Source organism: Acomys minous, assembly GCF_964271855.1.
Source record: "Acomys minous genome assembly, chromosome: 6".
Classification (NCBI taxonomy): Eukaryota; Metazoa; Chordata; class Mammalia; order Rodentia; family Muridae; genus Acomys; species Acomys minous.
In genome coordinates, this window is record NC_140487.1 from 84307772 (window position 1) to 84555683 (window position 247912).

Consider the following 247912-nt stretch of genomic DNA (forward strand, 5'->3'; position numbering starts at 1 on the left):
AGACTGAGGGAAGGAGGAACAGCAGGAAACAATTAAGGGGATAACAATTGAGATGTAATCTGAATAAATTAATAAAAAAAATAAAGTGACTATCTTTCAAATATAAAAACAAAAACAACAACAAAACTGACTTTATAGCCTGAACAGATGCCATGTCAGTACTCTTGGAAACCTATCTGTGCTCAGGAATGCAAACCCGTATGGTTCTATGACTCTTCTATTGCAATCAGATGTGCTACCCGACTGCTCTAGAAAGAAAGGAAGGTGGACAATTTAATAGTCCCGCAAGTCCTGCTCATCTCTTTTTCTCACATACTATTCCCAGAACCCGGTCACATTCTTAAATCTTCTCGCAAGGATGCTTAGAAATACACTCTTTTCATGTGCCTAAGACCAGGAGATAAAAGTAAGATATGGTGAGAACAAAGTGTTTTGTCTCCCCTCCTTACTTATATTTATAGAATACCGTCCCTATCCCCGAGGCGTGAGGAAGGCTGGTCGTGTCTCAGTACCCCTACCTCCAGACTCCTCAGCCTTGGTGAACCGCTCACTCATCAGTATTGCAGGCCTGCCAACCTCAAAGGACACGACTCTCCTTTTATTTAACATTTTATCCCAAATGTGGACCTAAGGCATTTGCTTCTCCACTATTGCAGAGCGGAAGTTAAAAATGAAATATTTAACAATAACAGGTTTTACAACATAGGTGCTGGCGATGCATGAAGAACAAATAAAGAATGCTTCAGTTTTGCAGAAATAAATTTGATAGATCTTTAGCGTGGATGTCCTTAAACCCCCTTCCCTCTGTCCGCAGTTTGGAGGCCATCTTGCTCCTGCTAGCCAGGGATGCCTGCACATACCCGTAAAACATAAGGATGATGTTCAAGGTGAAATAACCAGAGGAAAGGAGGTATGTATGTGAGTGCTGGAGAAAAGCCATCCCCGCCATCTCCCCAAGGGAAAAAGCAATGCTACCTCTCAGACTTCAACAGAATTTTCTAATGCATGTGCAGTCAACTTGCTTTTAAAACTATGATTTATGAGAAATATCCCAGGTGGAGGTTTTCAGAGAGCCTTATAAAAGATCTGACAGGAGGAGCCTAGGCCTTTTTTTCCTTCTGTCTTCTACCCTATGAGGATCCAGTGGCATCCTTCCTGTGCAAAGCATGCAGTGCTAAAAGCATCATCCTGAAAGCAAAGATTGGGCTCTGAGCAAACACCTGCTACTGTCTCGATCTCTGAGTTTCCAGACCCCATGACTATGACCCTTAAAGCTACCCTATTCATAGATCAGCCAGTCTAAGGATTTTGTTTTAACAGCAAATGGACTGAGGTATCAATTGGCCTATGGATTTTGTGCCAAGACCTACCATGCCTATATGCTAATATCTCCCAGTCTGTATGCACTGCAGTCATGTGGCATGGCTATGCCTTGAAGTCCCAAAGAGAGATAGGAATTCCCTGCCTGAGTTTTCTACCCAAGGGCCCCTTTCCTGAGTGATGGAACATAGGGGTGATTGATATCAGTAATGATTTCCTACTTGCCTAGAAGTCAAGTACTCCCCATCTCCTTGCCACAGGGGAGTACTCTTTCTTTGATCTCAACAAGACAAGCATATCAGAAAACATGTTAATAATTCATCTGAGTGATGCTTACATAATATAACTGGCCTTAGTACAGGAAGGGAGTTTCTGTGCAAGAACTCAAAGCGCTACCACATTCCTAGCTCCAAGGAGGACACCTGGAGCAAAACAGCTGCTCCTCAAATGATCTTCAAAAGGGAAGCGGGAGTTGGAGAGGTATTGATTGCTGCACTCGGGAGCACTCTCTCCTCTCTCAGAGGACCTCAGCTCAGTTCTCAGTACCCACTTGTCAGCTCACACCACATGGAACTCCAGCCCCCCAGGGATCCATTACCCTCCTGTGGTTTCCACACATACCAGGCCGACACGTGGCACATAGTCAAGACATGCAGGCAAAATCCTCAGACACCTAACATGCCAATAAATAAATCGTCCTAAAGAGATTATTAAAAGGAAAGCAACTCAACTTGGTCATGTTTGCTTAATGTTCTTGAAAATACACATGTGAAAGGTGTAAATTTCCATGGAGGAGCATGAGAGGAATTGGAGAGAGAAGCCAGGCAGTAGATACGATCAGATTTCATTGCGTATGGTGTGAAATTCTCAAAACTAAAGAAAATAGTGTTTCACTGATTCTTTGAGCATTCCATACAATGCACTTTAATCACATTCATTGACTCCCACAACTCATCCAAGAGCTGCACCCACCACCCTGCTCACCCAACTGCATGCTATTTTTTAATAAAACCCACTGAGTCCCATCTCACTTAGGACGACTATTGCTGTGATGAACTACAATGACCAAAAGCAACTTGGAGAGGAAAGGCTTTATTTGGTTTACACTTCCACATCAGAGTCCGTAATTTAAGGAAGTCGGGACAGGAAGTCCAACAGGACAGAAACTCAGAGAACCTGAGGCAGGAGCTGATGCTGAGGGGTGCTGACTACCGACCTGCTCATGGCTTGCTCAGTCTGCTTTCTTATAGGACCCAGGACCACTAGCCTAGGGTCAGTACCACCCAAAGTGGGCTAGGACCTCCCCTATCAATTTTAAACACGCCTTACAGCCAGATCACTTTATCAACTGAGGTTCCTTCATTTCAGATGGCTCCAGCCTGTGTTGAGGTGACATAAAACTAAACAACACAAGTCCAATTTGTGTAACCCATATACTCTTGGATATGAGGCCTGCACTGGAATATGATCAACTTACCAGGGGTCACATCCTTAAAGAAAACAGATTTGTTTCCTAGTAGCTATCACATGCCAATAGCTCCTAATCTATGAGCGGGGCTTTGTGCCACCCCCATCCTGGATTTTGTCAGGCTTAAGCTTCTGCGGGTCTAGTGCCTTCTGTCTTGATCGCTGTGAGTTCATATGCACAACTGTCCTGTTATGTCAAGAAACTAGTTTTCTGAAAGCCATTTACCATCCGCGGAGTGTACAGTGTCTCTGTCCCATCGTTCTCACAGACCCCTGAGCCCTGTGGGGAGGGGTGTGACATAGAGATCCCATTTAGGGCTGAACACTCCATAGTTTTTTCTTGTTCTCTGTGTGTTGACCAGTTGTGTTCTCTTAACTGCTGTCTACTGCAAGAAGAACCTTCTCCAAGGAAGGTTTGAGAGGTGTGCTAATCTATGAGTATACAATGTGTCATTGGGAGTCACCTTATTAGGGGTGTAGATATGATCATGTTCTGTTGTACACACTATAAAATTCTCAAAATCTCATCTTGCTGAACCACATGTTAGAGTGATATTGGCTCACATAAGTAGAAAATGGAAACTGGATGGTATACTTCCCTGAAGCCAACAAAGAACAAGCAAGACCTTTATAAGTCCACAACCTCAGACAGTTCTAGACATTTCTTCCATATATATATATATCATATAGTAATGCACTCCACATTTCTGATTGGTTGTCCATCCCTTCCTACCCACTCACCTGCCTGTCTTCTATAGAACCCTAATCTTCATTTTTAACCATCTTATTTTATTTACTATCTTACCATGCAAGACTTTTGAGGCCATCATGGAGGGAAGAAAAAGGCAAGTCAAAGGGAGAGCTAATGTCTGGGAGGGGCTGGCTCAGGGGAATATGGGAACCTGAGTCTGGATCCTTCAGGCTCACGTTAAAAAGCCAGATGGTCAAGTGCATGTCTGTAATCCAGTGCTGGTGGGCAGAGACAGGAGTATGCCAAGGGCTGGCAGGCCAGACAGTCTAGCCATGTGCTCCAAGTTCAACATGAGCCCCTGTCTTAAAAATAATCATAGACACAGACACCTGATCTCAACCTCTGGCCTCCATGTGCACCCACACACTCACATATGCAGACACCTGATCTCAACCTCTGGCCTCCATGTGCACCCACACACTCACATATGCACCCATAAAAATACCACACACTGTGGTCAGTGGTGGTTAAAAAAGGAAAAGGGGGAGTCAACCCTATGCACTTGCAGAGCCAGGGCATCTGCCATGATCTTTCTGAGCCTTGCAGCAGCGTTCAGTGGGAAGAATGAAAACAACACTGAAAACACTATCATGAAAAATAGAATAAAATAGATGTTGTGTCACTTGTTATACAATAGACTTCCAATAAATTTAACTTCCTTTCCTCTTTCCTTCTCTCCCTTTTGAAAGTAGTCGGGATATAAATTATACATAAACAAATTACATGTTCTGCTGAAAGTCCTCAGACATGATTAATGTAACCAATAATAGCGTTAATATTAATAGTGGGTTACTCTAGCAGCAGCATCCTGACTGACAATCAATCTGTGCACCCCCCGCCCTGTCGCCATATGACAGATAATGCTCAAGGTTTACCCAGGGAACTGGGGCATGCACAGGCTTTCCCATTTTCCCATTTTAAAAAATATTCCTTTTTCACATTAGGGTATTGTAGATAAGCCATTACTTATGGCACAAAGTGTAAGTAATATATTTGCCAAAAAAATGAAAAACAGTGGCATGACAGGAAACACTAAGAAGCTTCAAGTAATATCTGAGGCTGAAAGGTTTGGAACAAGCAAGAATGTGTGCTGCAATTCTGATGTCTGCTGCTCACTGCCTGTTGCATTATTTTTTTTCCCCTAGGAACTTCTGAATGAATGTTTGCTCATCCTAGGTAGGCCACAGCCAGAACCAAAGTAATGATTGTGCCCAAGTCTAGCTCGGTGAAGCCACGAATCCACCGCTCTTACCTACAAAAGCATAGGTGAGGGGTCATTTGGAGGCACACAGGTGGCCCCCAAAGAGCTTACCTACTAGAAAGTCACACCCCAGCATGAGTGGTGACTTCCCCCAAACTGTAAAGATGGAGTTCCCGCTTCAATTAGCTTCCCACCTTTTACAAGACCCCAGACAGTTGTGGCAGAATTACAGCCAGCCAGTAGGTAGGGCACAAAGCAAGGCAATAGCGAGAATCCTAGGCAAGACTCTAAAGAGCCTTCCTAACCCCTCCTTCTGTGAGAGAAGGTAAACAGGCTCAGCCTTGTCTTTTGTAGGTAGTCATAGGCTCTCTGGAAAAGATGGCACTGGCTGTTATGCTCGGAGGGCAGTGGCCCAAGGAATAGATAGGACGTTAATAGGTAGTGTGGTGGTTCAAATAAAAAATGGCGCCCGTAGGCTCATAGGGAGTGGCACTATTAGGAGGTGTGGCCTTGGTGGAGTAGGTGTGGCTTTGTTGGAGGAAGTGAGTCACTAGGGGGTGGGCTTTGAGGTCTTAGAAACTCAGGCCAGGCCAATGGCTCACAGTCTCTTCCTGTCGCCTACAGATCAAGCTGCAGAGCTCTCAGCTACATCTCCAGCACCAAAGTCGGCCTGCGCGCCGCCATGCTTCCCGCCATGATGACAATGGACTAAACCTCCGAACTGTAAGGCAGCCCCAATTCAGTGTTTTCTCTGATAAGAGTTGCCATGGTCTTGGTGTCTTTTCACAGCAATTGAAACCCTAAGACAGGGGGCTTACCATCCCCTCCCCCTTTACAGGAAAAGCAACCCAAAGCAAGGGACTTAAAAGAAACATCTAGAAGATGTTGAGCCCAACTTTCAGCCGCCCACTCTCAGAACTTAACTATGATGGGGAAAACTACTCAAAATCTTCCAGCTCTCAGATCCTGTGAGTTTATTGTTTGGTATTTCTTGAGAACTGAAAGGAAAGCAAACAGGTTGGCTGTGAGGGTGGAGCCCGCAGCCAGAGTGCCTGAACTGGAATTTCTGTTCTTCCACTTGCTAAATGTTGACCACAGGAAGCTGCTGGAAACTCAGCTGGAAAGTAGGGCTTGTAATAAAGATAAGGAGAGGTCTGCAATGCTTGTGGTCCTCTCCTTGCCAAGCAATGGCCAGAGACACCAGCCAGCCATTTCCTTGTCCCCGATTAACTGGAAGTCATGAGGAAATTCCTCCTGGCCTGGGGCTAAAGCAGATTTTCATCATACCAGGTACTCTGTCAGATCTCATCTCTCTTGGCTGAATTCTGTTCATTGCTAAGGCACAGTGAGATCTAGTTTTACTCAGGGCCAAACTCAAATTTCACATACTCAGTTCTTTATAATGCCTGGGTTTGCTACGTTGACCCTCCCATCTCACCATGTGTTAATTTCCTTTTTTTTTTTTTTAAATCAAGCTCCTGCCCACTCACAGGATGGAGGCTTTGTGAGCAATTTGAGATCACTGCTGGGGGTCATGGGGGTGGAGGAACAGTGCTACCTCACCTCCACAGCGAGGTGTGGCCCGTGCATTTTGACACTGATACGGTGGTTTAAGGGAAGAGGAGAAAAGAAGAGAGAAATGGCATGTGGGATCTTGCAAAATGCTAAGCACAGTACCAGGGTTCGAATGGCCATTAGTCCTGAGCTGACCCTGTCACCCTTCATTTTTAAAGACAAAGAGCATCTCAGAGAGACTTGTGGACCCTCTCAAAGCCAACTGTTAGTGGTCAAACTGTGTTTAGCACCTGCATCATATGATAATTAATGGAATAATATAGAATTCCAAGCGTAATTCTCCTTTTTGTCCATTTATTTTCTATTTTTATTATCTATAATATCTAATACAATGTAAATGATAGAAAACACAGTATTGAATAATGCCAAAAAACGTTCATACGCGTCTAGTTCAAATGCATCCCTGTTCTTCCCCGCTTCCCTGATGCCTCTCCCTCTGTGCCCTTCTGCCTGTGTAATTTCCTCTTCCCCCCGTCATCTTCCCTATGTTCTTTTGGCCTCACTGCAGACAGAATGGTTTTCATCAAGAAATAAGTGAGTGGGGCTAGTGAGATGACTCTGTGGTTAAACGCACTGGCATTTACAGAGGACCTCGGTTTGCTCCCAGCACCCACGTGATGTTTACAGCGGTCTATAACTCCAGTCCCAGAAGATTAAAAACCCCTCTTTTGGCTCTGCAGGCACTTAAGACGTGCACTGAACATAAATACACAGAGGCAAAATATACATAAAATGGTTAATTGATTAAAAAATTTTACATACTATATTTTGTTATATTCTTTCCCCTTTGCCCACACCTCCCAGATCTTGCCAGTCCTCCTCACCCAACATCATATTCTTTCTCTCTCTTAACACAAAAATCAGCCTATATGTCCATCAACAGCAGGAACTGATTATGAAATGGGAAAGATATACATCGTGAAACCGCATCCAGTTGTAAAGCAAAACTAAGCTATGAAATTTATAGGAAAATGCATCGAACTAGAAAACATTACATTGGTAACCCAGGCTTAAAAAGAAAAATTACCACCTCCTTGCCCATATGCAGATCCTAGCTTCTAAATGTTAACTATAGTTAGATAGAACAAATATAGGAAAAGACAACAACAACAACAACAACAACAACAACAACAACAACAAAAACTAAAAAGGAGCCCAAAGGATGGAGAAGGGTCCAAGCCTGGTTCTTATGCCCACTGGCAAAATAGCCTCCATTTCCAACAGCTGCCAATGTAGCTATACAATGTGCCTAGTATAGCTAGGATTTACCAGTCTAACTTGTCCAGGGCCAAACCAATTAAAACCTCGAAGCTCTATCTAGATCTAGGGGACCTATTGAGGAAACCCTGCAGCTCCTCTTACCCCTCCGCCATTGTAGGCTGTCCTCCTGTTCCCCAAATCTAGGAACCAAGTTTGGGTTTCTAGCCAGGACCAGCTCTGTCAGGAAACAGCCAAGAAATCAGAACCCGAAGTCGTCTTCGAATCAGCCAGAGCCTTTGCCTTCAACATCACAGCAGCATTCTAGGCTAGTTAAGGCCATCACGCTAAGTAAGCCCCAATCCTCCCCATCTTCCCTGATAAAGTGTAAGAGTTAAAGGGAGTCATGCATTCAAACACCGTTACTAAACCTGTCTTAAAACAGGTGTAGTTCTTTTAGCTTCCTCTCTCGCCTCCATTAAAAGCACCTGCAGGCTTAGCCAACACTGCGCTTGCTTTCTTTTCTCTGGCCCTGAGCGGCTTTTGTGAAATTAAGTAGCCATCAGCAGGGGCGGAGTTGGACTAAGGGTGTTACTAAAGCACAGCACAGTTCCCCGAGCTTTTCATCTTAACTTTAGGGACAAGATGTGCTCGGCTCCCCAGCAACTCCCCCAGATGGGAATATGATGGGAGAAGACCGGACGCAGACACAAAGTGAAACCCTTACAGAGGGAGTGATGGCCACGAAGCCTTGGGAGCAGCGGGCAGAGTCTCCTGCCCACACTCCGCCCCTCCTGCCCCTAAGCAGCAGGTCCAGCTGGGAGGATGGAGGCCCGCCCGCTCCCAGCCCCGAGGGAGGGAGGAGCCACAGCCCAGGTGGAGCAGGTGAAGAGCCCAGGCTCCTGCGTGTGCCGGAGGAGGGGAAGCGACTGCAAGCTGGCGTGTGGAGGCGAGAACGCTCTTGGCACCAGGATCCAGCTCTGGGAAGCTGGGATTGTCTCCCAGGCACTGTCTCGGAGGGCCACAATGGAAGAGGTAAGGCACACGCCTAGGTACGGGCTGTCTGCGAGCCACCTTGTGGACTTTATTTCCTTCCAAAGGAAGGAGGGAGCTCTGGAGAGAGTTGACTGTGTGTCTGAGCTCCTGAGTCAGACCAAACAGGTCAGGTGTCCCGCTGTGAACCTGGCACGCTGGCCTTGCTTGGGCTGGGTCCTGTAACTACAGGGCTCTCTCTAACCCAGGCCACAGTTCAAGTGCTTGTCACTTCATTTGTTGACTCTCCCCCTCTGTCCGACCTTTGCGGTGGCAGGTGGGTGTCTAGGTCCAAGGACAGAGGGTGACTCTGGGAAAAGGTAGCCTCGTGGTATGCCCTGTGGCTTGTGGCTTTACATCACTGTTCCCTATTAACTCTGTGGGCTGGGGCAAAGGTGCTTGGGAACGTTGAACCCTTGAGCCTTAGGCTTTTCACTCCTAAAACAGAATTACACCAGAGTGGATGCATTTTGAGACTGGAGGTACATGAGGAAAATAGAGCCCAGGCTGGTGATGGTGGTACTCCAGAAACAAGTATTGAAAGGCTAGAGTCCAGTCTGAGCCACCCAGGGAAACCCTGGGGGGTTTTGTTTTCTTTTGTAAAAGCAACACAGAATTTTGAGTGGCTTCAAATGGCTGGTTGCTGTTGGCCTGGCCCCTAACCCTATCTTCCATTTCCTTGCCCTGCTGGTCTCTCTGTTAATGGCTTGCTTTTCACAGATGCATACATGCATGTTGTACCGTGTCCCTATTAAATATTTGGAGGCAAATCAGTTGCCCCTGGAACTGTGTTATTTCCCACCCAGATGTTTGGTTTGTGGTCACCATGGTGGACCCCATCAGCTGCTGCTGGCAAGGGCGGCTCTGCAGTGTTTAAGGGACATCTGTGCATCGGCTGTTCACCCCATCAAGCTAGTTGAGGTTTGGAGAAGGGGAGCCAAGGACACCACTCCCAGCTTCTTGAGAATGGCCTCTTCTGTCCCACCTGCAGTGCCACGATGTTTAGACACTTATTCTTTTAAGGGAGGGGGGGGAGGGAGTTGTTCATTTTTATTTGAGAAAAGGTCTTACTTTATAGCCCAGGCTAGCCTCAGCCTCTCAAGTGCTTGAATCACAAGCATGTGTCACTGTGCTGGGCTGTATTCGTCAGCATTTGGGACCCTTTTCCATGATGGTGACTTGACAGGCTGAACCAATCTGTGTGGAGTGAAGGGGGACAGGTGGGGGGAGGGGGGGTAAGGGGGCCCTCTTGCATGATGGTGACTTGCCAGGCTGAACTGATCTGTGTGGACTGGGGGAGAGGGGGGAGCAGGGGGTGGGGGTGGGCAGGGGGACCATCTTTCATAATGGCGACTTGCCAGGCTGAACTGATCTGTGTGGACTGGGGGAGAGGGGGGAGCAGGGGGTGGGGGTGGGCAGGGGGACCATCTTTCATAATGGCGACTTGCCAGGCTGAACTGATCTGTGTGGAGTGAGGGGGACGGGGTGGGGGTGAGGAAGCAAAGTGACTTACATTCTGCCCTCTCTGACCAGCCAGGATCTGAACTGTCCACCACTGTTTCTGCTTACCAACCTGATGGGACAGAGACCTGCAGGTCACTGACCCTGGGTTTTTTTTAGGGAGGAAGCTGAAAGAGGACATTACCACCACACAGTATGACACTACCAGGCATAAGCAAGGCCAAGGTCCAGGCTCAGGTGCTGAACCCCAGCTACGGGGTGTCAGCTCTAAGCCAGAGCACCAGCAAGGATTAATTACTGCCCCAGAAACAGACAGAACGTTTGGCAGTTTAGAGAAAAAGTACAAAAGGGCATATTTGTTTCCTAGTAATGTTTTATAGGACAAGAGAAGTGAGTGTACATCTTCCTCAGCTCAGAAAGATGAAGGAAAAGGACCTGAAAAGAAATATGAGTATTTCTCATCTGGAAAGAATTCTTCTATTGTTTTAGGAAACCAACAAAACATTCCTTTATATACCATGCGCATTTTGAGTGCCTCTTTCGTGTGCCCAACTCCCTTTTTGGGTACATGAATACAGCTAGCACAGCTAGGGGCCAAACAGTCAAAAAAATATCTGCCTTAGCCAAGCACAGTGGTACATGTGTGTAATTCTGGCCCTGGATGGTTGAGGCAGGATCAGAAGTTCAAGGCCAGACTAAGCTACGTAGCCATACAAAATGCATCCATGAAATGTATCTACTATAAGAAAGGAGAAAGAAACAAAAATAGAAATGCTAAATGGCAGCTAGTGCAATGTAGATGTGCAAAGCAGAGAAGAGCCTGAGGCCATGCTGCAATGGGGAGGCTGCCGTTTTAAAGGGAGGAAATTGAACAGAGACTTAAGAAAGTTGGAGCGTGGTTGCATGGATGTTTGGGGGACAGAGTCTACTGAGAGGTACTAGTGGATTCTAAGACAGAAGCTGCTTTGATGAACAACGAACAGCCAAACGTAAAGTAAATGGACTACAGGTAGTAGGGGGGTGGATGTGCACATCATAAAGGGCGTGGAGCCCTCAGCGGAAAGCAGCTTTGCCTGAGGATGGCGGGTAGATAGCTGGATATACGCGGCACCATCTGGCTTGCAGTTCCTGTGGTTTGGAAACTAGGTGGCCAGAAGGGTGAGAGAAGTAGCCAGCTGACTGGGCAGAGGGAAGATACAGGGATCTAAACAGGAGGCAAAGCGGCTCAAGCCAGACTTAGCAGGGATGGTGACTAGATGTGTCGGATTCTGGGTCTCTGACATTGGGTGATTGAGCTGATGATGTTTTGGCTTTATGATGCACAGAAGTGGTGCTCATTTGGTAAAAAAAAAAAAACAATTTTGAGCTGTGAATTTTGATCTTTTCCTGTGTGGTGCTATATGGTAAATGAATGCCCTATGTGTTCTCTGTTGCTAAGCAATGAGTTTTAGTAGGTTGGGCATATTAACTGCACTTTTAGCCTATGGTATGGTATGGTATGGTATTTTCAACTTACTGTGGGATTATTAAGTCGAGGTGCATCTGTATATTAAAGGTAGAGTCAACATGATCTACAGATTAGAGAAGGGAGGGAGGAAGGGAGGGAACGGGGAGAGGGAGGAGTGTTGATGTCCCAAAGGCACGAAGGCTGAGCTTGCAGAAGGATGGAGCCTGTGTCTTCAGAGATGACTCAATGCTGAGCAGTTTAGAAGGAGCCAGGAGTCCATTTTAGACATGGAATGGCTGAAGGGCTAATTACAGAGAGGAGCACTCAGATTCAGAGTTCAAGGGGGAGGTTGAAGCAGGGGAATAATCCGAATAATATCCACGTTAGAACACTACTGGCCCTGGTAGGTGTTTCAGACCGCATGGTGTGAAAACTGACCTCACATTCTCCAGCATCTTCCTTAAGAGGCAGAAACACGCCACCTATACTGCATCTGGGCCAAACTGCAGGCTGCCTTAAACATCCCAGGTTGCCACACTTGGCATTGTGGGACTTCACAGACTCCCAAGAAGCCGTGCTGTTCCCATCTTGTTTTGAGAACTGATTCTTACAGCCTTCACCCCACAGCTTTCATGCTGAAGGTAACCTCGTGTAGACACTGCCTGACTGTTCTGGCTGAGTCTAGCTTGCCAGCCTTCGGAGCCCCACAGACCACACCAGCACCAGGCAGATACCATAGAATCACTCTCATCAACACCCTGTGGATAGACAACTTTCCAAACTGGACCATGTTAATATTTCCCTCCTATGCAATTGGAAGATGCAGAAGGTGGGGTTCGTGTTTTGTTTTAGGCCACCCAATTTTTAGTTGTTTGGCCCTGCATTAGTAGGCATTAAAACAAATGTATACATTTAGTTCTTTTCAGTTGTTAAAAGTTATTTGTATCTGGGCATGGTGGTACACACCTGTAATCCTAGCATTTGGAAAGCTGAGGCAGGAGGGCTAAATTCAAGGCCAGCCTGTGTCACATAGTGATATTCCATCGTTTAAAAAGACGTTAGGGCTGAAGATGGTACCACACATCTTTAATCCCTGCACTCTGGAAGGAGAGAATGTAGGTCTCTGAGTTCAAGGCCAGCCTTATCTATATCACAGCTCCAGATCACTCAGGGTTGCACAGTGAGTCCCTGTCCCAAACGAACACCAGCAAGAAATTATTCATTCCTATAAGTAAATGATTTGGAGAAAACCTATAAGAGTAAGTTTTGAGCTGGCTCAGTTGGGAAAGTGCTTGTGCTGTGGAGGCATGAGAGCCTGAATTCAACACCTAGCAACCATGTCAAAATGCTGTGTGTTGTACTAGGAATTATAAGGTACAGTTCTAATTCCCAAAATGAGAAGACAGAGGCAGGAGGATCCCTGGGGCTTGCTGGACAATAATCTGATAGAATCAGTGAGCTCTGGCTTTGGTGAGAGAGCCTGCCTCAAAACACAAGGTGGGGGTGTCCTCAGGAACCACACCTGAGGGTGACCTCTGACCTCCGCATGCATATGCTTATATGTACATAAACACACAAATATTTATCTATACACACATCTCATGCACACACATTCATGAGGGGGTCTGCTTTATAGACCCTAATATTGAGAGGTTGGTAGGTTCTTTTTCAAACTCAGAGTTAAGTGGTAGCCCCAGCCGCGCACTTGGTCAGGAGTGTTTTCACTTGGGCCCACTCTTAGCAAGAGAGAACTGTAGCCTTTTTTGAGCTTACAAGTCAAGGCGTCACCAAATGGGGCTTGACTGTTTGATGGATGCGCTTGAACCACAGTAAGAATCAAGCCACATTGAACTTCACCTCTACCCATTGGGAACTAGGTAGGTGATCTGAGCAGAAACTGGGCTGGAACTGGGAAATTTCTCAAAGCTCAATCAATTTGACAACTCAAATTTTACAAGGAAATTGGCAGCAGGTTTGTAACTACCCATCCAGTGACTGTACTTTGGATGGCCTGTAAATGGTCTTGTAGTGTGTTGAGTTGGAAGATCGGCTCCGTTGGTCCAGCTCTCGTCATCTTATGGACATTGGGCAGGCACCTTCCACGTGCCAGCCCCGCATTAGCATCTGAGAAGGGCCTGTCTTCCATGCGGGGCGGAGGGCAGTAGAGGTATACAGTGCTACATCAGCAGACATTTTTATTTATTTATTTATTTATTTATTTGTTTATTTATTTATTTATTCTTTGAGGATTGCTGCTGGGAGTTTATTTTCTGCTTGGTGCAAGGCACAGTTATGGGGCAAGTAAAGCTCAGCACTATGAACCAAGAGGGGTCTCCAGCTCTTGCTGCAGCCTTCCTAGTTTACAGGGTACAGTGGGGTGGGGTGGGTTGGTCTTTGGCCTAACTTCACTTAAGCTTGGGCTAGCTGGTGATTCTGCCAGATCAGGATGAGGCCCTGGTGTTAGCCTGGCCAGGATGGTTGACTGGCTGCTGCATGGTTTCAGGAGGCAGGTCGCGGGTGATCGGGCTTCTGGGGGCCTGGAGGGGTTTTGCCGAGTGCTCAGCAGATTCCAACACTGTGGCCATGATTAGGAGGGTGGTCTTCCCCAAAACAGAAGCTGGCCCACCAGTGGCCGGAGGTCGGCCTTGGGGAGACCTGGGGCGTGGGGCACTGCGCCACGCCCCCCGCCCCCCCCCTTACTCCCGCAGGAGCTGTTGCTGGACGAGGAGCCCAGGCGTCCAGGCGTCGTCGATAGTAGTCGTGGGTAGCTACGAGCGAGCTGCTGGAAGGGATAGCTACCATGCATCAGGGCCCAGGCGCGGCTGCGGAGATCTGAGCAGAATATGATCCTGGTCACTGCAGGGCCTCGAGTACCCTAGCCACCCCCCCCCCCCCCGCAACACCGGGCTTCCTAGCGGCTCCAACCAGCCACGCAGGCTCAGAGGTGACCCCTCCTCGCGGGCCTTGGCTCAGCAGACATTCTTAAGCTAAGGTGTAATGGGGTGGGATTTTTTTTTTTAATGAAAATATGTTGTGAGGATGGAACCCTAAGATTTAGAAAGTACAGGGGTTAAAAAAAATCATTGTAGCTGCACAAGTTTTATTCTGAGAACTGAAGGAGCAGCTCGGGGAGTGGGAACACTTTTCCTCTAAAACGCAAGGTTGAGCTGCATAGCTTGTGGTGGTCCTGAGGCAGTAAGGTATTCCCAAGGTGACATTTGGTTAATTTGGGTAGACTCTAGGCTGGGATGCCCATGAAACACGGCTTAGTAATGCTTCAAGAGAAATGTTTGGGTTTCTTTACCTAAATAATCTGGAAAAGGTGCTAAAAGAGCATCTATTAATTAAATAATGGTGGTGCCAGCTGTTTCCTGTCTCTGTGCATCTCCAGCTCTCAAGGATTGATGCCTGGGTATCCATCTGCACTGACAGCTTCTGGTTGGTGAGCTTGTCTGGGGAGAGTAGAAAGGTCAGCGATTAAGAGGTTTTCAGCAAAGCAGAGTTTGTGGTGAATACTTTAATCCCAGTATGCAGAAAGCTGAGGCAGGAGGATTGCTGTGAGTTCCAGGCTAGATTGGGTTATGGAGTAAGACCCAGTCTTTAAAATGAAAAAGAAAGGAAGAAAGAAAGCTAGCTCAGGGGCCGGAGAGATGGCCCAGAGGTAAGAGCACTGATTGCTCTTCCAAAGGTCCTGAGTTCAATTCCCAGCAACCACATGTGGCTCATAACCATCTATAATGAGATCTGGTGCCCTTTTCTGGTGTGTAGGTCTACATGCAGGCAAAATACTGTATACTTAATAAAAACCTAAATCTTAAAAAGCAAGCAAACAAATTGAAAACATCTCAGATGTATTCTGAGGGGAAAGAAACCACCCAATAAGTCAGTGACTAAAAGGCTGGGCAACTCACAGCTGTCATTCTGCCTTGCCTGGAAAGCTGTGGGTAGCATCCTCTTGGATGATATTGTTTGGTCCTTGCTAGTGAGACAGGAAGTGGCCTGCATCATTGCCCGTTCATCCTTCGCGCAATCATTGCTCTAAAGGGAGAAGCCAAATCTCCCTTCTCCAAATCATTCGCCTACATTTCTCCCAGGAGAAATTCTCCCAGCATGCAATACTGGCCGTGTCATTATGCTGCTACATCTTGTCAGCTGACTTGATGCCCATGAGGTAGAGCCCATGTCTGTCAGCCCGCTGACGAGGCTGATGGTCTCGGTACCCACACAGTATCCTTCCACTTTATCCACTGTCCCTGGACTATGCCTGTTCTGGCCTGGTGTTTCTGTAAGCTCCCTCACCCAGAGGCATGGCCTCTTTGCTGGTGTGAGTCAAATCAGACCCCATTTTCCCAAGATTTCATCCCCAGCTCCTTGGGCATGGTTGGTCTCTCCTCTCCTTGCGAGACCCCAGGCCTTGAGTAGATCCAAGTGTCTCATGAGACTATGATGTCCGATGGAGGAAGACATTGTCCTGCTTTAAGAGATAGGAAAGCTTACCTCTTAAAGGCGCAGCCCCTGAGGCCGCCTGACTGGTTTGCCCCTAGCTCTGACAAATGCCAGTTGCTTGGCTTTGAGCAAGATATATAATTTCTTGGTGCCCCAGGTGCTCCATGTGTAAAGGAGAGAAAATAATATCTGCTGCTTAGCATTCCACAAAGGCTTACAAAGAACCTGGACCAGCCCACGGGGCTCAAAGGGCAGGCAGTGCCACACCTGACATAACAGTAACTTACAGAGAAACAGTGCGCGGCACAGTTGGATTGTGTCCTCCCGGAGTCTTAAGCTGAAGCCCAGGCCTGCGTTGCTTGGAGAGCACACGTCTTATCTCGAGGGTGTTTATAGACTAGTCAAACTGAAGTGAGGCCACAAGAGTCAGTTTTAATCCAGCATGGGGGATAGCCTCAGAAAAGAGGAATTTAAACAGGGAAATATGCAAAGAATAGACAGTGTGAGAGAGACAGTGAGGACACCCTGTGAACATCAAGACCGCTGTCACGTGACTTAGTAATGCGTCAAGCAAAAGGGGAAAGGCCTACCATCCTCAGGAGAGCGCTGACCCTACCCACAAGCTAGAACTTGAACATTTACTTTCCAGAACCATCAGGCAAGAAATGTCTCTTGCTAAGCCGCAACCTGTGGCACTAATGAGTGGAGGCCCCAGGAAAACTCTGTAGGAACCCAGGCACACAAGCTGACAAAGGAAGTTAATGTTGATATTCAAGGAGATTTTTTTTTTTTTTTTAATATTCAGGGTGATGTTTTCTGTCACTGTTTGAAATGCTGAACAAAACAGCAGCTATGCTTAGCTCTTTAGAGAAGGAACTCGAGAAAGTTCTACACAGGGACCAGTCAGAAGGAAGGTTGACATCAGAGTTGGTGTCCTTCCCAGTCAACAAATCCGTGGAACGATTCTCAAAGAGAAATCAAAACAGTGCCCCATTTGCTAGGGCTGGTTAAATACAGACAAGCTGTGCAGACTGTACTTCAGAAATACAAGCGACTTCACACCCTGGCCATGGAAAGTGTTCAGATTTTGCATTTCTCTTGTCTTTTGACTGTTTTTTGTTTGTTTGTTTGTTTTTACCATTTTTGTCATTCCATTTTACACATAGGACAAGATTCTGGTACAAATGAAGATGGTTTAATTCAAACTGTCCGTCTTTTGTGATTTTTACATCTTTGTGTGTGTGTCTCTGTGTGTGTGTGTGTGTCTCTGTGTGTGTGTGTGTGTGTTCTCATGGTGCACAAGTGTGGAGGTCAGAGGACAGCTAGGGAAAGCTGACTCTTTTCTTTCACCACGGGGCTCCTAGGAATCAAACTCAGATGATCAGGCTTGTCAGAAAACGCCTTTCCCCACGAAGGCTGTGTGTCTCAACCTTTCTAATACCATGACTTTAATACAGTTCCTCATGGTTGTGGTGACCTCCAACTATACTGCAAACTGTAATTTTGCCACTGTTATGAGTCATAATATAAACATCTGATACGCGGGCTCCCAAGGTGGTTGCGACCCACTAGTTGAGAATCACTTCACTAAGCCATCTTGTGGGCCTCAGATCTTGATGATTGGCTTTGGCCCTTTCACCATAATGAGAGTGGATGCTGCATGGGACAGAGAGTGCTAGAACGTTAAGCCAGGAGACCTGCATGTGAGCCACCATCTGCCATGCATTTGCTATTTGTCCCCAGACAAGTTAGTTGTCTTCTGTGACTTTTATTTTTCTTTATTTTATTTTTATTTTTTAATTTTTTGGTTTTTTGAGACAGGGTTTCTCTGTGTAGCCTTGGCTGTCCTGGACTCACTCTGTAGACCAGGCTGGCCTCGAACTCACAGTGATCCACCTGCCTCTGTCTCCTGAGTGCTGGGATTAAAGCCATGCACCACCACGACTTTTATTTTTCTTATCTGTATGTGTATATAGTAACTCCTGCCCATTTTGTCAGTAAGGATTACATTTTGAATAGTACATTTGAATAAACTGGAAAACAAAAATGCTATACCTACAGTTATTGATATTGTCAAGTTCCCCAGCCATAGAATTATAGCAGAGCCACCATTGATATGCAAAACATTTTCCAAGCCCTATAATCCGACACACACCTTTGGTGAACTAACCCACAGCTTATCTCAAAGATAAGCCATGGCTGAAGGCCAGAGAAAAGAAAAAGGGTTGTTTCTGATAATTTTGAGGACTGGATTGTTGTTGTTGTTGTTGTTGTTGTTATTTTAAAGATGAATGGAGACATGCCAGCTTCACGTGCCCTTTAAAAACAAAGGACCCATAACTGCTCTGCCCTTTCTCAATAGATCTGGGTGCTTGGTTGGTTGATTGGTTGGTTGGTGTTATTACTGGTTGTTATGGTTTGTTGCTCTTGTTGGTTTTTAAAAACTGTTCTGTTTTGCTTTGAGTGTTAAGGTTGAACCTACTACTTTTCGTATGCTACATTGCCAAACTCTTCTTTTCTCCTTTGTTTTCTTTTCTCTTCTTTTTTTTTTTTTTAAATATTTATTATGTATACAATATTCTGCCTGCACATGTGCCTGCTCTCCAAAAGAGGACACCAGATCTCATTACAGATGGTTAGGGGTTACCATGTGGTTGCTGGGAATTGAACTCAGGACCTCTGGAAGAGCAGCCAGTGCTCTTAACCACTGAGCCATCTCTCCAGCCCTCCTTTTCTCTTCTTAAAGGCCGGGTCTCATTAACATTTAGTTGCCTAGGATGGTATTGAACTCACTCTGTGGTCCAGGAAGTCCATGAGCTTTCAGGCTTCCTGCTTCAGCATCCAGAGTAGCGGGAATCACGGGCCTGGGCCACCAGGGCCTTCAGTGATGCTATTTTGAGTGTGTGGAATATGTACTGGGACTTTTTTGTCTTCTGTGGTGTGAGCAAAGAGTGTGAGACTGGGAGTCTCAGGACTCCTGTCTAACTTGATATCACCTCTCATGCCTGGGTGCCTGAAGGTGAATTACTTCCCCTCTGGGGCCCTCGGCTCGGTTGTTTGTGAAGGACAGCTAAGGGCACCACCTAGCAGCAGAACTGTCTGTACTGTCTGAGTGATGTGAAGTGCTGTGGAGGAATGTGGAACAGGCAGAGTGGCCCTGATCTGAAAACTCCGAAGCAGAACTGTTCTCACACCCAAACGGGCCTGACCACTGACATGGTAACACAGATAAAGGTTTTCACACCACCACCTTTCGGTTTGTGCACAGAATTATTTAGATTACCTTCAGGCTGTGTGTATATGTTATACACAACACATACATGAACCTTGTATTTAGATTTAATATTACAATATAAAGAGACAATATTCCAAACTCCCAAGAAATCTGAGATCCGATATCCTACTGGATCCATACAATTTGAATGAGCGATGCTTAACTACATGTGTCTTCTGTTTTGCTTGATCTCCAGGTCATAAACCAAGGATCCCAACATCTGGCGCTGTAGCCCTCATTAAACCCTTTTTACCAGTAGATGCGTGTTCTGTGTTCTCACTTTTCCTTGGCACTCACCACCGTTTGTTCCTTGCTTAGTGACTATTTTGATGAACTTAATGTCCTGGGAAGGATGGAAGATATTTATAGAACAGGGTCCAGTCCTTTCAGACACAATTTCATTCAAGCTTCATCAATCCCATGAGAAATATTCTATCTCCATTTTCTGTGCAAGGAAGTGGTTCTCTGGGTTGCCTGGTTTTGTTCAAAATCTCATGGAACAGGAGCCAGGGAGCCAACCTTTGAACCATATGCTTTACTTGCAGCCCCTAGATGCTCAGCACTGACTAGGGTACCATTTTTTGAATTTGTTAACCGGAGAAGCACAAACTTAGAGACATTATCTTATGTACTGTGACTTTAAATGTCCGCTTGTAGTAGAATAGTATGTTTACTATGATGGTTGGTCTTGGTCATCAACTTCAATCTGGAATCAACCTACCAGGTGCTCCCATGAGTGACCCTTTAAATGTATGTTCATTCTATCAGTTTTGTTCCTCTAGAGAACACTGGCTAGGACGTTTACCAAGAAACAAAACAGCCATCACTAATCGTCTTAACTTCTCTACAAGCCAGAAATTCTTCCTTGCAGTCAGGTCTACATTGTCTTAATGTTAATCATTTGTCACAATGGAAAAAGAAACTCTACGTCTAATCCATCCTTTCAAAGAGGAGATTCTGAAAACTGCCAGGACCAAGCCTGTCCCATAAAGCTTCCCATATATGCCTGGGTAGGGATGCTGGGCCAAAGACACGCATGGTCTGTAAATCTTTAAGATGCTCTATATGTCTAGGTATCACTGCCCCCAACTTTTCATAGGAAGAGAGGCTCTGAGAATTAAGGGACATGGCGGGGCATGGAGATTCAACCTGAAGCTCTGGGGCTCTTGCCCATGCACCCAGCCTGTGCTGTAGCATCCTCTGTACGGCCCTGGCTCTTACTCACCCTTGCTGGCAACTGGTACGAGGCAGGAAGTAGGGTTCCTTCTTATGCCCCGCATCCCTCACTCTTCATCAAATTCTTTGGTTGTGATAAAACTTAGAGTTTCTTGGTGAGGGTCCCCAATGGTGACTCTTGACGTGAAATATCCTCTCCTAAGCAGGATCTCATGAAACTGCACCAACAGCAGCATTTCCTCAGCTGGGAAAAGTGTGGGAGACTCATAGACCACCAGGCAGTAATGACCATCTGCTCCCAGGGATGGTTCAAGGACTTAGTTGGAAAGTACTCAACAGCTGCAGCTGTATTTTAGCACAGCTCTTTTAGGTGGAAACTTAGTGGGCTGCCATTCTGGGTCATTCTGTTTGTTAACTATGAAGAAACATCTTTTCTGAAGGAAACTTGAGGACCAGTGAGACTATTTTGGCCATGCCATTTCCCTGCTGTGTATAGTCAGAGCTGCTTTTGTTTTTCCATGGAAACTCATAAACGAGTTGTGACCTCACCTTTCCTGGTGTCAGTGTATTGAGACTTCTCTTCCAGCTATGACTGTCCTTTATGCATTATTTCAGGGATTGTGGGAGAAAGGGACTCTTGTAGAATGTTCCCTGAATACCTTTTCTTCAGGGTGCAGCTGAAGGCTGTAGCTCACGTGTAGAACATTTGTGAAGTGTGTGTGAGGCTCCAGTTTCCATCCCCAGCTCCACAAAACCGAGCAACCCTCAGTCCTTGAATCTTGATCACAGTGGTACTTCCCACGGGCTGTGTGGTCTTCAGCCTGTTTGTTACTCTGCTTCTCAGAGCCCCTCGGGGGAGGTCCCATCTATTGACAGCACCTAGACTTTCTTCATCTCATGGGTGTCTACAAAACACTTAGAATGATGCCTTGTCCCATGAACACTTAGGCAGTGTTGGCTGGTGCTGCTGGTGATGATGTTGATGGCATACTGGGAAAGAACTCATAGCCTATAGAGAAACAGCAAAGCAGATGTGGTGAATAAAGTGATAAATAAACACGATTTTAAAGACTGCTTGATGAAACTGGGTCAAGAGATAGAGAGGAGTTGAGACTAGAAGGCTTTACACTGAAATCTAAAAAGGCAAATGCGTGAGGCAGGGCCAGACAGCTGTACAATGTCCTGGCTGTAGTAGATGTGTCACTGGAAATAGTTAAAAATGTAGAGGCAAAATGGTTGCCTAACATGCACAAGGCCCTGAGTTGGGAGGAGAGAAGGAAAGAGATGGGGAAATAGTTTTTGTTTTGTTTTTAATGCAGACTCTAGGGTTGTCCTCACTGGGTGCAGTTCTCACCCTGGCTGCATGCCCTTGGGAGTCCTGCTTTTTATTTGCTTCATCTACAAAATGTGTCATAATAATGCCATTTGTCTCATAAGTATTTTTGTAAAATAAATGTGAGTTTTAGATGTAAAGCTCTTAGCATATTACCTAACACCTATTATTCCTTCGATACTGACTGTTATTGATAAAGCGTTGGTACCCCCTACTTCTTCTGGTGTATGGTGTGTTAGAACTTGTAGGCGTGAAGCATCACAGAAGGTAAGGTGATGGTGTACTTGACTGTGGCTGACTAGGGGATACAAGGGAACTATATCACCGAAGAGAGCGTAAACCAGTCATAAAACATAGCCACACAGCCGAGTTGCTGAGGCTTCTGAGGTTAAGTTTCTCTTAGTTGAATGGAATTGATAACACATCCCCCACCTCCTTTTCAGATGATGATGGAGATCAGATGACATCAGCAAGGAAAGGGTTTTGTGAATTATGCTACAAGATACAAACGGAAGGAAATGATGACAGAGAAGCGATGTGTAGACTAGATAAATACCTGAGGTACCGTGAGGGCGGGGCCTGGCTGCAGCTCTCTCCTACTCCGTTACATCTGCAAATCATTAGTCCCTTTATCACATTGCTTTGTCAAAAGTAACTAAAAGAAAGGCTGGGCGTGGTGGCTCACGCCTTTAATCCCAGCACTCGGGAGGCAGAGGCAGGCGGATCGCTGTGAGTTCGAGGCCAGCCTGGACTACAAATCGAGTCTAGGACAGCCAAGACTACACAAAGAAACTCTGTCTCGAAAAACCAAAAAAAAAAAAAAAAAAAAGTAACTAAAAGAAAGCTTTCTTTGGGCTTACAGTTCCAGGGAGTGCAGTCCATGAGGGCAGGGAAATATGTCAGTAGGAACAAGAGGCTGCTGGGCACCTGTGTCCAAACAGCATCAAACACAGTAACTAATCCTTGCATTCAGCTTTTTTCCCCCTCCCTTTTATTCAGTCCAGGACTACAGTTCATGTAATGGTTCCCCCTCACATTTAGAGTGCATCCTGGTTAGCTTTGACTGTCAACAGTGTAGAGTCATCTGGGAAGGAAGTCCCTCGAGGAATTGCCTAGATGACATTGGCCTGTGGACATGTCTGTGGGGAGTTGTCTGGATTGTTAGTTGGTGGAAGATGGCCCCACCCATTGTGGATGGCACTGTGTGTGATGGGTGACAGGTAGTTTTGGGATATGTAAAGAAACCAATTAAGCATGTGAGCAGGGGGCAGGGAGGAGAGGGGGCACAGATGGACAGTGTCCCCTCATGTTTTCTACCTCACGTTCCTGCTTGAATTCCTGCCCTGACTTCACTCAGTGATAGAGAGCACTGCCTCCCCTATGTAGCTTCAGGTGAGAGAGCTTTATCACAGCAACAGAGACAGAACTAGAATAGGGTTAGTCTCTGACCTCAGCTCACTTAGTCTAGATGACCCCTCACAGACCTTCCATGTTCCCCTGGACTCTGAATCCTACCAAGGGGACACCCAAGATTGACTCTCACTTCCGGTGTAGCATCTAAGCTCATAAAGGCATGGCCTCAAGTCAGTACACCCACGTGTAAATTAAGTAGGAACATGGAGGGTCATAGGCTTCCACGGGTGAAATGTCCACGCAGGAAGTCTTATCATCCAACCTGGCCTCCAGCCAGGAAGACTTTGAAAGGAAGAAGGCAAATATAAGTGCTGGTTAATCTCAAGACCCTATTGGAATCCTTTTGAGGAAAAAAAAATGGGAACAGATAGGTTTTGGTGTACTCAAGCAGACCCCGCCTGCTTTCTGACAAACAACCAGAGATTCTATGCAAAATAGAAATCTGAGGCAAAAGTACAGTTTTAGTGCCTTTGTGACTTGTCTAGTTTGGGCAAGCACACGTTAGATTCAGTGTAAATGTTTATGTCTACCTGACCTCAGAGCAATTAAACACACTTCCCTCTTCCCTCCTTCATTTTTTTATCCCTCACTCTACAAATTTATTCAAAGTGGGCCTGTGTTCATCTTCTCTTTACCCACCGTACCTTTCTGTTCTCCAGTTGCCACGTTAAAAGCCTTCTCTTGGGAAAGCCTTGCTAAGTCAGTCCTCTAGTGCTACGGCCCACAGTACTTAGTACTTACCAGTCGCCCATTTGCTCTCTAGTGCTATGGCCAACAGTGCTTAGTACTTACCAGACATCCAACTGCTCTCTTAACATTCCCAGCTTCTTTTCCAATTATTTTGGAGTCATGTGACAAGTGCTGGCCAATGGGATGTGAGTGGAAGTGCCTATGGGTCTCTTCCAGCTTCTGAACCTGCCTGGAGTGTTGAGATGCGACACTGCATGGTGGATCTCTAAGTGAGTGCTAAGAGCACAGTCCTCCTCTAAATGTAGAAGAGAGGGCGGGAGTGGAGCAGGAAAGACCGTGTGTTAAGCCAGTGAGATTGGGGGTCTGCTGAGTATAACAAAACCTATCTTTTAGTAACCACTAATGACCCCACTTTCATCAGAGCATGAGCATTCGTTTCCTGTGGAGGTTTTAACAAGTTGGGCCCCTGGGCTGCATGCCTCCTGTGGCCATGAGGAGACTCTGTCTCCCTGCGTTTTTCATCTCAGAAACCACTTGCTGTCATCTTTTGGTGGCTCCTTCCACATCAAGGCCAGCAGCGCGGCGTCTTCTCATCTCTCTGATCTTGGCTTTCATGAATTTCTTCCCTCTGTTCTGTAAGGGCCCTGAGAATATGCTGAGCCCACCTGGGTGAGCCGGGACCTCACTTCCAAAGTCCCTCTGCCATGTGAGACGTCATGATAAAACATATTCACAGGTTCCCAGAGTTAGGGCACAGGCATCTTTAGGAGCATGGGAGTGTTACAGTGTTTTCTAGACAGTCTTGACCAGTTGGTTTCGGAGTTAGACATCCAAGTGGGTAATAGCTGTGCATTGCCTCTACAGTATAGTTGCCATTCTGTAAACGGAGGGTTCTTTTCTTACTGTTATCTTGTCTGCTAATGTTTACGATGGATAAGAACGATGGCCACTACAATGATAACAAGGATGCTCGGAGGCCTGGGCACTGATTCCTTTCTGTGAAGGGTGCACCTGTCCCACCTGGCAATCTGACAGGGAGCAGGAAGCACTCTGCCCATCTCACACAGAAAAACTGAGCCCTCATGAGCTTAAATAGCTGTATCCTGAGACCACACAGCCACTGAGTCATGGGTCCAGTGGTAGAAATTAGGTCTGTGTGATCCCAGAGATCCTTCATTCAATAGGCGAGATGCCAAGAGCCCAAAGAATGCAGCAATTTAGGCCTTTCTCAAACGGCTCGGTGCAAGTTTAATAAGGAAGGTAAACACAGTAGCAATTTCACATCACTGCAGTGGGGACAATAGCAGCCCACTCAAGTGCCTGCACTCACTTGGATGAGTCAGAGAAGGAGGGGTCATTTCTGATTCAGGCTTTAAAGGGTAACAAGCTACTGCAAGAAGGCTTTCCCCATCCAGGAGTCAACATTACATCTACCTATACTCTCCCGGGCACCAATAAGCCAAAGTATAATCCCAGCAAAGTTCAACTTAGGGAACCAATGCCTTCACAGGGCTCCCTGACAGAGCATGGGTGAGGGGCTCGTGTCTATGTAGGTGACCCAAAGCAGAAAGTCTGAGCCAGCATCAATGATTACTTCCCAATAGCTGCACCCTTCAGTTAACCTTCCACACAGTGCATAGTCTAGCACATCACGCAATTAGGGCAGAATTATATACAATAGGTAGAATCCAGGTTATATACATTATTTCACTGCCCTTGAGAATTGTTACACTGAAATTTGATTTCAAAATAGAGTCTTTATTCATACATCATGGTACATTAATACTGTATAGCAACTTATTAGCAAAGCATTAAGAGTCCAGAAGAACGTGAATGCCTCAAGCTAGGGAAATTAAAAGGAAACAGCCAGGGTTTTTAATGTTTTTTTCTGTGCTAACTGTTGTAGCTTAGTAAGTTGTCCTTGTTTTCCATTGTGTTACTTCCATGGTCTTGTGAGCTCTAACTTCTAGGTCCAGCAGTTGTTTTAGAGACCAAGTTTACTTTAGATTGTTCAGTGCTAATAGAATAAGTAAATAAATATAACTACTAGAGTCTTTAAAATTGAAGAAGAAGAACCAGGATAAGAGGAGGAGGAGGGGGAGGAGGGGGAGGAGGGGGGAGGAGGGGGAGGAGGAGGAGGGGGAGGAGGGGGAAGAGGAGGGGGAGGAGGGGGAGGAGGGGGAGGAGGGGGAGGAGGGGGAGGAGGGGGAGGAGGAGGAAGAGGAGGAGTGGCTAAGATGTGATGAGTGCTGAAAAAGAGGGGCCAAGACTGAATCATCTCTGATACTGCAAAGTAAACCGCCACCGATCAGAACTTATGAATGAACTTCCCACCTGAGAAGCCCAGGCTGATTAGCGTTGGCATGTGGTTTTTGCCACAGATGACCAGCCTGACAGTATGAACACAAGTGAATCAACATTACCACCCTCCTCCTCCTCACTCGCATTGCATCTGTCTATCCCAATTGCTTAGGGGCCTCCTTTGTGCCAGGCACCAGGGCAACATGAGCACCCATGATGGGAGTGGTTGATTCCCCGTTTCATGGGTCAGAAAATAGAAAATAGAATGGAAACAGCTTTGTCAAGGTGACACACAAGCAGGATGCCAACCTGAGGCTTTTCAAACTCATGCTCTTAGCCCTGTTTCTATTACCGAATGTAATCCTCAGCCTAGGCAGGAAGGTGAAAGCTGGACCACAGTAACAGCACAGTAGATGCAAGGCAGAAGGAGGCCTGGTGCTTCTAGGGGCACAGGATGTTCACCACATCTCACTTTGGGAAGCTTACCTGTAAGCAAGATGTATAGTAACTATTGAACACACTCATTTAATGAGGCCACCGTGGAGGTCAGTGCTCTGCCATGGCATAGGGTTTGTCTCTAAAGCCATCATGGTGTCCTCCAAAGGGCAGAAAGACTCAAATGGTATATACTCACTTATAATTGGACAGTAGACCAAGGGGCATGTCCCATGAAAGACCTCACTTACCAGGAAATAGGGATAGATGAGAGGACAGCCTATTGGGACTCTAGGTGAGAGAAGTATGGGAGAATGGGGAAATAGAAGGATGCAAAGGGTCCTAGAAACCTACAAGAAGAACATTATGATGGATAGATCTGGGCCCAGGGATTCTGCTCAAAACACTGCACCAACTAAGGACAATATGTGCAGTAAACATTGAACCTCTACTCAGATCTAGCCAATGGACAGGACATTCTCCACAGTTGAGTGGAGAGCGGGGAATGACTCTCACACAAACTCTGGTGCCCCATATTTGACCATGTCCCATGGTTGGGGGGGCCCATTGGCACTCAGAGGAAGGGGGACTGAGGTCCCCCTCAGTCGCAGACATATAGGGGAGGGAAATAGGGTGAAAGCAGGAGGAAGGGAGGAATGGGAGGATACAAGGGATGGGATAACGATTGAGATGTAATCTGAATAAATTAATTTAAAATAAAAAACAAAGGGCCAAGGATGATCTTTCCTTGGGAAACAGCTGAATAGAAGGTAGTATTGGTCCCCCATAGTTGTCCGCTTCCAAAGGCAAAGGACCTTATGAGCTGGTACTAGGAGTGTTCATCATGGACGGGTGAGTCACTGCTGTCTTAGTTAGGGTTTCTATTATTGTGAAGAGACACCATGGCCATGGCAACTCTTATAAAGGAAAACATTTAATTTGCGCTGGCTTACTTTGATTGTCATGGTGGGAAGGCTGGTGGCACCCAGGCAGATATGATATTGGAAAAAGAACTGATAGCTCTACATCTGAATTGATAGGCAGCAAGAAGAGAGAGTGACCCTGGGCCTGGCTTGAGATTTTGAAACCTCAAACTCCATCCCCAGTCACACATTCCCTCCAACAAAACCATGCTTCCAGATAGTGTCGTTCCCTGGTGGCCAAGCATTGGAATCTGGAAGCCCATGGGGGACCATTATTATTCCAACCACCACATGGATGCTGCTGCTGCGAGCCTCTCTTGTGGGCTCTGAGGGACTGGATGCTCCTTCAAGGGAAGATGGCTTGACTGGGTGACTTAGCAGAATGCACAGGGATACAGCATGGGCTGTAGAGCACTAGATCTCATTGGCTAATCTTGCCTCAGATGAAGGCTGAACACCCTTCAGTTGCATTCCTTGTCCGTTCAAAGCCAAACTTGAGGCTGTGTTGATGACTAGCAAAAAAGTGGGAGATGGCTTTCCAGAGGTCTGCTACTTATTAGCTCTTCTATCTTAAGCAAGGGTCATGACCCTTTCAACTTTAGTTTTCTCTTTTGTAAAATGGAGTTGATAACTTCTCCATGACAGCCTGGAGCCAGAGTAAGCAAATTAATACTGAGAAGGGCCTGTGGGAGAGTGAAAAGATCTGGAATTTTGAGATTCAGACCTTGTGTTGATCACTGTGATGGGGCTATGACAAACTACATGAAACAGTAAGAGAAAATTAGGGCTGGAGAGGTGGCTCAGTGATTAAGGGTACTGTCTGCTCTTCCAAAGGTCCTGAGTTCAATTTCCAGCAACCACATGGTGGCTAACAACCATCTGTTAATGAGAGCTGGTGCCTCTTTCTGGCCTACAGGCACACATGCGGGCAGAATACTGTATACATAATAAATAAATAAATAAATAAATAAATAAATAATTTAAGATATCTCATTTTTAAAAAAGAAGAGGAGAAAATTATGCCTTAAGTTTTAGAAACAGGGAGAGTGAGATCATGGCACTGGCCTCGGAGGGGCCTTTCATTGCATTATAACATAGCAAGTAAGAGCATCAGTGCTTGGGTCTCTCATCCTCATTTTACAAAGCTACTGATGTGGTCCAGGAGGCCACACCCTCATGACTTCATTCAACCCAATCTCATCCAAAGGACTTCCTCAAGCCCCACCTTTAAATTCCATTACACAACTAGTAATTAAGCTTCTGGCATATGAAGTTTGGGGGCACACATTCAAACTCTACAAGACTTTATTCTTAAGTCAAAACTTCCTCTTAATAACAGTGCAGACTGACAAAACCAGTGAAAATCAGCTAGTCTTCCCAGGCATTACATCAGTGCCAGGTGCTGTGATGAACACCTACCATGGATTGTCTGAGTTAATTGCCTATTGAATACTATCATTGATGCCACTTTAGTGATGGGAACAGAGGTGACAGAGATTCAACTGCAGGTCACCCAAATACAGCCCTTCCACCTCCCAAGTCCACAGCATGGATTTGTTTAACCCTTGACTAAACTGTTCTCTCTCCAAGCCAGTTCCTAAAGCTGTAAAATGAGAGCAATGGTACATCCCACACCAGCTTGCTAAGGGGGTCAAAGGTTGTGTCTAAAAGGCAGCAGTTTATACTCACCAATGTTGGCAGTTCTATAGCGGGGGTGGAGGAGGAGGAAGTGCAGATGATGAAGGAGACATGCTCAGGACACAGGTAACTGGCACTTCCAGAAGTGGATTAGAAAGAAAACCTGGGAGGAGCTCATGTGTTCCTTCTTTAAAACACACTAGCTCCTAAGCTAGGATGGGGCTTGATTTCTTCCAAGGTTTCTCCATTTGGCTGGGGTCCAATATACAAAACAAAGCTAATAAATCTAAATGGCCCCATTGGCTGAGGCATTCTACATCATACATGATGGAGAACAAAACCAATAAAGTGACTCAGAAAAGCTATCTAACCCTTCTCCTTTAGATGTTTGGTAAATTACACTATAGGTAAAACTGTCATAACCACAGGAGACAGTGACTGGCTGTCCTGTCTGGAGAAGTAGAGAAGACATCAGGGTATGCAGGGAGCCCTGTCAAATGAAAGGGCTCTGTGGTCCATTTCTCAGCTTCCCAGCAGGCAGCTTCTACTGAAGCCTCTTCCTCCTCCTCCTCCTCCCCCTCCTCCTCTTTTCCCTTATACTCTTCCTCCTTCTACCCTTCTTCCTTTCCCTCCTCCTCTTCCTCTTCTTTCTTCCTCCTCCTCTTCCTCCTCTCCCTCCTCCTCTCCCTCCTTCTACTCTTCCTCCTCGTTTCCCTCCTCCTCTCCCTCCATCTCCTCCTCTTCTTCCTCCTCCTAAATTGTGTATGTGTGTATGGAGGTATGTACATGTCAGAGGGTGACTCTCAGGAGAGATTTGGTTGTTCCCTTCCACTGTGGGCTCTAAGAATCTAGCAAGGGCCTTTATCCAAAGCATCCTGTTGGCCCAGAAACTCCATTCTTGCCTCCCCCCTCCCCCTAAGTTCCAGTACCAAAGGAGCGTGAAACAGGTAGTGAAGAGCGGCCAGTAGCGGGGCAGTTGGCAGGCTGCGGCACATTTGCACAGATTGTAAATTCCAGTTTGCTGCCATGATTCGTTGCCTGCTTATATAATTAAAACCCAGGCTGCTTTGCTGGGGGCTTCAATTCAAAACTGGCCTCAGAGGCACATGGTCCAGTTTTTCCTCAGAGACCTGCAACATCAACACAGAGTCACTGCTTAGCAACATCTTGATATCTGGAAGCAACACTGAACTGCCACTGCCTGGCTGATTTCCTGAAAGGCACTGGAAACCTCACCTCTGCAGTGAGCCTTGGCGGTGTTTTGCTGCTCAATTTGCCTGGTTGTTACAGGCCTGTGCCTTGACGAGGGGTTCTGATGGCTCCAAAATATCACTTTCTTGGTCTGGGGAGATGGCTCTGTGGATAAAAAACGCTGGCCATTCGGCTGTAACGTTTGGAATTTAGATTTCCCAGAACCCACAGGAAAGCAGGCAGGCTTGGCACCTGTTTGTTGCCAAACCAGAAGCCAAAGATAAGGGACTGGCCTGGGGGCCAGTGAGAGCCCTCGAATAAATGGACAATGACTGAGGGGGGGACAACCAGCATCAACTTGGGGCTCACACAGAGAAAATATCGCTTTCTTGTTACCATATGTTGTTATCATCTTTGAAGGCATTTCAAACCATGAAAATGAAAATGTGTTGCATGTTTGTTTAATGGCTTGCAGGTCTAGGGATGCAGCCAGCTCCATTTCTCACCTCACATTCCAGCTAGGTACAATAATCTTCCCTGGCCAGGAAGCTCTGCCTGCTGGGCTCTCAAGGCCTTGGGCTTTTTAAAGCTATCTCTCCTTGCTCCATAGCTTGTAAACAACTTGTAATGTCCACTTCCTTAGGTCAAGTCCCTATGTGTTCTTCCTGCATCCTTTTCTCTGAGAAGTCACTTGTTACTCAAACTCAGTTAGGTTTCTTCTGTCCTGCTAATCTCTTGCAGCTTTGTCTTATCAGTGTCCTTGGGGAGTTGTCATTATCACATGATGTGGCCTCATCCACATGACAATGAAAAAAAAAAAAGCAAGGCTCAATTGCCTGAAGTGTGGGATGCTAAAGGAAAAGATGGAAGACCACATTTGTGACCTGAGAGAACGTCAGAAAGGGCTGATCCTTAGCTCTGCCCTCTCCAGGGGCAAGCTCAGAAGGCTGTTAGTGGAAATACAGAAACTGGCAGAGGAGACATATTGCTCCACACACCTGGACTGGCAGTAACATAAACAAATGCAGTGTCCTGGGAACATGGAGTACCCTTTACTTCTATCTCAAATGAAGCCCAACTGTTCTCAGTCCCCATGTGCATAAATGAAGAATTAAAAGGGCACGTACTGTCTATGTCTTCCCTGTAGGCTTAAGCACAGTGACAGAGGCATGAGTTTGCTGGCCTCTACAGAGGTGGGGTGAGGTTAGAGCAGACGCATGGACAGACAGACGCCTCCGGTAAGGTTAGGAAGCTGGAAGCACAGGGGTGAGCCGAGGCTGCTGTGACAGCAAGGATCAAGTGTGCTTTGCTGGGCCATTCTGGAAGACACTTCTGGGAACTGACACCCCAGCTCTATGTCAAATGATGAATACAAATACAAGCTCAGAATGTAAACACGGAGAGGGTGCTCCAGATGGAGAGAAGACGGTGAACAAAGGCACAGAGGCACCTTGGTTTTCCTGGGCGGCTGGGTCTAACAAAGTACGAAGTATTGGCAAAGGAAGATGGACGTGAAGGCAAGAAAACAGCAGACAGGGTCTTGTGTGTGTGGCTCACGAATGTTTAACTTAGCACGGGGCCATGGGGGAGTCCTGAGTGCTTATAATAGGGAAGTGCCATGATTAGGAGAGCAATTTAGAAGCATTGTTGGCAGGAAATTAATTGGCCGTTCTCTGAGAAAGCCCTTTTGAAGTGATAATCCCCTCCAGGCCGCTATCTGATATCTGCTCATTTATTTTGTTCAGGGTTGCTTTGGTAAATATTGAGCACTTGGAATCACTCATCATGGAACCCATGGGCTCTGCAAAGATGGGTGTACTTGTCTATCTGCTACCAAGGAGCTCATGGAACCCAGGGCAAACAAAGTACCCACTTGAGAAATTACAGTAGGACACAGGAAGTGACAAACAGTAAGACTGGAAGAGGAGAGAATGGCAGCTGGAGAGCTCTGCATCCACGTTTCCAGTTAGATAAGAGGCCGAGATGGCCACGCGAATAGCACTGTGGACACACAGAGGGTCGCTTTAGTGGAGGGCATGTTCAGAGGTTCCCTAGGGACATTCGAGGACACACCCAAGACTGAAAGCCATTGCCAGAAGAGATCTGGGGACTGAGAGGTTTTGAGGGGCAGGGATAACAGCCTCAAGGGAGCTACATGTAAAAGAAGTAAGTATGATTTGAATAATGTATTTCTAGCAAGTGAAGCACAGATTCTCAGGACACAAGGAACCCCGGTCCTCAATCAGGAAGCTCAGCAGGAGATGACTATGTGATCACAAAATAAAGGGATGGATGGCAGGGACTCAGCGTTGCAGCACTTGTCGAGCATTGTATAAAGTCTTGGCTTAGAATCTCAGTGGGAGGGAGAGTGGGAGGAAAACTGCCTTGTGACAGTGGCTTGAGACCAGACCCAGCAGCTGAAGGAGTTAGCATTTGTGCTGGCTAGCTTTATGTCAACTTGACACAATCCAAGGTCATCTGAGCGGAGGATGCCTCAGTTGAAAAAATGCCACCATCAGATCGGGCTGTAGCAGATCTGTGGGGTCTTTTCTTAACTAGTGATTGATGCAGGAGGTGCTCACCCCATTGTGGGTGCTGCACCCCTGGGCTGGTGGTCCTGGGTGCTATATAGGAAAACAGGCTCAGCAAGCCATCAGGAGCAGGCCAGTAAGCAGCACTCCTCCATGGCCTCTGCATCGGCTCCCCCCTCTTCTCCCCTCCACCAGGTTCCTGCCCTGTTTAAACCCCTGCCTGACTTCCTTTGATAACGAACTGTGATAAAGAAATGAAATAAACCCTTTCCTCTCCTATCTGATGAATAGTTATAGGGAAAATGCTAACTTCTGAAAAGAGTGAAAAGTATAATGGAACTGTATTTTAAAGCCATTGAGTCATTGAAGAGTTGTTTGGGCAAAGCTAATTGCTAGTAAGAAAATAATCCCAAAAATATAAGCGGAAGCAGATGGCCCCTGGACTATCTACTAGGGGATATCTACAGCCACAGCCGTCATTTGTGTCCCTGGCACAGACTGATTGCCCTGGTCTTCTTCCTCCAGCCTTGTAAGATTTTTCTGGAAAATGGATAGGAACTCATCCACAATGCCCCGCCCACATTTCCCAAGTGCCTCATGCTTTTAAGGTGACTAATTTGTCTTAACTGTCTTGGTGTCAGAACCCTACCTGGATCACTCCAAGACAGTGTCTGGTCAGTACTTACAGAACCTTAGGTGAGCACTCACTGTAGCCTGCTGCTGCAAACCACACCAGGGCTTAGGTATGCAGAGTTTGTAATATGCTACCCTTCTAAAGTTAGAGAATTTCTGAGTCCCAAAGTATATCTGGACCAGCATTTTTGTATAAAGACTATGGACTTTTGTTTTTACTAACATAAAATCTAAATCTTAGGCTGGAGAGATAGCTCAGTGTGTAAAGAAAGGGCTTATCATATAATCTCAAGGATCTGAATTTGATTCCTTGGTACACACATAAAGCCAGATATGATAACGTAGCCTGGTGGCGGTGGCGGTACATGCCTGTAATCCCAGCACTCAGGAGGAAGAGGCAGGCGGATCTCTGTGAGTTCAAGGCCAGCCTGGGCTACAAAGTGAGTTCAGGCTACACAGAGAAACCCTGTCTTGAAGTAACAAACAGCCTGAAAGTTGATGGGCCAGCTAGCCTGATGTATGAAGCTGCAAATGAAGAAATCAGAATGCAAACCTTGGAAAGCAAAGACTGATACCTGAGGTTGACCTCTGACCTCCACATGTGCACAGTGGCATTCACATCCACATATACCTCATTCATTCATATAAGCATAAATCATCTGAGAGGATGGAACACCAGTTAAGAGAATGCCTCCATAAAACCAGGTTGTAGGCAGGCCTGTAAGGCATTTTCTTAACTAATGATTGATGGGGGAGAGCCCAGCCCATTGTGGGTGGTGCCATCCTTGGGCTGGTGGTTCTGAGTTCTAGAAGAAAACAGGCTGAACAAGCCATGAGGAGCAAGCCAGTAAGCAGCCCCCCTCCATGGCCTCTGCATCAGCTCCTGCCTCCAGGTTCCTGCTGTATTTGAGTTCCTGTCCTGACTGCCTTTGATAACAAGAACTGTGAAACAGAAGAATAAGCCAAATAAGCCCTTTTCCTCCCCCTAGTGGCCTTGGTCGTGGTGCCTCATTATAGCACTAGAAACAGTAATTAAGACAGGATTCCAGGATCCCAAGAAACTTCCCAAAGACAGAGAAAGAAATGAAGCTTGGCTTCTGTGACTTGTAAGACCTGGATGGACAGGGTTTGGTGGGGAAAGCTGGTATATTAGTATTCATTTCGGGCACTGGAGAGATGATTGGCACCAAAGTACTATTAGGGCCTTTGAGTTCCAGTTCCAGTGTTTCCCTGGTGGCTGGTGGGTGAACAAAAAGGCCTCCTCAAAGAAAAGCTGTCCTCTGAAAGGCTCTCTGCACTAAGATACTTTTCTCTTTATTTTTGCCATATGTCTGTCTGTAGGTCTGCCTGCCTGCCTGCCTGCCTGTGAGTCTGTGTGTCTCTGTGTGTGCGCCTATCTATGTGCGTTTGTGTGCCAAGCATGGTCAAAATACTCCCTACCTTGTAATTTCTCCCCCTGGGCAAACTCCAGGCTAGCTAGCTAGTTAGTGTGGGCAACTCCGAGAAGTTTTCCCGTCTCTGCTTCTCCGCTCCCACCTCACTGGGACAGTGCTGTGATCACAGGTTCAAGCCAGCCCCTGTGACCCTGTGAGTTCCGGAGATTGAACTCGGGCTGAGCCATCTCGAGGGCCTCAAACTGATCCATGATGACACTGCGTATTTATTGGCAAAACATTCAGCCGCGTGGTTAGGGTGGCTGTTTCCATAACTGTCTTGCCCGAAGGACCATGTAATGTTTGGGGTTGCACTGCTTAGCTGGCCCAGGTATCAGCTGAAGATAACAAATGAACAGAGTCCCTCCATTATAAAGAATGAAGGGCTGAGAGAGGCCACTGGGCAGCTGAGATAAGCCTGAAGGTGGCAGGCACACAGAACTGGCCCAGATGGGTTCCGGGAGGCACATGACCACACTGGACACTGGGAACTGCCTTCCTGTCTGCACAGCTTGGAGGCATGACAAGAGAGGCATTTGACCAGTAGCTCCGGAAAGTTCTAGATTCCTTCCTTAAAGCACGTGGGGAGCACTTCTTCAGGCTCAGAGGCCTGAGGACGGCAGGAAGCAATTATCGGCCCTTACACAGATATCATGGGAGCTTTAACTCTCCCTGTGAACCTGTTCCCCAGGAAGGCGAGAGGGCATCAGACTGCTCTGTGCTGTCTTTAAGCCTTTCCTAGGAGTCTGAGGTGTTAATCCCTGGTGCCAGGAATACCTGTATTCATGAAAGGTAACTACGTGCTATTTTGAAGACCTTTCCTTTTTTCCATGTTAGCTAACATCCAGTACCTACACCTACCTCTTTTATTAGAGCATAATTTCTAGGTTCCTGCAGCCTTCTCTGTGCCTGTTCCTTAGGGTTCTTGCATTCGTTTACCAGGAAGGAGGATTTCAGGCTCACGATAAACCTTTGCCATTGATGTCGCCCCGTGGTGAACAATAATACTCAGCAATCCAAAGAAACAGAGTCAGTGGAGTTTGGGGGATTCGGCTGGCACACTTGTTTTATGTTAGTGTTCACACATGGAGTCACTGCTACCCCACTGGAAACCTCTGGTTCTTTCTCAGGGTGAGCTGTGGTGTGGTGTAGGCATCACCACCAGACACCCAGAGAACCAAGACACTGCCCAGCAGAGAAACGTGGCCAAGGAGCCTCCACCCCAACTTTGTAAACTTCAGATAGAGATGTGTGAGTTGACACCACACTTTTCTCATTTGCAAATTCACCTTAGAAAAATCATATCACCAAATTACATTTTGTTACTTGGTTTTGCACTTTTATATTTTTAAACTTGTATCAAGTCAGAGCTACTCTGAAAACTCAAGACTATGTGGGCGTATTTGTTATGTCACTTATTATAATTAAAAAAAAATATATTCCAATGTTATTAAGGAAATGTTGTGTTCCTGGCAATATAAACAACAAAAAAGCAAATGAAGATTGGCTTCCTGAGGGCTGGAGAGATGGTTCAGTGGTTAAGAGCACTGGCAGAGGACCTGGGCTCAGTTCCCAGCACCCCTGGCAGTGGGATGCCTCTAGTTCCAAAAGGTCCACCAGTGTTTTCTGACCTCTTCATGCCCAGGCATGCATACAGTGCACATACAAGTATTCAGGCACAGCACTCACACACATAAAATATACATTTTAAAAGGATTTTTTGGGGGGAGTTGGTTGGTTGGTTAGTTTTTTTGAAACAAAGTTTCTCTGTGTTGCCCCGGCTATCCTAAATTCACTCTGTAGACCAGGCTAACCTCAAACTGAGAGATCTGCCTGCCTCTATCTTCTGAGTGCTGGGATGAAAATTGTGTGCCACCACTGCTCAGCTAGAAGGTTTCTTTCTTTTAAAGAGGGGTTTCCTGGAATCTTAAATTGCTTCCAAAAAATAATTATTAGATAATTTCTGATTTAGTTTGTTTTATTTATTGTCATTGTGTGTGTGGGGGGGGGTCTGGGTATATGGGAGAGCAGCCGCATGTCTGCCACAGTGTGCTTGTGGTCAGATGATAATTTTCAGAGGTCAAGTTCTCTCCTTCTGCCCTGGGTTCTGATGATCAAACTCTGATCTTTAGGCTTACTCGGGAAGCCATTTTACTCACCGAACCATCTGGCTGGCTGTGATTACCATACAGATTTCAATGAAATCGTGACATATACACAATGAGTTATGGGTCTTCTGTGAGACAACAAAAGAATAGTAAGCCAATGCAAAATTTATAAGTACATTAGCAGAATGGTTGAAAGCAGCCCTAGGATTAGAATGGGATTCAAATTCCTGTGTGGTGTTTTTATATCAGTGTTTTCCAACCTGTGGTGTACAGCCCCTTTGGAGTCGAATGACCTTTTCACAGAGGTAGCATATTTGATATCCTTTATCAATTATTTACAATACGATTCATAACAGTAGCAACATTACAGTTATGAAGTAGCAATGAAAATAATTTTGTGGTTGGGGGGTCACCACAACATGAGGAACTCTATTAAGGGGTTGCAGCATTAGGAAGGCTGAGAACCGCTGCTCTATGTAAGCTTGCATGATTTAACCTCTCTTTGCCTATTAGCTTATCTGTAAAATGGTGCAGTAACCACATCTGCATGGTGGGGCTACTGCAGAGATTAACCAAGACTATGCATAAGAGTTCATGATGAGGCAGAAGAATACAGAAAACACTACTATCAAATGTGTCTGAAACACACAAAGGGGCACAGGCCCTTGTGCTCATAGAGTCAGGGGTGAACCTGATCTCCAAGGCCAGGCTGCATGAAGCAAACCCCCGCCTTGACCTTGTGTGACCTTGAGGGAGTCACTTAGCTGGTTCTGTGCTAGGTGCCTGTCTGCACCTGGGAATCCACGTGGTGTGAAGAGGTGAGTGTGTGAGAGCCACTCAGGTCGGAGTGTGGCGCGTGGGCATACAGTAGAAGTGTCACTGTCATTAACTCTTCCCGAGTCTATAAAATGACAAACAAGTGAAGGACACCTGCGTTTGGCTGAATGGAGATGCCATAACATCACACGCAGGCAACTGGCCTTAGAAGAGTTTGACCCTGGCGGCCTCCTCCTCCTGAGGTAGTGCCGCCTTTGTTTATGGTGACTGGTTGGCCCTCCTTTCCACGTTGGAGATAAGCCTCTTCTGTTTAGGGGACACTGCGCCTTTCATCTCTGATTGTTCCCACAATAACTCGGGCATGGCTTTGCCGTATGCTTCCTAAGCTCACCTGGTCCATCCAGAACAGCGGTGCCCAGGATTGTTTCCAGAGCTGTTTTAAGAGCTATCTTCTGGCATTATAGGGGACTGTTTGTTTCTGTGGGTGTTTGAAGTAGCCCTCACAAAGAAGGTGAGAGGAAACTTTAAAATTCTACAGCTCCCATTCACATATCATATGAAACTGCTAACTTTTCCAAGCGTGCATTCACCGGCTCAGTTATTTACCACGAACCATGGGAGTAGAGGTGGGCTGAGGTAAGACTGTCTTAGCATTGTCTAGATTCTGAAGGACTTGTAAATCCTCACTGATTTACCACATTTTTTTTTTGAGACAGGGTTTCTCTGTGTAGCCTTAGCTGTCCTGGGCTTGCTTTGTAGACCAGGCTGGCCTTGAACTCACAGCAAGCCGCCTGCCTCTGCCTCCCGAGTGCTGGGATTAAAGGCATGTGCCACCAAGCCTAGCCCTATTTACCACATTTTTATTGAGAAGCTCTTGTAAGACAACTGTTCTTCAGGCTCTGACATTACTCCAGTGATCAAAACCTAAAATACAAGCAGGGGACTGCCTTCATGGAGTCTCCACCCTGACAGAGGTAGATGGACAATATGCTGGGCGCTCAGTGACCCTGTGGAGAAAAGCATAGCAGGGTCAATCTGTCAGTGCTCCTCACTGCAGATGACCAAATCTGTTGTTTCCAGTCTAAACAGCAAGGGGTTTAGTGTATGTTCCTTTGGGAATTACCAAGAGCTCCAGGAAGAATGCCGTGTTCTCCACCTGGAAACCCCTGGATGCTGCCGTCCACTGCACAGCGTGGCAACCTCTGCCGCACTTGGCTCCCAAAAGAGGCTCTTGTACTCATCTCCTCTGCTTGAATGCCTCTGCTTGGAGCATTGTCAGCAGAGAGACTGCCAGGAGACGTACCTCTGACCTTTCCAGCCTCTGCAGTCACTGCCCTGAGCTGGGTCAGTCAGGCCACATTCAGGGGAAGGGCGGCGGAGGGCGAAGGTAGCGTTGCTGTTGCTGGTTTGCACAGGGGAGATGCAGAGGGTGCATCTGTTGTAAATTGTGTTTGACTCCTCAGTGGGAAAGCCATCAGTCATGTTCCCTGCTCTGAAGACTGCCTCAAGCGTTCTTAGAAGACCAACTTTGAGGCCTCACGCTCTGACACGGGGAGCAATAGTGAGTGGAATTATTCGATCTTCCAGCTGCAGCAGGCTGCTCCGTGCCTCTAGGCCTGTGGTTCTTGTTCTCTGGACACCTTCGCACCGTTCATCCTTGGTTGCTTGTTGTCACCTCCAGGACGCTGTCTTTGCATCTCCACTGCAGCACAAGACTCTATTGTGCTGTATACACAAACCGTCTCCTGTATTTCACTGTAATGCACTCCTGTAATACAGTGATCCAAAGATGCCTGTTTCCCTTAATTCATGAATCTGAAAAGGACTGGTCTACACATCACTACAACTTCAGTGTCTAGCTCCTAGAAGGCAAACAGCACGTGTTTTAAAATAACATGAATGGGATTTGCTAATTTGAGGAATTAGGAGAAAGATGGGCACTCCAGGCAGTGAGAGGAAGATGTTTGTAGTGCAGTGAGGTGAATAGCAGGGCTGTCTGCTGAGGGGAGGGGCTACAGTGCTGGTCTGCTGGGGGCGGGGCTACAGTGCTGGTCTGCTGCGGGGTGGGGCTACAGTGCTGTCAGAAGAGGGTAGGGCTTAGGAGCCTATTAGAAAATGCACTTGACTCAGAGCTCGCAGGTCATTCTGAGTCAGGTGCATTTTCTAATAGCCTCCTAGAAACCTACAAGAAGAACACTAAGACGGGAGGATCTGGACCCAGGGGTTCTGCTCAAGCTATGGCACCAGCCAAGGACAATATGTGCAGTAAGCATCAAACCCCTACCCAGATCCAGCCAAGGGACAAGACATTTTCCACAGTTATGTGGAAAGTGGGGACTGACTTTCACACGAACTCTGGTGCCCCATATTTGACCATGTCCCCTTGATGGGGAGGCCTGGTGGCACTCAGAGGAAGGATAGCAGGCTACCAAGAAGAAACTTGATACCCTATGAGCATATACAGGGGGAGGAGGTCCCCTCCCCTCAGTCACAGTCATAGGGGAGGGTAATAGGGTGAAAGCGGGAGGGAGGAAGGAATGGGAGGATACAAAGAATGGGCTAACAATTGAGATGTAATATGAATATTATCAATACAAAAAGAGAAAATGCACTTGGCTGCTCTGAGAGCTTGAGAAAGGCAGTTGGAAGGATTTTCAGCACATAAGGGACTTGCATGATCAGATTTGTGTTGTTAAACAGAGGTGTCTAGCAGCTGAGTAAATGAAGGATTAGAAGAGCCCAGGGTCAAAGCAAAGAGACCACAAAGAGGTCATTTCAAAAGAAGTGAAAAGCACTTCAAGGTGATGGCGAGAGAAGGAGGCAGGGAAAGCTTGCTGGCTGAAGAAGACGAGATCGTGAGGATGTAGATTCCATAAAAACAGACTGTGGTTTCAACCAGAAGGTTCTAACACACTATCAGCTCCCAGCCCACCCCCACGTGACATACCTCATGCCCTCAACTCTGAATTCTCAGAGGGTGATCAACAGTAAAGCCCAAATCGCATCCATTTTCCCTGCAAACCATAAAGAAGAAAACTGTCGTGCTGGAAGAGGCTTTGAGGATGGAGGCCAGCACTCGCTCTGGTGAGTGACTGAGCAAAACAATGATTTCTCCATGGTACCTTCAAAGATCCGAAATGGTACCACACCCTACATCTACCTAATTCTCCATCTAGCCTATGTCTCTAACATTGCCTGTGTCTCCCTAATATCAGACTATAATATCTGAGAGAAGAGCCCCTCAGTGTTGAAAACCTTATCTCGTTCACATAGTAGGCACTTAATGAACATTTATTGGAAGAAGAAACGAACCGAGCATAATCAGGTTTGCCCCCACCCTGAACCGGTGATCTTTGCGTAAGCCCTTGGTTTAAAGGTTATCAAATGCACAATTCTGTTTCCTGATTTTTGCATAATTACTTCTATAGAGATTAAAGTCTACTAAGTAATAGCTTTTTCGTTCGCATGGCTCCAGATAGTAAAGAAAAGAATCATTATTACATTACTTCAAAGCCATTAACCACTGGCCAGTCTCCACACGTTCGGGTGGCTGATGTGGAAAAAGAAGGGCTGGTGAGTATGTTGATGAATAAGAATCCTTGGGTACCATTGGTGGGAGTGGAAAATGATGTGATGGCCATGGAAAACAGTATGGAGGTTTCTAGCAACTTAAAAATAAAGCTGCCATATGATTCAGAAATTCAACATCTGGGAACATACCCAAGAGAACTGAAAGCAGCACCTCCAAACAATGTCTGCACACAGAGTTTTGTAGATGTCTAATACCTAGTCACTAAAATATGCAAGGAACCTACATATGGCCTTAAGAGAGGGTCCTCCTGCTTTGACCCACCAAGTGGTGGGACTACACATGTGCGCCAGCTTAGCTGGCTGGAAGGAAGGAAATTCTAACACTTACCACATCATGGCTAAACCTTAAGGGTACTACACTAAGTTAAATAACCAGTCACAATGAGATAAACAAGTGAAAAAAAAAACCACACACACACACACACACACACACAACATTTAAATACTAGGAAGAGTCAAACTCAGAGAGTCGGAAAGGGAAATGGGGGAGAAGATGGGGGCGGAGCTATTGTTTGAAAGGGGTGGAGTCTCGTTTTGAAGAACTGGAGGCTGATTGCGCAAAAGTGTCAATCCTTTGTATGGTACTAAATGGAGATATTTCAGTAGTTAATGACATGTGTTTTATGTTGAAAATATTTCCCATGGAGTATGCACATTTGTTATTTGATCCTGAACTGTTATGAGAAGTACATGTCTTCCCCTCTCCCCACCCCCACCTGTACTTTTTATGAGAACCTGTCTCCTTGAGTAGCCCAGCCTGGCCCTGAGCTCCTAATCCTCTGTCTCATCCGAAGAAGTCCTGTTTTATAGCAGGAAGATGGGTTTAAAGTCATAAAAAGGACTTCATAAGGTGCCTGGCTGGAGAAAGGATAAACCGAGACTTCACACTCAGGATCCCCCATTTCACTCCCAGTACAGGCTTCCGCCCCATCAGGGGAGAGGGCGTGTAGACGATTTAGCTGCTCTGTTGACTAAAGTATACGAAAGGAACCCTTGGCAATTTGTAGAAAGAACTATAAGCGGGTGCTGGGGTGGAGGTGTGTAGTGGGAGCAGAAGGAAGAAAAATGGCAAGGCATAGCACACCAGGCAGCTTGCAGCCACCTGCCGCCTGGCAACCTCCCTCCCTTTCTAAACCCTCGGAGGGCAGGTGTGAGTCAACTGTAAACATGGTGAAGAAAGGTCACACAGCATTCCCTCGGCTGGCACCATGACAGTGGCCTGTGTGCATGCAGTGTGTGTGTGTGTGTGTGTGTGAGAGAGAGAGAGAGAGAGAGAGAGAGAGAGAGAGAGAGAGAGAGAGAGAGAGAGAGAGAGAAAGAGAGAGACAGACAGACAGACAGACAGACAAAGACAGAGACAGAGACAGACAGACAGACAGACAGACAGACAGACAAAGACAGAGAGAGACAGAGAGACAGACAGACAGACAGACAGACAAAGACAGAGACAGACAGAGAGAGACAGAGAGACAGAGAGACAGAGAGACAGAGAGAGACAGGGAGACAGAGAGAGACAGAGAGAGAAGAAAATTTGATCAGGAGATCACTTTTTGAAACGACTCCACTAAATGTCCTCCCTACCTCCCATGTAGACCAAAAGATGCATTTACCGAAATAAATGAGATATAGTTGGAGAAGGTGATGACAGTAGAAAAAGCACCAAGCCTGTTTGGCTAGACTAGCAGCCAGCTCACTATGTAGTCCCGGACACCCCCTCACTACCCCACCCACTCCCTTCTGCCCTAGGCCCCGGGCTACCATACCAAATAGTATGGTAGTTTTCAGATGCTTAATTTGCCCTGTTTTCCAAAGGAAACCACTAACACAAGAATATTATCTGGCCTCTTGTGGCTTTATTTATCACAGACCTACTATGTGTCAGGCCCTGTACTGAACCCTTTCTGTGTATTAACCCCGACCTTTCTAGTGTTCATAATATTATACAACTGCGTGTAGAGTTAAGACAAGGTTGCACATAGTACCTGCCTGGATGAGAAAAAGCAGTGCTGGGATTTGGACATAAGCCCTTCTCAAGTTTGCTTTTTACACAGTGTGAAATTGAACAGCCACGTTATAAAGAGATATAAGAGCATCACGGAAGCAGTGAAGCTACTGGCCCAACCTGCTCTTCCTAGAGACAATCTTGACGGAGAATCAGGAAATGCCAGGGAACATTTGACATGGAGACGAGAGTGTGTACTCTGTGACTCAAGTAGGCCAGGGTGGTGGGCAGGGCCAGACCTCCAGATCAGTGGTAAACCACTCTCGTTTGGTCGAAGACTAGTTATGTTTTCATTGTTTTATGTGGAGATAAAATCCCATTATCATCTCAGCAAACAGAGACTATATGTTATGAAGGCAGTTGTTCTATGCCAAAGCAGACTTAAACTATGAACGAGAGGGGGAAATATCGAAAGGCTCATCAGAGCCGGGTGTGGTGGCGCACGCCTTTAATCCCAGCACTTGGGAGACAGAGGCAGGTAGATCACTGTGAGTTCCAGGCCAGCCTGGTCTACAAAGTGAGTCTAGGACAGCCAAGGCTACACAGAGAAACCCTGTCTCGAAAAACCAAAAAAAAAAAAAAAAAGGGGGGGGGTGGGGTGGGAGAGGGGGTTCTCATCAGTCAGATGTGTGGTATATGACTTAAATCCCAGCAGAGACAGGTGGCTCTCTGCGATCCTGGTCTACGGAGAGTTTCAGACCAGACAGGGCTACACGATGAGAGCCTGTCTCAACAAAACACCAGAAAGGTTTATGATCAATTGTTAGTTCTGTCTCTACTTTGGCCCTCCCATGCTGTGAGAACATCCAATTTAGGTAGATTTAAGAGGGAGGAATTGTTTCACCCATCTCATATAGACAGTAGCGGCACATGCTGACATTGGGGAGCAGTGCTGTCACATCGGCCACTGGAGATGTTTACCACATACGGTGAAGCCAGATGATCATGCTGGACACTTTCCCAGGGTAACTAGACACCTGTGTTCTTCTTTGTGCTTTAGGAAGGGGTAAGAAACTTCAAGGAACTTCGAGCCAAATTTCAAAAGCTGGACAACCCTCCTCTTCCCCGTCCTATTAAGTGTCCAGCTGGTGTTTCTCCGAAGGATGACAGGGGATCCACACAGCCAACTCAGGGTCTGCCTAATAGGAAACGTCTCTCATCTCACCACCAGCAGCCCCTGTCTTATCCTCCCACCGGAGGGCCCCAGCCTATTAAAAGCCAGAAAATGAAGTCGGCGCAGAGAGGCGAAATTCAGAAGAATTCAAGTTCCCCAGGCCCTCCAGAAAAATCTGCTGCGTGTCCTACAAGAAATTCCCAGAAAGCTGCCATGCCACCGGATGTAAACAAATCCAGAACTGAGGCATCCGATGGGGAGAAAGGTGCGGCCATCAGCAGCTTCAGATACAAGCTTTGGAACTGGGAGAAAGTGTCATCTCAGCAGACTGCTCTGTCCCCAGCTCTGCACCTTACCAATCGTGGGAGTAAGACTTTCCATCTGGAAGGGCAGAAGACGACGGGGCTTGCTCAGGGGAAACCAGAGAAGCGCTTAGAGGTAGCAAGTGTCTTGACTCTCCTTCCCCAGAGCCATGTGATGGCCCAGAGAAAATCACCCATGGCCTCTGAAGCCTCCTCTTCATCACTTCCTCAGTGTGGCAGGAAGAGCACAGAAAAGCCGGGTGCTAAGGGGAGCCCCAGGAACAGCCTGTGCCAGCCTGTTTATGAGTGTGAGCTTGGCAGCCTGGTTCCAGGTAAGAAATCAAGCACTCGTGGGACTGGGAGTGAGACCATTGTGGTTTGGGTTTTTTTGTTTTGTTTTGTTTTTAATTCCAAGCCTACAAGCTTGAAGTGTATGTGGCCTGTGCACTAGAAATAGGGCATGGCTGTGGTCGACCTTCCTGTTAAATTGTAGTCTCAGGTTTGAACAAGCATTTAGTCCAGCATTCTCTGGTGGCAAAGCTTGGCTGAGCTTGGACTTTCACCCCAGCTCTGCCTATCACAAGCTGAGTGATGTATAAGCTTCTTACTGTTTAGTATACTCAAATCCCTCGCCAGATTTCTGTGTGTGAAAAACACAGCACAGAACTCATCACTGTTTTACAGGGTAGTGACCTAAGAGGGACACTCCAATCTTCTGTCCCTCTTGTTCCTTGCTTTGGCTCCATCAATTAGCTCCGTGGCTCTGCCTTAAAAGTATGTTGGGAAGCCCTCACCCTCCTCTGCGCTGGCTCTAGTCTGTACCACAACTTTCCCTCACTGGGCCATTGCCAGCTGGTCTCCCCGCTTCCACACTGTTGCCCACTTGTCCTCTATTTTCCTCCTCCCAGATACTGTGAGCCTCTAAACTAGCACAAATCAGACCCCATCACACTTGAAATCTGCTCAACCTCTCAGTAGCGCCTCCCACACTTTGATGCTTACCCGCAGCTCTTTCCTTCTTGTCTCTCTATTCATTGCCTGGCCAGTACTTTCTGTTTTTGTTTTTTGGGGGGCTGTGTGTGTGTGTGTGTGTGTGTACACGCGCGCGCGCGCATATTTTGAGACAGGATTTCTCTGTGTAAAAGAGCCCTAGCTGTCCTGGACTCACTGTGTAGACCAGGCTGGCCTGGAACTCACAGAGATCTGCCTTCCTCTGCCTCCAGGTGGCTGGGATTAAAGGTGCACGACAGCATCTCCCGGCTTTCCTACACAGTCTTTAGATATAAAAATGCTGGTTCCACCCCAGGTCTGAACACTGTTAATCCATCTGCTAAAAAACAAACAAACAAAAACAAAAACAAACAAAAAACTCGTCTGCCAGTCTCTTGATGGCCACATGATCTCTTCCTTCTTCTCAATCTCCACTACAGTGGAAAAAAGCAAAGAAGGGTGGTACTCTTGAGTGTAGTGAGATAACCCTGTAAATTAGCTTAGCATAATGCTTGAGACAAAACAAAGTGCTTAGTAAGCAACATTTGTTTTTACTATGTCTCCTCCTTGGCTTTATTAAGATTAAAATCCACAACATTTCAACGAGTTTACAGTTAAAGACTAAGAAGAGAGTAATTTGACGGAGCTTCTCTAGATGTGACATCTAATGGAAGGGCAAGAAGGAAGCATTCCCTCCCATCTCAGCTCCTGGAGGACATGAGCTGCCCAGAGGCACAGGGGCAACCCAGTCTGTTTGTTTTGTTTTAGCATGGATGGCCTGCATAGACAACTACTGTGTTGTGTTAGTTAAGATTGAGGACACCCTATATATTAAAAACCTTTGTGTCCATTTTTTTGTCGAGAAATCACGTATGATTCTCACATATAATGATGGAATTCCTGCTGGAGTTTTATTTAGGAATACAGAAAGCAGAGTACACACTGTGGGGACGGCGTAGGAAATTCTAAGACACTGAACTCAAGAACCTTGAACCAGGACCCTGGAAACTCAGCGATCAATTCCTCCTGTGTTTTCTGTCCCATGCTATGTGCTCAGGCTGTGCTTGAGGGATCTTTGCAGTGAGTAATTGCAGTCTTCCCCGCAACATAGGACTTTTGCTCCAAGCTAGGCAGGAGAGTCACAGAGCCCCCACGGAAGCCCACTGGCCCCCACACAAGCCCACTGGCCCCCATACAAGCCCTCTGGCCCCCACACAAGCCCACCGGCCCCCACACAAGCCCACCGGCCACAGCACTGACACAACACCATTAGCAGTACAGTGGAACATGCAGGTTGGAGAGTGGTTAGTCCTAGCGTTGAGTCCAGGAAAACTCAAGGCTATTTTAGGGGAATCTGTCACTCGAGTTCAACCCCAAAATAACAAGGGGACATCCTTAAGAGACTAAGCAACCAGTGTTCCACACTCAGCAGGAGTATACACAAACCTCTTGGGTACAAAAGAGTGACTGAAGGCTTTCGGGGCCAGTGGTGGAGCACCGAGAAGCCAGAGGCATGAGTGGAAGGTGTGTGCGCTAAAGGTTGAGAAGTCGGACAGTGCCGTTTGCTGAGAAAAGAATCTGGAAATGTGAGGCCAGGTAGTGTTGTCACAGCAGAAGGTCAGAGTGGGGCACGTAAAAATCAGCAAGATAGTGACATAAGCGTGTGCGTGTGTTTGGGTCAGAGTGTTCTCACTGCTGAATGACAACTAGTCAGAAGGGGGGCGGGGCGGTCAAGGGCCGCAGACGGGTCACTTTACCCAACAAATGGCTATAATACCTTACATGTTTTCCAACCCATCCTCAGAAAAGCCAGAGAGCAGGCTTCCCCAAACAAAGCCTCTGCCTTCCCTTGAGACCCTCGGCCCGCCTCCCCCGAAGCCTTCAAAGCCCCCATCTGTGAGCCTCCAGGCCTTCCACAGGCAGCCAGCCACTGTCTCCAAGGCACCGAAGGAAGGTAAGAAGATGCTCAGGGCCCACCCTCACCAGCCAGAGTCATACGCCAGTGCTTTGATCATGGGCCCCTTCCCCTCCACCCCACCCCCGTGGACCAAACCTCTCTTCCAAGAGGCTCAGCGTTACTACTGCCTTCTGCACGCACAGGCTGTGGCAGCTTGCTTGCCCGTGAAATGACACATGTGTAGGAATTGGCCCCTTATCATTCCCGAGCCAGTCCACTTCCCCCAAGAGTACTGCATTGCATCACTGGGAATCTGTCCAAGAGGAAGAAAATGAAAAGTCTACAAGCGAGGAAGCAGCGAGCCTTTGCGTGTACTGCACAGCCCGAGCCCGTGCTGTAAACATTCACTGCGGGAGGACAAAGGAGGAAGGGAAACGGGAGAATCCGTGCCAGCTTGACCTGTGGCCCCTGTGACCTGCATCCTCTGTAGGATGTTAAGCATCCTTAGAATCTGTTTTCTGTGTCCTTTGGTTTCTTCCTCTGCTATTTAAAGGAACACCTCTGGTCCTTTCCATTCTTACGTCAGTGTCATCTTCCAGGCTTCTTAAACAGGTTTCATGTTCCTCCAATGAGCAGGAGGGGAGTGCATGGTTTGGGGCGCTGTGCAGTGGGCACTGTGCTAATGTCTGTTTTACCATGGCCATCGGTAACAGCAGATGGTGTGCTAGCAGAGCTGATACAGGCTTTGGTTGTTCATTTGTCTGCTTTGGGCAACATCACAGTTGCATTTCCCTAACTCAGTGGCTGTCATACCGAAGCCAGTATCAGAATTGCCTGAGGACTTTTTAAAACTCATTCCTAAAGTCGGGTGTGGTGGTGCATGCCTTTAATCCCAGCACGAGGGAGGCAGAGGCAGGTGGATCGCTGTAAGTTCAAGGCCAGCCTGGTCTACAAAGCAAGTGCAGGACAGCCAAGGCTACACAGAGAACCCCTATCTTAAATAACAAAACAAAACAAACTCATTCCTAGAGCTCCTGATCTTGGGGGAGCCTAAGCATTTGCCTTTTAAGCAGGTAGTGACATGCTGGCCCAGGGGACCACACATTGAGAACCTGCACTACAGGTCACCCCCTAGCCTTACCCATAAGAAAAGTCCACAGGCAGAGGCAGGCTTCATACACAGACAGTGGTAATGTGGCTAGCGCCTCATCAGAGAGGACTAAGTGTGGTTTTTTTCTCCTTTTCTTTTGTTTTTTAATTTTTTATTGTTATCTGTTTGGTTTTGCTGTTGTCTTGCTTTCTTTATTTTTTTGATACAGGTCTTTCTGTGTATCCCTGGCTGTCCTGGAACTCACTATGTAGCCCAGGCTGTCCCTGAAACTCAGATACCTGCCTTGCTGTTTCCTGAGTGATGGGATTAAAGGTGTGCACCACTGTGCCTGGAGGTGATTTTTATAAAGATTAAAGAACACTTAGACTTCAAACTATTGCCCCCAAAAGGAAGATGGCTGTCTAAAACAAAACCTTGAGTCTGTTGTAATATAACAGGCTTTGGGGGGTGGAGGTGGGGGAGCAGCTCAGCTCCTTACCAGCAGCCATTTCAGTTTAAGCAGAGACTTTGCCTCTTTTTCCTGTCCTGTGAATCAGAGACCGTGGTGCCTCTAATCTTGTGAATTACTGTGAGAAAGTATTTTTGACCATGCTTAGCACACTGCACATGCTCAGTAAATCTCAGTGTCATTTAGAACACATGTTCTCTGTGCCAAGCCATGTGATAAAAACAAGCAATTAGATTAAACCTACACAGGGGCTTCTGTCCATAAGGAAGTCAAAGTGCCCATAAATAGCACCAGAAAATGTAGGTATGTGCTGCTGTTTAGGACCAGACAGTCCTCTGGGTACCAGGGTGGGAGCATCATTCACTTTAACCTGCCTGCTACCAACACGCCCTTTTCCTTCTGCCTCTTGCTTCTGCAGCGACTGTGAAGGAAGGCCCCTTGCCTGCAGATGGGTGAGTACCTGCTCCTCTCCTGTGGGAGAGGACAGCCCATTGTGAGGACTCATGGCCCTGCTCAAACCCGTATGCGTATCCCCCAGACAGGCTGCTGAAAGAAAGGACTTACAAAGCAAGCAGCAACTTCCTGCTTTCAAATAAAAGATTAAGTAAGATGCATCTAACTTCTGTGCTGCTGTTAAGTTGCCAACATTATCCTCTGAAGTACTTGGCACTTCTAAATTGTACAAGTGGGCTTGGTACATTAAAACGCTGGCCTTCTTAGTTATAAATCAAATAAGAAGCTAAAGAATGCGCCGAGCAGCTATGGTATTAGGAGTCAGAAATGAAATGGGATAAAAGATGCTGTGTTTCTGGTGCCCCTCTCCTGAGAATTTTGCTATGGAAGGTCAAGTCATTAATTTACTTAGCCAAATGATATCTCTTGAGCCCTTTGAAGTGACCTGCCCTGAGCCGCCTGATTTTTGTGGGTTTGCTCTTTTGCATGTCTCTTGGGGGCTGCAAAGTTGCTGCAGCAGCACTCCTTTTACAGCCCCAGATGCCTGGCTTCAGAAATGCTCTCCTTGCCGAGCCATGATTCCAGTCCCGTTGTTTTGACTAAGCCTTACTCCTCACAGAGATGGTCTTAGCAAGGACAGTCTCAGGAGGAGAAGCAAGCTAGCAAACACGAGCCTAATATGATGCAGGCATCAGATGCTCATAGTGGCCAAGGATGCTGTCTGTAATAAAAGAAGCACATATTTCAGAGGTTTCACCAGTGAGAGTGCAGCCACTTTTCCTCAGGAGGGACCAGGAAGTCTTTAGAGAAGTACTCCTCCTTTGCAACATTAGTAATACTTAGTGAAAGCAGAATTGTAGTACCATGAGTCCTTGGGGACACCCAATGTGGACTCCAGCTGAGCTCATGTGTTTGCAGACTATTAGTGATGGCGGCTGGAGTCGCTCACATGTCCGCAGCTGGCTGATCGAGAGTTGCTCTAGGACTGGTACTTAGACATTGCACTGACCATCATCACAAGACAGAAATGGTCTCCATGGCAGCACATAACCAAGACAGTCACATGAACAGCCACACTTGCCCAGCCTTTCCCAGGTCCCTTTGACTGATGATCTCTTGCTCAAAGCACCATACTGGCCAAATCCAGAGTCCGACTGGAGGAGCATTCAAGATTCACATGTCAAAGGATGGTGATTGAAGGAAGGGTGGTAAATAGGGTTGTTAGTCCAATCAGCCCCTCAGCGTAGAGCAAACACTTGAGTCAAGTGCTGAGGAGGAATGTTTGCTTGGTATGATCGTAGTGAAGAAAGAAACAGGAGGTGTGGCAAATGGTCTTGTTTGACGAACAAGAGAGTCGATTGGAATCAGAATGTGGGCAGTGTAGACATGGGACTGAAGAGCAGACAGGAGCATTGGGAAGCATCTTGTACACCCAGGGATTGATGAGGTAGCCCTGCTCAAGCAGACTCTGGCTGGGTTGTGCTCAGGGAGCTCCTAGTCTAATGTCCACTTGAAAGAGCCGAGTGCCAGGTGGGCCAGTGACGCTGCATTCTACGTGCAATTATGTGAAAGAGACCGTAACATGGATGGCTCTAGCAGTGGTTCACACTAACCACTCAGTGACCACAGGCCCAGAGTGACAGCTGAGGTGGCAGTGCAACTCTGCAGTGCTCAGGAGTCAGTCTGGTCTCATGGCTGTTATTCCAGAAACATCTCGGATTCGTGTTAACTATACTGGGCATATTGACACTAAGTGAAGATTTTTTTTTCTCTGTCACTTTATCCATAGCAACAGCAAGTCATTTCACACTGAGAGCTGTGAGGGGCCTATTGAGACTGTTCCCTCTGTGGCATTATCTTCCTATAGGATATATGACGGCACTCCTGCCCTGGCACACTGGCTTTAGAACACAGCTCCCATCTGAATTGAGGATGTAAATTATGTGACTATGTGAGTTATGAGGTAGCACATACGATAAGAATGAAAGGCCAAGGAGATAAAGAGGGACCAGGGTACGCAGGTGGCAGCAGGAAAGAGGAACTAATTTGAGAAATAGCCTACACAAGAACCAGGGGCAGGCCTAGCTTTTACTCTTTCTCATGATACTGTTAGAACAATTATGAGATATGAGCAGGGTGTTCCTCCCGGGAATAACCACACCCCCCAACATGTTGATGGATGGACTGATGAACAGTCAAAATGGAAATACAATTATGTGTGATAGCACATGCTTGTAATCCAAATACAAAGAAGGCTGGCTGGGGCAGGAGAATTGATGAAAGTTCAGGGACAGCCTGAGCTACATAGTGAGACCCTGTCTCAAAAAAAAAAAAAAAAAAAAAAAAAAGGAAGAAAGAAAGGGAACAAACTAACAACAAAGAAAACCAAGACAGAAAAAAAAATGTGTTGAATATAGGCAGTAATACAGAGGGATAAACAGACAAAATGTATCTTGACGTAGAAAAATAATAGATACGTTCAGATTATAAAATACACTCAGCGATCTCTACCTCTAGGTTCCGATCTCTGTCTGCTGAGCATGTAAAGACATTTCCTTATCCTCTGAGCATATGGTGTAACAGCTATTTGCACAGCACTGGTACCACACTAGGCATGCTAATAAGCTAGGGGTGAGGTAAGTGTGTGGGAGAGGGTATTTAGGCTCTATGCACATGCTAAGCACTTTATAAGGCAGTGTGGGCATCTGCAGCGTTTGTTGTTTGCAAAGGACTCTAAAAGCCACCCCCCGTAGATACTAGGGGTCAGGCAGCTGTATATTAAATACCATGCTAAGAAGTTTGGATTTTTGTCTTGTCAATGACAAGTCAGGTGTTATCTTGAACACATAACTGTCATGCTGCCCAATAGCCTTAGATACAATTTCCATGGAAACTGGCGCTAGCTGGAGAAGAATATCTCCCTTGTTCAAGCACTAACCTTCAATGCAGATATTAGATTGAGGTATAGATTTAACATAACCGGAAAAGGACCTGGAAATTTTCGGATACAGCCAGACCATAGAGCACGATGTTCCTGAGAGCCTGGGTGTTGAATCCCAGCACTGCCACGTAATGTTTGCAATACTGAGCATGCCTTAAGCTCTGCAAACCTGCTTCCCTTCTTATGCAACAGTCAGATGAGATGAGCGTCCACTGTAGTGCCTGGCATTTAGAGAGCAGCTTACTTAGCTATCATAACATCCCCCAAGGGTGAGAATAATGTGAGACGGGGCCTGCCATGCCTATGAAGAAATACCAGAGGGGCTCTTAAAATAAAGCTTGGCCTCAGAAAGATCACAGGAATGAGAGCCACCCGGCCACATGCACATGCAGAGAGGCCAAGTATCAATAGATGAAACAGCAATCTGAATAAACGGCCTCTTAATACAGACAACGGATCCCAACAATTAATCTTCAGGAGGCTGACATATGCCGGTTACAGGGAGCTACTGGTGCTGATTGACATAATGGGTCCGTCCTCAGCCGCCAGATTGCTGAGTTAGTGATCCGTCGCCTTCATTTTCCTGCTTGGATTGATTGAGCCGGGGAAGGTCTGGAGCTAGGTGCTGAAAACTTACAGCTTGGAAGACTGAGAGAGTCTTCTCTGAGAGTAGGCATCTGTGAGCAGAGCCGAGGCTGAAACCTGATCTACTAAAAAACAAAAAGAAAAGGAGCAGCCTTTGTAGTAGGGATGTGATTGAAGGGTTTGAAAATTCTTGCTCAGGAATCAAAATGTTAGCCCCCATGTGAAGTCTGGCATCGTGAATGAAACGAATAGCTTGCTAGAAGAGACGTGCACATAATGTGTTCTTTTATTGATGCTGGTGATATTGTTGGTTCTTTCTGAACACCATGGACCAACCTTATTCATCCAAAATGTGTGACTTTGCTCCTTCTCCTCCAGGGATTTTGAGTATCTATATCTAGTGGATTCCTGGCTGTCTTCAAAGTTTGTTTCGGCATCTCCTTTAAGATCTCCCTAGGTTTTTGGTAGAGCTTGGGATGGAGATTAGGTTTGTTGTTGTTGTTGTTTTAATAAATTCTACCATAAGATAAACTCTCTAAGTCTTTCCACTTAAAAAGAGAAGAAAAATTGTGAGAACCCTACTGTCCAAACATCTATCAGTGAGGACCTCAGCACCTAGAGTACTCAATACCTGTTTATTCTTTGTTAGCTCAGGTTTAACTCACTTGACGCACATTTCTGCCGTACATTCTGTACACTGAGCACCCGTAAGCCTTTCTAATTAAACTGGGGGAAAATGGCCTCCATACTCCAAAGTTTCAACCATCCATCCTGCCTGAACTTGATTCTGGTGTACAATAGATGAGACCTTTAACCCCCTTTCTCAGCATATCTCGTAAAGCACAGAATGACCGATTTCTCTAAGTGAAAATCCTTCTTGTCTTCAGTCTTTATAGATGAAGTTTTTGTGGTTTTTTTTTTTTCTGGATTCCTGATGGTGGTGGGAGAACACAGTGTAATCATCTTGCTAAGAACTCAACACCATCAAAGGAAGCTATCTTTCATTTCAGTACCTCTTCCCTGTGTTAATGCTGAAACACACGCTGTATAATACAAGTATACTTCCAGAATCAGAGCAATATAAGGCCAAGCCCCTCCTCCATACCCGAGAAAAGTGGCAGCATGTCAGAGCTTTGATGTTCGCAACTGCAAGTGGACATATGGTAGTATTTCATTCATTGCGTTGTGGAGACCGGTGTATACACCAAGCAGTACACAGATGATGCCCAGTGAGTCTTAGCTACTTCTTCCACACTTGTCCTCACCATCCTTGTTGTATCTGAAATATTAATATCTCATTAGCTCGCACCAGGGATAGAGCTCTGTGGAGGATGTGCTGTCTCATCACTCCTTCATGCAAACCAAGCTGGCTGGCATCCGACTTGAGTCAGCAGTCAGAGTTTGTGTGAGCAAAGCAGGTTGGTCCCTGGGCAACAGTTAACTTTAGGTCACCGTCAGTACTTAGCAGGGCTGGCTAATGTTTTATTCATGAGCCATAAATATGGCTTGCTCGCATTAAAAAGTTGCAGAGGAATGTCTGACTGAGATGAGAGCAAACGGGAAAGACCCTTTATTCCAGAAGTAGAGAGCATGCCCACTTGTGGGAGCGCTGACGAGCCTGCAGGTGTGTTCTTAGGAGTCTGCCATTTCCTCACTTGAATCTTTATTTGTGTGTGTAGGTCTGTGCAAGCATGCATGTGCATATGCATGTGTGTGTGCCACTGTGTGTGCATGCCACTGTGTGCAGGTATCCTCTGAGAAATAGAGGTGTCGATCACTCTGGAGTCGGAACTAGCTGCTGACATGGGTGCTGGGAACCAGACTCAGTCCTCTGAAAGAGAAGTATGCCCTTTTAACCCCTGAGCTGCTAAGAGAACTTTTTTTTTTATGTCCTTGTTTCATAAAAAGGTTTTAAATTATGGGTATCAACTTACTTCAAGGCAAGTAGCTGGTCTCCTTTGTACCTGGTATTCTGGAACATACTTTTGTACTGATTGTTCTGGTATGCCTACCCCACGCTGAGTGAAACACAGAGCCTTCAAGGGCTGGCAGGCTAGCAGGGTGTCGGGTCCCTTCCCACTGGAAAAAATCGAATCAGGGTTCACCTGAAAGAGGGAGTGGGGATTGAAAGTAGGATACAGAGACGTGAGAAATAATGAATCAAGCCACGAAATTTCTGATCAAGATTCCCTTTAATGCAGACGAGTAAGAACTTCCTTAACCCTCCAGGTGTTTCTCAGTAGGGACTTCCCTACTTCTTTCAAAGTCCAAGGATGGCCTGGAACACAGAGACCTCCTCCAGCAGAGATCAGCAGCTGGAAGGTCACAGCATGCAGCCTAAGCAGGGGATTTCTGACTTGGCAGAATTTGGCATGGCTTCCCCACACTAGGGCACTCTGCCCTGGCAGAGGGAGTGGCTGGTCCCCTGGAAGTGGGACCTCACATCAGGTCAGGGGGTAAAAGATAATGATAATAGCAGCATTAAGAGCCACCAAATGCACTCACAGCCCATACCCAAAACAGCCATAGAGAAAGCTATGAAGAGTATTGGCACAAAACTGGGACCTGAGAGAACCAAAGGAAGTTTAGAAGGCCTAACAGTGATGACGCTTTACTTAACACATTAATAAAAACCGTGTCCACACTTAGAAAAGTCTAGGGGGAAAAAAAACACTCTAGGAGAGGGAGTGGTCTCAAAGACTTGGAGTGCCAAAGGACACTGGCCCTCCACATGTTAAAAAAAAAAACAGACAGGAAATGATGCTGGCTACAGCCCAGTGAGCAAGGGGACAGACAGTACAGGAGAATCTCACCAGCTGGGATAAATTTGGCATTTGCCCTACACATCCTGGAAAGCCTTGGGAGTTTCAAGCTAAGGAGTGATGTGAGATGACACTTAGTTTGTAAAGTTCACCATTAATGTTGTATAAATAATAACTTTGCAGAGTAAACAGGAAGATAGCCCCCAAGAATTCATTAAAACAGTAAAAGCAGCAGCCCTCCAGGAGTATTTCCAGCACTTTGCTCTGGGTCCCATTCCTATACCAGGTAATCACTGTCCTTTGACAGAGGTGAGAAAGCTGTGTGCCAGAGAGGGAGGCTAAAAAGCATACCTGGACCATCAGATAGAAAGAGATAAAAGAAATCACTTGCCCTGTAATGGAGAAGAACTAGCAGTTGCCGGCCCAGGTGTCAGGAGCAGGGTAGGGACAGCCTAGGTGTGGGGATATCTAGGACGACCAGTCATTTTCCAGTCATGTTTCCCTTGTGGTTGCTGTGAACACAGATGAGCACTTGGCACATAGCCCATGCTCAGCTCAAGGCAAGAAGGATTATTCCGGAAGCTGCCTGGACTGTTTCTGTGTTGTAGCAAGAATAACACAAAGCATGTCAATGTGCCTTTGTCAGTGTGACAGACCTCTCAAGGCCATTTTTTAATTACTTAGTTTCTTCCCTGAGCAGTTACACTGCAGGAAATCAAAATGACTGAACCATAGTGAAGGAAGCGCCCCATTGTCCTGTCCCAATATTTGGGGGAACAGAACACCTAGAAGGAGTCTGCTCAGTTGAAGTGCTTAGGGGCAGAAGAAACAAACGCGGAGAAGGAATTGTTTGAAATTTGCATCCTATAGAGTTTTAGATCCAGAACATTCTGATGGCTTCACTTTAAGTCATTTCAAAAATGTCTTCTCATCTTTTAATCAAGCGACATTCTATGGCCACCGGGTATCCTTCTCTTCACAAAGGCAATGGTTTCAGGAGCCAATAGATGCACTAGAATGCTTCCATTATTTCATGTTTTCAGAATTCTTCCTTTGGAAAAAAAATCACATATAGCTTCTATTATTATTTTCCAGCCACAAAGTCTTGTGGCTCACACTTGTATTCCCTTAGTTTAATTAAAGCCCCCAGCCCTAGTCACCCTGGTAGCTATCTGACCTCGGGAGTCAGGTCAACAATTGATGGCAATGCAGCAGGTCAATGTGGCTCTGGAGTCTGGCCCAGAGGTTCCCTGAGGCTCTTCTTCATGACAAAGGGAGCCTAGGAGGAACACTAAGGGTCCACTCCAAAAATCTCCCCTTAGTGCTAAGATACAAAAGGGTTTGGAGCCATACACTCTTCACCTTTTGTCAGTGGCATTCAGATTATACGTTAGGAAATGCCAGAATTTAAAAAAAATAGACAATTTGCAGGCTGAAGCCTATTTTTGTACAGATGTCTGGCCCTTGCTGCTTCTCCAAGCTTCTCTCCTAATTCCTCTCCTCTCTCCCTTGACTGCTGCCTTTCAAGCTACAGAGCAGCCTCTGGGCAACTTTTCAAGCAGGCTTGCTGCTGCAACTACGCAGATACGCTAGCCTCCTCCTGTGCGTGGAAGGGTCTCCTGCCACTTCATCTCCTGCTGGCCCCTACTCATCGTGCATGATTCATTTTTATTAATTAGGCAACTCAATCATTATCAAACCCAAGTGTGTACCAGCCATTGTTTAGACTCTGCCTTCATACAGAATATTCTTCTCAGCCGGAAGAAAAACAAATAAGCCAGTAGTGACGAACTACAAGGCAGTGTCAAATGCATCAACATCAACTTTCCAGCCTCCAGCTCTGGTTCCTCATCCAAGGTGCTGAGTTCGTGGATGGAAAGAATGGAAGTGTTCTGTCCCTAACAACTCATTGTTGCTTCCCGTGCTGTTCAGATGGCGAGGTTCCCGAGTGCAGGCACCTTGTGATACTCCATGCTCTGGGACAGTGTGTGACAGGAGGAGCCAGGCTGAAGAATACAGTGATGCAGCATCATTCTTGCCCTATCTGGGAATGTCTGCAATGATGCAATGTCTTTTTGAGCATTGATGCAGTACCCCCAAAACTTTCAGGTCTCAGAGCATTTCTGAGTTTTGAATGATCAGATTTAGGATGCCCAACTGATAAAACGTATGCAAATATTCAAAGCACGTGAGAAACACTGAAATCCGAAACAGTTCTGTTTCCATGGTTTTCTGATAAGCCGTTCTGGGTCTCTGGTGCTTCAAACACCAGAAGGGAATGCAGTTGTCAACTGGTAGTAGTCAGCATACCAACTGCTACATTAGGTACTGGGACCTTAGGGTGACACAAGGTGTCCCATGATGCCATAGTAACAGAGATCAAATAAATTCACTTTAAATATCAGAAATTGACTAGCCAAGTATGATGCTCTGTAGGTGCAAGCGGGGAGGGGGCTGCTGGAAAGGTGCCTGGAGAAGCCAGAAGGTAAGCTCTGGTGTGGAGAGCAGTTGACCATACAGAGACCATCCCAGGTTCAGGGACAGCCCGTCAAAGACTTGAGGTTAGCGGCAAAGCAGAAAGCAGAGCTGCGTGGTTAAAGCTTGGCAGCTGGGGTGAGGTCAGCACCCACCCTGAAGATGTGCCCAGGGATGAGGTGAGGTGGAAGCTTCAGGCTGGACGTATGTGCACGTGTGTACGCAGCCCAGGCATCAACGAGGGATGATGCATTCTTCCGCTGCTTGCCACCTTAGTTTTTTGAGACACTGCCTCGGTGAACCTGGAGCTTATGACTCAGCTAGACTGGCTGCTTAGCAAGCCCCGGGAATCCTGCTGTCTCTGCCTCCGCGGTACTAGAGTTACAGGCCTTTGCCACCATGTTTGGCTTTTCATGTGAGTGCCAGTAACTGAACTCAGGCCCCTCAACTCTGTGCTCCAATCATTTTACAAAGTGAACCACTCTTCTGGTCCACTGGGGTTGTTTCATTACTATTGTTATTTTTTTATTCAAAATTAGGAGGCCTTTAGAGGATCTGGACCCAGGGGGCCTGCCCAAACTGATGCACCAACCAAGGATAATGCATGCAAAGTACCTAGGCCTCCTGTTTAGATGTAGCTGACAGATAGTTCATTTCCCATGTGTGTTGGGGGGGGGGGGTGCGGGGGGCAGAGGGGAGAACAGGGACTGCCTCTGACATGATCTCTGGTGCCTGAGATTTGCTCACTGCCCCTTGGCGGCTCAGCCTTGCGGGCACACAGAGGAAGGGGATGCAGGCTATCCTGATGAGACCTCATAGTCTGTGATCAAACTGTGGGGGAGGAGCACCCCTCCAAGTCAGAGGTCTAGGGGAGGGGAGTAGTGTAGAAAGGGGAGGGAGTGTGAGAATCGAGGATAAAAGTTAGGGGATGCCAGTTGGGATGTAATGTGAATAAATCATAATAAATTTTTAAAAATTAAAAATAAGAAATTAGGAGGCCTTTAAGGAATCTTAAAAACATGTCTACATTATGTTTCTAGGTCATTCTAGCGTCTGTGTGGAGAGTGGCTTATGGAAGGGTCAGAGAAAATGACACTTTAAAGAAAATGGAGTTTGAGAAGAGGCCATTGGTGATACTACAGGCAGAGGAGACCCGTGTCTAAAAGGCAGAGATGCAATAAATAGACCGGAACTGTAGGTGATCTGACGTAATTAGAACGGGTAGCAGTAGGGTGTGCGTGGGCTGGGGGTGCAGTGTGTAATAGCTGTTCAGTGGTGTTGGTTGACTAGTAAACTCTCATGTTCTTCAGCTGAGACTCAAGCATCCAGAATATATTTGCCATTCTCTGGGTCCCCCCCCCCCGCCCCCCCCGTGTGCATCTCACTCCTTACAAGTTCACTATAAATAAGTAGAGGGAGTCAGACTAAATTTTCTTTTTCTGAGATATTGTAGTATAAACCGGTTTGTACTTAAGACCCGTCCCCCCATTTCCTGAGTGCTGAGATCGCCCACCCATACCACCGTGCCCGAGTTAAAAAGTTCTTTCCTAGGCTGATGGCTTTGTCAATAAAGCAGTTGGCAACTACAAACCGGAGGCTGGGCTTCTAGAAGCCGCATAAAGGCAGCTGCAATGGTGTGTGCGTCTACAGTCCTGCTGCTCCTTTGCAAGATGGGAGGTGGGGACAGGAGACTCCCGGGAAGCTTGTGGCCTAGCTGGTCTGGGCTTCTTGCATAAGCTATGTAATGTTGGAAATTTTTCATATCCCTGGCCCTTCCATTTCTTCCTCACGTTGGGGTATAGCGAAATCCCATTCTACTTTGTAGGGTTGTTTGATAAATACCTGTGGTTCTGAAAAGCGGAGTCACGGGGTGTAAGCAGCGGCGGTCTCTGGCAGGGTTTGTCTCCACAGAGGTCTGATGCTACAGGCAGTAGGCAGCCCAGAACCTGACTCCTCATTAAAGCTGCCACTAGCTGAGGGGTGGCCTCGGTTCCCTCCCTCTGAGACATATGGGGTTAGATATCGTGACACAGCTCAGAGCAGACACTGAAATGTGGACTGCAAATATAGGCTGAGTTTTCACCTAGGGCTTGCAGCTTCACCCCACCGAGGCTGCCATGGCTTTACTGAGGATCTGCTTTGGTGCCATACAAGGACAAAAGAAAGAACTTTCAGAAGGCCACTTACAGACCACCGCTGAATCTACTGGGTCCCTCTAATGACAGGTTAAGTCATAATTCATGGATGACAATGGCAGACATGAGGATGACTTGCCTGTCATGTATCTCCCATGCAGATGGCCCACAGAAGACTTGTCATGTCTAGCAGTTGGATCAGCCTCACACTTTCTGAAAACTATCATTCGAAGCCCCTCATAAGCCAAGCGCCCTCCATACGCCCTTGGTCTCCAGCCAGAGCGTCATTGATTTCAGTCTCCGATCTCCCCCCTTGCTTCTAGAGTGGCTTGTAGAAAGCAGGAGAGTCCGATGAACCAGTCGGGCAACCTGGTTTCCAGACCCAGGTCCCCTATGCCACAGCAGTGGAAGCCTCAGCATCCTCATCTGCAAAATGCCTCATGGTGCTCCTGAGAACTTAAGACTAGGAAACATATAAAAAAATAAAATTAAATTAAAAAACCTACAGGGTACAGTTTGTGCCAAAAGTAAAAGCCAGGTGGTGTGCCTTGTACCTGTGACCTCATCTACTGGGTACATGAAGTCAGAGGGCTATTTGGTGTCAGCAGCCTGGGAAACACCTTGTCCTAAGCTGAATGGCCATGATTTAACTGAACGAGATCTCAGAGGTTCTCAATGTTTGCATGTGCAGCAGACATGCCATCCTCTCCGTATGGCTCAGGATAATTGTTTCATCCGTCTCCAGGGGTCTTGTTTGCTTTCCATCTTAATTACATCCTTTTCCCCCTCCCCCCCTTTTCCCCCCCTCCAACCCTTGCCAAGTCATCCCCGTCTCACTCCCTCTCAAATTCATGGCCTCTTTGTTAAATTGTTATTGTTACATATATGCATAAATGTATAAATACAACTGCTGAGTCCATTTAGTGTTGCTTCTGCGCTTACTATTTCATGATGACCATTTAAATGAGATAATCAACCGGGGTTCATCCCTGTGAGAGACGAGTGCCCCCTCGCACATCAGGCATTTGTTCTTTGTCTGGGGGTGGGGCCTGTGAGGGTTCTCCCTTCCACTTTAGCAAGTGTCACAGTGCCAGATTTACAGAATTATATTATCAAAGGGAGTTTTCCTTCCATAACCTATGGAACGTTTTCCCTCTACACCTAAGATAATACCAACAGCTTCTTTACGCATTGAGACATCTCACTGGTGGCCCTCAGTGTCAGTTTTTAAAGTGTGGTCATTTTTAAGCTTGAGAGAGGGTTTCTCAGGGTGAAGGGATAAGGGGAGGGTGGCCTTGCATGAAGTATTGTCGTCGTTAGTAGGGATCTGCGCCCAAGCTTGCGGCCTCGTTAGATGATTGTGTGCTGCCTTATTGTCATGACTGTAGACTGACTGCCCCAGGGGCGCTCACTAGCTCAGCGTGTCCCATCCCTTCTGTCTTTAGATCTCATGTCCTGCCCAACCCAAAAGTTGGTGGGCTATTCTACCCTTTTGGTAAAGATATGAGGACACATGTGGATCCTATATTAAAGTTTCAACCTTTTCAATTAATGCCAACTCCTTAGATTTTTCTGGGACTTCTTTCAGTGGCATTTTTAAAAATACTATCAAATTTTATGTGTGGCTCAGGAAAAAATTAAAAAATTCATTTATTTTTCTATCTGGTAACACAGTTATTTCCACACAAAATCCCCATTGTAATGAAGTGAAGGTTCTAAGAATCTGCATGTTTCCTCAGACCATGCAGCAAGAAATGGATCTAAGTGTGATATTTAATATGTGGTGAATCCTCAGGAAATAGTAGTCATTATTGTCATTAATAATTTTACTATCTGAGTATAGTTCATTGAGGAAACCATGGAAACCACTCTACAGAGATTACAGCTGAGCATGGGGGCTGACAGACTTCTCTAAAAGACACAAAGATCATACCAAGAATTCCGAATTAGTGGCCCAGAAGTAGACAGGCCAACAGAGTCAACAACAAGAGGCCCCTTGTCCATGTTTCAGAGATACTACTCTCTTAAAGATTTATTTTTCCCCTGAGTCAGGGTTTCTCTGTGTAGTCTTGGCTGTTCTAGGCTTGCTTTGTAGACGAGGCTGGCCACGAACTCACAGAGGTCTGTCTGCCTCTGCCTCCCCGAGAGCAGGGATTACCGACGGGCACCACCATGCCTGGCTTAAGATAAGACTCCAAGGTTCCAAAGAAAATTCAGAAAATTCTGGTTTCTTAAGCATTATTAACATTCACATTTGCAGGTAAGAGGCTACTGTTGCTTCTCAGAGAAAAGTTAATCATGACAAAGGCATCACTAAGAAACGTTAAAGTTTAATGATGCTGAATTTAAATTATGAGGTTCTCCATAGGAAAGTATGGAATTTAACGTTCTATCTGTAATAAAGGAACTTTACAAGACACCTCAGAACACCCTCTAAAATATAATAATATTACCAATGTAATATTATTAGTGTGCTTTTGTGGCACCATTATACAGTGGGAAAATATTTCATTAAATATCCCTATTATATCTGTAAAGTAGACTCCATTTTTTTGGTATTTAACAGAGTGGAAAATGGAAGCTTATGCTGTTCATCCAGTGCATTAAAGTTGGCATTTGGAGAGAGAGAGAGAGAGAGCTCAGTTTCCTTCTGTGTGCAGCCACAGCCCTGGCCTGGCTGCTGTGCTGCTCTAGCCCTCTGGATGCATTTTTCATAAATGAGGAGATAAATAAATTGGATCGTGTAATCCTTATTTATCCAAGTTCATTCTATTGATCCACACTGTATGAAATGGAGATGGATGTTCGCTCTGACTCCAGTGTCCTGGGAAAAGACAGCACATTCTTAGACAGCAAGGAAGGGAGCTTAAGTGCCACCCGCAACAGCTCTTTTCTAACGATGGACCTGTAAAAAGTAGTCCTGGTAAGCTGATTCAAACCATGTTGCTGCTGCTCTGCCTCCTCTTCCTCTTTTTCTGCCTCTTCTTCCTCCTTTTCCTCTTCTTCCTCCTCCTCTTAGAAAAACGGTTAAAAATCCTTTATAATCATCTAAAATCAGATATTTATTCACTTCTGACAAAGTTTGTGCAAGAAATTGATTAGATAGCATCTTTCAATTCCTCTGAAAACTGTTTCTTATTCATAAGGCCAATTTCCCATGGACCTGATGACGTCACTAAGCCCTTAGGGTGTGAGAGACACAGCACAGCCTCTCATTGAACAGTTCCTCTCCATTTCCTCCTGCAGGAGGGGTAAACAGAAACAGGAAAGAAAGAGTTGCTAAAGAACAAGAATTCATGCTTTCTTTTTCAGCAAGATAAAATTAGTCCTGTATCTTTAAAAATAGTGTAAAGGATATGCAAATAAGGGCCAGAGGGACAAAGATGGCTCAGAGGTTAAGAGTACTTGCTGCTCTTCCAGAGGACTCAAGTCCTGCCCACCACACACTTTGCAGTCATCTAACAATTGCCTGTAACTCCAGCTCCAAAGGATCTGATACCATCTCCACAGGCTGACATATGCAGATGCATCTACACACACACACACACACACACACACACACACACACACAGAGATGATAATAATAATAATAATAATAATAATAATAATAATAATAATAATAATAAAAAATAAGATCTCTAAAAACATAATAGAAAACAATAAAATATGCAAATTGTTAAATGAGGGAAAGTAAGTGCATATATTAGATGGAGGAAACGAGGAGATAAATGCTCACTTTTTTCTTTCCTATGACTTGTGAATACACACCCAGATGGGAAAAACACTCAAGAGTGTGGCTGTTGCTCTGGTTTCTTAAGCATTATTAACATTCACATTTTGTGGAGACATCATCTGTATAGGGCGGGCTTGTGTGTGCTTCCTTCTCTAGTTTCTCCGCTCTTAATGTGACAGTGTCTCTATTAATTTACTTCCCAGTTGCACTTCTCACCTACAGAGCCAACACCCTTTTGTGTGTCAAGGTACCCTTTGCTATGTTGGAACCACAGATTCACCTGTTTGTTAAAATAGAACTTTTAAGTTGTTGTCTAAATGGCAGGTTAGTCTACCTCCCGTGGCTGCTTGTTTAGAAACACATTTGTCTGAGTAGACGCAGCCAAGTCTAGTCTGTGAATTTTGACTGCCGTGTTGTCATCTATCAAATGAGCACCATACATCTGCTCGTGGGCTCCTCACTGGGAGCAGTCTGTTTTAAAATTTCACATATATGGTAAGTCCAAGTGAGTTTCTCAGGGCCATTTATTTACCGAAGAATAGAATTACAAAATAATATCAATTAAACAACTTTAAGCTTCATAAGATTTTGACATATTATCATCCATATTGGTTGTGTCATGTCTTTCCCAAACAATATAAAGATTCACTATTAGTTTTCCAACCAAATGTGGTGCCATTTTCAAGCTGGGATTCGTGCTGATCTGACGGTGTGAACTAAGTTGTTCTCCTTTTCCTGTTACTGTGAGGTTAAGGGATTAATGTTGTGTGCTCTTCATACTGACTTTTCAGTGGTGACAGTAATGACTCTGTCCAGTTCTCTGTAGGCTTCCCCTTTTTCTATTGCTGAAGTTCCTGATAGAATTTAGGCACATATTAACTATTTGTTGTACTTTGTCACTGAATACAGTGTTTGTTGGAGATCAATTCAGCTAAAGAAGATTTAACTCCACAAAATGCTTTTTTTGCATTTATTAAAGTGCTATATTCTCAAGGTTAAGACATCCATGTGATCATGGAATAATTCTTTTGTCTTGAGGTACTTTTAATACAGATTAGTTTATTTTTGTAGGAATTCACAACCAGGGCTGGGTTGAACCTTTCTAAGTGAGATTTGAACTCTCTCATTTTTCTTTTATTATTTGATCATATTGTTTTTCGAGTGAAGATACTGGTCTCTTAAAATTAGTAACTTTACCTTGTTTCTAGTTTCTGAAACTTTCTCTTAGCCTTGTTGTGCGGGGGCGGAGTGGTTAAAGGTCCTGCTGTGCAAACATGGGAAAGGAATGTGGTCCTGTGCTCGGTCATGTTTATATTGGTGCTGCGCCTGTGCTGGCCAAGGCTGCTAGAGCTGAGTCTCCTTTAGGAGTTTCCCTCCTTTGTGCACAGGGACCTCTGCTGACCACACCTGGCTTCACAGCTGTGACTTGGACACGCTGTCTGTCTTGTTTTGGTTTGCTAGTTTGTATTTCCAAGACAGGGTTCCTCTTTATGTAGCCCTGCCTGTCCTGGAACTCTCTCTTTCTGTGGACCAGATTGGCCTTGAACTCAGAGATCTGCCTGTATTTGCATCCTGAGTGCTAGGATTAAAGGTGTGTGCCTCTACCACTCTACTCCCATGCTCTTAAATCTCCCCAGATAGAGTTCTTGGAGTGGCTGATGTTCTAAATCAGTGTGTCACAAGTACACTGGGGATGTGGGAGAAAGTTCATGCACAGAAATGAGAGATATGAAAGCTAACTGCTCCTCTCTCTCTCTCTCTCTCTCTCTCTCTCTCTCTCTCTCTCTCTCTCTCTCTCTTCCTGCCCCCGCCATGTGTATGTGTATGTGTGTGTGTGTATGTGTGTGTATGTATGTATGTATGTATGTATGTATGTATGTATGTATGTATGTATGTGTAAAGCTCTACCAGGTTAAATGCACACTCCCTCACTTGTGGTTGTTCCCTGTTTTCAGGCATCTGGGATAGCTCCGTTTTATTTATTATTTTTTTAGTTAATTTCATATGTACAGGTGTTTACCCTGCATATGTGTGTTTGAACCACACGCATGCCTCGTTCCCATAGAGGCCAAAAGAGGCCATCATATCCCCTAGAACTGGAGTTACGGATGCATATAAGTCAACATGTGGGTTCCAGATCCGCTGGAAGAACAGCCAGTGTTCTTAACCACTAAGCCATCTATCCTTCCTGCCTGGTAGCCCAGCTTTGAACAATAGACTCCCTCTCAAGATGGCGCCCAGCCACTGCCCTCCTACTCACCCAGAGTGACAGCGCAATTCTTCTCTCCGTTAACCTGCCTGCCAGAGGAACTGCTGCCTGGCCAAAGTCGACAACTAGATTTGAGGCATCTGGCAACTGCGGGCATGTCCTGCAGGGGAGGACTGTCATTCTTTTTGTACCAGCACCGCTACCCTTCCCCCACCAGGAAGCCACATTCTATTTTTCTTTCTTTCTTTCTTTCTTTCTTTTCTTTTTTTTTTTTTCCAGCTATTTTGTCAGCACTTTGGGGGAATTTCCAACACTCTTCTGTTTGACATAGTTTGTTCTTTTGTAAGCTCACTCATATCCTTAACCAAGCCACACAGTGGCAGCTTCTAGCCTTCCATCTTACCCCACATTTGTTTTCTTTACTGACCTCATGAATTGTATCTGTGGGCTGGGAAGATGGCTCAGTCAGCAGAGTGCTTGCCTTGCAAGCATGGAGACCAAGACAGCCCCCAAGAACCCTGTAAGATAGCCAAGCACGCTGATCCATCCTTGAGCTCTCAAGACAAGCAAATCTCTTGCCAGCCTGCCTAGCCTAGTCATTATGTTCTGGGCCAAGAGAGAGTCCCTGTCTCAGAAAGCAACACAGATGGCGCCTGAGGACCGCAGCCCAACACTTCCATATTCAGACACACACAAGTGCACACATACAAAAGAATTGTCATTATGATTTCTATAACTCTTTTCTCTTGTCCTTAAGTATGTAAAGTCTTCTCTTTGGGCATCTCTTATTATTACCTAGTAGTTACTATTTTTCACTTAGTTTTTTTTTCAAATACTTACTATACTTACTACTTCACCCACTGTTATAAATTTACTTTCTCTATTGCTCAGCTCTTCTGACAGTTCCATCATGGCTCACATTATTCATGGTTTTCAGGCTTTGACAATAAGCTTTTTTTTTTTAAGTGATGGTTGTTTCCTTTAGCATCTTAGATATCATGGACATGGAAGCATTTCTATCCAAGGGTACCAGACCCGCATTACAATGCAGTGTAAACTCAGTTCTCGCTCCCAAGCCGGTAAGAGAGAGTTTACTATGAGCCAAACATGAGCGAGCATGGCCTGGGCATGTGGGTGTAAGTTGCCTCAAATACAGTCTTCCCTGAGCATGAAAGTTTTATAGACACAGAACAAAGAAAAGCCACAAAACAGGACATTTGCCAAGTATGAGCAGGACTCCATAGGCTGAAGCAAAGCAGGGAAGTCTGTGCTATAGGCTCCAGTCGCTAACTGATGGTGGTATTAGCTTTGGGGTACGGAGTAGACGCTAGTGATCTGCTAAGTTAACGTGTTCTAATCTTCCTACCTGACAAGTCAAAGAAATGTTAAATCTCATACAGAAATGGGTGACAATTGGCTACTGAGAGAACTCTGAGGCTGCTGAGATGACTCCACAGGCAAAGGCCCTCGCCTAGAAGCCTCATGACAAGACTTTGATCCCTGAGTCCCGCATGGTACAAGGACAGAACCAACTCCTGTAAGCTGTCCTCTGATGGCCACCCATGCACTGTGACATGTGTATTCTCTCTCACACACAAACACAAAATATATATAATTTTTAAAAATTAAGACAATATAACAATAGATATCCAAGAGAGATCGTTTTGGTCTTCCATCTGCAGAGTCCCAGCTCTCCACAATCACAACCCTAACATCCAGTCATCCACTCAGCCTTCAGGACAGGCGTAGCCTTTTTAGGAGACGTCTAGTTCATGCAAGGAGGCTCTAGATTTCCAGGCTCAGTGTTGGACTTCTGCAACATGCAGGTTGAATGAATTCTTACCTGTCCTTGGGCCTGGATTTTGAGCTTCTCGTTTTTTGTTTTTTGTTTTTTGTTTTTTTCTAGCCAAGTTTTCCAGCTCCATGGCCACAGAGCAAAAACTTTCCTGCTCACTCCCTCAGGACAGTACTAAGATGTTTTCTAGAAGCCATGATAGGTCAGGCAGCATTTGTCCCCATGGGCTTCAGGTGGACCTTCTGAGTTGGCCATCAGCCCCTGGCTATGTGACTTGAGGATCTCGTCATTGTCACCTGAGTTTCTCATTGTGGGTTTCCTCACTACGGATGGCACCTGGGGTCCTGCTTTACTGGTTTCTGTGTGAACCCTGTGATCTCTCTGCAACCCTCTGTATGACTAGACTTATTGAGAATCCCTATACTTTGGGGAAGGCATCTTCCTACATCTGCGTAGATCACTAGATGGGCCAGGTGCTATTTGTATATTGAGAAAAGTATACAACAAGCTTTAAAATATGCTTACAGATATGTGTTACTTCTTTTTATTTTTCCTTTTATTGAAAATAGATTTTTTTCCTCACATAATATGTCCTGATAGTGTCCCCCTCCCTCCACTCCTTTTGATTCTTCTCCCCTCCTTCTGATCCAGATCCACCCCCTTTTTATCTCTCATTTAAAAAAATAATACTTCTAGGGGATAATAATAAAATAAAACATATCAAGATAAAACAAAGACTGACATATGAGAATAGGACAAAACAGACATAAGGGAAGGAGCAGAAGAGAGGCACAAAACCCAGAGACCTGCTCCTTAGCACACTCAGGAATCCCGTACAAACACTGAACTGGAAGCCATAATATATACACAGGGGGCCTGCATTGTAAAAAGAGAAAAGAAAATATATAGATAAACACTAAGATAAAATTAGGGAACAACAACACAAAGCGCACACACACACACACACACACACACACACACACACACATATATATGAAACGTCCTGACAACATTGTGAAACAAGAAACTTCCAAAGATGGCATGGAGTCCATTTTCTGTTGGTCATCTCCTGCTGGACATGTGAGATTCCTTTGAAGAAACCTAAATTTTAACTCACAAGTGTTTATCAACTCTGGATTGCTCCTGGGTTAGGGATGGGGGATGGAGACATTTTTGAGAGCTCTTCTTAGTGCTGCGAACTTGACCTCAGAACGTCGTTCATTGTAAATTTGGGTGTTGTGCATTTGTTTTCATTCAATTCTAGAAAGCCTTTAATTTCTTTCTTAATTTCTGTCTTGACACATTTTTTTACTCACTGGTGAGTTATACCATTTCCATGTATTATAATGTGTTTCATCATTTCTGTTGTTCATATCCAGCTTTAATGCATGATGTCAGGTAGGATGCAGGGTGTTATTTCAAGTTTCTTGTATCTGTTGAGATTTGCTTTGTGCCTGATTATGTGGTCAGCTTTGGAGAAAGTTCCATGAGGTGCTAAGAAGATGGGCATATTCTTTTGTGTTTGGATGAAATGTTCTGTAAATGTCTGTCAGATCTATTTGCCTTATAATGTCAGTTAACTCCAGTGTTTCCCTGAGTGGTTTTTGTCTAGATGTCCTGTCTCTTGACAAGAGTGGGGTACGGAAGTCTGCCACTATTGCTGTGAGAGAGTCAATGTGTGATTTAAGCTGCAGTAGCATTTCTTTATGACCTTGGTTGCCCTTGCGTTTGGGGCACAGATGTTAAGATTTGCATTGTTCTTTTCCTGGAGTTTTCCATTGACGAGCATATGGGTCCTTCCCTATCTCTTCTGCTTAGTTTTTATTTGAAATCTATTTGCAGATATTAAAATGGCTAAACCAGCTTTCTTCTCAGGTCCATCTGCTTAGACTATCTTTCTCCATCCTTTTACTCTGAGGTGATGTGTATCCTTGGTATTAAGATATATTTCTTGGAGGCAGCTAGAGGATGAATCCTATTTTCACATCATAGTGTTAGTCTGTATGTTCTTATTAGGGAATTGAGACCATTGATGCTAAGAGGTATCAATGAACAATGTTTTTTTTTTTTAATTCCTGTTATTTGGTGGTAGTGGTGGTGGTGGTGGTGTGTGTGTGTGTGTGTGTGTGTGTGTGTGTGTATGAGAGAGAGAGAGAGAGAGAGAGAGAGAGAGAGAGAGAGAGAGAGAGAGAAGAGAGAAGAGAGAGTGTATGTTTCCCCTCTTTTGATTTGTTGTTCCTTGTCTTTTCTTGGCTATGTTAACCTGTTTTGGTTGGAGTTTTCCTTCCAGCACCTTCTGTAGGGCTGGATTTGTAGGTAAATATTGCTTAAATTTGGTTTTATCATGAAACTTATTATTCTCCTTCTATGATTATTAAAAGTTTTGTGAGGTAATTGTTTAGGCTGGCATCTGTATTCTCTTATCATATGTAGCACATCTTCTAGACTCTTCTAGCTTTTAGAGTCTTTGTTGAGAACCTGGGTGTTATTCTAATAGGTCTGTCTTAATATGTTAGTTGTACTTTTTCTCTTGCAGCTTATTTTTTGTTGCACTTTTTTTCCTTTTTATTAATTTATTCATATTGCATCTCAATAGTTATCCCATCCCTTGTATCCTTCCATTCCTCCCTCCCTCCCATTTTCCCCTTACTCTCCTCCCCTATGACTGTGACTGAGGGGAACCTCCTCCCCCTATATATGCTCATAGGGTACCAAGTCTCTTCTTGGTAGCCATCTCTTGCAGCTTATAATATTCTTTATGTGTTTTCTATATTTTTAGTGTTTGGATTATTTTGTCACAAGGGAACTTTCTTTTCTGGTCCAGTCTAGCTGGTGTTCTGTACGCTTCTTATGCCTTGGTGTACACTTTCTTCCTTTGGATAGGGAAATTTTCTTCTATGATTTTTGTTGAAAATGTTTCTGTACCTTTGACCCGAGCTTCCTGTCTTTTCTCTATTCCTATTATTTCTTAGATCTGGTCTTTTCATAGTGTCCCATATTTCACATATGGATGTTTTTGTGCCATGATTTTTTTATATATAACATTTTCTTTGGCTAGGGTATTCTTGTATTCTGTTGATGAGGTTTGCCTCTTAGGTTCCTCTTCGAGTTCCTAAACTGCTCACCTCCAGATTTCCCTCAGTTTTATTTATTGATTCTATTTCCACTTCCAGTCTTAAACCGTTTCATTTACTTCCTTCCATTGTTTGTGTTTTCGTAGATTTCTTCAAAAGATTCATTAATTTCCTTTTTAAGGGCCCCTGTCATATTCATAAAGTCTATTTTATTGCCTTTGTCTTGTATTTTAACTATTTTGCAATACTCAGAACCTAATGTAACAAAGGTGCGGGGCTCTAGTGAAGGCATATTGTCCTGGCTGGTTTTGTTCTTTTGGTTTTTTTGGTTTTTGTTTGTTTTTTTTGAGACAGGGTTTCTCTGTGTTAGCCTTGGCTGTCCTGGACTCACTTTGTAGACCAGGCTGGCCTCAAACTCACAGCAATTTGCCTGCCTCTACCTCCCAAGTGCTGAGATTAGAGGTGTGTGCCACCATGCCCTTTTTTTTTTTTTTTTAATTTTGGCTTCTAGGTATCTGGGCTTAGGAAGACTGCAATTCTAGGTGCTGATATCTGGTTTTGTGTTTGTTGGGTGGGTGTTTTGTTCCTTGCTTTCTGTTGTCCTCTCTGGTCCTTAGGAAGGTTTAGTGGCTGTGGTCCCTGTGGGGGGCAGATTCTCCTAGTATCCTGCTTGATGTGGCCACTGGGGCTTGAGGATAAAATGTGTTTTTAGGTACTGGGCGCTGATACCTAGGACTGAGGATGGGCTAGGATGGGGTCTGAGGAGGCTCGCCAGAACGAAGAAAGCAGGGTGTTCCACCAGGGCCTGCTTAGACCCCCTGGAAATGAGGACAGAGAAGGAAGGAAGGTGACAGCAGATGGTCTGCTACAGGGCTGGGTGTGAGACTTGGAGATTAAATTTGGAGGTGTGGAGATGAGGTGAAGAGCTACAGTTAGCCTACCTGCTTCCCTTGTTGAAGTCAAGAAATACATCATTCAACCCCCTTTCCCTCCATTCTTCTCAGTGCCGACTTGGAAGAACCACATAATTATGACACAACGATTTCATATCTCAGCTACTCTGGCAACTCCGTTACCCTGAGTGCTGCAGGAGAAAGTGCTGAAGGTGAGTCCGCTAAGCCAATTAATACTATAACCCAGGGTGGAGTAAAAGTGTGTCAAGATGGTATTTTTTCTAGAGCTAATCATATGTTAAGATTTTCATATTCATTATGTTCTGCCACCCTACTTCCTTTTTATCTCTCCCATATCTACTCTTAATTATATATATATATTATATTATATTATATTATATTATATTATATTATATTATATATTATATATTATATATTATATATTATATATTATCAGTCCAGCTAGGCATCAGTGCTGATCTAAACTCCTAATACTTGACTCCTACTATGTACCTCCTCCTTTTTGCCATCTCTTTTCATCTCCAATCGTCTCAGCTACGTTGTCCTTTGTAGGTGAGTAGGAGGTCCTCACACTTGGACAGTGTTCCGTTTACTCACTAGGCCATGTTTCCAGGCCTCTGGGTGCTTTATTGCAAGGCTTCATATGTTACTACCTTCAAAAGCCACATTTGGTAGGTGGCCTCTGTTAGCTGGTACTCAGGACATTGTGATTCAGTTTTTCTCATTGTCTTATGGAAATGTCACCTCTCTTGTCATTTCTTCTTGAAATTACTTCATGTGTAGAGAAAGAAATGACACACAGTGAACACATTAGGCTTTGTGTTCAATCTAATTAGGAAAAGGGGATTTATATAGTAGCTTTTAAAGCCTAGGGCTAAGTCTTCCCGTCTTGCACAGTGCTCAGAATGTTCTGTGCAAAGGAGACTCACAGAGGAAAAGGATGAGATGCAGAGACTCATAATATTACTGCAAGTTTCAATGTGTTCATTCTACCAACAGAATTATCTAGTTCTCTGCAGAAGCCATAAACATTAGTGCTAGAATAAATACAGGACTTACAGATCTGGCACTATGGGCTACATTTTTCTGCTAGATCCTCTGTACAGATACCTGCAGACTGGATGCTTCTATCCCCCCACTGCTGGAGACAGGACACTGTCTGTGTGTCCCAGGGTGTCTAGACACTCCATGCCCTTTCCATAAATCTAAGCTGCATCTTATTCAGCAGAACCTAATTCCCTTGCAAGGAGGCCCAGAAGGGTCTTCTGGCTCAGTTATTGCAGTACTGACAAGGAGAGTTGGGCTCTAGGAAGGAAGTCCCTGTCCTAGAATATGTACTTAGTGTGTGACATATATCATGAAGACATACTGACTTTCACTTTCCTTTCCCAGGAGTGAAAAGTTGAAAAGCTCCTAGATAACTCTACTGGGCAAAGTCTGTTATCAATGATGGCTGCCTTGAATACTCAGAGTTTAGAAGATAGAGCCAGGCATGGGATGAAAGACCTGCAATTGACTATTGATGTCTGCCATAGGTGTAGGATATTGTTGTTGGTGTATTTTTGTTTTGTTTTTCATTCATTGCCCATCCTCCAACAGTGGGGTTCTAAAAGTCTAAGAAGTCAGATAGTTGTCCTTGTGCCCTGATAAAGTTTGAATTGGGATAAATCAAGTGACCTGTGAAAAACCAGAGTCCTCCCATGTGGTGAAATGCTGGCCATGGTTCCACAGCTCTGGAACGTGGCCTCGGAGCCAGAACTTCTAACAGGCTCACCGCTCATGTGCTGCTGCTGGTCTGTCCACCACACCCAGACTCTCTAGGCTAGGCCTGCCTGTGTCAGAGTCCTCGCTGCTTGACTTTCTACAAGACTAAAGGCTCCTGGGGCCAAGGGGAAGCTTCGGTCTAAGCCTACACCTGTGACTCCCTTACCTAGGACCTACCATTATGGAAAACTCTCCCCCAAGATCCTGGTCAGGGAGTGTCCATTGGTCCGTCTTCCTTGTGACAAGCTGGGCTGCAGGTGAGGTGTATGCATGGTTTCACACATACAGGGCTACTCGTGCTGGAGGACGTAGCTGAGGGTTGACTGTGGACAGCTATTCCTTCATTCTGGGGCACCATTTCCAAAGGTGGGCCTTCCAGGGGCACCATCTGAGATACCTAAAGCAGGAATTACTAACACAAGCCTCTCTTCTGTCTTTTCTGAAGAATCCTTTGCTCTACTTCAGGAGTAACGCCACCAAGCAGGCAAGGGCTCAGGAAGGGCCCAGAAAGTGAGTCCTGGTCCAATTAAGAAACAGCTGTGTAGAACAGCAGGGACTCAGATGAGAGGGGACGGCGGTGGCTCAGACTGTCCCTGCCAGAAGGACATCTTTGTAGTAAACCAGGACAGACCAGGTTAGACTTGAAAACCTAAGGAGCTGTAGCGAGCAGTCAGGAGGATTTCTGTGGTGTGTCATACCCCCTTACAAACATCAATGGGATTGACAAAACTGACGAAGAAAATTAGCAATCTGGGGAATAAAGCAGGGATAGCCCCACAGACCTTGTGGGTACCAAGGGATGAGGGAGCGTTATAAAGTACTCTACATGCACAAATTTGGCAACTTTAACAAAAGTGGAACAGTTCCCATAAAAGCGCAGACTACCACAAATGACCCAAAATAATTTGATATCCCTATAACTCTTGGGAAAAGCCTGAACTTAGAACTCAAAGCGTTCCCCAGGTAGGGGCTGAGGTCCTGGCTCAGCAGGTAGAGAGAGCCATGCCATGCAAGTGTGAGGCCTGGACTTCTATCTCCCAGGACATAGGTGAGAGATGGGAGGGGTAGCTGCTACCTGTAACCCCAGCACATGAGAGGCAGAAAGGGGGATCCCCGGAAAATCCCATGAGCTCTGCGTTCAATGGGAGAACCTGCCTCAAAGTAAAAATGAAGAGCCGTCAAGGATGCCCACCACTAAGCTCTGGCCTCCGGGTACACATGCTCACTCTCAGCACACATGGGGGTCCACATACGGGTAAACATAATATATATATGTACATCCCCATCACACATGGGTATCTGCATACATGAAAACATACATACGTACATACATACATACATACATACATACATACATACATACATGCACATACCTCACATAAACAAGTTCTACAGAGAGTATCTACACCCCGGTGACTTCACTGAAACATGCTGCCACACAGTTAAAGGAGAGCTGACACCAGTGCTTTGCAGTTATCTTCAAGAAAAATAGAGGCAAACAATTCCTGCCTCATCTCGTGAAGTTAGCAAAAGCCTTCTGCTAAGACTAACTAGACAGCAAGCCCCTCAGATCAATGCACCTCCTGAGAGTGACCTCGAAGAGCCTTAATTATTATTAAGGATATTGTTAAAAGCATTCAGCAAGCATGACTGACTGCAGTTTGCTTCAGAGATGCAACGCCGGCTCAGTATCCACAAGTCACTCAGTGAAACCCTCCAAAATGACAGACTGAAGCAGGAAAATCACACAGTATATTCAGAAAGGACACCAGGCAAATTTTAACCCTGTTCATACATAATAATTCTTGGAAAAGCAAGGGAAGAGAAACTCCCTCCCTTTGAGAAAGGACGTCTCCAAGACGCCTGCAGAAGGCGCTACTTGATGGTCAAGAGTGAGTGCTTTCTCTCCTAAATTTGAAACAAGGTACGAGCGTCCTCACCTGCTACTCAGAGTAGAGCTGAGAGTTCTAACCAGTAAGAGGCAAACAAGGAAGTAAAAGGACAACGAGAGATAGCATCTTAATCTGCAGAAATTCCTAAGGGTTTACAAGAGCCAATCAGAGCAACACGCCTACCACCCCACCCCCACTAAGAACTAATGAGCACAGTTGTGTTTTATGTACTATAAATGTGCACATGGATGCTAAAATTGAAGAATGCAATACCTTTTAAGTTTTCTTCCCAAAAGAAAAATATGTAGACATAAATTTGTCACAGCATGCACAAGACTTAAGTGTTAACGACTATAAAATTTGGATTAAATAAATCTAATCTAAATGAATGAAGAGACATATTGTGTTTGTAGATTAGAACACCCATAGAGTAAAATTGACAGTAAAAAAAAGAAAAGAAAAATACATCAGTTCTCCCCAAGTGGCACATAGGCTTAAGGCAGTTCCTATAAAAATCCCAGCAAGGTGTTTCATAGCTATAGACAGGATTATTCTAAGATGCATGTGGAAATGCAGAGAGACTTAAAATAGCTGCAGACAATTTTGAGAAAGAAAAGAGGAAGGACCAGCCCGTGAGTCTAAGACTGGTAACTACAGTAATCAAGATCATACGGCTCTGGCGGAAAGGCACAGTGTAGAGGAATGAAATTGAGAAGCCACAATCATGCGGATGTAAATATATGAAACAGTTATTTACAAAGATGCAAACGCAACTCAATGTAGAGAGCCTTTTAACAAAGTGGTAGAGTATATAAGTATCTATAGCTTAAAAAATGACAAACAGGAACCTAATTCTCACACCTTTTATAAAATTTAAATAATGTTTCTCTCAAGAGTGAGGAATTAGATTTTTTTTAAAAGAGAGATAAGGGGAAAGACAGGGAGAGGAAGATATAGAAGTTGCTAACTGTTTTCCCATCTGGGATTCTACTCCTTGAAACAAAGCCGGCAACTCACGTGGTGCCTACCTGGAGATGTAGGCGGATCTGAGCCATCATGTGGGTGCTGGGACTCGAACATAGATCTTCCACTAGGGCAACCCTGTCCTTAACTGCAAGCCATCTCTCCATCCCATAAATAGACTTCTTATTCTTTTTTTTTTTAAATGGTGGGTGTTAAAAAGACATTAAAACAAGAAGCATAAAAAAAAAATCTTCCTCTGAATGTCACTAAAGATGAACATCTGTAGTTACGTAGGCAGAACTACATCATTAGCCATGCATGTAGAATTTTAAATTAAAAAAAAAAAACCCTAAATTTTAGGAAAACTAGAATTGCATTTATTTTGTCAGTGTGTTATATGTTTTAAGAGCTGGGCAATGTCTATTAAGATCTAGCCAATGGACAGCACATTCTTCACGGTTGTGTGGAGAGCAGGGACTGCCTCTGAGAAGAACTCTGGTGCCCCCCATTTGACTACTTCCCCTTGGTGGGGAGGCCTGGGGGCACACAGAGGAAGGGGAAGCAGGCTATCCAGATGAGACCTGATAGGCTGTGGTCATACGGTGGGAGATGAGGTTCTCTTCTGTCACAGACCTACGGGAGGGGAATAGGAGGGAAGGGAGGGGGAATGGGAAGATACAAAGTGAAGGGATAGCAATCAAGATGTAATCTGAATATATTATTTGAAAATTAAAAGAAAAAGAGCTGGGCAATGGGACATCTTTTGGTTAATTTCAGGACAGTAGGAGAAGAAACAAAACAGAAGCCCCGCCTTCCCCACACTTCCAGCCACAGTTCAAAACTTTATAGACGTTGCTTAAGCAAAAAGCCATGAGAAGAAATTTTCCAGAAAAGCTGATACTTTTCATACAATGTCCGGTGCCTTGCGCACAGCCTTTCACACCACTGCCCGGGAGGAACTGCTGGGCCAGCTTCACAGATGAGCAGGCGGAGACTCACGAGAAGGCATCCAAATCCCCCAAGAAGATCGTGGCAGGACACAGCTCTGGTTCCTGCCATTACTTCTATGTGTTAATGACTAGGGAAGCCATGATTTCATTAGCTCACACCCAGACAGCCACCAGGAAAGTCACAAGGCATTTTCATCCTCCCTGAGCTCCTCTCTCAAGCTGTGTGTAGGAAACAAAGCACTGGGGTCAGGACCTGGCATCTACCTGTTAGTCTGTCTGCCCTACCTGCACCCCACGCCTTTCACTTTTGTCTTTAAGTGCTGCCACTGATTTTCAATGCTTTGTTTGAAGCAGGATGTAGGTATCTCTTTACTACACCAGGAAACTTAAGATGTGTTTTTTTAATGCTTTCATCGACTATCAAGTCCACCCTGGAAATCCCCACAGAACTCAAACCTTGAGCCTTAGGATTTTCCTCCCTCCCCCCACCCCAAGAGCAGGACGCAGCTCGCTGCACAGCATGGACTCTGTAACCATGAAGATTATGTTCATCCTGAATATTGCAAGAAATGAGTGGATAAATTGACTTGAAATTTTTTTTTTTTTTGGTTTATTTCAGCCACTTATGAAATTGAAATTGAAGAACTCCAAAAGGTACTGTTTCTCCTGTCCCCACTGACATGTGACTAACATGAACACACTCCCACAGATGTGAGTCTAGGGTGCTCTCCAGCAAGATGAAAGCTCCTTGTTTGCAGCAGGCTTTCCCAGGCTCTCATGGTCAGGATTCTGAACCCTGAGCCTTTTAGGTAGACTTAGAAGGTGTGTACTGAAATGGGCAGGTGTGGTCTGAATTGATTCATGGACCCTTACCTCTTGTGGTCTGTGCCAGCTACCCTTTAACAACAGTCTCTTTCAGAGAGAACTGTCCTTTAGGACAATCCAAATTTGTATATTTTATGCTTTCAAGAAAACAACCAGAACCTGGAGCCATGCTTCCTGTGTGATGCTAAATGCCACCTTGGAGACGATGGGGCAATTTAGTTGGTGCCCCAAGTAGAACTGTGACTGGCCTCAGTCTTAGCTCCTGGCTATGACCTTGAATATTGGTCAACATCCTCACCCATCAAATGGGGAGACTACAGCACCCACATCTGGAGTCCTTGTGAGGGAGCCTGAGGCAAGCGCTGATGGAATGGTGTGTTGAGGAGGACCTAGGACTCAGCATTCAGCTCTCTGAGGCACCACTCTTCTGTAAATGGAGTAGTCCCCACAGGGACAGGAAGCGTGTTTCATATCATTGTGTCTGCCATGGTAGATGTTACATAAATGAGGAGACCAGTACTTACTTCTTCAAGTTGCGGAGAGCAATTTGAAGCTCTCGGGACAGTGTCTGACACAGAGTAGGCGCTTCCTGAGCACTTTTGTGGGGTTGGTGATGGGTCTAGTCCTCCTTCAGTGGGCACACTTTGTATTTTTTTAAATTTTTTTTATTTATCTTTATTTTATGTGCATTGGTATTTTACCTGCATATATGTCTATGTGAGAATGTCAGATCTTGGGAGTTACAGACAGTTGTGAGCTGCCATGAGGACGCTGGGATTTGAACCAGGGTCCTCTGGAAGAACAGTCAGTGAGTGCCCTTTACTGCTGAGCCATCTCTCCAGCCCTTACACTTTGTATTTTTAAGCTGGGTGAACAGAGTCCAGTTTCCTCGTTGTTGATGACTTGCCTGTAGGGCTGGGTGAGCACAGTCCATGTTCTTGCAGGATGCTCTTGGGTGCTTGCTGAAGGGCTACTTGCCGCACATCAGAGCGCATAGCTGTTTTCTGTGGTTGTCCTCTTTGCTGCCAATTACCTTGTCTGCCTGCTGTTGGTGTGCTGGTATCTAGCAGTGAGTGCTTCATCTGACCAGTAATTATACAGCAATATTCAGTCCTCAAGATCACTCAGGGAGTCAGTACCCCTGTTCCCAAATATAAAAGATGACGGGAGAACTCAGAGCTATTAAAGAGACAGTAATTAACATGTCAAAGATAGAGACAAAAAGGTCCGAGTGATGTATTGTCTGGTGCTGATCTGCTGGTGTTCTATGCAAAACCACTAGTCACTGGATGAGGTCTGCAAGGCTCGCCTCTAAGCGGTGTCTGGGAACTGCTATGCTTGGCCTCACAGGCAGCCTTTCTTATATTCTGTTTTCTTGAGGGTTCTTGGCTAGATTCCAAACAATTAATGACATCAGATGTAGGACTGTATGATTAAGGGGAAGGGTTTTATTATTATTATTATTATTTTTTTTTTTTTTTTTTTTTTTTTTTTTTTTTTTTTTTTGTGGTCACTGGGACATAATCGTAAGGAAACTAAATCTCTGCCTTGTAATGGTGGCGTTTTGATCAGGAGAGCATGTAGTTGGGGCGCAGTACAAGCAAGACTTACACACTGACCTATGCCAATTTTTGTCAACCAAAACTGCCAAGAGGCCACATGGTATGCTCTCCTGGGGTGTAGAAGCTCTTCTCCTCCACAGGCACACCAGGAGAGGGATGCAGAGAAAACTGCCCAAGGCATTTTAAGGGCTGTAACTTGCACACACTGCACCTTCAGAAATGTTGGTTTCTTTGCTGCTTGAGTTTCAGTCTCACACGCAGGAATGTCTCATAGAACTCTCTGCCACCGTTGTCTGCTTTTGCTGTGTCCTGAGACCTCACCTCCCATTTGATTATGTCACTTATTGAGTGATCTCTAACCAACAACAAAGCCTGCTTTCAGTAAACTCACACACACACAAAAAATGAATGTTTTCCTCTGTTTTCAGCCTTGGAAGAGTTTTCTCCATCCAGAACTGAGGTACGTTTCATCTGTAAGACGACAGTATGGTGCAGCCACTCATGACTCATGACGGAACTCATTTCCTCGCTATGGTCTGGCCATGTTCCTAGCACATAAACTAGTTGTGTCCCCCCGCAACCTTGTAAGGAAGCTGGTACACAGCAGCTCTCAGTGACCCTGTCTGGCCTTCCTTGCTCTTTTCACCCTAGCACACACAGTACTAACGTAGTAAACTCTAGCTGACAGAGCAAAGAGGGGTTGTTGAAGACAGACCCATGACAACATGTGCTAATCTAGAACAGATCAACAAAATATTGGGACTCGGGGGACCACATAAGAACCTGAGGGTACTGGTGGAAGACTCTCAAGTAGTATGACTTAGACAGAAGAGATCTTGGATTTGTACTATGACTGGGGGACACATGCTTGGCTAGGCCAAGGAGGTTATTTTCAGCCCAGACAGTAGAGACCTTGAATTTGTTAGCAGTGTGAGATGCAAGTGGCATGTTTGGAAAAATGAATAGCTAATAAAAAGGGAGAACCCATCAAATAATCTGGTGGGTTGGAGGAAACTGTGGGAATCTACACCCAAACAGAAGTGGAGGTAAGGAACAAAGAGAGATGTAATTGGAAAGGAAGAAAACTGGCCGACTATAGAGGATGAGGATGTAGATTGTATCCTACAAGAGGTAGAAAAGTAACAGATTGACACTCACAGGGGTTGGAATAGGCAGAAGGTCATGGAAGCTGTCGGCCTGGTTCATTTGGTCCTAGCTCCTTATCTTAAAGGATTCACTGTCCTCAGTCATCTCATTAGCACTGGGCCAATCTACCATCTACCTTCCAAGAACTTACTTCTCCTTGGTCTCTCCATATTTCAGTCCTAGACCTAACGATGAAGCAAGCGACATGAAGGAAAAAGAGCTGTGTGAATCAGAACCTCAGAAGCCAGGGAAGGACTCACATGGTAACCATCCTCCCAAGGTATGTGGGTTAGACATGTGGTCTTCCTCAAATATGTATCTGATCAGTGTCCTCCACTGCGTGTCTTGTCAAAACTAAGAAGTGAAATCTAAATTCCTTGGTTTGTATATAAGACCATTTGTAATTTATCCACATCCGTCTTGTCTTTTAGTCGCACCTCCGGCTTTTCCTCATCTATTTCTTTCCCCTTTTCCTTTAGTTTAGCTCTTGTCAGAGTTTCCACACTGCCCCTTCCATACTATTGGGTGACTAGCACCTCTGCAAATGGCCCATATCTTTGCTCATTCTGATTTATCTTCCAGATGTTCTTCTCCCCTTTCATCCATCTCCTACCTATATATTTAAAGATAGAGTTTGATGAAGTCTATTTTTGGAAGATTTCTCAAACTCAATCTCCCAATGAAAAGGATGAATCTCTCCATCCTCTGTTTCCATGTCTGGGAATAGTTCCGTAAGTAATAACATATTACCCCTAATTCTGTGTGAGTGTGCACTGTGACCAGTGTCTGAGCTGCTCAGTCAACTGCCTGGGCAACTTCCAGAGCTTTTTGTGTTGACTTACATTCAGTATAGGTCTCATAGATCAGAAAATGGAAACTTGAGGATGAATACAGTGTAGTGGGTAGAAAGACAAATGTCAGGTGAACTGGAGGAAAGGGGGAATCCCCCGCGTCCTCCTTAGGAGTGACGAGAGCAGGAATGTAGGGCTAAGCACTCCCTTGGTAGATTACTAATAGTTGACCCATCATTATTCATGGGAAGCCACGGTGATTGAGATTTAATAAAGACCCTGACTTAGAGTCAGTACTCCCATAGACCTGCCTCTGTGGGACTTGCTAGCTATTCATTAAAAAAAAAAAAACTAGCACGGTATGTGCTCTGGTAAGATATAGGGTCTAGTAAGACAGCGCTCAACAGCTAGTGATAACTAAGTACCGTTCTCGCAAGGAACACATTCTGAAGACCAGAACGCGCGAGCGAGGAACTGACTTGGTCATCAGCCCAGCAGTGGTCTCCCCGTTGCATGTGTCTAGGTAGTTGTCTATGAAGAGACTCCGGGAGAAACCCAGGGGACTGGAGTCCATAAGGACAGAAGGAGTGTGCCAGTTGGAAGTCAGGAAGCTGTGACTGACATCACTCAGAACAGGCTCTTCCCTGAGGATGTGACGCTGACTAGGCACTCCCACGATAAGGGTAAGTTGCATTTCCCCTGAGCTCTCTTCACTACCAAATTGTTTGAAAGGGAAGTATGGCTGAGATCATAATTTACTTTCAGATATATAGAGGGCATTTATTGTGTACCTCGTAACTCCCCTGGAAGGGCTATCTCCCTAGAACAGTGGAAAGATCACTAGATTTAGAGACAATGGGCTTGAGTTCAAGTCTACACACATGCAAACTTAACAGTTGTGTTAGTTTATATTACAGTAGTTCAATTTCTCCTTTAAAGAGGGGAATCTCAACATGGACCTCACAGGAGTGTAATTAGGCCCAGATCCAACAGCACATCATGGGACAGTCTTGTTCTTTTCTTATCTACCTACTGACCCTGCTCTCACCATTGACAAGCTGACATGGCATACAGCATCACTAATGATCACTTTGGCTGCATTTTCTTCCTTCATGTTAGTCAAACCCTTGACTATAAAAAAAAAACAATAATTAAATCATACTTCATTAAACCACATATTGAAAGGAGGCTTCCTTGGCAGGAAGTCTAGGCATCTCCGAGCCAAGGGCACAGATAATACCACAAAAGCAAAGTATCCTGAGTTCTCCTCTGAGGCAACTCTGTTTTTCAGGTAGAGTCAATTCCTACAAAGTCAAGCTGGCAGCAAGCAATGGGAGTTACAGCCTATTCCCTAATAAGCCCCAAAGGAAAACTTGCAATTTTGTCTTCCCAAGGATAAAAGACATGACTCTTACGTTGACTTTGCTTGGGTCGTGTGCCATCACCGATTAAACAACTCTGAAGCTCTGATGTGACCCAGCTGTACCATACTCCCACTGAGCTAGGGTGGGTAATTTATACCAAACAGCATACTTAGTTAGTTGGCTACTTTTATCTTGTTGTGAAGAGACACCATGAGCACGACAATATATAGAAGAAAGAGTTATTGGGGCTTACAGTTCTAGAGGGTTAGAGTTCATGACTGTCCGTCATGGCAGGAAACATGGCAGCAGACAGGCAGGGGCAGTAGCTGACAGTGTGTGTCTTACCCATAAGCACAGGGAATGTGAAAAAGAGCCAACCTCAGCTACCCACTTCCTCCAACAAGGCCACACCTCCTAGTCCTTCTCAAACAGTTCTGCCAACTGGGGACCAAGTATTCCAATAGATGAGTTTATGTGAGCCATTTTCATCAAGCCAAGACTCCGCCACCTGGAAGTGAAACAAGGCAGCTGTTCTCAAGAGAGGAAGCGTAGATGTTGCATAGACGAGGAAAAGAAATGTCCACTGAAGCATTCTGGTCCACGGAAAGCCATAGATGGGATGCATCACTGCCAGGATGGCATGGATTCAGTGATCAAAAGATGGAGTCAAGGTTCCTTACCATCTGACCCAGCCCCATAGGCTTTACCTGCTGCTCACACCTGCCTCCTGCGCATTCTCTGCCCTCGTGGCATTGGTCTCAGCGCATGTCATGTGATTAAATGGTCCTGATTTTGTGCTTCATCCCTTCCCTCTACCTGGAATGCTTTTATGCCCACAGTCTTATCTTACCGTGTCCTACTTGCCTCTCCAAATTCACCCTTAGAGTCACTTCTGAAGCCTGCCTTGCCCTCTGCTCATATGTCTGTTATCCCAAATATTAATGGTATTTTATCCTAAAAAGGCTTATTAGACAAACTAGGATGTATTTCTTACATGATACAAAATGAAGAGTTAGCAGGTAAGCTGCAGACAAGGTGAAGATTTCTATGTATACATATTGTATTGGTTACTTGGTTGTTGTGATAAAATACCACAGCCGAAGCAACCTAAAGATGAAGGGGCTAATTTGGGCTTAGAGTTCCTGAGGGATAAGAGTCCCTTGTGGCCAGGAGACACAGCAGCAAGTGGCAGGCATGGTAGCAGAAACAAGAGGCTGAGAACTCACATCTTCGACGGCAAAGAGACAGGGAGAAAACTGTACGTAGGGTGAGGCTATTTAAGCTCAATGCCCACCCTCAGTAACAAACTTCCTGCAGCAAGGCCACGCCACCTAAACTTCCCCAAACAGTGCTACTAACTGGGAAACTGGTGTTCAACCGCCTGAGCCTATGGAGGCCATTTCTCAACAAAACCACTGTACATACTTAACAAATTTGACCAAGAAATCATTAGAGAATATATAAATCTTTTACATAGGCATCTTTATAGTCACAAAATACAAAACAGAAACTAGTCACTAGAAAAGGATGGCAGATATTGAAATTGGGAAAATATTTGAACTGGCAGTTCGTCATAGGGGAAAGAAAAAACATAAACATGTCACAAGAGCCCAAGTCTGTTGACTGTCCATTGCAAGTGAAACTGCAGTCTGCCATCAAAATAGCTGCAACATAAAAGAGTAAAAATGTTCAGTGTTGGTGCAGATGCGGTCCAGGTGGAATGCTCATATTCTGAGGGGACTAAGGAAACTACAGCAATCATCTTGGAAAATTGTGAATATTAAAATCAAATACATGCACATTCAATGACCCAGGCATCCCAGGCTGTATATATCCCTGGCAGAAATATGTACTTAATTCACAAAAATAGCCAGTCACTTGTGCCATAGCTTTTTATAATAGTCTCAGACTAGAAATTGTCCAAATGAAGGGTAGACTGGAAGGCTTGGGATGACAGGATCCTGAAATCCCAGCCCGTGAAAGATGAAGGTGAGAACGGGTTTTAAGCATTTTGACTACATAGAGGGACAGTGTGTGTGTGCGTGTGTGTGTGTGTGTGTGTGTGTGTGTGTGTGTGTGTGTGTGCATGTGCGTGTGTGATTTACTTGTTATGTTTTGCCTTGATATTTTTGCCTGCATGTGTGTCTCTTGGGGCCCCTGGAATTAGAGTTACAAACAGCTGTGAGCTGCCATGTGGGTGCTGGGAATTGAACCCAGATATTCTGGAAGAGCAGTCAGTGCCCTCAACTGCGGAGCCCCAGGACTGTGTCTCATGGGGGGAAATGCAACAACAACAACAACAACAACAACAAAATAGAGTAGATAAATACATCATATCCTGTTCACACAATAGAAGAAAATGTAATAATTGTAATGGACGTGTTACAATCAACTATCTCCAACAACCTGGAAGAATCTCTCCACATAATGCTGAGTGCAAGTGTGTTACACCAAGGAGTACAGACTGCATTGCTACATTAACACACGGGGCGAAATCAGGCTTGATGTACCCAGCAGATCGGAGGCAGAGCCGCTGTCGCCCTATGCCAGGGGATGAGCCAGGTGCTGCTGGCTCTTGATCTGAGTGTGTGAGGAGGATGTTGCAGTCCTGGGCCTGTGGTTCTGTGGCGCATTTCCCCCGGTGTCATGCTGTCACTAAGCCTTGAAGCAGGACGTGCGATGCAGAGCCGTTGTATACTGCTTGCCTGACATGTACAAGACTCCCGGTTTGAGCTACAACACTGTAGGAAAAAAAGCTGACAAACAAACAAAATATCATGAAAGTAAAAAAAAACACACACACACACACACACACACACACACACACACACAGAAAAGTGCTTTAAAAGCACAAATATAACACATGGAACTTCTAAAATGAGAAAATTAAAAATAACAAAGAGAAGAAACCTTGGTTAACCAAGAAAGAGAATAATTCAGAAAGCAGAGAAAATTTAAACACTGTGTTGTAAGACAGTAGATACAAAGATTTTTATTATCAGTGAAGGCCATGCATGTTCAGCTTACTAGCTTGAAGATGCACTGGGGTTGTTCAGAATTCAAGTATTTGCGTGCCCTTTACATCTCCTGTACTCTAGCCCTGGAGATTTAGCAGCAAAAGAACGGAGGGGGGGAGAAAAAAACTCTTCTTCATGAACATAGGACTGAAGAGGCTAGCTTTCAGTCTGCACAAAAATCAAATCAAAATTAAGCAAAGACCTTAGTATAACAATGAAACCCTTGAAGTTGTGAGACGAAAACATGGGGAAACATTTAAATATATGTGCATATATATACATATATATGCAATAACTTACACAAAATAGTTGCAAGAACTGACGACTGAGATTGTGCACACCTAAAAAGCTCCTGACAGGGAAAGAAACAGCAGAGTGCACAGACAGCCACAGAATGAGGGAAAACCTTTGCCAAGTATAATGGACTATTCATATCGAGAATGCATAAAAGGTTAAAATTCAACATTGAAACACAAATAATCCAATCAATACATGGCACATGAGCACAACAGACACTTCTCAAAAGAAGTATAAAATACATTACACATTAATACCTTCAGCATCCTCAACCATCAAAGAAATATAAATCAAAACTATACAGAGATTTCATCTTACCCAATCAGAATAACTAAACTACACAAACTCTAGAGATAATGGTGGGCGGGGCTTAGCCGCCACTGGTGGGAATGTGAACATGGATATCGATATGACAAAAAGTTTCAAAAACTAAAATACAACAGCCACATGGCACAGCTATACCAGGGATGGCTGTGCAGAGATGGGGGTCTAAGTCAATGTGGCCTTTTTTTTTTTATCATGGCACAGCTCAAAACAGCTAAGTTATAGAGTGACCTTCAACAGATGAGTGGATAAAGAAAGTGGGGCATGGACACACACACACACACACAAACACACACACACACACACACACACACACACACCAGAGGGGAAGTGGGAAAGCGAGCAAACAAATGAGTGTTATAAAGGAGAATGAGGAGGCCAGGAGAGAGGGAGATGCTTCCATTAGTAAATCCTTTGCCTTGCTGTGCATGAGAACATCACAACCCATGTTTAAACAAGCAAACAGGAGCGACAAAGGCAGAAATGATGGTGTGCTTTGTAATTCCGTTACTGGAGAGTCAGGCACTGACTGGCAGGACCACTGAGGCTCACCAGCCAGCTCGGTGAGTTCCAGGCCAGTGGGAACCCACAGTTCCAGCCTGTCTCAAAAGACAGCACCCAAATCTGATTGCTGGCTTCTACAAACACATGCACACTAACACATGGAAGGGCAAAATTATCACTTGCAAGAAAATGGATGGAACCAGAGAGGGACTGAGAAGGACAGGCTCTGAACGAAGTAATCATGTTTTCTCTCTCATGTAGAAAGACACTCACAAGGAAGACAAAATGGTTCCTGCGGAGGGAGAGGGTAGGTAAGGCAAGATAACAATTGGGGTGAATAAGATCAAAATGGATAAATCAAATGTATGAAAATGCTACAGTGAGTGGAATTCCTTTGTACAATTAATATAGAGTAATAAAGAACCCCTGTCCCCATAGGGGTTGCTTTCTGACCAAGCAAGGTAGAAAAGACATAAATAATAACATATTCTTACATGAAATGGTAGTAAATTGTATAAGAAGGGAACGAAAATTAAGGAGGCCATGGGCGTAAGAACTTGAATGTGTCTGAGGGTAACCTTAAAGACCTCAAGTACATTCAGAAGGGAGGGTTAATCCCGCATGTCAACTTAACTGCATTTAGAGTCACACAGGAGATATACCTCTGGGCATGTCTATGAGGGAAGTTCCTAAGAGACTTCACTGGAGAGGCTAGACCCACCCTGAACAAAAGCAGAAAAAAAAGAAAAAGCGGACTGAGTAACAGCATCCACCTCTCTTTGCTCCTGGCTGCAGATGCAGTGTGACTAAGCCACCGCATGTCCCTACTGCCATGACTTCCCTGCCGTGATGGGCTGAGAGGCAAACTCATCTCCTCATTCCCTTCGTTGCTTTTCTCAGGAGTTTTGTCATAGCACCCAAACTAGCAGAGGCATGTGTGTCTGTTACAAGAGTATTCTAGGGAGGAGGGGAAAGGGAGCCAACACTTCTAGGCGAGAGCCAATCATAGGTGTTGGTGGGGCTAGCAAGATCCTGGTGACTGGAACAGAGAAGAGAGAAGGGGGTGAAAAAGACAAGCATGGGCTTCTAGAAATCCCACGAGAGCTTTGGCCCTTGCTCTCAGTAAGACTTTTTAAACCACTGAGGGCTTCCTGCACACACCGGAAGTCATGATCAGAGTCGGTCTTAAACAATAACCTTGCTGAGAATAGGACATACGCCAAGTCAGGAGACCTGTTATTAACGTAGTGATTTAGGGATGAGGTTAGTGGAGGGTTCTCTGATAGAATTGTGGCGGTGTGCCTGCACTTAGGGTAGAACTCTCGTTAGAGATGAGAGGCTCGTGTTGACTGATATGGAAGAAAAGAACCCAAGATGTCTCCAGCGCTTGAGGCCTGAGGCACCCGAGTAACACAAAAGATACTATTGTCTTTTTTTTAGAAATGGGGAAGACTTAAAGACAAGCAAATTCTTACAAGGAAATCGTGAGATGGGTTTGAAACCCAGTTTGCCTGAGACACCCAAATGGCAACGGCATGAAGATCATAGCAGACGTGGAAGTGACTGCTGTGTCTGTAGAAGACACACATCTGCAAGTTATGTCTCTAAGATTATTCCAAGACGCTTTTCATAAGCCAATAAGAAAAGTCAAGAGAGGCAAGAGGGGAGTTGGAGAGACGGCTCAGTGGTTTAGAGCGCTTGGTCTTCATCGGATCTGGGTTTGGTCCCCAACACCCACATGGTGACTCACAGTCACCTATATCTACTTCTAGGGACCCGACACCACCTTCTGGCCTCTACAGGCACCTGATACACATGTGACATACACACGTACATGCAGGCAAAACACTCATGCCCATAAAGTAGAGTAAATACATTTTAAAAAAAGAAAGATGAACTGCCCATCTATGTGCTGAGAATCTTTTATTTTTGCTGGAACGATTCTGATAACTTCTTTAGAAAAAGTAAGCTGTCTTCCTCTGGGAACTGACACTCTTTGAAAGAGTTTGGGGGTCACATACTTCTTGCAATAGGATAAAATCTTCTCATTTGGCACATTTAATTAATAGATACAAGTCACTTTGCTTATTGCATATCTTTAGATACACTTATTATGATAAGTAGTTCATGTCTGAAATGAAAATAGCTCTGAATCACCCACAGCCTAAATATGAAGCTACACCAACTGATGAGGACGTGAGACAGTTTTGTGACTATGACAAGTTTACAGCTGAGAAATACCTGCATTTATGAGGCTGGCTAACTTGTTCAAACAGTCCCTATAGACTTTTAATACTGGTGTGTCACCTTCTGGTTAGTTCTGTCATTAGCCATCACACTGACATGTGTTCAAGTAGCTCACTTAAGAAAGTATAAGAAAGAAAAACTACCAAAAGATTAGAAACAGCCATTTTGATGGTGGAGAAAATCTCCAGGGCTGAAGATCTGAACAGAGGTCGGAAGTCACAGGGGAGGCATTTAGCTGCGGAAGAGCTTTGGCTTGCCAGGGAACCAGCACTGTACTGGTGACTTGTACAGTCACTAAGAAGGGGCTGTTATTGTTACCCCAACTTCCGGCAGTTGTAGCAGGCTCAGCAACTGGCTTATCCAAGCTCATGCAGACCGTGTTGTCAGCTTCACTGGCGCTCATAGTTTTAGAGGTATTTTTTTCTCCACAGTCCTCAGCTCGGCTGCTTTTAAGCCTGTGGTAGGACAGAACGTCATGGTGGTGAAAGGGTGTGAAGGGGGACGTGGATCATGGTGGGCAGGAAGCAGACAGGAAAGAAGAGATAAGGGATAGCCTTTAAAGGGTTGCCCCTCTCTCACCTATTTCCTCTAACCAGGCTTCACTTCCTAAAGTTTCCAGAACCTAAAAACATAGTGTCTCCATTGAAGACGGGACATTGGACACATGAGCCTCGGGAGACATCTCTTGCTCAAATCAGCACATGCCAAGCTGGCGTCCCAGTTTCAACGGCCTTAGTCTGCCTTCTCCTCTGGCCTTCTGCCTTGCTCCATTGGCGGGTATGAGTGCAGATGTGTACGTAATAGCTGATGACGTTGCTTCAGCGGGTTTCCTGTTTCCCTTACAGGAGGGTATGTGGAAGCTTTGGAGGTGACGAAAGAAACCCGAAGTCCAAGTACCATTCAGTCAGACTCCTTTTCAGAGAAGACTTACGATGATGTCGGGTGCTCGAGAGAAGACATGTAAGCGCACTCCGCCCTTCCGCAAGGACGAGCGTGGTGTGACCGTGAAGGTGCGGTAGGCTAACGGTCTTTATCTCTTTCTCCACAGAGCAAAATGGGACTTCTCCAGTTCGTTCACCTCAGACAGTGGTGAGTGCTGCTTGGAACTGCAGATTGCTTCTGGGGCTGAGCGGTGATCACAGGGTTTTATTTTGGACACAGTTGCAATGATTAAAAACTGGATGTCGAGATTGTAAGCTAAGAGCAGTGGTCCCACGGCATGCCTTTAGAGGAGGGAATGGTGCTCTTGTGGCAGAAAGAAACTTTGCAAGGCCAGGTGTGGTGGCGCATGCCTTTAATCCCAGCACTTGGGAGGCAGAGGCTGGTGGATCGATGTGAGTTCGAGGCCAGCCTGGTCTACAAAATGAGTCCAGGACAGCTAAGGCTACACAGAGAGACTCTGTCTCAAAAAAGAAAAAAAAAAAAAAAAGAAAGAAAAAGAAAAAGAAAGAAAGAAAGAAACTTCGCATGACATTGCACTTTTTTTTGCGGTGTCTTTGTAGCACAAGTGTGATAAGTGCTTTTTACTTAAAATATCCTCATCACTTTCTAGTACTTACTAATTATTAATTATGTAGCGGGGAAGATGGGGGATGTGCCTGTGTGTACAGGTGCCTGCAGAGGCCAGTCCTCTTGGATTCCCTGGAGCCGGAGTTTCAGGCATATTTTTATCCACCTGATGTGGGTGTGGGAATGAACTTGGTTCCTCTGCAATCAAAGTTTGTAGCCCCACTTTTCTAGTGCCTTTAAAAGCAATATCAACATGGCCTAAAGGCTGTGAATGACCTGCCCACCCCCACCCACCCCCAATATCTGTGTGACTTCATTTTGCACTATAGTCAGTTTTTTTTCCTTTAAGAGGCTTCCCCGCTGGCTCTTTCCTGTCCTGCAATTACCAACCAAAACATGTTTGCCGGTGCCAACCCCCATTTAAAGTAGCACTTGCCTTCCTGGGATACCTTAAGTGGCTCTTATCTTTCCTATCTCGCTTCTATTCTCGTCACTTTAACACATTTGTGAAGAACTGTAGTCGTTTTCATGCCCTTTCGTCCCCCTCCCTCCTCCACTGGAACTTTTCTTCCCAGCGAGTCCCTTCTCCCACTTTCATACCTTCTTTTGTGTGTGAGTTTGAGTTTCTTGCCGGCATGGGGGGTTATTTACTGGTCCAAGGTCGACTTATCAGTAGCTATGCCCTGACATACCGATGGGCCCAATCTTACGCAGATATGTGAAGAGCACTGCAGCTGTAGTTAGTTTGTGCATGCAATGTGCAGAAGATGCCTTTGGGGACACATCTCTTACAGTATTTCCGCTCACTTTTCCACAGTGGTCCCTAAGCCTTGTAGGTGGTGATGCAGCTGTCTCATTTAGGGCCCAGCCCTCCATGGCCACTCAGTGGTGGGTACTTTGGCCAGTTATGGAGTTTTACAGTACAAGCTACCTGTTGCTATAAGCAGTTTCTCTGATGACAACTGAGTGCTGCTCAGATGTAAGCTCAAGTGTCTAGGAAGCAGCTTGAGAACACGATCACTTAGCAACAGCATCAACAGCAGCAATAATAACAATAACAATAATTAATAATAATAATAATAATAATAATAATAATAATAATAATAATAATAATAATAATAATAATAATAATAAAATCATACGGCTGGAAAAGGCTTAGTGGTTAAGAGAATTTGTTGTTCCTCCAGAGAACTGAGGTGCCATTCCCAGCACCCATACGGTGGCTCACAACCATCTGGAACTCTATTTCCAGGCTCTCTCTCGCCCTCTTCTGGCCTTCATGGGCACTAGGCACACGTGTAGTGTACATAAGTATATGAAGGAAGGTGCACATGAAATTATATTTTTTTAAAAGTAACAGTGGTTCTCGCTAGGGTTTATCACACCCCCAACCGCCATGCATCCACTCTTTACGAGGCTTACAGATCCAGGCATGAGTTTCTTCCTAAGAAGTGAGCATCAAAACCAACTAGAAAGTGGCTACTCACCACCGGACCAGTCGTGTCATATTAAACTGGAGGGTATGTCCGGCTGGGCAGGCCATTAATGTAGTTTCAGGATTCACAGGCAGATAAAACTATTGATGATTTTTCTCCCTCAGTAGGCTACAGAGCACATTCTGGCTCCATGACTTCTCTCAGCTCTAGCTTGACTCCTCTTTGTCCTATGACCAAAATGTGCGGTGTCTTCGGGGATAGAGTCTCACCCTCAGGTTCCACTTGGCAACTGAGGACACTGGAAGCTGCTTGTGTTGTGCTGGGGGACTCTGAGGTCCCCTTGACCCGCTTTTGTAGGGAGGAATCCCATATCTGGCTTCCAGGAAAAGCATTGCCCATACACAGAGGGCGTCTCAGTTACAGTGTTCTGTGAAGAGACACCATGACCATGGCAATGCGTTTGCCTGGCGCTGGCTTACAGTTTCAGAGGGTTAGTCCTCCGTCATCACGGCAGGGAGCAGACAGCATGGCACTGAAGCAGAAGCTTCATATCCTGCATGCAAAGGAGGGAGGGAGGGAGGGAGGGAGAAACAGAGAGAGAAAGAAACTGGGAGAAAGAGAGAAATAGAAAGAGACTGAGAGATAGATAAAGAGACAGACACGCAGGGACAGATACTTCCATGGAATTTTGAAACCTCAAAGTCCACTCCAAATTCCACACCTCCTCCAAGAAGGCCACACCTCCTTCCCAAAGAGTTTGGGCCCCCTGGTGACTCAAGTGTCAAATATTTGAGCCTCTGGGGTTATTCTCAAACCGCTACAGAGGCCACCTCCATTCTGACTGTTTTTCAAGGCAGTATTTTCTAATAACGTATAAAATAGCGGTTTTCATATGTTTTTTTAGATATCCACATTTTTGGCTACCCCTCCCTCCTCCCCCCCCCCCATGCCCCCTTTTCTCCTATCTTCTTTTCCATATCCTGCTTAGACCTATACGGTGAGTTCAGGAGAGCCTGTGGCTAAAGAGTAAGACTGTCTCTTTGTAATATGTCTCACACACACACACACACACACACACACACACACACACACACACGTTGATCAAACGCGGTTCTGTGCTGCCTCCTTAGAATGCAGACAGTTGAGTGCAGAAACAGCCTTGGAGAACATTAAACCCAGCCCTCACCGTTTAACCAGACCACAGAGGCACAGAGAAGTGGAAGAACTCTGCATGTTCACTGCGTTCCAGTCGAGTTCGAAACCTTAACATGTACATCTTGAATCCAGTCCCATTTCCTTTAGACACAATCTGCATCCATCTGTGTGTATTGAGCTTACGTGTTAGCTTGGTGCAAAGGGAGACGCTGTTCACTGTACGTGGGTTTCCTCTGTTCCCCCAGCACTTAGCATGCTAGCCCCTGCACAGAAGACTGCAGCTGCTCTGCACTCACCATGGGAAGGAAGGAGGGTGAAAGAAAGGGACCGGGTGAGAAATAGCTTTCTTTGGCTGAACCAGATCCCACACGCTTTCAGAGGCAGAAGACATGCCTAATTCTTCTCATTTGTGTAAACCTTTACATATGTAAATGAATTCTTACCACATGTTTAGGAAGACAAATTTCAACAAAGTCCACTTAACTAAATAAAGTTGAAGGTACTTGGCATCTTATAGGCATTCATTAATGTTTGTGTGTGTGTGTGTGTGTGTGTGTGTGTGTGTGTGTGTGTTTCTTAATTCCAGAAGAAAATAGTGAAGAAACGTATGAAGATATCTACAAAGCAAAGAACAGTGACGCCAAAACAGAGTGAGTGTCTTTCTTAGATTTGGATTGTAGGCTAAAGGCGAATCCTGTTCATGTAGTAAGCCAGGATTTAAGACATGACCCCATCTCCCACCACCACCGTTGAGGGAAGATTACACACAGTGATGATAAACTATTGAAATACTGCATCGTCAGTCGGCATATATCAGCACTGTCTACACACACACACACACACACACACGCCAAAAGAGTGAAGATTCATTGCTTTCTCCTTTGAGAAAAATGTCCATTTTCTAGTCTAGAGAACTTTTATATCATGTGTTAAGAAGTGGTTGAGACAGGGAAAGTAAATAACCATAGACTTTGCCTCGACATTATAGTTGGTTTCCCAGGGACAAAGCAATTCGTATAACTTAGCCCTTATATTTGTGGCGAGTCAATCAGACAGACTCTAGGATTTACCCACTGCTATTGCAAATGATGTTTGTTCAAATGATCAACATTGGTCAAGTTTAATTATAAAGCGCAAGGGAAAGAAAACAGTGAGGAGTCTGGGGACAAAGGGTGCAGTGATCCTGGGCTGTTTATGTGGGTGAACCCCTTTCATCTCCATCCCCCTAAACTAAAAGGATATTTAGGAGGATTTCATCACCAGCTGCCCATCAGTATGCCACCTGCTATACACTGAGTTCCTGACGAGTACATTAAAAACCAGCAGTGGCAGTTTCAGGAGCCAGTAATGCCTCTGATGGGTCTCCAGTACCACTTAGAGGGAGTGTTTCTCTAAGTTATTTTCTCCTCCTCGGGAAAGAAAGCTTTTGCCTCATGATCTCCACAAGAAGGCACACCCTCTGTGGTAGATGGATGCTGGTGAGCACTATAATTCCTCCATCCATGGCTGCCTCAGGTACGCTTCATGTCGGAGTCTCAGCAGACCTCACTCCTAGCTACCGAGGCATTGCCATGTGCTCCCTTGAGGGAGTCTGTTTTGGACATGAGGCTAACGTCTGGTCCTTGGTAATCCCACAGTGTTCTATCCCAGTTCTAGTTCTCTCTCGAGCACCATGCTGTTTTGTCTTCTCGTTCCTCTTAGTGTAGCTGGAAGAACAGCACTGAGAAGATTGCAGCAACTCTTCAGGAAAGAAAAGGCTATATTCAGAGTGAAACAAACCAAGTCAAAAGAGAATGTCAGGTAAGCAGTCAGCCCCACCGCCTCACAGACATATGGCTTTGCTGTTTTCCATCCAGTTCTCGGCACCAGTGACAAGAGTATCAGAACCTACAACTATAAAGGCCCCGGTTGCATGGCACCCTAAGAAACTAGTGAGAAGAAAAAATTACCAGAATAAGTGAACAAGATCCAGAATGGGAAATGTGTCATCACCCTTGACACCTTGTGTCACTAAACATCACTAAACATGATGTTAGTAGTTGCGTCCTTTCATGTTCTCCTGGCCACACAGCCTCCATATTTACTTTGCCTCTCTTGAAAGCAGCAATGCCTGTGTGATATGGGTGTGGGTGACCTGAGTGCTTTGTGTATCTCACGGTCTTGGACTTCGAAAGCCCCCAGCCCTCCTGCCTGTGTAACCTCCACTGTCATCTTTGGGAAGGTTCCAAGATTGCTCACAGGCCTTGATGCCCTCAGGGATGCAGTGGAAGGGGGCTGTGCAGTCTCTGGAGACATTTCTCTCTGCGTATCAATACAGATAGGCAAGTATAGAACTGTGCTTTGTGAGGGCAATTTGCAGAGCTCATCATCTGCATTGAGATAGTAAAGAAGCTATTCTCTTCTCAAGCTCTTCCCAATGATAAAGCCTTGAAGTTTTACGATTTTTTTTAAAGGTTTATTTTATTTATTATGTATACAACAATCTGCCTGCACGTGTACGTGGCTGCCAGGAGAGGGCACCAAACCTCATTATAGATGGCTGTGAGCCACCATGTGGTTGCTGGGAATTGAACTGAGAACCTCTGGAGGAGCAACCAGTGCTCTTAACCTCCAAGCCATCTCTCCAGCCTCAGTTTTATGATTTTTTTTAAAAGCCTACTTGTCTGCTGGAACAAGAGCTCCCACGAGAACCAAGCAGACCTGTGTGTGGGTACTGTAGTTCCCATCACAGTGGAGAAGACGGTGCTAGTTTACTTTCTGTCTCCCTTCAATCATCTTACTATCCAGCGTAAGGGCCTGGCTCATGGCTGCTACAAAATACCCAGAGTGCTGAGTTAAAGGCTTCATATCCACAGGACTGCCTGCCTTCCTCCCTCTCTGTCTCTCTTTTTTTCTTTACCTTTTACTATCACACATCTCTTCCCATGTGACCTCCTTAACAATGGGAGAAAAGAACCAAATCTCTTCCACTTAACCGTTTGCCACCTTCCATTCCCACCTGACCTGGGTTTCCCTGTGGAAGTCTTCCTTTGGCAAAAAAAAAAAGTGCACGTGGCCGGCAGTGTATGCAGTCCCCGTGACGTTATCTGTACACGGTTCTTTCATCATTCATTCCTCACGCTCACTTGGTATATCCGACTGTCTCTTAGAAGGCTGGCACACAGTACTGGATGCTGTGGATGCAGGTCTGGGCTGTACGGCAGCCCTAGCGGGCTAGCTAGGAAGGAAGTACAGGCAGTCCACAGGGATGGATGGGCTCATTTGCAATGGGGTGGGGTACAATCAGAACAGAGCTGCAAGAGTCTCCCGTCCCGTCCTTGCCTCAAAGCACCATGTGGGCGAGGACACCTGCCATCAGAATGGCTTCTCAGATATATCTGCTAACACGCATGACGTTTTTCCTTGACGTTGTTTGTTTGTTTCTTCATTAGCAATGGATTTTCCGTGTCACTTCCTAACTTAGGTAAGTGGCATTCACTTGATGTTGTCGGTCAAGATTGCTGTTTTCAGGTGTATTAAGGAGTAAAGGAGGTGCTTTGGTAATCAGTTCTGGACCCATCAGAGCGAAAGGAGATATCTCAAACAATGGTACTTCCTGTTTTGGGGAGATGAGAACCATCTTTCCGGCATTCCATAAGTAGATGTTATTCTCTTTATAGGAAGCTCTGAGACCCACAGCCACACTTTGTGATTGGGACTCGTACCCAAGTCTCTCTGACTATGAAGCTTAGGCATTAGGCATTGATCCCCGCACCTCTGATGATCCGTTAGCCAGATTAAGACATGATAAATTGAATGTGAACATGCTGCAGTCCACACACTAACAGACTAAGAACGGGTCACTGGAACACGGTCTCACTATTAAAACAACCGTGTGGAAGTTATCACAGTGCCTGAAGTATAGGAAGCTCTCGGTACACGGAATTTGTCAATAAACAAGGACTGTGTGATTTTTGTTCATTGGTTCTTGTTCATAGGCACTAGCCACATTGTTACTTTCATTTATAACTGTGACTAGGGGATTCAAACATGTACTTCAGAAAGGTAAGCTGCCAAACTAAATAACAAAGGTTATATAGGCCCGATGAAATTGTAGCACTCCCAAATATTGTCATAAAAAGACCTAAAAAGAACCTGGAATATGAATTCATCTTACAGATGGATTATCCCTAATCCCCAAGACCACAAACCAAAGTACACCAAAATCTGAAACTTTTTTTATGGCTACCATAATTGAAAAATTCTGCACCTGACTTCATGTGACAAATAATGTATGAATTGCCACTGGGATATGTGTAGTATGTGTATATGAAACACTAATTCCAAGTTTATATTTGACTTCTAGTCCCATGATTCCATTTTTATATTCTTCACTGTGAATATGCAAATACTTCAAAATCCAAAAAGATCTGATGTCTGAAATGCTCTGTCCGAAAGCACTTAAAATAAGAGATACTGAAGCTATGACCCCTCAAACCTTAGAGATACTGAAGGAAATTAGTAAAACTAAGAGTACCTGTGAATAATCGAACATGAATTGTGAATATATCAAAATGTCCCACACTTTTTCAAATAGTGAATCATTTGAAAATAATGGAATTCTCTATTGCACGGTAGTGTGAACATTACAAGCTGCAAATGTCTAATTATCATTATGTACTGACTCAGAGTCAGTGTAATACAACAGTATTGCAAAGAAACAAATTTCCAGACCAGTGGTTTGAAATAAGGAATCAACTCTGTGTGTGTGTGTGTGTGTGTGTGTGTGTGTGTGTGTGTGTGTGTGTTAGAAATGAGCAGATACATTCCCATTCTCCTCAGTTAAGAAAAGTCTCCCTCAATATTCTAGTAAAATGAATCGCTTTTCAGTTCTAGAAAACACAGACAACTGACAATTCAGTGAAATCAAATGGCTGTAAATGCACATGCGGGTCAGCTATGCAGAGAGCTCGCTTTTTATTCCCTCAGTTGAACTTCTTCCCCAAAGAGACTTGTTTTGCTCCAGCCCATCTATGTAACCAGATGAAAGGCTTGAGGATACAGCTGGAAAACTAGGTCACTGTGTATAATTTGGAAAGCTGGGGGGGCATGATGCATACTTAATAACTTTTTTTTTTATCCGGTCTGTGTCCTAGGACCTAGGTCTCAGGACCTTATCTACGACGATGTGGACACGAGTGAGAAAGAACCAAAGTAAGTCAGTTTATTTTGCTGGTTATCCCTGCAGGCGCCAGCCACGGCTTGATGCTTTGTTAAATTCAGTTGGAGAGGCAGATCCTGAGAGACTGGACAAAGCTGCTATTCCACTGGTGATCCCTCAGTGGCACCAAGCCAAAGGCATTGGAGCTTCGGGGCCTGCGTTTGTTTATCTTTGAGTCTTGAAAAGAAATAGAAGGATCCAGAGGGTCCTAGAAACCGACAAGAGCAACATTGTTACAGATAGATCAGGGTTCAGGGGGTCTGCTCAAACTATTATACTAACCAAGGATAATACAAGTAGTAATCATCAAACCCCTGCTCTGATCTACCCAATGGACAGGACATTCTCCACAGTTATGTGGAGAGCGGGGACTGACTCAGACATGAACTCTGGTGCCCCGTATTTGACCACCTCCCCTTGGTGGGGAGGCCTGGTGGCACTCAGAGAAAGGATAAGCAGGCTACCCAGATGAGACTTGATAGCCTATGACCATATATTTGGGAGAAGGTCCCCCTCAGTCATAGACCCAGAATAGGGGAATAGGGTGAAAGAAGGAAGGAGGAAGAGAGGGAGGGAGGGAGGGAGGGAGGGAGGGAGGGAGGAACAGGAGGATACAAGTGATGGGATAACAATTGAGTTTTAATCTGAATAAATTAATTATAAAAAAAAGAAAATCTCAACACATTTAAATAGTAATCTTTTGCATATACTATAAGACACAGGATAGCAAAGAGCTGTTTGATAGAAAATTTTCAAGGACTAAATCACTTAGAAAGGAAGCCGTCATCAGACCCAGTGCCCATCACAGCTTCCGGCTGGCTTCCGCTCCATCTCTCCCACGCAGCTGGTGATGGAAGCCTTTTCTTTTTATTCTTCCTATCCCTGCCCAATGTACTTGGACCCATGCTGAGTCCAGGTAAAGCCACTAATAATCCCTTGCTAAACCCGAGTGACATCCTTAAGATCATAATATACTTGAATTTTCCAGCAGCATTTAAAAATGTTGGTCATGCCATCCCTAAAGAGAAAAGGGGTCTTGTTCTCATGTTCCCATGGAAAGATTTCATATCCTTCCTCTTGGCTTAAGCTCTGTTGAGTTCTGGTTCTTTCTTCCATGCCTGAAGTATCAACTCTTCTTAGGATGCCCTGGAACAGCTGTATCCTCCCCTCACACACTCTCTATTTTTCCTTCTTGCAGGACGAACACTCTGCACAGCCCTCGTCCTCTCATTTCATTCAGGGTTTTGCTAAGTTGGCCAAGCTGGCCTTGAACTTGGGATGTTCTTGCCTTAGATTCCCCCCGTGGCTTGATTTACAGGTGTGACTCCCGCAGTCTTCCCTCCTGTATATATTTTAGTGTTCCCTGACCTTCATCCACGACTTCTATTACAGCAAAAAATATATCAAAAATTATATTTTAAAGTTAGATTCCTTTCCTGAGTTCCAGCAAGCCTCGAGGGCAACACTTCCTAAACTCAGGGGGTGTGTAATAATGCAGGAGACACTTTTTTCTTATCCAAACTTCCCTTCTAATGTCTATGGTAGTGATTAGGAACATAGTCGCCCTTAGGCTTTGTCTCTGGTTTCCTCAAGTTTCCTGCCTGCCCTCCCAAGTTTTTGTTCTAATGTCTCTCAAACTGTTCTGACTTCTCCTCCCCCACCACCCAGCCACAATCCCCCCCCCTTTCTTGGTTCTTAAATAGATTCCTGCAAAAGTCCCCAAGTAGCCATTTTACCTCCATTTCAATTTTAAATTCTTTAAATTTTCAAAGTTAAAAAGATAGTCATGTCATCAAACCCAACCATCCACCAGCTGTAAACGTTCAGTGGTTGTGCATCATGCTCAAGGCACCGTCCACACTGCCCCTGGCAGCCCCTCAGCCTCACCTTTGCTCCCCCATTCTACACTCCTAGGAGTTCCTTGAACTCCAAAACTGTCCAATACTTCAAGCATTCCAACGCTCCTAATTCATTCAACAAATACCGATCAGGTACTCGGTGCCAGATGTTGGGTATAAAGCAATTCACAGACAAGAGATAATACTTGGCTTGGGGAGAGACAGTTTTTGTCCAATGAATGAATGAAAAACTAACCTATAGTTATGCACTGGAATTTGGTTGTGTTGAACCAGAATATTTGAAAATAGATACAGGCATGTGGGAAGCGTTCTAGACAGCCCTCGTTATTTTCTGTTGCTCGGGATTTTGTCCAAGCTGGCCTCGAACTTGGGATCTGTCTACTTCTGATTCCCAAGATGCTCCAATTACACATGTGATACCCAAGGCTTCACTTTCTTATGACTCTTATTGTTCTCTCCTCCATACCAGACTTCAATTATGATCATGACAGACATGCTATCAAAATTATATTTTTGAAGCAAGATTTTTTTTTCCTGAGTCTCAATAGGAAAGGAGAGGAGTTTGATACTTACAGTAGACCAGTCAGGTAACCTTGCAGAGACACTGGATCCCTGGAGCTGGAGTTACAGGCACTTGTGAGCTGGGAACTGCACCGCGTTCTGTGTAAAAGTAGCACACGCTCATGACCACTTAGCTGTCCCTCCAGCCCCTGGTCCACATTTCCACTATCAACTCATCTGTTGATAGATAGATATCTGAGCTGGTTCCAATTCCTTGTTACCGTGAATGTCACAGCAATGGATGTGAATGTGCAAATGTCACTGTAGTAGACAGGGAGTCCTTTCGGTGTATGCCCAGCAGTGCCTGCGCTGGGTCGTGTGGCAATTTTAATTTTTTTAAGAAACTTACTTATTTCTATAATCTTTCTTCTAATTTGCCTTCACAAGTATTTACTTTTGATGATGTTAGCCATTACTGCCAGGGCAAGGAGCATCCGTAGCCAAGGAAGAAGAGCATCCTTAGCCATTCCTGCCGGGGTGAGGAGCATCCTTAGCCATTCCTGCCAGGATGAGGAACATTTTTAGCCATTGGTGAATTGCAAGTTTACTAATAGGATTCACATCTTAGAGACAAAAATTTCTGAGGCTAATTTCATTTCTGGTTTCAAATTTGGGCCGCTTAGAAGTCAGCAGGTTCTGGCCAATGGGCCAGCATGGTCTGCTATTTGTCTTTGTAAGTGAAGTCAGAACAGTAGAGCTAATAGTTACACTGAAGAGCAAAGCCTATAAAGCCTGAGCTGTTGACTACATTACCTTGCTCTGAGTACAGAAGTAGACGTCTAGCTGATGTTCAGACAACGTTGGTCATTGGCCTCGGAGGCATTGGTGCTTCTATAAATGTTTGCTAGTTCAATCTTTTCTAAAATTTTTTTTTTGAGACAGGGTTTCTCTCTGTAGTCCTGGCTATCCAGGACTCACTCTGCAGACCAGGCTGGCCCCGAACTCACAGAGATCTGCCTGCCTCTGCCTCCCTGTGTTCTTGGATTGCAGGCATGCGACACCACAAGCCAGCTTACTAGTTCAGTCTTAATGTACTTAATCAAAACATTTTTCTACTCAGGGATGAAGATAAACTAAAAACTTGGAAGGCTAAGTTTTTGACACCAAAGGGGAAGAAGGGGGGAAAAGGCAGCGACGGATCCAAAAGGTAAGAACCCGCATGCACTTAAAACTCCCCTGCTGCAGTTTTCACTCAGGCCACATGTCTGACCTTAGGCAAGTCCTTAACTCTGATTTTCAGTGAAAACTAGCAACACTTGCCCCCCAGACAAATGAGAGGATTAAAAGAGAACAAAGTAAAAATACACAGTCCCTTACACTCATCCCTAACCTCCTCCCTACACTCCGATGAGGAGGAGGAAGAAAGCACAGGAGGAGGCAGCAACTACCAAACAGCGAAGGACCTCCGCTCTTCTTGTCTTTTAGGCCATAAAGCACCCCTCCAGAAGGACAAAGCTTAAATAGAATACTGACTAGAATATGGAAGGTTAGTTATGATGACAGTGTTAGGACGTAATCAGAGCGCTTCAGCAGCTAGGAGCTAACCTTCACTCACGCCATTCAGACTGCACTGGCCGCTTGGGGAGGCAAGCATGTGCTCTACCGCCTCAGTGCTCACTTAGCTATGTGCTCCTCCTCCCAGGTGCCAGTGCGTGAGGCAGGATCTGGGGCATGCTCTTTGACAAGTTTCTTGGGGAACTCCTTAGTAAATAGTCAGTGGTTTGCCTAGGATATCCCAAGAGAACTCACACATTTGTCAGTGGCAAAGGCAGCCCTTCCCTTAAGTTTATTTCCCCAATTTAGAAAGAAGTATTCAGAGTAGAAAAGTTTATTTTTGGTTTTGTTTTGTTTTGTTCTGTTTTTTAACATTAAACATCATACTTGCTTGCATAACAAAGCTAAAGGGAAATCCAAGAATACAATGTCATAAAGGGTTCTAAATCCTTGTCCAACACTGTTTTATCTGTCATCAATATACATCTGTCTTTTGGGAAAACAATTTCCTAGTATTTTTTTTTCTTAAATTGACTTAATATATTCTCAATTTAAAAATGCAATAATGAGGCCATCATTATTTCTGAAGAGCAAGTGTTTTCTGTATTAGTTAAAATGTCAGCTTATTCTACCAATAAGTACAACGTTTTTGGTGAGTATTAACATTAAAGGCATGCACGGCTCAGACAGACACTGTATGTTGAGGCAATGTGTACAGTGCTAACAGAACTGGCATTTTGCTGTAGGTAGTTCAGACACTTAAGGGTGTTAAACGGGAGTGGAAAGATTAATTGCAGAAAGACCTCTCTGTAGCAGGTACCCAGATGGATTTTTACAAGAGTGGGGATGGAGATGGTATTGTTACCAGTGGTCAGGGTCTGGGAGAGACATTTCTAGGTTGTTGGCTTCTTGTTCAATAAAGAAAACAAACAAACAAACAAACACCTGCTGCAAAGTATTGAGGAAACTTTATTCAGAGCAAAGAGCTAGGATAGGTCAGAATACACTACAAGAGAGAAGCAGGCCTCAAGGGCCCCAGGTTACAGAGATTTCTTCTTATGAGATCCAGGAGAGCCGGGTGGGCAGCCGCTCACAGGTGTGGTTCCAAGGTTCTCTTAGGTTGGGCCATCTAATTAGGTGTCTTCTTTCTGTGCACATCCCATGCCATAAGGCATCTGATTTTAATCATGTGTGTAATCATCTGGGGTAAGTATAAAAGGTAAATAGGGGATTCTCCATGAAAGTTCACTTGGGGACATGGCTGTCTTTATCACACATGTACCCAAAGCCAGTTCAGGCCACAACGGCCTTTCTATTTCTGCAGCGGGCCACATGCAAAGTGTAACTGAATACAACGTAAGTTTGGTGGTCATTCACAGTAGAAGGTAGATGCAGATTTGTTCCGAGTTCTGTGTGGGGGAAGAATCTCAAGCTGTCAAGTGCATCACAGCCCGTGCCTGGCAGGGTCTCCGGTTTCTAAACTATGTCATCTACTTGCCTGCCACGGTAATCTGCAGTGAATGTGGCCGTGACCAGAATCTTGGGAAGACATACCCCAATATAAGAGATATGTCCCACCAAAACTGACAGGACTTGGGTGACAGTGCCTCTGCTGTCCATGGACAAAACTGTTAAGTAGAACCAAACTCCATTTGTAAAGCAGGAGGCAGGACGAGGGAGGGGTCTCCAATCAGCTTCTGATACAACTTAGTCCATTTCATGTGCTTAAAGTCTCAGCCGTGTTTGTCACATCTGGCTGTATTGTCTAATTCTGCCCTTACTTTCCTGTTGCTGTGATTAACCTACCCCCCCCCAAACCAACTTAAGACAGGAAGGGTTTATTTTGGCTGGTAGCTCAGGGGTGCCGTCCATCACCCCAGATCTTGTTTCCTTACATTGGAAGCATACAAGGTCCATGGATAAGTATTGTCAAAACGCAGTTCCCTGACTGTGGTCTTTATGATGAATGTCCCCCATAGTCTGGGGGCAGTGGACTACATGGCTCTAGTTGGTGCTGCTGTTTGGGTACACTTAGGAGACATGACCTTGCTGAAGGAAGTACGTCACTGGGGGGGGTGGGCTTTGAGAGTTTACAGACTCATATCCTTTCCAGTTCGCTCTCCGCTTGGTGTTTTCTGTTCTAGCCACTGTGCCTGCCAGTTCCCTGCCATGACGATTCCTTGGGGGAGGAATCATAAGCCCAAATAAACACCTCCTCCTACAAGACGCCTTAGTCGTGGCGTTTGCTCGCTGCAATAAAAAAAAATAAGAGAGACTAAAACCCCAGCTTTTCTGTAAAGCACATGATTCCCTGTCATCCCACTGCTTCTCCTGCACTCAGCCATTCTCCCTATGTCGAGTTGATTTCACCCCAGGCTTGCTTGCTATCAGAAATATTCCTGGAGGGCTCTCTCAGTGGTGGAATGCTTACTTAGTATAAATGAAGCACTGGGTTTAATGTTTAGCCCTGGGAAGAACAACACTTATGTATGTATTAAACAGAAAAACAGTTGGTATTACCTTCTTCAGTAGTTATGACAATCTGCTTTAGTAGAGGGGTGTGTGTAGATAGACATGTGTGTGTGTGTGTGTGTGTGTGTGTGTGTGTGTGTGTGTGTGTGTGTGTGTGTGTGTGAATATATGCATGAATTTGTACCTGAGTTTATCCTGAAACAGGATGAGGTCATAGACTTATAAATTTAGGACTTTTATGCTACACTTAATCGTACCCATGTTATTTCTCACCAGTTTTTCTCCCGGAAATTTCTTCAGAAATAAGAAGCAAAACTTAAAAAAGAATAGAATGGAAAAAGAAGAAAAGCTTTTCAGAGAAAGATTTCAGGTATGTTCTCTTCTGAAAGTGAACATTAATGAAAAATGAATGTTACTGACAACCAGAAATGCCCACTCTAAGGCTGCGTGAGTCTGCTGTGCCTCATCCCCTCTGCGATAAAGATGATCTTATATATATATATATCTTTTATATAACAATCGGATACATTCCTATATTGGCATGCCTTTGTATATTGCTATTCCATCTGGTAAAGCTTGTAAAGTGGTGTTTAAGGCTTTAGTCACTCCCCACTCCCCCATCACTATGTGCAGCACTGTTTGGAAGGAGAGCCTTTCAGATTTCAGTTCTCACATACAGGACATGCTGTGTTCGAGCGATAGTGCGGTGAATGAATGAGCATCTCAAATGCCCATCTTTCACTAAGAAGCTGTGGAGCAGTTTCCACTCGTGGTCCTTCCTGATTTCCTATTCTGCCAAAGTGAGAACTTCTGAATTCAGGGAACGTTTGTAACACTATCCATGCACTAGACAGTGGGTGAAGTGAGTCAAATTCTAGAAAGAGGAGCCAGGGCTCTACCAGAAGTGTTTCCTGCTGGTTTCCTCACGTCCTGGCCACAGCTAATCCACTTTCTCTCCTTGCACTCTCTCTGCTTTGGCACCAAACTGCTCGTCGTTTTGGTCCTAAGAGCTTGCACCTCTGCCTCACCTGTGTCTCCTTCTCCAGGCTCTGGCCTGGGCTACTCCACATCTGGCACGCCTCTGCTGCTTTCTCCATTTGGTGTGGTCACTTACCAGGACTCAGTTGAGGCACCTCTCATTGCAGAAAGACTGCTCAAACCTTCTGATTAAAGAAACTGCTCTTCCGCTCCCTAACTACCAACCTCTGGGGCAGCTCATCATACTCAGCTGTGAGCTCCCAGGAGCCAGATTCTCTTATTGATCGGCACATCCATGTTCTCAGCAGAGAGCCACTGCCTCTCACTTCACAAACACCCCGAACTGCTTTGTGAGTGAACTAAATAGGACTGTACATAAATCCTTAACGTCTGATGTCACCTGCTTGGCCCAAAGTTGATACTGTTATTTGATTAGATAAAAAAAAAAAAAAAAAAAAAAAAACAGTATAGCAATCTCTGGTTGACAAGAACCCTACAATTCATCTAGCACTTTCTCCCTTGACTATCCCCCATGGGACAGAAATCCCATCTCTGTATGCACATAAGTCTATCCTTAATTACCTGAGGTGGGCTTCCAATTACCTTTAGAAAAAAAATAATGCCATTTCAATCCGGCTCAAATAAGAAAAAAAAAATCATGTGTACCACACTTGTGACAGGAATTGCAGGTACGAAGATGAGGAACCCTAGTTTCTACTTTTCCTTTTAAAAGCCAGCGTGTTTGCTAAATCCTACCACAGAAATACGCTCAGTACAGTTACAGCAGTAAGTTGTTCGTGGCAGTCACAGAGATATGAGAGGCTGTTGGCAGATGTGTATTTCAAGAAGGGGGGAAAAAAACAACACCAAGTGTGCACGAGTAAAAGCCTGGAGAGATGGGAAGATGTATGTTTACCAAGGAGCTCCTTGGGGGTCCAGTAAGGACAGAGATAAAGGCACAAGGAATGACAGCATGCAAAGGACCTCGAATATCAAGCCAAAAATTGTGGGTCTCATCCAAAAAGCAACAGAGTTTTCAGGAACGTGGTCTCCTTAAGATTTGTATTTGGAGAAGCCACTGAGGAGTCATAGTAAGCAGGACAACGGCCTGGAGCGAGGAGAAGGTGCTGTCAGGGGTTCCTGGGGGGTAGCAGGCGCTCTTAGCCAGGTGAGGAAGGAGCTAGGCATGGAGACATTCCATCCCAATCCGGGAAGTAGACCTCTAGGGCCTCGCCTACCTGTCAGACGGTGAAGTACCTGCAGAGGCCAGCTCATGGGGAAGAAAGCCTCCTGGGGAGTTCAGGAACTGGATTCCCATCAGGGAATCCTCCTTCAAGGTGCCTGTCTTCTGTGGCCCATGGAGAGTGGGTATTCCCCAAAGATCCCATCTGCTGCCATTTTAAAGTGAATGGGCATTGAAAAAGTGAGGACAGAGCGCCATGCAGAAGCAGAGTCAACTCAGAGCTTTGTTTCAGCCTTCCCTCTCCTGAGTTAGGAGGTCCCTTTGCTGCTGTTACAGCGCACGGACTGGGGCATAGTCTCTCCCACCAGGACTTGTTCTAATACGTACTGGTGCATGTGAAAACAGTTTCAAACTACAGTCACATTAGGTAAATGTTTTAACTTGGATCTCACTATTTTCAGGGCGCTTCACGGCAATGCCCCCATCATTTATTTTGTCAGTGTCTAGCATCCTGTATTTTGAGGTTACTATACCGTACCCTCCATTAATTCTGTTTTAAGAGCCACACAAGCATGCCCTCACTGGAAATTTCTCATTTTAGTACACTAAAGAAATCGTGGTGATTAACAGAGCAGTGGCATGCTCCGGTAATTCGCGGAATGGGATGTTTGATCTGCCAATAACTCCTGGAGAACAGCTGGAAATTATCGACACCACTGAGCAGAACCTAGTGATATGTCGCAACTCCAAAGGCAAATGTGAGTTTATGTTGAACTTTTTTTTTCTTTATATTCAAGAAATTTTTTTCCTAGAAATCTCAAGTGAGTTTTGTTTCTACAGATGGATATGTGCTCATTGACCATCTACATTTCAAGTAAGTTGTTGAATTTTATATCCAACCGCAAGGTCCAGGCGCTTAATGTAGTACCGCGTGTTCTAAGGGCCTATTAAATTTATCTGAAAACAAGCTATGCAGTTCACTAATGGGATTGCATCAAAGGAGGCCTTACCAGCGGCCTTCGGAGCATACTACCAAACTAATATGCAGAGCCCGTTTCTAAACAGTTTTTTTGACATCTCCTAACTGCCCCTTACCATGTATTTCATAACGCCTGCCTGCTTTCCTTTCTGTCCCAGGCATCAGGGCTGAACCCCTTGGGAAGGTCCGCAGAAAGTCAGGAAGTGGCCACGGCCTGAGTTCAGCCTGACGGCACGTCCGCTCCTCATCGGTGAGACGGGCAGTGGACGCTTCTGTCAGAAACTCAAAAGAAAACCCTCAACAAGTCAACGTTAGTTTTACTCCATACAAATTTGTCTTTCAGTGTCTGTTTTACTGCTGGAATGTGAAACAGCATGCTGGCGTGCAAGCTCTTGCCTAATGAGCCATGGCCCAAGTTAGAAGCCTTGCCTTCTGGCACCAGTGAGTGGTGCGGGCGGCCAGTGAGCTTCTAATGTTAGTCCGCACTGTGTGTAAGTGCTCGATGCACATCTACATTTCACATCAATTCTACGTAGTCCGTAATGTGACCATGTTACTTTAAACAAACAAACAAAAACCTGAATTATCTCATTTGTTTTTTTTAACCAAAGTAAAAGAATAGAAGATAAGTCCTACTGAAGGGAACACTTTGCTGGGAAAAAAAAATTCTTTTCTAAATTCAACTAGAACTATTGCTTATAAGTGTTTAAGTGTATTGAAAAAAATGTGAAAATATACATGTTGTATCATGTTAAAATAGGGAAAATTATTAGCTTGTCCATCCCCCACATGTATTTCTTTTACACAATAGTAAGTAGAAATTGTAGAGTTGTAAATAACATTCTGGCTCTACCTGATAATGCACTGTATGTTAATAAAGTCTGTATATGCTTTCAACTATTACATTTTAAGTTCACTTCCTAGTCTTCCAGAGGACCCAGTTCAGTTCCCAGCACTGACATTCAGTGGCTCACAGAATCTGTTCTCCAGGATGAAACACCCTTCTCTCATCTCCAGGGCACCAGGATTCATGTGCGTACGTTCACACAGACACACGTTAAGAGTTCCGCTCAGCTCTGTAAGCAGTGAGTGTGATGGAAGCTTTTCCCTGACAGCCTCATCCTTTCTGCTTCGAAGCTGCTTCTTAAGCTTCTGTAGGTCTTCCATCTTTACATGGTCCAGATGGCACTTGCCAATTAATAAAGGGCATTTTCATTCCAAAACAAATAAATCAAACGAATTTAGAGAGTTCAACATGTAAAGAACAAGTCAGGTAGATTGACATACATAGTGAAAACTAAACACATTACAAATGGAGTGGCTTAAGGATTAAGGAAGTTGTCAGAGCGAAGATTGGCACTAAAGTTTGGCCTTGAAATAAAGGCACAGACTAGGAAAATCTATATTCTTCCCAGAGATTGTGAGGAAACTCAGGCCAATGGTATCCAGTAAGTCTCGTGGGAAACGCTGCTTGGACATTTCCTCTAAGGACTAGGGACCAGATCAGGGTTGATAGGGCTACAGATTACATAGCGAAGAGACTTCTTTACAATATTCAATAAGAGAGTTTCACAAAGGCCCACAGCTAGATGAAGAGCTACAGGCAACCATGTGCTGCTGAGAGGGGAACTCGGTCTTCTAGAGGAACAAGCTCCCTGACAGGCTACACAATCCCAAGGAGTCAGCCCTAAACACAAGTACATAATGTGCATAGGCGGAACACTAACTTGGGCTCAGTAGGTTGTATGTGCACACACACACACACACACACACACGTAACAGTAGCAGTTATAGAAGAAGTTGTGAACTGGGAAAGGGAGGAGCGACAGAAATGATACAATTACTCACATAGAATTCTCAAAAAGAGAAAAAAAAACATACATGGCTCATCTATTTATCTATTTGTTACCTTTGGAAATGAGCCTCAACAGACAAAGACAAATGCAGACTTACAGTGTCATCACAAGTAAGTGGAACCAGAAACAAGCGGGGCAGTAGCCATAGTGATGCCTGACATGTTAGACAGGAGGTAAGCAATGTCACTGCACTTCAATTACAGGACCAGTTCTAAAAACACACTCGGCAAATGTTCCTGATTTCATTAAGCTGACCCAGCTGGACATAAAGGTGTGGATGGAGCTCCAGATAGTAAGATCCGTAGGTGACTCCAACACCCTGCCCTCACCAGCAGTCATCCAGACAGACCAGCAACTGAACAGACCTCTGCATCATATTTTACCTGCGGAGTGCAGAGTACACATCATTTTCAGCAGCTGGAAAATAGACCACATTTTTTAAACACAAAGCACATCCTAGCAAATCTAAAACAGAACAAAAAAAAAAGCTGAAAGAATTTCTCATTCACTATAAACACAATGACTAAAACTAGAAACCGAGAGCAGAAAAATGAGAGTATTTTTAACTCATGAAAATAGAACAACACTCTATTGGACAATGCGTGGGTCGTGTTTTTAAGAGGGAAATTTCAGGACCTTTAGAACCCAGTCATAGTGAGAACACTTGCCAGAGCCCGTGCTATGTTCTGAAAAATCTTCCCACAGTGGGACAAATACAGCTACAAAGCTGAAACTTAGCCCAAGGTGGTGGCCCCACCCATCGTCTCAGACTTGCTGGGAGCACCCTAAGGTTTTGGCCGTATCACTCCAGAAGTCAGTGCACATTCCCCAAGGCTCGCGCCCGTGCCTATCGTCCTGGAGGTCACCATGTGCTGCCAAGGCTTCCTCCCAACACCCGGAGGTCATCACCCTAACCGAGGCTTTAGCCACGCCCATAGGCCTGCTGTTACTTAAGCAAGGCCTGATCACTGTGGCCACCCCACCTGTGAACAAGCACCTGCTGTCTAGTCCCCATAGCTCAGTTTCATGCAGGTGCAGCGTTAGGAATGAAGGGCGCAATCCTCACCAGCTGTGACCCACATGTGGCCTGGAAACATTTTCCAGTGCAGACTAGAAAGAGTTAAGAGTTATATTCCCTTTTGTTTGTTTTTGCTTTATTCATTGGTACATTTTCATCCTATGTCTTTTGTGTTTTGTTGCATTTTTGCTTCTGTCCAATTAATATTTTAGCAGTTTATATACATTTTTTTTTTTTACAATTTTGCACACTATGAACCCACTGTGTTTTAAGTTCTGTCACCAGAACAGGGCGGCTAGAGGGATGGCTCAGTAGTTAAAAGCAACTGGCTGCTCTTCCAGAGGCCCAGGCTTTGAATCTCATCGCCCACACAGAGGCTCACAATCATCTGTAACTCCAGTTCCAGGGGACACAACACCTTCTTCCAGCTTCCATGGGCACCAAGCATGGGAGTGGCGCATAAGCATACATGAAGAAAAAAATACCCATACACATAAAATTGAAATGAAAAAGCTTCACGACAACTAATTTGCAAGCCAAGTCCTAGAATACTCCAAGAAGACTATATATCATGACCAGGTAACCCTGTCCCAGGGACACACGATTGGTTAGATACGCTCAAATCTATACCAATTTAATATACTAAATAATCCTTTCACACAGTTACTTTATCCTTATTAACTCACAAGTTAACACATATAGCTAATTTAAGAACTCAAAAACATTATAACATACACGTGTGTATATGTGTTACTTCATGCCTTAGTCTTACAATATGGGCCTGTTCTCCTCATATGCTCCCTAAAGGGAAGATCCCAGTATCTTCTTTTTCCATTATCCATACCATCCTAATCCATCAGTGTATGCTCCTGTAAATGGCAGAGGGGAAGCAAGCCAGTCTAACTTCTTAACAGAATCTGCTCCTGCTGGGGCAGGCCAGATCTCACCACTCACCCTGGAAGCCATGCACCCAGGGAATCAATTGTGGGCACTATCCTATACTTATTAACTGAACTCTTGGCCTCAGCTAAGGCCTCTGGGTCTGGGCCATTGTTTCTCTCGATCGCGTGCTTTCATCCTTGGGACCAGGTGTACCCAAGAGTTTCTGGCACCATTTTCAGTTAACAAATCTTTAACTTCTCTATTCTTGGTGGACACAGAGGGGCACAATGGGGAGTCCTGTGTAGGAGTGGGCGGAGTTATCACACTATACGGTTTGGTGGTGGCGGGGATTTCCTCCTAGGAATTAATTTGTTTAGCGAGACTGCCACTGTATCTATTCATATCCTCTACCAAAGCCTGTACCGAAGTTCCCAAAGGGAAAAAAGCATAAGGAGACTCCCAGAACACATAGTGAGAATCATCAAAAGTGAAAATAAAAGGATGCTGGAGAGTTGCCGTCTGTGATGTGGATATGCTGGAGTCGAGCAGCAGTGGTCACCATGCAGTCTACACCAGTACATGTGGGTATAAAATAAAATTTAGAGAGGAGACCAAATGAGGTAACCCTGAGGGATGGGGGATGCAGAATATAGGCAAAAAGACATATAAAGCCATGAAAAAAGATATGAAGCTATTTTTTTTTCCTAGTTTCAACTCCACCACAGTTTCATTTTTCTTTCTGGTCACGGATAAGTATATTAGTTACTTTTTGTTGCTATGAAAAGGTAACTTAGCCCATCTTCAAAAAGACTCAACAGGACCAGGCTCTTCAAAGCAATGTCTCACTCCTGGTACCAACTTCTGGGCCAGTTATTTTTCTGTTCCTAGTAGAACAACATAGCTAGAAGCATCTTTTAGGAGGAAAAGTTTATTTGGGCTTACCATTCCAGAGGGATAAGAAAGATGCCATCACCGAGGAGCACAGCAGCAAGCAGCAGGCATAGCTGCAGGAGCCGGAAATGGAGAGTTCACATGTAGAACTGCAAGCATGAAGCAGAGAATGCAAACCACAAGTAGGCAAAGCTCTGCATCCCAAAGCCTGTCCCCTGTGGCACACTTCCTCCAGCACGTCTGCTCCTGAACCTCCCCAACAGCGCCACCTGTTGAGGAACAAGAGTTAAAGCAGATGGACCTATGGAGGACAGTGTCATCTAAACCACTAGAATTAAGTGACTAGAAATGCAACCAATGGTGGAAGGTTAACACTCTGAAGCTCCAGCGCCCCCATCTGAACAGTGTTGACGTTCATGGAGACAAGCCATCTTAAGAACAGCGATCGCATCATCATTCCAATACATGTAGAAAAGACAACATGTCTTTATAAGAAAAGCCTTAGAGGACATTCTCCAATATGACAAACCTAGAAACAACATTATGCTAAACAAGAAAAAGCTGAGGCCATTTCTTGTAAAAATAAAGGATATCCATGATCTCCACGCAGATTCAAAATAATTTCTGAGATCTTAGCTAGGTCAGTAATACAAGAGAGAGAGATATACAAGGGGTAGAAATAGGTAGGGAAGAAATGAAAGTATGCATTTCCAGATGACATGGTTCTATGCTCTTCTTTTAAAACCAGAGAAGTCAGCTAATGTGAATTTTCAGTAAGTTTGCAGCATACAAATCAACATACAAAAACCATTAGCTCTCTTACATACCAGCAATGAACCTGCAGAGAAAGAAATTGGAAGGGGAAAAAAAAACATCCTATTCACAAGAGCTCCAGAAAAAAAAAATAATACTTAGGAATAAATTTAACCAAGGATGTAAAAGTCTTCTAAATGAGGCCTTTAAGACACTAATAGAAAATACTAGACAATAGAAAGACCTTCCATGCTCCTGGAATGGCAGAATATTTTAAAGGTAGTTGCATTGCTAAAGTAATCTACAGACTCAATGCAATTCCCATCAAAATTCTAACTTTGTTCTTCACAGAACTAAATATAAGAATGTCAGAATTCATATGGAACAGAAATAGCCTTCCGGAACACAGCCTGAAAAGAAAGAACCCAGGCACAGGCATCCTAGCACCTGGTCTCAAAACTCGCAACAGAGCTGTCAGGACACAGGAAGCCTAGCATGAAAACAGACACAGGTAAAGACCACGTCCCGTGGATGGAGAGACCTGGTGGCACGCAGAGGAAGGATAGCAGGCTACCAAGAAGAGACTTGATACCTTATGAGCATATAAAGGGGGAGGAGGTCCCCCTCAGTCACAGTCATAGGGGAGGAGAGTAAGGGGAAATGGGAGGGAGGGAGAAATGGGAGGATACAAGGGATGGGATAACAATTGAGATGTAATAAGAATAAATTAATAAAAGAAAAGAAAAGAAAAGAAAACAGACACAAGCAAGCAGAACAGAATAGCGGTCTCAGAAATAAACCCCATACTATGATGACTTAATTTTTGACAAAGGTTTTAAAAATACAGGAGGGAGAAAAAGACCAGCCTACTCAAAAGTGGTGAGGGAAAAAATCAGTTGTCCACCCACAGATGAAGTTAGATCCATATCATTTCACCCCCTACAAAAAGCAATTTTAAAAATGGATCCAACTGGGGCTGGAGAGATGGCTCAGAGGTTAAGAGCACTGACTGCTCTTCCAGAGGTCCTGAGTTCAATTCCCAGCAACAACATGGCGGCTCACAGCCATCTATGATGTAACCTGATGCCCTCTTTCCTGAGGTGTATATGTAGACCACTGTATAATAATCAATAAATCTTTTAAAAAATACAAAAAATAAAAACGGATCCAACAAAACCTTTAATATAAAGCCTTAAATGCTGAATCTGCTAAGAGAAAATGCTTCAAAATATAGGCATAGGAAAAGAACTCTCAAAGTGGCTCTACCTCTACAGGAAACACCCACCAGAATTAACATGGAATTATGTGAAAAAAAATTTTTTTCCTGCAGAGCAAAAGAAACTATCACAGAGTGAACAGTCTATAGAATAAGAAGATTTTTGTCACCTATGCCTTACATATGGAGCTAATATCCAGAACTGAAAATGAACTGTAAAGATTAAACACTCAAAAATCAAAACAACCAACACATAGGCTAATGAAATGAACAGGCAGTACTCAAAAGAAGAAATGCAGAGAGCCAGTAAGTACCCTTATTTTTTTTTAAGGAAATTATATGCATTAATATGTGTGTCGTCTATTCCTTAAGAGAAAATCATTAGGACCTTCTGAGTTTATATATTGCTGTGTCTACTTTATGAATAAGTAAACTAATTCTAAGAGAACTCCTGGATCACCGACTCAGTTTATTACAGAAATAATCACTGGGAATTTTATCAATAAGTATCTTTAAAGTATTCAACATCCCTAGCCATCAGGGATGTTGAATTAAAACTACTTTGACATACCATCTTACACCAGTCAGAATGGCTATGATAAAAAACAAACAACAAACAAACAAAAAACCCCACAGAGCATCACCAAATACTCCTGAAGTGTGGGGCAAGAGGACCACTTATTCAGTGCTGATGGATGTAACTGGTGCAGTCATTGTGGAAATCACTGTGGTAGTTTCTCAAAAATTTAAGCACGCAGGACTCAGATGTGTGACTCCTGGGCATATACCCAAAACCTTCTCTGTCCTACCACACAGATACTCCACCATGCTTACTGCTACACTGTACACAAAGCGGGGGGGGGGGGGGGGACAGCTCAGATGCCTAGCAACAGACAAATAATGAAAACGTGGTACATAAACATAATAGAATTTTAGTCAGTGATGAATAAAAATGAAACTTTCGTGAATACAGATGGTCTAGAGGTATTGAGAGAAGCGCCCCAAACTCAGAAATACAAAAACGGCGTGTTCTCGCTCATGTGTAGATACTAGCTTGAAATGTACACGTCTGCACATAAATGGGTAAAAATGTGGGTGAAGCTTAAAAAAAAAAAAGAAAAGAAAAGTAACCAAAATAGGGTAAAAGGAAATGCTGAAGACAGACACTGGGACATATCTGGCAGGAAAGCTGGGGAGAGGAGGGTGCAAGCTGGACAGGGGGGAGGGGAGAGGAGACGAGCAGGAAGAGAATCAACCCAAATTTAGTTTGAAAATGCTGCAATGATAACTAATATTTTGTATGCTAATTAAAATAAAAATTTTAAAGGGAAAACATCACAACAGATACCAAAGCAATTCAGATCATCAGGACATGCTTTGACAACTTATGTTAAAAAAAAAAAATTGGAACATCTCGAGGAAATTGACATGTTTCCATGCAGCTATAACCTACCCAAATGAAAGCAAGAGCAATAAACAGCTTAAACTGACACATGATAAGCAATGAGGCTAAAGTGAAAATAGTCTCTCATATATTAAAAACACAGGCCCAAAGGACTCCTTACTGAATTCTACTAAGTTTTTAAAGAAGCATTCCAGAAAGTGGAAAGAGAAGGATGCTACCAAACTCATTTTATGAAACCAGTATTAGCCTGACACCAAAACCAGATAAAGAGACAACAAAATAATCGTAGGCCAATCGCCTTAATTAATGTAAATGCAATTTTTTTCAATAAAATACTGGCAAGCCAAACTCAGCACTTATAAAAAAAATAATTCACTATGGTGAAATTGCTTTAATTCCACAGTTCATAAAATATGCAAATGAGTAGGTATAATACATTATCATAGAAATGAGAGTCAAGGACAGAAACCATATGATCATATCAATCCGTGCAGGATTTGACAAAGCTCAACAACCCTACATGCCGAGCTCTGAAGAAACTAGTGATAAATGGGACATATCTCAACATGAGAAAAGACATATTCATCAAACCTATAGCCAATATTGTCCTAGATGAGAAAAAAACCAAACCATGCTCTCTAAAGTCAGGACCACAACAAAAGGCCTACTTTCATAACTATTAGTTAGTATTGTGTTCAAAATCCTAGCCAGAGCAAGAAGGCAAGAGAAAGAAAGTAAAGGCATACAACTCAGAAAGGAAGTATCCAACCTGCAGGTGACATGACCTTATGCTTAAAAGACCTCAACAGTGAGATGGCTCAGAGGGCAAGGACACTTGTTGCCAAGCCTGACATCCAGAGTTCAACTGGTGGAAGGAAAGAACCCACAGCAGCAAGTTGTGTTCTGACTCCCATGCCAGAAGCACTACAGTAGAAATACATGGTAGCACTGTGGTAAGCATGAAACCCTCATACATTTAAATAAACAGACAGTGTAAAATATGGGGGGGGGACCCTAAATGGTCTACCCAAGCCTCGTAATCAATAACCTTTCTATATCATGCTGAGAAAGAAATCAAGAAAGTAATTTTATTTACTAGAGCTGGAAAAAAAAAAAGCAAAATATGAGCTGCAGAGAGACCAGTGGTTAAGAGCACTGGCTGCTCTTCTAGAGACTTGGGTTCATTTCCCAGAAATCACATGGCAGCTCTGTGACTCCAGTTTGAGGGGATTCAACACCCTCACACAGACCTACATGCAGGCAAAACACCAATGCACATAAAAAGTCTTTTTTTTTTTTAAGAAAAATGTTGGAGAAAAGCTAACAAAGGAAATATAAAAACTTTACAATGAAATTTGAAACACCAAAGGGGAAAAAAGCTGGAAAAGACACCAGAAGATGAGCCCATGATCATGGACTGTCAGAACGCACGGTGCTAATGTGTCTGATTTTGACAAGGATGCCAGCACCCTCGTCAGGTGGCCCCGAATCATCTGTAACTGCAGCTCAGGAGATCTAAGGTCCTTTTCTACCTTCAACAGGCCCCTACACATGGCATAAGCACATGCATACGCACAAACCTTTAAGAACAAAATGACATCATTTTCAGGAAAATGGCTACAACTAGGCATCACATCAAGCAAAATAAGTGAGACTCAGACAATTATCACGTTTCCTCATGTGTGGATGCGTATATAAATGCATACGCCTTCAAAGTAAAAGCAAGACTGAAGAAATGAACAAACATAGCAGGAAGAGGGAGAAAGGAGGAGTGAAGGTAAACATGATCAAAGCAGATGTTATACTTACATGAAAAAAGTATACGAAATCCATCATTACGTACAATTAATGTATGTCAGCAAATTACTTGTATTTTAAAAGTAAAAAGAGACTCTGAGGGCATCCCTTAGGTGCTAGACTGCTTGCCTTGCATGCATGAGACTAAGTTTAATAGCCACCATGGTGTAAAATGAGTGGTGCATGCCCCTCGTCCCAACAACCTGGGAGGTAGACACAGGACAATCAAGTGTTTAAGGTCACCCTCAGCTTCACAGTGAGTCTGAAGTAAGCATGGTGACATGAGACCCTGTCTCAAAAAACACCAAGCAACAAAGAAGCAAACAGACAAAAAAAAAAAAAACAAAACAAAACCAAGAGGTAGAGAAGGGGGAGGAGGAGAGCAGGGGGAAATAATAATAATAATAATAATAATAATAATAATAATAATAATAATAATAATAATAAATAGAAGTAGTAGTAATAGCAACAACAAATCAGTAGTAGTAGAAGAAGAAGAATTGTGTTAAATCACCTGAAAAAACCCAAGTATGGCTATAGCATTTCCAAAGAGTAAAATAATAAATCTGCGCTAAGTCCTTTAAATTGTGGCAATTCGTTATAAAAATAGGACACTCAGGCACGGCTCAGGTTAAAAACTACAGTGCGCAGTAACAAAGATAAAAGCAAACAATGAGGTGTGGTGGGCGCGGGGCCACAGGGTTCGAAAGATGAGGTCCTCAGTGCATTCTGAGGAGGAGGATCATGTTCCAGAGCTACACAAAAATGTTCACCCCCAAGAGCAGCCTGATTGGGAGGAAACACCTAGTGCAATGTATTAGAAATACCCAAGCCAAGATCATGTAAGACAGCGTCGACTGCACACTGTGTCTGATCCGCAGAACAGCAGTGAGTGTACAATCACCAAAGGAAAATACTGAGAGCTCCCAAACACAGTGCTTGTGATTCCCAGAAAGAAATCTTGTCATGTGGATCATCGATGCCATCCCACTGCAGGACCATAGGACCATGCTCCAGTAAGCTCCCAGGGGCCCTGGGCTGCCACTGCTGCCGCCACTGCTCTTCGGTTGTGGCCCACTGCGGTGCAGGCCAAGGAGACATGGGAGCAGGAGCAGGAGAGCTGGCCCTGCCATGATGACATGGGAGCAGGAGAGTGGGCCCTGCCATGATGACACGGGAGCGGGAGAGTGGGCCCTGCCCTGAGGACAAGGGAGCAGGCCCTGATCCAGGGCTCTTAGTCGACCTCACCCCAACATCTACCCTATGTATGACCTGCTGGAACACATGAAGCGGCCAGACTTGTAGATTCAAAGACTAAGAATCTCCTTGACACACGGCAACAATAGGATATCGACAGCAGTCCCAGTGAGGATCCGGTAACAATTGTGTAGGCCTCTAGCCAGACCCATGACTTGTAGCAACATATGTGGACAAAAGGCTATACTGTGTGATACACTACAGCTTCTGTGACAAGATTTTTTGTTTGTTTTATTTTACTGCGGGGAGAAGAGGGATTTTGGTGCATGACATGTAAATCATAGACATTCAATAAAAGTTAAAAAAATAAAAGTGAACAATAAGCTGGGCATGGTGGCGCACACCTTTAATCCCAGCACTCAGAAGGCAGAGGCAGGAGGATCACTGTGAGTTTGAGGCCAACCTGGTCTACAAAGTGAGTCCAGGACAGGCAAGGCTACACAGAGAGGACCTGTCTCAAAAAAAAAAAAAGGGAACAATGATGTGAAATTTCCTATGAGTCACAAGCAATTGCTTTCTTTGGAACTATTAGCTGGAACACAGAACATTAGCTTAATGACTGAACAGAAACAAAAATAGCTTTCAAATTAACCAGACTTTAATTTGATTTTGTGGAAAATGCAGACACACAATCAGAAACTGTATCTTGTGTTTGTTGCCAAAGAGTTGCATACAGTGCAAACATTAATTAGAGAGAATCTGCAAATACGAAATGCTCTGCAGTTCACTCACCTTTTCTATATGGCTACTAAAGAAAAATCCTTCCCACTGATCATTTAAGTCACAAAAATGCATAATAAATAAAGGTGAAATTATAATCTATACTTAAACAAAAATCACTGTGAGTCTGTTGTTTTCCTCTTCTGAAACCAACTGTAAAAAGTAGTGCCAATTTCAACGATTGAACAATGTTTTTCAATAGAGACACGCTCTAGCACTGTACCAATGAGTTAATACATTAAAACATTATGGGATTATTTTACAGACTAAGAGTGAATGCATGGTGTCCCTGAAAAATAAGTCAAATAACTATTGTATAGTAATATACTATGTTATGATCACGGACATAATCTAGCATCTGCCAACTTCCAGTTTTATTTTTTACACTCAAAAAAAATCACTGTATAGTAGCTAAACCATCTCTATCAAAATACTGTCCTTCAAGGTCATAGTCCGTGGCAACTTCACAGTGAACACTCAGAACAGCACAAGGGGTACTTGAGAACAGTCTTGACAGAAAGCTGTATTTTGGTACATTAAGGCAGCTTCAGCCAACATTCTGAATAACAGTGTTTATTGAAACAAAAAACAGCTTTGATATTTAAACATTTGAGGTTTCCAAGAAATTTTTTAAGAACACTATAATTTGTGAAACTGTGTCTTAAACATTCTCAGCACTATGCCCTTATTACATACGACATCTAAAAACATGATACTCATTTTATTAATATCAAAGGTGTTCAGTAAAAAAGGAAAGATTGACGTTGAAATGGGACTATAAACCCCTACTCGGGGGCTTCCAAACGGCTTCTCACATACGTCTGTGAGGTAGGTTATTATCCACACTTTGTACAAGAGGAAACTACACAAGGTTACGTAACTCGTGCTGCTAGAGCAGCAAACAGGGAGTTAGTTTCCAATTAGATTCGGTCCTTAGCTCTGCGTTTCTTTCCTTTATAAACTCTAACATATAAAGACTGCTAGCAATTGCATTCGTTTTTAAAAGCACAAGAAGGCAGCCAAGTATTTGCCCAGGTGGCTTTAAAAAGTGAAATAAACGGAAACAGAAAATCTATTCAGTGAGCAACTTCCGGTGGTGTTGGTGTGAGGTCTGGTCAAGTGGAACTGGAAAGGAAGAAGCGAACCCCATGATCATTTGTGGGACAGTTCCCGGGAAGACAGGGGAGCTCCGGGTGGGGTGGGGTGGGGTGGGGTGGGAGAAGAAAGTGGCATTTGAATGGGTGTTTACTCTTACTCTGCAATTGTTTGAGAAGGCACCAGGTACTATTTCTTTCTTTGTATAGAGAGTGGGTCTATGTCTCTTTGAGTCTGGGAAAATGTTGGCCATCTAGAAAAAAAATGGGCTCAATTTCATAACAAACAAACATTATTTACAAGAGACCTTTAGCTGTGAAAATGCACATTGAGACTAGCAGGAGAAAAATAACAATGCAATTCTTTCCTAGGAAGCTTCTATTTCTCTTTGAAAATTTAAATTAACACAAAGTAGCAAATCTTAAAGTTTAAAAAAAAAATCACTGTATAAACCTTATTTTTGAAAAAAAAGTCTGTTCAATTTTTTTTTTTTCATTCTAGGATATTCTACAAATCCTTAAATTTTTTTTTAAACTGGAGACAATAGTATACCCTAAAATTTCCTTAATTGCACTTTAAAGATAATTGAATTTACCCAAATAATCATGAATTACTTCTATAAAATTTGAACTGCTTTTGGACACAAACTATAGTTACCAAAAGTCACATGCAGTCTTAAATGGCATTGCTATGCAAGGCTGGCAGTAAACATTAGTGTTGGCTCACAAAATGCAGGCCTGCGGTCTGATAACCACTAGAGGGGACCTGATGCTTATCAGGTTATGGCTGAAGAAGTTTAATCAAAACTTAATCCCGTCTAGACTGTGGGTCTTGTTTCTCATGCTATTACTGCTTAGTGGCGTCAACTGCATCATAAATGTTGGCAGGGAAGCTGGTCAAGATGACGACGTGTTTAAATAATATATATGTACATATACATATATGCATGATTTAAAGCTCATTAGCTTAAGTTACATTTCCATGTTTTTAAAGGCCTGAGAGAGAATTACTACCGAGCCAATCGTGAGTAGGTAGTTCACAGAGACACACTCTATGAAAATAGTGTGACATCATTTATGCACAAAATTTTAAAATTACCGATATGAAATTTAGATAAGCCTAATCCAGCGAACAGCCACAAATTATGATCATTAGATATGGACTGAGGCTAATTTTCCTTTACAAAAAGAGACCATGCTTTAAGAATCACATGAGTATGGGCAGAGGGTTAGGTCAGCAGCCATGCACTTGCTTTACAAATGTGGAGCCCTGGGTTCAATCCCCAGTACAAAACTCCCTGCACCGAAATCACATAAATAAAATTGCAGGAAAAAAAAATATGTTGTAGAGATTTTTTTTTCTGGATTTTAAGCACCTCAATAACTTATAAATACTTACAAGAATCAATATAATCATAAATATTTCACATAATTACATCTAGTTAGTGCAATCAACGAGCTCTTATAGTCAAACTACTGTATGTTTCTGCAGGACTTACAAGAAATACACCAGTTTGTGTTTTTATTACTGGGCTATCAGATGTTTCACAAACTCAAACTGTTCAGCCCAGAAAAAAAGGTGATGTGTTACAAAGGACAACTGGTCACCACTGAGTGAACGCAAGGATGGCACTACAACTTCCGGGAAGATTACCGATCCTGCTTCCTGGACCAGCGGCTGTTAAGGGCACATTAACAGACCTGGAAATGCATCAGCTGTGTCATCATTACTTAGTTGTCATTTTCTAATGAGTGCTAAATCCAGGGCATGCTTTGATTTTCTGATCTTTCTTGTCTGTTGCATTCCAGTAGTCCAAGTAGTTGTATTTAGAATAACATAGGGGTGTACACCTTTGAAATGCCACAAACTAAGACAGAACATTCACCCGAGCATAAGACATGGACATGAACGCAGCCTCTAAAGCCGAGCGGCGGTGGCGCACACCTTTAATCCCAGCACTCAGGAGGCAGAGGCAGGTGGATCGCTGTGAGTTCAAGGCCAGCCTGGTCTACAAAGTGAGTCCAGGACAGCCAAGGCTACACAGAGAAACCCTGTCTCAAAACAAAACAAAACAAAACAAAACAAAACAAAACAAACAAAAAAAGTAAAGAAGGTAGAACTTCAGCACTCTAAGGGACACCAGCTCTTTTCTCTATCCTTTTCATCTTAGGGTCTCAAATTGAAGCCAAGTCCCAGATGAAACTTACTAAGAGACGCACATAGCCTTTACCCAAATTTTTCAATAGAGCTGCTGAGAACTGCTGAAGTCATAATCCTATTTAAAAGTCATAGAATAACCGAAGGACAAAGCAACAGGTAGAAATATGCCAGATTGAAGAGTTTTAGATTTTAAAAAGCAAACACAAACTAGACAAGTCTGAGAGCAGACCTCAAATTTAGGTAGGAGTCTTCACACTGGGAGTTTAACTTATTAACCAGCAAATAGACGGAGCTGCAGGGCCTATGGCGCGTGTGTTCTAGGCTGGTAAGTCTTACAAACATTAGTATGGGGCCCATATTAACTGAGCCTGCTTCCATGTTAGTGGATACTACAGATAAAGTGGTATAAAATCTGATTTGGCTGTTTATGATTATTTTCCAAGTTGCGTTTCATTTCATCTCAAGTATTAAATTTGTGTTCCCTGAGTGCAAACTAGCTAAGAAAAAAAAAAAGTATACCCAGACTTAAGAAAGTATCCTTGAAAACTTCTTTGCATAAAGAATTACTGTGCTACAAACAGACAATTCTCTGGCACAGAAGGACTTAGGTTTCCACTGAGGTCACGCTCCTGGGTCCGCTCCACAGGCGACCAGATGCTGCAAGGGTTTTGTACAAGGTTTCTTGATCAAACCAGAACCCTAAATTCTGAATGGTTTGCTTTTCTCTCTCCCTGTACATTTAATTCGAGACAGCTTCAATTCCGCTTTCCAAAATAGAAGAGCTTAGAAAAATGTTCAGTGGCCACTGAAGAACAAATAAAACTGATTTGCTCCCCATAGAGCCATAACAGCAAGTCACTGGGCTCTTACTCTTCTGGCCTTCCATAAGTAACCTTATCTAAGACTTCAATCATCCATTAAGGGGGGAAAAAACAATAGCTGTTCAACCTGAAAAGCATCAGTTGGATTAAGAAAGCCAATCTGTGACACAAGCTGCAGGTGCAGGAGGAACCTGTCTGCACGGTAAATGAAGTGGTTCTTAATTTGAATCAGGCTCCACAACACGTGGAAGGGGATGAAGTGCTCTCTCAGGGGCACTCGTCACCAACCGCACTGGCTGTGGCACTTTCCAGATGTTCTTAGGGGATGCTAAGGTCTCCTTGCTGTTTTCATTTTGAAACAAGGTCTTGCTATCGATCGAGTCTAATTCAGCCTCAAAGTGTCCTCCAGCCTCATGCTCCCCAGCGGGATTACAGGCGGGCAACCACACTTGGCGAAAGTCCTAAAAGAGTGAGCTACTTTGGGCAAAGCAGGGTCACACACAGTTAAGAGGTTTGTTCTTTCGGGAAGAACTATCCAAGTCTGCTAACACCCTCTTTCCTCTGCAGGGCACAGAGCAGACACAGTGAATTCCAAAATTCCACCCAGGGTTTCTTAGTTTTAGGCACAGATGGAGCCCATTTCCAGGACATAAGTGAGGCCTCACATCGAAAAGCTAACAGTAGCACTCCCTAGGGTCCACACATCCTGCACCCAGTGTTGACTGAATGTGGGAATTATAAATTTGCAAAGAATTCTTTTCTTCTCTGTTCCCAAGAGCAACAAAAGCTATGACAAATTTCTAGCCTCTGCTTCTCACTGCAAACCAATTTACTCCATCGCCTAGATTCATAAAGTGTTTTAAAATGTTAAAAGAAACAAAACGACTTTCAGTTCTCCCAAAACTCAACAAGTAACTGTCACCCTGGAATGAATAAACAAATAATTTTTAACTCTTGACTAGCATCATAATCATTCATATAAAGTAACTTGCCACGAGCAAGCTCCTAACATCAAATTCACTAAACCAAGATCGCCTTTTGGCGTCCTTCCTGCCTTCAATACTCTCATGGCGGCTGTGAGTGGAAGAAATGGATCTAGTCAATTCTTTATCTCAAAGTCTTCCACTCATAATTAGGCAAATATTATGAGGTGGTCTCCCCGCCCCACAAAAGGATATGTACACATTTGGAGAAGCCAAATTCATGCCACATTCATAAAACACAATAGATTAAGCGTGGCTATTAAAATAACTGCTAAAAATTACCATCTATTGCCACAAGATGGCAATCTTTCAAAGATTAAAACTTGAAGCTACATTAAATTGGACACCCACTTTCTCAAATTAGTGAACAAAGGTCCTTTTATCTTGATACTGAGAAGTTGGAGTGATAAATACTGATCATCATTTTTTGAAAGAACTACAAAGTTATCAGATGTGATATGATGCAAATTCCTGACTCAAAAGCTGTTTAAAGATAGACGAACTTGTTTTCATAATCACATGAAAAATTGGCCCAATAGTCTCATTTACTTCTTGGTAAATAAAAAATATACTATTTTTAGCCAGGCAGTGGTGGCACACACACCTTTAATCCCAGCACTCAGGAGGCAGAGGCAGGCAGATTGCTGTGAGTTTGAAGCCAGCCTGGTCTACAAAGTGAGTCCAGGGCAGCCAAGGCTACACAGAGAACCTTGTCTTGAAAAAACAAAACAAAAACAAAAACAAAAACAAAACAAAAGCAAAAACAAAAAACGAACAAAAAATATACTATTTTTGGTGAAGAGAAACTTGTCAAGGCAATGTTGCTTTTGTTTTCAAGAGCTTAATATTTTCTAGGGTGAATCAGATCAATGATTTTGTTAATCATTTCATAAATACAATAAATGAATAAATAAGTATTAGATAAATTATACATAATTTAAAGTACTTTTACCAAAACAACATATAATCAATTAACTTTATCTATCCTACTATATAGTAGTTTTTTTTTATCTTAAATTAAAAAAAACCTTGCACAAAAAAATTCCGTTTTTTTTTGTTTTTGTTTTTTTGATTAAAAGCACTGGTATGTCAACATATGTGTGTATATATGTAAACAACACATATGCTTGTTCCAGGAGAATATACTTTTAAATAGTTAAGGCTTCCCTGTCCAATCAGGTGTAACGGTGAAGGTCACAACAAATCAAGCTTCGGAAGTACACCAAGGCCTTATGGGTTTTAAAGGAAAAGAAAGGCAACCAGAGGAGATTGAAAAGCAATACACAAAGACAGTGGCTACTGAGGAAGACAGAGGACAGAGGTGGCACCAATCACAGGTGAATCCACGAAGATGCCAGAGGGACATAACTCCTGACCCTCCCCGACCTACCCAGTCCCATAAACACAAAGCAGAAGGTGAAAGAGTACTGTTGGCATTTTGCTTGTTTTCGTTTAACTGGGTGTTATTTTTGCATGTTTTTGTATTGCTTGGCGGTGGTGGGATTTAACAAGGGGCTTTGCTCAAATGTCAAGAAGCTGGGAGACTGGGCACCTGTTATCAGAAATGCAGGCTGTGTGGCTAATTCCAGGCAGCATTTGTAGAAACAATTAAAAAGAATTTGAAGCTGGGAGTGGTGGCATAAGCCTTCAATCCCAGCACTCGGGAGGCAGAGGCAGGTGGATCACCGTGAGTTCAAGGCCAACCTGGTCGACAAAGTTGAGTCCAGGACAGCCAAGGCTACACAGAGAAACCCTGTCTCAAAAAACAAAACAAAACAAACTAATTTGGTTTCTGATATTTAGGGAAACAGGATTTTCAGATTTCTTCATTTAAATAATATTTTACTAACAGTTATTCTATTTCCTAATCTTCTTGTGCAAGAAGTTTCTAGAAAGCCTGACACCTGCTGAGATCTAGGAGGCAGACCGGATTTACATGCACTAAATATGAAGCAACGAGGCACCACCAAACCGCCCCTACATTAGCTGGTTATCAGTGAGGTGTGCTTGTCATGTGTAGTGAACTCACAAGTGTAAATTAACACACTTCATCAACACTTAGCCATTAAACGTACTACCTATTCAAATTTATCATAGGCACAATAGAATAATAGAGTTCTAAAAGTAAACAAAATGCCAGACTTTTGTGTTTTCAGTAATCCCAATAACACCGCATGTCACCCAGGAAGATTCACATCAATTTATATTGCAGAGTATGTAATACCCAAAAGTGAGACATTAATTTAAAGAGTATACATGTGATTTTCACAGTGCAGTGACGGAAAGACAGGAAACCAGTGGGAGAGTATCAACGAGCTAACGTAGTGATCAGACTGGCACACATTTCAAAAAAATCCATGGTGTGACTGCCCAGGCGGGGAGGAGCTGAAGACAAAGAGCTTCCAGTCAAAGAGCCGGTGAGAGAACCCGAAAGTGAATGGTTCTCAGCTGTGGTGGAATCAAAACTTGACCTTGGTCTGTGCAGGCCAGCAGCAGAGCAGGATCGCTGAGGTGTTGAAGAACCAGACCTCTGTTCCACCACCTCATCTGAAACAACCAAAGAACAGTGACTGTGGCGAGTGTCCCAGCGCGTGTCATCCCAGGGAAGCTGCTGCGCGGGCACTGTGAGGGAAACTAGCTCTGAGCTAGGAGCTGGCTAAGAACGGTGATGTTGGTGGTTTAGGAGCAGAGGTGCTGCCTCCCCCTTCCCACTCATAGCATGGCACCGATCACTCATGACATTTCCACCGCTAATGGGCCCTGAGCCCTCCCCAACAGAGGATGCAGCATTTATACTGAAATGAAAGAGCTGAATATATTTTACATTCTTGGGCATTTATTTTCTGCTAAAACTCCATATTTAATTTTACGTACATTTTGGTTAGATCTACGTTAAAGAGTAGACACACACACACACACACACACACACACACACACACACACACACACCCGTCTTTTAGACGAGTTTAACACTAGGTCACATGGTGCCAGGCAAGCTTTTTCCCAGAACTCACCCCTGCTGGCCTGCTTACCATCGATGCTTTTAAAGTCTAAGAGATAGCTCCGACTGTCAACCAGGTAAAGCTGTAAGCTCATTTTCACATAATTGCCAGTCACCGGATTCTTTCTTCTTACTCGAAGATGGTATGCATTTACTACCTAAAACCGGAAATAAGTAAAAATTTAAAACTACACAATGTCTCCAATCTTAGCAAAAAAAAAAAGAAAAAGCAAATATGGGTTAGGAGGAGAAGACTTTGTGGCTGACTTCTGTGTTACAAGCAGTCTGCTCCATCCAATCCCACTTAACGCCACCATTCATAAAACCTCACATCCCACAGTCTACCCTTTGACCCCAACATAGATTCCTCCTAGAGTATTAATAATAATCCCAGCTGCCTTTGCCTCAATCGTTTTGATAAACAGGGAGGAGACGGAAGAGCAGAGAAGTAAACGCGAGTGGCTTACGTCAGGTAGAGCCGAACACCCAAACAGTACAACGCCAGCGGACGGTGTTACTCACCGCCCTTACAGAGCCAGCTGCGGCTCAGATAAAGAGGATTCTGGGTTTTCAGTTTCTAAATTCTCTCAATTGGATTTTTTTTTAATGTTGGCATCTCCTTTAATTAACATACTTACATAGTGAGACAAGGTAAATTTATAGAGTCAGGCGTGGTGGCCCATGCCTTTACAGTAGTCGGGAGGCAGGGGCAGGTGGATCACTGTGAGTTCTAGGCCAGCCTGGTCTACAAAGTGAGTCCAGGACAGCCAAGGCTATGCAGAGAAACCCTGTCTCAAAAAAAAAAAAAAAGAAAGTCTCCTGCCTCAAGTTTCAGAAAAAGGAGATAGGCTTAACTTTAAGGAAATGTTACTTTATTTAATCATGTAAAATAATAAAATGAAAGCAGATTAAAATTGATTTATTAAATTATGTTGAATATTTATGTAATAAATTTTAATTTTTTTTCCTCCTTAATGGCTCACACAACAAAACTACAAATCATGAATCTGGAAAGGGACAAGCAGGGAAGAGCTGGGGGAAACGGATGGCAGAGTAAAGGAAGGCTGGGAGAACAACAAACAGTCATTTTATACATGGATGAAATTGTTAAAGAGCTATGTTAATTTTTAAAAGTGCAATCAGGCCAGTTGTAGTGGCACATGCCTTTAATCCCAGCACTTCGAGGCAGAAGCAGAAGGGTTTCTATGAGTTCCAAGGCCAGCCTGATCTACATAGCAAGTTCTAGGACAGCCACAGCTACATAGTGAGACCCTGTCCTACCTTGAATACAAACAAACAAACAAATAAGTAAAAATAGTAAAATAAATATTCATCACCCTCAAGAAAAGAACAACAGTTAAAGGGGTATCTTATCTTTAAAATGCACCCATATATATTCAAATAGAGCTGAACTGCAGCAAAATGCTAAATTGAAAAAAAGTAAACGTGTGTGCTGATAGTAAGAAAATGTGCCATAATAAAGTATGAGTGTTGGCCTTGAAGCCTTTATATCATGTCATGCTCACGATTCTACAGGGAGAAGAGATGGAACATTTCAGCTTTGAAATGCTATCATTAGGTATCAAGTTGACAGAGGTAAACCTGTGAAGGTTAACACCGCCTACATCACAAGGTCTTCGATGACCTACGGGGCAAACCCTCGCATGCCTGCAAGAGGTTTTCTAGCTGAGGTAGCCTGAAGTGGCGAGGTCTACACTAAATGTGGGTGATGGAGTCCGGGACCGAAGAAGAAAGGCAGAAAGCGAGTTGAGCGCCAGCAATGCTTGCCCTCTGCTTCCTGACTGAGCACTCTGCTTCCTGACTGAGCACTCCGCCCCCACGACTTCCTGCTGTGATGGGCTGCATCTTCCAGCTGTGCGTCTAAACACACCCTTCCTTCTTTCTGTCCTTCTTGTCACCACAGTGAGGAAACTAACTAACTCGCCAAGGACTTAAAGCCCAATCATAGAATTTCTCAACTTGGAGGAAAGTTAAATGAACATGTCTTGACAGCACAGTATATACTGAACACTAGCTGTCAAGGCCATTGACCATCCAAGCCCCTCCCAAAATGCACAAAGACAGAAAACTTCCTGAAAAGAAAAAAAAAATTAGGAGAAATTGCCCTTTAAGACTTAGACATTTGTTGCTATGAACCATGATGAAGCAAGGTGGGCTGTTTTCTCAGATGATTCCAATTACTTGATCAAGAATGTTAATCCTGCAGCTCAAAACACATTCCCAGCATCAACAGCCCTTTATCCTTTATTACGTTCTGACTGTGTTTGTTATATAATTTAAAAGAATAAACCATGTCAGCGAAAAGCATGAAGCCAACTACAAAAACATCTGAATCAAAAACAACTTTGTGTAGACCTCAATACGCAACTGCTTAGACGCCTTTCTTATGAGAAAAAAAAAATCTCTTCTATAAACAGCGTTAGTGCATTGTGACTTCCTACCTTCCATTCAAAGTCCAGCTGTTTCATAGCTCGGTACACCTCAGCCATAATGTCGTACGGTTTGCTCTGGCTTCGGATCCCAAGATGCCACTTGGCTTTCTTCACAGCTAAAGATTTGGGCTTAGTGGTGTTCAGCGCATCCAGCGGACACCGTGCTTTGGGGCTGTCAGCTATAAGAGGCGGCATCCTCTCGGGGTGTGGTTTCAGGCCCGGGGGAATGTGCATGGCACTATCATCCATAAAGGAGCCCGTGGGAGGGCTCGAGGCGAGGTAGAACTCACTGGCTTGGTTCATGATTCTCCGGTTGTCGATGATCAGATGATAGGCCACCGCAAGCTGGTCTTGAGGGTCGCCGCTATACAAGCTGTTCATTACCTCTGACTCTGTGCACTCAAATTTTTCACACACTTCTCTCACAGCCTCGTCATCAATGACGTTGGCATCATAGGAGGGGTCTTCAGGAAACAGGTAGCTGGGCAAATCCTGCTTAAACCATTCGTGTTCTCTAGGGAAAACACCACACGCACTGTTGTAAGAACATGCCTTGCTAAGTCCCAATAATTCAGACATGGGGCAATACAACATAAAGACCCCAAAAATACTGGTCTCTAGTCCCAGCTCTGCCACTATTGGCTACGTGACCCTATGCCATTTAATTACTCTCTATGCTTGAATAAATACAGATATTTAGATGAGATATTTCCTTGAAAATTAACAAAGTGGGTCTGTCACTTCATGAAAATCAGGTAGCAATATCTGAGGTCAATGACAGAATCTAAGTTTCCATACAAAATCCAGACGATGTACAGTAATCTGCCTCTGCTTCCTGGAGTTTGATGCTTTCTCAAGTCCTAAAGATGTTCTGGTGAAGTTCGGATTGATAATAAGGAGCCTGATCTTTGATAGGGCGAAATGCAATGTTGGAAATCTATATATTTCAAAACGTAAGATTTCGCAGTGGTATGACAGAATTATACATGCCTAAGAGAGTCACTTACATTTAAAGCATCTTACATAACTATAATATGGTAAAACACAAAAGTTAATTGATTGCTTTCGCATAAGATATTGTAAGCTGTTAGCTACTATGTTAGGTCTGTTTTAGGATCACACAGGGTCACTGTTATCCAGACAGCTATGGGAACACTCCTTTATTTCCCATCCACTTACCTCAGCCCACATTCTCCTCAGGAACTTCAACTAATATAAAATAATCACAGGATTAAATGGAAAAGTAGATTGAGAATCTAGATGCTTTTGATTAAACTAGACATTAAGGTTTATAAAAATGTAAGGTAATGTCTTTTTTTCCCAATGGTTTTGAACAGTTTTCCTAACGGAGAGATTACTATTAGGCTCGGTAGGGGAGGCTATTATCCTAGCTGTTCAAAGCCGGGACAGAAGAAGCTCAAGTTCAAGGCTTGGTTCAGCTACAAAAGAAACTAGAGGCCACTCTGAGTGACTTAGTGAGGCCTTCTCTCAAACAAAACGTAAAAGGGGACAGGAGAAGGGAACAGAGATGTAGCTCAGTAGAAGACTTTGCCTAGGAAGTGCAGGGCTCTAGGTCAATAGTTAGCTCTTTGTTCCTAAAAAGACATTTAAATGAATAGATTTTAAGTAAATTTAATTTTAATTTTAATTATAATATGCTAACTGCTGGTGTATTATTCATTTAAAATTTCTTTGAGGTTCTCAATAGTTTTTATGAGCATAAAAAAGATATCAAAAAACTGCAATGTTTGTACACTGCTCTCCTAGTCTTATCCCACTTCTGGACCTTTATGTCTGATATTGTGACTACTATTTAATAGACGGATATAAACAGATACTAAAAAAAATAAATGGTTACAAATACACAAATATACTGATAAAAAAAAAAAACAGCAGAAAAACTGTAAATGAGAGCCTAATTCAGAACAAGAGGCTGCTCAGGGAAGCCACTCAAATGAACACTTAAGCAGATACCTGAGTGATCAGCAGTCAGCTAAACAATATAGAGAAACCCGTTACTGCAACAAAAGAAACAGTATCTGCATATATCTTGAGATAACAAAGGGTTTTGTCCTGTTACCAGAACTGCAAGGGTCCAATATCATAACAGCGTAGAACAATAAATGAAGTCATGTACTGTGGAAAATTGTAGTAAAACTGTTAAAATAACTTTTTATAACTATAAAAATTTCCCAAAGGATTGTAATAATCTTGGGTGTTTTATTTAAACACTGGCTGAACTTCAATTAAAAAAAAAAAAAGAGCCGTCTGAATTTTCGTTTCGTTGGTTTTTTTTGTTTTGTTTTGTTTTTTGATTTTTTGAGACAGGGCTTCTGTTGTAGTCCTGGCTGGCCTGGACTCACAGAGAGCCGCCTGCCTCTGCCACCCATGCGCCTCCACCCACTGAGCTGTGGCTTTTTAAGTGGCCCTTTGTAAGAATCTCCATGTTTTTCAGATCCACAGAAGCCTTAAAACCCAACACCCTCACACTCACATGGCTGAGAAAAATCACGGGAGTAGCAAGGACGGAGAAGTGGAATATCGGAGTGCCCTACTAGTTTTATCCCTTAAGAAGCACCGCTCTTTGACATGCCCAGTGTACTGGTTAGTTTTTATCAAGTTGATACAATCTAAACATATCTAAGAGGAGGGAACGTCATTGAGAAAAATGTTTGGATAAGACTGGCCTATCAGGAGGTCTGTTGGGCACTTCTTTTTGATTAATGATCCACATAGGAGGGCACAGTCAGTTGTGGGTGGTACCACCTCTGGGCTGGCGGTCCTCAATTGTATAAGAAAGCAGGTTGATTAAGTCAAGAGGAACAAGCCAATAAGCGACGCTCCTTCATAGCCTTACTTCAGTTCCTGCCTCCAGGTTCCTGCCTTGACTTCCCTTAGTGATATAAATGTAAGAGGAAATGAACCCTTTCCTCCCCAATTTGCTTTTGGTCACGCTGTTTTACTGCAGCAATAGAAAGCCTAAGACGCCTAGCAATTCCCTGAATTCTTCCACATACAGCTTTGTCTTTGATGTGACTTGGAACTCACTTACTGAAAGCCACCAGAGTATTTGATTTTTTTTTTTTATCTGAGGATAAGGGGAGTGAGGAACGAGGAGAGGATATGGGGGTAGAGGACTGAGAGGTAAGGAGGGAGGGGCTGCGAACAGACTGTTAAGTGGATAAATAAATAAATTTTTAAAAATCAGTAGCTATTGTTCAACATTTCAGCTATCTGAAACAGCAACGAAAGTTGGATAACAAGAAATTCACCTATAAGTTTAGGCTAGGAAATAATAGTGCAAAAGGGTCTGAGAAGTCTTCCCATATTCCTTGGACTCACAAAAGCCAGATGTGTGCCCAGGAAAAAAACTGACAAGACCCTAATTTCTCATCAACGGCTAGCTTTGAGCCTGTGCACAAGCAGGAAACGAAAGCAAAGGCCGAGTTATCAACCGCCTATTGGAGGACTAGAGGCACATAACACAAAGACAGACCCACTTTCAAAGGCTGGATGCCTGCATCATAGCATTTTAAAACATTTCTGCAGCTCACCATTTAGCTAACCAAGGAGAACCTTTAGCTGCAATATATAACAAGAGTATTGACTCTAATGAATTACTTCAAACAGATCAGTAAGCACATAGGAATATCAACAGCCAACAATATGTGATATATAAACCCTGTACAAGAAGTATTCCAACTGAGCCATATCCATAGCCCTTGGCTGGATAATTTTGAACAAACCGGATAATTCACCATTAAATATATGTCACACACACATGCACGTGACATATTTTAGTATGAAAATGTGGTCCTTAATTAAAAGTAACTTACACTTAGAGGCAAACAGATATATAAATAAGTCATGACACAGCCTAAGTTTCAGTTTTATTGCTGTAAAAAATGAAAATAATAACAGCTACCTAGGAAAAAGTCAGTGCAACGAAATAGGTTAAATGTACAGAAAAATGCTTGCTGTATATCAACTGTCAAAATTCGTAACTTTTATGCTTTTTGAAGTATACCCTATCAAATTAAGAATTGTCATATTAAAATATTGAACATAAACATAAAATAGTGAGAACTATAAATCCAAGTTACTACCTATATAGAGATGTCATTATTTTGTCCTTTGCATGTGAGCCTTACCCTGCAATGGTTAAGCCATCTCCCCAGGCCAGAATAGCACCATTTTATAGCACTTCTATGAGTCAGTTCATTCATCTTAATGGATTTATTTACATTTTTCTTCTAAAGTCTATAAATATATGAGCAATTATTTTGAAATAATTAATTCTTTACTGTTCTAAATTTACAAGTGCTTATATAAGCAAGTACAAGTAAATTAGCATGTCTAATTTTTCAGAGGAAAACTCAATTAGAAGAACTGTTTATTCCAATGAATTGTGAACAGGGTATTTTTTCCCCCCGTCGGCTCATTTCCATAACTAAATCTGGCAGCAATTTTACAGCTGTACATCCTTACACACGAGGCCTGGGACACTGGCACAGGACAGGAAAGAGGACAATACGGTGGTGTGAACGTGGATGTCCCTGTCTCTCTCAGGCTGTATTGTCTGTCAGGAGGCGGGGCTTCACATGACAAAGCAGGAGGCGGGGCTTCACAACCGCCAGCCCAGCGCCAGCCCAGCACCGTTTCTATGCAGTCTGTCTCCTAGCTGCAGACGCCTCAGGCCCCTGCAGCCCGTGCCTTCCCCACCACCATCCACTGCATCTCCTCAAACTTCCCACCAAAATAAACCCTTTCTCCTTTAAGTTGCTTCTTGCCAGACATTTAGTCACAGCAACGAGGAAAAGTGATACTTAAATGTGGAAAGAATCCCGTTCTTGCTTACGAGAGACCTGCAGCAGCCGGCGGAAACCACCTCAGCCATCCTGAGGGTTCCACGGGGTACATGTGTCACAACATCTATTCTGGCTTTAGGAGAAAGGGGTAACGGTTCTGAAAGGTGACAAAAGACTGTCCTCCTAAACACTTTGAGACCTTAGCTAAGACAAAAGCCCTCTAACAACATACATAACACGTAGAAAGTATTACATCCTTGCTGCCACTGCGCTACTTACGTCTTCAACACCCAAGGGACTCTCCACAGTTAATCTGCTAGTGGCTGCGGGACCAAGCCTGACAAGACTTATTTCCTTAAATATACTAGCTAAGGTGACCATAAGTGAGGCTCGGAAAGACAGATGTACCACGTTCTTTCCTACTAGGATTCTAGCGTCTACACGATAGTGCGGATAAAGGCCAGGAAACTAGAAAGGGGCCACGAGACAGGAAACACGAGGTGTTATGGAGAAAGGTAGGCATGGAAACCAAACACATGGGACATGAGAGGTGCAAGGGAAACACAGGGAGCAGAAGGCTGGAGTGGGAAGGTGGGGGGAGGGGGTGGGGAAAAGTGGGGGTGGGCGGGAATGCTTGCATCTGAATTGAACATGTACACACGGTTCATGTTATTTCCTTAGTGCTGGGTTTACATAGCATTTTCACTCTAATAGATACTATAAATAATGTGATGCTAAGGAATCAAGATCCCTATCTAAAACGCACACTCCACTTTTCACATCTGAAGCATCTTCAGATTCCTTCTAAACTTCCACTTCCAAGAGCAGCCATAAAGCAGCCGTAAATGAATGGTAGGAAAGGCTCTTGAGAGACAATTTGTACCCTGACAGTTACAAAGTAAGAGAGGCGAAGTGTACTAAGAGCAAACGCAGTATGAGAGCGAAGTAACACGGCATGTGCTGAAGACACACGCTCCCTCACACTGCGTGGGAGCCAGAAGCGGTGTCACAAAGCTGGTGCACGCACGCGGAGTGGGAAGGGATGACTGGCCTGCTCTCTGGTCAGAAGGTGCAGAAAATAACCAGGGCACAGAATAATATAACCGAGGGCACAGGGCCTAACATCTGATGTGATGGATGTGGTGAGGGAAGGCAAGATGAGACTCAGGGAGACTGGACCCGGCTCGCACAGGCCTCAGGCGCTTTGCTACTTACGCTAATAAGCACGCAAGCTTACGTGAGACATGTGGAAGATAAGTGACATAACCAGATCGGCACAAGTCTAAATTATAAAAATTCTTTCTCTTTGAGACAGGCTCTCACACTGTAGCCCATGGCTGGCCTCGCTCTCCTGGGTGAGCACAAGAGGTCCCACACACTTGGCCTTAAAATTCTCACAACGTAACATGTTATAAAGCATAGATGAAGCAAATGTTCTGGTACCGCGGCTACCACAGTGAGAAAATGTACAAAAGAACAAAAGAGATCATCACCGTATGTCTTTGATAGTTGCTCGCTTCAAGGGGTCCACCTGCAGCATGTGCATCAGCAGGGTGGCGACAGAGCGGTTGAGGTACTCCGGGATATAAAACACACCGCCTCGGATCTTCTTAAAGAGTGTCGGCACGTGCTCGTCATCAAAGGGGAGGGTGCCACAGAGGAGAGCATAGAGGATAACGCCACAGCTCCAGATGTCAACCTCGGGGCCCGCGTACAGCCTGAGAAAGGATGACACAGCCTAGGTGTAGGCACCGCTTTCCTCCCCCCCTCCCTCGTTGTTAGTACGCTGCGGCTATGCAGGATAAACGGAAAACCAGCTTGGTATATATTGCTACTTAAGGTCTTCGCTGAAACACATAGCAAATTCCAAACCTCAATTAATTACTACTCTTCATGGAAAATAGGCAGCCTAACTAGTTGTACAAATTTGTCAAAAGGCTTATCTTTATTTGTTAAACAACAGTTATAAGTGTTCATTAAAATGTATTATACTTTCTGTCCAGGTAATATGGCACACAACTTTAATCCCACCTTTAATTCAGAAGGTGGAGGCAGGCAAAGGTCTTTGAGTTTGAGGGGCGCCTGATACAGAGAGTCCCAAGCCATCCAGGGTGACATAGTAAGACCCTGTCTAAAAACAAACCAACTAACAAACAAAACAACAAAAATGTACATTTTCTTTCTTAGTTAAGGAAGCATCAAAGTAGTTAACCACAAACTAGAAAAAAAAATTACAACAATATATAGTGCTTTTTTTCCTCTTAGAACTACAAGAAAGAAAATGCATATATAACAAAATTTTCCCTATAGCACACACTGTAAACAAAATTTGAGGTACTTAATCAGTATATATAGATAGTATTTGCCTTTTGTAACATCTTTTCTAAAAAATTATTTATTTTTAAATTTTATATAGACGTGGTGTGTGTGTGTGTGTGTGTGTGTGTGTGTGTGTGTGTGTGTGTGTATGAGTGTTTTGACTGCATGTTTGCCTATGTACTATTTGTGTGGGTGATACCTAGAGAGGCCAGAAGAGGGTGCTAGATTCCCTGGAATGGGAGCTACAGGCAGTTGTTAGCCCTCATGTGGATACTGGGAATCGAACCTGGCTCCTGTGAAGAGTAGCAAGTGCTGTTAACCATGGAGCCATCTCTCCAGCCCCTAATATGACAGAATTCCTACGGCTTTCTTTCAAAATGATTGGCTAGCTCACTGGACTGAAAGACAGCTCAGCTGTAGCTCACCCATCTCTGTCCCACACATCTCCCTCTATGGTGCTGACATTCCCCAGCAGCAGCACACTATCACAATCAAACCTTGGGCTGAGGTACCAGATCCCTGCAGTTCCAGCGGACAGAACACCGTCTGCTTCAGTGGAGTGCTGCCCATAACTTACACCACTTCCTGTGTTGCCCAAGTTCTTTCCTAAATAAGTGTGATCCCTAAAATGCATCAGCTGAAAGTCTACCCTCAAGCTGACGGCATAAAGGAGGGATTATTTGGGGGAGATTTGGCCCTGAGGTGGGATTCTCATAAAGGTTAGTGCCCTTATAAAAGACTACCCCAGAGAGATCCCGGTCCGTGTGACCACACACACTCACAGTGAGATGGTGGGCTGTGGAAAAACAGGCCCTACACACACCGAATCCCTGTGGAGCTGCAGAGCTATGGGAGACGGATGGCTGTCGGTTATAAGGCATGGCGCGTGTGATCTGTAGCGGTCCATATGAACTAATACTCTCGCAGTCGGCTCGCTCTGTGTAAGCACCTATTCAGCACTTTTCTCCAAGCACGCTGTTGACTTGGAAAGCCAGACAAGAGCCACTGTGAAGGGACTACTTCGCCTCTGCAGCCTCCGTAAATATTGTATAATGCACCATCGAGCTAATTACATGAGGGACCTCACAGTCTCCACTTTGTCTAGTTTAATTGCTTGAAATCATATCGTCACCCGAATTTCAGTCTTACAAAGACAGAATATAAAACAACCGCCTGCAGATTGTGAAGTGGAAACGCTATGGAACAGCTATGTCTGATAAGTGAAGACACTGGCTTAAATGTTTCCACAGCAGAAAACAGGCAGTTCACAAAATCTGTCTCAGTCACTGCTAATGAACAAAACGAATAAGCATATTCATTACAATGCCTACGTGGAGTGTTTTTTTTTTAAATAAACTATTCTGCCTAAAATAAAAAATAAATGAGTTATTTGTTTTTATTATGTTAAAAAATCTTCTTCCAAAGGAAATATAATTAAATGTTATTAGACTGGATGCAAGATCACAAAAAAAGCTTACTTATTACTATAACTGTTACCTTCCTGAGATGACTTCAGGTGCCGCGTAATTCGGTGATCCACAGCTAGTTCGTAGAAATTCACCGTCTGACATCATATTAGACAGTCCTGAAAATAAAAAAAATTTATCAGATGCTGGATACTAAAGAAATAGGTAAAACTATGGTTAAGAACTCTCAATTATTTCATGCTTCATAAATCATAGTCTTCACTTATTTTAAAAAGTAATGGTGAGTGGCCAAATGCTTGGGCAAAGGTAACAACCTGAATTTAATTCCTGGATCACACAAGATCTCTGTGAGTTCGAGGCCAGCCTACGCTACATAGCAAGTTTCAAACCAACCAGGGCTACATGGTGAAAGCCTGTTTTTTGTTTGCTTGTTTGTTTTGGTTTTTTCTTTGTTTTGTTTTTTGTTTTTTGTTTGCTTGTTGATTGGTTGGTTGGTAATTAAACAGCAGGCCAGCTCCAGCGGATCAGCAGGCTGGCTTTCCGGGAGATGGGCATCTCGCTGCTGTTCAGGTGGGGCTGAGCACAGGCACTCAGTGGGGCCTCCTGCTTCGGCTTCCTGGGAAAGGCTTATAATTAGAGAGCTTCGATTTACCATAGCAAAAATAAGCTACTGAACCACAGCTCTAGCTGAACTACTTACTGAAAGAGTTTAAAAGGAAATAATAAAGCTAGCTTAAAGACAAGTACAAGAAAAAGCAAACAAGCAAAAATTTGTACTATGCAACACAGAACTCTGTAGATCCCACTGATGCCTCTTCTTAGGGTTCACATCCTATCGTTTCCTCAGACATCCACTGGGGCATCCTTTCCAGGTCTGTCAGCCAGAAGTATATGGAATATAAACATGCATATTTTTACCTTGTGTCTTAGGGAGGACCGAAGTCCCATTCTCTCATAAGTTATTAGATACTACCCTAAGACTTACAGGCCTTTCCACAATCTGTTCACAAGGAGACAAAGCCTTTGAAGCCAAGTACAAATCTTCACACGTATGTACATTTATCAGGGAAAGCACCCACTGCATCAACAAATTTTTCAAAGGAGTTTGGGACTCTTCCTCTTCTTACCACGCCCCCCAAACAAACAAACAAAACAAAACAACAACAACAACAAAAATCAGGTGCCAGTTCCTTAGGAGGAAAGGCATTATTGAGTGGGTCTGCGTTGACGTGGCCTTCTAAAGTGTTTTCTAGAAACCTCAGCACTGTTTAAATGGATTTAACAGAATAAGCCAGTGTGAAAACTGCCATTAACCCCTTTTTGTGATACAGGACTTGTGAGGGTGAACTGGAAAGTTCTTTAGGAGTAGCGACCGAGCCGGTCTGTAGGTCCAGCCCTGGGCAGCCCTGGGGTGGCTTTTACCAAAGTCAGCTATTTTGGCGTTCATCTGGGCGTCCAGCAGCACATTCTCCGGCTTCAGGTCTCTGTGCACAACCATATGCCTGTGGCAGTAATCCACAGCAGACAGGATCTGCTGGAAGAGCCTCCGGGCTTCCATCTCTTCAACCTGGCACGCAGAGAAAAGGAACTGCATCAAAACTGTGCAGGATGGACCTTCTATTCACCATGCACTTCGGCTTTGTAACCAGTCTAAACATAACTGCGCAAGCTAATTAAAATCGACTAATCAGAAACTCAGCAAGCCAGGCAAAGCAAAGCAGCCAGAACCTCGTCAAAGCTCAAAATATGATTTGATAGCTATTTGCTTGGCTGCGCGGCAGTCGTGTTCAGTTTTCAACTAATATTACATATGCACAATGTTTTGGGGGGACTCAGTTAAAAACCAACTAAAACAGAACTTATATGAAAACGCTAAGAAAATAAAATGGTTGACGCTTCCGCATGATTTCATACAGAACAGATTGTGAAAAACACAAGGAGCATGTGGTAATTAAGTGGGATTCAGTTTCCAAACCCGTATCTCGAAAGGCATGCCTCTCAGGGAAGAAAGTACGTCCTGCAGGTATAGCTGACACTGCCACCGAAGTAGCTCTGTGGCTAGCTACTACCAATTAATTCTTTGCCCGTTCTTAGCTTGGGGAAAAGGGGACATACTGGAAAATACCTCACTCACCCGCCCGTGTTTACAGATGTAGTCGAACAATTCACCTCCAGACACATACTCCATCACCATAAAAAAGTCTGTTGGGGTGCTGATCACCTGGTATCTTTTTCAGAAATAAGAAAGGGGGTTAATACAAGATGGCGCGTCTCCAATAAGCAGTCTCATCTAGTGCTCTTGATGCAACTTCACGTTCCCATATCATACAACACTGTAGGATGGCAACAGAGTTTACAACATTGTCACACTAATCCCAGAGCCGCATGCATGGGAGAAATTTACAAAAGCACCCACTTCCAGAGGCTCACGGACTTCCCTTCAAACTCCAGCTGTTCAGATTGGAGTTAATTTTCAAATCATCAGAAACCAAAGTTAAACATTCATTGTTGATATCAACAAATGTTTCTTTAGTCAATGGAGATGAGGTAGTATTTGCTTAAATAGGAAAAAATAGTCTTAAACATATAAAAATATAACACAATGCTATATAATCAGCAAAATCAAGTAGGTAGACAAATCATCCTCTCTTGGGGGGAGGGGCTTTATGCTGAAGCAATCCAAGAGACACACTGACAGAAAACTACACCATACAGACTTCCTCTGGCTCTGATTCAAACCAACTTTAAGAAACATTAACAAAGCTGAGTGTGTGGCACAGCCCTGTACTCCTATAGTCAGAAGTCTGTGGTGGAAGAATCAGTGACTTAGAAGCTAGCCTGGGCTATATAGTAAAAGCTTGTCTCAAACACACAGACTATTTATAATACATGGAGATGAGGCAGCACACTGCTGACCTTAAAGCTGAATGCCAAATACTGGGCACATCACTCAAGTTCAGTACATATTTTAACAGTTTTTCAATAAAAGTATGTGTGTGTGCATGTGTGTGTGCATGTGTGTGTGCATATGTGTGTGCATGTGTGTAGAAGTGTGTGCTTCTAGACCCAAAGCTGGTCTTATTAAAAACAAATAGCAAGGAATCTTAGCTTAATTTTGCAAAATAAGATTTTTCTCTGAAAATTGTGACTTACACACATACAATCTTACAAAATCAGGCTTTGAAAATGACTTAAAAAATATTACTAATGTTTTAATGAAGATTGCTTCTAACATTTATACAAATGGGTACTGTTCTACTTTAAAAACTACATTATTTTCTTTATAAATGATTGTCAATAGTCTCTTATGAGTAAGTTAGTTATATACTGTTATTATTTATGGCTGATAAGTACAGCAATAAAGACATCACTGGCCGCAACGTACTCAGGAGAAAGCACCAGGAGGAGTTAATGCCACTCTCCAGGCATGCACCTCGACTGAGAAATTATCAGAGAACCTTTTGCTATTTCATCTACCGTTGGGACCCCTTTGTACTAACGAGCAATAAAGCAAGTATGTGCTAGCTGGTGGCGGGCTGGGTTGCTAATCTTCACTGAAGAGCAGAGGGACCTGGCCATCCAACAGATGGTCACATTCTATCTATACCAAGAGAAAACATGCCATGTGTAAATCAAAGACTGTCTGCAGAATACTTAGTTTTGTTGTTGTTGTTTTGGTCTTTTGGATTGTTGCTGTTGTTGTTTGTCCTTGAGCTAGATGCTCAGCATATGTAGAGTCCAGGCTTGCCTCAGACTCGTCAACTTCCCTCCTTGGCTCCCAGGTCCTGAAACTACAGCTGTATTCCACCATACCTGGCCTGGGAAATACTCCTAATGGTACTATCTAGTCTCTGAAGACACAAATGGCGGGCTACCTCATTTTATGTAAAACAAATGACTATAACAGAAATAAAGTCATGTCTATTTCACATGAATTAGAAAGGTAATTTTATGTAAGAACTCTGACAGAAATGGTTTGATGAAGGCTATTTTGACAAGCACCGAAGTGACCGGACAAACTGAATAGAGTAGGCAGAAGCATCTATAGCTATCAACTCCCCTTTCCGACCTGATTTATTAATTATTACCAACCACATTTGTGCTTACCCCTCCTGGATGAAGCATGGGTGAAAACTTAGCCTGTGATCCGTCGGAATATCCCACACGTCTTCACAGGATACTGCTGGACTGAACTACCTCTTGTAGCCTTGAACGCCACAACACAAGCTATCACACACCACAGGCCAATTTATAGCAATTAAAGCTGCAGCTACGCGCATCTTACTGAATGCCTCCTTGTGGAAGACAAGTTGGATCCGCTATGGAGGAACATGCAGTCTAGCTGTAGTTATGCACTGAACAAAGTTTCTTATCTGAGCTACAGGGCCAGAAGTTTCCTATCACTCATAAAATTTCAAATTAATCAGGTCCTGTGACCTCTGTTATTTCTCAAATACAGTCCCCACAGTTACAGTCCCACTACTTTTTATTAATCGTGCGCTGCTTTCCTCTGCTGCAGCGTCTTTATACAGGCTCTGTCCACTGACCTGTGTGCCTCCCTTTGACTGGGCATTAGTCATCCTTTAGAATTCAGCTTACAAGCCACCTCCCAAGTGTAAATGAGGCAGTTTGCATGCATGGGCACGTTTACCTTGCCTTTACAACATGTATCTCTCGGTTTGTAATTACAGGTTTCATAATGATAATAATTTGATTAATGAATTTGCATCTGGAAAAGTACTTACAATAAACTATTTAAATTAACATATAAAATACCAATTTACAATGTAAATATATTGGATCAATACCAGAATAATCTGGAAATGAAATACATGGCAAAATTTCAACCAATAAAATTTCAATTAACAAAGAGAAACATTTTTTTTTGGAAAAAGAAGAGTCCTAGGGAAACAGCTTCATATTAGAGACTTGAGAGGAAAGGGCAAATTCCTGGATAGTTAAAAGGTAACTTCTAGTAACTACAGTGATTACAGGGTCTATTATAAAGTATAATGATGAATAATCATTCATATAACAGCATTCTTTTTTTAAGATTTATTTATTTTATTTATTGTATATAAGTGCTTTCTCTGCAGAATAGGGCACCAGATCTCAGTATAGATCTGTTGTGAACCAGCATGTGGTTGCTGGGAATTGAACTCAGGACCGCTGGAAGAGCAGGTGGTGCTCTTAACCACTGAGCCATCTCTCCAGCTCCTTTTAATGTGACAGAATTCTTTTTAATGTGACAGGAATGGAAAATAATGTGTTTTAGGAAATGTATCAGAAACATTTTTAGTTAAGGGGGGAAAAGGCAATTATCCAGACAATGCAGCTAGGAAGGTGGTGTGCATGTTTATGCAATAAGCACACAAGCTAACATACACAATTCAGGGAAAAAACAATCTTTTTATTTATTTGTTTGTTTTTGAAAAAGGGTTTCTCTGTGTATTGCCCTGGTTGTCCTGGAACTTGCTTTGTAGATCAGGCTGGCCTCAAAGTCACAGAGATCCGCTTGCCTCTACTTCCTGAGTGCTGGGATTAAAGACGTGCTCCACCACGCCCAGCTTAAAAATAATCTTTCTTAAGTAAGCCAAAATCAACATTTATGCACATCCCTGTTTGGTGGTCATAAGATTTTAAAATATTACTTACATTGTCAAGTATACAGAGTAAAATTTTTCTTTAACTATAACTCAGTTGTATAATAATGTAGTAACCATTATCCTGGACTGCTGACATTCATTTTCTTTGGTCTATGAATGGTCTTTTCTTCAGCTGATTACTATTTTTAATAATATCCTAATATAAGTAAACATGAAACTATTACTCAGACAGGAAGGGAGGGCCTTGCTGATCTCTACCACAGAAGCATGCAGACAGCTGCCCTCCCCTTACCCTCACCCACCCTCACCCAAGAAAGCCACTGTCCTGAAGCCTTCTTCAGCCTTCTTTGGCTTTCTTTTTAGTTTATTTTGAGAATGAAAATATATACATATATATTTATATGTTTATATTTAAGTTATCCATATTCATATACATATCTCAATGGTTTTAGATTTACAATGGTATATATCATATGTAATGTTGGGAAGCTTTCTTAAAACCAGTCGATACTGCTGTGTGCTACAGTCCTGGCGTATTTATTTCCTTATCCCACAGCCTATTTGCTCACCTCTCTGTCCCTGAAGAGTGCTGGACTTATCTCCACAGCTCTGCTACTATGTGCTACTTGAACATTTTTGTACATGGTAAGTTTTCTCTCCTACTATATACTGATGAGCTGAATTGCCAAGTTATAGTGTGTGAGAATGCACTATTTCAGGTGCCAGGTGTTTTCTGAAGAGTTTAGTGATGCCAAAATCAGAAACTTGTCAGATTATGCAGTATCTACGACTTGCAAAATCTTATACACATTTCTTCATCAAGAAATGCTTGTGTCTTTTGGCAAATTTTATTGGGTTGGTCATGTTTTTCTTATTTACATATGGATATAAACAATCAATTACTTCCATAAGAGTCTAGAAAGTAGGATAAGCATGTCCTGATTACTAACTCTGTAAAGCACCATTTTTGACTACCAAGTCACACTGAATTTGCTTTCATTTTTCTCTATCAACAGATTAAATATACTCTAATGGATATCTTCTTAAAATGCAATTCTACATGAATATATGCATGTTTATGCACAGAATGCAAAATTATTAACAGATACACATTTAGAAAACCACGAGTATTATCAAATATTCAATCAGAAATTTTCTTAATTATAATGTTTCTCTTTTTTTTTTCCTTTTTGGAATCAGATCCAAATACCACCCATACATTTTAATTGGTTGATCTATCTGTTTTAATTTATAGGTTGCTCCTTCATATGGAAAAACAAAAAACCAAGGATAGCTAAAACAATCCTGTACAATAAAAGATCCTCTGGAGGAATCACCATACCTGATCTCAAGCTGTACTATAGAGCAACAGTAATTAAAACAGCATGGTACTGGCATGGCAATAGGCTGGTAGACCAATGGAATCGAATCAAAGACCCAGAAATAAATCCACACACATATGGACACTTGATTTTTGACAAAGAAGCCAAATCTATTCAATGGAAAAAGGATAGCATCTTCAATAAATGGTGCTGGTCTAACTGTATGTCTACATGTAGAAAAATGCAAGTAGACCCATATTTGTCACCAGGCACAAAACTCAAGTCCAAGTGGATTAAAGACCTCAACATAAAACCAGAGACACTAAATATGTTAGAAGAAAAAGTGGGGAAGAGCCTGGAACTCAATGGCACAAAAGTCAACTTCCTGAACAGAACTCCAACAGCCTAGGCTCTAAGGTCAACAATTAATAAATGGGACCTCATGAGGCTGAGAAGCTTCTGTAAGGCAGAAGACACTGCAACAGAACAAAGCAACAGCCCAGACTGGGAAAAGATCTTCACCAACCCTTCATCTGACAAAAGTCTAATATCCAAAATATATAAAGAGCTCAAGAAATTAAACACCATGAAACCAAATAACCCAATTAAGAAATGGGGCTCAGAATTAAACAGAGAATTCTCAATCAGAGGAATATCAAATGGCTGAGAAACACCTAAAGAAATGCTCAACATCCTTAGTCATCAGAGAAATGCAAATCAAAATGACTCTGAGATTCCATCTTACACCCATCAGAATGGCTAAGATCAAACACTCAAGTGACAGCACATGCTGGCGAGGATGTGGAGAAAGGGGAACACTCCTTCATTGATGGTAGGAGTGAAAATATGTACAACCACTTTGGAAATCAATCTGGCACTTTCTCAGAAAACTGGGAATAGGGCTACCTCAAGAACCAGATATTCCACTCCTTGGAATATACCCAAAAAATGGTCCACCGCACAGCAAAGACATATGTTCAACTATGTTCACAGAAGCCTTATTCGTAATAGCCAGAACCTGGAAACAACCTAGATGTCCTTCAGTCGAAGAATGAATAAAGAAACTGTGGTACATTTATGCTATGGAATACTACTCAGCTATTAAACACAAGGAAATCTTGAAATTTGCAGGCAAATAGATGGAACTAGAAATGATCAGCCTGAGTGAGTTAACCCAGACTCAGAAAGATACACATGGTATATACTCACTCATAATTGGACACTAGCCCAACAATGATATCCTCTGAGAGTTCTCATTTAGCAGGGGATTGGCATAATAGCTAGGACTTCCTTTTGTGACTCCTGGTAAGAGAAGCATGGCAGAATGGGGAAATGGAAGGACCAGAGGGTCCTGGAACCCACAAGAAGACCATCAAGGCTGGTGGATCTGCCCCCAGGGAGGTCTGCTCAAACTGCTGTACCAACCAAGGACAATGCATGCAGTAAACCTAAACCCCTTATTCAGATCTAGCCAATGGACAGCACATTCTCCACAGTTGTGTGGAGAGCAAAGACTGACTCTGACACGAATTCCGCTGTCTCCTATTTGATCACTCCCCCTTGGTGGGGAGGCCTGGTGGCACCCAGAGGAAGGGGAAGCAGGCTACCAGGATGAGACCTGACAGGCTGTGACCATGTGGTAGGGGAGGAGGTCCCCTTCCGTCACAGACCTGGGGGAGAGGAATAGGGTGAAGGAGGGAGGGAGGGACAACAGGAAGATACAAGTGAGGGGATAATAACAGAGATGTAATCTGAATAAACTACTTAAACAGTAAAATTTTTTAAAATGTATAGGTTGTTCATAGTTCGGTTTTTTCCAGAGGACATCAGGTGGTTTGTCCTCGAAAGGATACCTCAGTTTCGCCCACCCATCCTTGATAGCATCATGATGAGCAATGGCTAACTTTTCTTAGAGCTAGTGAACTGATCAGAGTTCCATCTCATTTGTTTATTATTAAAGACTACATGGTACTGCGCACCTCTAGCCAAAGAAACAATGTCTCTAGTTCTGAAATGCAAGTAGCCATTGCTACTTGGAGCCTAGATGCATCAGTTCATTAACTACATATCGCATCTTTTTTTGTGTATATGGGCATTTGTCTGCATATATATTTGCACCCCAGATGAGGGCATCAGAGCCCATACCACTACAGTTATAGACAGTTGCTAGCTGACATTTGGGTACTAGGAATTTAACCCAGAACCTCTGGAAGAACAGCCAGGACTCTTGACTGCTGAGACATCTCTCCAGAAGCATTAATTAAATATTAAATGCTGGAATATTTGAACAATCTAGGAATAAACTGTAAATGTTTTTATTTCCTCCGAAGAAGGGAAGAGGAATCATGACTTGGGCTGAGCCCTCATGTTTCTATCTAACTATCCCTAGGCCTGGAAGCTTCCAGCCTCTGTACAATCTAATCTTCAAGACTGGACCTTGAAGGCTTCTGCTTCCACCCTCTGTCTGCTAACCTGGGCCTAGAACGTTCTCAGCCTCTGAGACTTACTGCTAAATAAGCTCACCCTTTCTAGTTCTTTCTGAACTCTTGCTGGCTGGTTCCACTCAGCTGTTCTGGCCTAAATACCTCTCCAAGTTGACTGATTCAAACTGGCTCTTCTCGTCTTCTGGTTGAATTGCTCTGCCTGGCCTCAAATCAATTCTGGCAATATATTTTAATCTTCTGGTTCCTCATTCTCTGGCACACTCTGTCTTCACCTGTGTCTAGCTTGTTCTCTCTTCAACCTGTCTATAAAACTGCCCCAGGATAAACTCTCCATAAAAAACTCTCCCTGCTTTCTCCCTGTGCTGCTCTTAAGTAGCTTTTCTTTCCTGTCCTGTTCTCATGAGAGTTAGATGTATCCTGTCTCTGACTCATTCTGTCAAATCTTTCTCTGATGCATCACTTTGTCTGCCCCTCAATTAGACCGCATTGTTTGGGATTAAAGATGTGTGCTAAATTCCAGCCAGAGGGATTAAAGGTGTGTGTGTGTGTGTTTGTGTGTGTGTATACTTACTAATGGTGTGTCTGTACTCCAGCTGGATCACACAGACCTGGGTCTTTGGATGTGATCAGTTGCCAGAGAAGCCATGTTGTTGGATTAAAACTCCTCTAAAATAAACTGTGGTACAAAGAAGATTTTTGCTCCAATCTTCCTCAGAATAATAAATTCGAGATCACTACCTAACAAATTCAAGGCCATCTTTAGCTGTACATAGTAAGACCCTGTCTCAAAACAAACAAGCCAAGAAAATCAAACAAAATCCTACTGTTTCTGTAGCATACACCACTGTAACAAAGTACCACACTGGTCTTGCTAACTCTCTCTCTCTCTCTCTCTCTCTCTCTCTCTCTCTCTCTCTCTCTGTGTGTGTGTGTGTGTGTGTGTGTGTGTGTGTGTGTGTGTCTCTGTCTCTGTCTCTCTCTCCTCTCTCTCTCTCTCCCTCTCCCTCTCTCATTCTAAGCTGTCTTTTCCGTCACTGCTATTGTTTTTATTTGGAGTATAGTTGCTACCTATTTATGATATCTGCCTAGCAGAGAACCTGGACTCCTAGACCTCCTCACTTCTAATTATCTTTCCTCCTCCTACACACAGCAAAAATCCATTGTCATGGATTTCCTAAGATTAATTCTCCCAACTACGTCCTGAATTCTGTCCCTATACCTGCTAAGGAACTTATCTCCTACAATTAGCACCCCCGCACCACCTTCTCCTCCAGCCATTGTTCCTTCTTGACCTAACCATTCTCTACTGTGGAACACAAACATCTATAACATTGCCCACCTTAAAAGACACCCGCCCCAGACTGTACATCCATTCTAATCACCACTGCTCTTTTTCCTCGCCTGCCCTCAGCTATTGTTTCTCTTCGTCACATATTCTTTCTTCATATAAGGTTTGTGCCTTTCACATTCTAATAAAAGCTTTTAAAAACAAACAAGCAACACCGACAACAAACAGTAACCTCCAGTTTGCCAAATCGAGTAAGTCAATTCTCAGTTTTCATCTTAATATTAACAGTAAGAACAGCTGAGATCAAGCTGTTGAGATCAAGCTGTTTCTTAAGTTACTCCACATTGTATTTTTTAAAAAGTGGTTTGGGAGATGGCGAGATGGCTCAGCAGTTGAGGGCATGTACTGCTCAGTGGCCCTGAGCTCATTTCCCAGCACCACATATGGTAGCTCACAACTGCTGGCACCCCCAGCTGTAGGAGATCCAACACCCTTTTCTGGACTCCAGAAGCACCTACAATCACATGTATACACACACACTCACACACTCACACTCACACATGTGTAAGCACATATAAAATTAAAAATAAAAAACCCTTAAAAGGAAAAAAAGAGGAAGAGGAAGAAGAGGAGGAGGAGGAAGAGGAATTTTGGGAACACACTAGACCCAAGTGCATGACTCCCTCACCTGGATTCCATAAAGTGGTAGGTTCCTGGCACTGTTATGCCACTGGCCCCAAAACCAGTCATAGTTTAACCAATACGCGCACCAAGAAAGACTGTGTCTACCACTTCGGTTCAGCCTGGTCCCCTGCTATGCATAAGGTCTACTCAACTGCCCTTACTCACTGGTCCCCCTGCTAGCCAATTTGAACCTAGATTTGCCTCAGCCCAGGTATTAGATATGATTAAATCTTAGATTAAACACTGACCCTCCTATGGCCTCAGGAACATCTTCATCTGGGCAGCTGGTTTGGGTTACTTTACCTTATTAATACAGACTCTACCTGCATTTCTGTCAGCCCACTTCTGAAATTCTAGAATGCTATGGTAGCCTCTTTAACTTGTATTCTTTCTGTAAACCATGTACATAGATATGTGTATATGTATAATATATATGGAGGAGACTTACTGTGTGCTGATATGATGTGAGAGTTAATATAAATGTTTAAGACTGGAATAAAAGAACATACATTAACCTCAGCCAGACTACCAATATAGGTAGGGTTATCTAGCAGTCGGCTGCCATTAAAAAGATTTTACCTTGTGAATGTATTGTTATTAAATAATTTTGACAAGTGGGAAGACATAAAACGTGTTCATCTAGATTTCTGGCATAGCAAGGTCAGGACATAATCTCTTTTGTGAAATGCATTCCTTGTTTGGCGTTAAGATAGCAGATTCTTCTGTCCTCCACCTTCACTGGCTTTTCACTTTCATCTCCCTTTTCTGGTTCCTGCTTATGTCCAGACACGGCGCCCTGGAGCTCCATCCGAGGACACTTGTTTATCTCTATGTGGGTCCGTGGTGTTCTTATCCAATCTTAGGGCATGTTATCCCTGTATAACTTTCCCCTGAACTCAAGGCTCAGCTATTCAAGAATATCACTTGTGGCCCAGTGTGGTGGCGCAGGCCTTTAATCCCAGCACTCCGGGAGGCAGAGGCAGGCGGATCTCTGTGAGTTCGAGGCCAGCCTGGTCTACAAAGAGAGTTCTAGAATAGCCAGGGTTATTACACAGAGAGACCCTGTCTCGAAAAACCATAAAAACAAAGACTACCACTTGCTAAGTAATGGACTAGCAATCCACCTTCCTGTCCTCAGCTTGCTCCCCCTTTTCCGTGAGCTGTGTACCAGGCACACTGAGACTGCTCAGGGACACACTTACATTCATTCTTTGGTTCTTGATTATCCTCCTAGAAATGCTGGGGTTCCACTCAAACATTTCCTCTTTATGTACATTATAAGCAATTACCGAGCACTTATTATGGGCTGGATAGAAAGCAATTCTATATGACCTCTCCATGCAGATGCATAGTGGGACACAGTATTTAACATAGCCAAAACAGTCTTTAATGATCACCAGAGCTCCACTGTTTCCTTTTCGTTCCTCTCAGAAAGTGGTACCGCTATTGTTATTTAGTGGTTGAAGGCAAAAATATGGACCCCTTATTTCCATTCTTTACTCCCCTTTCCAATCTCTCAGTAATTCATTAGTTCTGGCTCTGAAATATGCAACATGTAATTTGGCTAAATAGACATGGTATCAAACTGTCTTGTAAATATTTATGTTTGTACTGATTAATGCTGCTCAGTCTTGGTCACAGCCGCTTCTGTTTACAGTGGGTTTTAATGCAGAGACTAGAGACTAGTCAGAATGCTGAAAATAAGGGACTGTGTGAGATCAGCCTTAAGTGGGAACATCGCAGAAGAGGGGCGGAAAGAATCTATGAGGTGGACGATGGGAAAGAATTATCAGAGAATATGGACTCCTGTACATGACAGAGCCGCTGCACCCTGGGCTCACAGCGCTTCCGTCCACCTATCATGGACAGGCAGGGGGTCCTGAGGCCCTACCCTCCTCTGAGAAGCTCTAGACAGATGGTTGAACAGCAAGGGTCCTCATACTCCTTGTGATGTGGCCACTGCTAAGATGCCCTGGCTCAAGTAAATACCCCCAGGTTCATGCAAGCAATCACAATTAAATAGAATGGGGTACCCCCCCTACAAAAAAAAGGATAAATCATAAATAGCTGTTTGTTCTAGCTTGATTTTCTACTGCTGTGATAAAACACTGGCCAAAAGCCACTTGGGAGAGGAAAAGATTTGTTTCATCTTATAGATTATAGTCCAGCAGGAAGGGATGAACTGAAGCAAAGATAATGAAGAACACTGATCACTCTCCGAGGCTTGTTCAGCTTGCTTTCTTATACAACCCAGAACTGTCTGTCCAGGCTTGGCACTGCCCACAGTGGGCTAGACACTCTAACACTAGTCACTAAGCAAGAAAATGTCCCAGCCAGGCACAGTGGTACGTGCCTATAATCCTAACCCTCGGGGAGGCAGAGGCAGGTAGATCTTTGTGAGTTCGAGACCAGCTTGGTCTACAGAGCTAGTCCAGGACAGACAAGAAACAGGGTAGGGGTAGGGTAGGGTAGGGTAGGTAGGGGTAGGGTGGGGTAGGGTAGGGGTAGGGGTAGGGTAAGGGTAGGGTAGGGGTAGGGTAAGGGTAGGGTAGGGGTAGGGTAAGGGTAGGGTAGGGGTAGGGTAGGGTAGGGGTAGAGTAGGGTAGGGTAGAGGTAGAGTAGGGTAGGGTAGGGTAGGGGTAGAATAGGGGTAGGGTAGGGTAGGGTAGGGTAGGGGTAGGGTAGGGTAGGGGTAGGGTAGGGGTAGGGTAGGGGTAGGGTAGGAGTAGACTAGAGTAGGAATAGGGGAGTGGGGGGAGGGGGAGTAGAGGGGAGGGGACGGAGGGAAGGGGAAGGAAAAGAGAAGAAAAAAGGTCCCACAGACATACCTATAAACCAAACTGAGGAAGTAATTCCTCAATTGAGGGTCCCTCTTGCCAGATTACTCTAGTTTGTGTCAAGTTGACAAAAACTAAGCAGCACAGCGTCACTGGTCTCTATTGCCTACTTCAAACCTGAGAGGCTGAAAACAGCCCACATGCCTTATCTTACAGTTCTGTAGATTAGAAGCCTGAGACATCAACTGAGGTGCTGGGAAGGGCTGGGTGTCTTCTGGAGACTCTCAGAGCAAAGTCCACTTCTTTGCATTTTGCTTTTGGAGGCTCCCTGTGTTGCCTCGCAGTCCCTTCCTCCATCCTGTAAGCCCCCACTGGCCAGCAGCGCCCCGCTCACATCTGCTCACGACCTTGCTCAGGAGACTTCTACCCTTGTCTGCTACTTCTGAGGACCACTGTGTTTCCATGGACTCTCAAGCCATCCAGAACTTACTCTCTCTTTTAGAGTAAGATGACTTGTAACCTTACTTTGTCTTTGCCGTGTAACAAACAACATTCACGGGTTCCTGAGGGGAGGACACAGACATTGGGAGACCTCATCAAATAAGCAGCAGAACTCCACAGGCTACCTAGCTGCTCCCCCGTAACACGGATATCCAGAGTTCGCTCACTGAGGGTTTAAAAAAGAGCTTGAAAGTGGAAAGTGGGGGAGGGGTCAGGAGGGGAAGAAATAGGGTAGATTTGACCAAAACACATAGGAAAGTCTTAAACAATAATTTTTCAAAAGATTTCTCATTAGCTCAGCAATGGTAATGCATCATGCCTTTAATCCCAGCACTTGGGAGGCAGAGGCACGTGGATCTCTGAGTTTGAAGCAGCCTGGTCTACAGAGCAAGTTCTAAGGCATCTGGGGCTACACTAGCAAACAAAATCTTAAAAAATACTAATATCTTTATATTAATCTTACTTAAGTAAGCTTTTTTTTGGAGTGGAGGAAGGGTTTCAAGACAGGGTTTCTCTGTGTAGCCTTGGCTGTCCTGGACTCAGTTTGTAGACCAGGCTGGCCTCGAACTCACATTGATCCTCCTGCTTTGGCCTCCCGAGTGCTGGGATTAAAGGTGTGCGCCACCGCACCTGACTAAGTAGGCTTTCTTATGCAGAAATCTTATTTGAATCAAGATATAGATCGACCCTCTACTATTTCTACTACTACATTCATTCACTAATTTGACATTTACGAAACAGCATATTGGGGCTGGAGAGATGGCTCAGAGGTTAAGAGCACTGCCTGCTCTTCCAAAGGTCCTGAGTTCAATTCCCAGCAACCACATGGTGCCTTACAACCATCTATAATGGATCTAGTGCCCTCTTCTGGTGTACATGCAGGCAAAATACTGTGTATCTATGATAAATAAATAAATAATTTTTTTTAAAACAGCATATTGTTCTTTGTCTTACATACTTGAGTAACAACATATAAATATAACTGGTTCAAAACCATGGACGCACAAATTAACTTTTCTAGCTACTTGTCCCCGTTAGGTGTGCCGCCTGCCTATCCATATGACAGCTGACCTTACAGGCTTATCATGATGATAATATGGAATTATAAACCTCGAACGCTCAGCACAGTTCCTGGCTACCATCGGGTACTCCTTGAGTGAGTAAAATTAACATTTATTTTATAAAGACTGCATCCAAGCTTTAAAGTACAAAAAAGATAACTTTCTGTGTCTAGAATGTCACACTATTCTCTATAAAACTAGAACTTAAACAACATAACAGAATATTACTGCATCCTTACTGTCTAGATTTCCTGTGTCTAATTAAATCAGTTATATTATCTCCCAATTTAACTAGCTTGTAGCTCTCTCGATATTTACCTTTTTCTTTTTCTTCTTTGTTTTTTTGTTTTTTGTTTTGTTTTGTTTTTGTTTTTGTTTTTTAGGATAGAGCATCTCTGTGTATCCTGGGCTGTCCTGGACTCACTTTATAGACCAGGCTGGCCTCGAACTCACAGTGATCTGCCTGCCTCTGCCTCCTGAGTACTGGGCTTAAAGGTGTGCACCACCCACACCTAGCACCTTTTTCTTTTTTCAGACCAATTTTACTATGTAGCCCAGGTTGACCTCAAACTCAGCTGCCCTGGTCTCCAAATGGCATTACAGTAACCTGCTATCACACCTGGCCTGACATTACTTCTAAATTAAAAATAGAAGGGAGGTGGGGAAGAACCAACCTAGGAACAGCAAACGGCCGAGTGATCTTCAGAGTGAATACTAAAGAATCAACTTCCAAGGCTAAGCTCATCACTCAAATAGAACCAATTCTGAAGAAACCAATGGCTTTAGTTTTAAACCAGAGTATGTGCACTGAAGAACTGACAGGTGGAATGAACCAAAATTAAGACTGAATATGAACATGAAAGCTGCAACTTTCTAAAGTTAACTCAAGATATCTACCAAATTTTGTTTCCGGTATCTCAGGAAAGTTCTTGTATATTTTCAAGGACAGAAATACTTACAGTTTGATAATATGAGGGTGACGAAAGAGTTTAAGATTTTGGATTTCTCGCTTTATTTTTCCGACAACATCTAAACTGCGAATCTTCTGTCTATTTAAGATCTTAACTGCCACCTTATGGCCTGTCAATTGATGTTCTCCAACTAAAGAAAAGAGAAAGAGAAATATTGGCTGTCATAAGAACAAGTCATGGCCCCGTGCATCTCCCCACTGTGCTCTCGGCTCTACTTCAGCATCATGCGGTGCACAGGCCTCAAGTGCTCTTCTTTCACCTCAGCCTCTTCCCCTTGAGAAAGCGTTCCTTCAACACGGAGGTGTGCCCCTGTCACCTTAGCATCTTAGTAAAGCAAGGAAACAATGCCTCCATCTCTGCAGAATGGGTTACTAAATTGTGTCTTCCTTCATAAAAAATACCACGGAACATCTTTTAGACACAATAGAATTCACTATATTTTCCCTTATTTTTCATCCTCTATTTAACATCACTCTATTTGTTACAGAAGAATAATTTAGCTTAATAAAGATAAAATAGCTCAATTACTGTTAAGAGTTCAAGTTACTGCAATCTTTGCTGCCTCGCCTACCACTCTTTGCTGCCTTTTGTTCAGGGGCCATGCTAGTCTTCTCTGCATTGGTCCAGTTGTAATGGCTCTGCTAAGGCAGCACTCTTACCCTCTTCTGGTCAGCCCCACTCTCCTGTAGCTCCCAGATGGTCTCCGTTCCGTCCCCTACTGGCTCTTTAAAGATTAATGTCTGCAGGTTTCTAGCCAAGAGCCACTGTAGACCCTTGAGTCATCTCACTCATCTCCCAAGGTTTATAATTACACTCTGACCCTACTCCTCTTTCATATTCATATGGAGAGTTTTGAGACTGGTACCCCATAAGAACCTCAAAGTCAACAAACTCAAAATTAGATGCAGCATTCTTGTCCTCTTCCTCTGCCAAACTCATGTCCTTTACTAAAGAGTGCACTGCTGTATTCTTTTGATCCAGCTAGTGATAGCTACTGAATATTTCCTTAAGAACTGTCACTTAAACTCAGTATAATAAAAGTGGTAGTAACAGAAGTGACAATGATATTTATTATAGTGTACTAAGCAGTATTCTACATGCTAGCTGGCCTGTTCACCCCCCCCCCCTTACAACAACTCTATGAAGTATTACTATTTTCCAGGGGTATATGCAACCTAACTCACAGAGAAGCTAAACATCTGGTCTAAGGTCACACGCTTAAGTGGAGGCGCCACATGTGACACTGAGTTGTCTGACTTCAGAACCAAAATGCGTAACCACCCAATTCAACAGTGCCATGTCCTTGTGCCTGAGTGATGCAAACATAAAGTGGACTAATTGAGGAACTGCATTTCCTGTTGAGAAAGATTATTTTATATTCATAACTTCATAATCATTTTAATCACTCTTTTAAAGTTTGAACGTTTCTTTCCTCACATATAAAGCCAACTAATTGGTAAAAACGTTGTTCAAGCAACATCAGTTTGCTAACACATTCCAAAACGCGTCCAGGTCTTAAGGAAACTGTGATTCTGGGACTGACTACCCAGAAAACAGCCTAAATGGCTTCCTAATGCCTGAGGCGTGCACCACGTACCCTGGAAACATAACACCCAAGCGCTAGCCCACAAGGCCCAATAAGTACTTTATCTTCAAATCCATATGGTCTCACGGAAAGTGAAGACTGCTATCCCTTTCACTACAACAGGGCTAGAGTCAAGTCCTCCTCCTCCACAGGGAAACTAAAAGTACTGTCTACGAGGAAAACAGGTAACTTCTGCAAAGCAAAAAAGACCATAGAGTCTGTCTGTGATGGTCAGTCCTGTCACGTTGACTGAATAAACGCTTGAGAGGTTAGTAAAGTACAGCTCTGGCCATGTCTGTCAAGACACCTTCCAAAGATAACTTAAACCAGAAGATGTAATCAACAGACAAATGCCTGGATGGATCCAGACCACTGGGGTAGGAGGTGAGCCTCTGGAAGGAGGCAGTCACTAGGGGAGTGTCTGTAAGGCTGCAAGCCGCTCTTGTCTCTGTTTTTCCTTTCCAGCTAATACAATGCAAACTGCTCTGCTCCAACCTGCCCTTCCAGTCATGATCGGCTGGCGCCTCTGAAACTGGGAGCCAAGATAAATAATTCCTCCCTACATGTTGTTCCCAGGAATTTGGTCATGTGATGCAGAAGTATATAACACAACGTGTACCAGCCAAACAGGTGGACCATTTGTTTTCATATCGCAGGACTAATCTGCAAATAAAAATGTGAGTGAGCTGACTCAGGAAAGAATGTAACAATAAAGTATTGCTTTGCCTCTATCTGAGGAAAATTGACTTGTTTATCTTTATATATGGAAAAAATTCATATGAAACACTAAAAAGAAGTGGTATTTTCCCTAAAAATGGTTACATTACTGATACATTAAGTAAATGTCTGAAGTTAAAACAGTCAAAATCCCAGCACTCGGGAGGCAGAGGCAGGCAGATCGCTGTGAGTTTGAGGCCAGCCTGGTCTACAAAGTGAGTCCAGGACAACCAAGGCTACACAGGGAAACTCTGTCTCAAAAAAAAAAAAAAAAAAAAAGCAGCAACAACAACAACAACAACAAAAAACCCCCACACAGTCAAATGCATTAAGAACGCCCCTCTTTTAATGAATTACAGTAGCCTTTAGCCTAGTAATTCCTTCAGCAACTTTGTGCTAAACTACAAATAATTACATAAAATAATTTGTCACACTTTCCCTCTGAAAGCCAAATGAAAGTCCTTTAAAAATCTTTCAATAGTGGGGCAATGGGGACGCACACCTTTAATCCCAGCACTTGGGAGGCAGAGGCAGGTGGATTTCTGAGTTTAAGGCCAGCCTGGTCTATAGAGTGAGTTCCAAGACAGCCAGGGCTACACAGAGAAACCCTGATTCAAGAAAGAAACTAAAATCTTTTAATAAATACACATACAAAACCAAAAAATATCTTCTATGTGGCAGACATAAATTTTTCTTAATAGAAATCAAATGTTTGCATTCTTCAGTTTTATTTCCACTTACTTAATCCATTTAAAAAATTTAATATGTGTAAAACACTTGCTAAGCATCAACATGTGCAATAACTTGTTGGTCATCTACACGTGAAGAAAGATTTATATTACATTTCAAATTATCACTCGAGTAACAACTACAAGCAAATTAAAATAACTGAAGTAAATTTTATATGGGATTTAATATACCTTGTTTGTAAAGGGTTGGAGAAAGCAGGTCAGACAAACCAGGTAAAACAGCAAATATTCAAATCAATATCTGCTTGTTGGGTACAATACGAACACCTACCCACTTGGGGTGGAGGCAGTTTGAAGGCAGCTCTGCTGCAGTGCTCGCTGCCCAGCAACCCCTACAGCACTTTTATTTCTAGGCAGCAGTCCTGAGATACACCCACACACATGACTACCTAGACTGCAACCTACACCCCTGTGTCTAGGTGTAGCCATGTAAACGCCTCAAGCAGCTTCTCCGTCTCAAAGCCTGGAGTTAAAAGCTGCTGTTCTGAACCTGAGGGTCAGAGGTATGCAGCCGGAAGCAACGAGGAAGAGAAGACGACCAGACATGACAACAGTTTGAACCATCTGCCAGAATTTTACAAGAGCGTTAAATACCACTATCTTGTTTTAAGTCCCTCTAATTTTTTTTATTTTATTGTTTGAGAATTTTATATATGTACACAACGCTGACGTTATAGGCAGTTGTGACCCACCTGACATGGGTGCTGGGAACTCCACTGAGGTTTTCTGCAAGAACACTCCCCATTGCTAACCACTGAGTCATCTTTCCAGCAACATACACAATTTATTCTGGGCAAGCCACCCCAACCCATCTGCCATTTCTCTATCTTCAATTCATGCGCTGTCTTTTTTTTTTTTTTAATTCATTTGTCCATTTAGTGTTGTCAGTGTTGTAGACCCCTCTCCTATTCATGCTGGAATATTTACAGGATTAACGTTGTGTGGATCTTAGGCATACAGAAACAGCCACTGTGGGTTTTTAGAACAGCTCTGCTGTGTTTGGAAAACACTGTTTGGCAGCTGTCCTTCACAGCCCCTGCTTTTACCTTCCTGTGCCCTACTCCATGATGATCTCTGGCCTTGTAGGGAGGGAACATGATATGGAGATATATATATATATATATATATATATATATTTTTTTTTTTTTTTTTTTTTTTTTTTTTTTTTTGCTTTTCGAGACAGGGTTTCTCTGTGTAGCTTTAGCTGTCCTGGACTTGTTTTATAGACCAGGCTGGCCTTGAACTCACAACGATCTGCCTGCCTCTGCCCCCCTTACAGGTGTGTGCCACCACGCCCAGCTGAGCACTCCAGTTTCTTATTGTCGACACTGTGACTAGCTTTGGGTTCTGTTTTAGTTGTCATCTACTTAACAGAAGCTTTTATGATAGCTGCGATAATCTATGCGCACAACGGTAAGTCTTCAGAGGGCAGCTTGATACTATGTCCATTTAGCAAAACGACAGTGTAAGTTCTCAGCAGTGTGTCTCTGGCCCAGCTAATAGTTCCAGGCATGAGTCCTATCTTGCAGGTCAGCCCTTAGATCCAACTAGGAAGTTGTCGGTTACTCTCATGACATGCATGCCACTAGGCAGCAGGGGGCATAGCTTGCCAGGTTTGTCATTGTAGCTCCCAGAGTTCACAGCTGGGTACGACTGCCGATGGCTTTTTTTTTTTTTTTTTTTCCTCCTGAATAGTACCTTCTGGCAATATGAAAACTAGCCAGTTCAGATGAAGTTTCCAGGTCAGTGCCAGACTGATTTCTCTATCTTAGGACTCAAGTATGTAGTGACTGGCTTCAGCAATCAGGAAGTGCCCTTCAGTTCCTGGTGGGCAACTAAGAGCAACTACAACAGCCTGCATTGTTTGGGTAATCTGAGGACATACACACACACACACACACACACACACACACACACACACACACACACCCAACAAATTGAAGAGAGGTAGGCCTTTGTATCAAGTTGAAAAGGAATAGGCCCTTTGAACAAGTTGGAAAGGGGCAGTCCTTTCATTTTCTTCAGATTTCTTCCACAGATGAATTTAAATACTACTTATTCAGAATACTTTAAAACCCCCTTTGGGAGCTATCAGGATGGCTCAGTGGGTAAAATGCCTAATGGCCTAAGTCTGATCTCTGGAGTCCACATAAAGGTGGGAGATAAACTAACTACACAAGGTTGTTCTCTGATGTCCACACGCGTGCAGTAGCATGTACACGCATCATATAACCACCAACACACACACACACACACACACACAAAATTAACTTCACACTTTCGATTTTGCTGGAATATGTATTAATGGTTCCTTCTGGTTTTCTTGAATTCTATCCAAAATGCATAAAATACTTTCTAAAACCAACACTGGGGAGAGAAACCCACGCTCGCCCAAACTATACCTGGACTATGCCCTTTAGGATTTCTTCATCTTTATCCTTCTTGTCTGTTTTGAGCTGGGGAAGAAGACTCACTCTGTAGCCCTGGCTAGCCCAGAACTCATTAGTTATATAGACCAGGCTGGCCTCAAACTTGCAGCCTGGAACTTGCTATGTATATAGAACAGGTTTGCCTCAAACTTTCAGTAATCCACCTACCTCTGCCTTCCCCAGCCGCCTGACCACCAGCTGCCCCCTCACCCCCCCACCCCCCCACCCCCACCCCCGTCTTGGTTACTGCAAGTCTGAGAAGCCTGCACCATCATGTCTGACTTACAGCTTTGGGTTTTACAAGGTAAAGAGTATCACACAGAAGAAGGAATGGAAGTGACTTTACACTGCTCTAGAAAACAGAATTAGGAATGTTTATTAGAAATTCAAGTGCCAGAGGCATCTGTCTACAAAGGCTCTCCTATACTACACTATACTGGCCAACACTAAAAAGATGTTTTTCTGGGCTGGAGAGATGGCTCAGTGGTTAAAAGCAGTAGCTGCACTTCCAATTCCCACCAAACACATGGTGGCTCACAACCATCTAAATGAGATCTGGTGCCCTCTTCTGGCATGTAGGTGTACATGCAGGCAGAACACAGTATACATAATAAATCTTTTTAAAAAGATGTTTTTCTAAATAACTATTTTTCTTAAATACACTTTTCCCATAGGTTATATGTTATTTAACATTTACTTGATCCTTGGTCATTGTTCCATATTAGACGGGAGGGATTCAAGTCAGGTGTCTTACAGTTTTTGTCTAATATCAAGGCCACAGCTGCTGGAAATGGGCATAGAATAGATATAGACTTGCTTACATCATTCAAGTAGTAAGTAGTGACTGGTGGGGACAGAAACCCTGACACTCTCCAGTGCATCATCCAGGATTCAAATGGGAAGGTCAGCCATTTGTCAGGATTACCATACGTTAAATCCTATATTAAGCACGAGGCTCCACTAAGTCAAGCCTAATTCTCCTTCCATCTCTCATCTCTCAGCTCGCTTTAATTGCATGCCCAGGGACCATGCCATGCTGGAGGATATAACCCTTTTAAGCCTCTCCGCGCCTTCTGATAACTTAGTCTGCCATTTTCTGAATGCTTTCCAGTTCTCAAGCTGCTTTGTTAATGCAAAAAGTACAGAACTTTACTGGGATGCATCATGAAGGCATAACTATACAATGGTTTTATATAAAGATAAAGGCAATATTATACTTTTTCTAATTTTCATTATCACTTCTAGATTAAAATCAGGAATATTTTAAAATCTCAGGTACATACTCTAAGTAATTTAATAAAGTATAGTTTGGAACACTTCAGTATGAATTCATTTAATTTTAACATGATTTTAAATATTATATCTAACAAACAAAATGAATGGTTAAAAAATATTCATTTTTAGGACTCAGTTACACCCCATTTCTCTGGCAGATTAAGAAAAAGTAAGAAATTTCCAAAACATTTTTCAACTATAATGGATACAAAACTATTACATAACTTGAAAGCCTTAGTACACAGAAAGCCTATTTAATTTCATATGTTCCACTTCATCAATAAGAATTACAGAATCTCTGTATATGTGTATAAGCATCATACATATTAAAATAACAATTTGAAATCTGGAGAAAAGGCAATCAGAATTTCAAGTTTAGAAGCTCAAGACATAATCTCCTGCTTTGAAGAAGCCATAAAGAAAACCAAAATCCTGTCCTTCACAGGAAGATGAAAGGAACTGGGTGATGTGAAATAAGCCAGGCACATGAGAGTCACATGCGCTCCCTCGTGTGTGGAAGCTGAAACAGCGTGGTCTAAATGAAGGAGAGTAATTACGAGATTGGGAGGGATGGGGACAGGAAACTGAATTTGACCCACATACATCAGTTTGGGTCTAGTTTAGTTTGATACTAAACCCTGGAAGATGGTCTTCATGACAAAATCTGAAATAGGCTAAAAAAAAAAAACTTTCAAAATGACATAGGTGAATTTTAAATTTATGTCTTTCTAACATGGCAAAATGACATAAATGGAAAATGCAGAATGCTTAAAGCAGCATTGTTCATAGTAATCAAAATACATAAACTTTCCAAATGTCTATTAACAGATAAGTGGTACAGACTTAATGTAATACTGTGTATCTGTGAGACTGAACAAATTATATTTATATGCAACTACAGACCAAAAAACAAAAAACAAAACAAAAACAAAAAACAACAACAACAACAACAAAACAGAATCCTAGGTAAAAGAAGTAAATGATTCTGTTACTAAGAAGTTCAAAAGTGGACGCAATTATCCACAGATACCGGGGCGGGGTGGGTGGTGACCTTTGCTGGGAATAAAGAATAGAGGCAGCAACCAAAGGGGGCTCCTGGGACAGCAGCCATGGTCTCGTCTCTGTGGAAGCAGCCTTCACGGTGTTTACCTTGTGGCTGTCACGATCAGCACGACGCAAATCTTTCCGGGATAGAGGGTGCTGTGGTTCGAATGTGAAATGCCCCCCACAGGCTCACATGGTTGAACACTTGGCGCCCAGAGGGTGGTACTATTTCGGGAGGTTGTAGAATCTTTACGCGTTGGGATTTTTCTGGAGGAAGTGAGTCATTGGGGGTGGGCCTTGATGTTTTACGGCACTGCCTCACTTCCCGGATGCGGAAGCAATGTGGCTAGTCAGACTTCCGCTTCTGACACCCAACCTTTCCTGCCTGCTGCCACGCCTTCACCAAACGTAATGCACTGTACTCCTCTGGAACAGGATCAAAATAAACTTTTCTTTCTTAAGTTGATTTTTGTCAAGGTATTTTATCACAGGAACAAGAAAGCAACTAAGGCAGCACGTATAATTTTCAAAGTTGACTGAGAACTACGGTATATGCCTGCCTTCCTAGAGGCAGAAGTCTACACAGTGAGTTCTAGGCCAACCGGGGCTATGTAATGAGATTCTGTCTAAAAAGAACCAGAACACTGAATCAGCACCTAAACTATGGCAAGCCAAGGGCTACTAACTCCATCACCACGTTGGTGCAGAAGCTGGCCCAGTGTGTTGGCCTTTACTCAAGCACATTCTGACCTTTAGCTCTGGGAGTCAGGAATGGCCTGATAGGCACCAGGCTCCTGCCAAAATAACACAAGGCTCCTTTCTTCTTTGCCCATGAGGAGACAAAACGGCCTCGCCGATTTTCCCCAAAGTTCCTTTTCAGGAAGTCCTTAAATTCTCTGAGGTTAGTTCTACCACGGACGCAGAAACCTTTTTCCCTTTGACCTGTGACTAAGAAGCAAATGGGCAAATTTAACTCTCCCAACTCTATATGGTAGATGAAAGCGCCTGGGCTACGGCTGAGGACACTAGGAATGAAGAGACCATCTGAGGGTGGCAGCACATTAATCACTGTCACCTCTGCGGTGACAAACTACCTCACAGCTCACAGTTCAAGAATACAGCCCAATATGGCAGACGAGCCGCAGCTGCAGGACCTTGAGGTGGCTGGTTCTGCTGCATGCGCAGTGACAAAGCAGAGAAAAGGATGCCGCAGCCCATGGTCTTTCTCCTTCTTATTCCACCCAGGACCCTAATGCTGTGAAATGGCGCTGTCCACACTTAGTGTAGCTTTTCTGAATGCAATTAACCTAGTCTAGAAAACCCAGCACTGATATAGCCAGAAACTTATTTTTATGGTGACTCTAAATGCTGCTAAGTTGGCAATGACGAACCACCACAATCCCACTCTCTGCCAGCCCGACACACAAGGGCAGCACTTTAAGCCGTACCCTTCCACCCCTTGTCCTCATAGACTCATGGACATCTGACGATGTAAAATCTATTGGATCTAATTTCAAAAGCCCCTATAATCTTTACCAATTGCCACATTGTTTAAGGGTCCAAAGTCCGAGCCTCTGTTGAGACTCAAGGTAATCACTTCACAAAGAAAGAAAGAAAGAAAGAAAGAAAGAAAGAAAGAAAGAAAGAAAGAAAAAGAAAGAAAGAAAACGTTACATTTATACAGAGTACAAAGGTGAGGAATAAACACTCTCATTCCAAAACAGAGCTCTGGGGCCCAGCAAGAAATGACTGAAATTCACCAAGAAAAACACTAAGTCCTAACAGCTCCACTTGGCTTTTGGAGATCATGGTGAAATTGAAATCAGAGTTTGGATGACTCCATCCCTCAGCTGGGCTGCATAAAGTACACATAGGCCCTCTTTTGAGCCAACTTGCCAACTCTCCGTCACGCCTACAGCTTTCTTCAGCAGAAATCCCATTCGTAGCCCTAGCACCGCCAGCACACCTGGATTATACCAATGAGCAGCAACCAAGACACAGACTGAACGTTACTCCATCCTGAAACGTCCCCTGCCAAAAAACAACTACCCGATTACATCCAGCCTCACTCCGGCTCTCAGGAAAAAGAATAGAGCCAGTTCCAGATAGAGTCCTTGGTCACCTCTGACCTCCTTTCTCCACAGGTCTCTCAACATTCTTGTGTTTCAAGATCCCAGCAGAACATCCCAGGGACTTTGCAGCCCACTGGTGCCAACTCTCTATAGTCCTGTGAACCAGTTCCAATGGCCTAAAACCTACCCACGTGTAGGTAGCAGACGTGTCTCTATTGGTTAGCTTTCCTCCTTACTATGACCAGATTGCCAACAAAAGCAATGTAAAGAACAGGGGGGCTTATTTTGGTTTATAGTTCATTGTGATGGGGAGGTCATGGCAGGGGGAGCTTACAGCAGCTGGTCGCAGTGCATTCACACAGCATCCTTGACTCACTAATGTCTAACACGAATTTGGTAAAACTTTTATCAGATAATGCAAGTGCTTTAGAATATATTGGTCTACTCTCATATTTTGCTTTGTATTTAATTCTGACATATTTTAAATTTTACAGGATGGACAATTATTATCTACAGTTGCTATTTAGTGTCTATTTAATTACTGCTCTGCCAGTCCTTTCCAGGGCCTTTCATTTCCTTTTGGGCTTTGTTGCACTGGTTTGAATGAAAACGGCTCCCGTAGGGTTATGTGGGGGGGGGCACTATTCCGAGGTATGGCCTTATTGGAGGAATTAAAGGCATGCGCTACCACGCCTGGGATTATTTTCTTGGTCACTGAATTCCCTTTGGTGTTTCCTTTACTGTGGTTATGCTGGTAACAAAATCAATTTATCTTTCGGGGGAGGAAAGTGTTGTTGCTTTACTTTTAAGCTTTTTTTTTCTCTCCCTTCAAATGGCAAGAGCTGAGAGTTTACTTCTTTCGCCTCTTATCTTCAAAAATTGCTCCTGCCCATTTTCCTTTCCCTTCGAGAACGTGAAATGCCCATTCTGTGACCATGAGTGCTTGTCACCACACGCGGTATTACAACACAGTAAACCTTCTAGCGTCAGTTGACTTAGTTCAGTTTACTTAGTTTTTCAAAGACGCATTCCAGACACAGATGACACAAAATGTCAAGACAGCATAATCACACGGGAGTCCTTAAAGCAAAGAACCGTTACTTCCCAGCCCAGTCTGCCACAGCGCATTCTAAATAACAAGATCACGGGAGCGGCTCCTGCCAACTCGAGTAAAAAAGACTCAAGCAGGAGGAACCGTGTGTGCGCCTTTGAACAGACGCTTTAAATGGAAGCTAGAAGTCTATTTCTGTTTCCCTATGATAGTGCTGGTAAAAATAGTGACCTTATACTTCCTCCATAGACCCTCCAGCCCAAAGTGAATTAACCAATTACACATCATTTTCATAAAAATGATGCTGAGGGGTTGGCGGGCTCTCCACTCTTGCACACAGGCCTAATGGCCTGAATCCAAAATTCCCCATACCTCACAAGATGGCAAGCTGGAACTGACACTCCAGAGCTGTCCTCTGACCTCCGCTCACCATGGCACATAGGCACTTACACATAAACACACACAAAAAAACCTATAATAATGTTTTTAGTGTTTCATAGACAAACTGAATAATCTTATTGATCTTGGTGTACATTCAGAAAAGGTTAATTTAAAGAAAGGAAAACCCCAGAAATGGTGAGACATCTCAGCAGCAAGACCTGGATTCAGCTCCCAGCACTCACACTGTATGGTTCACATTGCCTGTAACTGTAGGCCCAGGGAACCTCACACCCTCTTGTAGCCTCTAGATGATGCATACATATGCCACAAATATAAAATGAAAATATTTTTAAAATACCACTTTGAAAAGGAAGACCTAAGGTTATCTTTCCATCCACTCATACCCACAATTAACGGATAATGAGTGTCTTGGACATCCACCGTGTCCCAGTCTCTGACTTAGGCACTCTTTCCGCCCTCCATCTCTCCATGGTGCAGACTGGACATTCTCTTTTGACCTATACCTCTCCCTGCCCTGACCTTCTCAGTGGAATCTAATCTGTTGTGTTATCTAGGAAGTTCCATTTTGATGGCTGCATTTTTTCAGTTCTACAAACGTCCTTCACTTATTTGTATAGATTCCCAGCCGACTAATAAACAAACTCCATCTTGAACATATTAGTAAGTTAAGGTTCATATCTGATAACTTTAAAATCTGAATCACTTTTATGCATTTTTCTATTATCACAGACATCACCTAGAATGCTAATTGTCATATGTGAACATCTATCTATAGAAACCCCACCTGACTTTCTTTTCCTTTAGACAAGAGAGAGAGTCGCCATTCTTAGTCCAGGATTAAGCCGATAATAAACGGAATATTTAGACTTCCAAGAGTTGCAGCCATAAACTCACATGTTTACCAAGAACTGTAGTAGATGTAAATATGTTTTGATCCCAAGTGTAGGATGTGAAACAGACTTATGTGAGGGTATGTGGTGCTTTTCCGCAGGAAACAGACATGTGAGAGAACAGGTGATGCTTGTCCACTAGAAGAGGCACTGCCTCTTGCAGGGGCATGGTCTTTGCCAACTAACTGATAAACATCCTAGTATGGACTCTGAGAGGAGACATATATATGAGCCCAAAACAAGAGGCTGGGTTTTTTGGTCTTTGCATCGTTTCAATTGTTTGGCTGTTCATCGATCCCCTTCGAGATGCTCCTAGAGAGAACCATTTCAGCTGCTGCTCCAAGCTCCTGCTGCTGCTCCAGGCTCCGGTTGCTGCTCCAGGCTCCGGTTGCTGCTCCAGGCTCCGGTTGCTGCTCCAGGCTCCGGTTGCTACTCCAGGCTCCGGTTGCTGCTCCAGGCTCCGGTTGCTACTCCAGGCTCCAGCTGCTGCTCCAGGCTCCGGCTGCTGCTCCAGGCTCCTGCTACTGCTCCAGGCTCCTGCTGCTGCTCCAGGCTCCGGTTGCTGCTCCAGGCTCCGGTTGCTACTCCAGGCTCCAGCTGCTGCTCCAGGCTCCTGCTACTGCTCCAGGCTCCTGCTGCTGCTCCAGGCTCCTGCTGCTGCTCCAGTTTCTGGCTGCTGCTCCAGGCTCCTGCTGCTGCTCCAGGCTCCGGCTGCTGCTCCAGTTTCTGGCTGCTGCTCCAGGCTCCTGCTGCTGCTCCAGGCTCCTGCTGCTGCTTCCAGTTCCAATGGCTGCAGTTGCAGTCCCCTTTGCTGAATTGCTGATTTACTGTTTAAGGTGTCTGCGGGAATCCTGCCAACTACACCAGTGGAATTGCTCCAAGGAACTGAGTCTGAAAAGGTCTACTTCTCCTGTTCCCATTAACCTCTTTTCTCTCCTATCTAGGGTAGGTGGACTGGAAAGGAGGGATGAGCATTAAAGAAGCCCAAATAAAGTAGGTTTGAAAAAATTCAAAGCCTACAAAGGACTGACTCTGAAAAACTTAATTCTATTTTCTCCTCCGAAATCATACTGCTTCATCCTTCTCTCTTCTGGCTACTGCTCTCTGCTTGGCTTCTCCCACCCATCCTCCTCACAAATCAACAACCCACTCAAAACATCAGGCTCACTCCAGTGGACTTTTCTTCCCAGGAGATTTCCTTTAAATAGTATCAGCTGCCTTCAAGCAGATAGCTGTGGGGCTTCTTAGGGTTCTCCCTCCAGTTTTCCTTGTTGTTCTTAACTAGAAAGTTCATTTCGTACACGTAGCCAGGGGAGACGTATATGCAATAACAGAGTGGTAAAGTGGGCAAGAGCATCACCACATGGTAGCTATCCTACCTTCCGTGTAAGGCAGGTAGTCTGCAGTAAGGATCCTGCTGGACAACCACCTACACCCAAGTGAACGGTCAATAACAGAAACCTCACTGGTGCACACGATGGGTACCTGGGAACAAATCGACTTCTGGCCCATAATGTATTTCCTTACAACAGTCTCAAGGCATCTCCCGTTATGACAACTTTTCTCCAGATGATGGTGCTTTGGGTGGTTCAAACATAGTCACACTGTTTTCTGATGGTGTGAAAAACATCGCATGTCCACTCTGAGGTCACACAGCACCCTTCTGCAGTTCTCCTAAGTATAAAGCTCGTTGTCAGAATGAATCACAGTTGGCTATCTTTTTCCAAGCTATACCACCAAGAACCGAACCCATTATTACAAATTTGATTTAAAGTATAATAAAACAAAACTACTTCTGCAACGGCCAACTAATGTTGTCTCTGCACATCTATGTTCCACCTGGCAACAATTTTATCCTTTTTTTTAATTTTTTTAAAATATATTTTATTAATTTATTCATATTACATCTCAATTGTTATCCCATCCCTTGTATCCAACAATTTTATCATTTAAGCACTCATAATACATAGTTCTATAGCTTAAGCTTGTGGTCACCTAAAACACAGTCTTTGGAACTGCTATTAATTGTTCCATTCTTTACACACCACCTGTGTTTTGGATTGGGTTTTAACCTAAGTCCTAGATTTGACACATTTCCCTATTGAATTTCCCTTTTCTGGCTTTTATATAGCGATCCAAACACTCTATTTGGGTGAGATTCTGATTCTGTGGTTTGTCTACTAGTTATCTCATCCAGTTTTGTGACATTCTAAACAGCAACCCATACTGGACCTGAGTCTACATCAAAAATAATTTACATAAAAAACAAAAAACAAACAAACAAAAAAAAAACCAAACAAACAAACTCAATGGTATGGGCTGGAGGGATGGCTCAGTGGTCAAGAGCACCTTCTGCTCCTCAAGAAGACCTGAATTAAATTCCCAGCACCTGTGTCAGGTAGGTCACAACTGCCTGTCACTCCAGATCCAGTGGAGGTCCAACACCTTTGACCTCTGAAGGCACCTGCACTCACACACACACACACCTAGACACAGAGACACACATAGACATAATTAAAAATAAACCTTTTTAATTCATTCACTTCACATCCCGATTGTAGCACCCTCCCTCGTCTCCTCCTAGTCCCACCCTCCCTTTCTCATCCTCCTACCCCCACCCCTAGTCCTCAGAAAGGGAGAGCCCTCCTCCTCCTCTGTCATCTGACCCCAGCCTATCACGTCTCACCTGGAGTGCCTGCATCCTCTTCCTCTGTGGCCTGGCGAGGCTGCCCCACCAGGGGGAAGTGATCAACAAGTAGGCACCAGAGTCAATGTAAGAGGTAGACCCTACTTCCCAAATTATAGGACCCACAAGAAGACTGTGCTGCCTATCGACTACATCTGGGCAAGGGGACTAGGTCCTCACCATGCATGATCCTTGGTTTGTGCCTTAATCTCTGCAGCTCCCCTCCACAGACCATCACCCCAGAGGCCCAGATTTGTTGGCTCCATTGGTCTCCTTGTGGAGCTCCTGTCCCTTCCTGGTCCTTCTATCCCCTAACTCTTCCATAAGACTCTCTGCACCCCACCCCAAAGCTTAGCTGTGAGTCTCAGCATCTGCTTCACTCCCCCGCTGGGTGGAGTCTTTCGGAGGACCTCTATGGTAGGCTCCCGTCCTGTTTCTCCTCTTCTACCGCTTCCGGTGTCTATTCTATCTGCCCTTCTGAATGAGAATTAAGCATCCTCACTAGGGTCCTCCTTGTTATCTATGCCACTCCTGGGCATATACGCAAAAGATGCTCCATCACACAACAAGGACATTTACTCAACTGTGTTCATAGCAGCTTTAATAGCCAGAATCTGAAAACAACCTAGATGTCCGTCAACCAAAGGATGGATAAAGAAACTGTGGTGCATTTACACAATGGAATTAAACCCAAGGAAATCTTGAAGTTTGACGGCAAACTGAACTAGAAAAGATCATCCTAAATCAGGTAGCCCAGACTCAGAAGGACACACACAATCTGTGCTCACTTTTAAGCAGATATTAGCCACATGATACAGGATAACCACACTACAATACAGAGACTGAAGATGCTAAAATTAAAGCTTTAAGACAATTCAAGTATAGACAGAGCACCCCTTTCTGATGCTACCTAACTTCTTCAGGAACAGTTGTTCAGCAGCGATAAACCATCCACAGCACATTTCATCTTCATCACAAAGCCACTGTGAGAAACAAAGTCAATTTTCTAGCTGAAATCAACTGATAGTGTGCAGTATAGCTATGAGACCATCTAAGAGTTCACGGGGCCCTGACACAGGCTATGAAGGGAGGACCTGGCATGAATCTGAGAGAAGATCAGCTTCTTGTATCACAGTAACTTAAAAATCTTAAATATGAAATAAGGCCAGGTGTGGTGGCGCACACCTTTAATCTCAGTACTCCGGAGGCAGAGGCAGGGAAATCACTGTGAGCTCGAAGCCAGCCTGGTCTACAAAGCGAGTCCAGGACAGCCAGCTACACAGAGAAACCCTGTCTCGAAAAACAAAAATAAATAAATAAATAAATAAATAAATAAATAAATAAATAAATATGAAATAAGAATCATTTAAGCAAGTTCTGTAACATTCTTACTTCAACTAAATTAGTAAGTCAGCTGTTTGTAGTAGTGTCTGTAGCCACATTAATAACACTAGCAATATTATATGTTTAATTATTTGTGCTTAAAATAATACTATACAATATGTACTGCTGGCAATACTGCATTAATTGGGTTGGGAGAACTGAAATCAGTTCTGGAATCCCACACAGCATCAATTCAAGCACAGTAAACAGAGAAAAGAAGGACAATGCATACTAATAGAATTATACAAGTAAAGTAAGAATTTAGAAAAAATGAATTGGGAGAATATGTAAACATTTAATGTCATTATTTCAGTTATGACAACCATATTGTATTGGCTTGTAGCTAATTTATAATTTAGAAAGAGTCAGCAGTACTGAGTGAAAACATACTTCACACTGGGTTTTAATAATACATAAAATGACAAAAAGAAAAAACCCAAGGAGGAAAATATTTTAATGACTAAGCACATTAACATTTGCAGTAAAAGATTTGATTTTTGTTAGAGTTTTTAATTATATAAAAGGCTGATTTTTAAAAATCTAAGAACAGATTCACTGAAAGAAAATTTAATACTTCAGAAACAAAAGCCACCACCAAAAGAAAGTGAAAACCCATCAGAGGCGAGCGCTACCAAACGAATCCCTACTCAAGCAAGGAGACCGCTCCCTTGAAGGGGCAAAGAAAGGTTCTATAATTAGCAGAGATAAGAACTGCCTGAAATTCCTTCCCCACTAGCTAGCACCGTGCTAAAAATAGGACGGTTTACCACTCATCAGGATAAACACTGCTTTGAGTATTCGTCTCATTTGCCTAAACAGAAAAAGGACAAGCCTGTCTCCAAACTTTCTCTTATATTTGAATCTAAATACACTCAGATTTGCTCTCCCTGTTACAGAACATTCAACAGCGGTCCCCACTTCCTAATCATCTCAAGGGATTTGAGATTAGATCTTTCTGTTAGACCAAATGAAATTGCCTACTTGACTTCAACAACTGACTAATTTTTCCTGAAAAAAATATTTTCCCTGTCATTAAGGAAACCAGAGGAATCTCAGGATGACTGAAGTGGTATTGCTACCACAGAGCGCCACCAAAGCTGGCATGAGCCACAGGACAAGTGAACATTTTGAATTGTTATCATAGAGGCAGTGAGAGCAGCACAAACGGGAAAGCAGGGATGTGACGGCACGAGAGCACGATGAAGTCCACGGAATGGGAGGCCTGATCTCTTCCAGGGAATCTGGGACACAACTCCAGCACATGTGACGTACAAAATATGCCTGCACGCCTGCCTTCTGGGTAGTGAATGGGAGAGGGTAAAAACTGAGCAGTGCCTACATGGTTAGAAATTTCTCAACATCCTTATTCACAAATTCCCCTCACCCAAAAAGGTTTCCTTCTCAGAACTAGATCACAGTGTACTGAATTGCATGTGTAAGTATAAGAGGATTTTTGAGCTGCATATTTTCATGTAATGAGTTTGGCATATGCCACGTACAGCAGGCTTATGACAGTCCCACGCTAGGTCATCCCGCTCCAATGTTCTGTACACTAAGAAAGAGTATGACAGTGTCATGTCCCTGTGGACGTGTCCAGAATGTACCTGTCTACCACTTGCAACAGAAGGCTCCTCTAGACAACAATAATAAATTCAAGGGTACATAGTGTAGTAATTAGAATATGGTTTAAAAAAAAAAATCTTAGGGCTGGAGAGATGGCTCAGAGGTTAAGAGCACTGACTGCTCTTCCAGAGGTCCTGAGTTCAATTCCCAGCACCCACATGGTGGCTCACACCCATCTGTAATGTGATCTGATGCCCTCTTCTGACCTGCAGGTGTACATGCAGGCAGAGCACTGTATACATAATAATAAATAATTTTTTTTTAAAAAGAGAGATTAAAAACATACTACCTTTCCAACTTTGTCAACCCATATTATCTGGTTTCAGGACACTGTCTAGAAACAGCAATACTATAGCCCAATGAAGGAGAAAATTCAATTTAGTTCACTTTAAATAAAACTTTACGTACTTATTAGCAAATGATTTTATAGGCTTTCTTAAAGTAATTTGAAACTGTCTTATTTTATGAAAGCTATACTATTTATATTTTTGCTTATAAAGCTCAACTTGGATCAATAAATTTGTGTACCAACAATTGAAATTAAATTTAAATAGCATAACAGTTAAGAGAGAAAGTACATAAAATGTTCCTCACCCCCTCTATTTCACATCTTTATTGCCACATAAAATTAAACCATCCACTATTAAAGTTTTATAGTAGGAATTAATTTGATAAAACCTAAATCTATAACAATGAAAAAATGTATGAGCTTTCAGCAAAACATGCTGAGACAAGTGGATGATCATGTGGAAAAGAGCGGCCTTTAGCTTCATTTCATACCACACTCAGGAATGAACTCAGAATGGATCTTGGCTACAGGTAAAGGGCAGAACAACCAAATATCCAAATGGAAACACAGGAAGCCAAATCTTCCAGACTTCCTAGGCAACGATTTTTTAACTATAATATCAAATACTTGATCCCTTTTTCCCTGTGGAACTTACCAAGCTGTCCTTGAACTCAGAGATATGATCCGTTTTTTACTAATTTTTTTAATGACAAATTTAAGCTCAAAACTACAAAACTTTTATATTTCTTTTTTTTCCTTGTTTTAGTTTTTTGTTGTTGTTTTTTGTTTTTGTTTTTTGTTGTTGTTGTTTTGTTTTGTTTTGTTTTTTGAGGCATGGTTTCTCTTTGTAGCCTACGCTGCCTGGAATTATTTGTAGACCAGGCTGGTCTTGAACTCACAGTGATCTGCCTACCTCTGCCTCCCTGAGTGCTGGGATGAAAGGCATGTGCCACCACACCCAGCTAGAACTTTTATGTTTCAAAGATACGACTAGGAAAATAAAAAATCAACCTGAAGATGTAGTTCAGTCAGTAGAGTGCTTGCCTAGCATGCCTGAGAATTCATAAACAGGGCATAGTGGTGCATGCCTTTAATGCTATCATCTGGGAAACAGACACAGGAGGATCAGAAACTCTAAGCCAGGCGCAGCAACTTAGTGAGTTTGATGCTAGTCTGGGATAGAGAAGATCCTTCCAAATGAAAGAAAGGGAGGAAGGGAAGGAGGGAGGGAAGGAGGGGGAAGTCCAACAAAGCAAATTTTATTTACTATACATATTCAGCAGGAGACTTTTACTGAAATTTTATTTTAAAAACTCCTGTTAGCTAAGCTTAAAAGTGGATGAGCAACTTCTCTTAGCCTGTCTTCTACTGGGATACAGCATGCTTGAGAGCAGGTAATTTATGAAGTAAGGCAGTTTATTTTGGCTAGTGGTGACCGAGGTTGGGACGTCTACAAGCACAGTGCCAGCATCTACTCGGCTTCTGGGAACAACTTCACGGTGCTTGACCTCACAGCGAAAAAGCAGGACAAGCAAGTGCATGGGAAAGCCACAAACCACAAAGGGCCAAGTCGCTTTACAACCACATGCTATCCCATCAGTACTCACCCACTAAGGAAAGGCACACAGAATTACGTCATAAAGGTCCCATCAGCTTTCAGTGCAGTATGGGGATCAAGTTCCAATATAAGTTGTTATACAGGACAAAACTTATTCAAGCCATGTTTAGTACACCCCAACCCAAACACAAGGAAATAGTCAGGGGTAGGGTGTGTGTGTGTGTGTGTGTGTGTGTGTGTGTGTGTGTGTCAGGGGTAGGAGGGAGGGAAGGTCTGCATGCCTTTAATCCCAGTACCCAGGAGGCAGAGACAGGCAGATCTCTGGGAGTTCTAGGAGTTTGAAGCTAGCCCGGTCTACATATCAAGTTCCAAGACATAGTGAGACACTGTCTCAAAAACAAAACCAAACCTAAAAGCAAGAACAAGTAATATTTCATTTAAGAAAATATGTAAGATAGAATAAAGGAAAGCATGGTCAATACCACTGTCATTAGTAAAATGCAAAGTTAAAATGGCAACTGTTTCCCATCCTATGGAGTAACTGTAACAAGTTAACAATGACAGCTATTGAGAGAGAGAGAGAGAGAGAGAGAGAGAGAGAGAGAGAGAGAGAGAGAGAGAGATTGGTGAGATACAACATAGCACAGCCCTTTTGGAAAACAGTTTGCCTGTTTCTGGAATAGTTAACAAATAAAACTATTGAAAGAACTAGCAATTCTACTCCTAAGTACCTAGCCAACTAAAGATATGTGTACCCATCACTAAGGTCTGGACATGAATTGCTCCCCAAAAGGCTCAGTGTGTTGAAGAATCAGGCTCTAGGTAGTGTACCCCTGAAGAGGACTAGACCATGAGGGTTCCACCTTCAAGGACGGACTAATCCCTGCTGTGTTCAGGACTCGATGGCCTTACTGGGTGGTAGTAGAAAGTAGGAGGCGAGCCAGTCTTTCACGGGGTAAGCTTCTCTGCTTCATATGTTCCCTGCCACGGTGCCTCATTACAACACAGGACGCATGGATCCAGTAAGCCTGGACTGAAACCTCTCAAACATGGCCGAACTACACCTTTCTTCCCTTTAAGTTGTTTTCCTAAGTATTCTCTCAGGAAAGCAACCCACATTCACACATTTCATGGAGTCACTCTTCGTAATAACCTACAACTCCACACAACGTGCAGCTGATAACGTGTGGGGCGGGGAAGGAACAAACCAGTGACTCTTATGCTAGGTATGAACCCCAAAACACCGTTCAAAAAGCTAGACATAAGAGACTCCACACTCCTTGTTCCCAATTCTTTTTTCTAGGAAAGATATTTTTTTTTACACATATTAGGCATAGATAGTGGTATCACAGGTTTATAGGCAGAAATGGGGTTCACTGTAAATGGGGAAAATAGATGTTTTACAGCTAAGCTACAATGATGGTCGTGGCACTTGGTAAAATTACTTAAAAAATGAGCTGTACACTTACGATCAGTGACTTTTATAATATGTAAAAGATGCCTCCGTGATGATTGTAAAAATCCATACGCCTTGGATGGGAGGAGCTCAACAAGGCCCACTCTTAGCTGAGCAGCTCTGGCAGTTCACAGCTGACTCAGGCTGGGGCGTGGAGAGCTAGTTTTCTTCAGAGAGGCAACCCCTGGTAGCCTGCCCGTATTCCAGTGGTTGTCCCCCCACCCCCCACCCCCGCCATGCACATGGCAGCTCCAAGTGAACTCAATGGATTTAAAAAAAAAAAAAAAAGAAAGAAAAAAGAAAAAAAGCCAGGCGTAGTGGCACGCTCCTGTATCCCAGCACTTGGGAGGCAGAGGCAAGTGGATCGCTGTGAGTTCGAAGCCAGCTTGATTGACAAAGCGAGTCCACGACAGCCAGGGCTACACAAAGAAACCCTGTCTCGAAAAACAAAATAAACAAAAAAGGGTAAGAACCTGGAATGGAGAAGTAGAGTTGGGGGAATGAAAGGAGTTGGAGGGAGAGAGAGTAGGATGAATTGATTAAAGCACATCGTGTGAAATGATGAGTAAAAGTGTATTTTTTTTTTAAATACACACGCTTTGTTTCACCAGTCCCTTGACTTAAACAACTGTAGTTGTACTGGTTACAAACCTCATGCTCTAGTTTAATTTCTGTCATAAAACAAGTCAGTGAAGAAAGGGTTTATTTTAACTCAGAATTCCAGGCTACAGTCCATTTCGCGTAAGCCAAGACAGGAACTTGAAGCAGTCACATGCTCAGCGGAGAGTGGAGGAAGAACGCACGCATGCGTGCCTGCTCATGCTCCGCCCTTTCTCGGCACTTACACGGTCCAGGACCCAAGCTCAGGGAATGACGCTGCCCAATTAGTGAGTCTTCCCACTTCAGTTAACACAATCAAGGTAATTCCCCCACAGACCTGCGCACGAGCTAACTTGATCTACAAAATCCTTCATTAAGATTCCTGTGCTAGGTAACTCTTCCTTGTATGCATTTGACCATTAAAAGGAACTATCTCAGCACAGCGTCTTTTTAGGGCCGATCAAACAGTGTCAGGAAAACTCCAAACAGTTGTTCATTCAACCTGGGTTCTCCAGGAAAAGGATTTTTCTCGTAAATCAAAGGTTCCTTCTGCTTACATTTATATTTTAGGAAGCTGGTGCTTAGAAACAGATAGAGAGTATAATCTAAATAGATTTAAATTGCCTTTGACAACGGGCTGAGGGATCAGATTAAGTATTCCACTCGACATCGAAAGTACAATAAAAAATAAATTCATGACCAAACAAAAGCACTTTACAGCATATGAAAGCATATAGGGCTAAGTCATATAACTTACCCTAAATGGCAAAACAGCTGTCTGCTTAACTATATAAAGCCATAACGCAGTTCTCAGCAAAGATGTTGTTAGCATGGTCCATCTATTTGCTGGACCATCTCCCGACCACCCATTCTTCTTACAGGATCCAAGTTTATTTTAACCTCGACCTCACAAGTCTTCAAAGAAGTTTACAAACATTTTAGACCTTCACAAAAATACCCACTCGGTGAGGCCACGTGTGACAGACGACCTTCTCATAATCTGCCAACCTCCCAAAACTCCCCCCTCCCCGTTGTCCCCCCCACCCCGCATCTTTCCTTGTCCTAGTCTCTTTCCTCAAAAGTGGAGGGCGTATACTTGACGCATGCATTCCCACTGTCTTTCCTCGCTGGAGGAGTAAGCCAAGGAAAGCTCTGGTTCTGCCCTTTCCTAGAACTCTGTCGCCTAGAACAGCGCCTCGCTTGTGGTAAGAGTTCAGTGCGTGTTTTCTCATTGTACAAACGGGTATTAAATAGACCAAGAAAAGAGGATGTCATCCTGACAGCCTCAAGTCTTCACTTGAGGTTAAAAGGTAAAAAAAAAAAAAAAAAAAAAAAAAAAAGAGCCTCAGCATAAAATTTCCAGACTGCCTACCCAACCTTTACTCAGCAACAAAACAAAGCTAATGTTTCACTTTTAATTCTCAACTTGCTACCAAGTATTTTTAACAGGAGCTGTAGTTCTGTTAAGAGGTCAGGTAATCAAACCCCATGTGACTCTTATTAACTAATAAGAACGCGAAGCAAAGTTTAATACTTAACTAGTAACTGCAGTGTGAAATTTCAAAAGCAACTTGGTTTTCCCAAAACCCCCAAAGCAATCCCTTTGCCAACAAACAAACCTCAAGAACGTATGCCTAAGCAGTTCTGACCTCTTCGGCCCCCAATTCCATCACCAAGGGACGTTTTGCCCCGACCCTGACCGCAGAAGCCTTCCTTGAACCAGGTCCCACACACCAAGCAACCTACAGAGCTGAGTGTTCCCCCTAAAGCGCTCGCTGCCCAACCGGCTGCATTCCAGCGTTTCACACACCCAGCAGGGAGGCTCACCACCGCCAGGCTCTAGGCATGCCCCTAGTCACCTCCACCATCAAAGGCCTGGGACAGGGGAGAATCTGAGGAAAGCAGGGGCCTCTCAGCAAGGCCAAAATTGGAGGACATCTTAGTCTTCACCCGATTCTGCCAATTCTCTGTGACCTTGGGCGTGTCGCTGAAGCCTTGGGGATCGCATTCTCTCACCTTTAAAGTGAGGACCGCACCCTGACCGCTCCACAGAAGGATTAACTCAGACCTAGATAACGCTCAATGGAAGGTATCTGGCCCCAGTAAGGAGACCCACTCCCAATCTGCAACGCCGCGATTCCCCCATCCTTCCCACGCTTCAGGGCCCCTCGGACTGGGCTACTCGCCCAATTCTGCAGACAAGCGAGCTGAGGGGTAGAGAAAAGACAGGGTGCTCTCAGGGACCCCCGCCAAGGCACACACCCCGCCCCGACCCACGCCCCGGCTGCTGCACGAGGTGCACCCCCTCCTCCCTCAGGCTCGCCCGCAGGCGCTCCACCTGCCACCGGCCTCCCGCCCACCCGTGCCGCTGCACTCACTCTTGACTTTGCCGAAGGTGCCGACGCCCAGGGTGTCCCCCAGCACGTAGTGTCCGATCTTCACCCGCCCGTCGTGCTTCTGCTTCTCAGCCATGTTCCGCGCGCAGGCTCCCTCGGCCGCGGGCTCGCAGCGCCGCCGCCGCCGCCGCCGCTGCCGCCACCGCCTACCCACAGTGCAGCGGGCCCGGGAGGCGGGACGGGGACGCCGGGGGCGCGGGGCGCGGGGCGCGGTGGACTTGGTGAAGCTTGGGGCGTGCGGACGTAGGCCTGCGGCGCAGGAAAGCCTACAGGGGTGAAGATGGGAGGGATGAATGTGAGCGTGACAGAGATGGAAAGAGAATCTGAAGAGAAGTGGGGTCGAGGGCTTGTAAGCAGTGAGTCGTGCCTCTGGGCAGGCAGGGGTAGACGCTGGGGAAGGTCTCCTACCCGGTGGGAAACCCCTTCCAGCCAAGGGGACGTTCTAATCCGTACCCTCTTCAGATGGAGTCCCATTATTTTATAGCTCACGCTTATTTGTAGTTCCTTTTCGTGTTATTGTTAGGTCCCAAACCTGAGACCTTTGGCTAACCTAGGTGCCTATTAACATATCAAAGGTGATGCTAGCCACCAGATTCTCCCAGCATCCCTCAGTTCTCACCTGTTGCAGGGTCCTCCTGGCTGGTATACCCCAACCCTTACCCCAAACTCTTCAGCACATAGCTCAGCCATTTTGGCTATGCCAATCTCTTGGCCAGGCCGACCCTCTCGGTCCAGGCGCCTCTCTTGCTCTCTCTCTCCTCCCTACATGGCTTAGCTCCGTCTGGCCAAGTGCACTCTGGAGTCTCCCAGATGTCTCTGCCTCTGTTTCTGCCTGTGTTGTTCATTTTTCTAAAATAAGCCTTCTCCACTGTCTTAGTTAGGGTTTTTATTGTTGTGATAAAACGTCATAACCAAAAAGCAAGTTGCGAAGGAAAGGGTTTATTCTGTTTACACTTACTTCCACTGCACTGTTCAGCATTGAAAGAAGTCAGGGCAGGAACTCAACCAGGGCAGGTACCAGGAGGCAGGAACTGATGCAGAGGCCATGGAGGGGTGCTGCTCACTGGCTTGCTCGGCAGAGGTGGTTCAGCTTGTTTCCTTTTTCTTTTCTTTTCTTTTCTTTTTTCTTTCTTTTCCTTTTTTCCTCCCAATGATTTTTTTCAAGACAGGGTTTTTCTTGTAGTGCTAGCTGTCCTCCACTTGCTTTGCAGACCAGGCTGGCCTCGAACTCACAGACATCCCCCTCCCACTGCCTCCCAAGTGCTGGGATTAAAGGCATGCGCCACCACACCCAGCTCCTCAGCCTATTTTCTTACGGAACCCAAGACCCCCAGCCCCGAGATGGCACCACCTACAATGGGCTGGGCCTTCCCCCATCAGTCACTAATTAAGAAAATGCCTTATAGCCGGATCTTATGGGGGCGTTTTCTCAGTTGAGGTTCCCTCCTTTCAGATAATTCTAGTCTATGTGTCAAGTTGACATAAGACAAGCCAGCACGTTCACCATACCCGGAAGCAGCCATGCCCTCCCTTTTATTTATTTTCTTCACTTGGTTATATAAACAATCATGTCATATAAATAAAAGACACTCACTCCAGGTCTCTCAATTTTAACTAATTTAATCAAAATTCCCCAATAAATCACAGGCATGATATATATATCGGTTTTTCAAAAACAGGGTTTCTCTGTGTAACAGCCCTGGCTGTCCTGGACTTACTTTGTAGACCAGGATGGCCTCGAACTCAGAGATCCACCTGCCTCTGCCTCCCAAGTGCTGGAAATAAAGTCATGCGCCACCACGCACAGCAATCCTAAGTATATTTTAGTACCTGCAATGTGTGTGTATATCTATATACATATATATCATATATATATATATATAACATATATATGCTATGTCTGCAGGTAAATGCAAAGCACAGAGGAATAAATGAATTGTGGCAAACAAAAATGATGTAAAAGCACAAATTACAGAAATAAGTGTACTGAAGATGGAAGTGAAAAAATAGTGAAAGGACACCCAAAGCAGAATGACCAAGGCATCTCTTCCTTCCTGCCTCCACCTCCCCCTTCTCTCCTTGCTCTGACACCCCCTCCCCCCATTATTTAGTGTTGGCTTGTCTTTCTATACCTGAAGATTACTTGCTCCCTGTTGCAGAAATCTGAAGCTCCACCCTTACATTGGCACCATCTAGCCATTCCCCAAACACACCCATGTGTGTTTCAAACCACTATGAATATTTGCAGGTTTTCCCATGAAAAAATAATTTTAAAAACACACGGGGGGGGGGGGAGCGCGGAAAGGGGGTTATTTGCTATTTGGCGAGTCAAGCATCTTTGACATTGTACATGCCAAGAAAGTTTCATAGTCACAATCTTCAAAACATGAAGTCCTGAATCATACTGCTCAGATGTGAAGATTGCATCAAGAAATGGGGAAAACCAAAAAAAGGGAAAAAAAGAAAAAAAGAAAGAAAGAAAGAAATGGGAGAAACAAAACGTCCGTCTTCTGGAAACTACTAAACATACAGTTGGCAGACTCTTTCTTGTGGGTACACCACGGCAGTCTGATGAGACACGATCTCAACTTATAAATTATAGACACCACAGCTGTTGAACAGGGGCTATTTTTGTTCATTCTTCAGATCGCCTTTCTTGCTGACAAGAAGTCTCACTTACAAATCTCAACCTGGCTGGCAAAATTTGAGAAAACTTCCCTGCTATTTTTAAGGTTGAACTTTCGTTTGGTTAAAGGCTATCCCTTTGCTGGTCATTCAAGTGAGGAAGGACACGGTACAGCTGTCCTGCTTGAGAGTCACACGGGTATGTCTGTGTCATCCTAATAACCCAGCAAGTGGTGGTGAAGGGTCTCTAAGGTGTGACGCTCCAGGAAGGAAAGCTATAAGCCGAGCTCTTAAAATGTGGTGAATTGTCTAGTCAGTTAAAGTTTCCATGTTATTACACTAACCTTGGAGTTTTATGCTAAAGATAAGTAAGACTTACTTGATTAAGAAGTTCATAAAAACACAATTTTTTGCCATCAAGGAAGGTTATTGTCCCCATTTTATAGATGATAAAGCTCAGTTTTCCCTCTGTTATTTTCCCAAGGCTATAAAGCTAGTGGCAGAGCCAGCGAGACTCAGACCCAGACTGTCCTTCCTTTTCATCACAGCTGGGATTATGTGGTACTTAAAGAGTCCGGTCTGTTCAGAGCCAGCGGCCTGTTCTCACATTCTTATTCTGGTTGGTTAGTTGGTTGGTTGGTTGGTTTTGGTTTTTTGAGACAGGGTCTCTCTGTGTAGCTTTGGCTGTCCTGGGACTCACTTTGTATACCAGGCTGGCCTCGAACTCACAGTGATCCACCTGCCTCTGCCTCCCGAGTGCTGGGATTAAAGGTGTGCGCCACCACACCCGGCCACATTTTTATATGTCACATTTTTATTCTTAAAGCAGCTGTATTTTCAATCCTGCTGATGCTTTATTTAGTGGAAAAATGGAAAGATCGTTATTAGCAATACAGTCTTCTGTTGCCCTGTATATTTCACATATGATTCTATGATTGTTTCGCCCTGTTCAGCAATACAACACTCTATAGCTAAGCGGCCATATCTTTCTTGTACCCCTAGAATATCTCTCCGGAGACTATTACAAATGCAATATATCCTATTATGTTATTTTACAGTAATGTTTTAGTATGGTATTGTTTGGTGTCAATAGCTAAGATTCATATCCCAGGAAAGTGTTCAGTTCTGACCATTGGTCTAGCTGTTGCTCCTTTAACTCTCTACAGTTGAACATTGGCCAGTATTTCCTTCAAAGACTTTAAAGCAGGACCTGAATGGGTGGATGGAATACTCCTAGACCTGTGGTTCTTCTTTTGTTTTGGTTTGGTTTGGTTTTGGTTTTTTTTTCAAGACAAGGTTTCTCTGTGTAGCCTTGGCTTCCTGGACTCACTTTGTAGACCAGGCTGGCCTCGAACTCACATCAAACTGCCTGCCTCTGCCTCCGGAGTGTTGGGATTAAAGGTGTGAGCCACCACACCCAGCTTGACCAGTGGTTCTTAGCCTTCCTAATGCTGAGCCCCTTTAAAACAGTTCCTAGGGGTGGAGAGATGGCTCAGAAGTTAAGAGCACTGTCTATTCTTCCAAAGATCCTGAGTTCCGTTCCCAGCAACCACATGGTGACTCACAATCATCTATAGTGAGATCTGGTGCCCTCTTCTGACATGCAGGCACACATGCAGATAGAATACTGTACACATGATAAATAAATCATATATATATATATATATATATATATATATATATATATATATATATATATATATATATATATATATGCTCATGCTGTGGTGACTCCAACCATAAAATCATTTTCATTGCTACCTCATAACTATAATTTTGCTACTGTTATGAATCATAATGTAAATATCTATGTTCCCCAATGGTCTTAAATGACCCCTGTGAAAGTGTTATTTCATCCCCCCAACACACACACAATGGGTTGAGAAACACTGTACTAGACTATATTATCACACCAGATTGTAGTGGTATCATCAAATACAGCAAACTATCTCCAAAAGTACAGGAAATTTTAAAAAATTAACTAACATACATCTATAATAATCACATTCTGCATTTTGTCTGTATTTTCTTTCCTTCTACATGTTTTATAATTTGTAGAGAGACTAGATAAGTTGGTGTGTGTGCAGATATGTGTGCTGGTGCCTATGTGTGCTTCAGCATTCGACGGCCAGCGGTCAAAGTTAGCAGCCGTCCTCAATCACTCTGCACCATAGTTTTGGAGATAGAGTCTCTCAGTGAACGTGGAGACCACTCATTCATCCAGACTGGCTGGCCAGAAAACGCAGGGATCTTTCCTGTCCCCGCCTCCACAGTGGTAGAATTACAGATGCCTGCTATTGCACCCGGGTTTTTCCTTGCCTGTCGGCTTGCGGTGCCCCAAGCTTAAAAACATTCTCTCCAACTTTGATCAAGCTTTTTTTTGTTTCTCTTTATGGGCCTCACTGCTCATTTTTCATATTGCTACTCCAGTAATTGTCAAGCCTATTGGAGCATAAATGTACAGTAATGTGTTACTGTACATAGCCTATTTGCTATGTCTTTGGTCTAACAGAATTTAATATATCTGCCTAGAAATTTCCATTTAAAAATAGAGGGAAAGGCACAGTTTCACTTTATGTCAATGCGTGATAGTTATTTTTGATTATCAATGTGCATGGATTGAAAAAAAGTCCCTCAGTGCATGTGCATGTGTAAAGGTGTTGGCTGGAGTATTTCTTTTTCTTTCTTTCTTTCTTTCTTTCTTTCCTTCCTTCCTTCTTTCTTTCTTGTTGTGTTTATTTGTTTGTTTTTTGAGACAGGGTTTTTTATGTGTAGGCCTGGCTGTCCTGCACCAGGCTGGCTTCAACCTCAGAGATGTGCTTGCCTCTGCCTCCCAAGTACTGGAAATAAAGGCCTGCACCACCACCACCCAGGTGTCAACATGAGAACCAAACAAGAGGGCGATGACCTATCCTGAATGTGGTAGTACCATCCCATAAGCTGAAGCCCAGGTGGAATAAAACAGGTGATAAAAGGAAGAGCCAACGGGTAGGAGCATTCTCTCTGCCTCCTGACAGACAAGACATGAGCTTCTGTGCCCCACTGTGGCCACCTCACCATGACAGACTATGATCTCCGAAACTAAACCTCTGTTCATTCATTCTGTCAGGCCTCTTGTAACAGCTTTGCAAAGTAGTAAGGTTCTCAGGTTAAATATAAGGCATAATTTTACATATCTCAGCATCTCAATCATTTGGGGGTTGGAGAGACGCATAAGCCAGAAGGTACCAAGTTTTATAGATTTGTGATAAGGCATTTTTATTATTCTTCAATTTAAAAATTAGAAAAATAGGCACTTGATGACCATGTTGTTAGTATCTTCTCTGTAATATAGGCTCAATAATTACACTCAAAACCCTGTCTATGAAAACTAAATTTAAAGATGGGCAATTTGGTACCTTCCTATACTACCAGCATGGATGAGGCCAGAGGGGGGAAGATCATGAGTCCAGGATAGCATACACTACATAGCAAGAAACCATAAAAAAAAAAAAAAAAAAGAAAGTTTCAAGTCAGGTGCAGTGGCGGACACCTGTAATCCCAGCACCCAGGAGGCAGAGACAGGCAGGTCTCAGAGAGTTCAAGGCCAGCCTGGTCTACAAAGCGACTATAGCACAGCCAAGGCTACACAGAGAAACCTTGTCTTGAAAAGCCAAAAAAGAAAGACAGAAAGAAAATTACAACATCACAGAAGTAGAGTATTACCCTAGACTGCCTGATTGCTAACATTGGTCACACTAACCTATTTCTCTGTTTTAATTTGTTTTTATTTTCTGGTGTATTTATTTTTTTAATAAATTTATGCTTTTTTTTTTTTACTAAGATTTATTTATTATGTATACAGTATCCTGCCTGCATGTACACCTGCATACCAGAAGAGGGCAGCAGATCTCATTATAGATGGTTGTGAGCCACCATGTGGTTGCTAGGAATTGAACTCAATACCTTTGGAAGAGCAGACGGTGCTCTTAACCTCTGAGCCATCTCTCCAGCCCTCTGGGATATTTAATAACAAATAACCAGATAGATTATCTCATTAGTAAATACTTCATTACATGGCTTTAACAGATTAGGCATTTAATTTAGAATAATTATACTGTGGTATCTGACAAAATTAACAATGATTTCTTAATCTTATAGAATGCTTTATATTCAATCTCTCTTAATTGCCCTCAGAATGTACTTTTACTTTTTGTTTATTCTGAGCAGACCCAAAAAAAAAATCATGCCAAGTATTTTGTTGAAATATCTCTTAGGTTTCTTGTCTATAATGTCACCTTTTTTTTTTTTTAGATGAAATTCGTTTTTTTTAATTATAGTTATTTTACATGCTAAAAGTACATTACATTTAGCCCAATAATTATTTATGATTATAAGATGTAGTAGAGAAACTGGGCACGATGGTGTGTGCCCTTAATCCCAGCACTCAGGAGGCAGAGGTAGGGGGATCTCTGTGAGTTCAAGGCCAGCCTGGTCTACAAAGTGAGTCCAAGGCTACAGAGAGACCCTGACTTAAAGAGGGGAGGGGTAGTAGAGAAAGCTTTGTGTTTAGAATAAAATAATCCTATGTGTATGTTTGAGCTTAGCCACTTGACAATATGTTCCTTTTTTTTTTTTTAATATTTACTTATTATGTATACAGTGGTCTACATGTACATCTACAGGCCAGAAGAGGGCATCAGATCACATTATAGATGGTTGTGAGGCACCATGTAGTTGCTGGGAATTGAACTCAGGACCTCTGGAAGAACAATCAATGCTCTTAACCTCTGAGCCATCTCTCCAGCCACAACAGGGTGCTCTTAAATTGATTGTCTCTCTTTCCATTGGTAAAACTAATGTTGGTCTAGAGTTCGCATACAGTTCATTTTCACTGTTAAGGAATTTCACCCCAAAAATCTCACTTTCATTTCCGAATGGAATTATTAAAAGAAAAAGATCAAGGCATGGAAGTACCAGACCTGTACCTCTAGCTACTTTGGAGGCTGAGGCAGGAGTATTATCAATGCCTGCTTGGATTACAGAGTGAGTTTGGGTCTAGCCTGAGCTACAAGTACATTCAGAAGTAGACTGGGAAAAGTTAGCAAGGCTGCCCAAAAAATAAAAAGGGCAAGGAAGACTGGATATCTAGCTCAGTGGTAAGTCACTTTCCTAGTACATGGAAAGTCCTAGATTCAGTCCCCAGTAATGCGAAAATGAATAGATGGTAGACAGACAGACAGACAGACAGACAGACAGACAGGAGGATGATAGGTAAAATAGGATTACTATAAAGTATAGCAAGCTGCAGCTCATGGTTTCTCAACAAATGCCTTAACCCTGACATATTATTTAAAATTTCTCTCTTTGACATTTATTATCACTGATTTTTAAGGTTGAAGAATAATACTTCCTCGGCCTAAACCCTTACGAGAAGCAGATACATGTAATAATACCAAAACTCTTTGAAGTATAATAACTTTGAGATGTTATTTTTAGCAAGAACCCTAGGAACAAATGCCATGCTTAACATAATCTATTTTCATTTTGTAGCTGCATACACTTTCTAAATTGCCTCAATATGAGTCAACATTATAATACCGAACATAGCTGAGGAAAAAAATGAACAGTTCGGATCAGGCTTTCTTCACAAGCAGATGTATTAATTGGAATAACAAAGGTTGTTTGCTTTGCTGTGTAAACATTATGGACCTTGGCAGTATTTGGGGGAGTCTTGCTTTCATGTGTGTGTTGACAGCTCATGTGAAAAAAAAAAAAAAGGGTCCAACGCCCTGTTGAGATCAGTTAAGTCACTACCCCCTCCATGGATTCTGACTATCTCTGTGAACGCCTTCAAACTGCTGAGGCTGTAGAAAGTGGACACCGCTGGTGAGTGCCGTCTCTGTCACAGCTGTCCTTCAGAACTAGAACAGCCCCTCACAAAACTAACAGTGTATGTATCATTTGAAGGTTTTTTCGAACACACATTTAATGACCTCAAATGGGTATTAATTCTTCGGCTATTAGCTCAGTCCTGTTAGCCTTAAGCACAAAGCTTCGACATGATTAATTAGTGCAAACAAGATAAATGAGGTGGTCCCAAATGTTTTTATAAATAACAAAATACTTCTCCATCAAAGAAAAAAGACTTTAAAGCCTTGCCAGAGAACTCAGATTTTAAAGTTGAACTATGGTGTTTGAAGGTTCTTAATTCTCAAGATTCAAACTATTTTAGTAGTTGTCTTAACGCTTTCACTAATGTATGCGGAATGCCCATTTAAAAAATAGTTTTATATTTAAAGTGATATGAAACCGTCAAACCCATTTAAAGTTCCCAGGTGACCTGGGTGCTCTGTTTCTTTGTTCTACGTGCATTCATTTTTTTTTTTTTGTGCGTTCATTTTTTAATGGGCAATGCTGAGCATCCAGAACTGGTGGCAGAATATGGAAGGAGAAAGCCAGGTGCAGCGCTTGTCTTCATTATCACTGAGAATGGTAGCATCTGCTGAAGAAAGCCCAGGCCTTTACCAGGGCAGTAAGGAACCTCTTGCTTTGTACTTTCCTAGTAGGTACAGGGAAGGTTTCAGTGAAGGGGAGTGGCAGATAATAGAGGGGACTCAACTCCAAACTTATACAAGAAAAACAAAAAGAGGGCATCTATCTAAACAGGTGGATGTCCTGTACTGTTGGATGGAATACTGCTAAGAGAGTAGGGAAATGTCCTGTTAAGCTGATTTACGAGTTTGTGCCGAAGGCATGTCATGTGACCAGCCGTTACCTGGAAGAGAGGAATTCGATTAGATGCCAGGGTTGAGAACTCTTGTTACAACACGCTCAAAGCCCAGCTAGACTCTGATAAGCTGTACTCCAGCTACATAAAGGAAGTCTTTGTCACATCCTAGCAGAAGAATCGGGTGAACACGGAAGACAACGTAGTACTAGTAGTGGGTGCTGCACGGAAACCCGAAGCCGAGTCAGGGAACACAGAGAGAAGACGAAGAGAATGAACAGGCCTTTGTACTTCGGTTGTCAGAGAAAGCCAGGGAGTGGAGCACGTGAGAGGCATATAAAGGAACAATGGAGGCACCTCTGAAATGTCACCCGTAAATCCATCCCGGACAGAAGGGACAGCAAGGGCTCCGTACACATGTTATACCAGAAGACTGGTGAGAAGGCACATCCAGAGTAGCTGCTACAAGAAAAAGGATGGAGGAGTTCACAGTTAGAAGTGATGCTTCGAGCCGGGCGGTGGTGGCGCACGCCTTTAATCCCAGCACTCAGGAGGCAGAGGCAGGCAGATAGACCACTGTGAGTTCGAGGCCAGCCTGGTCAACAAAGCGAGTCCAGGACAGCCAAGGCTACACAGAGAAACCCTGTCTCGAAGAAAGAAAGAAAGAAAGAAAGAAAGAAAGAAAGAAAGAAAGAAAGAAAGAAAGAAAGAAGGGAGGAGGAGGAAAAGAAGAGAAGAAGAAGAAGTGATGCTTCTACACCAACCAAGGACCATGCATGGATGCTCTAGTAAAGGGAGCGTGGGCTGTCTCTGATATGGACTCTATTGCCTGCTTTTTGATCACTACCCCCTGGGGGGGCTGCCTTGCCAGGCCACGTTGGAAGAGCATGCACTTGGTACTAATGCCATGTTGCATTGGTTGGAGGTGGGGTGGGTTGGCTGGAGGTGGGGTGGGTTGGTTGGAGGTGGGGTGGGTTGGCTGGAGGTGGGGTGGGTTGGCTGGAGGTGGACTCCCCTTTTTTTGAAGTGGGTAAGGGGAAGAGAGAAGGAGGAGAGGGGCGGGCCTATGATTGGGATATAAAGTGAATAAATAGTATTTTAAAAAATAAATAAAAGAAGCAATGCTTCTGGAGAGTTTTCAAACAGGAGCGTGATGTGATGAGAATCACCAGTGTAAAGGGTCTTTGGAAATGTTTATGGGGAAAGGAATCAAAGCAGGTGGGCAACAGTAGATGAATCAATGCAAACCTATTTGAATGCAAATGGAGAAAGGCATTAAAATACCTTAGTACCAAAAGGCTGCTGGCGGTTGGATGAAAACTATAAAGAACATAAAAAGGGGAACCAAAACTTAGATCTCAGGGGCTTGAACTTAAGGCCCTGTGCATACTAAGCACAAATTTTTAAATTTTAAAAAAAATATATATATATTAAAAATAAGGAGGGGGTGGAAATTGTTGGATGAGAGAGAGACAAACTTCTGCTTTGACTGTGCTAAGTATACAGTGCCTGATAGAATCCAGCATGCCTTGCCAACTGGGTGACTGACAACAAAGGGGCAAACTTGGGGCAAAGGTCTAGTCTCAAAGTGTAAGCGTATGAGTTACTTTTCTCATTGCTCTGACAAGATACCAGACCACAGAACGCTGAGGGAGGAGAGGTTTGTGTTGGCTCACAGTAGAGGATGTGGTCCCTTATTCTGCGGAAACACGAGGCAGCTCAGCACACTGCATCCACAGTCAGGAGGCGGAGGAGGGGGAATGCTACCCCCACGTTTTCCTTTATGTTTTTGGTCCAGGACACCCGTCCTTGGATGGTGCTACCCACATTAGGGTGTGTCTTAACACTTCCGTCAAGTTGATCTAGAAATTCCCTCACAAATAGCCCAGATGTTTGTCTCCTGGGGATTCTAGATGCTGTCAAATGGACACTATTTTTTTTTAAGATTTATTTATTATTATGTCTACAGTGCTCTGCTTGCAAGTACATCTGCACGCCAGAAGAGGGCACCAGATCTCATTATAGATGGTTGTGAGTCTCCATGTGCTTACTGGGAGTTGAACTTAGGACCTCCAGTACAGTCGGTGTGCTTAACCTCTGAGCCATCTCTCCAGCCCCAAATGGACACTATTAACCATCACAGTGTTTCAGAATCATCCAGGTCCATGTGCAGGGCCAGAGATCAGTCGTGGATTTACTCAGGAAGTGACGCTAGAGAGCAAAGAAGAAACAGCAGAGTTGTTTATTCCAGATTTAGAGATACATAAAAGGTCTCTAAGAAAGGGATACCCATTATGTTAGGTAGAAACTTAAGATGAATTGCCAGTTATTTCAAGACACTGTGAAGTATTTCATGGAACACAGCCAAGAGGTAAAAGTGAGAATGGAGAGCTGCTAATGGATTTGATAACTTTGATAAATGACTTTGAGTGGAGGGAGGAAGATAAAAATGTTTTTGGGAAAAAAAAGAGTGTAGAAGTGTATTAAGTTTGCTATGAAAGGGAGCAGAAACGTATGTGTATGTGTTATTTGTGTGCATGTGTGTGTGTATTTGTGTGTGTGTGTTTGTGTATGTATTTGTGTGTGTATGTGTGTGTGGTGTGCACATGCACGCGCATGTGTTTGTGTGTGTGTGTGTTTGTGTGTGTGTGTGTGTGTGTGTGTGTGTGTACTCTGCAGGCATTTGTGCATGTCATGGTGCATATGTGGAGATCAGAGGAATGGTAGGCCTTGCCCTCCATCTTGTTGGAGGCAAGGTGTCTTTGTTATTTTCCCACTACACATGCCAGGCTAACAGGTGGGTCAGCTTCTGTGGCCTCTCTTGCCTCTGCCTCTCATGTCCCAGTGGGAGTGCTGGGATTACAGATGTTTGTACTTTGCATCTGGCTTTGTTGTTGTCATTGTTGTTGTTGTTAAGGTAGAGTCTGAAGGTTTGGACATAGTCTTCAGGCTTATGCAGCAAGTACTGTTACCCAGCGAACCATCTCACCAGCGCCACATATTTGCATTTAGCCTATGGCGATAGTAGCAGTAGCAAATGGATAAATGCAGTCAAAGGTAGTTTTTGTTTGGCTTTGTTTTTCAGGAAGAAGAAAACATGAAAAAAAAAAAAGCACATTGGAATACTGATGGAAATGCCCAAGCAGAAAAGGGAAGCCTGATTTTACATATATATATATATATATATATATATATATATATATATATATATATATATATTTAACTGAAGACATGTAACAACCGTCTCAATCTGTCAGCCCCCCAGCACTTTGCCTATGTGCTTGCCAGAAAACAACAGTCCAGTAAAAACCATGTGTGTTTAGTAAATTTAAAAGCTGTGCACTGAGTGATATGAGGAGTCCGTGGGTAGGACTGAGCACACAGTGCGGAACAGGAAGGTGCAGCTCTTGCTTTTGATCGGGGATCAAATGCTAAAGACCCACACTGATGGAAACCGCAGTAAGGAAGGAGGAGGGGAAAAGGATGGAACTGAGAAGTAGAAAGAACAGACAGGATCCGATGACTACTCATCGGATAAGAGAAAGACGACTCTCTGGCACAACAGTGCAGACGGGTCACGTGAAGCACATTTTGTGGCTCATCACTCTCTTCCCCAACAGTGTTCCAAGACTTTACATTACCTAAAGCTTAAGGTGTAAAGTGAGGTAGCCCAGCCTAGGCACCTCTAAAAATCAGTGCTTTGGATGTGCTCTTAACTTTCTTGACACACTTCCTTAGAACTCAAAACCATAGTGGAGTCCAGCTTGAAAAAATAATCTCTACAAAATAATTTTCAGTGTTAAGTCTGAGTTTGTGGTTTCTCATGGTATGTGGTCCCTGCCAACCTAGACTCTTGCCTTATTTTTCCTACTCAGCAAACATGCTGTTTGAAAATTAATTACTGTGTCAAACTTCCTTTCACTCTGTGTATGTGTCATTTGAAGTCTGCCCTTCCGTGCTCTTGCTATCACTGTGGAATTCCCTTTGCCTTTGAAGCTCATTACAATCTATCCCATAAATATCTCTATCTCTTTCAAAACTCACCTCCCTCATGAGTCCTTTCCTCACCCTCCCACATACAACCAATCAGCCTGTCTTAAGCAACACCATCTGCCTTGGGTATTTTTAATTAAACCCACCATTCAGTCTGCCTGTTCCATGTCCAGTCGCCATCTGTGCGTCCCGTGAGAGCAAGCATGACAACCATAGTTAGTCCTTAATCCTCAGGAGTTGAATAAATGAAGGGCAAATGAAATCTCATCTCAAGTATAGCTTTACCTTCAATTCCCTGCCCCTTTCTTCTCTTTAATCTAGTGTCCCAGCAATAAATAGTGCTATAACATTATGTTTATTCTCTCACATTCTCTTCTTACTCTGTCCCCTTCCCCCTCCCTCGCTCCTCTGCCTTCTTCTTGTGAATGTGTTGTCTGCCCAAGATATTCAAGGTGACTTGCATCCTGGCTATTAATGTTCTGACAATGTGTTGTTTAATAATTAATAGGTGACTTTACCGTTTCAGACCATACATCATGCAGTCATGTCTGCCCATCTCTCGCTGTTACAGAAGGGCTGATATTAACCTTGATCCTGTGGAGAAACATCCATATGACTTTTGTTATGATCCTTTTCTAGACCAGTTTTTGATTAAGACTGATTATAAAAGCCTAACCACACACACACACACGCACACGCACACGCACACGCACACGCACACGCACATGCACACACCACCTTTTTTTCATCATATCCCTATGCATTTGGCACAATTCTACCCTCCTCCACTGACAGATTTCTATTTCTCAATTCAATATAATTTATTTTATTAAACCATGAATAAGCTATTGCATTTACATGACTGTTAGTATTTATATAACACCCTCTTGCCCTGCTGAGAATGATTATATTATAGTCATTCTTTAAATATTTGATAAATAAATAAGAGAAGGAATGTGATTTTTCACTGTCAAGAGAAAGGCTGTGCCTCTTATGCAAAATTAGTTCATTTATATTTATCACTGTTTATTGTAGAGGAATGTTAATTCAGAGCATGGCTGCTATGGCAAGAGATTACATCCAAAGACCTTCTAGGTCTATGTGATCCAGCTGGCGAGAGATTACATCCAAAGACTTTCTAGGTCTGTGTGATCCAGCTGGAATATAAACATGCCTTTAACCCAGGAGACAGAGGCAAGCAGATCTGAGTTCAAGGCCAGCCTGGTATAGAATAAGTATCAGGTAAAGAAAAGCTTAGGTCCAGGGGTGGTGGCACTGCCTTTAATCCCAAACAAAGGTAAAGTTAGTTCACTGAAGGAAGCACCTATGTTTGAAAGTGATGTCTAACTGAGTGACAGAAAAGGTGACAGATCAGAGAAGATTTGACAGAATAGGATATATCCAACTCTCATGAGAAAAGTAAAAAGGCAAGCCACTTAAGAGGCAGTTTTACAGAGAGAACAGTGTTCCACTAGGACAGTAATAGAGAGATGGGTTGCAGATATATATATATATATATATATATATATATATATAGAGAGAGAGAGAGAGAGAGAGAGAGAGAGAGAGAGAGAGAGAGTGCAGAGAGAGAGAGAGAGAGAGAGAGAGAGAGAGAGAGAGAGAGAACTCAGGTGAAGACAGAACGAGCCAGAGAATGAGAAGGAGCCAAAAGATTAGAGCAGATGACTGAGTTAGTTTGAGGCCAAGCAGAGCAATTCCAGACCAAGAAAGAAGCCAGATTAAATAAATCAGCTGGGAGAAGAGTTTAAGCCAGAACAGCTGAGTTCAACCAGCCAGCCCAGAGCTCAGAAAGAACAAGTAAGGGTGAGCTTACTCAGCAGTCTTAGAGGCTAAAAACATTCTGGGCCTAGGTTAGATTGTACAGAGACTAGCAGCTTCCAGGACTAGGCCTAGGTTAGCAGAAGGAAACAATAAGCCTCCTGGACAACACTTGAGGCAGGAGAATAAAAACTACTTTTACATATGGCGCCCAACATGGTTGGTGAGAAAACCCAACAGGAATGAAGAGGAAAGCCCACAAATGTTGCAGAAGCAGAGGACATCAGACAGACAGTGGCAGAGGAAAAATTCACCTGGGATCATCTCCATAGGAAGATCACATTCTTTGAGTTTGGCTCAATGCCCAGAGGGACCCAGGAGACCTCAGAGCAGTGGGAGCCTCAAGCCCAGAGCAAGGAATGATGCGAGAGCCTCTCAGACAGTGAATCACAGTAAGCCAACCCAAAAGACAACTTTAGTCATATAGAGAGCCTTTCCCTGCATTAAAAATGGGAAACGCCATTTCAGATCCCTTGAGAACAAGGGGAGAAGTTGAGGATTTAGAAACATTGCTTTAAAAAGCCGTTGCAGGGCTGGAGAGAGGGATCACAGGTTAAGAGCACTGGCTGTTCTTTTAAAGGTCCTGAGTTCAATTCCCAGTACCCACATGGTGGCTCACAACCATCTGTAAGGAGATCTAGTGACCTCTCCTACTGTGTAAGTGTTACATGCATGCAGAACACTGTACAATAATAATAAATAAATAAATAAAGCCATTGCCGTGCTTATAGCAATCGTGACCACTGGAGTAAACCCTCTCTACTGTCAAGAGCAATCTTTATATTTTTCCCTCTCAAAATAGATTGAAAAAAAATAGCTGTACAATAAAAAAAATCAGCTATGATAATACAAAGGCCCGAGAGACAAGGGACAGAGGAACTAAGAGAACAGAAAATGCTTAGTTATGAATCTATGGTACCTGATGAAACTGATGACAAAGGGAGACAGCCCATTGATAATGGGGAAGAAGCCTAGCTCATTGGCCTGGAGCTGGGCATCTGAGAGTGTCTAAATGTCCAGTTTATGTGTGGATTCATAAGGATCTAATTGTACCTTGAGAAACAAAAAGGGGGAATAAGATTAGCTAAAAGACTAAACTGGGTGTGGTGGTGCACACGCCTTTAATCTCAGCACTCAGGGAGGCAGAGGCAGGTGGATCTCTATGAATTAGAGGCCAGTCTGGTCTACAGAAAAAACCCTGTCTCAAAAGGGAGCAGAGGCTTCCAAATGAAAGTCACGACTCTGGGGAAGAGAAACAGACAGCAATGCAGATGAAGAAGAAAGCAGGTTCCCCCTGCATGGAGACAGCTGAGCAAACCAGCTGAAGATGGACAGATGGTCCATCAGGCCTGCTGCCTGGAAAACCTTGATGCTGAAATGGACTGTTGCTGAAGGACAGATGACCAGGCCTGCAGTTATGGAGGGTCAGTTTTACAGAGAAAGGAGGCAGGGTTTTTTTTGTTTTTGTTTTTTGTTGTTTTTTTTTTGTTTGTTTGTTTTTTTTAACCAGGACAGTAATAGAGAGATGGATTGCAGAGAGAGAACTCAGCTGAAGATGGAATGGGCCAGAAAACGAGAAGAAGCCAGAAGATTAAAACAGATTGCTGAACTAGTCTGAGGCCAAGCAGAGCAGTTCCAGGCCAAGAGAGAAGCCAGACTTTAAGTAAGTCAGCTGGGAGAAGAGTTTGAGGCAGAACAGCTGAGCTGAACCAGCCAGCCCAGAGCTCAGAAAGAACAAGTAAAGGTGAGCTTATTAAGCAGTAACTCTCAAAGGCTAAAACATTCTAGGCCTACGTTAGATTGTATAGGAGACAGAACCTTCCAGGACTAGGCCTAGGCCACCAGAAGGAGGCAGTAAGCCTTCTAGACAACTATTGAGACAGGAGGAAAAAATTGATTTTTACAGTTGGCATCCAAGAAAAAAAATTTTTATACAGACTGGAAGGTACTATCTTTCATGAACTAAATTCTAAGTAAAACGATAACTTTAGGTTTTAAATTACTCTTTTACCCAAAGCCTATGCTAGCTTTGGCAGCAAACAGAAAGGTGGCAGGAGCTGAGTTCCCCTGAAGTGTGAAGTTCTACCTTCTCTGTACCTTCTCCTTGGTGCCACTTGTCCATCTGGCGCCCTCCGCTGGCCTCATGAGCTTTAGTGGACTTGAAGTGTTTCATCCGCCTAGGGGCTGTCTGGTACAGTAACAATGAAAAAGGTCACTTTGTTCCTTTCTTTGACAGCCTCTTACAATGCAGAACTGAAAACAAAATGTCCACGCACTGGGTCAAGCAGCGCTCAAGAGGTCATTTCCGAGCAGCCTCGCCAGTCTCCTTGCAAGACGCAGTAGAGTGGCTCGAGCCTAGCGCATGGGCCTTCTCTTAGGGCCTACGTCATACTATTGTCCCTAGGGACTGGAGGGAGCTTTTCTTTCTCTCAATTTGTTTTTCACTGGTGCTCTGACCCCAGTGCCTCTGAAAGGCTATCCCATTGTGTGTGGGGGGGGAGTGGGGGGGGCAAAGATGGCGAGGTGGGAGGGGTTCCTCATGTGGATGCGACAGTTTGGTGCTCCAGCCCTAGTTCTCACTGAGAAATGTGGATGGCATTCATGTCGCAGTCCTGTTTGGTTTTGTTTTAAAGTATTTTTTCATTATTGAATCCACCTGATGAGTCCCAGAGAATATTTAACAATGAGAAACTTTCTGGCACACTAAATTAGAGGTAGAGGCCAGGAAATGCTAAAAATTACTGTATAACAAGAAACTTGCTGGGTGGTTGTGGCACATGCTTTTAATTCCGACACTCAGGAGTCAGAGGCCGGCGGGTCTCTGTGAGTTCAAGGCCAGCCTGGTCTACAGAGGGAGTTCCAGGACAGCCAGGGCTGTTACACAAAGAAACCCTGACACAGAAACAAAGAAGAAGACGAAGAAGAAGAGGAGGAGGAGGAGGAAAGTCATAGCTTCTTGAGCTTTCCCAAAATGAACAAGAGGTCAATGCTGCCTTCCACTGTACTCTCAAAACCATGCCTTTGACATTTCCTCATGAGGGATAGAGAGATCACTCTTAAATATTTTCATTCTGCTGTTGTTTTGGATTTTAGTGATTGGGGTAATTTTTCTTGCTTGTTTGTTTGTTTTTTTTTCTTTCTTTCTTTCCTTCTTTCTTTTTTAAAAAATATTTTATTTATTTTATGTATATGAGTGTTCCACTTGCATTACACCTGCAGGCCAGAAGAGGGCACCAGATCTCATTATAGATGGTTGTGAGCCACCATGTGGTTGCTGGGAATTGAACTCAGGACCTCCAAAAGAGCAGCCAGTGCTCTTAACCTCTGCACCATCTCTCCAGCCCTTGTTTTCTTTTTGAGACAAGATCTCTTTATCTTACGATGTATCCAGGATGGCCTGTAACTCACCGCCCTCCTGCCTTAGTACTGAGCCTCCCAAGTACTGGGATTACAGCCGTACGCTCTATGCTTGGACTTCCTTTGGTTTAAAATGTATAATGCATATTTAAAACCTTAAAATTTTTGTTTGGAAAATAGATTTGGAAGGTTCTTATTTTGTCTTCTGGTTTGTATTTGTTTTTGTGAAACTTAGGCCTCTGTCTTTTGATACAGGTAAAAATACACTTGTCCCATGACCCATATTCTCAGGGCATCTCCCAAAATAGGCATGTACCAGTGAAATAATTTTAAAACAAATTACTAACTCTATCCCTTTCAGCAAACCCTTTCTAGCTATCCAGAAAGATGGCTCTTGATTTTTGTTTTCAAGACTGTCCTAGATTCACTTTGTAGACCAGGCTGGCCTCAAACTCACAGTGATCCGCCTGCCTCTGCCTCTCGCTCGAGTGCTGGGATTAAAGGTGTGTGCCACCACGTCCAGCAATTTTCTTGATTTTTCACTTCCTAGTTTCCCTATATCTGATATAAATTCCCTTGATAAACAGGCTTGCAGGGAAAAAATGCTCATATATCATTCTGTTGGATACTTAAAATCTAATAGTAACTTCATAATACACACAGGACAATTGCTAATTGATGTCATTATTGCCCAATGAAATCAACCTGGAAGACAAAGACTGGCTTTTAGATAGGACTATCCACACCTGCCTTGAACAAAGGGTACATTTCTAACTGGTTCTGATTTCCAACACTGGACTGTGTTCTTCAAACTCAAGCTCACAGCTGGGCGTGGTAGCGCACGCCTTTAATCCCAGCACTTGGAAGGCAGAGGCAAGCGGATCACTGTGAGTTCGAGGCCAGCCTGGTTCACAAAGTGAGTCCAGGACAGCCAAGGCTATACAGAGAAACCCTGTCTTGAAAAACCAAACCAAACCAAACCTCAAGCTCACCTTCCACTCTGAGTGCTTGTCACAAGGGTCCTCTGTGTGTGTCTCTTCTTTATTCCTGGTGCCTTATTTGCCTCTTTCTTAACCACTGAAGTCTTTTCTGCATTTTTGAAGGCTGCCTATTTCCCACTAAATCTCTACCCAAAATCTTAAAAAAACAAAAAAACAAAACAAAACAAAACAAAAAAAAAAACAACTCTTGCTCATTTCACAAAATGTAAAATTCATTTTACAAAGTCTAGATTCATCTAGAAAACCCCAGGCTTTTCTCATGAAAGGGTTGCCAAAGTATCAAAGAAAAAGGGAACATGCCATGCCAGCAACTCCAACCATGGATAGCATTTTTTTCAACACTGAGGAAAGAGTGCTTTTTCCTTGCCATCATGAAAGAGGGTAGCATAGACATTTGTTTGTGGATTGACGTTCAAGAGTGGAAGATATCCAATGAGGAGATGTTTCCTCTGGCAGTGGAGAGAATGAGTTGCTTTTATGAATTGGAGAAATGAGTTCCTAGTGGCTAAAAGCACAGTCTGCACCTTGTTTCCTGTTCAATCAATGGGGCATGTTGGTGGAACTAAGCCAAAGCATTTTTATGAATAGCCCTTCACTTTTCCCCATCTGTTAGGAACATTTTCTTTTCAGATATAAATTAAAAATAAATCCCGTACAAAAATGTGTGTGTTTTCACTCTCCTGCTGGGAGCTCAGTGTTATAGCTTTTTTGTCACATGTCTTGGTTGAGTCTGTGTCTGCTAGAATTCTCCTAATAGAGACAGTCTGTAAACAAACGCAACTCGTTCTTGTTGTGTTACAAATATTCCTCAGATTTAAGCCAAGACTTCCAAGATTTCAGCTGTTTGCAATTGGGAAAAGATTGAGATAGGGTCTTCCTATATAGCCCTGGCTAGCCCAGAGCTCACTATGTAGCCCAGGCTGAACTTGACTTCCAAGCAATCCACCTGCCTTAGCTTATAGGCACATACCACCTTGCCTGCTATGTAAAGTTTTTTTTAATTACTATGTTTTCCTTATGGTATAGTTATGATCCTTAATTGAAATCATCTGGGCTGGCAGGGGATATCTCACTCAATCCAAAGAACCTCTGTGAAAAAGTGCTAGGGATGCAGGGTGATCTACAGTTATAATCCCAACGCTGGGAAGGCAGACGCAAGAGGATCCTGAAGTTTGATGGCCAGCCAGGCTAGGCTAAGTGATGAGCTCCAAGCCAAGAGAAACCTTGTCTCAGAAGAGGTAGATAGCATTCCTGAGGATGGTACCCAGGTTGTCTTCATGCCTCAACATGCATGCAAGCACAAGAACGCACATAGAGCACACACAACTCATACACACACACGCACACACATACTCACATCAAAATACTCATCACAAGTTCTCACTTCATGAGAAAAGCCACATGACTTTTGGATAAGTAACTTAGTCTACACTGTTAGAATAAACAGCAAGGTCACTTAAATCCTTGACTAAGAGATGACATTCATCTGAATCTTCAAAAGTTATCGTGAACAATTAAATTTATTGTATTAAGATGACACAGCATTTAAAAGTCATAAGCAAAATCTGTTTTCCTTGAGAGTAGCTACATTTAAACAAAAATTACTATATAGTCTATCTAAAACCAGCAGCAGAATTGTAAGCGTATGGCCTGGGAAAGCAAGGAGAGTTGTAAAGAAGATGCCTCAATATTATTTCTGGATGACTTGCAAAGATGCAATTTTGTATAAACTACTTCATTGCTTCACTGTGAAGTTTAAATCACGAAAATACACAATTGAGCCAAGTGATTTCAGTAATCACTTTATAGATATTGAAATGTTTATTATATATTGAATGGTAATAGAAACCAGTTGGCAGCCTACCATTTCCATTTTCATTTTTTTTTTTTTGGAATTATATCAGCTTTTTCATTCCTTTATATTATTATCTGCTCTTTATGATAAAGGCACTGCATTACACAACCTGTTTGAAATCTCTCTAACAGAGCTACTGGGATAACAGTTCTCCTGACAAGTTCATAAATACATAATGTCAATCTTCAAAGCTTTTCACAATAAACAAATCACAAAAGGTAGAAATATAAGAAGAATCTGTCTGAACAACTGATATTCATCAGTAGCGTAGTAAATGAATAGTGAGTATATATCCCTGAAGTATTTCCAAATGTAGAAAAACACTTTACACAGACCATGTGCTCTCTGTCTCTGCATTTTATCAGCAAGAAAATTGCATATATCAAAGTGTTTACCTTCATTTGTTTAAAATAAAATAGCTTCTCTGATCTTGTAAAGCTACTTAATAGTGAAGAAGCTTCCAGTTCAATACCAGCTTTATTTCTTTAAGTCCTGTTACCAAAGTATATGGTGTCATCAGCAATAGGGCCTTGTCATCAAGTTCCAACGGGTGACCACAGCCTGCTGTGTCCCCCCTGTGCCCAACCTACATCCGTTTGTTTGCTTGGTTGCTTTGGTTTGGTTTGGTTTGGTTTTCTGAGGCAGGGTTTCTCTGTGTAGCCTTGGCTGTCCTGGACTTACTATGTAGACCAGGCTGGCCTCGAACTCACAGAGATCTGCCTGCCTCTGTCTCCCGAGTGCTGGGATTAAAGTCGTATGCCACCACTGCCCAGATCCCAACCTACATCTTAAGGGCAGGTATCCCATACTTTTTTTCAAACATCTTTAGTGTTAGTTATCCCTCTCCTCGCTCTCTCCTCTTCCCTACCAAACTGCTTAAGAAAATCCATGAACAGTCTTATCTAGCCGTCTGGATGCTACAATAGCAACGAAATATTCTCATGGCTGCAATAGTAGCACAACTGTCATGGAGGTAACCAAATACTTTCTGATTGAATTTAAGGCCATCACCACAGGAGGAAACTAGTGCCTGGTACTGTGAATCTAGCTAAGATGGATCGGAAGATTTGGAAGACCGTGGTATTACTTTGCTAGACAGACATCAAACTCATTTGTAAATATGTATCTCTTCACTCGTAGATTAATGCAGCTCTCAGTCTTCATCAGAGAACTTTTGTTGAATATTTATTAATACTAAAGTCTCTGCTAACCCGGCTATCCCCCCTATAATTGAGACAGAGATATATAGATTTAAAAAAAAAACATATTTAGCACAATAACTAGGCAGATATAATTTAAGCTAATTTTTTGTGCTAGTCTGGCTGCCTCCCGTCAGCATTCCCCAAGTTATTTGCCAATCCTGTCTGGGCTGAATCTGATCCATCAGGCCTCAACCTCCATCTTTTTCTCCTTTCTCTTTTCTCCTCTGGGCCTCGTGATCCCTACCTGAGACACACACACACACACACACCCCTGACAGCCCTGGAACCGATACTTTGCCTACTTTTATTCTGTCCAGTAACTGACTATCAGCAACTTTATTAACCAACCAGAGATAATTGGGAAACAAAGTTTACAAAACATCATTTAGGGTACGTGAGATTATGCTCCTCTGGACTGCAACCAGATCTTGGAGGCCAGGAGTCAGCATTTGTATACACAGCACCAGACCAACCCTCAACAGAGAAGCATGGTAATTAACACAAAGGCTTACAACAGGTCAAAGTACAGAGGACAAGTGTCTGTGGGCTGCTCAGCCAATGAGACATCAATGTCACACCCACTCTGAGAACATTAGCAAATAGGGAAGCAGAAAGACTTTAAGAGTCAGAGATCAGAGAAAACTGAGGCGAAACAGCATCTTCTGGACATGCTAGGACTATCACACTCATGCACTTATAGCAAAAGACCTCCCCAAGATCAAGCCGTTCATGGCTCGGTCTTAAAGAGGAGAGGGACACAAGAGTAACAGCTGATAGCTGCCTCTGAGAGGGAGACTCAATTTTCTTTAGGAATGTGATCTCTGGTAGATTGATCATGCCCCAGTGGATGGTACATACATACATACATACATACATACATACATACATACATACTCAGTATATGTTACATATATATGTACTCAGCAAGTTATATAATAAATTAAAAGTGGTTTAAAAAAATTTCAAAACCATGAAGTTTAAAGGGGACGATAGGAGGGGGATTTGGGAGGCAGTAGAGGTAGGGAGTCAGGGAGGTTATAATCACAATATTATATGTATAAAATCACAAAATAACTGAGGGAGGCAAAAGAATGAAACGTATAAAGAAAATGGTAACTAAGTTAGCTTTCCTGTGTTACAGATTGTAAACATATTTTAAGTAAAATATTAATAATTATCACTAAAACATAGCACCATGTTTTGCACTAGCTATTCACGAGCTTATTGAACTGTTTAACAAGCAAGCACTGAGTGCCTCATCTGTGCCAGAGACTATCCTAGGTTCCAAGTAGATACTGATAAAAGAAAATACCTCTGTCTTTAAAAATAAATAACCAGAGGGGCTGGAGAGATGGCTCAGAGATTAAGAGCACTGTCGATTCTTCCAAAGGTCTTACGTTCAATTCCCAGCAACCACATGTTGGCTCACAAACATCTATAATAAGACTTGGTGCGCTCTTCTGGCGGGCAGAATACTGAACAAAGAGTAAATAAATAAATCTTTTTAAAAAATAGTAAATAAATAAACTAGAAAGAATAATAACAAATTACATGGTAGGAGTTAGCCAAGCAATGAAAGAAGACTCCCAAAAGATGAATATGCTTTTATTTTATGCTTTGTTAGGTATAAAATTAATGCATTCCATTTCTTTCGCTAAACTTCCAGTATGGTTGCCAAATTGTCATTTCCTTTATATGTTAATAAAGACTTTTTAAATTTTTTTCTTTTATATATATATATATATTTTTTTTTTTTTTCAAGGCGGAACAGACTTTATTAGTCCTCTTCGGTCACCTCTGGTAAAGCTTAGGAAGTGTTCTCTGGCACTCCCTGGTTATTTTGTTTTTTGGCAGCAGCTGCAACAGCTTTTAACACCCTTCTGTGCTGCTTTAGCTTTTGCATCTCCTGGAAAACCCGAAAGCACAGAGCCTTCTTGGCCGGGAAGCGGCGGTGGACCTTTTGGAAATGCAGAGGAGGTAAGGTATATTCCACGCCCAGTTCCCGGCTCGTCTTTTCAAAGACATCATAGTTGGTCTGACGGAGGATTCTGAGCATCGTTTTCCTCCGGTCAATGCTCATAAGTAGATGGCGTTTGTGATCTTTGTCCTTTCGATGTTTTGGCGTATGTTTTTCATAATTGCGGATGCTGACAGCGTTTCCACAATCTTGTTCATCAGCTGTTCTTGCTTGACTTTTTAGTTTCTCTTTCTTGTTGACCATTTCCAAAGACAAGATTCTTTTCATATCACCAACCTTCTCCGTGTTGGGGGATGATGTTCTTGTATTCTTTGATGAATATGGAAGGGGGTGGCGCATCATCTCGGCTGGGCTGGTTTCTGGCTGGCATATGCACGGGCCATGTGCAGGATGGATACACGGAGGCTGGGGTTTGTGCCACTATCTGGGCTCAGCTCTCGCCGTGCAGCCCGCAGCATGGTTGGCTCCTGTCCCCACAGGACCGCCCTGCCTCAGTCCCCTCCGCAGTGGCTCCAGGTTACTCCAAATTTATATATAAATTATATATTTATTATATATTATATTATATATGTTATACTTATATATAATAAAAAATTATATTTTTATTATTTTATTATTCTTGTTAGCTTGGAATCTTTTTTTTTTTCCGCTACTATTTAGTCTCCTAACCTTTTCCCCACAGCATTTGAGAAATATATTACCACATTAAAGAAAGGCTTGTCTTTGGCCAATGGAATGCCAATGGAACTTTATACGGATTTTAATATGTGTCCTTGATTTGACTTGACCTACAACCACAGACCTTTGCCCAAAGGAGAGTTTTCTCCAGCCATCTCTTCGTCTGTCTGTTCTGCTATGCCCACCACACAGTATATAGAGCAGATATCTGGCTCTCTCAGTGAAGAATCCCTGCTCTAGAACTGACTATATAATGTTGGAGGTTTGTACGAGTGCCTAAAATACAACCATGCAAACACCCGTAATATCATTTCCCGTGGGAGCATGTTTGTGTACTCTAATTTACACAGCCGTGGGAATCTGCTGTAAGTTTAGTTGTAAGTTATAAGCATCAGTGCAACAGGAACTTCCCTTCCCAAAGACGCAATCTTTACTCATACGCCAGCTACCTGGTGCGCGTCATTTAAGTCAGCGTTGGTTTTACAACTAATTCCTCTAATAGTTTTTTTTTTTACTGTGCCCTGCAGATGTATTAATGTGTTTTTATTAAGTCGGCAATTTATCATAAACAAGCCTATTTCATGTCAAACCTACTACATTTCCCCCATAAGAGGAAATGGGGATTAATTTCAATCAAAGGAAACATATGTAACAGCCCCTGCAGGAGACCCTACAGATCTTTACTAACCTGAGCCTGGGAGTCCTGGTGGTGGCAAGAACGAATCTTCTAAAATACAAACAAAAATATCTTCACAAAGTTTTCTGAATAGAAAAAGAAAAAGATGTTTGGGATACACGCGGCAGAAGTTTTGGGGGTTGGGGGTTGCTTTTTTGTTTTTTGTTTGTTTGTTTGTTTGTTTTTTAATTCTGTGGCCTATTCCAAGAAAACCCACAGCCAAACAAAGGCAATTGATGAACAGGCGGCTGGAGACTCATTGCTGCTTTGTTTATAAAAACCGAAAGCACAGGTGAGTGGAGCAGTGGGTCTGAGTTTGCACTTACTGTAAACAGGTAACGGGGTTGCTTCCTGCGCCCTCTCTAGGCACGGAATAGAAGCACTATCATGACTCCGGCAAACCTTGAAAGCCTGAGGCTGGAGCACCGAGGCTGGAATGCAGCTCGGAAAGGTCATTTTCCACCCATGCCTTGGTCCGTTCTTTTGCCCTTTCCTTCCTTTATTTGTTTACTCAGTTAACGATAAATATTTCTTGAGCTCCTCTTGGGAAACAGTCGCTGGGCTGAGTTCTAGGAGTGCAGGCGTAGCTAAACAGACACAGGAGGAGCTCCAAACGCAAGCCCAGATCGCCTTAAATCCACTCATGCACTTATTCGTGTTTATCCCCAATACACAGTACACTGAACAGACGCCGCCAACAGACCCGGCCTTAACTCCTCCTTAGCAGCTGAGTGGTCTGGGGCCAGTGGCTTTAATCCTCTGAGCCTCGGTTTTCCCATTCCCTCTCTGTCTCAGATTGATAGGGAAGCCTAGAGTATAGAGTGAGGAGGAGACACTGCATAGCATTCTATTTAGTTGAGACTAAGACTGTACAGAAGAAGAAAATGTTTACGAGGCATGAATTATATTGATCCTTTCTGCTCGTGAGGAAATGGATACAGAAGACTGAGTAAGTTTGCCAAAGCCAGTGAAAATAGTGAGCAACAAGGTAGAAATCAACTCCACTGTCGTATAAAAATTAACCGTGCGTGTGTATTTGTGTGTATGTGTATACTGTGTGTGTGTGTGGTGTATGTGTGTTGTGTGTATGTGAGTGTGGTGTGTGTGTGTATGTAAGTGGGGTGTGTGTGAGGGGTGTATGTGGTATGTGTGTGAATGAATGTGTGTGTGGTGTGTGTATGTGTGTAGTAGGTGTAGGTGTGTGTGTAGTGTGTATGTGTGTGTGGTTTGTGTGTGTGTATGTGATATGTGTGTGTGAATGTGTGGGTGGCATGTATGTATTGTAGGGTATGTGTGTGTGTAAAGGTCAGGGGACAACTCAATGGAGTCAGTTTTTTTCCTTCCACGTAGATGTGGGTTCCATGTCCACATGTCATCAAGATTATGCGGTCCTGACGCTGTGATTTTAACCACTATGCTATACTGCCTCTCAAAAGAATCTACTACATGAAAAAAAAATGCTAAAGAAAGGTTTTTACATGTATACATAACAAGATGCATATTCACATTTTAAAGTCATCTCGATGCTATAAAAATTATGTAAGATAACATATGGAAGTATTCAAGAAGGTTTTAAGCTGTATATATACTTTTTGTTTGTTTGTTTGTTTTGTTTTTCAAGGGTTTCTCTGTAGAGCTATGGCTGTCCAGGACTCATTTTGTAGACCAGGCTGGCCTCGAACTCATAGAGATCCTCCTGCCTCTGTTGTCCTGAGTGCTGGGATTACAGCCATGTGCCACCAGGCCTGGCTTGTATACACTATCTCAACTTGATTATCTTAGCCCGATGGCCCAGTTCCTCGTGCACAGCATTCTCTGTGTGGCAGCCCTACAAATGCTACCTCATCAGATTCTAGTCTTCCAAGATGAAGAGTTCCAGTTTGTATAAAATTCCCTACTCTGTGCTGAACTGGTGGTGGCACACACCCTTAATCCCAGCACTCAGGAGGCAGAGGCAGGTAGATCTCTGTGAGTTCAAGGTCAGTCTGGTCTACAAAGCAAGTTCCAGGACAGCCACAGCTGGCAGAGAAACCCCATCTTGAAAAACAACATTCTTTCCTCTGGTCTCCTTCTAGTTCCTTTTTTTTTTTTTTTTTTTTAATTTTTTATTTTTCGGTTTGTTTTTTTTTCCAGACGGGGTTTCTCTGTGTATCCCTGGGTGTCCTGGACTCACTTTGTAGACCAGGCTGCCCTTGAACTCACAGTAATCCACCTGCCTCTGCCTCCATGAGTGCTGAGATTACAGGGGTGCGCCGCCACCCCACCCCACCCCCAATCCAGGCTCCTTCTGGTTTGTTTTTTTTTTTTATGATCCCGGCACGATGCACGATTTTTCTCTCTATAGTTTGTCTTTTCTAAGCTGGCAAGCTTCCACCGGAAGCTCATTTTATGAAATGTATTTTCTGGGAGAAAATGGATTCTGTACAAACTGTCATATAAAAAATCACTAGCTGTTCTAACGTTACCTACCTAAAGACACACTGGGGAAAGAGGCAAGGCTTTAAAAAAGACCTTGAGGTGTCTGTCCTGTGACCTGCCACTAAAGGTTCCCTTCACCTGTTTCCCGTGTGTTAGCAGGAGTGAGACATTAGCTGCCCTGCAGCGGCTGCGTGTGAAAATGTGCAGGAAGGTGTAGAGGAAGAGCGTAGAACACCCTGGAACGCCGGGTCAGTTCTGCGTATCTAAACCACCATCTTGCTGTCAGGAACCAGGTAAAGCACCCTTCTCAAAATAAACTATGGGACACAAGGTATCGGGACATGGCGCTTTGTGATACATTATCTGTTTTTTAAATATGAAGTCAGCATTCAGAATCCATGAGACTCCTTTGGCCCAATCTAACTTCAAATTTGTTTCCTGCAGAAACCTCAACTATTGCTTTGGGCCTGGGGGTGCATGTGACAAAAGTAGCTTCTTAGCCTGGGCAGGAGGGGGCAAGGTGAGTGAGGGCAGATGTCAGGGCCCCACAGTCCTCCTCAAGGGCGGATTTCCGGCCTTTCATAGGCATTGCTGTGTAACCCGTCCTACCGCCCTGCGCTAGAGGGCCCTGTCCATCCCTTGTCCCGGATGCCCTGACGAAGCTCAGACTTCTGCTTTGAAATCGTTTCACCTCCGACCTCTCCTTCCACCGTCTCCTCCATCCCGAGGTCAGATCTGTGACACAGCCCCTCTAACCCGACTAGCTGTTGACCCTAAGTCATGTCCAAGCGGGAAGCACACGGGGGTCAACAAATGATATTGCTTGTGTCTTTGTTTTGTTTGTGAAGCAGGGCCCCAGTATGGTACCCAGGCTGGCCTGGAACTTGCTCAACACACAGGCCACCTAACTTAAGTCTCCAGGGCCACAGCGGCCAGTCACTCCATGAGCTGGTAGATAGGGAATAAAGCCTTCACTTCCGCCCTTAAGGGAATAGTCCGGAGGTGCAATGTGCTCTGATGATTGGAAACACCACATTCGGCTGGAGCCCTGTGTCGTGTCACGTGACAGCAGCTCCCTCAGGCTCTCGGCCAATCATCCTCACTGAGCCTTGGCTCTCCTTTCCTGGAAGTACACTCTCTAGTAAAAAGGCACAGGCTGTCAGCTCTGCTTCCGGGAGATCCAGCCCCAGGAACAAAGGAAGCGAGAGCTTCTATCTCTTTCAGAGATCAATTCAGATTGACTTACAACAGGAAGTTAAGTCAGAGCAGTCATACGGCCACCTGGCCCTTCTCCTATAGCTCACCTCCCTCCTCTGAGCTATTGATTCCACAGAGTCTCTCTTTCCTCACACTTCCCCTCCCCCATCCCTTTCAAGTTCAAAGACTGCCTCTCTTCAAATTGAATTGAAAAAGAAGCCAGCAGGTGGGCCTTCCCTCACAATCTCCAGCATCTCCAGATCAAGAGACTACCTGCACCTGCTGGCTCCCACACGCTCCTGTTTCACCTGACAGGCGCCCTTGCTTATTTATTTATTTTTGTGAGTCCCTTTTACTGCTGCCTGCCTGTTTCTGTAACAGGTAGAAGTCGTGAAAATGCTTTCCCAGGGATGGAGAGATATAGTTCGGCTGATAAGAGCCTTTGCTACTCTTTCAGGCGATCCAAGTTCAGTTCCCAGAACCCAGCATCACTTGGCTAACACCTGTCTGCAATTAGTTTCAGGCGGCCTTGTCGCCTTCCCCCAGTCTCCTTAGGCAAGCACATACATATGTGCCGGACATTCGCACAGACATACGCATACGTAAAAATAACAGCAATTTTTAAAAAATCAAAATGCTTTTTATGAGCCAAACAGTTCTACCTATCTGTGCTCGATGGAGGAGTCTGCCAGAGCATCACTGGAGAAGAACACCCCTAGAGGGGACAGTCCCCAGCCAGCTTGGGGACAGCTGCTCTCCATTAGACCCTCCACACAGGCTGCTCTGAACTCCTTTCCTCGACACATTATTATTATTATTATTATCATTATCATTATTATTATTATTATTATTATTATTATTATTATTATGTGTTTATTTTTCATGTATTGTGATTGTGTGTGTGCATGTGCATATGTGAGCCACAGTGGTGCTTGTGTAAAGGTCAAAGCACAACTTGTAGGAGTTAGTTTTCTCAGGTCTGCCGGGCTGGCCAGCGCCTTTGCCTGCTGAGCTACTCTTGTCCCCAGAAACACTACTTCCTGAAGACCGGCGTGGGTGGCGCTAAGCTTTGGTGACTCCACACTGAGCCACTGGAGTGGGCCAGGAAGGCACACTGAGGATCTGTGGGGGACTGAGCATTCAGTCCGATAGATTCCTCAAGTCATCGAAGACGATGAAATCCGTGACTCAGTGGAAGCCAAGGGGTGGAAGTCTGGAGGCTTCAAAACCACTGGCGGCTGTTGGGACTTCCGGCTCTACCTTACGTTACCAGGCTGTCACTAGTGTGTCCAGGAGCATACGCTCCAGGTCCGCTTCTTATATCTGACAGCGAGGAAACAAGCCGGAAGTCAGCCAGGCTCTGCAGCAAGTCTGTGTTGCCGCTGGGTAGCCCCTACATCAGCACCGCCACCAGGGACTCAAGGGCAGGCTCTTGTGGGGAACCCTCCAGAGTATACGAACAGGAAATTGTGCTTGGTCTGCTCCAGTGTCACCAGGAAGATGTTGCCTGGAGTTGGCTGCTGGGGGCAGCTTGGGAAGAGCCAGAGAGGGCTAAGGACATTTACTGGAAGGTTACTAAGCTGCCTTCTGTTCTTGGCCTCTTCTCCAGGGCACCAGTAGATCGTGACAGAGATGATGAAAGTGAGCTTGAAGCTGACAGAAGAAGGTCCGCATCCATTGCTTTTGGATCCCTGAGCAGCTGCAGCAACAAGCAGTCCAGGGCCTTGGATGTGCCTGGCCTCTTGTCTCTCATCATAGATAGCATAAGCTACCAATGGGAACTGGCTTCTGTACAAGAGAAGAGCATCAGCATTCAGGAAGACTAAAAGACTGTAGGCATTCTGGATGCTCAAGAAAGGGGGTTGGAGATGGCTCAGTGGTTATGAGCACTGTCTGCTCTTCCAGAAGTCCTGAGTTCAATTCCCAGTAACCACATGGTGGCTCACAACCATCCATTTATACTTGGATCTGAGACCCTCTTTTGACATGCAGGTGTACAAACAGATAGAACACTCATATACATGTAAAATAAATAAATCAGTCTTTAAGAAATATACTAGGAAAGTGGGTCAGAGGGGAGGACATCCTATTGGGACTTTAGGTAAGAGAAGCATGGGAGAATGGGGAACTAGAAGGATCCAGAGGGTCCTATAAACCTACAAGAAGAACATTATGACAGGCAGATCTGGGCCCAGGGGTCCTGCTCAAACTATGACACCAGCCAAGGACAATATGGGAAGTAAACTTCGAACCCCTACCTAGATCTAGCCGAGGGACAGGACATTCTCTACCATTGAGTGGAGAGTGGGGACTGACTTTCACATGAACCCCATATTTGACCACGTCCCCTTGATGGGGAGGCCCGGTGGCACTCAGAGGAAGGATAGCAGGCTACCAAGAAGAGACTTGATACCCTATGAGCATATACAGGGGGTGGAGGTCCCCTCTCAGTCAAAGACATAGGGGAGGAGAGTAGGGGGAAAGAGGGAGGGAGGGGGGAATGGGAGGATACAAGGGATGGGCTAACAATTTAGATGTAATATGAATAAATTAATAAAATATTTTTAAAAATAAAAAAAATTAAAAAAAAAAGAAATATACTTCCAGCCTGGCGTGTATCCCTCCTCCTGTATCATGTCTCTTCGTCCTCAGTGCTAGCATGCATTGCTGTGCCCGGTTTTATTTTTAAATGTGGATCCGAGGCCTCAAGCACAGGTCCTTTGTACTTGCCAGACAGGCGCTTCCCGGCTTACACCTGCCTACCCAACAGCTTCCGGCTCTAGATGCGTCTGCTTTAAACCGTCCTACCCAAGGTCAAGGTATAAGGGACTGACAGAGACCCCGGTCCTTAGTCCCGTCCATATACTGTCAGTGACGGGAACTTTAGAAACCATCTGCTGTAAATTCCTCAGATTATGGGTTCGACTCCGTTTAGTCTCTTGGCCAACATTTTTTATAAATGTAGCTCAGTTGGGAGAGTGCTTACTTACCTGCACAAAGCACGCGCTCAGTCCCCAGCACCACGGAAAACAAGACCCACAGTCCTAACACCTGAGAGAGAGGCGGAGCGATGAGACCTGGTGCCAGCTCCTGAAAGGACGGCGTTACACAAGCCGGGCCGCATGCTGGATACCTGGCTCCAGGTGTATGGGGTTCTGAGTTCCAAAACTTTTTCCCAGAGATGAGGGGTCTCCTGCCCCCTGGGCTCTCACTGCTCCTCTTGATGCCCATGGGGCCAGTCCCTAGGAATGTTTCTTAGGGCTAACAGTGGACTGAGGGAACTCTGTGCTAAGGGTGGGGCCATGCGATCCTCGGGGAGGCACAGGGACCCCACAACTCTGCTAAGCTGGGATGGAAACCTGACATAAGTCACTGAGTTCTGAGCCTTGTTCTTCCCATATGCAAGACAGGAACGTTGGAGCCGGGCGTGGTGGCGCATGCCTTTAATCCCAGCACTTGGGAGGCAGAAGCAAGCAGATCTCTGTGAGTTCGAGGCCAGCCTGGTCTACAAGTGAGTCCAGGACAGCCAAGGCTACACAGAGAAACCCTGTCCCAAAACAAAACAAAACAAAAAAGACAGGAACTTTGGAACCCACTGAAGGGTGCAGGCGGCACTCATGCCTTTTTTTTTTTTCCCCATAGTGCTAAGGATGGAACCCAGAGTCTCACCCATGTTAGGCAAGTATTCTACCACTGAGCTACAGCACCATTAGGTACCTTTTTTCTTTCTTTTTTTCTTTCTCTCTCTCTCTTTTTCTTTCTTTCTTTCTCTCTTTCTTTTTTAAATCTTTTTTAAAAATGTATTTATTTATTATTTATACAGTGTTCTGCTTGCATGTACACCTGCACACTAGAAGAGTGCACCAGATCTCATTATAGATGGTTGTGAACCACCATGTGGTTGGTGGGAATTGAACTCAGGACCTTTGAAAGAGCAGACAGTGCTCTTAACCTCTGAGCCATCTCTCCAGCCCTTTTTTTTTTTTTTTTTTTTTTAAATCTTGAGACAGGTTCTCGTAAGTTGCCAGCCTAGCCTCAAACTTACTACATCTTCCAGGCTGGTCTTGACCTTATGATCACCCCGGTTCAACTTCCCAAAAGTTGGGAATCATAGGTATGTACCACCGGGTTTGCTGAATTAATGTATTTACTCATTCAATAAATATTTGGTCCCCTAATCAATAGAGAGCAGGTTACTTTGTCAGTATTTCACACATACCAACTTGTCCATCCCTCTCAAATACTCTGTGGGGGTTAAGGCTCACTCCTGTGTCATACACAAGCAGAACTCGCACAGACTACACACAGCAGGGGCGGGGGTAAGGAAGAGCTGTGCTCTTCACGTGGACTCTACCCTGGGAGGGAGCTGCTGGCACCAAGGTCCCTGGAGCATTGGAGGAACTTACTGCCATGACCAGAAAGACAGCTGCTATGAGTAAGAGTTCCAGGCTCTAGTCCCTCCTTGCCTCCTGTGTGTTCCAGGCTGCACTTGCACCCCTCTGGTCCTTGGCCATCCCAGTGGACAGTTGCCTCGTTTCGACTTTAGGGGGTCAAGGAACTAGGCACCGCTAGGCACTACGGGAACTTGAGAACTGTTTTTCCTCCCAGGACAGCTGGAGCAGGTGTCCTACAGCGAGCAGACTACACCTTGAGCTGGCTCGCTCAACGGCTCCCCCAGGCTAAAGGGCAAAAGACCAGCCTGGATAGCACATGGCAGAGACGTGTGATCCAGGCACCCAGGAATCCCCAAGGGACGTGTGATGGCTCAGCAGCCAGCCCTCTGTGCCAACAAGAGTCTTTCTTTCCTGCTCAGGCCTGCCCGGCCCTGCTGAGAATCATGCCAGGGGAGCAAAGGTGGAGTTTATGGTCTGTGCTTGTGGCTGGAACTTCTCACACCTAATGTCAGTAAACCAGGAAGCAGAAAAGGGCCCCCGCCAGCATTCTATGCTCTTGTTTTTGTCCAGAGCCAACTCTTCCACACAGATCCGACTCTCCCAGGCCTTCTCAGGCTGAGCGACTTGTCCTTCCTCTCTCTCAGCTACGATGTCTCCCTCTTAGCCAGCACGTCACCTGATGGGAAATAGTCTTCTGTCTTTAAAAGGCCTTAGCCTCTTCTCATCCTCCAGAGAGTTCCTCACCCCTGACTTCCCTTTCCAGTCACTGTTCTCTGAGGAGGAAGCCGTCCTAACTTTCTCCACTACTGTCTACTCAGCTCATTAAACTTGGGTTCTGGCCTCCACTGCTTCACTCAATCTTCCCTGACTGAAGACGATTGCAATCTTACATCAACTTGACATGCAAATGGGACATATCTGAAAGGAGGAGACGTCAGTTGAGAAAATGCCCCTACAAGATCTGGATGCAAAGCATTTTCTCTTTTCTTTCTTTTTGTTTTGTGTGTTGTTGTGTGTGTGTGTGTGTGTGTTTCCCAAAACAGGGTGTCTCTGTGTCACCTTGGCCATCCTGGAACTCTCTCTCTGTAGACTGGGCTGTCCTCAAACCCACGGAGATCTGCCTGTTTCTGATCCCCAACCCCCTCCCCAGTGCTGGGATTAAAGGTGTGCTCCACCACTGCCCCCACATAAAACATTTTTATAATTGGTGATTGATAGGAGACAGCCAGGCCATCGTGGGTTGTGCCATCCCTGGGCTGTAGTCCTGGGTTCTGTAAGAAAGCAAGCCAATGAGTTAGAAAGATGGTTCAGAGGCTATGAGCACTGAGTGCTCTTTCCAAAGGTCCCGAGTTCAATTCCCAGCAACCACATGGTGACTCACAACCATCTATAATGTGATCTGATGCCCTCTTCTGGCCTGCAGGTGTATATGCAGGCAGAACACTGCATACGAAACAATTAATAAATAAATCTTTTTTTAAAAAGAGAAAGAAAGCCAAGTAAGCCATGATGAGCAAGACAGTAAGCAGCACCCCTCCATGGCCTCTGCATCAGCTCCAGCCTCCAAGTTCCTGCCCTGTTTGAATCCTGCCCTGACTTTCTTGGATGAGGAACAGCAATGTGGACGTGTAGGCCAAATAAATGTTTTCCTCTCCAATTCGTTTTTGTGCAGCAATCGAAACCCTAGCTAGGGCACATAGTCTAATAGTCATTTTTTTGGCTTCCTTTGAGGTCAATCTCAGGTAGCAACAAACACAAGGAGATAGCTTTTCCTCCCTTCCTTACCGTCCCCTTTTAGCTCCGCCTTTTAGCTCCGCCTTTCAGCTCCGCCTTTCAGCTCCGCCTGGAGCCTGCTACCTCTGCGGTTCTGCACAGCCCTCTCTTCAGGATGTCAACTTTCAGGGTCAAGGCTAGATAGACTTCCCCTCCCCTTGCTACATCGTGAGGCATTCTCATCCCTGCCCACGGATTCAAATTAAACCACTTGCAGGTGACTCACAACTGCCTGCCATCAACAGACGCCTCTTCCCTGCCCTTGTTTTCCATCTGGTACTAACTTATCTTAGGATTTCAATTATACCCGTGTCTTAGCCTGACCCCCAAATCACCACACTGTTTCCACTCACTCCTCCGTACTCCTGAACCTGTTGCTTTCTGCGTTTCCTGTTCTGTAATATTGTAATAACGCCCATCGGCCATCGCTCACAGAAGCAGAAGGAGGGGAATGGGAGCACCCCTGTAATGGCCACTTCATTAAGTGCTATTCTTTTTTCCTTTTTCTTTTTTTCCCCGTAAGTGCTATTCTAAATATTTAAAAATATTTAAGTGTACTAATTTTTTCCAATAATTTTCTTAGCATCTATTTCATTATGGAAGATGAATTTCATAACTTAATAGTAAAGCTCTCTGAGGACGTGTCTTCAGGCTGGCTGCTTTGCCACACCACTGTTGCTAGAGTGCGTCAGTCTCCATAGCCATTGGGCGGCTCATACTTTTGTTCACACTACAGCTATTTCCCTTCCCCAAGTCGGCTTGTATTACCTTGTTGCTTAAATTCTTCCAGTGGACTGTATATATTAGAACAGGATGCTCAACCTCGCCTGCAAACCCTGCACATTTTAGACTCTTCCTACCAAAACTACTCTTTGCTGTGATAGAATATCTGACAGAAACAACTAAATGGGAGAAAGATTTATCCTTCCGGTTCAGGCTTCAGGAGGGATTGTCTGGTCCGGGCAGCAGGAACTGAGGCAGCTGGTTGTATTCTGTGGGCAGCAGCCAGGAAACAGAGAGGTCAGGCCAAAACAAAAGAAGCTGCAACCTGCCAGAGCAGCTCTGTGGAGACCCATTTCCTTCAGCGAGGCCCCACCTCTGAAAAGTCACACAGCCTCCCCAAACAGCGCCACCGCCTGGGGACCAATGGTTGGAGCACCCGGGGCCAATAGGGGGCATTTCACACCTGGCCAGCAACACCTCTGGGATTAGGTTTCTTTTCCCTGGGGTCCTTCCATGCCACTGAGTTTTTGTTTTGGGTTGTGTTGTGTTGTTTAAGTTTCATCCATTCTTCCCACATATTCACATAAGGATTCACTTTAGGATATCTTTGCCTCTCAGGTACAAAATTCTTGATCGAGTTAATGTGTTCTCAGCCCTCAGAGACAAACTTAGAAATCTTTTTTTTTTCAGGAATTTCCAAGGCAATCAAATTCCTATTTCATATTCTCTCCTGTGCACTAAGATATTGATAAAAAAGTGTAAAAAGGGACATCCAAAAGTGGCTCCAAGGTTGTGACTTAATGTAGTGATTGTAGGGATTAAAAGTCACAAGTCAACTTGAAAAATAATTAGGAGATAAATGTAATTATGAGATAAGGATATTTTAATTTTGTCTGCACCAGTGGTGGCAGAGAATACAAAAAGAGTTGGAGGAAAAAAATTTTTTTTTGGTTTTTTTGAGACAGGGTTTCTCTGTGTAGTACTGGGATCAAAGGCATACGCCACCACCGCCCAGGAAGTTGGAGAAATTCTTAAATGTTTCACTTGTTTGACTGGATAGACAGCTGTCCACAGAGGAAGGTAACAAATTAAAGAAAAGAAATACATTCAATCCTAGTTAACATTTACAAAAGTTGCCAAGTTTGACTTAACAACTATGTATTTAAAATTACCTTAAAATAAATGAGGAGACAGAAAAAGAAAAGAGCCCAGTGTCTCTAACAGCGAAGTAGGTGGACAGGTCATGCTGGTGTATAGTTAGTTAACACAACGTCAGGCAGAGGGAGAAGGAGGAGGATTTGTTGGAGAGATGATTTAGCTGGTTAGACGTTTGCTACTCTTGCAGAAGACGTGGATTCACAGCCAGCCATCTGTGTCTCCTGTTTCGGAGGATCTAATGTCCTCTTCTAACCGCTATGGGATGCATGTGGTGCACATATATACCTACAGACAAAACTTTAATTGTTGTGTAACAGTTTTCTTTGAGATTGAAACATTCTATTCAGAAGAAAAACTTCAGTAGGAAGGCAAATGTGACACCTGCGCCACCAAGGTACAGAGTCAAGGGCGAGGGATTGTGGATTTAACTCATGCACGCACACACACACACACACACACACACACACACACACGCACGCACGCACACACACACGCGCACGCACACACACACAATAACACAGCAGGTCTTTCATGCTAAGAGAGCAGCAGCTGCAGCAGCAGCAGCCATGGCAGCGGTTTATTAATCGTTTCCAGAGTTCCAAAGAGCCTTCTTATAGGTAGCAAAACAGGCATCCTCCTCCCAGGTGAAATCCCTCAAGAGGTAATCACACACAGGAGGAAAAGTCTCGAGGAAGGGAGGGGTGCGTTCTCAGAGCAGTAAACATGACTAGCTAACCAAGATAAACACAGACGTGGAAGCTGCTAGAAACAGGACATGAAACAGCAAGACAGGCAGACAGCCCCTGGTTCCTACAGGCAAACAACTCAAAATAGCTTTAGGAAGTCCCTGAAACCAATCAGATTAACTAGGCCCCTCCCTGAGTAAACAATAAAAAACTTGAGAGTCTGTCTCAGGTGGAAGGAAGCTGAACTTCAGAGAAGATTCTAAGAGGAGAAACGCTGCAAAGAAGACCCCCAGCCACTGCCTGAGAGAAGAAGGAACCAGCCAAGCTGCCTGGAAGAGGTTTAGACAACTGATGCACCTGGCAAGAATACCTCCCCACCTGAGGGGCTGCCTGTAGGCTGTGCAGTGTGCTCCAGGTTTCCAGCTCTGTGATCTGTCACCCATGCTAGGGTAGGCTTTGGTGGTGCAGCCGTCTTTGAGTCATTGCTGTTCCTGTAGGTAACCTCAAGAAAACTCACTGGCTCACCAGGTTGGACTTTGATGGTGTCTGTACTTTGGTCTGTTGTGTGGTTTCTATCTGGGGTGATTAGAGGTGTGTGTGCGTTGCATCTCCCCAGGAGAAGCTGTATCACATAACACTTCTACACATAAAATAAATAAATAAAATTTAAAAGAACAAAAATGTCTGCAAATTACCATGAAGTATATATTATTTGGTATACATTAAGTGTGAAAAGTGAAGTATTGAGTGGGTGTATATTACACTAATGTATATCGAAGAGAGGTGACGATTCAAATACATATTACTGTGTATATTTTATAAGTGAGTTTACTTCCCACTCAGCCAAACAAATAACAATGACAAGAACAATCTGAGCAACAAACCCAACCCACTGAATAACAAACCATCAGTATTTGTAAGAGATATTGACAGAGAGGGCTTAAAATGATAGGCTAAGTCGGATGTGGTGGTGCACGCCTGTAATCCCAGCATTCAGAGACATAGAGGCAAGCAGCTATTTGTCAGTTTGAGGCCAGCCTACAAAGTGAGAAGAGGCCAGCCAAGGCTACACAGAGAAACCCTGTCTCAAAATCAATCAATCAAACAAACAAACAAACAAAAAAAGCCCAGGAGCAAAGATTAAAACTCCCAATTGGGCAAAAGTAACCAGACTATAGTATACTGCATTAGTCTGCTCAGGTTAAGGTCCCTTATGAATTTTCAGGACAGGGCATCAACATATTAACTAGCACCACAACATTCATTGTGGTTAGTGACTGGTTTGAGTTCGTCTCGAAAAGGCAAAGCCTCAGTTGTAGAACCCAAGTTAACTCTCAAAAAGCTGGAAAAGACTCTCAGTTGACTTTCCTCTTTGTAACTACAGCCGAACCCCACGTTCTTTCTTGAGAGGTGCAGAGGTCCATCTCTGCAGCCTCTACACTGTGTGCTTGCTTTGTGCAGTTCGTGTCTCCCTAGGAGTATTTCCTCCCGGGTTTAGCGACATGGCTCAAGATACCTAACCATGCAACTTCCCACGTGTAGGCATAATGTTATTGCATAATTTAAACTCTGATTTCCTGTCCAACTGTTGTGTAAACTCGGCTCCCCAACTGTCACCCTGATATGCCAATGAAGCAGCTTACAGCCAATCGACGAGCAGGGGACAGAATGGGCTGGACTTCCTGCCAGCCAGGGGAGGAGGAGTTAGAGGAGGAAGCAGGGGATTCAGCCATAGGTAGGGGACCAAGGAAGATCAGGAGGAAGGAGCTGGAGCAGAAGAAAGCTACAAAGTGCAAGTATCACTAGGATATTTGCTGGGAGTAAGACAAAAGAGCACACACAGGGTTAAAAACAGAGTTAAACTGCTCAAAATTGAGTTGCAAAGCCTTATAGTATAAAGGAGTCTCAATTACTTGTGTGATAGCTGGGTTAAGAAATAAGCTAAAAGAAACAAACACAATTTTATAAAAATAGCTTCAACATTTGTATCTCTGTTTTTGCTGCTGCTTAATCTTATGTACAACATTTTCATCTCAGGATGAACTTGTACTAGAGATTCCAGGTTTCTGACTTGATGGGACTAACGCAGACCAGGTCATGATGGACTTCTTGTTGTTAAGTTACATTTACTTATTATTTTATGGGGTGGGGGGTGGGGGGGTTCATGCCACAGCATGCACATGGAGGTCAGAGGACAACCTGTGTGACTGGATTCTCTCCTTCTGCCATGTAGGTCCTGGGGATAGAATTCAGGTTGTCAGGCTGGAGAGATGGCTCCGCCGTTAAAGGCTAGGCTCACAACCAAAAATATAAGAATTCAGGTCGTCGGTCTCTATAGGAGTTCATCATGGTGCCAGTGAGTTGGTTCAACAGATAAAGTTGTTGCTGTTGGTGTAACAGGCGACTCAGCTGGCCTGCCTTCAGGGACCTAGCAATGTCTAAGGTCATCACCTGTGACACTGCTAGGTGTGCTGCCAGTAAAAAGGACTGGCCCATCACCACAAGCTCTCTTACTCTTGTGCTCTCTCTCTCTCTCTCTCTCTCTCTCTCTCTCTCTCTCTCTCTCTCTCTCTCTGTTTCTCTTGGTCTGTCTCTCAGTCTTTCTTGCTGTGTCTTTTTGTCTCTACCCCCATGGCACACTCAGGCTCTCGCTCCTCTCCTTTTCCCCTCCCCTCACATAAACCTCCTTGTAGCAGACCTGTTTCATGGCACATAATTCTTCACATTCTTTTTCTTTTTCCTTTTCACATTTATTATAATATTGCGGCTGGTCTGCAAGAAGCCAAGCACAAACTCATTCTCTCTCTCTCTCTCTCTCTCTCTCTCTCTCTCTCTCTCTGTCTCCCTCTCTCTTCCTCTCTTCCTCCCTCTCTCCATTCAATGGACTCAGATTTTATTAGAAAAACCTGGTCCCAAAATATTAAAAAGAGAGACATAAAAAATCAAAACAAAACTAAACTAAAACAAAAACCTGGTCCTATTCAAAGCCCAAAAAATTGGCATACCAAATTCCCAATTTCTCATTGCCACAGACAAATGATCCCCAAATATGTTCTTTATAAACTCGCTCTGCTCAAATCTCTCAAAGTCTTAACCCTAATAATCTACCTCCCACTCTTAAAAAATCTTTTATCTCTGATTTCTTTACACTCTGCTCTCAAAAGATAGTATCTTAAGCTTACTCTGTAAACTCTTATCTAAGGATTTATATAATTTGCTCATTGTGTCTGCTCATTGGGTATAATGTTTAAATTTTAAGCTCAAACTCTTGCTTAGAACATACATAAGTGTGCATATGTGTTTGTACCATCTATAGAAATACATGGTTGCAACCTGCCATGAAACTCCACCATCCTAAGATAATCATTCGGTATAAAGCACCAATTATAAAGCCTCTTAGTCCTAATGAACTCTCTACTTCCTATTTTATCTCCTTTTAGACTAAGAAAGTAGCCAGTTGTAGTGGCACACTGTTGTAACCCCAGCACTCAGGGAGGCAAGTGGCTCTCTATGAGTTTGAGGCCAACCTGGTCTACAAGGCGAGTCCAGGACAGCCAAGGCTGTCCCGTCCAGCAGGACCAGTAATTACGGGGTCGCGAGGGGAGCCATACCTGAAAAGATGGGACGAGAAAGAAGGAGACAAGACCAAGTAGAACTCCTATCAAGGTCTTTTTATTGAATCAAAAGCAAAAGCTTATATGGGGTGGAAGCAGGAGCCAAGCAGTAGGGGAGGGGTCTAAGAATGCCTCCAGGTGATCTCAGCAGGGGAACATCCTGTGGTTCATAGCTAACTATCTCTTGGAAAGTCCCGAGCTAACCCGGCTAAACAACATCTGCAGAGGTCGAAAGGAGGAGGTTATGCAGAGGTCAAAAGGAGGAGGTTATGCAGAGGCTGAAATGAGGAAGTTATGCAGAGGCTGAAATAAGGAAGTTTAGCTTTGGAATGGGGCATCAGAATTTTGCCTCAGCCAGTAGCTTCTTTTAGCCTTGAATGACCCTGGGCTGGCTCCGGACACAAGGCTACACAGAGAAACCCTGTCTTGAAAAACCAAAAATAAATAAATAAATAGACTAAGAAAGCAACAGATCTCATTTTAAAATGGTATGGATTTTTATAGAAATTCAAAGTTATACTTCACAACATAACGTATATGTGATTCAACCCTGGTTCAAAATGGTTACATGATGGTGAGCTTTGAACACTATAGAAGTCTACTCAGATTAAAAAGCTAATTTCAAATGTATGTCTAACTACTTACATCTGTGCTAGTTGTTGGACATACAAAGAATGTTGTTTCTTTCTCCTGCCTCTAGCTCAGGGTTCACCTCTAGGCTTTCTGGCCAATGGATTTGGTATAAGAAATTCAAATGTAATTTTAAAGTTGTTTTATACTATGCTACTGTGTTGCTGACTCTCTAAATAGGTTATTGTTCACCACTTCTCAGACCCAGACATGTTTTTAAAGTCTAGGGGACAAAACAGGATATGGATAAATACATAACTTGGGGTTACTAGTTAAAATTTCATGCTTAAATAATATTAAACCATGTGATATGATTCCAAAAATACTTTTAAGTTGGAATATATTGATTTTTAGAGACATTTAATTGTTCACAATGCTAGAACATGGTTATTATGTTCTATCTTAAATTCTCAAAAGGTAAAAATCACTGCCTCAAAAGCATGTTGTTTTACTAATGTTACTAAACTATAATATGGCTTTAGATTTATATAAGCTATAGACCTTTTATAAACTAAGTCATACAAGAAACTGTCATCCTCTCTTTATGGACTATGTTTATGATTTTTAAGGCTCCAACATCACAGGGATGAAACCTAAAGTCCTAATAATGATTATTAAGAAATGAAACTTAATAGTCATAAATTATCAAGTCCTTTAACATGTCCAGAAATATCTTTATAGTCATGCTAAGAGCCAATGTGATTTATTGCAGGATTAAGTTTTATTTAGCATCCTGTACATATTTTCAAAGTTAAGCAGAAGTAACTAGAAATGAGCAAAGCTTGTCTATTTAGACATCCTTTTCTATGTTTTCAAGGTGTGGTTTAAAGCAGATACTAAAAACAGACAAAGCATTCTCTCTCTCTCTCTCTCTCTCTCTCTCTCTCTCTCTCTCTCTCTCTCTCTCTCTCCCTCCCTCCCATTACAGGGTTTCTCTGTGTAGCCTTGGCTGTCCTAGACTTGCTTTGTAGAGCAGGCTGGCCTTGAACTCACAGCGATCTGCCTGCCTCTGCCTCCTGAGTGGTAGCATTAAAGGCATGTACCACCACATCCCGCCGACAAAGCGTTCTTAACTCAAATATGCTAACTCTCAAATCTGTCAGAGACCTGCTGAATATGGCGTTAAATATGTTTAAGTTTATTATGACTGACAGAGGCTCCCAAATTCTAAGAGTAACTCCCAAGGTCTCTGAGAAGCCTTGGGCACAGTGACAGATGACTTCAACTCTGGATTGTAGTATGCTGACCACTGGGCAGACTGCACCAATGCCTCACCTGCTGCTAGGGCTTGGCCTGTACTATGGACAAACTGGACACCTGAGGAGTTATTGTCTCATGTTGCTGAAAACAAGGTGAGGTCAGTCTCCCCCATGTTCTTCCTCTACAGGAAAAGCCTTTCATCTTCCATGCTTGATGGCCAGGCTACCTCTGCCCACGTTGTCATGGGGACCCCAGGAACCTGGGCCAATCTTCTAGGCCACGGACTATGGATGGACTAGTCATCTCTGTCATTTTGAATGATACATAGATTCATTTAGGTTACAATGTATCCTTCTCAGGCCCCTGATCACATGGATGGCTAAGCTAATGGTAGCTTCACAGCTAGAGAATGGACAATTAGCTCTTTATCCCAAGGTCATGCACCATGATAGCTTATTAGTCAATTCATTAGCAGTTAAAACAACTAACTAAGGCCATGTGTGGTGGCGCATGCCCTTAATCCCAGCACTTGGCAGGCAGATCAATGTGAGTTCTTCAAGGCTAGCCTGGTCTATGATGTGAGTCCAGGATAGCCAAGGCTACACAGAGAAACCCTGTCTTGAAAAAAACAAAAACAACCAAAAAAAAAAAAATCCACAAACAACCCGCTCCAAAACCAAAAAACCCTACCAACTACTATATCTCTTTCTTAAAAGGAAAACAAGTTTTCCTTACTTATGGTCTTCATGTTAAAAGATAAACAGGCTCCAGATGCCTTCTCAGTCTTCCTAGAGATGCTACCACTACCTCTAGACACAGTATACTGTAAAAGTAACTATTATTCGCCTGCTTTAATTGTTGTCCTAGAAGTTTATTACCTCCTTCTGCTAACCAAGGCCTAGTCCTGGAAGCTTCTACCCTCAATACAATCTAATCTAGGCCTAGAATGTTTTTCAGCCTCTGAGACTTACTGCTTAATGAACTCTCCCTTACTTATTCTCTCTAAGCTCTGGGCTGGCTGGTTCAACTCAGCTGTTCTGACTCACTCAAACTCTTCTCCCAGCTGACTTGTTTAATCTGGCTTCTTTCTTGGCCTGGAATTGCTCCGCTTGGCCACAAACTAACTCACCAACCTTCCCTAATCTTCTGGCTTCTTCTCATTTTCTGGCTCATTCCATCCTGAGTTCTCTCTCTGGAACCCATCTCTCTATTACTGTCCTAGTAAAACTGCCTGCTCTCTCTCTATAAAACTGCCCCTTAGCCGGGCGGTGGTGGCGCACGCCTTTAATCCCAGCACTCGGGAGGCAGAGGCAGGCGGATCGCTGTGAGTTCAAGGCTACCCTGGTCTACAAAGTTAGTCCAGGACAGGCAAGGCTACACAAAGAAACCTTGTCTCAAAAAACCAAAAACAAAAAAACAAAAAAACAAACAAACAAAAAAAAACCTGCCCCTTAAGTAGCTTCCCTTTCCTCTCTTTTCTTGTGAGAGTTGAGTGTATCCTTTTCTGTCAAATCTTCTCTGATTTGTCACCTTTCCTGCCACTCAATTAGACATCATTTTCAAACATGGGTGCTTCCTTCTATAAACTAACGTTACCTTTGTTTTGGATTAAAGGCATATATCACCACACATGAATCTATGCTTTTCTTACCTGATACTTGCTCTATACCAGGCTGGTCTTGAACTCAGATCTGTTTGCCTCTGTCTCCTGGATTAAAGGCATGTTTGTATTCCAGCTGGATCACACAGACCTAAAAGATCGTTGGCTGTGATATCTTGCCATAATAGCCATGTTCTGAATTAACATTCTTCTGCAGTCTACCTTGTGATATTCACACTTTTCAGAGCTTCGACATTAATCACTGAAGCTCTGATTTATTAATCTAGCTATGGTTTAAAAAAAAAAGAAAAAAAAATCCAGCTTGGAGGAGTGGTGCATGCCTTTAATCCCAGTACTTAGGAGGAAGAGGCAGGAGGATCTCTGTCAGTTCAAGGCCAGCCTGGTCTACAAGATGAATCCAAGATAGCCAAGGCTACACAAAGAAAACCTGACCAAACCAAATAAAATAAAACAAAAGCAAAAACAGACTGAGCTGGTCTGCCTGCAGGGCCCTTCAGGAGCCTGGCAACGTCTAATGCACCAGTGGCCACCAGCAGGTGCACTGCCAGCATAAAGGACCTGCCTGTCAATCCCAGCACTTGGGAGGCAGAGGCAGGCGGATTGCTGTGAGTTCGAGGCCAGCCTGGTCAACAAAGCAAGTCCAGGACAGCCGAGGCTACACAGAGAAACCCTGTCTGGGGGAGAGGGGGGGCTGGGGGGGGAGGGCCTGCCTGCCTGTCACCACGTGCTCTCTTTTTCTTGGTCTTGTTCTGTCTCTATCTGTTTCTCTTGGTCTCTGTCCTCATGGCTCACTCAGGCTCTAGCTCCTGTTGCCTCCCCTCCCCTCAAATAAGCCTCCTTGTACAAGACCTGTTGCATGTCATGTAATTCCTCATATATAAGTTACTACCAAGCCTGATGACCTTTCTCACAGTAATAGAAAGCAAACTAGAACACAGAGGGGTTTCCATGACACAGACTTCAACATATCTGTGTCAAATTCTCAAGAAAAACAATACCGACAGGATATGTGCTTGGTGTGTGTGTGTGTGCTTGCATGCGTGTGTGTATGTGTATGTGTATGTATGTGTGTGTGTGTGTGTGTGTGTGTGTGTGTGTGTGTGTATGTGTAGAGACAGTCTGGCAATTACAGTGACATGGTGTAAAATTCAAGTCCACAGGCAATCTGAGGATCTATCTTTTATATTAAATCCTTCCAGGCTGGAAAGATGGCTAAGAGCATTGTCTGTTCTTCCAAAGGTCCTTAGTTCTGTTTCCAACAAGCACATGGTGGCTCATAACCATCTATAATGAGATCTGGTGCCCTCTTCTGGCATGCAGGCATACAAGCAAGCATAATATTGTATAAGTAAAAACAAAAACAAAAAACAAAAAACAAAAACAAAACCTTCCATTAATGAGGCCTATTCATTAAGGAGGGTAATTTGCTTCATCAAATGTCTACGCATTCTAATTTAGTTGTATCTAAACTGCTTTAACAGAGGCGTCTGGATTGTGGTTTGATCATACACCCAACACACTGTAACCTGACCAAACTGTCACAAAGCTAACCATCAAAGTACAAATGTCAAATGTCAGATTCTGTTCTAAGAGTTTTAAAAGTGTATTTGTATTTTCCTTTCCCAGTAGGTAGTTACCCAAGTAAATGGTCTCTTTGGGAAATAACTGAAAAAAAAATCTGAGTGTTTTTGCTGTGTTATTTCAGCTTCCCCTTTCCAGAGGAAAGACTGCCTCTTTCTCCAGTCACATGCTACTAATGAGTTTGTTACCTTTCAGCTCCAAATACATCTTGGAATACTTGCTGCATGCTGACGCATGGAATTTCGTAACCTCTTCCCATAGTGAGAAAATACTGAGCTTTCCCAGCAGGGGATGCTAAAAGAACGATCTAAGAGAAAGAAAGCCTTTCTATTCCATGGAGCTGTGCTGTTGCTCAGCAACATATTCCAATTGTGTTTCACCCTAGTTCAGCCTGATAACCATCACCCAAAGACCTTTCAGTGCAGGACCGGTGCCCTTTGGGCCTCTTGTCCATGCCGTATCAGCACATTTCTCTACTCTCTGCCACGAGGTCTGAGCCCTAGCCTTCAGGAGATAATGCCTTCTTTACAAATTTGTCTTTCCTTGGGGACTCCCTCACTGCTAGTGTAGCTTGTATTTTATAATAACTTTTTTTTTTGTTTGTTTTTTTTTTTTGTTTTTCGAGACAGGGTCTCTCTGTGTAGCCTTGGTTGTCCTGGACTCGCTTTGTAGACCAGGCTGGCCTCGAACTCACAGCGATCCGCCTGCCTCTGCCTCCCGAGTGCTGGGATTAAAGGCGTGCGCCACCACACCCGGCTATAATAACTCTTTATGATAGCTTAATTATTCTTTATATTGAGCGCCCCATTTGTATGTCCTTATATGGTTTTTTGTTTTGTTTTGTTTTGTTTTGTTTTTATTTATGTGCCTTGGTGTTTTGTCCATATGCAAGTGTGTGTGAGAGTGTCGGATCCTCCCCCCCCCCCCCCCCCCCCCCCCCGGGCATAGAGTTACAGACAATTGTGAGCTGTTATGTCGGTGCCGGGAATTGAACCTAGGTCCTCTAGAACTGCAGCTCGTGTTCTTAACCACTGAGCAATCTCTCTAACCCCCTTGCATGGTTTCAATGGCCTTATTGGATCTGAACTGATAGAGAATTGGAATGGTCCCTGTTGTAGTTTACATGAGAACGTCATAGGCTTGGTCCCAGTTGGAGGCACTGTTGGGGTGGGAGCTATGAAACTTTTAAGAGGTACAGCCTTGCTGGAAGAAGGTTGTCCATAGGAACATGTGTTGAGAGTTTCCAGTCTCACCCTGCTTCCTGTTCTTTCCCTCTGCTTCCTGTGTGTGGATGAAATGTAACCAGCCAGCTTCCTGCTCATACCAACATGCCTCCCACACAAGTATGGACTCTAACCCTCTGGAATCATAAACTAAATAAACTCTTTCTTCCTTAAGTTGCTTTTGGTCATGGTATTTTATGATCTACAGGAAAATACATTTCAAGCCCAGAAAGTCATGATTTAGTGTGGAAGGAATAAGACCTTGTCTTAGACTGGGCCCAAGGTGAAAGCAATCTTGGTTGGCTTGACCCCCCATTGAGACCCCACTGAGATAAACATCTGTGATAGACAGAGAGGAGGCATATGGGCTATGGGAAAAGGTGGGGGCAGGGATGAGGGGGGGCAGGATTGAGGAGCAAGTGGCAAGCAAGTGGCTATAGGTTCTATCCATGAGCAGTGTGGCTTCTTCTGTCCAGTAGAGGATCTGCTAGATTCCCAGAGAATTACACCAAGGGATTTGCCAAGGGACTTGCCCCCTGGGAACTGATACCCAGAAGGATTCATTCTTGTTCTCCTTAATCTCCTTTCCCTCCTGTTTAGGAGAGCCGGGTTGTAAGGGAGATACATTTTGGTTAATAAATTCATAATAAAGTTCAATTATGAAGGAAGCAGAGCCAACCATTTAGGGATTAGCTTGGCCACACCTGTGGGCCTGTATGCAGCGCTTGCTGATGGGTACTAGGATGCTAGCAACCTGTGGCATGTGATGGCATCACAACTAGCCAATTTGTGGTTGACTATGATAAAGCACAAGATGAAATCCACGTCTTAGGAGCTCAGGTGGCTGCCGCATCTGGCCAGTATGACATCAGGAATAAAGTAAGAAAGTGAAAATTTCCATAACTTTCAGCTTTCTTCTCTGTGAAAGTAGCGTTCTCTTATACCCATACTTAGCTGTTGGCTGTGCCTGGCCTGGTCCCTGATAATTGCTTCCTTCTTGCCCAGTGGCTGTGAGCCATCTCTGTCCTGGACAGCAGAGTCTCTCTGATCATCCAGTGGACTCGGCTGTGAGAGGGCTGCAACCCACTTGCTGATCCTTCAGGAGTGCTTTTACATAGCCCACACACTCACCTCTTTCTCTGCTCAGATCATTGGTAATTCTATATACTGAACTTTTCTGTCTAAATTACTGTGTGCATTCTTGGTCCTGGTTAGATTCAGGCTGGAACAAAATCTAGACCTGACATTTGGGACAGGGAGGTGGTTATGAAAAGTATACAGCAATGAGAGATGTGGTACTTATGTTAAATGAAAAAAATCAGAATATATACATATATGTGTGTGTATACATACATAGATATATAATTAAAAGATATTAGAAGGTAATGCATAAAATATACAATTGAGCTAATATACAATGCTATAGGAAATGAACAAATGACTCCTCTTTTATATCCCACATAATTTGTACATACATACTTATTTAATTAAAAAATGGTTTTAAGAAATATGCTAATAGCCCATTACCTTAGTTTCCTACTCTGCAAAATGAAAATTTTTATATCACCTGTCTTTATTGTTAGAACAAAATAATATGCTACATAATTAAGTCTTTATAAAAACAATGTCTGGACTGTGGTCAAGTATGTCAGTCATTTTCCTAAAGGACCAATTATGCACTATCATTTGTTATACTATGTTATACGACATCGCTGTGCTCTATCAATCCCTAGTCACAGCGAGTGACCACACACACATAAAACCAAACAGACATTTACAAATTTTTGCGTTGAAAACCACATGGAAAGATTAGAGAGACCTGGAGTGGGCATTTGAATGCCAGCTTCCTCTTTCCTCATCTTTTTGTTGAAGCAGGGTCTTCACATTGTTATAATGTAGGTGAGCAATTGTGCACCACATAACAGGTCTGATACAAGGAAGTTTATTTGAGGGAATGGAAGAGGAGAGAGTTAATGCCTGAGTGAGCCATGAGGGGAGGGAGGGAGAGGGAAAGGGGGAGAGAGAGAGAGAGAGAGAGAGAGAGAGAGAGAGAGAGAGAGAAGAGAGAGGAGAGAGAAGAGAGAGAGAAAGAGAAGAAGAGAAGAGGAGAGAGGAGAGAGGAGAGAGGAGAGAGGAGAGAGAGAGAGAGAGAGAGAGAGAGAGAGAGAGAGAGAGAGAGGAGAGAGAGAGAGAGGAGAGAGGAGAGAGGAGAGAGGAGAGAGAGAGAGAGAGAGAAGAGAGAGAGAGAGGGAGAGAGGGAGAGAGGGAGAGAGAGAGGGGAGAGGGGAGAGGGGAGAGGGGAGAGGGGAGAGGGGAGAGAGAGAGAGAGAGAGAGAGACAGAGAGAGACAGAGAGAGACAGAGAGAGAGAACAGAATGGGGGGGCACACACCTGTTGTACCTGGCTGCGGCAGGTGAGGATGCCAGAGGTTGCTAGGTCTCTAGGGGAGAGCCAGTAGGGCTGCCTGTGTGCCAGCATTCCTCCCTTTTTGTTTAATAATTTTTAAAAAAATGAGGAACTAGGAAGAGGTGGTGAATCGGGAGTGAGGATGTTGTGTCCAAAAAAGCTGCTTCCTGCTGACTTGGGTGGTACAATGCTATCTTTGAGGACCTTAAAAGAAGAGGGGACGTGCTGTGGAAGTCCTGGGAGAGCCAGCCGTTCTGCTGCTGTCCAGGATCTGTGAGAACACCTGCAGCTAGGAAAGAAGATGCAGGCCCAGCTGATGCCATCTGTGAGGTTGGACTGGAACACCTGAGGGAAGCTGCTTCTCATCTGTCCTGGATGTAGGGAGCACCTGGCCCTGACAGTTCGTAACGTGTGTGTTCGCTGAAACAAAACTGAAAATGTGGTGTGCTGGAAAGTGGACCGGACTGGAAATAGTGAGTTTAGATTTTTTTCCCCCCTACTTTAATCAAACTCCTCAGTTTCTCTGGACTGATTTCATGCTTATAAAATGAGGAGATAGTCTAAGATGACATCACAGTCTTGCCAGTTCTAATACTTGGTGGGGTTTGTGCATTACAGGAATGTAGGAGAGATAATTTTTGTGTTGATCTCAAGTATGGGATGGGGAACAGAGAGCAGGATGTTTTCTCACATAGAAGTCGAACCACTTCGTGGGGAAGCTTGGATGCTGGCAGCTGTAGAGACTCTGAGAGGAGATATATATATACACACATTCACAAACAAGAGGCTTTAGAGAGGACTTGGTATTGTTTTGGCTGTTCATCACCACTTCAAGAGACACTCCTAAACATAACTGCTCCAGGGAAGGCTTCAAGGCTTTTGGGCTCCAGTGTCCCAGGTTCCAGCAGCAACCTTGGTTGAACTGTGGGTTTCCTGAGGTCCTGTTGACTACGCCAGGAGAATTGTTCCTCGGGACTGATGTCCTTAAGGTTTCATCATTGTGTTTTTAAATCTCCTTTTCCTATTGTTTGTGTTAGTCGGGTAGTAAGTGAGGTAAGCTCTGTTAGTGAGTTCATAATAAAGTATAATTGTTAAGAAAATTGAGCCAACAAAGGAATAGTTGGGGGTGGGGCGGGGGCTGGAGAGATGGTTCAGCTTTTATAGGCTAGGCTCACAACCAGAGACAAACACAAGGTATAGTCAAAAGCACTGGCTGCTCTACCAGAGGACCCTAGTTCAGTTCCTACCACCCATCTGGCCGGCTCACAGCCATCTGTGAGTCCAGCCCCCAGGAGGCTGATGCCTCAGTGGGCACTAGTCACAGCGATGGTACACATGCATACATGCAGGCAAAATACTCAGACACATAAAACATTTTAAATTTAAGGGAATCATTTTGCTGAGATGCCTCCTTTCAGTGCCCAAAGTGGTCCCTCAGACTGTTCAGTCTGTGAGTTACAGGAAGTTCAGGCGCTATTTCCTGTCCGCCAGCTGTAGAGGTAATCAAGTCATCAGGGTAACAAAGCCAGAAGCAATGTAGAGACACAGCATCTCTGGCTTTTCAAATGGAGATCACTTGATGTTGTTGTTCCTTGCCCTGAATTCTCAATCACACTTGAAACTCTGGGCTTTTGTTATGCATGTGATTACCTAATTTGAAATACCATTGCCTGCCTTCCCTCTTTTGTCTGTATCTTAGGAATCTGAGCTTTCTAATTACCAACCATTAAGTTCCATTGTGATACTGAATTGGAGAGTGTTTGCCACTAGTAGGGATGCCGGCACTGAGGAGCCTCATTAAGAGGTAGAAATCGGCAGGAACAGGGAGGTGACTTAACCTGGCTATGATTACAGCTCTGAGCAAGGTGGGAAGTCTGCACCATGAAGGTGAAATCAAATCAGTGGTTTAGTTAGCCTGAGGGCTTGAGGGCACGCACCATCTTCCAATGAGAACTGAGAATCGTGCCCATTAAAAGCTAAGGGGTTTCTCCTCAAACACTGTCCTTGGAATTGTTTTCCTCCGATTTCTGTCATAAATTACAGAAAGTGAACCAAGTATTGGAACCTTTATAATTACTGTTTATTCCTGAAGAACAATCTAGAATGTTCTAGGGCAGAACTGAACATTTTTATATAACTTTGGAAAATATATTTTCACTTCCATGACAGTCTACAGGTGAGAGGATTAGACAAAATATTTCCCCCATATTCAATTATAAAATAGCTACACATTGCAGTAATCCATAACCAATAAATGAAAAAAATGAATTTACATATTTATTGTAATAAAGAATTTTTTCTGTAAAGGATAAATCAGCTTTTTATTCCTCTAAGAGACTGAAGGACACCTGGGTCAGTGTGTGTGTGTGTGTGTGTGTGTGTGTGTGTGTGTGTGTGTGTGTGTTTTAATTTCTGCCTTTAATGCTATGGGTCCTTCTCATCAGGCTATCCATGTGCAGGTCTTCCCCATCAGGTCCTGAGTGGAGTTTCTTTCCCATCTGTGTTTCTCCGTGTGATTCTTGCCTCTATGCTCTTGCTGGCCTCTTCTGTGCCTTGTACCTCAGTCATGTCTGAGGTCTTCTCCTTTCAACTCTCATAACTTTTTTTTTTTTCAACAGGGTTTCTCGGTGTAGCCCTGGCTGTCCTGGATTTTTTTGCTCTGAAGACCAGGCTGTCCTCGAACTTACAGATCCACCTGCCTCTGCCTCTTGAGTGCTCTGATGAAAGACTTGGGCTAGGGCCACCACCATCTGGCTTGTTTTCAGTTTCTTCACCCGGCAAGAATAAAACACATTTGGTAGGGACTCGGTGTCCTGCTTACAACAGTTCCTGTCAGATGATCCCCCTTAGGTTAGAAGCTGACTCAGCTGCTGGCTCATCTTTTCCCTCCAGGTGAAAATGGCCCTTTGCCTACCGCCTCTTTGGTTTCAACACCCTTCTGCTCCTGCGTAGTCCCATTTAAAACTGAATTCCTGTTTTGCCTACAGCACTAAGACCCATAATGAATATCAATGAGTCTTTCACAGGACAAATTTTTGTTCATAAACTTAACATAGAACACATGTTCAATAGGTAATTATACAAATGAGTGGCTATATCAAGGAAACACAGTTTGAAAGAATGAGTTGTGTCTGGGCTGGGCCTGGCACATGGCTGCAATCCCAGCTACTAGGGTGGCTTAGGAAGCAGGATGACAAGTTAAAGACCAGCCTTACCAATTTAGGAACACTTATCTCAAAATTAAAGATTAAAAGAGGACAAGAAATATCACTTAATGGTAGAGTGCTTTAGTACCATAAAAATGCACAGTAAGCACCTCATATTAATAAAGTGTAGACTATCCACATATTTGAATACATTAATGTAAATATTTGCATCTTACTTTAGTTAGACATTATGAGTTATTTGTAGTGATGTGTCATTTTCACTTTGTCTGTTTTTTTTTTTTAGTTTTTTCTGAGACAGAGTTTCTCTGTGTAACAACCTTGGCTGTCCTAGACTTTCTTTGTAGACCAGGCTGGCCTGGAACTCACAGCGATCCACCTGCCTCTGCCTCCCAAGTGCTGGGATTAAAGGCGAGAGCAACCACAGGCAGCTCACTTTGTCTGTTTTAAACCCTTGGGTTAAGGTTAGGTTCTGAGATGTCTGTTATTGACAATGCACTGACCTGAATTCTTAGAACATTTAAATGTGTGTTTGAGGCCATCCCTGCCCTCAGGAAAACACAACCTCAGAGTTCACGCATGACCACAGCGAGCAGACAGAACATGAGAAACACCACGTCAGGTGTGGATGACCCATTATGTACGGCTAGGAGAGAAACACAGTGGCAACATAATATAAACTTTTGTTTACCTTGAATATTCCTTATGGAATAAGAGGATAAATAATTGCTTATTGTTTAAAGGAAAGAAGTTGTTAAACTCCTGGTACCGAAGACACCCTAGGAAAGGGGCCATGGAGGATCGGGGATATGTAGCACACTGCCTGTTTTGTTGCTTGGTGAATAAAGAGAAAGAGAAGAGTCTACTTAAGCCTAGGAAAGGACCAAGGAAACTGGGAAACGCAGGTTTCATTGCAATAAGCAATTAGGAGGATATTCAAGACTGTGGGAAGATGTCAGTTACCAGCTTGCATGACACCCACTTTAAAGCTGAAGAACCTGGCCGGGTGTGGTGGCACACGCCTTTAATCCCAGCACTCGGGAGGCAGAGGAAGGTGGATCGCTGTGAGTTCGAGGCCAGCCTGGTCTACAAAGTGAGTCCAGGACAGTCAAGGCTACACAGGGAAACCCCGTCTTGGAAAACAACAACAACAACAACAACAACAACAACAAAGCTGAAGAACCTGAGGCAGAGATGGGCAGTGTGTGATGCATGCCGAACCTCACATTATCAGTGGAACGTGGAACAGACACAGGGCAGTAGGCCTCCAGAGCCTACACAGCTTTATCTGACAAGCAGCAACACACAGAACTCGGTCTAGGGCAAAGATTACACTGTTTTATGAAATACCTACAATAGCGCCTTATACATAATACATTAATTATTCACTAAATGGATTTTAAAAATACACTAGTAAAACTAGCTGTTTGATGTTATCAAGAAAAATTAAGTGGTATCTGTAATATAACTTTAGTCATCTACTTGGCATCTTCCCACTCAGCTGTCTGAGAGGTTATTCTAAATTTACCATGTCCAGACTGTTTCAGCTTTCCCCTACCCAGATCAGCTTCATGTCAAAGGAATTTTTCTCCTTCTTGTTGATGGCAGCTCCATCATCACTCCCGTTACTCGTGATAAAATCCTGGGAATCGGGCTGGGCATGGTGGTGCATGCCTTTAAACCTAGCACAGAGGCTGACAGATCTCTGTGAGTTCGAGGCCAGCACCTGCTACAAAGTGAGTCAAAGACAGCCAGGACTGTTACACAGATAAACCCTGACTCAAAAAATGCAAAACCAAACAAACAAAATGCCAAAACCAACCAATCAAAACAAAACTGGGCATTACCTTTGATGGTTCCTGTTGGTTCTAGTTGCAAAACACATCCCCAAACCAACTACCCTCCCAAACGTCTCTCCCTGCTTAACTCAATTCATAGCCATCTTTCTCTTCATCAGTCCTAGCCTCCAGAGCCCTATTTTTACCTAGGATTATAGCCAGTATACTCTTGAGAAACAGAATAAAGAGCAATTCTTTCAAAGCAAGTCAGAAAGAGCATTCTTTTGACCCATCTGAAGCAGACTCACTTCCATTTGCTTGGAGAAAGGGCTAACAGCATCGTTCATAACACTCAAGAAGCAGAAAGGATCTAAAAATCTCCATATGAATGTCTAAACAAAGACATAATGTATTTGTTTGGTTGACTAATATATAGCAATAAGAAAAGATAAGGTACTGACAGGTGCTACTCTTGGATGGCTCTTGAAAGCATTATAAATGAAAAGAGATGATGGCAATGGACCACAAAGGATGTAACTCAGTTATAGGAGGTCCAGCACAGGCAACTCCACACAGAAAGCTCATTAGAGACTACCGAGGGCTGGAGGGAAAGCAGGAGTAACAGCTAGGTAGCCCAAGCATTAGTTAGAGATAATATAACTATCCTAAAATTGACTATGGTATGGTACACCTCTCTGTGAGTACACTAAAGCCAATCAATTATATGCCCTAGAGAAAGATAATATAAAAGGCCTTAGCTTTGAAAGGGTTTGTTTGTTTGTTTTGCTTTGTTTGTTTGTTTTGGTTTTTCAAGACAGGGTTTCTCTGTGTAGCTGTGGCTGTCTTGTGTCACTTTGTAGACCAGGCTGTTTTCAAACTCACTGAGATCCAACTGCCTCTGCCTCCCAGGGGCTGGCATTAAAGGTGTGCACCACCACCATCTGGCTTGGGAAAGAACTTTAAATAAATTTTATGTGCACTAATGTTTTACCTACATGTATGTCTGTGTGAGGGCATCAGATCCCCTGGAACCAGAGTCACAGACAGTTGAGAGCTGCCGTGTGGGTGCTGGGAATTTGAACCTGGGTCCTGAAAGAGCAGCCAGTGCTCTTAACTACTGAGCCGTCTCTCCAGCTCCAGGAATTTTTTTTAGTGATTTATTTATTTTTATTTTATATGTACTGGTGTTTTGCCTGCATGGTTTGTCTGTGTTAGGTATCAGAGCCCATGGAACTGGACTCACAGGCAGTTGTGAACTGCCATGTGTGTGCTGGGAACTGAACCCTGGTCCCCTGGAAGAGCAACCAGTGCTTTTAACCACTGAGCCATCTCTCCAGCTCCATGGGAAGGAATTTAATATGTAGAAGAACAGGGGGGTAGAAAAAAAAAAAAAAAGAAGACCAACAGCTCTAGAACATTTGAGTAAGGTGAGGAATAGATGAGGTAAAACCATGCTATGAAGGGTCTTTAACTTCATCATGTTTCACAGACAGAGACTGGGAGGGACGTGAGCAAGTAAGTGAAATAATAAAAGCCCCGTTTCAAGGCCCCTCTACCTGCCTGGGGTATGGCGAGTGAGTTGCAGGTAAGTCCGGATGCAGGAAAACAGCTAAGAGCAGATGGCAGCGGATGGGGAGGGAAGGGTAGCTGAGTGTACGATGGAGCTAGAGATGGGCTTTGGGGTCCATTGGATAGAAATCAATGAAGCTGGTGATTTGAGGAGACGCAAACCATGAAGAGTCTGAGAGCCTGAGTGCTGACACAGTTGAGCTTTGTGTACTTCTGAATTTGCCGCATTTGAGTTGTGTTTGAAAACAGGTGCATACATAGAAAAGCAGCTTGAAAAACTGACTCTATTATAGTCTAGTCATAGGATATTAAAGCATATTCTTTTTTTTCCTGGCTCCTTCAATTGCAAAATAGAGGTGACAGATATGTTTTAAACCCCCAGTTGCTGTATTTGAATCCTGTTTTCCACGTGTAGCTGTATTTTATGACCTTGAGAATACTACTTCCTTGCGTCTCATTTTCACAACTTCCAACTAGAGATAAATCAATACAGACCTCATAGAGTCATTAAATACTGCAGCCATCAGATGATACAGGCAAAATTCATAGGGTTGGCACAGAGTTAGCAGCTACTGTGGGAGCTAATACTATTGTCTCACAGATTTGGTACAAAGAGATGAAATAATATACATAGAAACAACCGCACATTAGGATGTTTAAGAATGTTACTGAAGCTTATTTCCTTGTTTTTCTGTGTAAATATAGTCTCAACCAAGCTTTTTATTCATGTTAGGTTAACCTCCATACTGTCCACGAAATTGACAATTAGAGATGGGAGATAAAGGTCAGTAAACATTGCTTGAGCAGGGGGAAAAGGAGGAAACAATGCAGAGAGAAGAGGCGAGGTGAGGAGGGGCAGGGGGAGAGACGGGGGGGGGGGGGGGGGGCGGGAAACCCATAGAACAGAAGATGTGGAACTTTGTGTTGACACAGGGCAAAGAGCATAGCCCTTAGGGAAATGAACTGTTCTGGAACATACTTTGCTGTGAGGTGAATCCCCCAGCCCATGGCTGTGCTTTTTAATCTAATGAACAATGAAGAAACGGGTTTTCTTACATGAAGACATTCATTTGGCAGTATCAAAGGTACCATGAGTTCTCCCTGAAGTTTTTGTGCATGGGACAGAGGTTTTTCACATATTATACATTTGTTTCTCCTCTAATTTATTTCACATTTACTGAGTACTAGGTATGAAAAGGAGATAAGGAAGAAGAAGAAGAAGAAGAAGAAGAAGAAGAAGAAGAAGAAGAAGAAGAAGAAGAAGAAAATCTCCATCCTAGCAGAGTTTGCTGTCTAGTGGAGGAAGAAGACAGATTGAAACAACAACAACAACACAATGGGCACTCAAGGCAGAGGCCCACTTTAGGTCATCCAAGATTTAAGGGAGTAAGAGTGGACCGGGGGAGATAATTATGTGAGGCTCTCAGTGGCTTAGGCTCTAGGGTTGCTGCAACAGTGCCTTAGAACACGAGAAATGTGTGGCCACGCTGCTGTCTTAGGTTCCTTCAAGGGTCTTTTGGAAGATCCCATTGTTTATCTCTTCTAGCTTCTTGTAGTTGGGTCTATATTGCTGGCCATATTCCTTCCATCTCTGTGCCTTATTGTGAGCTTTCCTGTGTGCTATAGGCTTTGTTCTTTTGAAATCTTATTTTATTTGGGGTTCCTTAATGCCTCTAACTTGCCTTCCAACACACCGTCCTTAGATACGACAGAAAGAAGGTTAGTAGGGACAGGGGATATAAACCTTTTTAGACTCAGTTTCTTGGGGTGATTCTACTCTTTGTCATCAGGATTAAAGCAGTCCTGCTAAACAGCAAGCAGCTTCGACAAAGACAGCAGTAGGAACCAGCAGTGGTGGGAGCAACAGCAGGGACCAAGAGCAGCATCTTTTCTCAGAAATGTTTCTCTCTAGGAGCATCTTGAAGTGAAGTGATATGAAGCCAAGTGACGCGAAGTGATACAAAGTGATCTCTCTCTTTCTATCTCTGGGCTCTTATTTATTTTCTCTCAGAGTCTCTAACAAGTTTCAGCTGACACAACCCATGTTCCTGCATGAAGCAGTTCCCAGGTGACAGAGATCACTCACACCCTCTCACAAATCAGTTTCCAGCTGACAAATTTCATGTGCCCTCTCATGAGGCAGTTTCACAGCCCGCACTTGGGACCAAAACAAAAACATGTTTACATAACCAAAACTTCCACTTCAGTGTGCTTATGTCCTTACTTTGTTGCTGTACCAGGAGGATCAAACCCAGGGTCTTGTTCATCCTAGGTAAGGATGCCACTGCTGAGCTACACCCCCAGCTCTTCTTCTGTCCCTTGTAAGAAAACAGTCCTTGGATTTAAGGCCCATCTGAGACATGGAAAATAAATTTACCATAAGAAAATTGCACCTCCCGTCTTTTCCAAATAAGATCATCCACTGCTCTTGCAGAGAGTGTAGGTTCAATTTACAGTACCCACACGGCAGCTTGCACTTGTCCATAACTCTAATTTCAGGGGATTTGATGTTCTCCTCTGACTTCCAAGGCTACTGGGCACACACATGATGCACATATGCCCACACAGGCAAAACATTCAAATACATAAGATAAAAATAAATAATCTTTAAAAATATGACATTTTCTTTTACTTTCTCACACTCATATTTTTTCCTTCCAGGTTGGAAAAAAAAAAGATAGCCTCTCAGAAGTGTGTGTGTGTGTGTGTGCGTGCGTGCGTGCGTGTGTGAATTCAGGATCTATGTAGAACTAAATGAAGCAAATGAGTTACCTAAGATAGAAATGTTCATGTGACCATAACAGCTATTAATATGATCCAAGGCCATGGTTTGACTGATATTGGTTGTGGACTCTCAATGACAAACTAGGTTGATTGTCCAGAATAATTATTTTCTCTTGACCATACATGACGTTGGTAAATGTAGTCAATGTTAATACTCTGCAAAGTTTTCCACTTAGCCATTTCCCATACATGTCATGTATAGCAGTGTTGCACAATGAGGCTCCAGGACTAGCTGTTGAGTCAATGACTAGAAGAGATTTGAGTCAACACAGCAGCATGGGGAAAGGGTCAGAGCACACACGTGTCATAGTTACACAGGGTGTGAGATCACTCGACTGCATACGAACAAAAGTATTGACCTGTGATTCACTCAAAACTCAATTCCAGTGGCATTATAGACAGCAACAAGATGGATAAAATCCAGCCAGTAGGACAAACTGAGGGATGGAACACTGCAATAGGCAGAGATTTCTTATATAGGTACCAAACAATGGGAAAAGAGATGGATAAAGAATGAAGAACTTAACGTTTATAACATACACCAGAGTTTGCCAAGGTGGGGACCATCAGCCAAATCAAGCCTGCACATTCCATAAGCAGCTTGTGAAGTAAGAATAGCTTTTCTATTTTTATATAGGTGAAGAAATCACAAGATGGTACTTCATAATATGTGAGATATACATGATCTTCAATTTTAGTGTTCATAAATAAATTTGATTGGAACATAGCCAAATTCACTCATCAAGCTTACCCAATAGTAGCTCCTCTAGCTGCTGTAGAATTGACTAGTTGCCATGGAGATCACACACCCTACAAAGCCTAAAGTAGCTACTATTTGGCCCTGCCTAGAAAATTCTGCTAACTTCTAAAAAGTAGAAGCAAGAAAGGACAAAAGTAAGTTACAGACAAAGAAAATATATTCTCCATAGAGAAGACATATAATTCCTATGAAAACATTTAAGGGAGGGACAAACACCTTGACCATGTATCTCACTAAGGAATACACACAAAGCTGCGTCTGGCGGAGCACACCTTTGATCCCATCATTCAGGAAGGCAGAGGTAGGCAGATTGCTCTACAAAGTGAGTGCGGGACAGCCAATACTACACAGAGAAACCCTGTCCCTAAAAACAAACAACAAACAAACAAGAATACACACAAATGTTTAGTAAGCACATGGCGCAATGCTCATTAGAGAAATGCCTACTAAAACCACAACGAAATACCCACATATGCCCACCGGAAGGCTCGACAGGCGTGGCTGTTCTGAAGCACTCCTGGATAGCACTTACCACATGGAAACAGAACCATCCTGTGAGGTATGCCTAATAGAAGGAGAGCAGCCGGCTGCAAGAGAAGGCTCATTAGCAGCCTTATCCACACAAGACCACAAAATACAAATAACACAATTTAGAACAACTAAGTTACGACCTATGAGGAACTGGGACGATACACGGCAAGTGAAAAGGAATGATGTAAGCTACACAAAAGAGCTTGGATGGTCCTTTCAGATGCCATATTGAATAAGGTAACACAGGGATGTTATCCTCACGCATACTGAATACTGGTTGTAAGAGGTTCAACAGTGAACAATTCAACTTTGGCCAACTTTGGTGAAAGATCATTAACTGGGCAGTGGCTAGGGAAGCCGTTAAGGCATTTGATTTGATGTCGTTTGTAGCCAAACATATATATTTGTATAAAACGTAATAGTGTAAGATTAACAAGTGAACTTAAAGATTGACAACCAATAACTCTCTTCCAGTCATGGCTGCTGCTGCTTCCTTGTCATGTCACATGGTAGCACATACTTTGATTTTTGTTTGAGATTGTAGTCTTTCTGGCGGGAAAAGAAAGAAAGAAAGTAAAGGAAGGAAAAAACAAACAAAACCCAACTAATGCTCATGAAGAAAGTGATTCCAAGCTCCTATTTGGTCATCTCCTAGTCCTAGTGGAGAAATCCTAAGAGTATGGGTGCTCAGAAAAGCCTGGTGCGTGAGTAAATAGCAAATAAACACATGGATGCATACAGCAAGTAATTATGCATACAGAAATGCCTTGAGTGTGTATGCAGGACACATATATTTGTGAATTTGTTGAACATATGGGTGCATGCGCACATGCAATCACCCACCACTTCCTCTCAGACAAACATAAATAAGCAGCCACTTCAGAAACCTTTGTCTTCCATCGTATAAATCAGACAGAGGGCAGAGTGTATCCAGTGTTGATTAATGATTACAATCCTCTCTTCCTGGGTTCGAGTCTGGGACTTAGTCATGGGCAGCCAATCACCTTGCAACCAGTTTCTTCACCTCCCTGTGCTTAGCAACCTCATCTTTAATTTATCTTTTTTTTTTTTTAAGATTGATTGATTGATTGATCGGTTGATTTTATGAATGCTTTACCTGCTTGGTGTACACATGCATGCCAGAAGAGGGCATTGGATCCCAGTATTGCTGGTCACGAGCCACCATGCATAACTCAGGACCTCTGGGACAGTAAACAGTGCTCTTAACCACTGAGCCATCTCTCCAGCCCTTAAAAAAAAAATCTGTCTGTCTGTCTGTCTGTCTGTCTGTCTGTCTTTAATTCTTATGGTTGTTTAGAATTCAAGGTGAGTTGATGGATATAACTGGATGCTTAAAGGGGAGGGGGCAAAGAGGGAAGAGGGTAAGAGGATGGGACCAGAGGAGAGGAAAGAGGGGGTGCGTTAGGGATATAAAGTAAACAATCATATAAACAAATAAGTGGATGCTTAAAGGCTCCATGAGGGAAAGAGTTAGCATGTTCATTTGCTTGTTTAGTCTGTCTGACTTACCACAACACCTCTAGTTCCTAGAAGTGTTAGGCACATACATAGTAGGCATCCATTAAATATCTACCAAATAAGTGACCAGTATCCCTTCTTCAAAATCTGCCCACTCTCGCCTGCCTATTGTTTATTCATCACATAACAGCTCCAGCCAGTCCTCAGCCTCCAGCTACATTTTCCCTCCCGTAGCCTGAGCAATTTTCTGAGGCGTCACAAGATGGCAGCATGAGTCTCCTTTTGAGTGAGCGGAGGGCTCTTCTCCACCTTGTCTAGAGCTCTGCAGTATCTCCAGTTGCTGGTTTTCCAAGCCGGCCTACACCCCGGGCTTTTGTTTTGCCCCATCCGTATTAACTGCATGAAGTGTCTGCAGCGTTCACGCTTTGCACCCCTAACTTTGAGCTAGTTAAAGAAAAGAGTACTTACTGCTTGTGAAGAGGGAAAAATGTTGATGTGATTCCAAGATAGCCTTACAGCAAGCCTGTTTGGTGTTCCTAAAGCTCTGTTTCTCTAACAACTTGCTTGACAAATGACAACCCCAAATCTCCTGTCTCAGAAACATGATGTCAAACGACATTGTGATCTTACCATCTTGTAAGAAACAGCAAAACAATTAAAGCCTCATTTCCTAACAAAAACAAAGAAAGGCCAGTTCTGCAAGGCAGCGCGCAAGGCCATCTGGGAACTGCTGGGCAGAAGTGGAACCCTCTGAACATCTTCCTGAATAAGGAAGGCCTTGTAGGATGAAGACAGTCTTGATTTAGAAATGAACAAACCTGAGGTGGGCACAGTGGCTCACACCGGTAATCCCAGCACTCTCTGTGAGTTCGAGGCCAGCCTGGTCTACAAAGTGAGTCCAGGACAGCCAAGGCTACTCAGAGAAACCCTGTCTCAAAATAACCAACCAAACAACAACAGCAATAACAACAACAACACAAAACGAAGAAAGAAATGAACAAATCTGGTTTCTAGTGGGTTTTCAGGAATCTCTTTACCTCCAACCTAAGCCAAGCTCTTGCCTTCCAGGTTTCTGCCTTTCCGAAGAAAGCATAACATTATCTCTCCTGCATTCAGAGGAACGGGAGAAATCATTCTATAAGTTGTACAACTTGGCTGATTTCGCATGGCATGAGCTAATGTGAGAATTGCTTTCACTTCATCTGCAAGAAAACTGGTTCCATCCAGTTGAATAGGCTTGCCCAGATTTTCTCATCAGTAAAATGGGACTAATGAATACTGAAGTCATGTGTGTTGTAGAAATAGTATTTATTTAATGCATTGTTTATTTTAACTTTTGCAGTGCTGGTGACCAAACTCAAGGCTTTTCAACATTCACCTGTCTGTTTACATACCAGGTGGTTTCAGGTGTATTCTTTCATTAAAAAAAAATTTTTTTTTTGAGTCTTCCAAGGAAGAAAAAAAAAAATGCCAGCCTCACTTAAAAGTTTTGAGGAAAGTGAAGGCTGGCCTGGTTCCTCAGTTTGCATCAGGTGAAACAGCAGAGACAAGATTTTCTGACCTACATCCCTGCTCTGTCCTGCTTTGACCAAGGAGCATAAGTGTGGAGATACTCAAGATATCAAATTCAGTGTTCACGGAAGCCAGCCAGGTCGCTTTGATTAGTACGGAGCAGAGGAGGAGCGGGTCAGCATTGAGGAACCTGGATACATGGGCACTTTCTAGCCAAACTGATGTCTTCTTCATTTTCACAACTTAAACCACGGGGATCTCGCTTTTTGAGAACACAACTTTGTGCAGAGGGACTCTGCCATTTTTCCTTCAAACATTTCCAGGGCCAATTCATACCTGTTTTTTGAAATAAATAAACAATTCAAGATAGATAGATAGATAGATAGATAGATAGATAGATAGATAGGATTGTTTTGATATCAAGGGCTAAAATGATTAAGTAGATTTTAGGGATTAAAGAGGGGGGAAAGAAGAGGGAGACAGACAGAGAGAAAGTTATGAGGTAACCAGAGATTTAGAAATGAAGGCGATTAAAACTCCTGGGAGGGATCGGGTATTTGAGAATGACGCGCTGTTGTTGCCACACGCAGTAAGTCACTCTTATAAAGGCATTTATCCCTGCTGATGTGATAGTTTTTACACAGCCATGCTAGTGAACTGGCTGTCATTTTAATGCGTAAGTTTGGGTAAGCTATGTTTACCAGGAATTTTAATTACTTAATGACTTTGAGATGACACCACTGTGAGCTATCATCCTGCTGGCTTCGCTGCATTTTATTTGCTGGTGAGATGGCTCAACTGTCAGGTGTAAAGCTGAGGAGAGGGAGGACGAGGGGGGATGAAGTGGGATGAAGAAAAAGTAAACTCTCGAGGCCTTCAGACTTATATATTTATATATGTTGAGGCTGACTTTGCATCTGCTTACCTAAAGAATTAGGTCGATACTGCATGTTATGTCTCATTCAGGTCAATTTTAACAAATAGTTCAAATATTCTGTTCCCTTGAGAGCTATCCAAATATAATCTTGTTTGCATAGAGCTGCACGTATCAATTAACACCATGATCTTCTAGCTAGGAAAGCCCTGCAAATGGAAATAGAAAGCTGTTATTTAAGCATTCATTTATCATCATTTTTTTAATCTGCTTTTGGAATAACATATTTTTATCTTTATTATAATAAGTAATTGAGTTTAAGCCAGAGAACCTTAACATAAAATAGCTTCCTTGAACTGAAGGGCTCAGGGTAGCAACTCAGGAATTTGTTAAGAACAGCAAGGATGGCTTAGCTACTATGCTGTTGAACAATAAGGGAAGTTTGGCTTTTAAAATTGTGTTTATTCTCAATGTAACTCATCTTCCCGATGAGGAGGCGCAGGTGGAAGTACAGCAGGAGATCGTTGAACTTCACTTGGCTGTTTCTTGGGCAGTCGCTTTCACCACTGCTCTTTCAGACCTCCAAGGCAGGCCTTGGAGAAGCAAGTCATGGTCACTTGTGAAAAGGAAAACAGGATAGAAATGGAGGTGCAGATGCTTGGGGGACCCAAGGTTTCGGGAGGAAAGGCTAGAGGAGGCTGCAGTTTCCAAAATCTGCCTTTCTTTTCAGAGTGGAATTCTGAAGGTTTGGCAACTGTGAATTTCAAGGGAAGGGTTATGGTTGTGAAGATGGTTGTGGGCCGGGAAATGACGCTGGTACCCAGACTTCCTTCTAGAATACAGTTAATTACGACATTAGCTTCACATTTTTGCTGTTGTTTTAACAAGTGAGGCTGTGCTGTTTTTCCTGAAGGGGAATTGAAAGGAGCATTTCTTAAATGCCAGGGGGTCTTACCTGCTCTCCTTTGAGTGTGTGTGTGTGGGGTGTGTGCCACCTCTGATTGGCAGCTGACCTGTCCACTCCCAAGATTCCTTGGAGGCATCTTGCTTTTAAAAGACAGGATTTTTTTTTTTTTTTTTTTTTTTGCCTTTCCTTGCCAGTCTCACTGTCAATCAGCTCCAATTTGAGCATAATTAATTCAGCACACTTCAAACCTTGAGCACCAAAAAGACTCAGCAAGGATAATAATTTCTACAAACAATTTTTGTTGTTTGTTTGTTTGTTTGTTTTGCTAGTAACTCACACCAAATTAGACTGGGGTGAGTATTACAAGGGTGACCTAAACAAAAGATTGAAGGTGAAATTAATTCTGTGCAAGAATCAAGCAAGGGCACAGAGAGGAAGAGAAGCAGTTGGCTTAACTGGGGGAGGAAGGGCCTACAGCGTAGGCAGAGAAGCAGGAAACCACGGGAGTGCAATTCAAGAGGCCCGTGGGTGGGATACAGGGTCATAGAACATTCCAACAAGGCAGTCAGATACGATCTGTACTACGTATCTAAAAGCTGGGACCCAGAGCTGGAGAAATGGCTCAGTGATTAAGAGCGATTTGTCCTCTTACAGAGGGCCCAAGCTGGGTTCCCAGCTCCCACACAGTGGCTCACACCATCTGCAACTCCAGTCCTAGGGATGTGACACCTCTTATGGTCTCTGTGGCACTGTATGCATTTGGTGCACAGACATGCATGCAGGCAAAACACTAATACATATAGAATAAATAACTTTTTTTTATAATACTAGAGCCAGTTGGGTATAGTTGCCTTTAATTCCAGTTCTTGGGAGGCAGAGGCACGCAGATCGCTGTGAGTTTGAGGCCATCCTGGTCTATAAAGTAAGTTCCAGGACAGAGATATAGAGCGACATTGTCTTAAAAAAAAAAAAACACTAGGAAAGAAAGAAAAAAATTAAAAAGAAAGAAAAGAAAAAAAAAGCTAGAACTATTTTTCCATCTCTGTATTATGGAAAAGACCCTTGAAAGAAATGTATGTTGTACACTGTGTGCTATGGTCCATGCTTGGTAAAATATGGAAGATGTAAGGGAGGGTCCTGGCCCTACAAGTTCATTCTCCGTCCCAAAGTGGGGAGGGGAGAAAAAACTCACACAAAAATAATCAACATTATGAGAGAATTCAAGGGAAAACAGATTCCTTGAACGTCAAGGCCAGTACCACTCTTGCTGCTCTGGACTTCCCAGGGTGGCACAGGTACGCTGGAGGCCAGCTGGGCTAGCAAAGGAGTGGACAGACCAGACTTTGGAATTCTCACATTCAGAAATAGAAGTATTGCCTCAACTTACGGAGCTCTTCTGATGTACAAGCTCTAGAAGCTTCCACCAAGTAACCGATTATATCCCCATCATGACTGCTCGGAGAGAAATACTTAGTGTCTGCCGTTTACTCATGGGGAAACTGAGGTACAGAGACATAGCCAGGATTCTAGAGCAGGGGGT

General features: G+C 43.7%; 2 protein-coding genes and 1 pseudogene across 7 annotated transcripts; 1 reads left to right on the top strand and 2 right to left on the bottom strand.

The window, feature by feature from the left end:
* Window positions 1–8297: 8297 nt before the first annotated feature.
* FYB2 (FYN binding protein 2) lies at window positions 8298–109661 on the top strand. Of its 2 annotated transcripts, XM_084784866.1 has the most exons (20): window positions 8302–8546; window positions 44347–45094; window positions 47557–47706; window positions 49627–49660; window positions 72375–72475; window positions 78473–78507; window positions 80669–80700; window positions 81564–81666; window positions 82701–82860; window positions 90776–90890; window positions 90979–91019; window positions 94617–94680; window positions 95732–95830; window positions 97462–97493; window positions 99166–99223; window positions 102711–102797; window positions 105893–105986; window positions 108379–108535; window positions 108618–108651; window positions 108915–109661. In XM_084784866.1, exons 1-20 carry the CDS (start codon window positions 8337–8339, stop codon window positions 108925–108927), a joined length of 2367 nt encoding a protein of 788 aa, XP_084640992.1. In that variant the 5' UTR covers window positions 8302–8336; the 3' UTR covers window positions 108928–109661. The 2 variants fall into 2 exon arrangements, 1 of the variants encoding a protein (XP_084640992.1); XR_014779795.1 differs by lacking the exons at window positions 105893–105986; window positions 108379–108535; window positions 108618–108651; window positions 108915–109661 and having other exon boundaries at window positions 8298–8546; window positions 95737–95830; window positions 102711–102788.
* A 10746-nt stretch (window positions 109662–120407) lies between these two features.
* On the bottom strand, window positions 120408–180662 carry PRKAA2 (protein kinase AMP-activated catalytic subunit alpha 2). 4 transcript variants are annotated; one of them, XM_084786837.1, is made up of 9 exons: window positions 180460–180657; window positions 156261–156402; window positions 141753–141846; window positions 141041–141185; window positions 139689–139776; window positions 137366–137590; window positions 131074–131578; window positions 128643–128769; window positions 120408–128157 (listed from the first exon to the last, which is right to left on the bottom strand). In XM_084786837.1, exons 1-9 carry the CDS (start codon window positions 180551–180553, stop codon window positions 127919–127921), a joined length of 1659 nt encoding a protein of 552 aa, XP_084642963.1. In that variant the 5' UTR covers window positions 180554–180657; the 3' UTR covers window positions 120408–127918. The 4 variants fall into 4 exon arrangements, with proteins under 4 accessions (XP_084642963.1, XP_084642965.1, XP_084642966.1 ...); XM_084786839.1 differs by lacking the exon at window positions 180460–180657 and adding an exon at window positions 164177–164358; XM_084786838.1 differs by lacking the exon at window positions 120408–128157 and adding an exon at window positions 128386–128405 and having other exon boundaries at window positions 128625–128769; window positions 180460–180662.
* Window positions 180663–204835: 24173 nt separating this feature from the next.
* On the bottom strand, window positions 204836–205494 carry LOC311599681 (small ribosomal subunit protein uS15m-like; annotated as a pseudogene). Its single transcript has one exon. The product of its transcript is annotated as a small ribosomal subunit protein uS15m-like (transcript).
* Between the last annotated feature and the right edge of the window lie 42418 nt (window positions 205495–247912).

Coding starts and splice junctions, on each gene's coding strand:
- PRKAA2 (XM_084786837.1), bottom strand. CDS start 180,553: ATGGCTGAGAAGCAGAAGCACGACGGGCGGGTGAAGATCGGACACTAC. Junction 141,186..141,752: donor ACATCTGTAAACACGGGCGG/GTGAGTGAGGTA, acceptor TCTGCGTGCCAG/GTTGAAGAGATGGAAGCCCG. Junction 131,579..137,365: donor GCAACTATCAAAGACATACG/GTGATGATCTCT, acceptor TGTTTTCCCTAG/AGAACACGAATGGTTTAAGC.
- FYB2 (XM_084784866.1), top strand. CDS start 8,337: ATGGAGGCCCGCCCGCTCCCAGCCCCGAGGGAGGGAGGAGCCACAGCC. Junction 95,831..97,461: donor AAGTCAAAAGAGAATGTCAG/GTAAGCAGTCAG, acceptor TTTCTTCATTAG/CAATGGATTTTCCGTGTCAC. Junction 102,798..105,892: donor GGCAGCGACGGATCCAAAAG/GTAAGAACCCGC, acceptor ATTTCTCACCAG/TTTTTCTCCCGGAAATTTCT.